Source organism: Rhopalosiphum maidis, chromosome 2 (genome assembly GCF_003676215.2).
Source record: "Rhopalosiphum maidis isolate BTI-1 chromosome 2, ASM367621v3, whole genome shotgun sequence".
In the NCBI taxonomy this organism is placed as follows: Eukaryota; Metazoa; Arthropoda; class Insecta; order Hemiptera; family Aphididae; genus Rhopalosiphum; species Rhopalosiphum maidis.
In genome coordinates, this window is record NC_040878.1 from 41,352,140 (window position 1) to 41,595,932 (window position 243,793).

General features: G+C 27.1%; 10 protein-coding genes across 12 annotated transcripts; 6 read left to right on the top strand and 4 right to left on the bottom strand.

The window, feature by feature from the left end:
• Positions 1-55,377: 55,377 nt before the first annotated feature.
• Positions 55,378-59,138, bottom strand: LOC113553496 (RING finger and transmembrane domain-containing protein 2-like). Of its 2 annotated transcripts, none has more exons than XM_026956853.1 (8): positions 58,862-58,907; positions 58,485-58,796; positions 58,223-58,417; positions 57,216-57,335; positions 56,928-57,147; positions 56,684-56,837; positions 56,403-56,618; positions 55,378-55,948 (listed from the first exon to the last, which is right to left on the bottom strand). In XM_026956853.1, exons 1-8 carry the CDS (start codon positions 58,905-58,907, stop codon positions 55,715-55,717), a joined length of 1,497 nt encoding a protein of 498 aa, XP_026812654.1. In that variant the 3' UTR covers positions 55,378-55,714. The 2 variants fall into 2 exon arrangements, with proteins under 2 accessions (XP_026812654.1, XP_026812655.1); XM_026956854.1 differs by having other exon boundaries at positions 55,715-55,948; positions 56,928-57,105; positions 58,862-59,138.
• An 8,625-nt stretch (positions 59,139-67,763) lies between these two features.
• On the top strand, positions 67,764-73,914 carry LOC113552472. The gene is made up of 4 exons (XM_026955349.1): positions 67,764-67,838; positions 69,982-70,300; positions 70,389-73,811; positions 73,886-73,914. Exons 1-4 carry the CDS (start codon positions 67,764-67,766, stop codon positions 73,912-73,914), a joined length of 3,846 nt encoding a protein of 1,281 aa, XP_026811150.1.
• A 6,974-nt stretch (positions 73,915-80,888) lies between these two features.
• LOC113551945 (RNA-binding protein squid-like) lies at positions 80,889-83,320 on the top strand. The gene is made up of 3 exons (XM_026954540.1): positions 80,889-81,155; positions 81,334-81,621; positions 81,910-83,320. The coding sequence occupies exons 2-3, from the start codon at positions 81,340-81,342 to the stop codon at positions 82,483-82,485; spliced, it is 858 nt and encodes a 285-aa protein (XP_026810341.1). The 5' UTR covers positions 80,889-81,155; positions 81,334-81,339; the 3' UTR covers positions 82,486-83,320.
• A 4,870-nt stretch (positions 83,321-88,190) lies between these two features.
• LOC113551962 (ADP-ribosylation factor-like protein 4A) lies at positions 88,191-90,637 on the bottom strand. The gene is made up of 3 exons (XM_026954572.1): positions 90,025-90,637; positions 88,675-88,978; positions 88,191-88,584 (listed from the first exon to the last, which is right to left on the bottom strand). Exons 2-3 carry the CDS (start codon positions 88,950-88,952, stop codon positions 88,257-88,259), a joined length of 606 nt encoding a protein of 201 aa, XP_026810373.1. The 5' UTR covers positions 88,953-88,978; positions 90,025-90,637; the 3' UTR covers positions 88,191-88,256.
• Positions 90,638-98,955: 8,318 nt separating this feature from the next.
• LOC113554343 lies at positions 98,956-104,360 on the top strand. The gene is made up of 13 exons (XM_026958144.1): positions 98,956-99,135; positions 99,367-99,444; positions 99,673-99,767; positions 100,317-100,394; positions 100,459-100,599; positions 100,780-100,855; positions 100,965-101,149; positions 101,442-101,586; positions 102,031-102,204; positions 102,522-102,643; positions 102,719-102,812; positions 102,877-102,994; positions 104,116-104,360. Exons 1-13 carry the CDS (start codon positions 98,956-98,958, stop codon positions 104,280-104,282), a joined length of 1,653 nt encoding a protein of 550 aa, XP_026813945.1. The 3' UTR covers positions 104,283-104,360.
• Positions 104,361-106,259: 1,899 nt separating this feature from the next.
• On the top strand, positions 106,260-109,204 carry LOC113553610 (nucleolar protein 11). The gene is made up of 7 exons (XM_026957015.1): positions 106,260-106,388; positions 106,453-106,617; positions 107,395-107,610; positions 107,673-107,814; positions 107,954-108,124; positions 108,295-108,583; positions 108,653-109,204. The coding sequence occupies exons 1-7, from the start codon at positions 106,260-106,262 to the stop codon at positions 109,179-109,181; spliced, it is 1,641 nt and encodes a 546-aa protein (XP_026812816.1). The 3' UTR covers positions 109,182-109,204.
• Positions 109,205-110,300: 1,096 nt separating this feature from the next.
• On the top strand, positions 110,301-111,934 carry LOC113553214 (beta-1,3-galactosyltransferase brn-like). The gene is made up of 2 exons (XM_026956417.1): positions 110,301-111,410; positions 111,475-111,934. Exons 1-2 carry the CDS (start codon positions 110,626-110,628, stop codon positions 111,791-111,793), a joined length of 1,104 nt encoding a protein of 367 aa, XP_026812218.1. The 5' UTR covers positions 110,301-110,625; the 3' UTR covers positions 111,794-111,934.
• A 4,555-nt stretch (positions 111,935-116,489) lies between these two features.
• On the bottom strand, positions 116,490-127,335 carry LOC113555190 (ionotropic receptor 25a). Its single transcript, XM_026959566.1, is given in 19 exon segments — positions 116,490-116,636; positions 116,770-116,989; positions 118,164-118,338; positions 118,340-118,425; positions 119,112-119,311; positions 119,643-119,893; positions 120,668-120,806; positions 120,938-121,137; positions 121,200-121,255; positions 121,338-121,479; positions 121,654-121,881; positions 121,961-122,078; positions 122,500-122,681; positions 123,568-123,794; positions 124,676-124,818; positions 125,396-125,555; positions 126,977-127,129; positions 127,234-127,281; positions 127,284-127,335. Coding segments are annotated over 19 exon segments (2,817 nt in total). The 3' UTR covers positions 116,490-116,599.
• Positions 127,336-128,613: 1,278 nt separating this feature from the next.
• Positions 128,614-227,027, top strand: LOC113553780 (prolactin-releasing peptide receptor). 2 transcript variants are annotated; one of them, XM_026957300.1, is made up of 8 exons: positions 128,614-128,721; positions 135,273-135,708; positions 180,873-181,052; positions 181,120-181,214; positions 191,827-191,937; positions 222,002-222,157; positions 225,569-225,703; positions 226,784-226,919. In XM_026957300.1, the coding sequence occupies exons 2-8, from the start codon at positions 135,322-135,324 to the stop codon at positions 226,917-226,919; spliced, it is 1,200 nt and encodes a 399-aa protein (XP_026813101.1). In that variant the 5' UTR covers positions 128,614-128,721; positions 135,273-135,321. The 2 variants fall into 2 exon arrangements, with proteins under 2 accessions (XP_026813101.1, XP_026813102.1); XM_026957301.1 differs by lacking the exon at positions 128,614-128,721 and having other exon boundaries at positions 135,322-135,708; positions 226,784-227,027.
• Positions 226,956-229,836, bottom strand: LOC113553781 (splicing factor 3B subunit 4-like). The gene is made up of 2 exons (XM_026957303.1): positions 229,153-229,836; positions 226,956-227,715 (listed from the first exon to the last, which is right to left on the bottom strand). The coding sequence occupies exons 1-2, from the start codon at positions 229,180-229,182 to the stop codon at positions 227,056-227,058; spliced, it is 690 nt and encodes a 229-aa protein (XP_026813104.1). The 5' UTR covers positions 229,183-229,836; the 3' UTR covers positions 226,956-227,055.
• Between the last annotated feature and the right edge of the window lie 13,957 nt (positions 229,837-243,793).

Here is a 243,793-nt window from a genome sequence, read left to right on the forward strand (position 1 = left end):
GTTACCTAAAGGCGTGGATCCAGAATATATTATATTATCGATCGATAAAAATGGACACGGCCGAAACGGTATCGGTAAGACAATGCATTTATTAGCTGCCAAAAACAGACATCCTAGAAATTTCATCAGAGTCTACGACAGGAAAGGGCATCATCTCTTGGCCTCCCTTGGATATCTCAATTTTAGATACTTGTATTTATAAAATTTATATCATGTAAACATTTAAAAAATATTAATAAATTAATATTGCTTCATTATGAGTTTTATAGGACTTGGGAAGAAAATAGATCATTTAGTTTGATAAACATTTTTATTTAATGCTTCACTTTTCGAAAATATTAAGGATTGAATATCAAACGTTGTATTATAAGTATAACATCCAGAATTTTGGTTTGAATAGCCAATGGTTTCATAATTATATGTGTTATTTCTAACTCATTATAGTTATTATAGAATCACGATTCACAAGTTATTTTTGGTCTATGTTGATTGAATTCATTTATTGGACGGGTATAAATCTACTCGAAATAAATTCTTATAAAAAATAATTTGTGCCATGAAAAGATTAAGACGAAACTTTAACTGTCTGCTAAATCACGAGTGACTATTATGCTTAAATTATTATCGCAAATTGTAATTAAATAAAAATTAATTTTCTTGACCTTGAAAATATGAAAAATGATGTAGAGAATTTTGATTATTATTTTAGTAGGTAAATGTACACGAAAATGTTACTATATAATATTATATGGTTAGAAATTAATACGTCCGAAACAATTAAACAAAAATAACAAAAAAATACTAAATTAAAACAATATTGGAGCAGTCTTCAATCTTACAAAACTATTTTTTTGTATCCAGTAAATTAACTGATGTAAATCGTGACTGATAATAATTATAATAGTTTTAATTTCTAATATGTTTGTCAATTACTTTTTATTCTTCAAGTATACATTTTCATAATACCTATTTACACTAAAATGACAAAAGTTTTTAATTGTAGTACAATTGACATAATACACGTCACATAGTGTAGATGTGTTGTATAATATATTGTAATATTTTAATGGTATCTACCTATTAACGACAATTTACTACGAGAGCCTTGCGGAACGATAAACGGCAACTCAACCTGCACTTCCAAACTGGTTGGCGAGGAATATAACGTATATTATGATCATGTCCGACCACCGTACCGTAATAATACAATAACGTCGTTTTGACGTGGGATATTTTTTTACGATAATTGTTTTTTAGCAGTCAAAACGACGTGAAAAATAGTAGTGAAAAAAATAACGAATAAATAAAATAATAGTTCACCCCCTACCCTTCAGCAACGGGGTTGCATATAATACACATGAAATGCATGTGGTACGCAGCCGCCGGATAATTGCGCGGGGGTGTAACAGCACACCTTTCACACACACACATGCGCAAACAATACAAACATCGAGAACGCGTGTTTTTTACGACATGCGGGGAGACACAGCAATTTAAAGGGTTGGTGGAAAACGAAAAATAAAAAACAAAAAAAAAGGATATCGCCTAATTTTCAATTTTTTGTTATTTTTTTCTTCTACACGATTCTCACGGTTTTCTCAATCTCATTTACAGGGTGTGATGTGCCCATGATACGGCGACGACGGAACGAATGGCGCGCAACAATGGGATTTCGCCAGCAGACGGTACCGTCGATTTATATCAATTATCCGTCAACGCCTCGGTCGTCGCGTATGTATGTACACTTATGATATATATATATATATATAATATGTATAGGCATATACAGTCACTGTGGCGCGCACCTACGCCACTATATTACATTATTATACAGTTCCGTCTTTCTATTATATGAGTCGTGTGCATGAGGCGGCGGTGACGTGCGGCGTATAGGTACACGCGGATCGTGTTTTTTATCGTTACGCACAATCCTTTACCTATACCCGCACTGTTATCGCGTCCGTCTGCTCTCCATATTTTACAATAATAAAAATAAAATGTAATGATAAAAGAGGTCACCGGCAGCTGGCGGGGCCGCCCGACCACGTCACTGGGGAAAAAATAATGGCATCCGTATATATTATAATATTATATACACACACACACCGCGTACTGCAGCAGGTAACAATCCTCCACTGACGCGCGCACACACACACACACACACACAAGCGCGATATTATATATTACCTTCCAGCAGTTTATTTTATTATTATATTATCTGCGGCTGCTTACAGGTGTTAAAACTGTACAACCGCGCAGACCTGATACCTATTTATTATATCATCCGTGTGTGTGTGTGTGTGTGTGTGTGTGTGCGTTCGCGCACTTAGCCCATATAGAAAGGATAATATTAAGAAGACTGGAACACTGCATTGCGTGCTAATGAGACACCTCGCGGGTACTATTTTTCGTTCGAAACGGTCGGTTTATCGTGATAATGTGCCTGTGTATAAGGTGTGGGGAAATTTCACATTTATGCACCCTTTTTCGGCAGCCTTCATAAATCATCGTTTTATCGGTCGGTTTCCGAAAATACAATTCTCCGTCATATACTGTTGTACATGACGTGTAATATATCGTATAAGTATATAAACTGCCCGCATTGTGTCCCAGTCTGCAAAAGTCAATTAATTCTCAACGCATTTTATCAATTATTATACGTATGTCCTATTATAAAAGTACATAGGTATTATATTTATGTGGAAATATTTTTTGTCCATTTTTTATGTGCACGATCGTATAGTTTTTTGTTGTTGTTTTTTTTTTATATATAAGCTTGACAGTCCACCAGTCCCCGATGCAAGTACAAATCAATAATTGATACAACGAGTCGATCAAACATATCAAAACGGTTATAAGGCAAGTACGATAAATGTATATACTCGTAATATCAGGGATCAACGAGGTTTCTGACAACAATATTGTTCTTAAATAATTTGTGCAGTAAACTGTACGTGAGTTGGGCGAGCTGGTCAGGAATAATTTTTTATCGTTTTTTGTGTACTCTCCGCAATGTGCATCTTTCTTAACTACCGGATAAGTGCAGATAGTAAAACATTTGATGTTGAATTAACGTATTTTATGCGGACTAGTGAAAGTGCCGAAATCATAACCGTGTGATAATGAAAAGGTCGACCTTTAGACATTGATTTATAATAATTGTGGTCACTTTATCGCGAACCCAAACGCAACATGGTAACTGATAATATTTCGTTTCTACAAAGTAAAATAATTCTATATCAATCTATAGTCCGAATATAATATTATGTTCCATCATAGACCTCAGTTAATATCGCTATTTTTTCTTATTTTTTTTGGACGCGACCTTTGATAACCTTTAACCGGCTTTAGGTTAAGCCCCATCGGTCCATAGATTACCAGACATATAAGACATGTAAGAATGTGCGTGTGTGTGGTCTGCAAGTCACAACAGACGTTTTAGTGTTATATAGTCTTCGTCGTTGGAATTGTAATGTAGGTAATAGCAAATATTATCGGGAATCACTTATATTTTTCTGGTATAACATAAACGTTGATGTTTATTTGTTAATTCCTGTTGTAAAAATGCAAAACATTTCTACAAATTTCAGCTCATGAAGTCGATTTGTTTTCTTTTAAGAAAAAGAAAATTGTATGGACTCAGCAGATTAATAATATTACTATGCAACATTTAAAAAATATACTTTAAAACTACAAATAAATAATAAATACCTAGACGCAATTGTGAAAAAAGAATATCCGATAATATCGTTTATGGGTTTTAAAAAAATGATTCTCATTAATTTGGAAAATTTATTATAAAATATGAAATAATTAAGTATACATTTTTAGTTCAACATATTACGACGAACTTTAAAAAAAACGCAAATTCTGAATTCATTATTATTATTTATGATTTACTATTTTAAAAGCAAAACAATAAATTCACATGTATTTTTATTTCTTTAAAAATTATGACCAAGCCCTAGAATTGTATTTATTAAAGGGGTATTATACGATAGTATAAAATAAAAATACAATATTTCTTTAACTTAAAGTAGGGTATTAAAATTATTATAGAAATCACAAAAATTTAAAATACTGCACTTCGGACTAGATACTACATATAGTTTTGTTTATAAAAAAAGGGGAGGTGTCAAACGTTTGGTTACTTCTGGTATTGTCAACAGAAACTTTAAATTTCATTTTCTCTAAAAACACAGAGCAGTCATTATCGCGTTTTGTTATCCTTATGTCAAGTACTACGTCCAAGTATATGAAGTACATTATGAAGTCGACATTGCTGTAGGGTGATTATGTTTAAATTTCTTAGATACTTATCCCTAGTAGTATTATTTATAATAATTTTGTTTTCTAAACTATTGAATACCGCGGTCCACTTGCATGATATTAATATTTTCCATGTATCTATTGATGGATTTTAAATATTTGTATACTGTTATAGTGTTAAATAAGAAATATAATAATAAATCATTAATTGTTGTTCGTATAAAAAACAATATTATGTTCTTGGAAAAAATGCTAAATATATATTTATATTTTAATTCTCGGTAATTTTTAATGATTTTGAAAATAAATATAATTGTGTTTCTCAAAAATTCATCAACAAAAATTATCGAGTACTAATATTTATCATCATTAGTGATTAAATTAAATTTATATAATGGTTCCAATGTTAAAATTAAAACAATTGATAAGACGTTCAGTTCTATTTTAATATGAAATTTAAATGTTTAAGGTTATTTATAATAAAAATACAAATTGATTGGAATAATTTAGTTATTACTGTTAGAGTTGTTAATAATATTATAACACATTAAACATTCGGGTAATAATTTATAAATGTTTTTAATGTATTGTTGCTTATATATGGTTTTTATTATAACTGATATACTTAACGTACAATTAATTTTCATTATACGTTTGGTGATTTGGTCAAAAATGCCAATAGTTGGATCTGAAAGTATATTATTAATTGATTACTGACAGAATTATATATTGTCTCATTATTCGATATGTCCATTGTCCAATGATTCTTTTAACAATAAATACTTATTATCTCGAAAAGTTTTTAAGTATTATCGTTCTTAAAAATATTTTTTACTTATACAGTTTTCAAATGTCAAGTATCATACTAAATATATCAATAAATTATTTTTTTTTACAATTTGACAAAAAATGATAAACAAAGGTATAGGTACTTATAAACTACTCGTTTAGTAGAACCCAACATATTAAATAGTTTAGGTTATTAATTTATTTTCTAAGCTTCAATTCTATTGAATATTAATATATTATAAAATCATATCGTATTAACTTAATTTTTGTTCAAAAAGTTTGGAACAATTTGTAAACAAATATATAATATACCTATTTAATTATCATATCGATTGGTCAATGGTCTCTGCCAAGTAAGTATACGTATTCACTAGTAAATCAAATTCGACACATTTCAGCTAAAACCTTATTAAATATTTGTTGAAAATAATTTTTAAGTGAAATTATCTATATTTATTTGTAGATGATATTTGGAACAAAGTATATTTATGAACCTGGCGGTAGCTTAGCAATTTATGATATCGTAGTAGAGATCTACATTAAGTATAGCCGTATATAGGTAATATATTATATTATTCTATATTTATTCAATAATGTGTTTTTATAGTTTTATTATTTTAATGGATATTGTATATTCATGTTTGGTTTTTTTCCCCAAGAATTTCTTACTTAAATAATAAAGGAAATTATTCACATTCATGATATAAAACAATCAAAACAATATATTTCACGAATATGTAAATATTTTTATTGGTTGGATACATATAATAAATTGTATTAACTCAAATTATTAACTCTTAAGGTAATACTATTATACATGTAGAGCGTCGGTTTTTTTTAAGATATTTTAATTTTTGAGTTAGTTATGAGCGTTTTTTAATTGAAATATTATAATAAACTATCATAATTTTTGTATAACTCTCTATCTTTAAGTTCTAACACACGCAACGATTACAGGAAAGGGATAAGTCATTTTAAATTTAAATATGAAATTTGTTCAAATATTTTTTTTGATTTAAATTTAAAAAAAAAAACACATTGAAAGAATAAAATATTGTCATTGATTAAATATAAGTATATTTAATCATTGATATTGTAAAAAACTGATGTACAAAAATACAGATAATGTTTTTGATTTTAAGTTTGATTAAATTATCATTCATCATTATTCGATTCGAACAATATAAATTTGGTTCTGTTGAATAAAAATGTTTTATGTAGTATATAAGTTTGTAAGTTGTGTAAGATTTATGTCAGACGTCAGACGTCAGTGTGTGTGAAGTCCTCTTAATGTTGATTGTTGAATTGATATGTTTGCAAAATATATATGTTACTATAATTATTCTATTAGACGGATTAAAATTACCAACGTAACCATTAAATAAGTATCGATTTATCTACATCGACCTAACATTTAATAATATTAAATTACATTTTTATCTATTTCTAATTTGTACATATCATTTTGCACAGTTCTAGCTACGACATTCAGGCTATTATTATTATATTTTTGTTATTCTATATTAATGTTATACAGATTAATATCCAATCTTAAAAATTATTCACAAAAAAAAAAATGTGTTATAAATTGGCAATTACATACATATTATAGATGAAAATTCTAAAACTACAAAATATATATTTTAGGAATATCTATTCCTAATAGATAGCTTATGCTTATTTTTGGCACGGAATTAAAAAAAACCAAAGACAACCTAAAAAAAAAGCTTTAACTATACATTAAGTGAATGCATGAAAACTTTATAATTCACAGTAGGTATATGATATTTCTTCAGATATTTTAAATAAACAATATTCAATTGGACATAATGTTTTATTACGTATAATAATTCGATGATATTATATTTAGAAGTAAAATTTTTGAATTTTCTTTTTAGGTTTGTATTGTGGAGAACTGATTTGCACTTGTTTGTATATATTCAACTACATAATATATAAAAGTACAATGTGGGCTGTAATAACGTTATACACCGCCGATGAATATTTATCGTCTGAGTCGGGGGCGGTATCAGTGGTTTATTTTCTCCCTCTATTTTGTTCCAAGAGGGCACAAGGGTTCAAGGCCAAAACCAAAAAACTATAAGACCGGCGGCAGCGGCGGCGGCTGCGGCAGCGAGGTAAGTCATTGGATAATGATTGCCACCTGTTCTTTCTTACATCGCAATCAACCCTTTTTTTACGACTAAAGAATTTTTCCCACACCCCCCGAGAAGAAAGAAACTTGCAGTGCATATACTGCACATTACATATAGTATATACGATAGATGGCCCGCAAACATGACAATTGAGAGGCAAAACGGGTTCTGTGTGTCGTAATATTATAATAATATCCTGGGACCCGCCAATTCAAAATTTCTATACCCGCCTTGGATACGATAAAAAAAAAAAATAATAATAATAATAATAAATACACGTCTGAGAGTTAGGTAAATTAGCGGTAAGGAAACAGGTGGTTTCTCATCCCTTCGATCACAAAGATGAATAATTTTAACTCTGATACCGCGTTTTTTTTTTTTGCGTTCAGATCAACCCGGAAACTTCGTTCCGTTCATATTTTCCTTTTACTTTAAACCTTCATCAAAGGTGAGCTACCGTTACTTGAAATACTCTGAGTATATAATAATAATAATATATATGTATTAACCGTGGCTATACCATATGGAACTGCTGCAGATAATTAAATGCTACAATCTGTTGCACAACGAATATCTATGTTACCCTGATAACCGGAAATCGAAATATAAAATACAAACTCGGGGATGGGAATGAGATAAATTCTCTTATGAAACGGGGTTGTTGCTTTTAATGATGACCCGTGATTCAGTAAACAAAATAAACACATAATAATAGGCTGGACTATCTATTTTTTTTATGTGAAATAAGTAGTTTATAATGACAGACATCTTTTAGCTAATTTCTGAAAATTGCTCTTGGTTTTCGGTCAAGAGCATTTATTTTAATAGCTGCCATTAATAGTCTCCGCGTCTGTATAAAGGTCAGACCGTCTATGCATTATATATATAGCGACCTTCTCGTATTATACGTGGTAATTTGCGAAAACCCTTTACCATTAAAATATGAAATGGTGCTATAAGTGGTTACATTAAATACATATGATAAATGTAAGGTTACTTTCAATTATAGTTTCTGTATACTTAATAGTTAATTCTTATATTAGACGAGTTACATAAGTAAAAAAAAAAAATAGTAAAAAAAGTTGAATAAAGTGAATATAGTATAATCATATAATAATTTATATAATATCCTAATAAACAATATTTTAGGATGTAATATTTTATATTCTATAATTTACAAGATTAAATGAGTATTTTAAACTCAATTTTTTGTTGTACCCATCATTAAAGTTATATAATTGTATGAATACACAGAGCGATTCGTCAAGCACGCTCACCTTATTTTTATTCAATTATGCAGTTATTAGAAATCCGATTTATGAAATCAAATTTTCGAATTTAAAATCAAACGATTAGTTTTCGAGTTATAAAAATATGTATACTAAGAATAATATATTCCTTAAAAATATAAAATAAATTTAATATTTATTTTGATTTTACATCTAGTATCTATTATACTCGGAGCATTTAAAAAATTTATATAAATGTTGATACAGATTACTAATTACTACAATTTTCAAATCACTGTAGCCATTAGCCACTTTATCTCCCAAATCCATTATCATAGACTGGATCCTTAGTACATAATAGAAATTATCGAAATTATAAATCATGAATTATTTTAAATTTATATTTGTTTTTGTATGTACTAAAGATATATCTAATGGCCAATGGGTATAGAAAATATTATAGTGGCTAGTGTAGGTGATTTGAAAATAATTTTAGTAATAAATATTAATCTAGATGAACACTTATGTAATTTTTAGAATGGCTTAGTATAACAAATACTAGATTTAATATTAAATTTATTTTATACTTTTATAACGCTGTTTTTATGGATTATATTGTTCTTGGTACATACTTATTGATAACTATTAAAGTATAAAATATAGCTACTAGTTCGAATTTAAAACTTAGTACATCAAAATTTTCAAAAAAATTATCTACTAAATAATTAACAGTAAAACAGAGTGGTTCTTATTTAAAAAAACACAAGTTTTTATCGACACTGGATACTTTAAGTGTGTAAAAATCGCAAGAGTTTGAAAATATGTGATGTTTAATTTTATTTAAAAATGATAATTTAAGATAATTAAAATTAAAGCACAGAATAGTTGTAATTATATTATGTATATTATTTTGTAGTTAAAGATTATCTGTAAAATATATTATATTCTAAGGAGAATTGGAATTTAAAATATTATTAGTTATTTATTACTATTAACATTAAAAATATCTAAAACAATCAAAATGTTAACATTTGTGATAAAATACAAACGGTAAAATATGTAAAGATGATTCATGTACATTCATTCACACACTTGCTTCCTTCAAATGGCGTCTCCTGCTTAATGTCATCTATCTCTATATCTCTATACTGTGTTTGTGTATATGGGTTCAATTATTATTGTGAATAATATTTTAAATTAATATCATACTATAATTATAATATATTATACACTTCGTATTTATACAGTTTATAAATAGGTAAATAGCTTTTTATTTTATTTATTTTTTATACAAAACCACTAGAAAATTAACAGTGTTATTTTATTATTGTATATCTACATGTCATATACCTATTCGGTTTGTGTGTAAATTTGCTTTAATATAAATTAGCTTTCACGTGCTGAGCAACCAGAATAAATTATTATAATTGATTTTTATTTATTTAAGCTGTATGCGATATATATGTATATGTTAATATTATACGTATTGTATACGTTATACCGCATAACATGAGCACATACAGTATATGCCTACGTAGTTAGGTACCTATATATACAATTTTCGTGCGGCGGATTTGACAGAATGTCATTTTTATAAGCACGATTGTGCAGGCGATTTATTATACAAGTATGTATATAACACACACTCACACACACGACTACAGTGTTTATTGTCTATTGTCAAAACGGGAAGGATATGGTCGTAGGGTAAACTCGTACGGAATAACAAAACGGAGTGTACTTATATAGCCCGTTGCCGCCGCACGGCACTTTAGTCGTTTAGATAACAAGACGGGATTGGTTATAAACGACTCACCGGTCTCCGGATTTCTGGCCAAATAATAAAGACGCATACACACACACACACACACACTTACATAAAGTGTATTTTTAAATTACATAGTAGTATGAAGTGTATTAGTATATATTATACACACGACTGATGGTGGAAGGAATACAAAACCGCACATGCGAGTGTTATTATTATGGAGGTAATTGAATTAAAAAAACACAAGAGATTTTGAATTGCGTGCGAGGTTAAAGTATATTAAATAAATAACGAGCAGTTTTCTCATGATTTGTGAATTCGGGATGCATTTGTAAAAAATAAAAAACGAAACGAACCTTTCAGATTATATACCTATACACACGCAATATATATTATACAGAAATCACTAATTATTATAAATTAAAATCGGTTAAATTATACATCCATATAATATATCCGCATAATTGTACAAACGCACACTGTACTGATATATTTTGTTATGATATTTTCTAATTTTATCAATCAACCAATAAAACTGTCCCTCGATTGTCATGTCCCCGTTTAGGTGTATTATATATTATTGGACACTATTTCGTGTCGCGCTTTGGTTATCCAATACTCTAACGGTGCCGGACTGTCGTGGCGTGTACGTTGAATTGAAATTTGAACGTGACTGTTCATAGCATATATAACAAACGCAACATTATAATTATTCATCTATACTATCTATTATCCATTTAAACAATTAAACTCTCAGAACCCCTGTTGCAGGTGGAATATTTATTCGGACTACCGTTATTAACAACATAGTATCTTTTTTGTGATTAATTTGATCTTTATTTATAAATCTATAGAAAATCACTTATAATATTATATAATTTTTCAATGATTCATTAACAAACAAATTATATATTATTAAACTATTTAAACTTAATATTGGGGGGCATATGTTTTATCCATTAACAACACACGCACCTATATTAATACATGTTTATACACCCAAACCTATTCTCTGTAAAACAAAACAAAATATACTGGCTGATATCATTTCAAAGTTACTATGTTATATTTATATTTTATACTAACTGAATAACACGACTTCGGCTAGTAAAAAATTAGTATACATAAAATACAACGCTACATCAGTGTTTCTAGGTTTTATTGTGCTCCAGTTGTACTTAACTTTGTGAACTTATTCAATCGAGATAAAAAATGAGACTGTGGCAGATTATATGTAACACTTGGTATATTTTTGAACGTGGTTCAAACTAATTTTTAAACTTTTCTGATATTTCTAAGAACAATCCCTAAAAGTTTTATCAACATTAGTTTTAATATTAATAGTTTTTGAGTCTATAAGTCACAAACATAAAGACATTGCATTTTGTAGTATAATTTAATCAAATATTAGCTAAAAAATATGATTTTATAAACGCTGTTTAGAATTTTTTTGTGAGGGAAGATGGAAGGGAGATTAAAAGTTTTATAATTTTGGTATATATATTCTCCATTTAATATACGTTTTAATATATTCTTATAATTAATTTACATAAAAAGAAGTGATTTTTACGTTAAAATTATAATTTGTTTTAATTGGTTAATAAATAGGTACTAACTATACTAAGTACTAAAAAAATTGCTAAATACTTTAGTTGTTTAAATTTTAAAACATTTCATATTCAGTATATATTTAAACAGTGTATATTATGTCCCAAAGGATTACTGAGACAAGTCAATATGAAAACTTTTTTTTTTAGAAGAATCTTTAGATAAATAGCATTTTTTTTGTTTGAATTATTTTTTCTAAACCATCAAAATAATATTACATTAAATTATATAAAATAAATTTCATTTTCAAAAGTTATTGTTGCAATATTTTAAATGATTGATTGTCCCTATTTAATATTTATGATATTAACGATTTTCATGAAAAAATCGACATTATTAAATCCAGTTTATTTAGAGTTTAAAGAAATCAGTTTTTTTTTAACGTGTGAACAAAGTAACTAACATACCCTGGTAAATATTTATTCAATTTCAATATATATTTTTTAAAAAATAGATATTTTGAAAGTTTCAAAAAATGATTCCAAAAACACATTTTTTTAAATTTATGATTTTTTTTAAATCATCTTTAAATTCAGAATTTTTGTTATACATAATATTTGTAGATTCATCACAAAAAAAGTACATAAAAAGTATTGATTTTCGTGGAGATCCTTATACCCTATACGTGACTTTTTGGAACATATGCGTTTATTCAAAATGAGCGTTCTCTACTTGGTGAAATATGAACGATTTTTGAGGTGCAGTGCTGGTGTACATCATATCATCACAGTTTGTGATTTATAATAGTATATAATTGTGTACATGTGCATATTATAACAAATAATTTTTTGTATACAAACTTGTTTTCCAAACCGTTTAATCGTGACAATATTGACGTCATCCATCGCATTCAGCTAGTTTCGTATGATGTACGTAAATAATATGTGTGTGTATATGATAGCTACAAAGTACCTGTACGCATATTATACACACTATCTAAAAAGGGAGAAAAGATCCCCATTTATTTTCAAAGATTTTATTTCGTAATTTTTTACCGATTTGTTTCGGTATCGTACCATGGTAATTCGAACCATGTATATGTACGCAGAGCATAATATATCTTATTATAATCGTTCTTTGATAACATCAGCTAAGCTATAACTACTAATAAGACTCATGAAAAATGACACTTCGTGAGAATTCAGTCCAGGATCAAACTTTCGCATCTATAGGATTTATAATAATTATGTAAAAAATTAGTTTTTTTTTCCAATGATAAAATGTGTATACTTATGTAGCTATATAACTTTTTAACTTTACATTAATGTCTTACTATTTATATTTATTATTTTTATATATTATACACTGTGACTGTTTGTTACTATTTTTGATCTAAATATATTGCTATACTTAACTAGTTACAATTTCGCAGTATTATATTTACTGAAATGCGTGTGTTACAACAAAAATGTAAATATATGTCTGCGTGCATATAAAGAAATTGTAATAATACATGATTAACTATAAGAGATAAACCTATTAATATTCGCATTGATGATCACGGATCGTTTTTATTGTTTTACCACATACCTATTTTGGAAATAAATGTACTTTAAAAAGAGTATTTTATAAAAACACCGTTGTGGCATGGATAAGATAAGCGTACTACGTAAGTAAAGCCTGTTTTTAGTTTCAGTATATAAATTCGGTATGTTGACAGCCACCTTATAGAAAGTAAAAAATATATTTATATTATTATATTATATGTAACTATTTATTGATAAAACCCTGCTAGGGACTAGTCGCTTATGTCGCATTGAGTAACTGCAAATTTGATTAAGTAAACATTAAACATAATAAAAAAAAGTTTAAAATACGAGTATTACATATAAGTAGCCGCAATATAACAAAGTACCTAGTTCAGTAGCGCCATTTCAATTTTTGTTTGACTAGGGCACTACTAACTGATTTGCCGACTCAAAATTTTTTCCACGCAGTTCACATAGAATAGTGCCACATAGTTGATAAAAGGGTAAATTTTCAGGTATATGAACGTCACACACGGGCTTTCGAAGTATTAAATACAAACAATTTTGTCAAATATTTATTAGAATTAGGAAGTCAAACATAGAATAATTGGGTAATGTGTAAATAAATAATAAGTGCCTTTTATACTGCAGATTTACAAGTAGTTAGAAATATTTACAGTCACATAATGTAAATATTAAACATCTTGATTAATAATATAATATACTTCTTTAAAAAATACAACAAACAAATTATTAATATTCTTTATAAAATATCAATATTCAATATTATGATTTATAACGATGGCCTTTAGTAGTTAAAAATAAGACTTCTTATAATTTTTAAATGTGCCGACTTAAGGTTGTTATAAATGTTCGACTAGGGAAAATTCCCCTTTTGCCTCCCCCCAAATGACGCCACTGACCTAGTTGAGTTTTACCATCAAAATATAGAAGCAAGCAACAGCCAATTTTACGTTTTAAAATCGTATTTTTTTTTGTTTGATTTTCTAAAAATCAATAATTATCTTATAGTAAAATTCATACACATATACGTACAATGTATATTGTACGTGCTCTGTATAGTTCATATATTAATGGTATTTAGTAGAATATACTGTATAGAACATATCATATAGTATGGCATGGCGCACATTATATTTGTAAGAAAAAAATGTTAAAAATATTAATTATTTTTAGAAGAGAGCTGAAAATACGCATATTGCATGCTAGCTGGTCCATATAATTTTGATGTGAGGATAAAGAGTATCTTGCGAATATCAAAATTAGCCTTGAAATTTTTACGGGAATGGAGCGTCCCTTTTACTAACAAAAAAAAAAAAAAAAATCTCGTAAAGCTCATTATTATATTGATGGGGTGCTGACTATGAGAGCGAGACCTGTTGCTGGTCGTTTCCATGTATTTATCATTTTACACGTCGTTTCACTGGAAAAGAAGTGTTTTTCAAATTTCAAAACTATAAACTTGCATAATGTTCACAGGAACGACGTACATTATTTTCGTAAAAAAAAAATTGTCAAAAATCTTGATTTTTACTAGAATAAGACCGGGAATGCGTAATGTCTTCCGTTCCATCGTGATGTAATTATGATTTCACGGATATAATAAGGATAGTACGTAATAATAACCGTTATACGAAGGGGATTTTCGAAGTTACCTAAAAAAAAAAATTACAACTGAGTGGGATTTAACCGCTGATCTATCTCCATCTGCAGAGCAGACACGGCAAACTAACCACATTTATCTGCACCGCGGGTATAATACAAATTCGATCTATTTGACCATGCACAGGAGAGTCTCCGGTAAAAGATTTTATCCAGAACAAATCGTCCCGTTTACAACCGACCGGAAGCTTAAATGTCGTACACATATATTACGCGTATATACGAACAGCCCGAACTACTGCGGTCGAGTATGGGCTAGCCGCCGGCCTTGGATCCGTTATTTAATAATTATTGTGCAGCTCTGTGACTCTGTCTTGAAGTTTCGTCATTCAAAATCCGAAAAACGTATTATGCGCGTTGTGTTTTTGTGGTAATTTTTTTCCATCGTATAAGTGCCCCCGACGGTTTTTATTTTCCGTGCGGTGGTGTATACGCAGAGTACGTGAAGAACAACCGAACGAAACGAGGAACATCAGACGGCGGTCCACGGCCGCCGGTCAAGCGCGTCGACCGCGGTTGAGGAGGTGGTGGTGGTGGTAGTGGTATGGATGGGTATAAGGTATATACGAGCAATCTACCCGGACGGTAGGTAGCATTGGCTACGTATTATAGCTGTTGTGATGGTATAAAATAATGATAATAATAATAATAATAATGACGAAGAAATAAAAAAAAAAAAAAATTACAGGGGGCGAAAAAAAAACGAAAACGGAATTAAATACGAAAAAAAATAAAATAAACCCATTTTCGAACTAACCGGAACGGCTGCACGTATTTTTCCAGTGTCTAAACACGACGGCGTGCGACGCGTATATTATAAAATATTGTTATTATCAAATACATATATATATATATACGTACACATTGTGCATTATTTATATGTATATACGCGCGTAGCTCGCTTTGCCGGCCGTGCTTGGGACCGCTGCGGGGAGAGGGGGGGGACCGTGGCCGGTAGGTGTGCGCGCGGCCGTGTGCTGACTCAACATTACATACATTTGGTGGCAACCGACCGTCGGCGGCCAAGGTCAACCTCGATCTGTTGGCTGCGCCGAGTCACGGTCCGCCAGCCGGGCACGGCCGCACCGCGCGCCTATACACAGTATAGCGGGTTTACGTATCTGGTTGGATACATATATATATATATATATATATAAATATGTATTATATATTGTGATATTGTTGTTGTTGTTGTTGTTGTTGTTGTTGTGCGTCGTTCTTTCGCCGCGCCGAACGTTCGTAATAATTATCATCGTCGTCGTCGTCGTCAACCGTCATCGTCATCATCGTCGCATCACGCTCGCGTTCACTGTACATAATAATATGCTGTGATATTGTGGCCGATCCCGCACGGCGTTGCCCGTGACAAATCAAATAATGCCAGTTGATCTACTCATCTGTCCGAAACCCATCCGTCAGACGAAACTACACGTATACGCGTGTTTAACAGCCGTTTGAGCGGTTTTGATCAGATACATTAAAATGTAAAATACGGGTCCCAAAATTATTTACAATTTTATAATGACGATGAATCACAGAGCGTGTACGCCGAGTAAAAAAGAAAAAAAAGAACCGACCGAGAAATAACGTTCGCCGTTTCTGTACTCCTTTTTACGCAATTTGGCACCCTCGGGAGACGAATTTTGGAAAATCCTTTCGCGGCGTGTCAGTCTATACACGCCGTAAAAAGCTTTAACGGTTTCCGGTCGGGGGCCGACGGTGATGCGATTCAGTCAGTCAGGACACGTTATTTTGTATACACACGCGCGCGTGCGTGTGTGTGTGTGTGTACCGCACACGTAACATTGAACGATAACATATTATAGTAACATTACCGTACCAACAATGGTACTATATACGGTACAGATATGTATGTATAGCGGCAGCTACACGATGCGGTATATATGTATATACACATATATACAGATATGAATAAAACGCGACGCCGATTATTCGGAGTTCTTGCGATGCGTCCGCCGGGCCGTCTTCACACGGTTCGTAGTTCGGACGCGGCGCTGAGGCCGCCACCGGACGTTTGCGCGCGTCTCCTCCACCCCGCCCGCCGCCCGCAAAGCCGACCGACGGCTAACGAAAAACCCGTCTCGGCGAGGTCGAACGAGGGTGGCGGTTTCCTCTGACGATTTTTTCGACCGCGTCTTCTGCGCGCGCCCAACGCTCTACCTATATAATATTATGTCTACATAGGAAATAACTGTATATACTGTGGATGATTGTATCTGTGTGTGCTTTTATACACGCGCATATTATTATAGGTATGTTATTATTTCGGGACCTGAATAATATACTCGATTATTATTATTATTATTATTCGAATAACATCGTGTGCTACTCTATGATGCGTATAGAAATATAGAATATCACAATAGCAGACGAACACCGAGAAACCACAGTCCGAGACGATATTGTTTCGTTAAATAGGATTTTAAATTGACGGCATCATCGGAACGACGAGACGACATGTTTTGCATCGCATACGTTGAAAAGGCCCAATTAGCCGAGGACAGAGATTACGCACTGCTGTACTCTGTAATGCGAAGACGGGAAAATATTTTAAAAAATGTCCACGCCTTTTGGAGCCAAGCATAATGTTATAATGATATAACGTTGAAAACGCGCAGTGCTTAAATTGTTTTGCGATTCGCAATTTTATTATTGCAGTTTAAGACGCGTGTAGACGCTATACTAAGCTATATATTGACGGGCAACCTGGAGATAGCGAAAGTTTATCTGGCCAAAAATTAATTTAAATTAAAGTTAAGCAGATTTTACGCGAGGAAGGTGGTTACGTAATATTTGTCATAACATTTAGATGCCAGTATAAACATATAGATCAAAAACAGGCTTGAATATAATATATAATATGTGTGTAGAACCCGAATCTAATGCAATAGAGCACATTTAAGACTTTTATTTTTTATATTCTAACTACAATTATTAAGAAGATTATTAATCGAAATATTGTTGAAATATTTAGCTTTTAAATTTTTAACAACACTCGCATAAATGATTACAAATCATTAAGTTTTAGAGTATTAAAAATGTTTAAATCTTCAACTTTGAGGATGGTGTCTGGTTGGAAATTGGATTAAGTAAGATAAAAAGTAAAAAATTCCAGAAACATTTCAAAGCAATCGTGAAACACAAAAAAAAAAAAATATGGAAAACATACGTCCAAAGGCGTTTTCGTTTGCAATGAATTATTATTGAATTCAAATTTAACACATTCATTACAGTGACTTACTTAATAACGAGGTACATTAGAAATCTATACTATCACAGAGCGACTTCTCCGGGGTTTTTAAAATGGAATTCGTTGCTTTAGATGTCTTAAGACAATTTACTGTGTCCTAGTCATTTGGTTAGTATAGTGTAACGATTGTAACGCGTTACTTTAACGAAGTTACTTTGTCCGTAACGCGTTACGTAGTTTCGTTTGAATGGATATTACTCTTAATGAGTAATTCCTATAGTTCCTATAAAAGATCACCGTTTTAACTTGTTTCGAGTATTTATTACGAATTAAAAAACAAAAATACTATTAAAGTATTTCTAAATAAATAGGTTTATATTTAATATTATTAATTTTGACTAGCCACAATTTACTTTTCAATAGTATGAATATGTTGTCTATGCAATATACTTGTGCACTGCAAAATGTATATTACAAAAAGTTAATTAAATTAACTATTTATTTAATTTTTCTTGAAATACGCAGAACTGTTTCTTATGAACAGGTTGTTTAGACAACTGTCATTACTTTTTTGAGTATTTCGTATTGAGTGTCGCGCCGGTTTCCGCTAAGAATTAACTTTCCGTTTTCTTACGAGAAAATTGAGAAAACGGTTTTCTATCAAATTAAAAAAAACGTCATTCTTTTTTCTGTCAATTATAAATTATAGAATTTTAAAATTAGGAAACCCTTTCGTAAAGATTTAATGAGATTATAGTGTTTAGTAACTATAATGTGTATACCTACACACTATAGTCCAGCGGTTCTTAACCTGTGGTCCGCGGCTCACCGCTACTCGTGTTGGGGGTCCACGGCAGTTTTAAGAGTATTAAAAATAAAATAATTTATATCACAGTCTTATAAAAAATTAAGTTTAATAAAAATAATTATAAATGTGTATGTTTTGTTATGTCTACTTTATATAATTTGTAATATAAAATAATTATTTTAATGTTGGTTATGATAACATTCGATGTTTTGTAAAAATAAGGTATTCGACAAAAAATTGGTAGGGGATCCGCGATCTATAAAAATCTTTCATCGGGGGTACGTGTTCTATAAAAAGTTAAGAACTGTTGCACTATACAGTTAATAAAATAATTGTACACCTACAACCATTTAAATCATTACGCGCGATGTTTTTAAGTAAAATATTATAAAGATATTATTGTACCGACAAAATAAGTAAAAAAAATATAAATTTATATTACACTTATTAGTTATTTTGTACTTTCCTTGCACTTAAGTTCATGTTTTGTAATATAATATAATATGTTTTATATACTGGGTTTTTACACCCGTGCGTCTTTATCTACGTAGAAAATATTGCATTATAAGTTATAATATTATTATCTAGCTGTAATCTGTCTCTGATACCATACTGTACTGAAACCTATTCGATTTGTCGGAACTTATAGTATTGAATACAGTGATCACTGATCATGTTATTAATAATTGTGATTGACTGTATTATTTTCGATATTTTTTCATATTATACCTATTTACTTATTATCGAATGACAATAAGCTACACTATTGGAAATATTTTTTTAATTCTATTATGATGGTATTGATTTACATTGCATTCGACTAGGATATCTTAGTCTCTTTATATCTCGTGCAGGATTTTCAGTATCGAGTAAACTTCATTTTGGATATATAATTACAATATACCGTATTTTTCAGCATTAGATTGTTCTAATGAGGACTTTGTATTCAATTCTATGACATGAATGTAACGTAATTTATATCGTAATTATTATATATTTTATCTTTCTATATAGGCGCAGTAGTTATGACTTAAACATTCTCCAATTGTACTTCAATTCATTTATTAAACCATTCCCTATATGTAATTACTATATAGTTATATTAACTATATGATATTTGTCACGGTGTGTAAAACACGGGGCTACGGAGGGACTTTTTTTTACGAACAATACCACTGTACATGTCTGTACGAGTAATATACGCTGGTATTGGTGTATAGTTAGGAGTTTACACTTCACACATAGTTGCATACCAGAAGGCAGAAGCTATCGAGAACAAAAATAACAATCCGTTATACTGATAACGTACTCTACCTATATGATTATTAATTTATAAGCATTTTAACAAATTTATTCATAGTGGTCAGTGGTATGAAAAAGATAATTTTAATTTTAAATCTTGTTCAGTTCAAGTTGTTTATTTCAGTTTAGAATAGGAAAAAATGTTAAATAATCATCTGCTCACGAAGTGTGATGGTGACTGAAATAAAAAAAAACTACGAACAGGTATGACGCCGATGACGATAAAGAATGAACGATCGAATTCATTTTCTGAACACATTTGTTTTATTTTTTGCTTATGTCATCAAGGAATTTTTGATTCGTAACCTTCCTTCAACGTTTTTAACTTAACATTTATGTTTTACACATAAGTACATTATTGTAGCACTATACAAAATTAAATAAATATATAAAGTATGTATTTGATTTTCTTTTAAAGATCAATTTTAATTCAGTGTCTATTGTTTTGATTTTTCGTATTGCACTTGCACATATTATACTTTGCAGCTGCCCTAGGTATATACAATCAAATGTGTGAAAACAAATTTTTAAAATTCGATTTTAATCATTTAAATTTAGTACATATTATACCTAAGTACTGGCCATAAGGAGCAAAAAATGAATTATTATTACAAAAACATTTATAGTTTACTGTGAAAAGTTTAGTATAGACTTACAGATATAAAAGTAATAATAGATTTGGAATTTCATAATTTTGATTCTACTTTAATATTAATAATTTAAATATTATATAATATTTTATTCTTAAGTATAAATAAACAATTTATAATGAAATAAGAATTTTCACCAAACTTTTTTTTTAATCATGCATAATTTTTTTACGTATTTTTGAGAATATATTGTACCTATAGTGTACAAAATGTATCAAAGTGTATTGAAAGTATACTAGAAAATAGCAACTTTATAGTTTTTATTATTTATTTTATTCTGTTATAATGATTTAGTTAATTATTTTCAAAACCCATCTAAAGATTACACTAAATGTGTTTTTTTTTTCAGTTAAGTTATGGCATACAAATTATTTAGCTGTCGTGAACACTATCAGTAATTTTTTTTTTCATTTGATTTATTTTTTTATTTTTTAGTGGTTAATTTCCCTGGGTAAATAACATATAAGTCGAGGTGCGACGACTTTTTTACAACCATCAATCACGACCATGTTGCTTGTTCAAGTACTATAATGCGACCACGAAAACCACCAGAACAGCACAAATGCGCGTGATATATTTTAATAATATGTTTAACATGTGTTATTAGTGATGGGTTTCGAGTATCTTGTGTCATAGAACACAAATTTTTAAACACTCCCCTAAAAGAGTTTAAAATAAAATCTTATTCTAGTATAATGTATGTAAAATGAAATTGCATCAACATATTTAATCCAGATATGCATATAAATATATAATACATAATGCAATCAAATTTATTTATTAAATTTCGTGATGACTATAGTCGTTAATTTATTGACAAAACAGGATTTTATTCTCATTTTTTTATCTTGATGGTATAATGATCACCATATAACAGGTTTGTCTAGATGTTTGAAAATTGATATGTTCAATTATTTGTATAACATTGCATAAAGCGTAGTAAAACTGCCTGATTTAAGATATAGTTAATTATAAATTGTTTACTGAACTACAGAATTCAACAATTCACGTATATTGTATAAAATAAAATTTATCGTGCTATTTTTTATTTTTTGTTTTTTATCATATTGCTCATAAAAATAATTTACTGTCCATTAAAATTAAAAAAAAACCATTTTATTTTCACCAAATGTAATTTTAACATTTATCGAGTAACTTAAAATGTTGTATGTTATTAATTCTATGAAAAATTTCGCTCTTGTATTTTGAAATCAATTTTTAATTATAAATGTATCTATGCTTATTAGTTATTATAATTTGCTAAAGTACACTGAAGATATAAAAAACTATAATTTTACTGTTACATTAAATAATTATTTAATAAAATTATGAGAATTATTTTAAGAAGTGACTAGTCGACATAGGCAGCAAAAGTATGTATAAAATATACCTACTGCATAATATTATATAATATCCTAATAATCAGTATATACGAATGAGTTGGGACTTTCTCTATGAAATCATACAATGTAATAATATATTAATACTATAATATTATAATGAGTTGCTATATATAATGACATAAATATTTTTTTTTACCTTCGTTTCATTAGATTATATTTAAGTCAACACTATCTTCATTAATAATTTTTAACATTTCAACAATTATTCTAAAATATTTATTGTTTCTTATTATACATGTGTATTATTGGCTAACCTATAGGTAGGCTATAACGGGACTTTGCGGGTGTGGACCCTTTGAATTAAATATAGAAAAACACTCAGAGTTGGCGGAAAACGATGAGTTTACGTTTCGCCATTGCTGAAAATAACTGACTCCAGCGCGCAGGCTCAAGTGTAAACACACCCTTCAATGTTCTATAATTAGACACTTTTTTTATTGTATATAATATGTTTCTAAGGGACCGACCGGCCATGTGCAATTGTTTGTTTTAAACACAGCTCAGCAATCGCGGGAATCACACATCGTTTGTATTTCTTTTTCTTTTCTTTCATTTTTTTCCTTCAATCTTATAATTGAATAATACGAAAAAACAGACCACCAACCACCACATGTTTAAAACGTATATTTGACAAAATATATTTGTATATATATTTTATAAATAAATTGTCCAGAACATACAATTCATATAACCATGATGGTTATTTATATTAAAGTGTGACATTTTGTTGAATCTCCAGGACATTTTTATTTTGTTCAATAATATGTACGAATAAATACATTTTGTATTAAATAGTATTATACAATACAAACAAGGTCAAACCATTCATAAAGGTTAACGCTTTAGAAATTGTATAAAATATTAAGCTAATATAGAGCATAAAAGACGATGAAATTTGTAGTACACATTAATTTGTACCGAATATTGGAATATTGTTATGTATTTTACATTGTTTAATTATTTAAATTATTATAATTTCAAGCTAATATTTTTTTGATTTATCAAATTCTATAAATTTAATAATTATCTAGTAAAATATTTAAAATCATTATGATTTTTAAAGAGCTCACTATTGGAAATGAAAATAAATATTACAAGAAAATGAAGATTTAAAAGATTGTGTTATTAAAATTATCAATTTACTTTTGATTTTCATACAATCGCAAAACTTGTATACAAACAGGATTTTGTATTTTATCAACTGATATTTTTTTTTAATGTTAGATTTTAAAATATTTATTTTTATTTTTAGAACGAAAATAAGTCAAAAATAAATTTTATCAGAGGTTTTATTACAAATTGTATAACAAATTCTCAACTTCAAATCAAAAAACTTGCATATAGTAGAAATAAGATAAAAGGGGCACAGATTATTAACAGTTAATCTCTTTTAAACGAAAAATAAATATGATTTAAGAAATGAAGCATGCCAATGAAATTTTCAAAATATTTACAATTTACATTCACGTGATTAACGATGATATTTTTTTTATTTATAAGTTAAAAATAGCTATAGTAATATTTTATGAATTAATATTATACATTTTTTTTATTTTAATAAAATATGTACTTACGCATGATATGTATAATGCATGTGACATGTTTTTGGGAAAAAATTAGGTCAAATTATTGCAATTTAAGTCACATTGCAATAAAAATAATAAGTTATAAATAAAAAACAATGAATTTAGAAGGTTTGAAATGTTTGAATATATCTTAAAGACTTAAAATACTTGACCTATTAGTGATTTGTAATATTATAGTGTTGACTTTACTGAATATACTAATATGGTGTCATAACTTATTCTATAAAAAAATACTATTTAACTTTTATAACTGTAGTTTTATAAATAATTAAGTCATTTAAATTTTTTTTTAATGTTTTAATCCACGTCCATATATTTTATGCGTTTCGTAATGTTATAGTTATTAAAAGTTTCAGTGACTGCACACATATAACCATTTAAAATATAATTCGAAGGTTCCTGTTCACAGCACATTTTTTATGATTTCTGGTTTAATAGGTGTTTCATGAGGTGTTAACAATAATTCATCTATTTTTGTCGTTATTCGTCTGGAATTGAACGTTTAGCATATTTTACATTCCTATTTAATAGGTACTCGTATTTTATTTTATTCGGTGTAACGTTCGTTATACTTTGTTTAAAATACTTATAACTAAATAAACAATGTTTGTTATATGTGTTTAATAGTAAGAAAACATTACGCGCAACCTACCGTTTGAAGTATACAAATCACGACGAAAACACAGCATTATGACCGTGACTTTTAAGTACTGGATGTATTTCGGTATACGTGCGCCGTCTTATACCACAATAGAACGCGACGTCGCAGAAACCCTTTTCCTGGATCACAGAACATTAAAGATGTCGTCGAGTGAACGGGCTGTAGCTGGTTGTAGATACACGATGATAATATTATACACATACCTATATTCTAACTGGACGCAAAGAACCTGGCAGATCAGCATGTTAAGTAGGTAAACCTGAAATATATCGCCTATGTACGTGTAGTCCAGTAGGTACTGGAAGACAAATATAACGCAATCCAAGAGAAACAAGATTTGGGATTACGGATTGTGTGATAAAAAGAAAAGAAAATAAACCAAATTATTCAGACGAAAGCCTGTTTTACATACAGCGAAAGGAATGGTTCTCGAGGTCTACTTTTATCCATATGTTTAAAAAAAAATTAACTCCAGTAATTGATTAAATTTTCTCCTCCGTCGCACTGTTATAAGTAAACAATATTTTCTTTGCCTTATCAAATGTGTCTATTTATAATATAATATTATAGTTTAAATATTTTAAATACATAACATGATATGACAATTGTATTGTGTAAATTATATGAACAGCATAATAAAACCACAATTATTATGCATCACTGCTTAATGCTTTTACAATAATTTATTAATCATTGGATAAAATGTATACGTGTATATACAGGAAGGTCTACCAAGCACGCTCAGCCTCTTTTTCAATAATAATTAGTTATCCAAAATCTGAGTTTTTTAATTTTTAAATATATTTAAAGATCATATTTTTAAATTCTCGGGATCTTTCGTATTATTTATTAAGTTTTCTGTTGTGTGTATCTATACTGTGTATTTAAAAATACCAAAAATCAGGATTTGAATAAATTCGTTATTTTGTTTTAGAAATAATCAAATAAACGAGTAAATGGGAATGAATCATCCTGTATACATAAAATATAATATTAATATTAATAATATTTCGTCAGGCGTGTCAAACTAAATTTAGCTTTACTAGTATTTGCATCTACAATATAATTTTTTATTATGTATTAATAATAGTATTATGATAATACATTTCTGTAATGTACTATATATATTATAGAACGTCATTACTCAACTCATAGTAGTCATAAAAAATAAAAAATCGTCTAATAATATATGCATTTATACCTACATTTTTCTGCAGTGATAAACTTAGTCTGTAACACACACACACACACACACACACACACACACACACACACACACACACACACACAAATACATTTCACCTACTAGTATTGAATCCCATTGTAAATATTTACTTGGGAATCGATTGTATTTTTGGCATTTTTATTTAACTAGACCCGTGATAAAAAATTCACTAGCTATAATAAGCATATATTATATTATGTATATACTATATACGCATTTGGTTATTAAGATTAGTTTCTCGTTATGTATATACGTGTATATAAATGTTTATGGGTTGTACGAAAACAACAATACAAATGACTGTATGAATAATATGTAAAAATTTAAATCTGATCATAGCAATATAGCATGCAGATAGCGATCTGAGAATTTAGAAATTCAAATTACATTTGTATAATGTAACAAAACAATCAGAAGATTGAAATTTGAAATCATAAATGACCCGACGACTCAAAGAGAAATCTCATAAGTTATGAGTATTATTGTGTCAGCTGGCTAATGTTTAAAAATGTATTTCGGGACAAAGACATAGATGGTATCAACTTTTTCTCATTAATTGATTGAATCGTATAACGAAAACGAATGATTAATAACCAAGAAGTTTTATTCCTGATATTCTGGAATATAAGTAGTATGAGAATAATTTTTAAATGTATATATAAATCGCAGAAAAATCGTATAATTATATTGATTGGCCTATTGAACTATATACAAGTTTATTATTCATAAAGTATCTGATAACCTAACTCAATACAGCAAGCAATAAAACGGGCGTCGCCGGTTTCCGCCAAAAACCAACTTTCCATTTTCTGCCAAATTTGAAAAAAGACATTCCTTTTACCACCTGTTATATACTGTAGAATTTTATAGACTGGGAATCCTTACATAAGATTCCATAATATGGTCTTTTCATATGTTTTGTATTGGTCATTTTTTTAATAATTTAAATAATATTTAATGATATTATTGTACTTATATATAATAACTTGAAAAAATCGTGCGTAATGATTTAAATGGTTGTAGATGTAGAATTATTATTTAACTATTCAGTGTACACACATTATATAGTTCTAAAAAATATAATATTATTAAATCTTATGTAAGGATTCCTAGACTATAAAGTTCTATAATTCATAACTGGCGGAAAAAGGAATGAAATCTTTTTAATTTGGCGGAAAACAGAAAGTTGATTTTTGGCGGAAACCGGCGACGCCTTAAAAAACATAATCTAAATAGTTCGAGAAAGTCATTTTAACGAATATGAAGCGTGGAGTTCGATACAATTCAATGTATACGTAATACTGGTATAATATACGGAAATATTGCCTAAACATAATCACCCATTTATAATCTAATAATCTATATGATGCAGTTTGTATAAACCATATGGAGCAAAAATCACACACGAAATCTATGAGGGGCCGCACATCGATGAACTGCCGGATTGCTGGATATATCAAACTGTAGCTGAAACGATGCGTTTCATATATACTTCCGGCAAACTAGTGAACAGTAGTAAATATTAGATGACGTGTTTCATTGGGTATATTACGTAGATGTACATCAAAATATGTAGGGCAACGGTTCGTTTTATATGCAATAGCTATTGCATTTTTAAACACACATTTTGTATCGACGTTTATGTACAAGTATATAGGTATAACATATATATAGATGGATACGCTGCAGGTATATATTTTTGGTGGACGAAGAAAAAAGTATTGACCCGACCGCGGTGTGTAAAGTAGGCGGCGGGATTGCATGTTATTTTTTGTACATAATTTTTTTTTTTTCGTCGGTGAACACCGGTGCACACCGTGTGGGCAACCCTTCTCATAAAACGCCGCGTTACCGCAGGTCATCAACCTACTCTCGCGCGCCGCCGCCGCCGCCGACGACGCCGCCGCCACTCGCCCACTCGTCCCGCGCCCGTCCGCCGTAAACTAGCCGCCGCCACAATATACGAAATGAGCGCGCTGGTTTATCCTTGAACCCGACTTAGGGCGGCGGCCACACCACGACGATAATATTCGGTCCATACACACACACATTATATTAATATACACATGCACACTTGTTGGAGCCTCCTTCCCCCTACACACACACAAGCGCGCGCGCGTGAGTGCTTACACATCCCCTACACACACACACACACACACACACGGATACATTGTATACGAATTACGAGTACGCGCGTGTGCGTGTGCGAGCGTATATGCATATATTATGTGCGAGGTACGCACTCACGCACACTCACAACTAACGCAACGCGATATGACTTAAACCGGTTGTCGCGCGCGCACGCAGACACACCTCATCGCCGTCTACTCCTCTTCCTCAGACCGCGTCGTCATTATCATCATCATCGTCGTCGTCGTCGTCGTCGTGTCGTCCGACGGTCGTCTTTTTACCCATTATAATATTATTATTATCATTATTATTGTTGTTATGTGCGCCCGTCGACTATTTTTTACCTGTGCGTGTGTGTGTGTGTGTGTAGTTTTTTCGCCCCGACCGCCACCGCGCTCCCCGACACACCGAAAATTACCGAATATTTCCTCGGCGCGCGACCCCCGCGTTGCTCGCACAGTACACAAAATTATTACGTGTACCCATACCCATATATATATATATATATATACCCGTGTACACGTAATATTCAGACGAAGCGCGCGATGATGGCCTCGGCCGTGGGCGCGAGCGGGTTGTACCGGGTGCGGAGGGTTGTGTCGGCGGCGATGGTGGTCAATGACTTGTCTCGCCGACACAATGCTTCGCATTCCCCCTCACCTCCACCACACATCCTAACCGCCGCCGACCCGCGTAATCTGTCATATTCCGTCTTACCCCTTTTTTTTCTCATTTCCCTCCTCGCCAGCCCTACCCGTCTCGCAGCGCGTTCTTCCCGTCGGGCCTTCTCGCATCTTTGTGTTGCGCTTAGGATTATTCATAACTTTGTGTACATATATACCTACGCGCGAGTAATACGCTTTTTCTCCGGCCCACCCAACCCTCGTCCCCCTGGCACCGCCGCACCCGGCGTTGCAGACGTATAGGTCTGACCACCACCGCCGCCGCCGTCCCTCTCGGTTACGTTTTTTCAACTCGTGTTTTCCATACATTTTTTTCTTTTTTTTTAGCTCGTTTACACGTACGGTATATACACCTACCGTGAAATGACGCGCTGCCGGACGAATGTTATATATGGCCCTAACACATAATATAAGTATTATGCATAATATGTATTATGTTATATTATTACCTATGTACACGGGACGAGTGCACGGACATTACAATATTATATATATTATCATAATTCCGTGGATGGACCGCACAATAATAATAATAATAATAATAATATATTATCGGACTATGTGCGCGTAATGCGTATATTACATGATATACACAGTGTATGATAATATGTAGGTATGGTAATTTGACACAGGTGATGTGTATTATAATGAATACGCGCGCATAGAAGACCCGTGGCCGAAATGCGTTTTAATTCTCGTGCGTCGTCCAGAATGCAGCTGAGGCATGGCATACGGCAATGTGATGTGTACCTCGTCCTGTAAAAAACGGTTCTGACGACTACGGTATTGCGGCGATGGTCGCGCGCGGTGCATATCATATTATAATACTTCTGCATCGGACGGCCTCAGACGAACGCGTTTTTTATGCGCTAGGTTATGTCCTATAATATTGTGACTGTGTGTGTGTGTGTGTGTGTGTGTGTGTGTGTATATACGTTATACATTACTGTGGAAAGACGGCAAACGCCCACCGTGTCGAATAATGGTAATTTTGTAAACCGTCCGAATCCGATGAATACGCTGAAAACGATAATACATTATGTATTCGGTCGTTAGGTTTTTTACTGACATACAACGGCTTGCACAGTTATGCAACAACGATCTGCGGGACCGATATCGCGGACGTCGGCATCGCGTATTATACAATATACGCGCGCATATTATTACTATAATATAAACACCGTTGTTTCAAAACATCCATTTTTTTCTTTTTATTGATGTCTACGTTTTCCGCGTACATAATATATATTATTATATTATATTTCTGCTGGTGATAAACAAATCCGGCTGCAGATAAACAACAACGAAAAGTAAAACATAATACGAATGCGCATTTTAAAAAACACATAAAACCGTATCACTCTCTCTCTCTCTTTCTCTCTATCATACATCATATGTATTATTTATATATATATATATATATATATATACAATGTATATTATATTTTAATAAATAAAACGAAACCAGACTGTTTGTTCTGCTGCGCAGGACTGAAGTTCAGTGTGTTATTATAATATTATGTTTATGTTTCACTAATGAAACCGATGATGAGAAAATACAAGAACATATGTTATTTTGTGTATATATTACGCATGCGTATAGGTATCTTATATTTTTGGAATTAAGTCGCATACGCAGTTTTACATCACTCGCCTGGTATTGCGGCGGCGTCGCCTCTAATAGTTAGCCCTTGCACATTAGTTTTTCAAATATTAAACTTTTAAACTCGGGATGAACATATTGCGTCAGTTCAGTGTATTTTGTCCAACCATATTATGGGAAATTTACCCGATTTCTGTTAAATTTCGGTCTGAATTTTAGTCTGCGATTACGCCACATGCATGCACTACTGGAGAAACTAGGAAAAATTAACGTTTAAATATAATATCTATAGCTATTATAATAATGATATACTTCAATAAATCGCTATAACGTTACGGGGTGACTACGTATTTATAGTTACGATATTAGCTGTTATAGATTTTGTTTACGCATTGAAAAAATAAATTAAAAACTGTAATTCGGTGTACTTTGACGTGACGTAAAGTATTTATGGTCCATAAAATACGACTTTAATGTAAATACTAATTCACGCCGTAGTGTAAGACAAATGTCAGATGATTATATATACATTGTATACGGGCTGTTTTTTTTTTCACGTACGTTGCAGACGACCAGACATAACATTACACACACGCACACGATAGTACCTATATAGTATACACTGCACAGTACACACACACACATATATACGTATAGACAGACACAACAGACGCTATTTTATACTTACATAGATGTACACTGGGAAAGACGAAGCCCAAATAATAGCGAACATCAATAGGAAGAATACAAGTCGGCTAACGCACGAAATATACATAAATATTATATTGTGCGTACGCCCGACGCATATTGTGGCGATTGTCGAGACGTCCGATTATTATATATTATTACAGAAAAGGTGGTCATTTGTATGGGTGCTCATTTTACTGTTATATGCGTGTGTGTGTTTTTGTCATCCGATGCTCCATTATTCGGTTAATGACTTTGACATCCATCTTCCTTATCCCGCCGAACATGTTTTCAACAATTATTTTTCAGTTGCGCATGACATCATTTCACGTTTTTCTCGAGAACGATTTTTTTTCTCCTGCGATAACTCTAATTTAATGTAGTTTGTGTGGAACAACGTAAACGCGACGACGATCACCGATTTATAACGTATATTATGTTGTTGTAGTATATACCTACATCGTTGATAATATAATATTATTATATAATACGATGGCCATACGTGATATTCTCATTTACACAATAAAATGTAAATCGTATTTATTCGTTAGGGGTATTATTAACACTAGTATACTTTATGTAAGTATCTACGAAGAAACTAAATCAATATTATGTATTCACCGTTATAATAGTGCAGCGGTGTATACTAGGGGTCGGAAACGTGAACCACGCAATATCTGACTTAAAAAAGGAAAACTTATTATTTTATCGATTTTTAAATTTGACTGATGTCTGATATGATAATATTATAATTATAAATTAATTAATCAAAAATTGACATCATAATACATACACTAACCATTGTGCAAAAATAATATTTTAAATATAAGCAAAAGAAGTAAATCTTTACCTCGAGTCCTTAAGTATATGTATTTATATAGATTATATTAGTTAAATACAGACTATATAATAATACTATTGTTAAATAATATACCATGTATGACGCAATTACATTTAGGTGCATTTAGATTTCATTGCATACAGAATCGATTTTCTCGTAACTCTACACACGCTGAATGAATACTGAACATTTGTAATATCCAACAGGCCGGCAACAGCCTACCTATAGGTGTCTATTGCAATATGTATTTCAATGAAATACAATATGGCGTACTATATAATATATAGTGCACACCTACCTTTATGGCTATTCTATTTAAAGACTAAAGGTATATACGATTGTAATGTGTAGACATACAATTCTTGTCAAATCAGATTAGTAACGCTTTAATACATTTTACCACACTTATCTAATGTTTCCACGACGAAATGTTTAAATTGGTATTTGGTGTCTTTTTACTCGTTCTATTTCGCGTTTTGTTTCAGCTCATAAATATCGTGTATAGACCAAAGTAATTTTTTGTAAATCAGTTATTATATACAGTGGATTCCGTTTAATGTGGACACGTCGGGACCAGCCCTATTTGCCCATATTAACCGGTGCCCACATTAAGCAGGATCCACTGTATTATATTTGTGACTTATTGTGAGCCACGGTCCACGACCAATTGTGATTTAGTGTTTGTTGATTTCTTTAGTTTATTTTAATGTACTATAATAATATTATACAGGTATTTGACTCAAAAACAAAATACATTAATACGCCAGGGAACAATAATTTTTGCTATTAGAATTGTTAATTTTAGGAAGAAACGTGATTATAACTTTGAAAAAGTTAAAAATTTGATGAATTCGATTATTTAATTTATACAAAATATATTTTGTTGACATTAACTTTTATATTAGTGATATTATTATTTTTTGACAGTGATATGTGAATAATAATAATTCATAAAAGAAAAGAATTTTATGGACATATTCCGACCTAAAATTATTACAAGCACCTACCAATGAACCAATGTATTGAAGAATACAGACATTAAGGTAAAATTACCTACATTATACATTATCGTATTTTTTATTACCTATACTTACGTCAAAATATCTAATTTGCTAACGCTAAGGGTCTGATAACTTCATGTACACAAGCAGACATCAGAAATTCTTTCGAGGTAAAAAAAAAAATAGTAATTGTATTTTAATGAAAATACGAGACAATAATATTAAGAATTTCGTCCTTAGATTATTAGTTAGTGACGTTTGTGTACGAAATAATATCGAAATAAAATAATATTCCATTTTAACGAGTTTTTTAAAATACAGTTTAGACGATATATATTTTAAGCGTGGCGAGTATAAGGTCTCAGCAATTAAAAACTACACATAAGTATAACAAAATATATTTCTTTTTATTCAATACATACAGACTCGAGAACTTTTATACCCATTTAAAAAGTTAAGATATAATATATGTTGTCAGTATATTCTTGATATGATTAAAACATAAAACAACCAATACATTCAATAGAACATTAAATAATTTGGATATAGATAAATATAAAAATAAACAAAACGTTAAAGAATTGTTGAGGAAGTTACACATCGATGACATCTCCGAACATTATTTAATTGGATTAAATCAAATACTAAACTACTAAATCACGATTCCAATAAATTACGTTTGATTATACGAAGGGATTTATCGAGAATGTAAAGAGTAGCCAAGTATTTAACGAGGAGATTAGTATTTGAGTTTATTTAAGCATGGAAATGGTTATAGTGGAGTTTAGCGAAATCTGAGACATTATAATATTTATAAGCTATATAATATTTTGTTGACTGATTGGTGTTACCCGTTTTCAATTTTAAATGAATGGTAAATTAAACATTTTTTTTGCAACCAACTATTTATCAGTAGCGTAATTACTATTTTATAATTATCAACAATAATTGTTTTTAATTCTAAGAACTACTTGTCAATGGGCGTACAAGGAATTATAGCAATTTGCACGAGTCTGACTAGTTTAAATACAATTATTAAATAGTACAATAATTTTCTTTTAGATCCACAAATATATCATAACAAATATTAAGGTCTATAATCTATATTAACAGCGTTTGGCCAAAAATAGTTTAAATAATATATACACCCTTATAATTTATATCAAATGCGGGTGTATACTATTTAGACTTATATTAATTCTGTTAATAAATAATAATAATACAACTGGCAATTTACAATGGCTCTATGACGTTGCCAATGTAACGTTATGTTATATTATTTATTAAATAATGTAGTGTTATAAAACATTTTGTTATATTTTACGATAAATTGATAGGTACGCGTAGAGTACTTTGTGCTGCGTGTGATTAATCTATTTCGTGACTTTCAGAAATTTATACTGGTCAAATTAATCTACTAAAACCTACGAAATTGTTTTTCAACTTTTACAATATTATTTATAAACCGTATTATTTAATAAACACTAATATGCTAGTTTTTATAAAAATGTTTTCCACAATTATATTTATTTTGTTTAATTTAGAATTTAGAATGTCAATAGTTTAAAATACTATAGAATAGCATAAACGAAACGAATTTTGTGTGCGTGAAAATAAGAATATAGGTAGAAATAAAGAATATAAGATTAGTAAAGAAATCGTTAGTAAAATAAAAAAATATTAGAATATTGGTTCTAATGTAGAACACATAAATATATTAAATAATACGACATTGTAATTTTAAAATATGTAACATTTAAAACTGCACTCGCAATATATACGAGTGATTAGTAAAGAAATCGTTAGTAAAATAAAAAAATATTAGAATATTGGTTCTAATGTAGAACACATAAATATATTAAATAATACGACATTGTAATTTTAAAATATGTAACATTTAAAACTGCACTCGCAATATATACGAACACGATTTTATCGAATGTATTGAACGAGCTAATCGAGATTTAATAGTTTTAATTTTTAATCAGCTTATCATTTTCATTTAGTTATTTTCGTAGTCTAATATAGTTGTTAGTTTATCTTTTCAATCATTCACTAAATACACCCTTTAGGTCTTTATTTGATAATATTGATAACAATAAATAATAATTGAATGAACTAAAAATCATATTTTAATATTTTAGTGATTACCTAACTAAAACGGTTAATTTTAACTAACACCTAACTTACTAAACACACTGACGATGTTATTCTGTTATTATACAATTCATTGTTATTTGGTAGGTACATCGTATATGTCAGTATTATTTCAACTTTACAATTAGGGAAATCTAAGTATGTTAAATTAGGGTTTTAGCTATTAGATAAATAGCCAAATAGGTAATAGGATACAAAATGTAAAATCAGTAATAGTTAACTATAATCTAAACTGAATTTTTGCTATTTTTCGTATTCTAGTAAATTGTTGATTATTTTAGATGAGAAATTGTGACTTAACGTATGTAAAATATATTATTACACATTAAAAAAAAAAATAACACGATTTGTAATTAAATTGTGCAAAACAGATATTGTACGATGATGTACCTACATTGTATAAAAATACAATAATACACGACCATATCAGTATATCAAGACTTGTTAGAGCTTTAGATGTACTTTTAAACTATATCAACTTATTTTTTGCATATATTTTCGATTCGACGGAATACGGTACCCCCAAGTGCACAATATTATGTGATTTTTTTTTAATGCTTTAGTCTTGTGCTCGGTGTACAATATACACGTTATATGAGCAGTAGCATTCGACCGCTGTTGATTATTGTCCTTAAACGGTTTTAGCGGTTCTCAGACATGTTCCACTTTGTCGTGTGCTATCCGGACAAATTGTACCCCTCGTTGTAACCGCTCGGCTAAATGCCCATTTCGCCGTAACCCTCCCAAACACAGTATATTGTACACGTCATAACGTTCAATGCCAGTTTTTAACAAGGACAGTATTACAATTGGTTACATTATGCGGGCGTCCAATTTATCATTCAATTTAGGATAAACACAGTACGCTACATGTAAATGGTTTCATAAATATTGTTGTTATTATATACACGGTGACACAGCGTCCGCGTTTTTGAAGGGCGAATTAGTAAAAATACACACATCATGTATACATAAAAATATATATAATACCCAACACTTATATTGTGTAATGTGTAAATGACAAAGTGAACAAAAATACTGTGGACATGTTCTCAAAGGCTGTGTTGATGTATAAATGATAAAAACTTCCACAATGTTGACTCGTGTAGCAAAAATCATACATAATGTTTTGTGACTTGGCGAATTGCTGTTAATAATTTTTTATGACTGTTTTTTGATATTTTAGATAGTATAGATCGATATGTACGGAATATGTCCAAAACATCAGAATAAGACTGTGAAAAGTTTATTATAAAAGTGATTTCGAGTCACTGTCCCCTGTGTATTGTAAATAAAATATGATAATAATCAGTAGAGGTAAGTACCAAAATTATTTAGTCGTGTACCAGAATACCAATGGGGGATAATAATACCTATACGAATTTCAATGCGCGTGCACTTCTTCTTCAGTCAGATTATCGTAAATTACGTATTTAAAAATGTTCATGAAATAAAATATGATAACATACATATAGCTCCCCTGTTCTTCACTGTTCTCCGTTGTCATTAGACTTTTATTTTACGATTCTCAAATTTATTCGTCGGTTTTTATGTACGGTATTTTTGTCGAGCTCGTGCGCGGATCTAAAGAATTGTCGTACAAAGTGAAAAGATATACTTATAAGTTTTAAGTTATGAATTAATTCAGGGTGTATACTTTTTATCATTTACATTTAATATGCTTTAAATTTTCTATCATTTTTTTCTGTACGGCTGTATCTACGTATTTTGTCTATTTTGAATGCAAATAAGTAAATAAGAAATTTAAGAAACTTATATAACTTATCAAGTTGAATATTTGGTTTTTTTGACTTGGATATTTGTGTAATTATATGTATATTAACTGTGTTAATTATAATGGCAGGCATAAAATTTATCAATACAATATATATATATATATATATATATATCACGTAAAACTGCAGAGGTCATTGAAATATCATTATAATTAATGAATAATGACTATAATACTCGAGTAATGACAGTAAAACTAATTTTAAAACAGTTTTCATAAAATAAAAAGGTGTTTTCAATGTTATATACTATAAGTATTTTGTAGTTAGTGTTTCATTTGCAGCCTATTTATAGATATTATTGTAAAATGTTACCTATACAACTACACTACAAATTGAAAATGGTTATATAGCTACGATTCTTATTAAAATAAAATACATATTATTTAAATAATCGTGTTATTGACAGTGTATAATGCCCGTTTCAACCGTATATATAAAACATTAGGCTTATGTCTAAATGTGTGTCGTCTAAATATTATGTAATATAATATGTTATTATTTTATCGTCATAGATAATAGGTATATTTACATCCTACACAAAGTATCATACCTATATGAGTTATCAATCACACCATACTAGCATTTATTATTCACTATTTTAATTATAACTTTAGTCTATATTAATGTTTATTTAATTCATACATAGTACATTATATAAAATATGATATTAATTATTACGGTTTGATTTCAATGCGTCCCGCACCCTTAACCACCCACTCTTTATCAAAATGTCTGGATCCGCCCCTTATGGTGTAATAGGTACCGAAATAATATTAGTACGGTGGCGTAAAGTGTCTCTAAAAAATACGTTTGACCGTCGAACAAAAACGTAGGCACGCCACATATACAATATTATTACGATATATACCTACTGAAATAATGCATCATGTGGACGCTTATTTGTAATTTGTATTGAAACGGAATACGTGTATAAATCACTATGTAGGATAGGTGCCCGACATTGTAATGTGTTAACGACGATGTTATTATAGAATGTAATACATTATGCGTGCAACCGTTGTTAAGTAAATCGATATATGCGTATAGACGCGCGTAATTTACGACGATTATTGCACAACCGATAGCAAAACGGAGAGCCGCAGGGGCGGCACACAGTAGAAAATAATAATTATTCATACGCAACGACTACTATAATAATGCTTGGTACGACCGAGTCAGTGTCAAGGTGACACCAAGGTCCTGCAGTCGACTGTAATACGGCCGCGGCAGAATCCTTCGCCGGACCGCTATAAATAATAATAATAATAATAATACGCCGCTCGACGTACTACTATAATATGTATATACACGATACTACACAAACTACTAGTAAATAATAATGCCGCATAGCTTACGGGAGACGCGCACCGGCGGGTTTTCAAGGATTTTCTCCGGAAGGACACGGCTAGAGAGAGAGAGAGAGAGAGAGAGAGAGAGAGAAAAGGATACCGAGACCGTAAAAAAAAATTGTCTCTAACGGCAATATGCCCGCACAGTGCCGCGTACTGCGGAGAAACGAAACGCAAGCAGCGAAAGTCAAAAAGATTATTATTATTAACGCGTAGACGACGGGAGAGCGCGGTATTGATGGATGAGTGCGGCGGAGCGAGGGAGAGGCGCGCGACGCGTTGGCCATGTGTTGCTCGAAAACTTTAACCTTGAACTCGGCCGGCGAGCGCAGTGTGTTCCGGTTAACTGTTCGAGTGCGCGTCTCCTCGCGGCGCGGCGGCGTCATTGGATGCTGTTTTTTTCGGTGAGAAAGATAGAGCGAGCGAGAGAAAGGGCGAAAGAGTGTGCGACGGGGAAAAAAATAAGTACATTATTATTATTCTTTTTTTATACCGACTTGCGTGCCCGCGCGCGCGCGTGTGTGTAACCCTTCGCCGTTCTCTCGGGGCCGGCAGTGATTCGAATGTGCGCGCTATATAACTACGTACGAGCGCCGCGCGCACATACACATAAATAATTCGGAAGAAAACCACACGGCCGCCTTTCCGTCATTAACGCACACTGTTGTTGTTGTGTATTGTAATATGTATACGTACGCACACACACACACACGCACACGCGTGTATAGGAATTATATACGCCGCGCCGCCTTTATATACGCTCGACCGTGTGTGTGTGTGTGTATATAATAATAATAATATAATCACGCGGTTAGACGCGTATCGCTCGGAATGTATATTGTGCGCATAATACATAACATAGAGACAGTTGTATACTATTGTATATACCGCCTATGTATGTATTTATTATATACACCTGTATATATATATATGGACTCGGAGCCGGATTGAGGGCCAATGGCACCGCCGAGGAGCAAACTATTTATTTATATAGGTCCAAGTCCAAAGTATAAGTAGTCCGAGAAGATATATATATATATATAGCTTATAAAGTTGAAGTCATTAACAGAAAAAAAAAAAAATTATTCTGTATTCAAATACATCTTTCTCTCGGGTTTCATTGTGGCAAATTTATGTAACAGTTCTTCCCACCACATAATCTTTAACCAAATAATACGGCGCAATGCGCAATGTTAAATGTTTATAACGACGGTGTTTTGATTGTTTTGTGTATAATGCAAAAAAACAATAATTTACCTACTACGTGGGGTAATCCTTGACAATTCTTATAAATTGTATAAATTCTTTTTCGATACGTATTTCTAAATAAAAAATGTAAAGTACCTAAAACTAAAATGATTTTTATTAATTATATGCTTTTAACAACGTCATAGTTAAGCTATTGAGAAAAACATTATCTATAGATCATTTTTATAGCGGAACACCATTTTTTTTTTTTACTGGCGGGCAGGCAGCTTCTTACGTTTTTCACCCGGAGTAAATGCTTCTTTTACACTTGGTTTGTGCAGCTTATGCTGTGTTTGTATACTGCACGACGTCTAATATAAAAAATAATCATACAATATTTTCAACCAGCATACAACACATATTATAGTAAATATATTTATATGTCTATGCGTGTATCTATATAATATACAACGCGTTTTGTGTAATATGACGTTGTCGGATATCGTACGCGTTATAATGTACAATATAATATTATTTTTGTTTTACCGTCGTCGGAAAGAAAGTCGTGCGAACGTCTCACGAAACGTACGTAGGTGTACCTACGCACACATAATACATACATGTATATTTACTGTGTACACACGGCGACCGACGGGCCCGAATAGATATTTTACACGCGGTTGTGTGCGGCGCGCATATATTTTTTAAGACACGACATTATAACCTTGGCCTTGGAATACATCGTGCGTGCGTGCGTGCGTGTGTGTGTACACATGAGACTTGTAAACGGTTATTCGTTAACGGGTTAGTCTCGTACATAATATAATACTGTTGTGTGTGTGTGTGGGTAGGTATCTGCAGCTATGCATAGTGTGTATATTGTATACGTACACATCACGAACGACCGTTTTTCGTTAGTCGAACTCGACGGATATGATATGCCTACAACCGCAGTACACTGTACATATTGCACTCGACGCTCTGACACGCACGCATTATTGTATTATGTATAGTAGGATAAAAAGAAAATCATTAGACAAAACGACTGCATTCCTGCTGCAGCAGCCCACGCTATTATATTATTTGCGGGATCGGTTGTAGTAATGATCGTAACACGGCTATACGGACGACCTAGCAATTATAATACATGTATATATTCGTGTGTCGTCGTCTAGACTATTATTTATTTGTTTTTTGTTTTGTTTTTTTTTTTTTTTTCGTACACATAATAGAACCCAGATAATACAATACGAATTAACGTAGTCCCCGTTCACTCGGTTGGCGGTATCGAGCCGGGCGTACAAGAATTACTTTATTAACGCGTGTACCTATATGCATAGCCGATCGCATTTTATTACGCAGCTTATGGAAATTCGGAAATAAAACTCGTTCTCGTGTGACATCAGTTTTATAATATGCATCGTATATTATTGTAACGACTGCCCGTGTAGAACGGTATTATATTGTAATGATGCTTTTGACCTAGATCCCCACAATCGTGGAACTTTTGGATTTGTACTCTAGGAAAGTTACAATTTATTATTATTCGAATCGAATTAAAAACAGAGGTATCGGCCTACCGAGAGGATTTCAAATGTTTGATTACAGTTACACCGTACGGTTAATAATTCGATTTCACTTCGTTTTTTATTAACGTTTGTACTAATTTATCATTGATATGGAAAAATAAAATTACGACCAAACACTCATAACCGGCCTATATATTTTGTGCGACCCACCAAGATTTTCTCGGTAGCTCGCCGGCCAAATCTGGCCCTGTATTCAAATCCGTTGTCTAAACTTAAGACTCTAAAGCAAGCGTGTGTCGCTACTGCGTGCGGCTTTCGACTCTGTTTTCTTGCGACACCGGCCACTAAGATCATTACAGGAAAACTTGGTGAAAATAAATATAAATATGATGGTACACTTATTGCGATCGCATTACAATACCTATGTTAGATACATACTTTCCCAGAAAAATGTGAATAAAATATTTTTTTCGATATGTTTTTTCTTGTCTAACCTACATTTTATTCAAATTCTTTTAGCCAAGTTAATAATTTACGTATGATGTGCCTGTAGCCTGATCTAGAAAGTCCTGAATTTATTAGACACTCGTTTCAAAGGTTTTTTTAGATCTATCATCTATGTTTACTATAGATTCTGAGAAAGAGTTCAACTTAATAATTATTAATTCATATTCAATCTAATAAAGTAATAAAATAATATTATTATCACAAAATATTAATGAAACGTGTATCATTGATGTTCCATTGAACACTAAACGAAAATATGGTTTTAAAAATATTTTTTACTCTTGTTCTATTTTACAAAATTGTCATTCCAGTAATTCAAGCGTTGACAAAAGTACATTATTTACGATTTTAACCTTGTCACGAATACAAATATAACTGTTTATAACTAAAAGAAATGGTAAGTATATTGATATTCAAAATTTTTTATGGGCAGTGACTGATTTTTACTTCATACATTTCGTACTTAGTGTTAAAATTATAATAAACATATGTTACTTATGTATATACGTGTAGACTGTAGGGGTCACCAATTAGCTTTGATCTGGGTCTGTAATTCTGTATTTTAAATAGACTTGTCAGACTTCCGCAATCCGGTAAACTTTAGCTAGAGTATCTATTCAAGGTTAAGCCCTACACTACTATACTCGTATACATTATATATAGCATTTGCTAATTATACCTACGCTTTATTCAAAAATATTTTTTTAAGAGAACTTGATTCACTTGTTAATTTATTAAATTCTATATACAAAGTGCAACTCATTAATTTAATCACAACTCAATAATGGTATTTGGTATGATAAAATAGCTGCAGTACAAATGTACAATCCTGCAGTATCTACCTATATGTGAAATGCTAAATATATAGACATATAACATATAGTATAGCTTGTAAATTATAACTTATAAATATTTATTACGCACGAGTTTATATAGGATATCCACATGCCTAATTATATCTATATTTTGTGGCCGAAATACGCACTTAATTAAAAAAAAAAAAATAGTATTTCTCTTTTATTTGAACAACAAATGAACAAACTATTATACTTTATTAATTAAAAGGGCCCGATGATGGTTTTTTAGCATTGTAAAATTTCATGAAAAACATGAGTTTATTTTGATTACACCACATGTGATGTACAAATAATACAGACAAGCAGGCGGCATTGAATTGTAAACTGCCAACTGGTAAACTAAGTCGTATTTTACAAAAATCATACTGAAAATAACTAAACAATTAAAAAAACTTAATGAAGTAATTTGAGATATAGTGCGGTATAAAAATATGTAAACACTATAACACGTTTTTGAAATAAACAATTTGTGAAAAAACAAAATTACTTGCAATACACATATTCGTATTATGGTTTTTTTTTTTATTTAGATTACAATTTCAATGAAACAAAAGTTGTTGCGTGAGCCTTAAAAATCAACACATTACACAGTTTTTTGTTTTGAAACTAAATATTTTAAGTCATTACTCATTATAGGACATGAATCAAACATTCAAACATGCCGCCATGTGTTTAAATCAATGACAAACATGTTGATGCAACATCTACTGCGTATTTGGCCCCAAAAATAACCAAAATAAATACAGGTATGTGTTTAAAATATAATTATGTACACTTTTTATGTCATTTTTTTTTGTTACGTATTTCTGCTATTTGTAAAATACAATAATGACATTGTATGTGATTTAATTCTGTATATATTAATTATTTTAATAAAAGTTAATATTAAACTGCGAATAACAAATTTCAAAATATATAGTTAATACCTATATAACTTATGTATTTGTAGTTATAAACAGTCTACACAGAAATGTATAAACTCGAAAATTGAAAAGACCGTTACAGTTTTGCTGTTCAAAAACAGTTTTTTTAATAGAGAATTTTACATGAAACGACCATCGATGGAACAAATGTCGTTCATTAGGAAAAGCTATTTTACGGACTATACTTACTTCTGCAATATAATAATAATAATAATAATGATAAAAATACGCCTACTATTAGCAACCCGTCACTCAGACACATCCCTCGCAACCCTCCGAGTATATTACTATTATTATTATTATTTGTTGTATAAGTAGACTATTTCTCTGTGCAATTATTACTGTCATTTAAAATGAGCATTATTACTTAATTTATTACAATACGGAGTACCGGTGAAAAAAAAAATATGATATAACTGTTCAGTGCTTTAATATCTAATTTATATTTTAAGAACACGATATTATGTTGATCAAGACTTTAAGTTATTTGAATATTCGTTAAACCAAGTTATAAATAATAAATGTTTATATAGTACTTACCTATTCTGCCAGATGGTGTGGATTGCAATTAGCATTCAGGGATGTATTAACGATAATTAGAATTTAAACAATTAAATATTGTAATTAAAATATGTCTGTCTACGTCATTATTTAAACAAAACATATCATAATTAAGATGATGCAGTTTTATTTGAGTAATTTTTCATTTGTTGGAAAAAATATAAAAGATTATTTATAGGTGGATAACTATTAACATAAAAATATGGTACTCTATTTTTCCATTGTCTTTGTTCGCTCTCTAAACGAAAATTAAATTAATTTTGTATTTTAATGTCATACTGTCGTATTCCGTAGATATAGGCCTAAACAATTATACTTGTATATATTTATTTACCACCTGATAAATTTTAAATTAAGATTATGTACAAGTATATATGCGATTCTAATAGTATATTATTGGTAATATTTTATATTAATTTTCAACATTTTAGAAAATAAAAATAAATACTTCTAATCCTTAATCATTTATTCAGTTATCAATATTAAAATCATTTCGATCAAAATAATTGAATAAATAAAGATGAACCGCACATAATCGAGACATTATTTATTCAAGTTCTAAATGCCTTAATAACAAACTGTATTTATAGTTATAGGTAGCGATATTTTAATAGCATTATGTTGCCCATTTTTTATCATTTTTTAACATAATATCAAATTGTATTGTGCACAAACATATAATGTTGTTTTAAACGTTTTAGTTCTAGAATACATTTATTCTGAAAATAAATTATCATTTATCGCCTTATCGGTATGAAAAACACGTAATCACCGATCAACGTGTGTTTTGATACAATGTTCTCAATAAAAAATTGCTGGGTATTTTTTTTTCTATTGTTATTTGTATGATTCGACATTCCCATCATAACCGAGTAACTCGATTCGAGTTAAACACTGTTAAATCGTTCAAAGTCTAAAAACCAATTTCATCGAATCACGCAGTAATATACCTTATTGCCGCTCGAGTAACGTACTGCGCCTATGTAGGTATATCCAATAGGTACATATACACAAACGATCGATGTAATCAAACTAGAGAATTTTCACATCAGGACAATGCCGTCAACTACTCTAATATATGATATAATATATTATTTCATTATATTATATTTATAAACCTTTTTTTTTTTTGTCAGTGCGTGTTATGGATATTTCAAGTGCATTAATGCTAATGCGCCGTGCGGGGATATCGATGCACAGACATCCGGTGCTCATTATATGTATAAGCACAAAGTCTTTCAATATTACAAAACCTGCGCCCGTTAATTTTCGTTTAAGAAATTCATTTTTATGGTTATGATCAAAATCTTAAGCGACTTATAGTAGAATGTACAAAGAAAACCGCCCGCTATTAACTAATAATAATATTATACTGTCATGTCTACAGTAGTTATAAATATATTTATAATAGCTAGATGATATGATTCTGAAATCATAAGTAGGCAATAGGTTTTATAATTATTAAAATACATAACAAAATGATAATGGAATTATGGAATATCGAATAATGACACAGACTCCTTTGACATTACATGAAGAATAATTTCTGTTAAATATCTTTAGGTTTTATAGATACCAGATTACTAGACTACTACACAATATTATTGTTTGAACTTTTGAAAATTGATTGATAGATTAAAATTTAAAATTTAATAATATTATAGTATAGGTACTATAAAGTAGTCTAAATAGCACCAAGCAAGATGTGTTGTAGATAACGACAATTTCAGGGGAAACACGACACGTAATGCTTGCATAATGTTTTATTACAAGAAGAGATTACAAATAAATTTAAAACACATTTATCAGTTTCAAATATTTTGATTATTTTATTTATTTTAATATGCAGGTATTTACAATAAAAATCATTTCCTTAAAATGATAAAATATTTTTAGTGGTTATGCGTTGTTTCATTATTATTATTAAATATTTATCACATCATTATAATACGATTAAATAGAAAACATGTGCCACGAGATAGTATCTAAAATTTAATTTATAATATCAATCCTTGACCTAGAGCTGGTTTACGAAAATTATAATACACAGAGTATTTTGTGCTCGTATATTCTCAAATAGTTATTCTGCCACGTTTCCTAGCCGTGTCGTAAACAGTACTTAATAAGGTACACGTATAATGCGATGCGTGTAATCCTGTGATAGTATAAATATATTATTATCCAAGTGGTTCATTTCAAAAATGCAGCTGGTAGCTACAATAGCTGTATAGATATCTGATATACATATAATATGGTGTGATGTATACATAATATACTTGTCGCGTATTAGAAAGATTGTATATATAAATATGCGTACGCAATCGAGTTATTCTATAATAATAATATATAAGAGACGTTTGAAAGTGTCATGCGAAGCGAGTGTCGTTCTTTCGATAGGTATATATTATACAATATACCTAACGAATATTTCGTGCATATATAACCTGCTCATATAATACAACGTTCTCGTGTAACGTATTCAAGGACGTCGTTGCATTGGCCACTATATATACAACACACAAAATAGTTGAAGTCGCTGCAAGTAATATTCCTTTCTTAAAATTATCACCTGTCAATATATACAGGCCGAATAACAAATCGCTTCCCGCGTTAACCCGTTACGAATCATGACTGAAAAATTAAAATCCTGACCCCTCACAAGTTACAACTTTAATATACGGCTATCTAATCCCCGAGGAGCAGTCGTCACGGAAAAATCAAATCTAAAAATAATATAGACATTTATTCACCACAAAACCGCATTCGCTGGACCGTAATAATAGCCAGAGTATTAGAATAAAATGTCTTGCCACGCCACGATGTATTTTGACGCGTCCAAATAAATGGATCAAATTGATTCTATAACCATGATCATCATTCATCGGATATAGCATATAGCTTCAAAATATATAATTAGTTATATTTAATATACTGGTTTATATCAAGAATAATAGTCCTTACAGATCGTTTAAAAATAATAGAAAATTTAATATATTGGATTTAGTATTTATTATACTTGAATAATTTTTACAAATTTTAAATATTAAAGATTAATAAGTATTACAGACATTTTCAAATCGCCATGGATTTTATACCTTCTAAACTAATTATTGTGGACTGATCATCATTAGTACAAAAAATTAAATAATTCAAAAACTAGTCGTACGAATTTTGATTTTGCAGATTTAGATATGTCAAAAATCAGAATTTGTATTATTAAAGAATAAGAAGACCAGCGTTCACCGTGTTCGCCTTCTATATAATAAATAGGCAGGGTACATAATATAAATTATATATTTATTCTAAACTTCATAATCTTAATGATGTTTTGCTCATTTTTTTTTTTACAAGCTTTACCGTGTAACTGTGGTATACAAATATAATTTTGTATATAAACAAAATAACATAAGCAATCAACAGTAAATATGCAAGTAAGTTTCGTTTGTATTAGTTAGATATGACAATTTATTACACTACGCTATTTACAATTTATTGGTCAGTTAATATATTAAATTAAAACCATAGAGTACTCTATGAATAAAACACTTCCTTTTTTAGAGAATTATATTAGCTAGATGAATGTGAGTTATATTGCCTATTTTTGGGCGCACCTTTGATGTCTTTATCCGTTCAGTATACATTTTTTACTGATTTCAGCTGTAGTAAAGTCTTCTGTGAAAAAATAACTTACTTATTTTGAAAACTATCAACTCAAAATACAAGCATGTTTATAGGTATGTTTCGTTTAAAATAATTAATAATAATAGTAAGTATCGAGTGTGCTTTGTCATTGAGAATTTAACTTGTATAACTGTAAACGATGAAAAACGATTCTAAGTGGTTTAGAATCGTATGATTATTTTTTGTTTAATATCCGATTTCGTACAAATCTGAACTTGAAATGTCTATACAAATATTGTAGATATGTATTTTTAAGTTTTTATATCGCAATTAAAAAAAGATTATGTGAGGTCTTAATTTAAATCTTAAAACTAAATGATAAAATTACAAATATTGTTATCATTTAATTATTTGAATAAAACCATTCATCTGGATTAGATTGAATATCCAATGTATTCAAAATTTGAACTTTACCGCCTAATAAAAATTTAAATGGTTTCATGCTTTTTTTTTTTTTAATTTCTAAGAACAATAATTTACAGGGAACCTTGAATTCAATTTTCAATTATATTTTTTTCGTGAGCATAAATTGTTTTATCGACGTTAATAGAAAAATTAAAAAAAATATACAAATAGCACGAATAAAGCTTTAATTTTTTTGAAAATTATTATTATTTATAAGTTGTCTCTATAAAATGCTTATATATTTTATGAACATTTCATGTATCTTCAGTTATTCATTTTTTAATTACAACTAAAAACCAAAATTGGTATACTCGGTACTCATGCAGAAATTTTACATTTAGTTTGTTGGAAATTCTATATATATATATTTACTTATTGGCTTTTATACCTACTTAGATCGACAAGTTTTAACAATTATAGTTGTCAATATTAAAACATTTTTTACTTTTTACTTTTACTATAATGTTAAAGTGTTCTACAGCGGAAATTCTGTTATCTACGCTATATTTGTTTACAAAATAATATATTGCACATGTGTTTTGAATGAATGGTATACATTGTGCTTTATGCTGAAACTCCGAAAGGGTTCAAATGTTATACATATTGTATTCATTATCTTTGTGCAATATGTACAAACGTTTATAATTAATATGAGTTCAATATGATGCTTATTCTATATCACTGTCTTTAACAAAAATAGAGTTTTATAAAGTTTTTGACATTCTGTACGTTCCAATATTTTGAAAAACGTTCTTGTTGTAATAAATAAATATCCATTATTAATTATTTATTTAAATAGTTTCATGAATTATTATTAGTATATCTAATATTGTTTTTATCTTTCAATTTTATCCTTTTTTAAAAATAATTTTCTTCTGCTTTCTTTTATCACTTATTGTCCAAGATCTTACATAGCTACTTTAGCTTGGTATAATTGGTATAAATCTATTAACGAGTGGACATTAAAGTACATTATATTAATAACAATGATGATAATGAAAATTAAATTTAAAAAAAAAATCTTTAAATTTATGATAATTGATAACAAATATTAATGAATAATAATAACAACATTCACTGATAATATATTACATATTTATCTGTAATAAATTTTAGATTCGCGATTATGAAATAATCCATACGACATTTTATGATCGCATCTCATGCGTTTTTAGAAAAATACAGAATGATGAAGTTTTCCATATGCGTTCCTCGTAAAAATAACAGTAAGGACACGCTAAAATTTCTGAAAAATTAGTTGAAGTAATCCCTTCTTCTGCGTCCCACCACTAACAAGTCGAGCACTGTCTATTTGCAAATCGAATAATGTAAATAATTTTTTATACCCAAAAAAGGTCTTTATCATTGATATTTGTGGTCAATGTAGTCCAAAATTATTCACCAATATTTACCTCTTAGTTGATAAATCCTATAGCTGTATGTATAGTCTAAGTTACATTTAAATAGTACCACAACTATTTTCTTTTTATTTGTGAGTATATAATACTATAATATTTCTGCAATGTAGTTCAGAGACAAAAATGTTTTTCACTAGTGTAAATTTAAACTATAATTTTTCCAAATAATTCCCTTTATCTTATAAATAAACCCGTCATTGCCAGGAGCGGCTCTATGGGGTCCCTAAGAGCTGCGTCACTTCCAAGCCCGTGTTTCTAAAAAATGTTATATTGTTAAATATATACATTATCGACTATCATAGATACATACAACTGTACATGTATATAAATAGAGGTATGGCAGTATATTAATACAAAATATATTATGGTTTAATATCATTTTATTATACTTAAAAATTCTAAAAATAGACGACTTGAATTTGTGTTGTAAAAAATGTTGTTTTCTTTTTATTTTACATGTCTTGTGAAAATTATAACTTAGCCCCCCACCTCCCCTCAACTAAGTCTCTGGAGTCGCCCTTGATCACTGCTGCAGTCTATAATTGCATTCCGCAATCAACTCCTAATCTCAGTTGTTTAAAAAATACAGAGACCGAAATACATTAGTTTAGGAATATATAATAAATACTAGCTAAACCTCGTGCACTTCGTTGTCCGTAAAAATGCATTCGTGTTAAATTTAGACATTTAGTCGCTTATGCTAACATTTAGCATGAGAATAAATAATATTTTTGGTTTATTGATTTGATGTATTGGTGATATTTCCGACATATCTGCCCCGCCCAGCGTTGCCTTTTTTCAATCGATTGACCAATTATGTATCATTTGTTAAAAACAATCGATTAATAAAAATAATTGTGCAGCACTAAGCGACTAAACATAATGAACAGGTAATAAATATATTAATATATATTAATCGGGAAAAAAAACTATCCTATCTTAAGATAGAGACTAAATTACACACATTGATCATAATTTCATCAAAATTAGTTGAGTAATTTCGGAGTGCATCGCGGACGCATCGGTACCCATCGTACACGAAAGTTATATATTTATATACATACATAGGTAACTAGGAAGATGCTGATTTGTCTATGGATCTTTTGCTAAGTAGTTCGGAAGAATATGATTTTAAATAAAAAATAATCGATTATATACACATCGATGGGTACTAATGAAAAGTGACAAGTAAATTAATTTTTAATAACACCAGATCCCGTGTGTCTAGTATTTAACACACACTCCAGTGAAGACACCGAAACCACGCGCTATGGATATGTGGTTTTTCCCGTCTTACTCTCAACAAAAACATTATATATTTACATACTTATATATGTCACGAGTTTTGCGTGTGCGGTCAACACGCGCATTATAATAACGGTATAGTATATCGAGCACTACATAGATACTATATAATGTGCGCAAAATCAAACGTCGATCGAATTACGCTAATGACCCGACAACGAAGTCCATCGGTAATCATATATAGACATGTATCCGGCAACACGACGCTTCCATAATACCTCGGACAAAAAATTAAACACGAAAGCTCATAGACTCGTTCTACTAAGCATAGTTAATTGCTCTTTTTCGCGCTCCATACTCCACCATAAGTAATAATTACATATTATGTTTAATCTATCAATGGTGTATACACGCAAACATTTGGTGAGAGAGTGTTCAGACCTTTCCCTTGGCTTATTTTTCACTATATAAAAACGGTAATAATTTTATAAAACATTTAGGCCGAGATTTCAATTCAAAATTAATTATTTCGTGTACATAATTTGTTTCATATATATTTGATACATAATTTGTTATTTACTTTGTTTTTTTCAATGTTTTCCCTTTTTTGTTGGCATTTTTAGGTATTCAATTAACTTTTAGTGCATATATCGATATATCAATATATATTGTATAAGCTTTTAGTGTAAATTAAGAAATTAAAAATATTATATAAAGAAATATTGTGTTTATAATATTTGCTTTAATAGTTTTTAGATATTTTTCATCCATACCAATGTCAATCGGTCTATGTATCATGCGATATAGTCATCACTACTCGTCATCTATCTCTTGCGAATATCGAATGGTGTCTTACAGAGATTCAAACAAATAACAATTTATTATACTCATAATTGGTCAGTTGTAGATATATTACAGAAATTTAATCTGTCGTTTTCCTATTTCTTGCGTAGTTGCATACTCTTAAAAAAGAATTTGGTCATTCTTTAAGAGTATATTATTCCGTTTAAAAGGAATTATTTGGTTATTTTTAGAGAGTTTTTGATAGTATTTAGATAATTTAAATCCAGGACCTATAAATAATATATAATATATAATCTCCTACTAATTTAACATTTTTATGTAGGTACGCCGTTGGGATGAATCAATTAGACAGACGTTTGGTGTCTATTGGGCCAATAAGAATTTTTTTTTCGTCTGTGCAAACTGCTGTGTTGTATATTATTTGCTGATAAGTCTACGAAGAGTACATTAATCCAAATAATTAGTGAATTACACACACACACACACGCACGCACGCGCACACACATGCAAGCTGATGAATAATCTCGTATTATTTCAATGTGTGTTTCGATGTGTGGGGGCATGAAAACCCGAAACGTGTGGGACGACGGCACATACATTATAAATTATTTTCTTTTGATACCGTTCGTCCGTTCACATAAATATTACGTTGTATATAAATATAGTATACGCACGGACGATAGAATCAAATCATACATGTTGTATAAAATAGTGTATCAGCGTATATACGCGCGAAAAACCTTTGACGGCCAAGGCGCCTAAGGGGTTGAAATAATAAAAAAAAAAAAAAAAAAACGTTAACAGCAGCACATAATATTATGCTATAGCGGCGACGGCGACAGTGAACTATTGCAATTGCAGACTGCAGTTACATACGTAGGCACTTACTCAGGTAGGTACCGCCTATATATTCGTTTCACACACAAAATTGAAAATATTATATTATAACGAGGTGGTTTGCAGTAGACGATGTGTGTATGGGGTACACACGGTTTCCCACACGCCGTGGGCCTACCACAATACGAACACTTGTGGCGGTAGTACACGTAGTTTTTTTTTTTTTTTATAATATAATAATATATAATATTATATATTGTTTTTTATGTCGTCCTAAAACAATAGCGCTCAGCCGCCGCGTGTTTCCGGTGTCGACGACGATAATAATATTATTATTTTACACGCGCGCACACACACACACACACATGCATGTACATAACTAGGTCTTACCCTAAGCACATACACTATATTACACTTTATATAATCATATATAACATACGCGTATTATATTATTTTTTATACCTGCGATTGTGGATAGAACTGCAGCGGGTCGTATACACATGATATACTTGCAGACATATAAATAATATATATATTATATATATATATATGTGTGTGTGTGTGTGTTTATACTTCCTGTGTATACGTTGCAGCAGGAAGAAACGCAATTTCGGTACGATCAATTGTCCTTGTAAAGGACATATGGTAAGCACTACTGCGCGATTATAATATACATACGCGTCGCGTCAGTACATAACAAATGCACAGTGGCGTTGTTATGTATAGGTACATTGTACGGTTGCAGCCGTCTGTCCGAAATAACTGTTTTTTTGTTTTGTTTTTTTGTTGTCTAGCGTTCGTTCTAAAGAGTATAATAAGACGCGTCGTCTAGTCGTCTAGTCGTCTACCGCGGTACAATCGCGGAGGACGTAACAGTTACTATTTTTAAGGGGCACTGTGTAGGCAATTTACAATAATGTTCTAATCCGAATAACAATATTATTTTCTTGAAAGACGACAAAACCGTTTGGAAAGCTCTCAAAAGAACCCAGTGTCCGACTTCACGTAGATGCAACGAACTTGCACTATAGTTTTACACGAAACCAAATATATTTACTCGAGACTTTTTTTCTGTTCCCCGAAAATACCTACATCAAAACGGATGTGTCGAAAAGCGTTGGCAAAAAAGGCGAGCATCTTGGTAACAAAAAACACGAAATAAGTTTTTTTTACAAAATTATGTAGATACAGACTCAGATAAAGATGATTATTTCTATTGAAATTAAGTTACAAAGATAATACATATTTTTTATTATTAGACTTTAAGGTATTAACGGATTCATATAATTCAATATAATATTAATGTATAATCTAGCATTTCTATATTTTTTTCTAAGTTCGTACTGCGTACTCATTTTGTGCGTTAAACAACATTTTGATGCGGGATGGAGTCTACGGTACGAAGTTACAAACACTGACTTAAACTCGTTTATATATTTTGTAAATTATTTCGATTTAATAATTTGTTCTACGCATTTGTATTTTTGTAGATAATAAGTATACACATCTGCATAGGGGATGTGCTGTTGATAGGTACGAGGATCCGTTGGAGCTCTCCTCAAACAAAAATTGTAAATACGCCTTTTTCATTTTGACATAAGATGAATCTGCAGCTCAGGCGCTGTAATGACGTTGTCATTAAAAACGGAATTGGTCAAAGGAGAGATAATGGTAAGTGAACAGCCGCCAGAGAGACCCACCTGAATCAGAACCGCCTTGAAGCAATAAATTACCTAGTCGGAAATTTACCGTCCCTTATCGAAGAGCCGTCAAAAATACTCAGTATACCTTCCTATTTTATACACATGTCACGTGATAATAAATTGATACCATACGAATAGGTATATGTGAAGGATGTGAATTCTACCTTGAGTGAAGGTGTTTATTAATAATTTCCAAAACCGTTGGATGTCAGTATGTCAGGTACGGTTTATTTGGTCTATATCAAATGTATTATTTATAAGACAGATATCTACTCAGAATTCCGATATTCACATTTTTTATAGTGTCTAGAGAAACAATATTACCGGCAGTCCGAATAACCGCACGATAACGATATCCTAGACCAATCGACGTGTTCGGATAATACTCTTGCCGCCCTAAATTAAGGAATCTAAAAAGCAACTGAAAATATGAGTGGAACGTAGACAAAAGTAACTGGGAATAAAACTATTATTCTACAAAACAAAAATAAACGCATACAGCAACGCCATCTGTCGACAAGAGTAAACGTCACGTGTGCATCGTAAACATAGACCTATACACTAAAAGTTGGTTTATCCGTCGTAAAGTTCAAAAGGACAACTACAGCAGACGGTATTGCCAATGTTACCATCGTCGTTCGAAACTTCGAACCGGTTACCCGGAAAACAAAAACGGGTTGTGCTTGCCGGTGAGTACCTATCAGATATCAGTGGTAACATTTGAATGACATATTTCTTTGTCGAATTTTACGATTTTACGGCCTTTACGTTTTTGTCGTAAGTAGTCTCAGCAGATGCCGAGTGGTCTGGGGGATACGTATCAGAGTAAAGGTGTGGTTTCCCTGCGGCGTCTAACGTCAACTGCAGGTCTGGACATAGTAAGCATCTGGACGAGGCATCATGACGCCGTGCTGTTCCACTCTGTGACACTGCAGGGAAACCGTACCTTTAGGCGTCAAGACTTATCGGATGTTTATAGAGTACCCATAATAAGTGCATACTAAAGTCCAGCTGTTGATCAATTACTTCCAAACGTTCACCTAATTTTATTGAACTATTTAGTATAACTTAACATAGGCAATTCACACATTCAAAAAATAATCTTGATTTACCACATTAACGGATAGATATTGCACGTTGTCATCATCTTACCAAAACCTCCATCAACGATAACAATAGATGGTTGAAGGCAAGTAGAATATTTTTAAGTGGATCACAAATATCATTAAATTATTTACAATATTAATACAACACCAAGACCAATGATCAAATCCATAAGATGGTCCTTAAGATTTAATAGTAGCCTTTTAACATTTTAACAAACAATAATTGTGTCCACCATCTTAAGTTATATTATGCTCCAGAGTTATACATTATTATTCAGCATTTATTTACATTGAAACAATTACCAAAATTAAAACATTTTTATTCATCCGATTTCTTAACAATGAATATTGAATAACATAATAATATTAAATAAACAATACATTTTTTTTTTCAACAAACATAAACTGTACAGTTTTGTTGTTATTTGAGACCAATACTATATGTTTTAAAGTTTTTTAAGTTTCTGAAGCATATTATTTTGCAACAAGCTCATACCACAAAAACAAAAAATACACAATATTATACACATATTATAAATTGGTAAATCATTATCTAACCACCACAAATGTTTCACATTTTCAAACATAATTATAACTATAATTAGTCGATAAAATTAACAAACATTTCTATAATGATATTTAAATAGCTTAACAACAAATACACATTTAAATAATTACATCTTTAAATCATAATGGACATCTATCACAGACAAATATTTTTATGCGTTAAAAATAAAATAAAGTAGAAAAGTTTAATGACTAAAATATTTCCTATAAAGTATAAATAATTGGTAGATATTGAGAAAATTAATTATAAAAACAATTAACAAGAGGAGAAATAACATAAAAAGCGGTTTAATTGGTTATAGGGTATCGCATTTAAATGTTAAAAGAGTTGTATAAAATTAGTCGTAGAACCGTCTCGCCACGCAGGGTCATCAACGAGTTTTGCTCGACACAGTGGACATGTTTGTTCACGATCAAACCACTTGGCCACACAAGCTTCGCAGAATATGTGTTGGCATTGCAACAAAACAGGTGTAGCATACTCGTCATGACATATTGGACAATTGTTGCCAGCTATTGTCAGCTGTTCTTTACTCGGCGCTGTACCTAATGCCTAAAATTTGCAATTAAATTTTGTTAGGTAATTTAATAATAGTGATATATATATATATATTTATTACAAAAACATAAGTTTATCGTATGAAAGAAAACAATATGATAACTGATTAATAGAAAATACAAATTTAATTTTCTTATACAATTGTTTAAAAAAATATTTACTTATTATAAACTTTCTTCCTAACACTACAAAATACAACAGATAAAGTAGGGAATCATTATAAAATAGCTATTTTCGAACAACAACCTAACAGATTACTCCATCAAAAACTAATTATTTTTAATAAGGACAAGTACTTGGATAATCTTGGAAAAAAATAAAATGTAATTGAACATTTTTACTTCAATAAATCCCATGATGTAAAAATGCGACCAGGGACTCAGCTATCAAAAACTATTACCATGAAAATGATATAACTATATTAAGTTATAAATTATAATGAACTTACAACATTCTGAAGTAATTTGTATGAGGCCGTCCACCACAGTTTCACACAACCCATTAAATCAGTACCTTTTGACACCATGTAAGCAGCAGATAAAAAGACACCAATAACCTTTTTCGGACCCTGATAAGATTCTAACATGTAATACAACCATGGTTGAATAGGCACACAACACCGGTATAATTGAGATGTAGCTTCAATGAACAAGTACACTTTTCCCTAAACAAAAAATATAAGAATACATTTATTTCTTTAAAATAATCATAATATAAAGGTGTACATACTCGTTTAATAATTGGTAAAATCTTAATTGGCATCATGATAATTATTATTTTAAAAATGATTGTTATTAATTTTAAAATGTAATCATCAACTGCTATTGACCATAATAGATTGCTAATTGTCAAAGATTGTGTGAATGGAGGAATAAATATCAATCTGGAAATATAAACATAATTTATCAATTAAATTACAAATCTAATAATAAATAATTAATTCAAATTTAGTTTTTATATGAATTGTAATTACCCAAAATGTAAGTTCATGTCATTGTAAAAGAAGTAGAATAGAAATACAGACATGGCCATATGACAAATAGCAAACAGTAAAAAGCCAATACTGCGCTGTGATTGTTTGGCCACCTCACGCTTAACCACATTGTTGAAATAACGAAATGAAATAAAGAGCACCAAAAAGAGTAGAATGGCTGAAATCACAAGATACATACAAGCACGTTCGTTAGTCGAACCTTCAGGCCATATATCTTTTTTAGTCATGCTTACACAAATAGATGAACAGAGTAGCTGTTTAATTTACCTGGAATATGGTCGAATACAGCTTTTGATAAAAGTATCAATAAGAATGGAATGTATTTAAGAGCTACACTCAGCATTTGAGCGATTTCTGGGTTGTGCCGAAGAACATCGTCTTCGCTTTCTGAAAAAGATAAAGAATACAACTCAGTGTTAATGATTAATGAATTATGATAAGTGGGTACTAAAATTATATTATTATTAAATACAATTTTCTTCAGATAAATTAATATGTTAAATACTTAAACGTAGATTAAACAATTTCGAATAATTCATGTTAAATATTAAGTTTTATAGTATTTAAAGAAAATCTACAAAGAGTATTTTAATGATGTATAGCGTATACCATTAATTTAAATAATGAATATTAGATTCTAAAAGAAGTGATGTTTTACAGTTTTTGTGATAATTTTAAGCATTCATTTCTAACATAAAATCTTAACAATAAAAAAAAACTTCAAATTATTAATGTAAAAAAATAATAATAATAAAGTATACTACTGTTGTCTGTTACAATATAATCTTTGTATAATGTGTTGGTACACTGTAACCTTAATTACAAACAAATTTAAATAACAATGCTTAAAAATTAATTTTATCTTTCTATTTCAATAATGACAGTAATATTACATAAACCCCTGAATACATGTATAACACATTTTTATACTTCAAGATTTATATTATATTACATTTAATTTTAATGTTCTTTAAAAAATTTTTGAAATATACAAGTACTTAAAAAGTTAATAAATATTATTTAAGCAAAAATAAAAATTTCCAATAATTATAAAAATTAAATATTTTGTTAATTATTTTAATCATAAATTTACTATATGTCAATGACAATATAGTAGTGATTAACATACCAATATTATTAATAGCACACCTAACTGTTAAGTTAAATAATGTGGTGAGTGACAATTAATAGTTAGGGATAGTAATTATGAAAAAAATTATAACTACTGAATACTAAGGTATTATGAGAATTAACTTATAACCCAAATAACTTACGGTTTTCATTGTTATTATTATTAGATCCATTAAGTGAAGATCCTCCTGGACTTTGAGGCAACTGTTCTACATTTAAATCTGAATTTGAAAAATTCATATCTATTGCTACATCGTTATTTGGTTCAGTAAGTGATCTTTGAGTAGTTAAAGGCAGTCTTTGTGATACTGGAGTTGTTGCAATCGGTCTAACCTCTCCTATTAAAATCAATGGGTCTACTATTAGAAAACCATTCATTATAAGTTATTATGATACAGACGATACCTGTGGTTATGAAGTTTTGGTCTTCTGTTTCTGTCAGACTGGGTGGAGATAAAGGTAGGTGAGCATTATTGGTATTCAAATTCAACCAAGTAGGTAAACTCAGGCGTACAGATGAACTGGGACCAAGTGGTTGTGGTGACCCAGGATCAGGATGTCGTGCCACTGTAATTATTGGTCGTAGTTCTTCAACTACATTGTGCACGTTGCTTCGAAACATGGCTGAACCTTCAGCTGCTCTACGTTCTATGTGCATCATAAGATCAGCCGCAAGACTCATACGACGACTAGCAACTGGCACTGCCGCTCTATTATCTGTTTCCGATTTGTGAACGTAAAGATATTTGATAATATATACAGACAAACTTATTGATGATTACCATTATCAGACGCTGCAGTTCCTGGTTCATCATTTAAATTGGACATAGTTAAAATTTAAAACATAAACAATTGTACGATATAGTTCAAATATTATTTAATTTAAATTATGATCTTCATTATATTATTTGTTACACCAGAGAATAAAAGTATGACACATCACCCAATACATACATATTCGGGACTATAATATTGTAAACTGAACGTCAGAACTTCTGAATAAAATTAAATAACATAGTAGAAATATGTTTAATAGTCACAAGCAATGAGCTTATGAGTTATGACATCATTATTACAATTTTTTTCTTATCAAATAATATATTAGTCATGTTTACTGATACACATATGTTTTTACTAAGATTTTTATCAACCAAGGTCATTTGAACTAAAAGAAACAAAAACACACGGTACCTATCAAATTATTAATAGGTATTACTGTATTGGGTAGACTTATATTAAGTTGTATACTTTACTGTTTAAGAGCTAATGAGTTACAACTTACAAGTTAATAGTTATAGTTAGGTATCTATCTCAAATTCGGAAAATATAAATTAAAAAAACCGGGAAGGTCGCTCTACTGTACAGTAGATGTCGATTATCAAGGATTCAAGTGAGTCTAGTGTACCTCTGAATACCTCCTCAATGTAATCATTGTAATCATAGTAATCGTAAGAAATATGATACGTTTGAATCCAATGATAAATCACTGTTCAATATATATATACTAATAAAATAATAACAATTTTGAGAGGAGATTATCTGTCAACAGTGTCAACCTTTATTCTTAAATATATGATCAGGGTAGGTAAAAGATGATGTATGTATCAGGTTCCTCCTCCTTTTTTTTTGTTTAAATTAAAAAAGTGAAAACAATAAATTTCAAACACTAGCAATATAATTGACGAATTATAAAGAAAATAATAATTATAACTTTTAATCTCCCGTGGGGGGGGCTGAGAGTCTGAAAATACATTTCTACAATCCTTGATATAAAAATTTGAATAAGTCTGTAGAAACGTCGAACAAATTCTGAAAACTTATCGAACAAATCCAACTAAAATAAATACTTGGTTAGAAATATCCAATAGGGTTGTACTGTTTTTTAAAAAAAGCTTAAAAACATAATATCATTGTTCATCTTCATAAAAAAATATACCCATATTATATAGGTATAATACCGATATTAACTCGTATTTCATATATTTTTTTTAAAAATATATGGTATATATAGGTATAGCAGTATAGCACCATAATATAGTGGCAATGGCAAATTACAATTTAAAAATTTGATAATGTATTTACAACTACATTATATATAATTTATAATAACTAGTTACTGATTTTACCTTGAAAAACCCCGGATCCACGATGTTATATTTGAATAATGATATGCCAAGAAAAAAAAAATTTAGGTAGAAATATTATAGACAAACATATTTTAGTTGTACGTACTATATTTTTACTAAATAAATTAGTACAAATTATATAACTATATTACACGTACAAACTATATAATTAGTTGAAATATTTTTTTCTATAGACTATAAAATACTGTCAAACTTATATTACTATAGATAAAAATAATTAATATAGTAACGTTATCTAAAATTGTTCACAAATACGAATATTTTCATAATTATTACGAACTAATAATTACATTAAACGGTCAGATATTGTTAATTTATCATTCATATAGGTACATTTATAAATGTATTGACAATAACTACTTTAAACTCACACATTCTACAAAATAGATTAGTAGAATGCCGAAACATATACAAACAGATTTTATTTTTGAGATTATTTTTAATTCGTGCACACTCACTATCGTAAAGCAAGTTCGTATAAAAACTAAACCATCACGATTGTTATTGATATTATCGCCAAAGTACTTACAGACAACTTTATCTCATTATAGTGAATTTAATCAATAATACAATAAGCAATAATTATTATCAACGATAGTTGGCCGTAAGTCGATACTAAATAAAAATTTAAAAATAATTGAAATGTATATATGTATTTAGTTAGGTTTTATTATTATAGAACTCAATACTATTTTTTCTCAATAAATACATTATGTCTATATTGAGAAAAAATGCCAAAATGTGCATAAATTTAATTTTGTATTAAAGCTTGTAGCTGATCTAGATACTTTTTGGGTTTTTTAAAAAAAAACATGCAAATGCGTATAAAATATAAATCCGGCTAATCCGGGGCCTAGTAATTATAATTCACCAACAAGGGATGGGTTGCCATTCTAAAAATTAGTTGTGGAGATAATCATACAGGTTACAAATGTAACAAAAAACGCAAATCGTCTATTTTTTTCGATGGACTAAAAACGCAAATTCGTTTTGCTCTTTTATACCTTAGACCTTAGTAGTGGGATAAAAGCACAAAAAAATTATATTAACTGATACAATATATTGTACCCGTTTGTACACGATAGAATTTACTTCCCGAAAATATAATTATTCCCCTAAATTAATGCTCATGGTATTGCCTTAAAATATTTATGATATAACTACATAGCTACATTTTTATTATCACTGCTTTTATTATCTTGACAAAACTGGTTTTTCAAATTGTTTTATCTATGTTGAAAATTAAAAATATATTTTTATAAATACGTGTTTATTGAAACGAAAAACGTAATGTAATAATTTCATATTTCTTGTCACATAACCGTAGACGTATAGATTATACTATAAAAGTGGTTCTCAATCTTTTTAGTACCACGGCCCAAATTTACCCCGAAAAATCTTTTGCGAACCACATGGTTTCACTTTTCAAAAAGTAGTTATAAAAAACAAAATTTGTATTTTATAAATATGTATAAATTTGTAATATATGTTTAGTATTTTATAGGTTTATAATCAATTTATTTTTATAAATGTACGTTTAATAATGAGATGTATGCGAAATGTGTGCTTGTTTTCTGTTATGGTTAATAACAGCATTGACATCATAATTCAAAAAATTGTTTGCGACCCATTAAAGATTGACGACGGGTCGTCAGTGAGCCGCAACCCACACTTTGAGAAACGCGAGATTATAGTATTATACCTACAAAATATGTTATTTTTTTTCAAAAGTATTGTTTTACGGGACTTTGTTCTTATTGTGCTATCTAAAAATAAGTTTTTCTTAACTGGTTCACTTATGGCTGGGTATCATTGAGGAATGCGCAGAATAACTGATTTTAGTCGGTTTGCGGCGCGTTCTCTCGCTGGACATATTATAGGTACTAAGACCTAGGCCCTAAGCCACTAAACAAAATACACATAACTATTCATATTTCATACTACATATAGACCATAGTCACATGTAGAATACCTATACGAGGAGTATATACTATATAATATAATATATAGACATTAGACATAGACTAAAATAATATAGTCACAACCATTAGGCAATAACAAAAAAAAAAAAAAAAAATGATGGCGATTGTTAAGATTTATTAATTTATGGACCTCAGGTATGGGAGAAGAGCCAAGAGGACCGGGGTATAGTCATTCAGCAAAAAGCCTTCAGAACAGCATACTCGGATGTATACCAGAGCCGTTGAGTCTAAGACACTTGCATGACTCTCTACTCACACTTTTGTACATTTTATAAAAATAACTCGTGTTCATTAAAAAAACAAACTATTTTCAATTACACTGTTGATTGAACAATCGTTTCGAATCCATGACTTGAAAAGTCGGAAAATAAGCCCGCTACACCATATTCTATTACAAAATCAACGATTATACATTGTATTGCAACAATAATTAAGTAATAGGTGGTATTGCCGGTGTTAGTATATACAGGTTATATTATACAATTAACCTAGTGTATTAAGTCATGTTGCACTATGTTAGTGCATATATTTCAACTGTGTATAGGTTTGATTACTTCATTATATATAGTTATATCATGATATTTATATACATATATAGGTGGACAATAGCCATAGACACTAAAATAGAAAAAACGTGTGAAACAACAATAATCCGCTTTGTAGATTTTTGTAGAATTATATTATTCTATTATAATATTAATTACAATCGTTGCATCATACAAAATGTAAAGGAGTTACTAATTTACTATATATTATATTTATACACAGGTACCCATAATCAAATAAAAATTGAACTATGATACTGTAAGCATGCAGTAACTAAATATCGATTAAGTGTAAAATAACTTATTAATTTATTATCGTTGTAACTTATTATTAATAGATAGGTATAAAAATACAACGACCGATAATAATTACACGTATACATCGAATATTATATATTTATATGATGCAAAACACCACATAAAATATATTTAACTATACCAATAAGTAGGTTATATATATATATTAAAATGTTCATAGGAAACTTAATAAAATATTTAATTAAAATATACACCTAGGTATATAGCATATGTTTTATGCAATGTACTTATTATAATAATTAATAATTGTCAAAACTTGCACAAACACAAATGTTCTCAACAAAATCAATAGATACTTACTATTACATCATGTGATTTAACTTTTAGTTATCAACAATTCGTTGAAGGTTAAACCAGCCGGGTTGCACCTATGGGCATATGATAATTGATAGTATCTACAAACAATATACGTATTTCATAGTTTCTATAATAATACACACTCGTATAGATAGTTAAGTGTTATTTATATAGTATATAACACACATTAAAACTGTAGGGTGACCAAATTAAAAATTGGGAATATGGGACAAAAAAAGTATTAGGGATGGTGCTGTTTTTATAATAAACAACAATGCATTAACCATTTATAAATATTTTTACTAAAACAATTATTAAACCGTAAACAAAATAAAACCTAGTAACCCCTAGTAACTAGAAACTACTCTTGGTAATATTTGTTTTTAATTTTTTAATGATTAAAATAACGGTTATTTGAATTTTGCCAATACGACATAATACGGCAGGGGTGGCCAAACGGTCGATCGCAGACAATTTCAAAGTCGATCATGTTATAATTTATTTTTAAGACCACGCGCACGAAAATTAATCGATGTTGTAATAAACAAATTGTTGATAAGTTTTATCTGCATAATTTTCTTTGGAAGTCGATCCTAACGATCCTTTAAAGTTTATCCACCTCTGTATACTGGATGTATTATTTAAATATGGAACATTTAAACTTCCGAAAGCATTCGTCGAGACAACGGGTTTTTGGTTTTTTCAAATACGGAACTTACCCGTTTAATGCGGGACGTTTGCACTGTTTGCAGGACACACTATGTGCCAGGCCGCGTATTTACGAACTTAGAATGGATTAAAATTTCAATTCGTATTGTGATCTGTGTACAGTCTATACCAGCTGAAAATTTAAATGATTGGATTATGTATTACTTAGAATTTATACATTTTTAATTTATAAGGTTAATGCAACCGGTGATAGAAAATGTGTTAATTGTCTATAGTATCGACTTCTAACAGATCAATTAGTATTATATTATTATTAATTTAAATTAGGTACATACAAATTACAAAGTTCTCATATTTGTTACAATGTTGTTAATACTTTTGAACTCTAACACCAACATCTCCAGAATTTTTATAGTGAAATGATTTTAAAACAAAATAATAAATTACAAGTAGGGCTAGGGACTTTATGCCCTAAAAAATCTTAAAATATGCATGCATTTATGCCCTAAAGAACCACTAAATATACTATTAAAATATGCATTAAAAATCAAATAAATATCATAGTATTGAATAAAATCTCTTCATTTTAATATCTAGAATCTAGATAATATTTACAAAATTAGCAGTTATAAATTGTTTATTATTCAGAATTCAAAAAACGGCCAATTCAACATATGATGTATGACAAATCAAGACGATTTTCGGATAAACTTTTTATTTTTTAGATATCACAAAATATCTGTAAAAACATTTTAACGAACTTTTAAGTATCGTAAAATGTGACTTGGAAATAGAACAAAATATCAAAGGTGATACAATAGCAACATAGAAGAAAGGTTATCGATTACTCTAAAGTAAGTACTATTTTTTTTTTATTCGAATAGTTTCATACTTGATTATTTTTTTTATTTTTAATAAAAATAAAAAATCCAATACTTAAATGCAATACATTAATTGATATTATACAAATGATACCTATCATATTAAACAAAATAATATTAATATTTATTAAAATAAATAAAGCTAATGACTTAATAGTGAGGTGGCTTGCAATTATTATTAGTCGAGGATTTCTTTCTCAGGAGTCTGTATTATAGGCTATAGACTATTGTCGTTAGTTGTAGACAATCCGACAATGTTACTTGTTAGGATAGTTGATGGATGTCACTTGATTGAGCTGGTTGAAGGGTAGACAATACGGCGAAGTTGATTCGGCGGGACGTTTCCTGCCATATTTCTGTACGATCTACATCACCGGTTCTTAACCTTTTGTAGAACACGGACCCCCCATGAAAGATTTTTAGAAATCGCAGACCCCCTACCAATTTTTGTCGAATACTTTTTTTTTTACAAAACATCTGATGTTATCATAATAACCAAAATTATAATAATTATTTTATATTACAAATTATAGAAGTGGACATAACATAACATACACATTTATAAGTTATAACTATTTTTATTAAACTTAATTTTCATAAAACCGTAATATAAATTATTTTATTTTTAATATTCTTAAAGCTGCCGTGGACCTCCAACATGAGAATCGTGGACGACGGACCCACCGGGGGCCGCAGATCACAGGTTAAGAACCGCTGATCTACATCATGTATTGCCTTCATTCTCGGTAATAATGATAAAAGAGTAAATGTATCGTTATCACCATCTCCATACTGGGCTTTAACCAAAACTTTTAAAAATTGCTGTTAGAACGAAGAAAGTAAATTCGCATTTTTTCTTTTTATTATTTTTTTATTTTTTTTTTGTTCCAGAGATCGATGTAGGCGATGGCGTGTTCATTGATGTATCTATGTATTATTTAATCATAAGAAAAATCATTGTTTGAAGCTGCAATCCCAGTGTCTGGTGAAACTACTGATGTATTGTCATCTTCCATAGTATTTTTAAATGAAAACAGTGGACTATTACCTGATGTTTGAAGTTTGAAATTAAAAAACGTAAGTAAGTGGATTGGGTGGTATCGAGTGGTGGGTTACTGTAATAGATGTGTTAGATTAGTATTCTTGATATGTCATTGCGTCAAATGAGACAGTCGACGACATAATTAACAATGATATACTGTGAAACCTCTGAATAGCGGACACTCTCGGTCACCGAAATGTTGACTGCTATTCGGAGATGTCCGCTATTCAGATGGAGTAAATTTTTGAAATATATAAAGGTAAATGTTTTAAAGGATAAATATGCACTATTTTAAATTTAATTAGAGTGTTTTAACAATTGACAAATCAGTCAAATAAACTATTAACGAAAAATACGTTAAAATCTAATATATATATTTAATATATAATATCAATACAACACCCAGTTTACCTTTTAAAGAAATAAAAAAAAGCCGCTAAATAAGTGTCAAGTGTAATAGCGAACTCGATTTCCTCCACCATGTTGAAGTTGTCTGGATCTAGGTTAGACAATTTCCAGGAATACTTTCGATCATAGTCATAGACTCATAGACATAAAAATTAATAATATTATGTCTATAGTTTTGATACACAATAATTTAATTTTGGTTTATTTTTACTATACCAATATAAGTATGGTGAGCAGATAAAAAAAAATAAAAAAAAGTACATTTTAAAACTTAGCTCCTTCTCTGTCGTAATTGCCCAATGCGTATACTATTCTACCCGTTTTATCCATAGGTCATCTTCTTCTATAAAAATTGTTTTTGTTTTTCATCTGATTACTCTATTTATTTTATTATTATTTGAAATTATTTGAAATTATAATGTCAACTTATTTAGTGTGTGTCTTTATGATGAAAATACTTTGATATTGAAGAATTTAAAGTAAATTTAAACCAAAGTATAAATTTATGTAAATGACTACGTAAATTTATAAGTACTAATTTTAAATAGTGTTGAAAAAAATAGCATCAGTATTGGCCATATGAATTGCTAAATGCAGAAAGGGGACAAATCAAAGAGATTGAAAATTCAAAGTGTTCAAATAGCTAAAAAATAAAATATTTAGAAAATGAATTCATATGTTGAATATAATGGTAACATAAATATTTTGTTAAAATTTCAAGTATTACGCGTGGTTATTCGTTTTTGAATTATAAAAAAATATATCGATTTTATCAAACACTGATTTTACGTAAAGATTTCCGTTAATCCTGATTTATTTTTATTAAATAAGCGTCCACTATTCGGAGGTTTTTACATTGAAAAGTAATTAAGATGTCCCTGACACCAAGAAATCGTTTGCTATTGAGAGGTGTCCGTTGGGGATAAATTTTACTGTAGTATTGTTATATCGAGTACGGAGTTAGACGCATTCAGTCTAGTGGTCTCTCGACTATATAACATACGTATTATATTTTTCTAGATGAAAATAAAAATTAATTCTGTAACCGACAAATAATTTTTTTTATTATTATTTTTATAAACGTTCATCTATATTATATTATATGGCTGAAATAAAAATAATCAATTTTCATGAACTATTAGCAACATTATTTAGATTATAAACAATTTGTCTAGTAGGATTCATTAGTGAATTGTTATTTATTGACAAAAGTCGTGTTGTTTTTGTATAATATACAAAAAAGGTTATTGGAAATAAAATAATTATTTTTCTTTTTTTTTCGATTAAAAGTTACTTATATTACTCTAAAAAGTAAACTTTTTAAAATCAATTTATTTGATTTTCAATATTAAGTGCACAGACTGTACTTAACGTTTCATTGGAAGATTAAGAAGAATGCATAGAATGGATGGACTAAGAACATCTGAAGAATTAGAATTGACGAACGCAGTAGACAAATTAGCAGAAAAGGTAGATGAATTGCATGCACAAGCACAAGCTTAATCACCGTTAACATATTGCAGACACTACTAATAATATGTGCATAATAGAGTACATTAATATTTACATTTACCTTAGGCCGGGGCTATACACTGCGTATTCCACCGCGTATATATTGTATTCTTGTACAATATTTAAAAAATTATGGTATAAACGCGACATTTTCCGTCACCAGCATATCCCATTTTAATTTAAAACAATGTAAAATTAGGAGTAGACGTTTTTATTATTACGGTGTTCGTCCACTAAAACGCAAGCCGACCGGCATTTTCATCCGCGGCGTATATATCCGTCGTGTATAACTATACTCCAATATAAGACAATGAATCTTGAATTCGACGGAAAACGCCGTGGATATGCCGTGTATTAGCCACGGCGTAATGGAAAAGTTAGATACTCATGAACCTTTTAGATTTTGAGCAAAGAAAAGAGTATTTGTTTTACAATAATCTGTACTTTTTTTAAAAATACTGTTTGTATTTGATTCGTAAATAATAAATATTTTAATAAGATACTACGGTTATTTGCTTGTAACATTAAAGGATTAAAATAAATCATTGTGGCTTATTAATTAGTAAATATCGTATATTATAGTTATCCGAGTTATCGTATTTTCTATTTTTTTTATCCATTACCATTATCAAAAAAATATTGAATACTCTAAGTGAGTGGTTTTCAACTTGGGGGTCACGAATGATAGGTTTGGGGGTTGCGGTCGCCAAAAATAATAGACAATATGATTTTTTCATATTAAAATAAAGTTTATAAAGGTATATATTGTAAATTTATAATTTGTAAGTAAAATTTATATTATATAGTGTATATTTACTTTCAACTAGGTTTTTTCACAAAATTGTCTTGATTTTTTTCTGCATTTGTTAATAACATTAAATTGTTTTATTATTTTATTCAAGTTTATTTACAATTTTGATTGATAGCCACTCAACATTTTTGTGGGTACTAATTAAAATAATAAATATAATAATAAATAAATAAACAGCACCGAGTCGTGAAAGAAATCATATTGGTATCATAACAAGTGTCTTGAATCACAACAAATTTGGAAAAACGATTAAGGATCTATTAATAGGTATAATAATAATTATTCATCGCTAAGAGCTATATTGCAATAAATATATTAGTTGTTTAAAGTTCTAACGTCATATTAATACATTAACAATATAATATATTATATAATACTGTTACCTATTTAAATAGTTTAAATTTTAAAAGTTTTACTAATTCATAACTTTACAAGTAAAGTGATTTCGTACCACAAAATTTTGGTTCCCCATAAAACTGGCACCAGGTGCAGTTGTAGCCATTGCCCAACCCCACCCTTAATGCGATCCTGACTATTTGATATCTTTATTTATATTATTAAAACGTGATGCGATTTCTTTGGGCAGCTATATTTGGAGTTCTACTAACCGATATTTTAATATTTATGATTTTTTTTTCAAACGCAAGTACTCAGTGAGCAAATGAGCATCTAATGGAGAAAAGTCCCAAAATGTATCAATTAAATAGTTTTTAGAAATATTTAGTTTTCTGTGTAGCGATGTGCGTTAATATTGCAGTGCGCACGCCGTAGGCAAACATCTTTACAACCACATTGTTTCTACGACTACTGTAGTATAGCTTGTCGTATGCACCGATTACTCGAAATACACACTAAATATTTAATAATACTTTATTTAACACGCGGTGTACAGTGATAATCGATAAATACGATCATCACCACTGACCCCGGTCCTGGAGTTTACATCCTTCTTATATATTAATAACATTATATTTTTTATGTTTTAACCTAGTTATCTTATTGACTAAACATAAATTATATTATGGGTTTCTTACCCTAACTACAATATGTTTTATTAAACTGTTATATGTTACATAATTGTTATTTTAACCTTCTTGCATGTTTTGTTTAACTTATTTGAAATAGTTGTGCAATTTTACTTATTACCTATACTTATATAAATACTAAAACCAGCCTCAATTATTATCATCATAATAAATTGAAAATATAGTATACTAAATAATTTTGTTAATAAAAGCCATTTGACGTTAATCATACATAAATACATAAATATACAAAAATATTGCTTAGACACCACCTAAGGATGGAATGTCAGAAGTGCTTACGGACAAAAAAGCTGATGACGCAGTACCAGAACAGAATAAAAATATATCGACGAACAGAGTTCAATGGCGATACACAATCAACATAAATCCTTGGGCTAAGGAATTTACCCCTATTAGTCAGAGTAATTCCACTTTGGACGACGATAGCAATCGATTGATTAGGAGTGATTACGAACGACAAACATTCAAGCTAAATCCGATAGCTGAGGATTTTTCATGTACAATTCAACCCATCAATTTGAACAAAAATCTTTTATCTAAAAAGATCTACAATCCCAAAATTAGTAAATATATTTCAAAACATTATATACCTAAAAATAATATAAAATATTTATACTACTTCATAATTAAATAAAATTTTAAATGTAATAGACGAGTTGCCGTTGTACGAGTCTGTTGCTTGTCAGAGTAACTCTAATTTTGATGACGATAGTAATCAATTGATAAAGAGTGATAACGAACGACCAGGATTTAAGTTAAATCCGATGGCTGGGGAGTACATCCCACTTTGTCAGATCAATTCTACATTAGAAGAAGATATCAATGAATTAAGAAGTATTAACGAACGTCCAACAATTAACCTAAATCCGATGACCAAGGAGTTCATCCCAATTCGTCAGATCAACTCTACATTAGAAGAAGATATCAATGAATTAGTAAGGATTGATAACGAACGACCAACATTTAAGCTAAATCCGATGATCAAGGAGTTCATCCCAATTCGTAAGATCAACTCTACATTAGCAGAAGAAATCAATGAATTAAGAAGTATTAATGAACGTCCAACATTTAAGCTAAATCCGATAACTGGGGAGTACATCCCGCTTTGTCAGATCAATTCTACATTAGAAGAAGAAATCAATGAATTAAGAAGTATTAACGAACGTCCAACAATTAACCTAAATCCGATGGCTGGGGAGTATATCCCGCTTTGTCAGCGTAATTCTACTTTTGATGACGATAGTAATCTATTGACAAGGAGTGATAACGAACGACTAACATTTAAGCTAAATCCGATGATCGAGGAGTTCATACCAATTCGTAAGATCATCTCTACATTAGAAGAAGAAATCAATGAATTAATAAGGAGTGATAACGAACAACTAACAATTAACCTAAATCCGATGGCTGGGGAGTACATTCCGCTTTGTCAGATCAATTCTACATTAGAAGAAGATACCAATGAATTAAGAAGTATTAACGAACGTCCAACAATTAACCTAAATCCGATGGCTGGGGAGTATATCCCACTTTGTCAGCGTAACTCTACTTTTAATGACGATAGTAATCTATTGACAAGGAGTGATAACGAACGACTAACATTTAAGCTAAATCCGATGACCAAGGAGTTCATCCTACTTTGTCAGAGTAACTCTACATTTGATGACGATAGTAATCTATTGATAAGGAGTGATAATGAACGACCAGCATTTAAGCTAAATCCGATGGCTGGGGAGTTCATCCCGCTTTGTCAAATCAACTCTACAGTAGAAGAAGATATCAATGAATCAATAAGACGTATTAACGAACGAACTGAACATAAGCTCAACCCAATGACTGAGGACTTTACCCCACTTTGTCAGAGTAACTCTACATTTGATGTCGATAGTAATCTATTGATAAAGAGTAATAACGAACGACCAGCATTTAAGCTAAATCCGAAGGCTGAGGAGTACATCCCGCTTTGTCAGATCAATTCTACATTAGAAGAAGATATCAATGAAGTAAGAAGTATTAACGAACGTCCAACAATTAACCTAAATCCGATGGCTGGGGAGTATATCCCGCTTTGTCAGCGTAACTCTACTTTTAATGACGATAGTAATCTATTGACAAGGAGTGATAACGAACGACAAACATTTAAGCTAAATCCGATGATCAAGGAGTTCATACCAATTCGTAAGATCATCTCTACATTAGAAGAAGAAATCAATGAATTAATAAGGAGTGATAACGAACGACCAGCATTTAAGCTAAATCCGATGGCTGGGGAGTACATTCCGCTTTATCAGATCAATTCTACATTAGAAGAAGATATCAATGAAGTAAGAAGTATTAACGAACGTCCAACATTTAAGCTAAATCCGATGGCTGGGGAGTACATCCCGCTTTATCAGATCAATTCTACATTAGAAGAAGATATCAATGAATTAGTAAGGATTGGTAACGAACGTCCAACATTTAAGCTAAATCCGATGGCTGGGGAGTACATCCCGCTTTGTCAGATCAATTCTACATTAGAAGAAGATATCAATGAATTAAGAAGTATTAACGAACGTCCAACAATTAACCTAAATCCGATGGCTAGGGAGTATATCCCGCTTTGTCAGAGTAACTCTACATTTGATGACGATAGTAATCTATTGATAAGGACTGATAATGAACGACTAACATTTAAACTAAATCCGATGACCAAGGAGTTCGTCCCACTTTGTCAGAGTAACTCTACATTTGATGACGATAGTAATCTATTGATAAGGACTGATAATGAACGACCAGCATTTAAGCTAAATCCGATGGCTGGGGAGTTCATCCCGCTTTGTCAGATCAACTCTACAGTAGAAGAAGATATCAATGAATTAGTAAGGATTGATAACGAACGACTAACAATTAACCTAAATCCGATGGCTGAGGAGTACATCCCGCTTTGTCAGATCAATTCTACATTAGAAGAAGATATCAATGAAGTAAGAAGTATTAACGAACGTCCAATATTTAAGCTAAATCCGATGGCTGGGGAGTACATCCCGCTTTATCAGATCAATTCTACATTAGAAGAAGATATCAATGAATTAAGAAGTATTAACGAACGTCCAACAATTAACCTAAATCCGATGGCTGGGGAGTATATCCCGCTTTGTCAGCGTAACTCTACTTTTAATGACGATAGTAATCTATTGACAAGGAGTGATAACGAACGACTAACATTTAAACTAAATCCGATGACCAAGGAGTTCATCCCAATTCGTCAGATCACCTCTACATTAGAAGAAGATATCAATGAATTAGTAAGGATTGGTAACGAACGTCCAACATTTAAGCTAAATCCGATGGCTGGGGAGTACATCCCGCTTTGTCAGATCAATTCTACATTAGAAGAAGATATCAATGAATTAAGAAGTATTAACGAACGTCCAACAATTAACCTAAATCCGATGGCTAGGGAGTATATCCCGCTTTGTCAGAGTAACTCTACATTTGATGACCATAGTAATCTATTGATAAGGAGTGATAATGAACGACCAGCATTTAAGCTAAATCCGATGGCTGGGGAGTTCATCCCGCTTTGTCAAATCAACTCTACAGTAGAAGAAGATATCAATGAATTAATAAGACGTATTAACGAACGAACTGAACATAATCTCAACCCAATGACTGAGTTCTTTACCCCACTTTGTCAGAGTAACTCTACATTTGATGTCGATAGTAATCTATTGATAAACAGTAATAACGAACGACCAGCATTTAAGCTAAATCCGATGGCTGGGGAGTACATCCCGCTTTGTCAGATCAATTCTACATTAGAAGAAGATATCAATGAATTAAGAAGTATTAACGAACGTCCAACAATTAACCTAAATCCGATGACCAAGGAGTTCATCCCAATTCGTCAGATCAACTCTACATTAGAAGAAGAAATCAATGAATTAATAAAGAGTGATAACGAACGAACAACATTTAAGCTAAATCCGATGGCTGGGGAATTTACCCCACTTAGTCAGCGTAACTCTACTTTTGATGACGATAGAAATCAATTGATGAAGAGTGATAACGAGATCCCCAATACGGAAATTGGTAACTTTATTTTGAATAATATTTATATTGTTTGTTGTAAAAAAAAATTTTTGATTGTTATAGATGTAATGCAGTTGAACACTTCATTCCTGGTGCAGCATAACCCTTTGTGGTTAGATTTTATTTCGTTAACTGTTTTACTCGTGCTATTTAATACGTGTCAGTTCTTTAATCGTTTCGTTATCCTGGGTTCGAATTTAAAAATTGTTGTTTTTTTAATAGTTCTCTTTTTCCTTATCATTTTTTGGATTTGAACATACATTTTCCAAAAAATTCCCCATTGTTTATGGAATAATAAGTTTTTAATTATTCCCAATATTAATTAATCATTTAGACATAGCCGATTTTTCCGGTTTTTGTTAACAGTTCTTTAAATATATAACATTAAACAATTTTTGAATCAATCATTGTCTCTGATTTTTTTCGTTGACATTGTAAAAGCTTTTATTATTATATGTTTATATTATACTCAACTCAATAATTATTGGTGATACTTAAAACTCACCCAAAAGTACATTATAGAGCTACGCTTATAATTTGTTCGTGACTGCTGTTACTATGATGTACTATGCGTTAAATGTGTTTACTTTGTCATGTCACCCTACTCTTTATGAAATGTGCTGTTTTTGATATGAGCTTCACTTCCAATTTTTAAGGTTGGCATGTTCAAACAAGTTTAAACGTTTTAATAATTTTCAATTATCCATTTTTAATGCATCACCCTTCCCCCTAATATCTCTTATCCTATTGTACTACTTTACTCTTATATACTCTGTCCAGCAAGAGAACGCGCCGCAGATCGACTAAAATCAGTTTTTCTGCGCATTCCCCTATGAAGCTATAAACGAACCAGTTTTGAAAGCATGGTGACACGGGGGTAGCGCAGAATCGGTACGTTCTCTAGCTGGACAGACTATAGTTGATCTTGATATATCGCGATATTCTGCTCAATAAATAAGAAAATGGATACTAAGGATTATAACAATTGGAGGTATTTTCCTGCTGAATGTGGCGTATAAAATATTATCCAATTGTATCATATTTATATCATGATTAAACAGAAGGGCAGACCAAAAAATCAGAAATAATCAAGGTAGCTTTATGATAGAAAAGTCTAATATCTACCAAATAATCAAATATTTATACTCATTCCTAATTCAAATACAATTTTAAATATTAAAGACGAGTCACAGTTGTACGAGTCAGTTTCTCACCAGAAAATCCAAAAAATAATGAAATAGTTAGGGAAGTCCCAACTATAATTCAAACATATAAGTGCTATGTTGCGCTCGGATTGCTCCTACGAGGACGGCTCGGCGGTCGTGTGCTGCGACTTGCGAGGTGTTGAAAATATAAAGGTTACCTTGCACCGGTTGGTATCACAATAACATAAACAATTTATAGCGCCATGCGCTCACTGTTATAATAAATAATCCATAGTTTGGCATATACAATAAATACTAATAAATAACCACGTGACCAAAAAACAAATATAAAACACATGTGAATGCGGCAGGCGTGCGTAAACAAGTTCTGCAGTTCGCACGGGCCGAACACAGGAGAGAAAAGGCAAAGAGCAACCGGTCAGTTGTGTCGGCTGCGGCCTGTGACCACGATTAAAGTTAGTATAGATCTTAAATCGTGGCTGCAACGGAGCGGCGGCGTTGACAACTTCGCGAGCTTTCGTCTTACAGTCGCACCACCTTAGGGGACTAGCTGACCCGATGGAAGGGAACGTATCCTCGTTCGAACATATTATTAATATGGATTTGTAAAGATACGAGTATTATAGTTCCGATAATTATCAAAAGAACTAAAAGAGCAATTATATTTTACTCTGATTCATCTGGTATTTCTGTATGAAGAAAAAAACATGACCACTATGAAAACTAGACATGAATAAATGTTTAATAATTGAAAGGAAAACCCTTGGTCCTGTTAAGTGTAGTATCAGTGGAAAATGGTGAAAGAGGAAAAATGCAAAGCTCAAGTTATAGTTCCAGAGTATAATCATAACCGATGCGATAAAATAGCGAAGACTCCAGTGAGCAGAGTATGCCTGGAGGAGCCAAAACGATTCGATAAATATATGAAAGAAGAAATTCAAGACTTGCTATTGTACTATCACAAAAAAGAGGGCAAAATTATAAGTTGAAGAATTAAAATATAATAATTAACTACTTTGTTATAACGAATAGATAACTTGCGACGAGATAAAAGTTATCAAGTACACATGGATTAGGCCTACCGGGGAAACCATGAAAAAAAAAACGCGCCATGCTTCTACCTCAATGGTGGTGTGGAAAAGAACGCATTTTTATTATTTTTTATATAGGTACTCGTAATTTTGAATTGTAACTATAAAATTCTTATGCTGTAAAAACAGTTAAGTTAACATAAAAAATGTAATTTTGTAGATCATTTTTTCCTTTATAATTTTTGTTGAGAAATTTTTTTATAAAGTCGTTTTTTATAAGTCTGTATTTTGTAGGCTTTATAATGCAAAAACATTAACTTTTACGTGAATATATCGTAAGCTCTTTTTTTGTAGATAACTAGCTACCCTCTATAATTTGTTTATTATTTTTTATCGTACGACCATTAAAAAGTGATTTATTCAAAAAAGGTTAGGTACAAAATTGCTAAAAAATCTACCACAATTTTGGAAAATCTGAGTGTTTTTAATTTCCTCGAAATCTATATGACAGACAGAGAAATAAACACACATTGAATAATCGATACTTTCATCGATCTATTCGGAAACTAAAAATTCCAATTGCCTCTATAATAAGCTTAAAAAGTGTCATTATATTAATATATAATAATATTACCTATGTATAGAAAATTATCGTGTAACCACTATAACCATTTAGTTTTGGTAAAAGTTTAAAGTTTTTTTATGATTATTCGTTTTCGAGTTACATTTTTTTGAAAACTATATTAATGTAAAAATTCTTATTTTTCTTTAATTTTTTGCCAATTATTTTAAAAAATGCTGGTAATATCTTAATCTCTCCAAGTACGCAGTACAGCAGAATGTTCTGTAAAATCGTAAAAACCAGAAAATTTATATCTTTAATTTTTTAAAGTACATGGGCTGCCTTATATTTAAAATATACAAATTATTTATCTTTTTCAAATTCCCTTTCGATTTTATACGGAGGACATAAATTTTGGTTTTTATACATTAATTGATAAATACTCATTGCCGAAAAAATTGTGCCCCGAAATCCTATAAAACCCATAGATACTATGAAATTTTTATGATTGACCCAACTCACTTTCCCTTTCCTTATATTTAGTAAGCTAATTTTTTTTTACCATACGTTAATTAAATTAAATTTTTTTTTTTCATGTGAACATGTTTGCACTTTATATAATTATTGAATACAATTTTAGTATAAGTTCTTAAGTATAAACATAAGTTAAAGTGCACTTTTTTTAAAATATTATATGTAGTCGATGTAGACGTTGACGATCTTGTACGACTAGGGGCGTATACAAGGCAGTTTTTTCAGGTCATATATGTCCGGGGCCCGGGCCTAAGTCGAAACATATATCAATATATAATATTAATATTATTATGATAACAAAATAAAATATATTAAACAATACGGTTACAATATTATTTGATGCCAAAACCATGTTTTCATGTATAATTAGACAAATTTTTCGATAGATAATCAGTCCTAACCCTAAAAAAGGGGGGCCAGAAAGTTTTCCCTGTGCCCAGAAAAGCTGAATACGGCACTATGTACGACTGTTACGTAGGTAGGTACTCAAAATGTTTAAATTGTTGTCTTTTTGACGTTTGGATGTGTTTTAGGAGGTATGTTTAGCTCGATTTGCGTTGAAATTAATTTATATTGACTCAAGTTTGTATATCATATATTATAATAAACACATTTTTATAGTCGTTTTTACTGATTTCACATTAGTTCACTTCTTATTGTTTCTTGTCGACCATTATGCTGATAACTTACTGAAAACTTTGAAATTATCACGGACTAAGATTAGCACCTAACCGATTTTATCTCACCGATAAGAGTTTTCGTTGCCGTGTTGTAGTGAATATTATTAAACTAAAATTTTATTATTTTTTCGAAATTCCGAAAATAAAAACGTCGGTTAGTGCTGGTCTACGTCTAAAATATTTTGTAATTTTTTAATTTAATTGTAAAGGACATTTTTTTGTCATTTGTATGCCATGTTTTGAGTAATTTGTAAGCTTTGATAAATGTACATAGAATTTTATAGTAAAATAAAGTACAATTTAAAAAAAATATATTTTTATAATTTTAAACAAATATTTGTAATTTTTTAGGTCATTTTTTAAGGACATTTTTTGTCATCTTTATGTCATATTAGCAATTTTCTTAGGTCATTTTTTAATGTTTTTAAGGCCATCAACTTCCGAGCCCTAATTATTATACATTTAATATGTAACTATTGTGACTACATCATTACTTGGCAAATGTATGCACAATCATGTGGTTTGAATTAGGTATGTTATTTAAAAAAAATACGCTTAAATTATTTAACACATATCGGGTATATTATAGCATACCAAATTAATAAATTAATTTATTCAAATTTATATAAATATATAAATAATATAATACAATACTATAATGTTTTATTTTTTTTAACTTAACACACTTTAAGTTGCAAACCTTAAACATGTATTTTACTATGATATTGCTATAATTTATTTTGTTTATAATATACAGTTTTAAAAATCATGTAATAGTATTTATTGTGTCATAATAATTCATAACATCATTATTATATTTATATTGTTTTATCCTTATTAGTTGAACATATCTTTAATTTCAGGTGGTTCTCGACAGCTCAAGAGTTTATCAAAAGCACTATATTGTGTATATACAATATATACACTTCTACAGAGAATATTTTATAATACTAATATTATATAAGAGTTTATAGGTGTGTTGATTAGGTAAAGAAGATACATAGGTACCTATAACTGCCTACATAGGTATACTTTGATCACAAATATGTACAATAAACATTATTACTTATTAGTATATAATTGTACATAACTGTGACCATAAAATATAGTATGTACTATGTAGGTACCTACTACCAGTACTACCTATAATTTAGGTTAGGTCCTATATTGCCATATTAACTTGAGTACTTAAGAATATATTATATATGATATATCTAAATATTATATTATAATTTATTATTATTTTATTTATACACTCGTATTTCGTTAAGCACATAAATCATATTCTTCGATCACATGACTGATGAATTGTATTAGATAGATAGGTAGATAGTTTTTTATTTTTAATAATAAGCAATAATAATGTATACAACCATTATAATTATTTGATTATTTTGTATGTAACTATACGCTTGGCTAAAGTTTGTCTAATTATATGGTTTAGTTTATGTAATTTAAACAATTACTTTTAAATTATTTAACATAACAACCAAATAAAAAACAAAATATAAATAATATCATATTATTATTATTTATATTTTATTAACTGAGCATGATATAAATTGCAAATGATAACAATGTATTTTATATTATTGACGCTGTAATAATAATAAATATTGCTTATATTTTTTTCTCTAACCAAAATTCCCTAATTCAGCTTATTAAAAACAATAACTAGGAATTTTAATTTTTATTATAATTTTTAATGTTTTCACAAAATTCATACATAATGAAATAAAATGTATATAATATCTGTTGGCAAAATGTCGTTCAGTCCCTATTTTTGTAAAGACATGGATATGTCAATGTCTCTATTATGTAACATGAATAGCTAAAAGTTACAATACCACTAGACTGGATTCTAAAGTTGTATTTTTTAATACGTTTTGAGTCTTCTCGTTCTCAACGTCGAAGAGCTGCGTTCCGCTGAAGCGGTGGATACTGGTATTATAACTAGTGTTTTTAGTAATTCATACATATTTGGGTAATGGGTACACTAAATTATCACAGACACTTAAGACTATAATAGCAGTGGTGGGCCTTAAGTTGTCTTCAATATTCTTCCATTTAACTGATTTATCCGACCACCGTATAATCGGACGCCGCCGTCATAGCTTTTCAGAGATAATAAAGTCTACTTATCGGAAATATTTTTAGCTCATACGGGTTTGTATAATATTATTATGCGGCGAATGAGGCACAACAGACACGTGTATTTCAGTAATCGATTCTAGGTAAAATAAATCGAAATTACGATAATGCAGCAGTACCGCACGTCAAAATTAAGCACTATTTACTGTGCTCTAACTACTCAAAAGTATGATTGTTACGATCAAAATAGACACATTACAAGAATACCTACTTGCAAGTTGTTACTAATAATTATATTTAACTTCTACAATTTATATATTATGATAGAACATAATAAGCAGACTTAATAAATATTTCCTAGATTTCCGGTGGGGGGGGGGGGCTGAAGCACCCCATAAATACAACCTTGACTTGCGTAGTGTGTACTGTTTACCTACAATATTTCACTTGATCCTCGTACATTGTCCGCAATCTAATATAATCAAATTTCCTACATGGGCGACGGCTTAGTTGCGTGTGAATCGATTTTCACTGGTGATATGTGAATAAAAGACAATCAAACGACATTAGACTAACTTATTTTACGTTCAAAAAAAGAGACGGGATTGGTACATTTAATCCGCCGTCGATTAGGTGACTGGTGAGGTTAACTGTTGACACTCAAACTCGGCATTCGATTTCAACCTATTTTACATACAAAAGGACCGACGGAATGATGTATCCAATTCGCTGAATGCTTGAAGACACCAGGTTCGAATTATACCAGCCCTTTTTATATTTATAAAATAATATAAATTATAAATTGACAATTGGCTAAAGTGAACAAAAATATCACTTCTTAGTTCTTGTTCTTACTGTCTTGTTATTTATTTATTTTATTTTTATCTTATTCAAGGCGATACCGGTTTGCCGCCAAACGTGACACAGACTGTCCGACCAGTTGGTAGCACTATAGCCAGTTCCCTCCATTTTGTTTTATTTACTTGCTCTCTTTTTCTCCCGTTGGCAACCAACAGACAACAAACCCGGTTAGAGTGAGAGATAAATGGCGTTTACCGTCCGCGTCTTTCAGTGTCAATGTTTGTGCGTTTGATGTGTAAATAATAATAAAATCGTTACAATATTTACCCGTTGCGAGAAAAAACTTTGAATACATACGCACGTCCGCAAATAGTCTTGATCACGTTGCCGTTTCCGATCGTCGATAGTAGCTACAACAGCGGCCGCCGTACAAACTTTCACACGCGGACCGCGGCTACAGCCGACACTTTAGCAAACTGGTGAGCATATAAAATCGTATTAATTTTGAAACTACGTGTATCCCAGTGTTAGACAACATTTGGTCGGAAATTGTGTGCCACCTAAATTATATAACTAAAGCCCCTTCCCCAAACGCATTCCGTTCTCCGTTGTTTGTGGCCAATCCTTATAAATCTATTCTATTCTTGTATGTTACAGGAAGACATGGCGCAACAACCTAATGCCAATGGCCGGTCCAATGGACCTGGCCGAGATGATGATAAGAAACTGTTTGTTGGCGGCCTAGGCAGAACCATTAGCGAAAAAGAATTAAGGGAGTATTTCACACAGTATGGTGAGATAGAAAACATCAACATCAAGACCGACCCGTTTTCCGGACAATCCAGAGGGTTTGCGTTTGTACAGTTTGTGAACGCCAAGACTGTGGACGATTTATTGGCTGCTGGGGATCACTTTATCGCAAACAAAAAAGTTGATCCCAAGAGGGTGAGTTGCTTCTCTTTATCTATATTGCTTGATTGATGTACATTGATATTACACAATATGTCATTAATCAAATATACACAATAATTTGCTATATTTCTTTTCTAAGTCATAAAATCCTACCACATTATATGTTACACTTAGGTATTATACTTATTTTTATTTATTTTTTAGCTTTTACACTAAAAAAATAAATCATTATTTCTGTACATAGCATTTATGTTTAAGATCCTATGTGTTAATAGATATTGATTTAATTATTATAATTTTTATTATATGCTATTATTACAGGTAACTAAAAAAGTTAACCCACTGCGTTGTAAAATTTTTGTTGGAGGCTTAACTTCTGAAATGACTGAACAAGATGTACGGAATTATTTTGTTCAATTTGGTCAAATATCCGAGTATCAACAACCTTTTGATAAAATGAAAAACCAAAAGAAGGGTTTTTGTTTCATAACGTTTGAAGATTCTGAAGTTGTTAATCAAGTATTGAAGAATCCCAAACAAGTTATTAATGGTAAAGAAGTAGATGTAAAAAAAGTCAAGTTCAATCCTGAAACAATGACTGCTCCTGGAACCAGGACTGGTCCAGTAGGTGGTGCTAGACCTCCTGCTACTTTTGGCTTGAGACCAGCATATCCTGGTTACATGGCACCGGCAGCTGCTTCGCCTTATGGTACTGCTGCAGATTATGGTTATGCAGCTAATGCTTATGATGCATATGGTGCCTATGGTGGATATGATTACTCCGCAATTGGCTATGGAGGAGGAAGTGGTGGTGGTGGTGGTGGTGGTTATCCAGCACAAGCCTATGGAGGTGGCAAGTATCGAGAAGCAACATATCCACGACATGCGCCTTACTGAATTAAAAAGGCAAGTATAACGTTTGACGAATAATCCTGGCGGACACATTAAGACTGTGTTATTATTCAATTTTCACCGCATTTCTGTATGATATTAAATACGTACTACCATAAAAACATAACTCAAAATTATTTGTTATATTATACAAAAGTTTGTTATTATTTATAACAAAATTATAAGCCTAATTGAACAGGTTAAATATTAAGGTCTAATTATGATGTAAATAAATATTTATAAATTTTTTTGTATATCATTTTAGTAACCTACTATTAGATACTTGAGGTTAGTGACTATAAAAGTAACTTCAATTTAAACCTTTATCAAAATGGCATCCTTGACATCTGTAACTTTTGAGTTTCCTCAATATGTTGAATATTTGTATTTTGTTGTTGAATAATTTTGTATAAAGTCACTGTATTTCTGGCTTCTACTTAGTTCATTCTGGCTTTGTGAATATTAATCTACTATAATAGATCTAAAATTGTATGGTCATATATTAATTATTTCCATGTTTGTGTTGAGTATTAATTGCTTAACATACAAAAATTATATTTTAATAGTCAATTATTTTGTTTTTTTTTTTTTTTTTTGTATAATATATATATACAGAAATATGTATATTCCAAAAATTGGAATTTTTCTTCTTGTGTTATTACATCTTTAGTATTATATTTTGAAGACTTGTTTCTATAAAATATGTCTAAAAAATTACAAGGGTTATAATATAATAATTTAATCTGGTCATCTGGATATGTCAGTTAATTAGGTTGTATTAGAATTAAGTTTAATTTAAATTCTTTTCTTACAATATTCACGTTTAATTAATTTTTGTGTGCTTTTTCATTAATAATAAAATATAAAAATCCTAAATGAAAATAATTACATAATGAACATTTTTTTTTATCTGTCATGTTACAATTATTTGTCAAACTTTTTTCCGTTTGTAAATAATGTATTGTAAATTATTTTTTTATTTTTTTAAACCTATTTTTACTTAAGGTTATTCGTTTTTCTAATAACTGAAACATTATTGAGTTATTTAATTGTTTCATTAAATATCAATAATTAACACTATTATTGATTGACTTATTATATATCTAGCTTATAATTTTTAAGTATCAAAATGTGAACACTACATGATTATTACCTACATTGTACATTAATTTATTTGTACAACAGTATTTCATTTTTTCAATTATAAGTGAAAAACAATTTGAACTGTCTTATTGTTTTTAATTTATAATCTTGTGAAATTGTGGTTGATTAAATACAAAAATGTATTGATAATTGTTAATAGATATTAGAAATCAAATCAAATAATTTACTAGTTTAACTATTTAAAAAAAAATTATGTATATATTTTATATTTATAGGAAAAAATTATTATTGTGATACAATTAAATGTACCTCAGTATTATACATTATACATATGTTCCTAAATTTAATTTTTACAATTTAGATATATTTATCAAATTTATTATGGTCAAAACAAATTTTAATGTAATAGCTATGCAACAAAATCTTTCAAAAATAGAATACCTTAAAAGATAAATTGAAACTAAACTAGGGTTTTTAGTATGGTGATGACATTCGATTCAATCCCTTCTCTTTCACTCTTTGATATACTCCTGTGTATAGAAATGATTTCAACAAATGTCATTTACTCTTTAAAAGTAGAAATATCATTAAGTTGCTGATGTGTGTGTGAATATATTGCATAGTATACAAGAGTGAAAATTGTTTTATTGAGACAGGTATGTGTTCTAATCATCGGATTACAGATAAAAAACGATTACGTATTATAATATGTTCAGGCTTGTGTACAAATATATCTGTATTTTGTCTGATATAATTAGCATTTTATGTATAAGGTTAAGCAGTAATAAAATATTATGTTCAGTTTCATTCCTCGGTGAAATATGCTAAATTTGGCCTTAAGTTAATTTCTTTTTAATTATTACCCAAAATCCTTAAAATACACTGAGATTTGACATTTTATTCATTCTCAATTTTTAAAGGTATAAAATTTAATTATTCAAATTATGGAATTTTATTGTCAACTATTTAGCAAGTTCAGCTAAATATAATAATTAAAATAAACCTAAACATATTTAAAAAGCTATAAACTTTATGTCTAATGTGAAAACTAAAAAGTTGATGTGAAAACAATTACTGTACTTTTCAAACTTATAATCAAATTAACCACCTTCCTATATGAAGTTGACCATTAAAGTCTAATTAAGTGAGGCATCAATTAATACAATAATATCTATGCTCATAAATTCATAACAAACAAGCCGTTGACAATTATTGTGAATAAGTAAGCTTAACATGTTCAACTTATGAGAAGTTATATATTTTATTTAAACATAATTATTAAATTGTTGGTTTAAGTTATTCCGACTTTCTATTTTTAATAATAAAAAAAAGGAATCAAAATCCAAGCACTGTCAACTTTAACAAACATTTTATTAAAAATCGTGTTACAATATATGATTTGCCTAATAATTAACCCCAGAAAAATAACCCTATATGAAATTTTGTAAGATTTTAAACGATAATAATTGTATAATATTCAAAACTAAAATGTATATTTTAATTAATTAATGAGAATAAGTGAATTATGAGCATTTTCAAATATTTAATATTTTTCATACTCATAACTAACCTAGAAATTAAAATATCCTAAAAAACCAACGAGAGAACACAGATGTTCTTACTTAAAAATTTGATAATAGGTCAAATTCACTCTAATGTCAAAACTAAAAGCACACTATATTGTGGGTACGATGTCCTCTTAAGATATGGTATCTTAATATCTATAAGTCCTATATTTATATTTTTAAAATATGGACTTCCTAATCTTTCTATGTTACTTAGTAAATTAGTTTGAAATATCAATAATATATATATAAATAAAAAAAAATTCACGATAAATGTGTAATATAATTTCAATTGTGGTTATTGTTTCGAGGACTAAATTTCCGCGGTTCCCCAATATATATAATTTATAAAGGAAAATATAGGACTGTGTGACTTTCTTACTAACTTATCAAGATTGCTTTCTATGCTTATATTTTAATTTTGAATATAAGATTTTTGTAATAAACAGAAAAAAAGTGCATACCAAGACTCATATATTGATAAAACTACAAGTAATCATTATAAGAAGATATTAATGATGAAAAGTCACCAATATCACGGTAACTCACTGCTATTTAAATTTCTTAAAATATATGAAAACTTAATATTAAGCTATAATTTTAAACAATTATATATAAAAACATAAATTAATTACTCAATAGGACTGTTTTAGTGAATATTATATGGTATTTTCCAACTATTGAACAATACCGGTATAGTAGGTAAGTTATGTACTTGAGTGTGTAAAAATTATATCTTTAAGAAGAAAAGGCTTAGTATATGTATGTTGTTACAGCAATAAGATTCAAAGTACATATTTATTTAATATTAACCGTTGTTGATTTTTCCTACATAAAGTATATATTTATAAAACTTTATATTTATTTAGTACATACATTTGAGGATACCTGAAGTTTTAAATATTGATAAGAAATTTTATTTGTATTGAATCATAAATATGAGTAGTTCAATTTAAAAATAATAAAATGTATGCTATGGGCTTAGATATTTGTAAAAGCTGTATAATCTTCTAATCAATGATATTTTTAAAAAATTACATCACTTCCAGGAACACCATTCTTCAGTTCAGAATAATATCATTTAAAAACACACCTGTTGAAATTTTATTTAAATTGGTGATTTATTATTCTCAAACAGAAACAATAAATGTAGAAAAAACATAAAATCAAATTTGAATACATAAAAGAAACAATATGTATTAGAATACTATTATTAACTTTAAACAAATTTAAAATTATTTTTCGAAGGTGTAAAAAAAATAATATATATGATCGATTCATAATTTTCAATTCAAGTTATATAATATGCCAGACATTAATTTCTGCTAAATTTTTCTAAAATGTATAACATATATGTATAAATAAAAAATAAACCTTAAAAATGATTGTTTCTTATTGTTAATGATAAATACTTACAATAATTGCTAATTTATGACAATTATTAAACTTGTATACTTAATAATTTAATTTATGTATACATAAAAAGTTAATTGATATAACAAAACACATAAACAGTCTCGTTGTTAAGTTATATAAACAAATTTACACATAAATAAAAACTAAAAAGAATTGAAAATATAGTCATTACAATAGAATAGATCAACAAGGAAAATATTAAAGCATTAAAAAATGTGATAATTCTTCTTATTCATTAGATAAAACAATAATATATGAAAATAATTTAACTAGTTTTAAGTAGTTTGCTAAAACAAATATTGTAAATGAGGGTAAAAAACATAATAACAAAGCATAAAAAAGGTTACGTTAAAACATATGCTAAAACAATAATAAATATAAAATAAAATATACAAATACATAGGTATTTAGAAAGATTCAAAGTTAGGTGGATTAAACAAATGTGTTTGACTCATATTCAGATAAAAATTACGATGTCTGCTGTCTGGTTATAATTGGAAACTAACATATTTAATTAACTACCCAATTCACTCAAACTATACAATATATATAATTATTTTCTTATTAAATAGTAAATACACACTTTATTAGTATATGTCATATACATATATATATATACATACAGTTAAGTTGGCATCATAAACATTAGAACAGTTTTTCCTAACCTAAAGACATGGGAAAATATAAAAACAAGTACAAAATATAATAAAGATAATCATATATCATGGTAACCTGATAGGGTGTAAAAGACCCGTAAAAAAAACAGATAACAATTTGGCTAGTGTTGAATAAAAGAAAAAAAAACAGTCTAATGTTTTTAAATAAAATAGATATATGCACAACTTGAAACTTGGCATAACACCAATTTATCAGTTATTAAAACTCAATTCCAGATTTGTATTTAATATATATATATATATATACATACGTATAATGTAATAAATATTTAACATTAAAATGGAAAAATGATATAGTCAAAAACATAAACTGTTGAACCTTCCATTGAATACATTTTTTTTTTAGTGCAGTAGTAGTATTAAACAAGTGAAATATTGCACTATAAAAAAATAATAATACAATATCATTTCAAAAATAATAAAGCACCATGGAGTGACAACAAATACATTTAATAACAAACTAGTTGCTCTTTAAAGTGAATCAAATAACATTTAAGTGAAAATAATAAATGTCAAACATTCAATATTTCAGTGGCCATACTATACAAGGCTACTAAATAGCTACCATTTGTATTACATAAAAATCATATTTACAATCGGTGGGATTATTGTTAAAAAGTAATACATGAATTTAAAATTCTGTTAACACATTAAGCAAACAAATAGGTGTTATATATTAATTAGGCGGTTCACCGAGAATCAATGAAATAACACAATAGATATTTTTAGATTAATAGCAAGTGCCAAATTGCAATATTTTTAAATAAAATCTCTATCAAGTATCTTCATGTCATTTAAATAGAAACAAATAGTTTAAATAATTAAATAAATGTACTCGGTATAAATAATAGCACATAATATTTGTAATGTCAAAACAAACATTAATTACGAGCTGTCTTTTGTTAAAAATGTCATGGAAATTTAAAAGACAAACAGGATATTTATATATTCATTATCCCAACAGCATTGCTGTGTTTTAATATATAATTTTAGTTACACCATTATTTTAACTAATTTATCGAGTTTTTTTTTTCACTTGTTTAGCTAATTTTCTGCGTTTTAATATCATATCATAAAGCGCATCCAGACCTTCTTGAAGACCATCCCCAGTAATAGCACAAGCTGCTTGAATATGCCACAAATGATTAAGTTCATTTAAACCTAAAAGTCTTTCTAATTCTGCTGAATCTCGTGCTGCTGGCAAATCTTGTTTATTTGCTAATACTAAAATTGGTACACCTGTATTTTCTGGAGCTCTCGCTGTGCGGGCTAATTCCATTTTTGCTTCTTCCATCCGTTCTACATCTACACTGTCCACAACGAATAATATACCATCAGTACATCTAAAGAAAAAAAATTGTTTAATGAAAATAAAGATTTATTAGAACTAAATACCTTCAAATTAAAGACATAAAATTAAAATTATTGTTTACCTGGTATAACTTTTCCACAAAGGTCGAAGTTTTTCTTGTCCACCGACGTCCCACACAAGAAAAGTTTGACCTCGGGCCCTTCCTACAGTTCCTTTTACTTTTTCACAGTTAAATCCAATTGTAGGAACTGTGTTTAGGTACTGATTGAATTTAAGTCTGTAGAGAGCTGTAGTCTTACCAGCACTGTCTAGGCCCAACATGACTACATGCAAATGACTTTGTGGTGTAGGGAGTGCATCCAGCAAAGACGCTGAACTCTTACCCATGTTGGCCCCCATTGTTTTATGCTCAAACGCATAACACCCTGAAAAAAATTAATTTAATAAATAAACATTTTAAATATGTTTTAATATATATATATCTTTTCATATATAAATACTGCATACAATTAGGTAATCAAGTTCTCATATTTATAATATTAAAACTAGGACTATTTCAACAGGTATTTAGTACAACAGACAAAACATTATATAATCGTTCCAGTACTTAGACGACTGGATAAAATAATTTAGATAGAAGTAATTTAGAATGATTACAACCATTAAGATTGAAACTCCATAACTATATAGCCAATAGGTTTTAGTTTAGTTAATAATTATTATTTATTACTAATTTAAAGTTCCATTTATCTTAAAGAAAAATACTTGAAATAAGTTCAGATAAGAAATAGTATTATAAATTAAAGTTTAAGAAATGTCTACTAATATATATTGGTATAAACTATTTGTATAATACCTATAATATCAATAGAAAAGAAGACACTTTCCACGACAAATTGCACAACTTAATTTTAATATACAAATTGATTTTATCTATTTGGCTACTTACCTACATGTTTATTCAAAATTATAAAACAAATCTTTGGTAAAGTTAAATGTATTTTTGAAAACTAGTCAAATGTAGATAATAACCATAGACTCGACCATAGTATACCTATTTTTGCAATAAGGACAATTCTTGTTTTTCAATGCTTGAAACATATAAACAACACTTGTTGTTATTTAATATTCATTTTAAATATCGATAGTTCTGTACTTCTGTTTAAACCTAATCGGAAATCGATCTACACTTTTATAAATAATTCAATTTCAAAAGGTGTACAGTTGAAATGTATAATAGAATAAAGTGTACGTAATAAATATTATTTGAGACGTTCTGGAGGATGTCTTACGGAATACATGTAACGCTGGAAGGATTTATCCACACCTACGCTTTGCAAATAAGCCCGGTGGATAGCTGCACGACATAAAATCGGAGAGGTCTATACGAGAATGAACAGTGGACATAATACGAACCGATTAGTGTTTACGTAGTGCAAGACGGCGTCACCAGATGAGACATTTTTATTACCTGAATCAAAATGTTACGTTGTCCGTCACGGGATCGCATAGTTGGCGGCGGCCGCCAAGTTGGACGTCAACTGCATTTGGACGGTGGCTGGCCACCATTCGGACAGCGATGACAGTGTCGTCGTACGACTGCCGTGGTCGTCGTTGTTCTCGTCGAGTGTAGGCGGCAAAAGATCGGTCAGCTACAGCAACAAAACTGGACACGGCGGCGACGAGTCCGTTCCTCTCGCTCGCGCAAAAGCTGGTCCGTTTCCCGTGCACAGCGATATCCGGCGATCGAGATGCCCACGCGACGGACGGAAAAACCGAAAAAAATCGATACGGTGAACCTCTTTAAAAAATCGGTTATCGGATTGATCGGTATTAAAAAACGTCGTCGTACCAACCACCTACACACGTATATCGTGTTTAATGGTTATTGTTGTTATTATTACTATTATTATTACTATAACTATTACTATTATTATTAATGCTAATGTGTAATTGCGGTTAATAACTCGGCATTATAACTAATACTATAATCCTATCGACTGACGGCGGAGCACAAACGACGCATTCACACGCACACGCCTCACATCATCGTCATCAACATTCACGTCCCGAAGGCATCTCGAAAATATGTTGTACCTATTTTTTTTAATTTTTTTTTTTTTTTTATATATAATATATATATATACCTGTTATTTGTTTACCAGCTGATTTCCATAATTTTCTTATCAATTTCTGTAACGGGCGAAAACGTGATCGTTGCCACCATGACAATTTTATATGGAAATATCAATGGGGTATTACTATATCATTTCGTACGTATAAAACACAATAAGACATTGATTTTCGATTAACAGAAATGTTCACGTATTTTTTAAATAGGTACGCAATAAATTATGATACAGAATAAGCCATTTAAATTATTCAATATTTGCGATCTAACCTTGGACGATTTTATTTTGTGATGATAAACAATAAACATATGATTATATATTTCGATATTACTGATTAGTGATAATGTCAGCAGCGGCCGCACTCCACCACGCCATCGCGACCGCATTCGGCGGTTCGGCACATTCCGCCGATGACCGATTTGACGTAACGTGTGTGGAACGCTGAACACCAAACAGCCGAGGCTCGGTGTTCTGAGACTGGCCTCAATAGGCACCTCCTTATCATTGTACACTTACGCCGCATACAAAAACAAAACATAAAATAGTTGTGTATAGAATTATAGACTACAATATACTTTTAGATTCGGAGCAATTAATGTAATATATTGTAGTGTATACAAGTGTACATATTTAATAACTATTATAACTTATAAGTAATCGATAAGATACTTTGATTTTCAAAAATGGCGGTGGTTACTGGTAACTGTCACATTGGATCCAGTTTGTATTTTGGAGAGGTCAAAATAAAAAATTTCAAGTACTTATTAATATAATCAGAATTTTTACGTATATTATCCAATTTCCGACAAAATCGATTTTTTTTTTTGTGTGTTACTCAAAAACGATTAACGAATAACCTTATAAACAATCGGGGGTAGACTGGCTCGCTGACCTACTGGACTAATGTAGTAATGTCCAGGGGTCGGGAACCTGCGGCTCTTTGGATAATTATCAATCGAGATCCGTAAAATATAAATTATATTGTACCTGCGTTATTATAGTGATAAATAAAGTTTTTCAATATTTTCTAAATTTAAGACGTATTAATATGTTTTTATTGCCTACCGTTTTCTCAATGAAATAATAATACTATATCTTTATTCTAATATACGTACTAATAAAGTAATAATTTATACATCACAATTAAAAAAAAGGTTGTCCTAACCTGTACGGCTCCCTGGATATCTTAGTTTTCTATGCAATTCTTTGTCGGAGAATTTTGAAACGATTGGGTAGAATTTAAAGATACTGTAACAATTTTTTTGAAAGATCCACGCAGTTTATTTAAACTTTTTTCCGTTATACTTTTTACTGCCTTTTTTAATTTCCTGATGGATAACTTCTAAACTTATCCCGATCTCTAGATGACATATACAGAAGTATACGAACTACAAAGTATTGATTTTCTAAATAAATACCTGTGAAAAAATACTAACTATCAGTCTTGTTTTTAAAATTTAGATAGAATTATTTTAATGATTCTACATAGACAAATTAAAACAACACGGGTCGCAATTTCTGTATTGCTGTCTACGGGGACAATATTATTATGTTTATTTATAGATAAAGTGATATTACTAATAGTATAATTTCTGGCCTGTGGGGCCCCGCACAAGCGCGTGGCCCGGTGTGATCGCACCGCTTGCCCCCCCCCCACTTAGGCCGGCACTGTACCTAAGTTCTATAGCGATACACCATTGTATTATTATTTATTTTTATTTGTTATCCACTTATCCACGTGACATTGTCACCATGTCCATGTGCTATAATTTTGTCAGGTATCTTTATTTACGCGTTACGCCACTAGCCCGTGGTCACATTCTGATGTAGCCGCAGATCGTGATAGCTCTACTATTGTCTAATATGTGTTATAAAATGTAGGTAGGTATTCTGCGGCAGTGCGGCCTAACCTACTAAAATGGAAAAATGTCATGCATACACCATACATATTACATAAATATTAATAATCAAATAAATAATGTTTTTAAAAACTCAAAAATACCTTGCAACGTTGCAACCTAAAATAAAACAAAACCTTACTTTTTTTTAACTCGGGTATAAATTAAAAGTGAATACTTAGGTATGTACTTCCGCTGATGGAAAGGTAATAAGATACTTGTAAACCAAAGTTAATGTATGCGGTATGCTATAATTATGCATTACAATATAAAGTTTATTTTTTGTAAGAGTGCATTGAAGCAACAAATTGCACAATTTTTACACGATGATAACGAAGTTAAAACTTTGTCTTTGATTTCATTGTGAATTGTGATTAATATTGTCTTTATTTTCGTCAATATATAATCAAGCTGTATTGTTGTTTGGTACGACTCGGGTATTGATTTTCAGGTGAAATACTTTGATCAAATTTTTTGATTTGTAAAGCAAGACTTACAAAAACTTAATTTAATAGTTTAAAACTAATGTGTTGAAAGTTTTAAGGCGAAAGCCACCATAAATCTGTGTAAATTTGAGAGTTTAAAAAATACAAAATACATTATTTTTATAGCTGGGTTACGTGTACAAATTGTGATACAACAGTCAATAGAGATACACAGTTTATTATGAACAAATAATTTGTAATTGTAATCCAAGTAGATATATCGCCCCAGACTCATAATACAACAATCAGCCTATCAGGAACTTTCCCGGTTTCATCTGAAATCTGAAAAGTAATCCTTACTTCCTATGCATCATATTATTATTATTATATATAGTTGAAGGCAATATTATTTATTTTAAAATACACAAAAAATACATTTTATTACAATATATAGAAGTTCTTTTTTTAGTACTAGTTTCTTAGCCTTTAGTGAGAGGTTCTCCAAATATGTTATAGTCTCAATTCAGGGGCGTTATTTGGGGAGATCAAGGTGTGTGATTGCACCCCTTACTTTTAAAATAGTTCCAATTGTCCTGCACTCTGATTAAATAATGCATAATTATTAATATGATTTAAATTAAATTGTATTTTAAATATTATGATTTGTATATTGACATTTATCAATATTGGTATACTGTTAATCATGATTACAACTTTAATTTACATTTGTTATACACAAATATTGTGCTGTACATTTTTTTTGTATTTTAGTTTTTAAATTGATTTTTAATATTTATGTTAATGCATTGATTCGGTTCATGATGTATGGAAATAATGTACATAGTACATCTTATTTTTATATGGCCTGGTGAAATTTCAAAATGACCTGCTTGATACTTCGCACACCCGAAAAAAAACCAGAAATGATGCCCCTGTCTCAATTACTTATACCTTTTCATGAATGACTACAAATCGTTAATATTTTCAATATCAATTGTACAGTGAATAGTGATAAGATAATAATTAGTTGAAGTGTTTGTGTAATCTAGTTTTTCACCAAAAAAGCAAGCGGCTAGACAATCTTTAAAAAAAAAATTTTGTATTAATTTAAACTGTTAACATTCTCTGGAAATAGTAGAAATTTAAAAACGCATAGATAGCTGGTAATTAAATAATCTGATAAAATATAAGGTATGTACTCCTACATAAAATGTCATACATCACCATCACACGACACACATCATAATACATAATCAAAATAACTAATTATTTTAAATTTTACATGGCAAATGATGCCACTTATATACCTATATTTCTATTATAATAGTTTACAATATTAATTTGAGATTTTCAAACAAAATTATTTTTATCCATGTTTTTTTTCGGCGATGGAGTTAATTTAAGGTGAGAGCACTGAGAACTAAGCATCCTTCAGTCCACCTCTAGCCGAGTCGGTCAACTCTGCTTTCTCATCACTGAGCTGGGCTTCCCCAAGTACGGCTCTGATGACAATATTGACTACAGTAATTATTTCCAATGACAAACGATAAACAACCAATCGGTAATGCGTTTTTCAACATAAAATGAGATATTATATAACTGATTACAGTATTATATTTTATTTATTATTAAAGGCATTGCATTTTATTAATTTGGGCACAAGTTAGTTTACGAATTTTTGACCAAAAGATTTTTTATAAAAAGTTACAATAACACCGATGCTAAGTGGAATTTTTTTTTAGATTCTTATTCATATTATAATCTAAGATTTACTATTTTTGTCCTAAGATATAAATAAATAATTACAATTTTTTTGAATACCTAATAATTTTATTGAAAGAACATTGAAGGTCTTAAAGTTATTTGAGGATGAATCCTCATAAGTACGCTTACACAGACATATCACATAAGCAAATAATTTGCTTTTGATTTATCACTAAGGAAGTAAGGAATATATAGTATTATCGACTAAACCACCAACTAATAAACCGAATTGAAATAAGGATTGGTATAGTCATTAGTCGGTATCGGTATAGAGTATAGTCTATAGAGCTAGGAATACTATACGGTATACGTAACGTTTGGATCGATATAACATTACGCAATTTATAGCAAATGAAATTCGAGCTCCGATTTAACATAATTAAATTATTGACAAGTTAATACCAACGCATATTATTATTAAAACCAAATCCTAAGTATCTGACATTCGAGACTACCTACTAATTACTATTGTATTGTCTATATCCATAACACTATGACAGATGACAGTGTATCATTGAATACTATTGCAAGGCATCATGGTATAGTCGCAAAAATATAATGCTAGATCTTCACTGTGTTCATTTACGTTTTTTCTTTTAAATCAAGTTGATAAACATAATTTTTTTGAAGTTAATCGTTAGTTACCTACAGGTGCGTATTTAGAAATGTCTTATAGTGGGGGGGAGGGTGGACAACAAACAAAAAATACAAATTAGCGTACATGAGGCGTAGAGTTATAAAACATCTCATATTTTTCATCTCAATAAATTATTATATGGTAAATGGAGGGGGGCACGGGTCCCCTTAAATACGTCACTGATTATCTATTGTTTTTCAAATGTTTAATAACTTTCCTTGTCCTAAACTCCTAACTGATGTTTTATTATGTACATCGATCAACGAATCATCCGAAAAAAGTAAACCGGTGTTATTAATAACAATTGCCAATTGGCATAGATAACAATTTGAGCATCAATTTTAAGGTTACAAATACTATTGATGTATAAAATAAATAATAGTGTACCTAGAACATTTTCCATGAGGTGTAATACCTAATCCACAGTTGAACTAATAGGTTTCACGCGATGACTACGAATATTATGATTTATTCAATTTATTAACGTATTTATTATTTCTTGTGTTTCGAAAATAATAATAGTTATTATTATAATAAATAATATGATTTTCAAGTTACCTATTGGCTATTTATGTTTATCTATTTATCTGTTTCAATTTCAAACATTAGTAAAATAAAATATGTATTTACTATGTTTTATCAATAAGCAGCTTTTCGTGGACTACCAACTACCAATCACCATATTGTACAGTCTTCTACGTATCTACCACAGTTTGAGAATACCACTGATCTAGAGATTTTGTAATAAATTTCGTTGTGTAATAAAGGACTTCTTGAAAATATTTTCCATACCTATTCCCGACTTAATCATATTCATAATTAATTTTGATAAAGAATTCAATTTTTAATGGTTAGAAATAATCGAAATTATTTTAAATTAAAACATTCTTATATTTATAAAAAATGTAAATATTTAAAATCTATTCGATCAATGCACAGGAAATACTCTTCTTTATAAAATATATAATAGATACTTTTACCCTAAACTGAACCAGAGAGTCGTAATCGTGGAAATACGGAGTATCTTTGTTCCTTTATTATGTGGGAGATAGATAGAGAAAAAAAATGCTGTTGTAGCGGCCCATTAATAATAATATTATTATTATTATTTTTCCCCGTTCAATAATAACGGCATTTAGCAGTCATAAAATACTCATAATAGTCATAATATACAATACACAAATAGGTTAGAAAAAGAAACATTCATTGGAAATATTATGAAACAGAAGAAAACCAAATTGACAAACTTAAATACCTATATAAAAATTATATCATATGTTTTTATCAATGCCATAATATTATAATTAAAATTTTAACTAATCAGTAGTATTGATGTCTGATGCTATAGAAATTCATTTTAAGCCTGTACAAAAATGGAAAGGAAAATGAAGTTTAGAACATATAATTTTATGTTTCAAAATATAAATGTTCGATTACTTAAATTTTGGCTGCAATTTGTGGATGTATCTATCCCCAAAAAAACGTGGACAGCAGCATATACATATAGTACTAGTACGTATTGCAGCAATATCTTCCACTTCCAAACATAAAATAACTATCAAAAAATTAATCGATTACTATTCCTAAGAATTTTATAATTGGTGATAACAATGCAAAGCACCGATTTTAGGGCTGTCGAGGTAGGTAATAACTTTATAGGACATACTCCTGTAGAATTTCCAGTCTTACAAATTGGCAAACTTCCACAGGGAAAAATCCAGATATTCTTGAAATATTTATTATTCAAATTTTCAATAATAAATAAAATCAGATTGTTAGGTACTGAAAACCTTTTTTAACTGAACTCTGGTCTCTGATAGTCTGATCACTCCTCAATACTTTTAACCTTAAATAGGTACCTTTCCTCTAAAAAATCAAAATTGATTTTGTCAAAAAGTGGGTTTGCGTAAAAATCCCCGTTTTTTCTTAATTATTTTATTATATATTTTCCGATAATTTTTAAAATTTAAAAATACTTGGTATTTTTTACCGTTTTTAAGTACATACTAATATACAATGTAAATATATCACATTTGTTTTTTTAGTTTAACTCAATACTCAAAAATAAATTACCGTAGATTTTTGACGAAATTTATCAAAATTTAAAATAATTACAAACTATTATATAGTTAGAAACTTAGAAATTTATAAAAACTTTTCGTTTTAAGTATAAGTTTTGAAAATCGAGTACAGGATTCATCATAAGTAGTCAAGAGGATGCCAGCGTAGTATTAGTTATCTCTCTCTAACCCACGCGCAACATAGCAAATTTTACGTTCACAAAAATGGCTATAAGCCTATAACTATATTAATTTCTCAAATTAGAGTGAAATGACCTATTATAAAATTTAAAGCTAAGATCATTATCGAGGGCATCTCATAAAAGTTTTATTATATTTTTATTTTAAAGCGAGTTATGAGTATTTTAAAATTGTAAATTGTTTATACGATCATTGTTTGTACATCTTAATAAACTCATAACTCGCTTTAAAATAAAAATATAATAAAACTTTTATGAGATGCCCTCGATTATGATCTTAGCTTTAAATTCTATAATAGGTCATTTCACTCTAATTTGAGAAATTATAAGGTCATAGCCATTTTTGTGAACATAAAATTTGCTATGTTGCGCGTGGGTTAGAGAGAGATAACTAATACTACGCTGAGCATCCTCTTAAATAGTCTTAAGTAGTCTATATTGAAAACATTACAACAAATATAAAAATAGAATAATTTTTAGTCATTTGAAGTTTAAATTTGAACAAAATTACTTATTTAAACTATAAATAACAATAAACAATGTTAATTATTATTATAAAATTATTTAAAAACATTATTCGTGTGAACTTAAAACTTTAATGAAAATTATATTGTTATAAAATTATAAATTTTGTGTTACATAAGTTCATATAATATAATGGTATTGGTATAAATAACTATTTATTATATAATAATAAATTATAAATTATAATATAAAATATGCAATATTTTCGAGAAAAATTATATTAACGAATTATATAGGTAACCATTAACCAATGTACCATAATTATAGGTACTAAAATAAATAACTTAAATAGCTATCTCAAAAAAACATATCTTGAAATAAAGTGATACAGATTTTAGGGTGACTGATCCTCAGAATCTTTTTTCGTATAATATAATGATTGATATAATGAGGTATTGTTGAATTCTAATTTAACACATCCACAATACTCTAATAGTGATTAGTGATCCACTCGAGATTCGGCACCTATTATACAACGGAGTGATACTCGTCTACTTTTTTTATATATAAATTGTATACCTAACCGTCCTAACCTGGGAAAACTTAAAATTATTAACTGTTATTGAAAAAATTTATAATTATAAATTTTATCAGACATTTTGTTGGTATCTACTATCTTTACTATATAGCCATAGGTAAGTCACTAATTAGATGCTATTTTAATTATTTCCATATGGGCAGTAAGTTAGTAGTTTAGACAGTTTAGTACCTACCTACCTATCTATTTTCTATTGCTCAATTTAATTGTATACTTACTAACAATGACAGGAGCTTTGTTTAATATTTTAATTCCTACTAAACAACATGAATTACACCTTTCTCAACAAATTGCTTGTGATTGTTCAATTAAAACTAAACAACCCAATTTACCCAATGATAATACATTCAATAAACGATCACTTAACCGTCCCAAACATAATTTATCAATGACTATGGAAACAGTAAGTACCTAATACTATTTTACATACATATACCTACTATATATGTATATATATTTATAAAATAAGAAAATTATATTGCATTTAATATAATTTTGTATAAATGAATATATATATATATATGTAGGAATATCATGTAGCTATGTAGGTGCATATATCTATATATCTATATCTCTATAGTTATATATTTTACATCATGGACTATAACTTTATATATTTATAAATGTCTATAAGACATTGGAAGCAATTTTATGTAGTTTGCAGATTTTCAATTCAGTATGGAATCAAAGCAAAGATAATAGATGCTATTCGGTAATTATATACTAAGCTTAATATTAAAATTGTATATAAAACTTGGTAGGTTGTTAAGTATTAGATAGGTAGGTAATTCTTAATTATTGTTTAACCTACTAAGTATCTATACATTTATTTGTAAAAACTACAAATATTGAAGTTAGCTGTTTTGTTGTGTTTTAGTGTTTTACTCTCAGGTTACAGTTCTTAAATTACCTACTTAAAATTTGCTTCCAATATTTTCAGGTAACCTTTTCAATTGCTTCTAATGAACATTGTGAACATATTTTAAATTTATTGATGGAAAATGGCATTGGAGTAAAATTAAATTCAACAGTAGTGTAACTATATTTTATAATATTTGTATTATGTAAATGCATATAGAAATAGTATTTTATAAAATTTGAGCTTTATGATCATCGTTTCTTTCCCATATGACTATATATAGCTATGTATATAACATTATATAGCTTCAGAATAGTTTAAGAGGATATATATTACTTGTGTGTTGCCTGTTTGTTTATATAATAGACTTGGTAATTCGGCAATTATCAGAGCACTGCCATATTAATAATGGAGGTTCAAGTAAAAATGCATTTTTTCTTATTGAAATACCTTAATTTATTTTGTCAAAACAATGAAACATATAAATAATACATAAATACTGACTGATTATTGTATTAAAATAATCTTTTGATGGGCAGGTCTAAAAAATTATCAATTGTTTTTTGTTTGAAATGATTTTTTTAAGACTTTCTTATAGTTTTTAAAAATAGTAAAAATAAAAATATAACTGGATTACCGGGCTTACCAGATTACTGAGAATCTACTGTAGTTACCATTGTGATCTTATGTTAATTACTAATTTAATACATATTTTAATTCACTAGAGTCTTACCTTGTTCGTTGTATTATCAAGATACTGCAACATCTACTCAATCAGTTTTAGAAACCAATCAGGATAAATAGTTAGTATTATTTTAGTATACAGATGTAGTATATTATCATTCTCAATTTTTAATTATTTTATAGTACACCTAATTTGTATGAATCTTCTTGGAAGAAATTTCTTCTGTCAGTTAGATCTCGATTAACCGTGGCACAAGTTGTTCAAGGCATAGAAACTGGTGCAACGCTAACCTTTGATTTTTTAATTCTTTTAATAATTTCAGTGTAAGTATAATATAAATATAAGTAAAAATACAATGTAGGTATGTTTAATCATTAGGTCTTAATCTTTTGTTCTTAAAAGTACTTTTAACTCATAGTTAAAATGTGTTTCCTTAAAACTTTATTTTGGGAGTCATTTTGTTTTTGAAAATATTGTTTGTAATTTTTATTTATAATTTATAGAACGGTTGCAGCTCTTGGTTTGATGCAAGGAGAAACTATTATATTTGTCTCTAGTATGCTTCTCTCTCCACTTATGGTTAGTGATTATAAAAATAATCTTATTACATAAAACATAAATCAGATATTACACAATCTAAAAATAAGAATAATACAATACTTTTATTTTTAATTAATTTTCTGTTTAGGGACCAATTAACGCTGCTACATTTGGAACTATGATTAAAAATAAAAAACTTAGAAATATGGGGATTGTAAATGAAATTATTGGTTTAATTCTTTGTGTAATAATTGGTTTTGCTTATGGTTTATCTGCTACTTATTTTGATAAAAGAGATTCTAGTCAGTGGATAACTAATGAAATGGCTTTTATGTAAGAAAATAATAATATATTTAAATTATTTTATCTTAAGTAGTAAAGTTACCTATATTTTAGAACAAGTACCAACCCTGTGATAAGAGTGCCCATCCGACATTTATTGGTAGCAGAGCGTGGTTCATTTAATAGGTGTCTGGATAACAGAAAGTCACAACAACTTTTAAATGAACCGCGCTCTTCTATCAATAAATGTCGGACGAGCACTCCTATCACTGGGTTGGCACTCGTTCTAAAAGATATATTTTTTTACCTATATTAATTATCTTTTCTTTTCTTCTTATTTCAGGACAGATATTAGTAGTTTATGGATTAGTATTGTACTTGCAATTCTTGTTGGAGTCGCTGTGCCTATTGCTTTATTAGGGAACAATACATTTTCTTTAGTCGGAGTAGCAATATCTACATCACTTTTGCCACCATCCGTCAATGCTGTATGTTGTATGCTCTATTTTTGTAATCATATGACATATAAATATATAAAATAGGTTTATAAATCAATAACTTTAAAGTTTAAACCTGAGGTCACTTGAATAAAATTATACATTGTTTTTTAAGTTTTTAAAAAAAAATATATATATATGTATGTACCAATAATGCAAGTACTCACAATTATCAATTTTCATGAAGTTATCTTTGATTTAAGTTACATTTCAGATTATATTTGATCGTAACAAAGTTTATTCACTATCCAATTAATTGATAATAAGTATAGAATTTAAAACCACAAAATAAATGTTTTAAAACTCAATACTTTTGAACATTTATTTTACTGTTTTGGATCACTGGAAAAAAAAAATATTAATTCATGATGTCTTAATGATAGTTAATGCGACAATATATTATATTATGCTGTAATAGTAACATTTATTATTTAGGGACTGTTGTGGGCATTTTCAGTAAGAAGTATTAATCAAGATTCTTATAATACCTTAAATTTACATTATTCATCTACAAGATCTATTGATTTTGCTATTAAAGGTGCAATGAGTATGTGTGTAACATTTGTCAATATAATATGTATATTTGCATGTGGCATTGTCATATTAAAAGTAATGTATATTCATTTAAATAATTAATTTAATCATTTTCAAAAATTTTTTTTACATAATTTGGTTGAGTTCAATAATCAATAGTTATTAAATACATATATTTATTTCTGTACCTAAAAACTAATTTTGAATTTAATTTTTTATACCAGGCTGCAAAAAAAGGGATTAATTTATGGTTTAATAAAACTTAATGAACTAATTGTGGGCCATTAAATCACAAGGACTATTAAATTACTATTAATTTATTAAATCTTTAATAATTATTTATGCAATATGTCATTAGATACACAATATAATAAAGTATTATTTAATTATAGATAAAAGCTGTTGCACCCAAACAAAGTAATCACTCTACAACATTAATCAATGAATATTTAAATGTGTTGAAAGAAATAAACTTAGAATTCTCTGAAGAAGAAGCTAATTATCTTACACTAAGGTATGTAATACTCATTATTTTGTACAAACATTGATGTATCACTATAGTATTTTTATATTTATTAACTGGTTAAAGGTTAAAAGAAGAATATTCAATTTTGGGATTATCTCCGAGTACTTTAAAAACTAGAGGATCTTTCAGTGCTACTTCTGGGTATAATCCTTTTGATGTAAGCTTATACACATAAAATTAAAAATAATTATCATGTAAATAACATGATTTAAATCTGACAGTTATCTTTCGTTACTTGGTCACCGGGATATCAAAGACAATATGATCTGAAATCATTTTTAAATTCTCAAACGGATATTAGAGCATCCAAGTTACTAAGGAATAAAGTAAAAAATACAGGTAAATGTATGGAGTATGCAATGTAATTACAAAAATAATTACGGTTTAAAGAGAATATGTTTTTAATCATTATTTTATATTTTAATTAATATCTAACAGAAAAAATTTTTTTAAACCTGTGAATTTGAATGAATATGTATAGTGTGAATCAAATAGATTGGCACAGCAGGGGGATTTTGGTGCAAATAAGGAAAACCAGAGGTTCTCTGTATTAAGAATTAAGATGTTATATTACCAAATATATTTATTGAGTTGCCAAATTTTGAAATCCTCAAATTTGAAACATATTGAATGACTTATTTTTTTTTTATATGTAACACATATAGAAATAACTAATAAGCATATCCTTTTTTGATTTAAATATTTCTAATTAATAAAAATATTGAAATATACCTACATTATTATTTATTAGTAATATTTTAGTACATTTATAATGATATAATATAATGTGTTATAAAATATTATGCCATGTATATTATTAAATTATTTTTTTAACTTTTTTTACAACTGGGACAAACTGAATGACTGGTTGGGACATTGGGACATGCCTTTAAAATCAGGACGAATGGCAAGCTTATATATATTTATTTAGAGTGACCAGATTATTAAAAAGAAAAACTGGGACAAATAAAATATGTTTCATAAAGAAAAAAATATTTAGAATAAAACAAATGTATAATTTAGATAGGTATTTTAATTGACAATATGAATTTTGTAATTTTAGGATATATAATATTTTTAAATTTATTGTTAATCGTATTGTATTTGGAATTTTATTTTATAAGTTACCATAAAAATTATATACATTTTAACATAATGTAATATGTGTTTATATTAACACATTAATCAGAGACACATTGAAGTCCTGATAAAGATTTTCAGGATGACTGGAGAAACTTTAAAAAACCAGGATAATCACGGAAAACCAGGACGTCTAGACGTCTTATATATATATATATTTTTAAACTATTTCAAAATAAATTTCATCTATTTAAAAAAAAATTATGATTTGTTAATAACAAATAAATTGTAAAAAGTGTAATATATAATATTAAAATATAAGTGTTTTACATTAAAATATTTATAAATGTAAATGATCAAGTTTCTTGTTTTTTTTTTAGCTCTACATAATAGTGAAACTTCACCAGGATCACTTAAAGCTGTATTTAAATCTCCAATGGGAAATTATTCAACTATAGTTTCTACAGATAATGATTCACCTTCAACTACAAGACGGTTTATTATAACTCCTGTAACATTGAAAAATACTCCAAGTAGTAAAGAATAATATTATTTATATTAATTAAAACATTTATATGTTTTTGTATTTTCTTATTGCCTCATAGTATGCATATAACATGGCAAAAGATGCATCTGTACCTTCATGAATTTAAAAATATATTTATATTTTACATTTTACAATAAATTAATTTGTTTTTATTTGTATAGTTATATAGGTAGTTTGTATAAAAAAAATCTTATATTATACAACAATGAATATCTGTCTGTTTGTATCTTATCCTTAATTGCTGAACCGATCTTGATATTTTTGCTTAGTAATCATTATTCATTATACAAAGGCCAGTAAATTTAAGCTCAAAAATATCTGTGTTCTATGCAAGTTTCATTGTTTCAATCTATCCGTGTTTTGTTTTGTTTTTATTTTTATTTACGCATTTGTGAATTGTAAATCGATGCAATTGTGAATGAAAGTCAAAAATTATTCCTTAGAAACGCTCATCACGTGCAGTCAATTAAAAGATTATGGACGATAAATCAATTGCAAACCTCTCAAACGAGCAATGGAGAAAATTATTTAAGAGTTACTGAATTATGAGAATTAGAACCTGAAATCAACATGCAGTTAGAGTTAAAGTAGTTCGTTTACGGTTTACAAGTTGCTTAATCTTAACGAATAATTCATGTTGATTTAGAGAATTGGAGTAATGTACGTTTCAGTATGATGTTAATTATGATAACATTCTATTATAGTATTCTGTTGTTTGTTATTAAATTATTTAATTTTAGATTTTGAACGGAGTGATTTAGTTGGTATTTTGGGGGTTAAAGGTAAAAAAATTTCAGTAGTTTTCAAAAGCGTCAGAAAACCCTTCAAAGAGTAATGGAAAAACAGGAACTTTAATGCATAACCAGTTTATGACAAAATCAAAATTTGCTGTAACTCAAAAACGAATCATACCTGAAAGTTGAAATTATCACCAAATGTTTATAATAGCGTTATCTATCTATTTACGATTAAATTTTAACAATTTTTAATCTATTTATAGATAATTGAAATTTTTGATTTTTCTGTTTTTTTTTGAAATGCCCATAAAAAAATTTGGCACTCCAAAAAATCTTTAAAATTGAATACAAGACTTATTATAAGTTGTACTCACAATTTTTGTTTATAAGCATTTAAAGTTCAAATGTCTATAAAATATGTTAAAATCGTGAAATTTTGCAAGGAATTTTGAAGTTACGTATGCAATGATATCTGTCATTAGGGATGGGCAAGATATTCAAAAATCAATATCACGATACTAGATATTAGATACTTGGATTTGGAGTATCGAGAAACTATAGATACTCGATACTTACATTGTAAATATTTAGATACTCAATACTCGATACATTTAAAAAAAATAGTCTTAGCTTATGACGCCTAGGATTTTTTTATACACTATTAGGTAGGTTATTGCACTGGTATATACATATTATATATTACAGTATTATACTAAAATATAGTCAAACCACTTGCCCACCCTCTTTTTTCTATGTATGTACTTCTGAAGTTGGTTCTAAAGTTATTATTGTGTAGTATAAACTTCGTAGTTTGTACACACGGTCACACTCGCACACTCACATCTATTCTCTTCTCACATCTCACACTCGCATCAGTCACATCTATTTATTAATTATGTACCGTGCTTTTTCAAAAATCAGTGCTCAAAGATCTACAATAAGTAAATTATACTTATTTATTTACTTGGTTATGCTGCTTATCATCTAATGCAACCGTATAATGATAACAGTTTACACGTGCTTTTCTGTTGTATTTGTAACTTGCGTACTCAGACTGCTGCAGCTACGCTATTGCTGCCTTTGATCTGTAGTTTTGTTTTGTTTTCATCGTCCGCCGTTCAGTTTTAATGTAATGTGCTTTTGAATTTTAATTGCTTATTATAGTTTCTCTTCGGACAGACGTGTAAATTACCACTGCATGAACTACTAATCTTGCAAATGGTTATAAATTAAATACATCATGATAAAATTAGACACATCGTACAGTTTAGGTTCTATTATTGAGTCTAATTTCTTGGGGATTTCAAATGATGCAGAACCCGATAATGTTATTGTAACATTATCGAAGAACATGGTTACTTGTTTTCACGTATGTATACCAATCACTTTATATTACATTTCTTAGTTTCATTATGGTTATGTCTAATGTTTAGATGCCAAGTCAAAATCAGGTGCATTGTTGGAGTAGTTCCGATAAATTGTCTTCTGCAGTGATATTCGACCCATTAACTAATTGTTATTATGGCGTTTTTAATTATACCAGAATTGGCAAATGGTTACGGACGTCATCAATGATGAAAGATATGAAGAAATTTAATGTGAGTATTTTCATTATATTTTATAGGCATATTATGTAAATGTGCCATTTAATTTGTTTTTACAGTAACAAAGTAACTTGGTGTAAATTGTAAATGAAAAATAAATTTAATTTCCAATTAACTGATTACAATGTTAATATCAACATGTTATAATTTGTCAATTAAAATAAATAAAAAATTGTGGGTACATGGTAAAATATATAATATCTATCAAAAAGATAATTAATTTAAATGCATAAATAACTATTAAATTACTTTATGAATAGTTGTTATAATTTATAAAGGATTGGTTAAATTATTAGTTTATTTTGTTAAATCATAATTAAACAGTGGGTAGGCTGTGTATAATAATTCTCAATACATTTCAATATAATTAGGACAAAATAATACAGAAAAATGAGAATATTTACTCAACATTCTTTGACAAGATAGTTTTTAATTTTTATATGTTATTTAAAAATAATTAATTGTTACATACTTAAAATTTTCACCAGATATTTATGCAGACATTTTCAAGACAATATATAGTTTTCAAATCATTGGAACTGAGATATTTGTATTTTTTAAATTGTTGATTGTTTTCGATTTATATTGGTAAATAAATCTTTTAAAGCAAAAAAATTGAAAATGTAATACAATGTTCCTTATAAGCACTTATAGCAGTTGAAAAATTTAATGTCATAGTTTTTCTTTTATATATATTTGAAGTTTTAATTTGTACAAAATAGGATATTTTAATAAAAATTAATAGTTATTGTTTTTATATTGTTTTTATAGTTCACCTCAAAAATTATAAAACTTTTAACCCGATTAGATTATAAAGGAGCAGTTGCAGTTTTTGAAAATGGATATTGTGAATGCTTAAAAGAAGCAATTGGTAATAGAAAAAAAATCAGAGATGCTGTCATTAACAATGGCGAAACAATTGAGTTAGCTAAATTATGTTTATTTAGGACAAAAGCTATATGTATTATTGTATCTGTTGATAACAAGGTAATTTTAATTTATAGCTATATTATACAAATATTCTGTTTATTTGAGTATTGTAATTTCAGAATATAAAAACATTACGGTCTGTGCCATTAGAAGATACTTTTTTGCCAATTAATTTACAAATATCTTTCAAAAATAAAACAGATAAATTACTTGGTTATTGCATTAGAGAAAATTCTGAATCACTTAATGTCGTAACGTTTTGTAAGTATTGTTGAATATATTTTTATTTTTAGAAAATATAAATATAAATGTATTATAACTAATGTTTTACTTTAGAAAATCACTTTATATCTGTTTTATTTGTTTGCCAATTATAAAACATTATATTTTATTTGCACAGGGTCTAATGGTTACCTGTATTCTAACGAGTTGTACACCGAATCCAACAGCAATGATTTTCCTGGTAAACAGTTGACAGAAATTACTTTAGTTAATTTAAAAAAGCAAGTAACTTTAATTCAATTAAGTTCAGATTGTATTGGTCTTTATGGCGCAGAACCAAAAGGCGATGGTTAGTAAAAATATTGTTACAGTTATTTATACTGATATAATATTTTCAATAATCTTATTTAAAAAACAAATTCATAATTTATATTGGTTAATTAAAATTAAAACTTATGATTTTGTATTGTACTATTGTATTATTTTTAATGAATTTATAATAATTTTTGTGTTTTTTAGGAGCAGCTTTAGTAGTATATAATTTTCATTACAATATGGTAGTTGCTGTACAACATTTTAAAGTCTATACCAACCCTCCAAATTTATGGTGTTTTGGAAATCATTTACTTTTAGTAACAGGCCAAAACTTAGCAGTGATTCCTTTTACATGTGAACGAAATAACTTATCCCTGTTAATGGATAATAATTTAATAAAAATAAATGATAAATTTGAAGAAATTGAATGGGATTCTTATGCAAAACAAAAATGTGTAGATACTATTTCAGCTTCAGCTTTAACCCAATCAAAGTAAAAATTATTATTATCATTATTTATTTATTTTTACAATATTTAACATTATTTATTTGTTTATTTCAGATTAAATGAAATGATTATTACTGACCATATTAAAAACAAAAAGGATAAATCATTGATTCGGTTACTGATGGATAACAACGATATTAGTGATACTTCCTTAGTTGAAATATTGTCATATTGCAGTAATAACACTACAAAACATTCAAATCTTTTGTCAAAATTATTTGCATATCCCCCTTTAAATAAACCATCTTGTTTACGGCGCCAATTACCATTTGAGAATATGCTTATAATTTTGAATACTTTGTATTCACTTATGAAGGAGAAATTGATTGAAGAAAGATTGGTTGATTGGATGACACTGATGATTGACTGTTCTTATCAACAATTATTATTGTCAAATGATCCTAATGTACTTGAACTTATTATTAAAGTTCAAAATGATGTAAATAGCAAATGTGACTATTTGGAATCAGTAAATAATATAAACAATACAATGCGTGTTATAAAAAGTAAAAATATGAACAGTAAGAAACGAGATGGACCTGTCAACAATTTATATAAAATTGAAACAATTAATTTATATTGAGTAAATTTATATTTTAAAAATAATATTTGTTTTTTTTTTATGTCCAGCACAATACTTGGTGGCTAAATATTAGTCAATTTATTTTTATTTATATATTATATTTTATTATTTGAGTTCATAACAGTAGTGATGACCTATATTGAATGATGGACAAATAATTTTTTTGATATTGAACAATATTTTTATTGAATATATATTATTATTTTTTTAATGTATTGATCGATTAATTTACTAATAGTTTCTTGGTTAGAAATTTAAAATTTTATTGAATTATGTTAAAATAACAGGGCAAGATAAACTTATCATTGATCTCAGGCCTGAGTCATGTTAACATTTAATGAACAATATCATAACAAATTTGAAATTAATATTTCTTTATAAATTTGTCAATTTCATATCAATAATATATAAATAACAATGTTTTATATCATATTTTAATAATACTAATGATACGTGCTTTGATATCTCTGATAGTAATATTAATGGCAATACGTAATAATGATAATCACGGCTACACCGCTATTGCACATGAATTGCAGATTGGCACACCACACTTATATTAGTTTCATAGATTCAGAGTAAGTGAATAAATAATTTTTTTTGTTTTTTAAACAGCATTTAATACAACTTTTGAAATTTGAACTTGTATATACATGTATTTAATTGTGGTAGTATAACATTTGTAAATGTATTGTTATTGTGTCAAACAGTTAACGTATTTTTAGAAGTATACATAGTAAGGTACAATTTTCTAAGTAATGTCGATTTTTCAAATCAGCTTTTTTATTTGCATCAATTATTCCTTGTATTATTACTTTTAATTAGAATTATTTGTTTCAAATAATTTAGTGATTACACTTTCAATGAAATCATTTGTCTGCTTATGTAAATAATTTAAGGGAAAATTCAAATTTTCTGTAGGTTCCCCTTACGCTAACATCTATAACTTATAAGAATGCATAGATTTTTGAACAAATTTTTTATACCTACTGTGCATAGGACATACTCTAGTGGTCTATGGCATAAGAGAACATGTTATCATCACTATTCACTATCACAAGAGACTGATTATATACAAATTTGTGATAAGATACTGCTGACCACGGACTATTGACCACAAAGGTAGCAAAGAAAAATTTAAATAATGATTATAGCATGGATTAGTATAGATTAAATATTAAATAACACTGCGTCTGTTCATAATAAATAAATGTGTTCTCTGTTATATTATAATGTTAATGTTATTTAATCTATACTGTGATACTACTGAATTGATGAAATTTTATCTATTCTGTGCTATGATCATACTCCATGGTTCCATACCAAGTGTTTTTAATTTTTTTTTAACTTAACCATAATATAATATTATGAATTTTACTACTTTTAACTTTTATTTTGACAAGTTATTTATAAAATTTAATCAGTATTCATATATTTATTGATAATGTTGAAAAATGTTAATACAATGGCACATATTATGGCGTACTCCGTTTACAATTTGTTTAAGTTGAAAAAATATTTTAAGTATATTTTTATAATTTCACTATGGTTACTGTATTATTTTGGTGTTTTCACTCATTTTTTTGAGTTGGACTATTATTCTCAATTTGTGTATCCTCTGGAAACAAACATATCAAAATGCGTAATGAGCGCACAGTCTGGTAATTCTGATCAACTACCTTGTATTAATATAAATTTATTAGAATACGATTTACTGTTGTCAAATGACACTAAATGTAATATAAATATTCATTTACTTATATTGGTTAAGTCGTCATTAAACAATTTTGATAGACGGAGGACCATTCGACGAACTTGGGGATTTGAGAACCGATTTTCTGATGTACCAACTAGAACAGTTTTTGTATTGGGAAAGTCTTATGATATAGATTTAGAGAAACGCATTAAAGAAGAACATGAACAGTATGGAGATATTGTACAGTATGATTTTATTGACGAATACTACAATAACACCATCAAAACTATGAATGCAATTAAATGGGCTACAACTCATTGTAATGATTCAAGATTCTATTTTTTCTCAGACGATGACATGTATGTATCTGTGAAAAACGTGTTACGTTATTTGCGAAATCCAACTAAATATCCAGAATATTTAAATAAAGAAGTTAAAGGGAAGCAATCAAAGTATATCTTACCATCAGATATAGTATTATTTACTGGATACGTTTTTCATTCTTCACCACTGAGACATCAAATAAGTAAATGGTATGATAATTTTGTTTTTTTATTAGCTTTTTATTTTGGTAAGTCAAACAATTATTTGTTACAGGTATGTTTCCCTTTCTGAATATCCATATCATATGTGGCCTCCATACGTCACAGCTGGTGCTTATATGTTATCCAAAGCAGCTTTAGTCAAATTTTATTATGGAAGTTCTTATGTAAAGCGGTTTCGATTTGATGACATATATTTAGGATTGTTATCAAAAAAATTAAATGTAAAACCTCTGCACTGTGAACACATATATTTTTATAAGAAACATTATTCTATAAGTAGTTATAAGTATGTTATAGCTAGTCATGGATATGGTGATAGTGAGGAGTTACTTAATGTTTGGTTAGAACAAAAAAGTAATGGAAACGCATAAGACTACTTATTTGTATTACCTATTAAAATTTATAAATTATTCCTCATGTTACTACTTTAAATACTGAAACAAAGTATATATTTTTTAAATTTAGGTTTTATTGTTGAAAAAATCTTAATAAACATTTGTAAATTATTTTTATTTGGATAAACATTTTTTACTTACAATTATTTGTATTAATTGTAGTGTGTGAATAATAAAATCAGGTAAAATAATAGCAAATCTATATGAAAATTTAGAATTTTGGTCTTATAATTTCACATTGCTCAAACAATTCCTTGAGTAACGAGTCTCTCACCAGGATGATGAAAATTACAAATGAAAAATCATCATTCCTTTTCTTGATTAATTTACTTATAATATATTTAATTTGATTGTTGTTATGTACTCATATTATGCTTTTATATATGTTGAGTTCTTGTCCATAATTATTATAAAGTAAAATAAATAAATAAAAATACAATTTATGAAGCTTTCCACTCAGTAGAGTACATGTGTAATTACATTATTTGGTTAGTGGTATGACCGCCACTGGATTAAAGTAAGTAATTATTAGTTAATATTTACTAAATAGATTCTGTGTCAGTTAATTGAGGTCAGATTAAGTTAGATTTTTATAGACAAATTCATTCATACTCATACAGCTGTGCAAATAATCTTATAGAACAACATAGTAGTTACTAATTATTAATTACAATGACTTATGAGTTATGACTAATAAGTACTTATTTTGTACAATATATCCTATATGGAATATTATATTGCTGGTATAGTGATGTTAATTTAAAATGCATTTTTAAAGGTTAAATTTTTCTTTGATTTTTAGGTCATTTTTCACGTTTTAAAAGCATTTAATGACCATTCAATATTTTTTAATTAAACCATTAAAATTTACGCCTTACTATAGAATAATTAAAATCCATTAGAATATTTAAAGTACTTTCTGTAACCAAAATTCAAATTATTTTTTATTTAAATAAGCATTTTTAAAATGTTGGTTGAAGTCGACATTTATTTAAACTCATATAGGTAATAAAGAACTCTAAAACATAAATTGTAAAACTAAAATAGCAAGATACAATTGTTCCTCATAAAAATATTAATTTTTAACTTAATAAAACATTATCACAAGCATTTGAAATGTCAAATTGACACTTTTAATGTTTTCATGGCGTGATTTTTTAATCGAGATTACGAGCCACTTCCAGTATGTAGGTAGATTCAAGATTGCTATTTTTAATACCTATTTATCATTTATGTATACTATTATTATAATTGTATTATTTGAATAATTCTACTAAAATACTTAACTATAGGCACTGGCGTATTTACGGGGGGGGGGGGGGTTCAGGGGTACTAAACCACCCCAGAACTTCTAAAAAAAAAAAACTAAGAATTCTTACATATTTGCAAACTCCGATTTATGTAAGCACGCGTGGACGATGAAATTTTTCCCGTGAACAAAATATTTATATAAAATATGGCTTAAAATTAGCCAACGAACGCGGTCGAACGCTCAAAAACCCGCCGCCGCGCGTAACTAAACTTTTCCTTGTATTGTATGTATTACCACTTTATAAAATACCCGTATTAGATAAACATAAATAATTGTAAAAAAAAAGACGCTTGGATTTTGTACTTTAAAATATAATAAAACAACTATTTCTTATTCTTATAATCTATTAAAAATTATTTCTTTATGTCAGTACCTATCTATATTATGTCGGATTTATTAGATATATTATTAAGGAGATAATTACCTATTAAAAAGGTCTTATGACGTTTTCGTGTAAAAGTTATTGTTATTGTGCTTATGGTCTATGTTGTGCACACTTAAAAGAGTATGATTTTTCTACAAAAACAAATAGCTTTTGCGTAAATACCTCACTTTATACTGGTTATATAAAAAAATTTCAAACAAAAATTGTGGAAGAAAATATTATTTGCAAGGCTATTTTTTATGTTTATGTAACCGTTTTTGGGGTCTAATTTTTGTACTTACCATTCCTACAAAATAACGAGTAGGTAGATATATAAAATTATTTATAACAATTATTATAAAAATGTATATTTTATTTTGTATCCTCATCACCGTTGAGGTAGAAGCTATGCGTGTTTTTTTACGGTTTTTCCGATAGGCCTAGTCCATGGAGTTAATTTACATCTCATAGTATTTAAATATTATGTTCGTAATCATACCACTGGAGATAAAGTGACAAAAAATAAAACATATTATATTATTATGAAAAACACAATTAAAAAATAAGGTTTTTCTTACTTAGTTAAGAAGCCAATTGAATTTAAAGCTTTTATGTAATCATTTTCACCGAGGGATTTTATTCGAATGCATTGACATTTTCTATGCAACTAACTTATTTAATTATATATATTTTATCAGTATTAAAATATTATTACTAGTATTACTACTATAATATAGTATAGTAGGACTATACTATTGTAGTAGACTATTATATAGACTATAGTACTATAACTACTATAATATAGTAGTATAATACTGAAAATAGTCAGAAATGTAAAGCTCGAGGACGCGTCGGCTACTAGACGGCCACAGCACAACGCTATCTTTTTGTCACGATTGACACGATGATTTTGACGGTATATTTTAAATTAAAAATTTGCTAGATGGCTCTATTATACTAGAATTACAAAACCGAATGTAAACTACCACGATGTTATATTATTTCATTAAAATTTGGCGAGAATTGATTTTGAAGCTTGGACGATGTACTCGTGCATACGTGGGTACTTATATTATATTTACTAAGCAAATATCATAAAGTATATAAACGTACCTAATTTGTTTATAAATTATAATAATAATATATTATGCATGAACTTTATATGGATGATTTGAAAGAAATAACATGTAAAAGGGCATATTCCTCGTTTTCTTGCATACATTATAATTTATAGCACATATGAAAGATTTTTTTCTTGAGAATAGTTTTCAACGGCTAAATATAACAAAATCATCGAAGATAAAAAAATACCTGTCATTTGCGCCAAAATAATTAAAACATGTAAAACAGGTAAAAATCGTTATAAATTAATAAAAAGTAAAAACAACGAAATAGGTTTCATATACAATTGTATTGGTATACGTATCAGTTTTTCTTATTCATTGTTTAGTTTTTGAATTTATCATGATATATAGGTATCTAACTTTAAAATATTATAAGGAGGGTAATTCATCAAATATACATGCATTATATGGTCAATGTTAATATGCATATTATATCAGAATTTAGAATTTTTTTTAAATGGTTAAGAATAAGACTTCAGTCCTTATTTTTACATTCTATATGCATTATATATTAGCTTTAGGAAGGGTTACTTTTACGGTAAGTACTATTTCCATTGATATAACTATATTATGTAGGTACCTATCTATAATTTATGAAAAACCTTCACTAGAAAATAAATAGATTGTAATACAAAAGTTTTAAATAAATGGTATTTCCTACAATTAACTTCAAAAATAAGCCATTTGTGTCTTTTTTTAAATTGTAATGGAAAGCATACAGAACTATTGAAGTATAATTCTATCCAAAAAAGATTTTCATATGGTGACATACCTACGTGCGTAAAAACACATTATTGGTGTTTCAACTTTAAAACCAATTTTTCTTTTTCTCTCGGAATCTAAAATGTGAATTTTTTTAATAAATATGTATAAAATAAGAACTGAATTGAAGTAAAAACATCGTTTAACTTTATTTCACTCAAAATTAATTCAAATACAAAATTCCTAACCTCTATACTTTATATTCACTATGTTTCACTAAAATTAATTATTTATTATTTTATTAAAAGATACCTCAAAATTAATACTTTTATTTTTTATTTAAGAAGCTTATAAAATAATTTTAAATTATTTAATGAGATTATATATAAAAACAGTTTAGCGCGAGATAAACTCACAAGTACATTATTACATTATTTACAATGCATTTACTAAAGGTTCACACAATATAGATTATAATTTAAACTGTGTGCCGTAACATTTTTGTATTTTTTATATCAATACTCAATACATTTTAGTAAACAAATGAAAAACAAACAAAAAAAAAAAATAACCTATACAAATGAATTTAATAAGTTATAAAAAAATAAAAATAAAATAAAAGCCCTACAACATATAGGTACATACATTTTTTTTTTATATTATGTTTGGTAAAAATTTGGTTGGGTTACTGTAAATGTATACAATCTCCGTAAGTTTGTCCTAAGCAAAACTATTTTTATGGATAAATTATAAGTGGTGTGATGTCCTCTCCATTTAATAATGTGTTGTATCAACGACTGACAGTGATATAATTCTATAGGCATACAATAATATGTGAGAATGTGTGATTATAATATGTTAGTTATTACTCATTACTCATTGCTCATTAGAATGTAAATACTTAAACTAAATAAATATGTATAATACAAATAATATTATTTAAGTACCTACTTATAATAGAATATTTACAAAATAAAATATGTGTTCTTAGAAACTGTTTAATATATTAACATTATTTTTGGCTTAAAAAATAAGGAATAATAAACATGGCACTCTAACCATATCCTATTTTGACAAAAATGTATTTTCTCAACAAATTAAAAACATTTAAATGGTTAAAACATATATATATATCTAACAATATAATTTAGATATTTTATACTCTGATTATTATACCAAGCAGTTGGTGTTATTTATTAATTTTTCTACGTTATTGTGATGTATAATATCTATTTGATTGAATTCTCCACGCGTTAGTAGGTAAAACATACATGATTCCATTATTTTTGTTTAGGCGAAGACTGACCAACAGATCGTCTAGAAATATAATATTTTTTCTTATTAAAATTAAATTTTACACACTATTGCATCTATACAATGGAAAATATTTACAAATATATTTATTTTGGAAAATAATTACTGTAAATATAATATCATGTTAGGTATTTACCTAAAACCTTGAATAATACTTCTTGATCTCATTCCAGAAGTTGCATTAAACGGCGGTACCACCGGATATGTAAATTCACCATCTCTGTTCATTGCCAATTGTTTTGGATTCAACGTGTTTGCAACTTTTGAGCTTTTCTTATATTTATACCACCAATATTCAAAAGCTAACGTAAAACAAGCTAATCCAATTCCAACAAATATAACAATAAAAACTCCACCTGTAGTAAACAAAAATGGTAGATAGATACATTTTAATCTGAATAGGTTTAGGCGGAATAGGTTGGTACCTATTGACCTATTGTTACCTAACAGCTATTGGTATATTTATTTTATATAATAGTTTATTTATTAATATAAATACAAAATTAAGTTTTAGGAAGTATGAGCGTGAACCGCAAAAATTGTACCACAGTTTGTATTTTTGTAATAAGTAACTATTTATATATTAAAAAACAATTATTGGGTAGATACATATAAAACCGAGTATGGAGATTTTAGATACATTTGAATATTATTTTGTAGATAGAACTAAACTTGAAATAAATAATCAGGTATTATCAAGTATGAATAGTTTGAATAGTACAATAGGTTACATTACTTTTGTTTTATGGGCTGCTCTAAGTGACATTTCCATGCCGATCCTAAGGAGCTTACCCTTAAAAATAATTTATTATGTTGTGTATAATTAGTATTTGTCTAAAAATAAGCGCATGTTGCATGTATTATACCTTTAATGTGTTATAAAAGTTAAAAATCAGAATATTTATGTTGTAGTAAGGTTGTAAAATGATTTTGTTTCTCTATAAGATCGATGGAGCTTATTGAACATTGTTAGATGTATAGCCGCTGTGCGAGTATAATGTAATAATGTATATAATTGTAGTCTTTTATTATTTTGTTTAATTTTGTTTGGTATGAACAAATATTGAAAGTCAATAATGTTAAATATTAAAACATTAACACACCGTGGAGAAATTTCTATTTTTCCAGAAAATACTTATTATGTTCGTCCAATTCGTTTATACATAACTACCTACTTTTGTTGAGTTATTTTCTTTATTGAACTTATTTGTTTTTTTTATTACGTACCTTTAAGTGGGTAGAAGATTAATATTGACGGATGTATTTGATAAAAATAAGTTTCATTTATAATTTAATATCTTACTATGCGTTAAAATAAACCTTATACAAGGCTTATATACTAAGACGCTTCGTTTGATAAATACGAAAAATGTATTTTAATTATTTTTAAGTATAATAATATGTGTTTATGAACATTTTTTTTTTTTTTAAAAAGGGTGTCGCTATTTACGAATTCTCGTCAGCTTTATGACCCGTCGGACGTGCTTTCATTTTTTTAACCCGCAAATGTGTCAAGTAAAAATATACGACCTATGTTATGGATACTGATGCCATCAGATTGATTATCTTGTTTTTCACATTGTATTCTTTCTGGGTTTAGATTCCACCAAGTCTCTTTCAATTTTTCTAATTTTCGTTTATTGAGTAATAATAAAATTGCATTATTGAATTGATCTTTTAACGGAGATCCTTGTTGAACAGCAATAGGCATACGGTTTTCTAGAGAATTCGTCGCCGACCATTTGTAAATGGCAATCTATCATTACTTGATATCTAATGTCTGTGGCATCTCCTAAAATAGAATAATATTCTCACTTTAGTATTATGAATACCAATGCATTGCACATACTACTCGATTTTAATTTATATGAAAGTGTATCTTTAAAAATATGGGTAATGGTAAATTCCTATACAAATTAATATAATAAGTAATAAAAAAAAATATGGCTTTTTTACCAGGAAGTAAAACAAAAACTAATGGTAATAAGTATATAATTTTGTTTCTTAAAACTATGAAAAGTAAATAACTGCAAAAATTATTTTGTACCATAAAATGTACAGTATAATAATATTTTTCGCTAAAACAGAGAAATTTTAAATTTTCTGTTCGAGAAAATATTATTTTATAAGTATCTTGGTCATTTGATAAAACAAATTGTTCAAAGCGGTTTGTTTTAATATCCATTAAATTTATCGTATCACGAACTTCGTTAATACTTTAGACATAGGTGGTAACATAGATTTACGCATGTTATAAACATTTATTTTATTATAATTAAGATCAGTTGTATTTAGTTATGTTAATGTTTAGCTTTTTGAGATTTTCAGCTCCGAAATTGTGTACCTGAGTAAAAATGTTTTACTGTAGGATATTACCTGATTTTTTTCAATAATTCTGTGTAGGAGATTACAGTATCTTTTATTTGTAGGTAAAAGGTTATTGGTGTAGGAGTTTACATTTGGCCAAAAATATGATACCTAAGTAAGCGAATCCTTCACTAGATGATTTAGAACTTTGAACTCTTTCAATGGCCTCTTCTAAAGTGTTTGGTAGTTTAGCCTCTTTCATTGCTTGCCACATTTTTGTGTACTTGTCACTTACTGGATAATCCCAAACAGCTAATTTCGCTCGTTCGACTTCACTCAAACTGTCATTTAAACTCATATCTTTCCATATTCTAAAATTAAGAAAATATAAGTATAAGAATATAGTCAATACTTGTATTTTGACGTATACCGTTTTTTATGTAACATTTTAACAAGTTTTAAATAAGTATTTGTTATTTAAACTATAATAAGGAGAGCGTAGTAGTCGTGACATAATAATGTCTTAATGGGTAATTATCTCTAATAAAGTGTTGTTAACATAAAATTATTCATGAGAAAAGTGTAAAAAATAAGTCATGTGTGACATTAGATATATTTGTTATAATAGTGCATTGAACATTTTTATTAACTAAACAGACGGATATATTAATAATTAGAAACATTTATTGGTAGGTACTCAACTCATAAAATCGTGTTTCAATGTCAGCCATTCTCTGAAAATAAGTCATTGCTGATGAACCATTCAGCGGAGCATATTGTATTTTATATTGCTTAGACAAATCGTCCAATGATTCTACAGGAGTGTCCAATCGAGAAACTGTTAGAAAAGCTGCTAAATTAGCAGTATAAGATGCTATAATTATAAATCCGAAAAGCCACCATGTGGCAGCAACTAGTCTGCCAGAAAGATTTTTGGGAGCTTCACCCCCACCCTAAAAAATGGTAAAAAAAAACAATTGTTAAGTATTTATAATTAAATTACAAGTATCAATGACGAAAAATGCAATTCAGACTATAAGGTGTTGAGTTATAAAATTAGGAGAAATTATACACACATAATTACTCAATTGATACCTATTATTATTGCATTTATGATCGAGATTTAGTATATTTTGATAATTTATTGTATATTTGGTAATATTTTACAAAAATATTTCACTGAATAATGAAAAAACTATAAACAAATATTTAAGTAATTGTGAAGCTAAATTAACCAAGCAGGATGTAATAGAAAATGATTTATATTGACCTCATTAGGACGCAGAGTTAAAGGTTGGATTAGGACTTATAAGTTGCATAAGAAAAATTGGTTTTTAGTACTTTTATTTGTATATAGTTGAGGAGGTTTGATCGATTAAATCAATGTAAAAAAGAGGAATGATTGGACAAATATTTTATAATTTGTGCCAAAGAGAATTATTGTTTAAGCTATTATATAACCATTGGATATTGATTATAGTGTTGAGTGATCTGTTTAATAATCAATGGTTGGGAATTTCGTTCGTAAGTTTTACGATACGATTCTTTGCGGTAAACGCTACTGTTCGCTGACAGAAATGTTCTTTTACAATTAGATACTGTTTTTAGTTTTTACATAATTAGTTTTATATTTAAAATAGTAATATTACATTTTAAAAATACATTTTTTTTACACTTATTTTGTTCGTTTTAACTTGATTATAACTTATTATTAATAAAAGTATTACCTGGGGAGTTAAAGAAGTCATACAAAACCATAAACATTCTTTTAAGTTAAATTCTCGTTTTTCTTCGTCATCTTTATATTTATTTCTGTTATTTTGATAACTATAAGGGCTCCAGCGATCAAATATCCACATTAAAAAACTAGTATGGAAAATATTCATAGCATGAGTTCACATTGAAATAGCATATTACGTATTATGAAATATCGATATCTACATTGAATATATATAAATATACGTATTGATAGATTTGTTACATAATATGTAATTCACCTGGTAAAAAAGTAAGCACCAAGTATACACATCCATACATCGTTTTCAAGAACTGTAAGAAATTTGAACAGCGAAGTCGGTGTTTGTGGTTTTTTCATTAAAATTGTTATTCCGACTAAATCATAATAAGGAACCGTAAAATCCACAACATTTTCTCTCTCAGCCATAACTGATAGAGAACCCAATGCAATATCAGCTCTCTACAAAAATTGAATAAGTACAATAAAAAACAATGGATGATATTATTTTAAATTATGTTTACCTTTTCGACTAGTTCTTTAACCATTCCGTTCCATTGTCCATTTTCGTCCATATTACCTGAATAAATAAAATATGTTTTATATTAATAATATAATACAATTCTTGGTTTTTTTTTTTATTACAATATTTTTAAATTTACCAAAATTGTTGTCTGGCGCTATATAAATTTCGTACTCAAAACCAATTAGTTTTCTAATTTCTTCGATTAAATCAATACAATAACCTTTAAATTTTACACCTTTACCATCTTCATCATTAACTTGTATCATGAATGGATTTTGCTGAAACAAATTATGTATTATATACGAGTACAAATGCAAAATTATATTAACGCTCAAATTAATATTTAAAATAATAATAATCATAATTAACAGAGCGTATTTACTATGTACTATACTTTACTGAGTAATGTTATCAAAAAATGTGTATATTGTTTAGCCATAAAGATTATTTACCAACACAGTTACTACTCTGTATACAGTGACGGCGGAAAAATGTGTCATATTTGCGGCATCTTTTACAACGATCGGTGAATTAAGACTCGCCTTCCACGAGCCTACGTTTTCAGCGCTAACCGATTGACTGTTTAGTACCGTAACTTTTTCTAGTCTCATTGTAAACTCTTCATAACTGTGCCCATTCGTATCTATTAAAAATGGTGCGTAGGAGGGTGATTCTGTTATCTTAACGTTATGAACACACATTTGATTAGTAAGTACATAAAACAAAATATCAAAGAAATTTTGATTTTTAATTGCTCACATCTTTTAAATATCTTCTTAAATCGACATTTCTTCTTGGAAGTGGATTCTCTTCGTTGTATTCATCGCATGTAGTGTAGGTTACATTCGTTGGCCATTCGCCACTGTTCATCATTGATCTATAAAATATATTAACTACTAAATTTTTAAATGTTAATTTAGCGTTATTATATAGATTTTTAGATAATCGTATTAAATTTTAGCATTGTTTTAATATAGGGATCTTTCACCCGTCTTTATTCGAGGCCCGTGAACATGTTTTAAGCACCAAAAACAATAGTGGCTCGTGGCCTAAATTTGAAGACCCTTTGCTTTAATAACAATGTTCATAGTTTGAATTTCTTCTAGTTTATACTACACTATACGCAATACGTATGTATTGACACTGCTTAGTCTATATTATAAAACTTATATTCATAATTATATAAAGATAAAATATTTTATTAATAGTTATAACAGTTTATAGATTTATAGTTCTATTTTATCGTTAGATGATGCATACAACGAGTATGATATGATTGACGAATATTATTGGTATACCTGATTGCTAACAAGGATCGATAGTAAAAATCGAAGTAAAATGCTGCTTTCAGCTCTGGTGTTGATGTTAAACCGTATGTAGTTCTTAAATTTGATAATTTTTCTCGACTTCCAGCATCCGGCTCGGGTTTTACAAACAAAATAGTAGCATTAGAACAACCACATTTGAGTGATCCTTTATCCTATTTAAAAAATAGATATTTGATTCAACTTGTAATTTAGTGTATTTAATAATTTTTCAATTTATGCTAAAATCTCTTATAATTATTTTATACATTTAAAGAACGGAACATAATAAATTCTAAAACCATGATTAGCTTAAGTGTATCTCAATTTATTACTGACGGTGTTGAAGTCCTATAATAATAACACATTTCATTATAAATGTTTGTGAACATAGAATTCATAAAGTATGGGTGTCTATTTTTATGATTTTTTAATATAATATAATTATTAATTTTATTTCATTTATAAAATAATTAGAATAATAATAAATGAGTTGTAAGCAGATATGTCAAATCATGACACACACACCATGTATAAACGTTTAGTTATATTTTATTGCTAACTTATTCTATTTGAGATAAGAAAAATTTAAACAGGTTTAAATTCATGGCAGTCTACTCGAGAACAACTTTATAACTTTTAATTTTTACTCACTTTAGTACTATTAAAGTTGTATTAAATATCTTACAAATTTATAAATTGTCAGACTCAATGTTCGGTACTCGAGGAAGAAAATTTCAAAGTTTCAAAATAGATCTTACGTAAATTTCACAGGAAATGTTAACTTTTGTAAAGTTAATAATATTTGCACTAAGTGCATAATAGTTTAATATATTTTGAAATTTTTGTCATATATTTACAGGAATTTTCAAGTTGACAATTTTTAAAATTTATCGTTATTTATTTTTTATTTTTATTTAAATGGTTTTGATTGCATAACGTATAAATAAAAAAATAAATACGAGTATTGCTCACAGTACATTTAAATCATCTGATTATTAAATAATATGCATTCCATCGCATACATTTTTTTTGTGTCTGAGTTAAGTATGTATATTTTACCTGTGTAATGACATGCCATGCATATTTTCGACCAAATAATTTGTTGGAATTGGCGTGGTCCAAAACCGATTTGATGATTGACAATTTTCCCAGTACAAAAAAATTGACTATGTCTACATCACGAAATCTAGTCAAGTGTAGCTTAATGCTGGTTGTATCATCGATAGCAGCTATAATATGTCTAGTCGGAATATTTTGTAGCAATGATTTATACTTGTGATCCATTACTATAACACACATCATTATTATATTTATATGATTTAAGTAGTGGCGTATATAGGTTTTCATTTCGTAGGTGGTCGATTATATATACTTGGATTTTTTTGGGGAAAAGAGGGAGGAGACATACTATTTTAAATTGTTGTGTTATTTATTTCAGAGGGGGTTCCTCGACCCCCCATAAATACGCCACTGAATTTAAGATATTAACTAGATCAAATTTAACTATTGCTTTCAGTTAACAGAATATTATTGAATATATTTTTTATGATAAAAGTCATGTAATATACGTTGTAACAGACCAGATGGATATTTATTTTAACATAAGAATATAATAGGTATCTATATGTTTATTTTAAATTATGTATTATAATTGTCCTAGAGCATAGATACTCAGGTATACTTATATATTTTTTGTTTCATAAAATTAATGTTAAACTAATATACAAATTAAAAACGTATTCAGTATTTGTCCAAAACAGTAGGTAACTGCCTATTGTAGTTTTAAAAAACAATAATAATATCGTAATGTAGGTATTCGTAAAGTATTGTTTGTAAGTTTTTGCGTCAACTAAAATCTTGTGATATAATTATTCTATTTTATAATTATACTTTTTTAAAAACAATTACATTATATGATACTTTAAAATGTTTTTTTAGTTTTTATGACCTAATATTAACGATTATTTCAGAATGATATAATGTAAGAACTAAGTATTATTTATATAATATATACATCATACATAGGAATTTATATACAAATTCTTTTATTATTATTTATGTTAATATACCTATGCTCGTTGAAAATAATAATGTTTTCATTTCTATCATTCCTGTATATCATATTACATTTTTAATGTATACCTTATACAGTTTTTGCTTTACATACCAAATGTATCGTCAAACATTATGCCAGCATTTGTTATGTTTTGTGCTACCACAATACTTCTTACTATTTCTGGTATAAGGTCTGCAGGTGGACTAATTTGTATCAAATATTTTTGTTGTTCTCCGTCTAAATTTCTCCATTGTCTTAAAAATAAAAATTAGTTTTTTAATTATTTTCAAAAAATAAATTTTAAATTCAATTAGTAATGTTATTTTAGATCAAAACTATTGGAGGTTTTAGTTTGAGGCTTTAGTTTAATGTCTTTTATTTTGGCTAGGAATACTTTGAAAGTTAAGTAATTTATTGAAATAAGAAATTTAAATATAAAACAATGTTTTAAGAATCTAAGTATTATAAGTTCTTTTAACTTAAAAAGATAAGCAACGGATAATGTTTTACATATTTTTAATTCCACAATATTATCTTTATTTTTATTTTGAAAAAGTTGCAATTAAGATATAATTAATTCTCGCCGAACGATAATAAATACACAAATTAAGTTAATTCTATTTTTAAACAAGTAATCAAATAAATCATTCTATTTTTAGAAATGCGATACTCGGATGCATGTTTTTATATTTAAAAGTAATTTACTTACTTAGATATAAACATATTTATTATTTTGGGTAGATAAAGTTCCATTGACATTGGTTTTCGGAATACAATGAACATTGTAAATACATATTATACAACTTTTTAATACCAAAGTAAACCAATTACCTTATATCACCGTTTTGTCCATATGATGCACTGACAGTGGGTAATGCTAAAGCAGCAGTAAATGATTTCACAGCTTCTGATGCAACACCATTAATTGTTGTGTCAATGACCAGATGTGGTGGCTTATTGTTGCGAATGGATGCATTATAGTTTACACAAACTAAATTTTTTAAATAGCGCTCATGAGTATAAACAGTATTTATACATTTAATATGCGGCTATAGCAGTTTTATAAATAGTTTATGACGTTCATTTCAACAAAATAAAGTTTTTTAATATATAAATTATTAAGTACGTAGTTGTACATAAAATACAGGAGAGTGGTGAGTTAGAAAAAATAATGAGTTATAGAAAATATTATAATTATTCAGGAATAAAATATATTAGACATTTTTAGGAGCTGAAGATTACAGTGGGTAGAACGAACGCGGGATGTACGGCGAAGTCAAAATCAACTTTTACGCACGATTATGGAAGAGAATCCACTAGGAAAAATACCAATTGAAAGATTTTGTTTGAGATTGGAAAGATAAAATTAAAAAAAATGACATAGAATTACATACTGAACAGAGGGCAAGATTTGAAAACACGAGTAGTTGATAGGGAAAATTGGAGAAATGGATGTGTAACAGTATGGTATTAATGGCCGATAGACTATAAGTAAAAGAAGAAAAATATTTGTACATAAATGGTACATGCACGATTTATAACTGTATGTATAATATAACTTGTCAGTTTTTATTTATTTTTTCAAGTATATTTAATTAAATTTAGTAATAAAATATGAACCATTACAGTAAACATAATTTTTATATTAATTAAGTTGAATTGCAGGTTGAAATCATATTCTAATTAGTGGTTGAATTGAAAAATAGTAATAAATAAGCTTAATGTGTGTCTCTGTAGGCTTATTGGCTTATAAATAATGAAGAAAAAGATTTAGAAGGAATGATAAAAAATAAAAGGACACTTTTCCTTTTTATCTCTGAAGTAAAAACAGTAATAATGTAATAGTTTCTCAAGTGTATTTTTATTTAAATTAAGTTTTTTTATTCTTGTAACTACTGACTTGCTAACTATGTATTTACGATACTAAGCTTTATCAGTTGTTTTCTAAGTAAACCATATTATTATAGCTATTAGCAATATGTAAATCACTTTTTTTATTAAAATAATTACTTATTTGTATTTTTATGATTTGACATAATGTTATATTATTTTAAAGGCTATCCACAAATTACAATAATAAGATAGGTAGTACATAAATGTATTTATCATTTTTAAATGAACATATGAAGACAAACATTAAATTTACAACTACAAAATATACTAAACAAATAAATCAAGTCAGTATTTTTTCAACCCTATGAAATTATTTATTAGTATTAATTTAAGTTGAATACATTTAGTATGAAATAAAGTATATTTTAGTATTTCGTTATTATTATTATTAATGTATTACTATTTATGTTATTTTATGAATAATATGAAATATTATTGTTTCAAAAATAAATATTTTGGAAATAATTGATTGGTTAATTTAATACATATTATTAAAATGTAATATCAATAATATCATACGTGTTTCTAATATAGCTGAAGCATCATCTCCGCCAATTTTTACAGAATATAAACCATCGATCATCAATCCAACTCTTGGATTTCTTCGAATATAATTCAATGCCACATTTAGAGTTTCTTCGGCTACTTCATTAGTTCGATCATTTATAAAGACTATTAGAATACCGGAATTAATTTAGTATTTTATGGTTTAGTTAGCCAAAAATAAATTTTTTTTATAATAAGATTTTATACACTTAAAAGTTGTATTAACTTACGGATATTGACTGTCTGTAAATTTTGTGACAAACCTACATTAAAAAGATATTAGTCAATAATAAAATTGTTATTCCTCGAATTGGCGTGTACATGGTTAACATCTTACAACAATTCTGAACTAAGTTATTTTTGATTTCGACAATTCATAAAAAAAACCTCTTTCTTAAGAACCATTGTTAACAGTCACCCAGGGAAACGTTGGTCAAAACATTATTAAACTTGAATGAATGCTTGTTTGGTAAAAATAAATTAAATTAAAAGCTTGATTTGTACATTTTAATACGATTATTTTTTTTTACACATAAAACTAAGAAAATATAGAATCATATACAAGGCTCTAGAAAAATGATTAATTTAAACTAAGTACAGTGAAACCTGTCTCATCGGACAAAATAATAAAGTCTCAAATACAGAGTTTATATTCTGTGAATCCTATCTGTAACGGAACTTTTTATGATCCCGTAATTGTCCGTTATAGAAAGATTTCACGGTAAATTAATAAAAAAAATTGATATTTTTATTTGATTAGTTAATTAAAACACCGGGAATCTATAAGTAAATATCATTACAATAATAATCAAAATGGAGTTTATTAAGTAAACAATACATTGAATAATGAATATATTATAAAACTATGTACTTAGTTTTGAAAGGATGTTATAAGGAAAATTAAAAAACTAATAACTATAATTAATAATTTTGATTTTACCAAATTGTGTTAAGTTAGTATTAATTTAATTGTACAACTAAGAAACTCATACTATTGTAGTTTATGAATAATTAAATACAGAATAAACATAATTTAATAAAAGTTATACTATTCTTAACGTATATCATTGTAATAAAAGATATTTAAATATTAATGTTAAATAATAGTTATAATTAATTATATTTTAAAACAAATGAATTTACATACAAAATGCATAGTTCATTGTTATTTAGTCAACCATTTAAATAGTTGGCGAAAATTTAAAATTTACTTATTAATATATATATATGGTATATAATAATGTATTATATATTTATATTATATGAGATATTTAATACAATGTTATGCGTATCGTATTTTATTTGAATTGAAATATTATGATATATTATTTTATTTATCAATTGTGATTTTTGATATTATTGAAATTTTTGCAATCACTTTTATTTTAATTCATATTAGTTGGTTTTCTTGTTTAAGAATTATAACAAAATATAATACAGTTGTATGTACATATATTTAAAATTATAAATGTAAGTTTGTTTTGAATAAAATAACAATAACTGAAATAATAAGTGTTCGGTAGACTCGTCGAGAAAAGCGCTACAACGCGTTCTGCTGATGCCATAGCAACCATTTTCTGTTTGTGTGTGGTACACGACCGAGATGCTAGAGGTCTGCGTCAGCTTCACCTGTCAGTCTTTTCGGAGTGTTTTGCCCAAAATGACCTAAAAGTCAAGAGGACCGTAACTTGTACATTTGATTTATTAATTACGTTTCAGTAAGTTTATTTTTTATTTATTAATAGATTTAAAACGAGTTTAAATTTAAAAAAATATATCATTTAATATTTGAACAGTATAATAGGTACAGATTTCAAAATATATTTGTTTCATATTATGAGTTTATTAAGTTTTTTATCTAAGTATTATTAACTGATTATTATAGAACGATAAAAATAAAATACAAGCGTAATATATAATTTTTAACTTAACTTTGATTATTATTCAAATAATTTAAGGTTTATAATTACAATTTTTTTTTATTTTATAAGAATTTAAATTTAAACTTTTTCAACCAATATAAATTTAAACTTATATACTACACATTCCTCATATTTAATTCTGACTTCACTAGCATAAATCCATCTAAGTTATAAAATAAAAAGATTATTCTGAAGACATTGCTTAAAAAATATTGTCTACAGTTTAAAAATGTATACACACGCAAATAATGCATTTATCAATAACCATCATTTTTAATTACAAAAACGGTAGGTTAGTTAAATTAAATTTTATAAAAATAAGTTTGAAATTGTTGTTTTGTTTTTTTATAAGTGTTTAAGAGATTTTCTATATTTTTCGTAAAATGTTACATTCCTAAAATAATTCGTTTGAACAAATTATTTATATAAAAATAAATACATCTATATAAAACAAATATATTCTTTTCAGAATTTAAAATTTAGTTAGATTTTAGTTTATAGTTTTTATGATATTATTAGTTATTTTACATGGAAATAACATACATTTATTATGACGATAAAGATTACAAAATGATCTTAAAAATATTTCTATGTTTCTATCAGTTTATAATAGTAAAGGTAGTATATTTATTACTTTATTAGTATGTAGTTAAATGCGCTTAAAGAAATTTTGACTTTCTGTATTTATTTTGAAAATCTGTATTTCTCGGTGATTGACTAAATGGTAATAAATTTAATTTTAATGGATTTATTGCTCTATGGACTTCACTTATATTTATGAACATAACTGTATGTTTGTATTTACTGAATATGATAATAATTCTTTTAAAATTTAATTAAATAAGTAAGATTAGTATCAGTAGAGTAATATAATTTGACTAATCTATATCAGTTATATTTCTCATACACCAAAAATTCATATTATATAAATATTTCAAAGAAACTATAGAATTTTGGTTTTAATTTTTAGGCACTAATATTCTAAGTATTCATCGTTATGACACTATTTTATTTTTTACTTGCTGTTTATTTTAAATTAGAAAATATTATATTCATATCGGAAACATTATAATAAGTGACTTTATGTTTATGGATTATTTTTTTTTCGTTTTCATGATTTTGTTTATCAATTTTTGCAGATATTTAAAATTGTTATTATTAAAAATACAAATAAATTAGACATCTAAATTAATATATTTATATACTTTTAAATATTTTCACGTATAATTTGTATATTATATACATTACATAAATGTATGAATTAAAAGAAATTTCATCATAGAATTTATAAAAAGTTAAAAGTACATTTGTATGCTTCACAAGATCTAATATTTTTAGTTTTAAGAATTTTGATTTTTATAATCATATATGCAATTAATTTTTTGTGGTTTTATTCTTTAATATTTATACCTACTTAATTTAAAATTAAAGAAGGAAAATTAATAGATTGTCGAAATTAAACAAACGATGAGAATTTTTATTTTAATTACGTTATTTCTAGAAAACATTTTTTGGTATAGTGAAAATACTCCTAATATTTCGTTTAGATTTTTACTTGTCAAATTATAATACATGTAATTATATAGTTATTAGCTTGTATTCAGTTTACTAGATTTTGTTTTATTAAAAATAATCTAATGGTGTCATATATAGCTCATTTATCATTTTTATGACGTAAAAAGTTGAAGCTATGCACTAATGCACACTTTTAACATAAAGTCATTATAAATTTACAATAAAAGTGACTACAGGTTAATATAAATATAATATATAATAATAATTCTGGATGTTTATGCATATTGTTATAATTTTTAAAATCGTAAAAAGTTTTGTTTTTCTTAAATATAACAAGTCTAAAATTGATACTACCTTTTATTATACATGCGTGATTTATTTTTTAATAATATACATTAGATTTAAATAGGTTACGAAGTATGTTAGTATTGTATGCACCATAAATGTAAAAATAACAAGTATACACATTTTAAATTAATTTTTAGACACTTAATAAATGATAAACGATAAAAAAACAAATAAACATTGTTATTAGTTTAAAATTCATTGTTCATAAGAGGGAAAATCTGTTTACCATAAAACATAAGAAGATCGTAGATTGAAAACAATTTGAAAAAATATTGTTGTACACGTTAAAATCAAACGCATGGGTAATATTTTCAAGTTGTCTGTGTGAGTTTAAAGTCTGCGTAGCACAATCCTTAAAATATGCAATAACCTACATAATTTGCAATGTAGGTACGAGACATTTCGTATTTTAATTCTCCGCACTTAACATAATAACACAACCATAGCCCATACCTATTACACTCTGATGTGTTTTACTAATTACTACACGTTAAATTTGGATGGTATCGTGTGACTGTCACAAGCCCCGAAACTTGATAATAATACTGCCGTATGTAATTTACACCAAAGTAAAAATATATTGACCGAACTTGGCTAAAAGTAATTTTAATTTGCACCACGCATTAAGGGTACGTATTAACCTATTTGAAATTGTTATTTGCATAAAAAGTAAAATGGATTTGTCTTAGGCCTGATTTTCTACCTAATTAATTACTAGTTGGGTAATAGGTATCTAACTAACAACTGTAAAATATTTTCCGAGAATCTATCGTACAAATTGAGTAATTAATAATAAATATCGTATCAAACTACTATAACACGTGTATTTTTACATAATATAACATTTAATAAAATGCTGAAAAGTAGTATATAATATATTTATTATTTTTAAATATGGGAAATTTTAAATTATACTTCAAATTTACATAAATAGAAATAATGAGGAAAAGGTACACGGTTCCTCGAAAGTTATTATGCAATCAAATTGAACAATTTATTTTTACTTTTTAGGTAGTTTTTTCGTGTCTAAAAGTTTTTAAACCAAATAGGTCATATGTAAATATAATTTAAAAAAATAGATATTGACTGATATTTTCTTCAACGAGTCCTGGTTAAATTTTATTTTTGATCTCACGTAACATTTTTTTTACCAGATTTATAAATTATACTTATATAAATTAAAAATGTTCAATAAATCAAATTTGATATGAATAAAATAAAAACAAATTAGTCATTTGGCAACTTTCTTATGATCATCAACAATAAATTTATATTAAAGTATAAAATAATTTTAATACTTTGAAATCTGAATATATGAAATATATAATACTATTTTAAACGAATAAGAAAGCGAGAAAGTTTTTCAACATTTAATCTCGAAAATACAATTTTAAAATTCTTAATTTATTTTTCAGTTAAAACATTGACATAGATATTTTTATTTAAAACTGATAAAAAAAATTAAAAGGACACACAGGATGGATGGTTCAAAACACGGGACAAAAGAGTTTACAAATTTTGTTGGGATATTGAGATGTTTGATTCAAATATGAAACACGCCAGTAAAATACGGGATGTATAGGATCCTTTCAGATAAGTTATATGATACATTACAATGCCTGTATTACGTATGTACATTACTTATATGAAACAATATATTGTATATTATATGTAGATTGGTAAAATCATTATATAAATTTAATTGAGCTATCACTCAAGAATGTTTGTGATATTAACAATTACAATAACTGTACTAAAGCCCAATACACATCAGGCGATTAATTTAACATAACATTTATTATTTAAAAAAACAATTAATGTTTTTGAAAATATTTTTTATTGTTATAATTTTTTAATGACAGTATGCATTTTTAATTCCTTATTACTAAGCAGAATAATTTTCGAAGTACTTTGATACATACAAATCCAATTTTGGACTAGTATTTTATGAGTTATAAATATTCAATGTTTTTAAATGAGCGGAATAGGGTAGTAGGTACAGAGCTACACCGCAAAATGTTGGCCCACCAATCCACTAGTCTAAACTTTAAATACTTATAACTAATAAATTACTTGTCTGAAATTTGATTTGTGTAGATAGAAATACTGCGAATAATATTCTGCTTCGAAATATGAAATCAATAATACATAATTTATGACAAAAATATCGTGAGAACTACCTTGCGTTATGTGCACCATAGAAGGCCAGCGTGGCTTACGAATAGAGCAGGGATCATTTTGGATGTGGATCTATGAAGTTCGTATTAGCATATTTACAACTCGGTATATCAGAATTAATTGTGAAACGTAGAGTTTTAATTAATTGATTTTCAATCGTAATAATTATTTCAAGTTTATTAGTAAGTCACATCGATGATCGATTGAACGATTGTTAGTATTGGCACGTAAGAAAACTATCAATTTATATAGTATTGGACACTTTTGATTTTTAGACAGGTACTTTGTTAAACTGTATCTTTGGGTCTAGGAAGCTTGGAACTCGCATTTACATAGGTACAGAATGAGGTGAATTCTAAGCCTAGACTTACATGGATACATTGGTGCACGCGTATCTATAATAATATAATATGCACGGCACAATACACTTGCATCGCTATTGTGTATACGCTAACTTGCGTCAGACCAAATACACGTATATAGGTAAATCTATAAATATTTTTAATCAATTTTAATTTTGTTTCCGATTACGAGTACAATTCTATGTACATATTATTATTTATCTACGAGTTGATATTTGAGTTAAATATTCTTATTTTGGTGCAAATTATATATTATTTTATTTAAATAAAACTACAGACTTTCGATAACACATCAACTATACTCCCCCTCCCCTATTTGTTCTTTAATAACAATTTTATTCTAATTCTTATTTTAGAAATTCTTAAATTTTATTAAAAACCATAATTTTCACTGTTTTTAGTTTTTTGGGTTGCTTAAGAAATGTGCTTCTGTAAATAAGGGTTTATTGTAAATTATTTAGTGTAATTTTTTTTGAAAATTTCGATGTATGGTACAAAATGAGCTTAATACTAAATTTGAACTACAATAAATTTAATATTGATCATAGTATTTGTTATACTTGGAACATTTTTAAAAATATAGGTAGATGTTGATAAATTAATATCAATTATTAAGATTTTTAAATCGCCATATAGGCCCCATATCTTCCAAACCCATTATCACGAACCTATTATCCTTAATGAACAAAAGTTAGAACTAGTAACTACGCGTTCGAAATTGAATTTTGTTACGATCAAATATTTAGTGAAATTATTTGATTAATAATGTACAGCAGAAACGGGGTATTTGGATTTTTATTTGAAAAAAAAATTAGAAGTGTGCATTACAGAAAACCTATTAGGTAGTATAAAAAAATTTTAAGAATTTAAAAATATTATCTTCAACTACTTGTATATTAAAAAATTAAAAAAATCAGTTTTTAAATAATTGCAATATTTTTAATCGCGTATATCTATTGCGACCAAAATCCCAAGGAAAAAATATGGGATTCAAAAAGATTATACAACAATTTCGCCGAACGATATTGAAGTACGTGGTGGCGTATCAATTACGCTAGGACCGCGGATAGTATATGCTTTTGTTATACCTATACATGCGATAAAATAAGAAATTGATCAAAACGTAATATCCTCAACAAAAAAAAAAAAAAAAAAGAAATTATTTAGCCTTTTTCCAAACGATCAGTATAATACGCAGCATTTTTTCGTCGTCCGTAGATACGAGCATTATAATAATCGTCTATTAAAAAAAAAAAAATATATATATCTAAGAAATTGTTAACCTGTTTCTAATACTTTATCACATTAAAATATTGTCTACAGCGTGTAAGTCGTGTGAACGTTTTCGATTTGTTCGGGTTTGCGTCGGTGACACGTTCGTGTTTGACGTGCACCAGGAAAACATCATACCTACACCCTATACACCTATACCGGGCAAATGACGTGCCGAAAATAACATTTATTTTCTATCGAGCGCGCCATGAAAAATACTATATACGCATGTTATACTCAATATTGTAAGGAAAAAATTATCGTAATTAATGTGTATTGATATAAAATATTTTGATTTTTCGCGTGCTACCTCGGGCACGCGCGCCACGGGTTAGCCATCCGTGTCCAGTACGATCGTTCGGGTAGTTAGTCCGTAGCAGGGGCGGCCAAACGGTCGATCGCAAACGGATTTCAAAGTCGATGGTGTTAGAATTTATTTTTAGGCCGCGCACGCGAAAATCAATCATGGCGGCAGTTAACGACATTATCGATGAACGGATGTCGATCCTTTGAGGGTGAAGTATATTTTTAGCAGATAACGGTCGATAAAAGTTTGGCCGCCCCCGGTCTATGGACAGACGATATTCGGCGAAATCGACGGACACGGCGGGTCAATACGACCACACGTTGTTGTTGCCGTTGCGGTGACGCGTTGTTCTGTTGTGTGCGCAGGCGGCGGTACCGTAGTGCGCACCCGCACGGCCGTGTGGCCAGCGCAGCGATGGACCAGCTGAAGTCCGCCAACCAGTTCGACGACTTGCCGCACAAGTGGGTGGCCGTGGTGGCCGACTACCTGCGGGGCTTCCGGAACGACACGACCGACTTCAACCGGCCGCAGCTCCGGTCGTCCGTCCGGCACACTTATCCGGCGTTCGTGTGCGGGTACAGCGCGCTCATCATGGCCGGCGCGCTGTGCAACGCGTACGTGCTGGCCATCGTGGCCAGGAAGCGGCTGTACGCGGCCGACCCGGTGTACGTTTACGTGGCCAACCTGGCCGTCACGGGCATCGTCGAGTGCGTGTCCGTGCTGCCCATATCGCTGATGGTGTTGCTCGTCCAAAACTGGATATTCGGACGGTTCCTGTGCTTCTTCCTGCCAATGCTCCAGGTAAGGGTACCCGCGGACGTCCGTGCGATGTTCGGCATACACGTCATAATAATGTAATGATACGGTTTGCATAGTGCGGATCCTGCGGGGTACGACGCGCGTACACTGTTGTACTACCGTGTTTCTCATGACCTTTGCACCGTGGCGACACACTATCAGAACACTGTTTCATGCTCCGTGACGCGCGTGAAGACGAAAAAAAAAATATATTAATAAGAATAATAGCCATTAATTTTTGTAAATATGCGTTTGAACTTACCCGGCGACACGCCGGTTGAGAAACACTGGTGCAGTAGTGCGTACAGTGGCGTGATGACGATAAACGACGATTTCAGAGGCGATTACCGCTGAGATCTCTTTCGCCAGGGAGGCGGCCGGCGGTCGTCGGAGGAGGCTTAGTGGAAAATGTGATATGATAATATACTAAATAACAGGTAGCCAACAACGATCTGAAATAAGTTGTATTGCATTATAATGCATTTATGCATTAGTCACTTAAACATTCGAAAGACGTTTTACGTGATTTTTTTGAAGCCCCCCTCTCCACCGCTTTTCTGTAATAATAGTGCCGGGTGGGTACGCGGGGTATTTGCAACTTGCCTCTGGACAATGTTTAGTTGGCCACGGCGCTGAGTGTGTGCACATTGCTCACCCGTACCGTTCTGTTCGGATTCTGTATGTGTAAGCCGCTAACACCGCTGTCACCCTATCATATCACGGTCACACGCGATGTCACGGGGTTTAGGGAGTGTTTGTATAGCGTGTGAAGTCATTATAATATGATGGTTTGTGAATTGTATATAGTGATCGACATTAATAAATTAGCTTATTATAATATTGCATGAAGAAATTGTCCGACTGATTAGTAGGTGCTCGTCTACTCCGACAATTATTACGTCCATCATCCTATTGTTTAACCGTTGACCATATCCATTCTATATCTATTATTATTATCGACTAATATCCTTTGTACGCATATAATTTATGCAACTTAATTGTTTGAATTTCGATTTAGATAAATCAACGTTTTCAAACAAATTATTTCCTCAACAATTAACCAATTTACAGTAGGGTTATTACTTGTTATCATTTGAAAAATATTATATTTATAGAATATCATTGTCATCATTAAACATTTTTTCTTAAGATCGTATTTTAATAAGTCGGTATAAATTGAGATTTTTTCAAATTTAAATCTTATTTAAATACCAAATCCTATTAAATTGTATTTTGATTACTCGAACTAAAACTGTAATAGCGTTTCTCAATATCGGTTTTTACTACACTCTAATAATATATCTGTTTTAACTAACAAGCAATAGACTGATTTGTATTTTGTTTTTCACGAGATCGTTAAAATATTATACCAATGCCTAAAAATTAATTAATAGACGTTGAATAAAACTTTTAACGCTACATCCGTAAAGGTTCTAACCTACTTTTGGTACGATTGTGAAAAAATGCACAGTGGCCAACGGTACCCTTGTCAGTCAATTGCTCGACGAAGGCATGGTTGAGAATTATATGTACCAACGTAACATAATGATTAATTATTAAAATCGGTAAATGTTTTTGGTGTCAACGAAGACATTGACGAATTGTCGATCTGTCTATTTCCACTCAGAAAATGTTCCACACTGATGTAAAAAAGCTGACAAAAACATCAAAATTCGATTTCCTCTCATCGACAGTGAAACTAAATTATAAAACACAACTTTAATAACATTTTCACAATTCCATTTTTGGAATGTATAACTTATTCACTATCTGTCTGTTAACCAAATATCTTTTGTCAAATATAAATGCCAAGCCACATACATAATATAATATATATATTTAGGTATATTATTATTTTACGAAAAGTGTGTTTATTCTATTTATGAATTTACTATTTACGAGTACCTACGTGGTTTTTTAGTTATTAATTAGTACACATGCAGAACGTTGTAAGCAGTGCATTTCTCAAAAATAAGTAATCTTATTTTGTAAATTGTATTGTTGTTCTTAGAAAAATACATATATTAACATACTTAACAATTCAAAACAATAATAATATTTTTACTTAAAACACTTTGGTGATAATTTGATTTTGTTTAAATTAGATATTTTTCACAGAAAATACACATTATGCGTGGAATTAAATATAAATTATTATGTATATTACAATAAGAGCTAGAATTGTAATTTGTTTGTGTTAAGAATATTTTAATATATTTCTAATTACCAAAATATAAAACTAAAAGATAAAATGAAAATATGTTTTTCCCATGAGAAATCCTATTAATTTAATTTATTTTCGTTCGTTATATTCGTAGTTCTCACTTTTAAATCGTATACTTTTTTTTTAAGTAAGTAAAATATTCTTTTATTAATTAGATATTTTCTTAAATAAATATACAATTTACTTTTATTTATTTAAAAAACTCAGAACTAGTGGTCTTTAAATGAAATGGCATTTGTCATTATAAAAAATATAATTTATACAAAACTATACTGTCTAATATATCTACATTTTTTAAATAAATTTAATTCGTCAAAAATTGAAATATTAGAATATTTATTAGTAAGTATTATCAAAGTAAAATAATTCTTAAAAAATAAACATTTTTGCAGCCTTATTTTTATGATCAACATAAAAATATAAATTCTGTTAACCAAACAAAAATAACTAAACTAGTATAAAATAAACTTAATATCAGAGTTTATTCAACGTAAATAATATTCAGTTGAATGCTAACACTAATTTAATTTTTATTTAGTAAAAGTCATGACTTTTAAGTGTTATTATTAAAGTAAATAATATAACATACTTTGGTACCTAGTATATTTAAACGCGCGGCTGAAATATGTGATAAAAATACAATATAATTAGAAGTCGTACATTAAAAATTACAGAAAAAATTATAACTGTACTTGCATAATGACTTTTCTAAGTTTTTAGTGGCTTATACTTAATTTTTTCACTTACATTTTTAACTCTGAGTTATAGTTCGTTATATTATATTTGATACCTATTGTTTGCTCAAAATAGAAATGGTAAATCGTTCAAATGACGAGAATGGATGTCATTTTAAAAATATTATATCATGTATTGTACGTTTGAATGCATTCTATAAACTTAACTTAAAATGGATAGATGGTTTGTAAATAAAATAAATACTAACAAATGTAATAAAATATTTACTAAAAAATAATATTTTTAACAATCATTATTCATTAGGTAGCATAATAAAGCATCATATTGTTTGGATTTACCTTTATAATGTTCGTTGTAATATCAATAACGTCCAGATAGGCTTAACCGTGAATCAAATATTACGATTAAACCAAAATGTTTGAATGTGTCACCAGTTTTTTAAGTTATAAATGAATCGACAATAATGTACGAGATTATTTATTATTTATGATAAAAAATTGTCATATGACGTGTTATTGGTGGGTTCGCCTTAATTTAATTAAGATTTTCTTTCAATTTTTATTTATTATAATAATATTAAAATAAAAAAACAAATCAATAAATTCTAATTTATAAACTATTTAAAATAGACATATGAAATTGGTTATTCCTTCAAAGAACCAATGAATAATAATAGCGGGTACGTATCTTACCTCAACGAGCTTATCTACGCGTTATTGTCGGGAAATGGTGGCGTATCGATATGTCGGATCGGAGGCGATAAATACTTGTTTTGCGACCACAAAACTCTATAAAGGTATAACGCAATGTTATACAACGGAACTGTGATAAAAAACGGTAAGTTATAGATCGAGATTTGTGGCTGGAATTTCGTCGCAAATTTTGACATGAAAAATAAGAATAAAACACGAATACGGCGCATTCGAGAATCGGATGATAAAGGCAGATTAGGAGAAAATAGCCGCAGTGGCCATTTCATAAGATTTTCCGATGAAAAATATTAAGTTAGGTGCCCGCTCATTGCGAGTATATTATAAACTATATTATGGCCGGCGGTCGTTTTGGTCATGCATACACACTGGTTTTTGCCTATACAAATTTCGGTGAAAACTATACGAATGCGATTATCCGTTAATTTCGTTGCGAGATTATCCAATCTCGCAACGAGTTCGGCTGAGTAGAATTCTTTCATGTAACTGATAATTGATATTCTAAATCATTTTAATGGTGACCTCTAAAATTAGAAATTATATTGTTTCACTAAATTATTTTTCTTATTTACACCGTGCATAATAATTGCATATAGATTAAATACATTGGCGTAACTAGGTCTAAAATATTAGAGGAGCTACAGGCCCACAAATAAATACCTACCTAATTTAATTTACTTACTTTTATGCTTTACAAAAAACTAGGAGGATCGTCTGGATTATTTTATTTTCACATTAATAATAACAACTGTACGTACAAATACGGATCATTTTTTTGGTTTATTAAAAACACTAAATAAGTTTTTTTGTCCATTTTTAATCACCAAAATAGAACTAAAATATTGGATGGTGACTGGCCACAATGCCGCTGGTCGATATGCCCGCATAATATTTATTAGATTAGAATATTTTTATTAAATTATAATATCTATATTGCAAAAATTTTATTTAATAAACTTTAATATTTTATATTTATACAATTTACTTTTGAATAATTGTCTACGTCATATTGCATAATAGGATGTATCTCAGATTCTCACTATTTTATGCTTAAATTATTATTTAATCCCAAACAAATTTGGGGTGGGGGGGAGGCTAAAATATATTTTGAGGGGGCTAAACCCCCCTAAGTCCCCCTCTAGTTGCATCAATGGTTAAATAAATGTGCTAGCACATCTAAGATGGTCGGAACTCGCAGTTTTAGAATAGGTGTGGTAACGTGTGGCATATACAATAATATTATATACCCGTTGGCCAGGATCCGTGATATCTTAAACTATCATTCGTACGACACGGGTTGTTACGGTCCGTTTTCTCAACGTCAGTAACGTAGCTGTACGATTCACTGCCATGTCAGATCGTTTTTACTTCGCCCCGTCTGCGAGTATATCTTTGATATAAAGTGTTGTGTAGTACGACGAAACGTTGGTGAAACGAATATGCGGTGAAAGTGACGTGGAGTTTCTGAGGATTATGTACCGGGTGGCTTGTCAAGGAACGATGCACATCAGTCACCTATATAATTCATAATATAGATTGAGTATACATAATTAATATGTGTTTAATCAATATTCATTGGTTTCTCGTTGGAATAGCAACAACTTCATATGCTACTAAAATGCTTACTTAGAACTTATTCTATTTACGCAAATTGTATTCGTGTAAGTTTGAAAAATCCGAGTAAAATCTTGGTAAGTTCCCGTAATTCTTATCAACATTTTCATATTCAATCAAACATTATTAATTATTATGGTCAAATAGTAAATTATTATTTGTTATTATTTAAAAAGACACCACAAAATACAAATTATTATTTTTTGTTAACAGTTATTTTACCTAATTATTATTGAGTTATTTTTTTTTTGAAATTTTTTCTCAATAATCTAAGTGTTACAAAAAAAAAAAAATTACATTCATCATCTTATAAATTTAACAATTTAAATGGTTTGTTACTTGTAGTCTAAGTATTTCTGGTGTATTTCGAGCCATATGTGCTTCAGAGTTCAGTTATGGTAGTCGGGAATTCAAGATAGAGGATAAAGATCTTAAAACCTATTTCTACGAATTGAATTTTCAATTACATTAAAATTATTTGAACTCAAATTATCCACAATTTGAGTGTTTTTTGATAACCCTTTTCGGTTATTGTTTTTGTCTGTATCCATATAAAAATTTCTTGAAGCATTTTGTTTACATAAACTATTTTACGATCTATCTATGTGCTACTACACATTATAATTGATTATGTCAAAATAGGCTTCAAATGCTCTCTTTGTTCACCACTTCAGAATTAGACGTATATAAAGAAGCCAGACATGTATTTTCGCGCATTACTAACGAATTTAATTCACACTTGCGTTTTTAAAGTAATATTCTATTTATATTGATTAAAAACTACCATATCTCTATATGACTTTAATAAATATAGCCATAGTTGAAGTTTGATTAACAAATATATGTTTTATTACTTAAACGTCATGTACTTCATTGTTATATTAATATTGTGGTAACTCTTTGATAAAATCATAACTTTTTGAGAATACTACTCAGTTAGTCAGTTGTCCTCTTTGATGTTGCCTAAGAGTTTAACAATGTTTGGCACTCCAGCCTTTTATGTAAAATAAAAAAATCCCACCTCCATCTTTCTTACTATTTATTTATTAATTAAACCGTACAGACTGTTATTTCTTATATAAACTAAAGTTCGAAATAATATGTTTGGTTTCGACAGAAGCAGGTATCCCCCAAGGAGCTTTCTCACCTATCTTGTTCAATTTATAATCAGAAGATCAACCGATGATCCCTTTACTTCCGTTGTGAATTTTGCCGACGACAAAATAACCAACTTATCACACAAAGGTTTAATAATTACTAGCTATAACCTACAAAAACATTAGACCTCGTGTCAGCCTGATACATTTAATGAAAATAAAAATAAATCACGAGAAATCTTCACATTTAAATTTTACCTTAAAACGTGGAATCGGACCACCTGTCACTTTAGATAAACAAAATATTTCAAAATCCTCAGTCTCTCACTATTTAAACAAATCTGGGTAGATCATATAAAAATCAAGCAAATCCTTCTTAGCTCTATAAAGAAATCGCTTTATTACTTATTCGGTTAACATTCTAAGCTTAGAAATTAGAGTAGAAACTAAATTACTCCTTTATACAACTCGATCGATGCCTATTTACTATTTAGACATACGATATCTAACTACGGAATACTGACATGAAATCAAGTATAAATAAAATTCAAACTTTAAACCCTATAACTCTTCATATGATTACAAACTATGCGAAATGCCCTATTTTATTTTTCTAACCACATCTACCATTCATACAGATCTAAAAGTAAATATAATAGAAGAAACTGCCAAAATCACTCGAATTCACTAATATATGCTTTTGGTTTCTATCGAAGTTCCTATACTATTCCCGTCAATCCTTCTTGTAGGTTGAATAGAATATAGTTTAAAATTTAAATTTCAATAATTCTAAATAATAATCAATACTAGTCAAATCTTTTTATAACTATACATATCATAATGTATACTCACTTTTGCCATGTTATTGTAATACTTGATTACAGATTTTTTGTTTTGTAAATTAAGTTTTAAAAAAAAATTTGTTTTTCAAGTAAAAGGACGATGAATATAATATTGTGCATAACACGAGTTATAAAAATCAGGATAGCATTTTATTTAAAATAAATTCTGTTATTTAGAAATTACATAATTTTTAACGAATTGATATAATATCATAGTTTGAACTGTTTGAAGATCATGAATGAAAATTATCTTAGAATACACTTAAGACACGCGAGAAAGTTAAATACTAAAAAAATCATAAGCAATTAACTATTTTAAAGTATAATATAGGAAAATTGCTTTAGAAACTTTTTAAGTTGTTTATTTATAATTGTTTTAAATAATATTAAACGTTATGATAATATTGTCTTGATAAATTTATAATTTTTTCATTATGTTCTAAAATAATACAACTAAGATTTAAGAAAATAAATATGCTTGAATGTTTGAAATTACAATATGCTTTGTACTCTTCGTAGTTGCACATCTAAAATAGTATAGTCTAACCAATGTGAAGACAATAATAAATATTAACTTTTAAGTTTGAGGATTTCTTTGTAATTCCGTATAGTAGATGTAAACTCTGGATATAATAAAGTATAATGATATTATGGTATACCAATTGTAATTATTTTAATTAATTTAAAGAATGAAAGGTTGTCTTACCTTTTAATACATTGTTTTTTAGTGATTATATAATAGACATAATTCTGAAAAAAATATTAAAAAGACGAATCTAAGATTGTATTTGGTATTGAATGCAAATTACATTTAGCTCAATATATTTGTGTATAACTAAGTTATACATAGCTAAATTATATTTTTTCTTTTGAAATGTAATTTTTTTATAGGTAAATAGGTAATTATAAATACAATTAAAAAAAACAATATAAAGAAGCATATTCGAATTTCTGAATTTAGTTTTTTAATCGATTACGGTAAAGGAACCTAAAAGTATAGCGTTTCATCATGTTTTGGTGAAATGCTGAGTAAAAAATACTCGTTTACTCTAAGTAGTTGAAAATTGTCTGTTAATAAATATATGTACTCAAAGTATTTTAGAGTCAATTGAAATGAGCCAAATATTTGTTGGCTCTAATCCAATTGCTTTCATTAAAAACAAGGTACAAATACTATCGAATTTTAAATTAATGTCAATAATTGAAAATTATTTTTATAAATTAAATGTGCATAATTTTATTTTCAAATATGTCTACTGCTTATTTGCTTAGGTAAAATAAATATTTATTTTTCGGTAGGTACTTTAATGGTTGTTTTATGTTTCTTTTTTAATTTTTAATAGGATAAAGAACACACTTTTACATTATCACGGGAAAACAGAAAACGGAAAGCCAATTTTTTTAATAAATCCATTGAGAATATTCAAACGCATTTTGTTATTGAATTTTATTTCATTGATTTCATTAATTTATTCCATGAATACTCACGTCGTTTACGAGTAATTTATAATCAAATCTATTCCTTAGTTTTTCACAATTTATTTCTTTCGCCGAGATTAGACGATCTAGAAACAATTTTTTCATTCCTTCTTTCTAGATATTTTATTTAAGCGTATAGTATGCTAAGAACTAAGTATATGTATATAGGCATAGTTTATTACTCGGTCATTTCGAAAAATTACGTCCTTACATAATGTTCTTTATTTAAGAAATTGGGTGTTATAATCAGTTTAAAATTTTAATGATAAGAATGTTTTATTTAACATAATATTTATTTATCTGCACTTTTACAATTTTAGAAATTATATGAAGACACAACTTTGGGTATTTAACTTTTGATGTAGTAATCCTTTATACTTTTATAATACAGAATGAATTGTTGTGATATATAATTGCTTTTTTATGGTGGTTGATTTTATAATAAGCAATCTTTTAATTTATTTTTATATTTTCATTGTTAGAATCACAAAAACAAATGCAATTTATTTTTATATTTCCATATCTAAAAATAATAATGGTTGGTTTAAATATTGTGTCATTTCTAATTTAATATTTGCTTTAATAACTACCTATATAGTTTTTTACTTGACATAGTAAATATTAGAATTAATTTTATATCTTTTTAAAAATTATATCAAGTAATAATTATACATTTAACGCGGCATAAAATTTTATAAATATATTTTAAATTTTAAACAAATAACAGTTTAGCCGTTTGAGCAAGTGTTAAAACTGTGGTTTTAATAATATGTAGATATTAATATATTATCGTATAATAAAGTTAATTTTATTTTCCTTGAACAGTACATTTAACTACGAATGAAGTTTTAGAATATTTTTACTCCATTAATTACTGTGAAACGTTTATACCCAGCTTATTATAATTTATACAGAAGATTTCTTCTTTGGAGTTCTCCTGTAGGTTATTGATTATTTATGTTTTAGGAAAATTCAAAATATGAATCGACCGACGATATATTTGTTTTTATAATAGTAGAAGGTACGGTATAATGCATATTATAATGTATGCATAATAATTTAATCACACACTTTTACAAGTTAGTATGGCGCATTCACTACTACAAAATACAGGTACCATTAAATCCTCTATACGCTGCAAGATAAAATTATAATCATATCTCAGGGCTTATAGTCTAAGTTTATAATGTCTGTATGAAGCCTTGTTCTTTATTAAATGAGATTGTCTAGTACACATACAAATTTGTTTATAGTATTCAAACATTAACGAGTAACAGTAATGAAACGTGCGGACCTTATTATGTTGTTAAGACGAAACACTTAAACATTTTATGGATAAAATATGTATTATTATTAAAACATGTTTTTATGTTAATTATACGATCATGACATAAAACAAATATATTATTTCCGAAAATTTTCTTACAGTTTAAAAAGCTTTTTTTGTATAACGTACCTATAGCGTTGTTTTCATAGAGAAAAAAATACAGTTAATGTCCAATTTAAGACCTACGCCGAGAAATTCGATTAATAGTAAAATAAATAAAAATGGCTAGAGAATTACTCATTTTACTTTTTTGAAATATGAAAGCAAACGAAAGAGATGTATTATAAAGGATTAGGTATCCTTTTTTTTTATTTTTTTTTTTTTAATAATAAACGTGTATGGAAGACCAATCTGTATGATCGAACTGTTGAATAAAAAGAGATACGAAAAACTCGATGAGTTATAGTTATACAATCAACTCACGTATAAGTTAGCCATTGTTTCTCTTTTTATCTAACACGATTACAAATTCTGTAAGATTTTTTACTCGTGAAATTTTAGAAACTGTGGGGATATAAATTAGAAGCAATTCAATGCAGAAGAATTGTGTAAATAGTTTTTGTTTAATTTTTTTCTTTAACTCATAGGTTATAGCCATATTATTCTGAGTTACATACCTAACGTGCATGTCTCATCGTTCTTCTTCAAGTTTTACTGTATAATAAGGGACTCGCGACGTGCATTTGACATATCGTTAATTGAGTTAACTTGCTGCATCCTGTTTGTTTAATTTATAGTGTAAGTTTTTGAATGGAAACGATATATTGTATGTATAAAAACAAAGTGGTAACTAGGGTCGGACAGCAAATCGACCATTATCGAGAGCATCGACATAATCGACAACATGACGTACCTACTACTTCCTATAAGAGACGTTCAAATTAAAAATTAGATACCTTATGAACTATGATCTACAAACTTATTGTTGCCAACAATTTCTTATGATTTTGAATACGTTTTTGTACGCTTTAGGACTTTAAGTTAAAGATACAAGTTGTTTTGAGTAAGAATGGTTCTTTAATTCATATGGCATGAATATACACAATAGTTTTTAGTTACTGAAATAATATAACATTTTCATATAATATGTATGCATTAAAAATAATTTTCGAAAATAATTGTATTATTATTATTTATTATTGGATTAAAAACAAAATTGACTACATTTTTATTTAATAGGAACATAAATAATACAGATGGTATATATTGGAATTATGAAATTGTCGATAAATTATATTCTAATAATTGTGCTAAAAAATAAATAAAGTCAATATAATTTGTCATATTGTCATTTGAATATTGTTTATATTATAAAATTTAAGTTGGTTAAAAAAACATCGTGTTCAATACTTTATATTTATTTATTTATATATAGAGTTATTAAAAAACTTTTACCGGTGATTATTTAAATTAATAATATTTACAATAACAATTGACTTAAACAAAATATTTATATTAAACAAATGTGTTGGAAATTAAGTAAGTATCCAGTTTCCTTGTTGTGTACTTGAAATAGATATTTTAGAAAAAACATGTACACAATTAATTGTTATTATTCACTGTGATTATAATGATTATATTATGTACTTTTATACATTTGGTATATTCCATTTTGATGATATTAACATTTAAGTTTTTATAAGTACATCGCCTAAATATTGGACATCACAATCGATTATTAATTGTAAAAATCGTTATTTAGCATTTTTATCAAAAAAATTGTACGTCATAAACTTTCACCCCTTGTTAAGCAGTTTTTTCTAAAATATTTATTTGGCTTTTATATTTTGACGATTGTAATATAATATATTGAAAGTTTTTCAGTATTCGGTACATTTTTCATTGTCAAGCATGAAATAAGATGACATTTTTCTCCATAAAACCTAAACTTTTTTAAAAAACCAAATTCATTGGTAGACTAATCGGAAGTATATAATCCTTCAAAGTCTAAAGTTTACCCGTTCCAGTGAAATCAAAAAAAGTCTTAGACTGAATGTAACGTCGATAATATTGTAAGATTAAAAATATTTATTTAGTCATATTTCACTTGTATACTAAATTAATTTAAGAGAAGATGATTCAAATAGAACTATATATAGGTATATTATTGTTTCACCAATACATTATTATCGAACTGTACAATTAATATATCTTAAAAACATTTAAAAAATGTTCTCCTGATATGTACATAATATTTTTCAAATGTTTCGAAAAAATAATCTTTTTACAAATGCTGCCCTAGATGAATAAACAATTTATTTTTTCGTTTGAATTTGCATAACATTTGTATATTAATCTCATTTAAAGTCAGTAAAGGAAAAAATAAAACAAGTATGATAAATATGGAATTTAATTTTACTAGTCAGCAGTTACTATACAATACATTTTGTTTCTATACATATATAGGAGAATGTCCCATGAGAATTTATGTTATTTATGTTATAAGTTTAGCTTAACGTGTTATAATGTGGTGACTGGTAATGTAATATAGATCCCTTAACCATTTATTTTAAATTATGAAAATTTCATTATATTTAATGTTATAGTTTGAATCTTATATAAACACATATCTATTAGTTGAAAATAATATTAAATACCTATAATTTTCGAATTAAATAAACATATATTTTCACTAACTAAAACACTAACCTGTCAACATGTTAATTAATTTAATAATCTATATTTAATAAATAACCTATTAAAAATAATATTTTTAATCAAAATTATTCTTAAATAATAAACATAACGAAAAAAGTATTTTAACATAATAAATATAATGAATAAAAATTTGATTTCAGACGGACATTTGTTATTTATTTGAACTCTGGGAAACTAGGTTAAATAAAAAAAACTTTAATGAAGATTTAGATAGTGGTCAAATTTTAAGTACAGTAGATTTGAACTAGGATTTTTGTCCGTTATGAAATCACCGGGGTAAAATATTAGAGCCTGTGTCCGTATTACAAAGAGTCCGTTATAGACAGGTCGAAATACATTGGAATGTCTATCTTTTTACTGGGATCGGGTCATTTTGTCCGTTAAGAGAGGTGTCCATTATATACAGGTTTCCGTTAAGTCAGGTTTCGCTGTACCTGCTATACTTAAATGACAGGGTAAAATATTCGATTATTTACATTAATCTCAATTAAATTAGATGTATTTTTTATTACTTCGGAATACATTTTAAGTTACTTTAGAATTATGTCACATATAAATTACAACGGTATATTTCATTAGGGATAAAAACTTATATGTAATGCTAATTTCTTTGTATGATCCAAAAATAAATTATTCCTAAAATAGTTTGATGGATTAAGGGAACAGATAACTGAATCGTTCTTTAAATTATAATTATATTTTGTTCGAAATTCAGTCAGAGTCATAGTATTTGTTCAATGCAATTTTTTTTAGTTTAAATTATATTAAGCTCTCTGTAGAAAGTGTTCATAATTTTAGCTTCTGTTTGACTGATCATTTACTGAGGGGCTATTGTGTATGGACTAACACACATCAGAATATATCGCTGCCATTTCTCTCTCTATATATACAAAAAGGGTGTACCGTAAATTTAAATTTAATTCATTCCGGAAAGAAATGAATAAAAAAGTTCATTTGAATTATAGGTAACGACTGACCCGGGTCGTTTCTGGATTCATATTTCGTGCTTGGAAAACATGCTGATCTTTTTTAAATTCGTTTTATTTCATTTTGTTTATGGGATTCGTAATATTATTTTGGCAATTTAATCATTACATTTTGGACAGATATTCGTTTCGACTTGACGGGAACATAAATGATTATTATATAATACATTAGAAATATTTGAATTCATGGTTGAAATTTAAACGATACTTGTTACATATTTTTTACATTGCATTAATAAATAGTATAGTAATCAGTTTGGCTCATAGCCTCTTTAAAGTAAAGAAATATTAATTTATTAACGCCAGGGATATTGTGAAATAAAAGATTTGTTTTTAGAATTAATTTTAACTGCACACAATTTTTTTATTATTTCGTGCTTGATTTACGGTTATATAAAAAATATAAGAATTTTCATTATATTGCTATTTTTAACATTCAATTTTCTTTATGATTAATTTTTTTTTTTTATAAAAAGTCTATGAACTATTTTTTATACACATATAATGGAAATAAAATATTATAATTATTTTAAGGTATGCTCCTATATCTATGCATTATAAAGCTAAGCTTTATGTGTAAGTTTATTACTTTTTAGGACGTAGCTAAAGAACCTAAAATCCTTATTAAGTTTCACCTTCATTTACATAGTCACGAATTTCAAAGGCAACCACAGGTGGCAACATACAAAGATTTATTTATTTTAAAAAATACGTATTTCATACGCGTTCATGAATCTTTTTACACAAATATTATTATTAAGATGAACTTAGTATAATATATTTTAATATTGCCTTAAAAAGTTGAAAGTTATTAATACCCTGCGTTAAAAACGATAAAAAAAATAATAAAAGAAAAAACTTAACTATACAATTTAAATAAACCCATGTTATAATTTATAATGTATTTCAGGGTATTAACATAAAACATAATTTAAAAACAAAAACTTAAAATAACTAAAATTTCATAATTTAAATTAAATTTGTTATTGTTTGTATTTGAGAAAGTAAGAGTAAAAGATATGTAAGCTAGGTATATAGTATAATTTGTTCATTGTTCTTTTCAATTTTCTGACCTAAGCTTGTTTGATAGAAGAAGATATATGTCTATATATATATATATATATAGACATATTATAATGTATTAAATAGGTAGCTTAATTTTAGAATTTTCTTTGTCCGGAAAAAAGAAACAGTAACCCTTACGAATATCTAACACGGACTAGGTTTTGTTAAACATTGCTTTTGATTAAAATATATTTGAATTTTTTTCATGCGGTGCTTGTAATCTATATTAAAAAAAATTCTACCGGAAAGCCAACTTAATTTTTTATGACTGTCTGAAGTTAAAATTGTTATGATATTAGATAAGTATAATAACTACAGTGAAACTTTTAAATAGCAGACACTCCCAGTCACCGAAATTTAATTTTCTATTTGGAAGTGTTATTCAGAGGGAGAATAAGAAGGAATCACTGTACTTTTCTTCAAACAATTTTTGTTTTTTGTTGTTATTCAAAAATAAATATCTTTAGATACTTAAAATGTTCATAAAATGTTTATAGAATCATTTATTTTATGCATGGTATATTTTAATAATATTTTTTTTAACGATTAAAAATTATTCGTTGGGTCAAAATCATTGAAAATTTAATGAAAGATAACACTTAAGTTATTTTTGTATCTGTATAAAAATTATTAAAAATACATAAGCAAATTTTTTTTTATTTACATTTAAAGTTTAAATTTTTAAAAAATTCTAAAAAATTTCGAGAATTTACAAACAAATATTTTGTAAAAAAAAAATGTATTAAATCATTAATTTGTATAGCTTAAATATGAAAATGTAATGCATTTTTCTTCATAAATAGTTTATACTGAGATTAAAAATTCTAAAATATATATGCCTAATGTACAGCCGACTTACCTAACTTTTTCAGTTTCATGTAACAACTTAAAAAATTTAAAATATCTAATAAAAATGTTTGTAATGATATTATTAACGACAATTATGTGAGATTAACTAATTTTTTTTTTTTAATTTCTCTTATTTATTATTAAGCATTTCATGTTTTTTGTTCATTAAGTATAATTATTATACTTAATAGATATCATCCAAAATTAAAATTTTGTTTAATAATATTAGAACGAATTATAAAAAATTTCTGTGAATTATCTGCCTGCTTGTCCTTAAATTTGTAATGATAAAGAATTGTATTAAAAATACAATTGATAAATAAATGGGCTTGGTAGAATTTTCTTAGGTCAGCAGATTTGTAACGATTACTACAAATATCAAATGTAATTGACATTTTTAGTATAAATACTCAAATAACAATATTTAATTCAAAATAAAATAATAAAAATATCCCTATTATAGCTTTAAAATTATATAAGACATTTTAAATCTATGAAAATAAAATGTCCAATGTGTTATTATTATAATTTATAAAAAAATCCAAAAATAAATTTACTTTAACGCAAAAGTAGAAAATTGGTGGAATGTGAGAGACAGAAATTTTAACCGTCAATTATAATTTACTTTTATACATTATTTTTATTTTATTTTTTTATTCTCATAAAAATATAAAATATATAAAAAAAAAATGTTAATTTTATTTGATTTATGAAACTCAGGTAAGTATTATACTATTATGGCTTTAAAATAATGTGGCTGAATTGAGTAGCGTGGTTAAAGATTTAATATTGTAACTTTTTAATACATTTTTGTAACAAATAGTTAGGTTTTATGTTTTGGGTTAAAAAATAGAACATTGTTGTTAAAATGACAGATTTTTTTTCTACAACTCAATTATTTTATTATTTTAATCAGTTGGACTCCGATTAAAATTACTCATCAGTTACCAACCGCTAGTTTGAAACTTTGACAGTTTGAACTTTGAGTTCTACATCTATATTTAAATTTAGAATTGAAATGCTGCTATACAAATGTATCATATAGAATAATAAAGAGATTCCAAACTGTAGTTCCTTCGAGTTCAAAACTTGGAAATAAATATTGAATGGAAAACAATGAATAATATATAAATTAGAAAATGTATTTATTTTACAAATCTAGAATAAATACAGCACAAGATTAATAAACAATATCAGTAATATAGACCTACTAAAATTCAAAGTTAAATTAATTACTATAAGTATTTATTTTATAGCCGCTTAAAATATTCAATCGATTTTATTTTATTTGTATTATATCTCATCGATTCATCTATTCACATACTTAAAAAGTTGGTCGGAGTTCATAAACTGCATAAATTGTAGGCATTTTTATTTTTTTTATATTATCACCTGTGGAAAAATAATCTATAATTTCTGAAACATAGTTCCTAGTAAAGAGAATTCGTACTCGCTTAGTAATTTTAAAACTGTTCGATGTAAATTTTTTTTGCGCGTAGAGAAATCATTAGGAAATTAAAAAATGTAAAATTATAAATTACAAACTCGACAAATCAATACTTGAAAAAATGCTTACAGAAAGAAAAAAAATAATCAATACGTTTTACATGTATTGCTCAGCATTTTTTCTATTACAAATAGTTAATTTACTAACGTTTTCAAAAATTTTTAAATACCGAAATGACTATAAAAATCCACGATAATAATATAATAATTAATTATTTTTTATTATTGTAGGTCACTGTTACCTGTTAGCAACACTTACTTTAAATTTTCTACGTCCATTTAATTTAATATATACACATTAATATACGGTTGGTTTCATATGCATTGCAAGTTTGCTACAGAAGACAAAAAAAGAGAGATTATATTGAACGGCACATATTTTTATGGTGGTCACGTGAACTTCTGAGTGTTTGGGGATAGAAAAGTTGTTGGTTAACCGCCAAAATCGAACTGCAGATTTATTACAGAAAAACTTTTGCAATGAACACATATACTTACGTTTATATTGTTACTGTGTCGTTTATTAATAACCCCTTCGGGCTGACAAATATCACTGCCGCTTCAGTGATTTATGTGGGTAGATGTATACTTGGAAAAAAAAATCGAAAAACTAAAAAGTTCCAGCAGCTGTAGCTAGAGACTTGCCATAGGTACTTTTTCGATCTCTAAAAGGTTTGTGAAAAAAAAAAAATGAATACTAAAACCCGAATATTGTTCATTGTATTCCGACACATATTACTAATACAACATATTGTGATATTTTTTGGGTAACTACTACTATACTGAAACAGATATTATGGAAGACTTTTTCAATTTTTTTAAATTACTGAAGATTAATTGTCTTTTTAATTTTACAATTAATAAAATAGAGTAGGTAGTTCAATAACACAAAACCCATAGCAAATATTTGATATAACCGTATCTCAATAATAATTTTTAAGAAGGTTAAATTTACCAAAATTGTTAATTTTTAATTTATTATAATTTTATTTTAATATAATTAATTACTGATACATTATTAACAAAATAAATTATCAAATTATAAACTAGTAATACTAGTGTACAGTATAGTTAATTATATTATTACATTAAGTTATTTAAATGTGACCGATTAGAACAGTATATTTAGTTAATCATTTAAATTTAAAAGAACTTTAAATTATTTATTAAACATTTTGTTATAGTGGTAAAGTTACTGTTAATATCAATGGTCGATAGAGATTTCAACGTAAAATTGATTTGGGTTATTTGAACGTGATTAAAATATCTACACAAAAATATTAATAACTTTTACAAGATTAAAACAAAATACTGCCAAACGTATGATAGAACTTACATAATTTAATCATGGTTTATATTATTTATTGTATTAATTAAAATACTTATTATGGTTCTACAAAATTTAATATTATAAATGTAAGTTACCAAGTTAATACTTGAAGATATTGATGCTACATACTTATAAATTATAATTAAAATATCCAGAATGATACAGAGACCTGGTTTCATTTACCTTGTCAACAGATAGGTTAAAGTTTTATTTATTGAAAATTTTAAAGCCATGATAAATTATTTTATTAAAAAAAAAAGATTTTAGCAGTACTCAGTTTATTATATTTTTTATAAATTATTGGACAGTTTTTTTAATTTTTATTTAAATATATTTCAAAAAGCAATATATTACTAAAAATTGATTATCAAAGAATATTAAACATAATAGGTCGGTCAGTTATAGCCTTATAGGTACCATTGGTTATAAGTTATCAGTGATAACTCACGATTCTTAAAATTAAAAAATTTACCACAATTGAAAATATTGTTTTTTATCTATGCAATTGCAAAACTTTTAAATATATTAAAATATAATAATGAAACTAAATTATCAATATTAATTAATAGTAAAAATTTTAAAATTAATTTAACTAAATTAGGTTATTTTAAAGCATATTATACCGTGCCATTACACTATTTAAAAGCTTGATTTAATAATTTGAAATTGCTTATTAAAGTATTTGTTATTGGTATTGGTCGGTCAACAATTACTATAGAACACGACAATAATTGATTTGAAATATAAAAATACACGTCGGTACCACAAAGTGCTTCATCCCGTAAAATATATCAGTTTTTAGTTTTTTTTTTTTTTTTTTTTTTTTAATAGCAGTTTCGTACAAACTACTTGTTTGTTTTCTTTTTAATTTTCTCAGATGAATAGTAAATGTAATTTTTGCTAGGGAATCATATTATTTTTAATGTTATTTATGTCAAATAAGTTGTTAGTAAATGGTAATTTCATTGTATTTGAAAGTAAAAAAAAAAAAAAAATTAGGTATAAACATTTTGAATATCAGAAAATAATTATTTTCTAGTCAAAATTACATTATTTACCTTATTAATTTTTTACCTATGACTTAGTGTTACTGATAGACAAGTGAGTAAATACGTTAATATTACACGTATGAAGTAATTCATAATTTGCTTGAATGTAAATGAAGATATATTGTGATACATAAATATTCAACAATTGTATACTTAAATTTATTGCTAATGAACAAAACATATATTTAAAAATAATTGTAATATTTTTGTTCGAACAAATGTCATATTAAAACAATATTAGTTTCTTTAATAACGGTTGTGTTATGGTAAAATGACTAATATTTCATTGTTTCTTTTAAGTGAGTAGTGGTCGACACCTTTGCCCGAAACTCAATAAGACGAAATGGTCGACTATATTGGCTGACATTTATAAATTGATTTGATATTGATAGATGATGATAGGTATATTTTACATAATATAATTTTATAAATTGAAAAAATGAGTAAATCTTGTTATAGAGAGTGATTTATAAAATACGCTCTTTCTATTTTTTATTTGGATTTTTGGAAGTTTTTTCATATACCTACTTCAAATTCTTGAGATTTTTTGTTCTTCTTAAAGACTGTCCTGTGAAGTGGTGCAACGCGATTGCGCACTTTTTACCTCTTTCTTTTGAGCAAACACAAATATTTAAATAAATATCAATTCAAAAAGTTTACCAACATTAATGATAACGTAATACGTAGTCAAAAAAAAAAAATAAAAATATATATAACAAAAATCAAATTCTTATAATTTTTTTAGTACAAAAACGTGATCCTAATGGCAGCAAATAATTATTTAAAGATATCTCATTATTTTTGTATTTTTTTCCCAAGCATTTATTATAAATGCAATATTTTCTTCTTGCTCTTTAAGAAGCTTGTTAATATTTAATAATACTTTATTGTTTTATACTATATATTTTTAAATAAGATTCACTTTGAATATGCAATAAAATATGTATAACTTGGTAAATACATGGATGATATGTATACATCTGAGCGTTATAGTGACTTTGGAAAGATTCTGACCCATTGGTCGTTGTTGCTTTTGTTGAAGGTTCAGTTGCCCATAACATCGGTAGAAAAGCGGCATCAGATGATATATAATTGTAACCTAACTTAGGACTACATTTTTATGTTAGAAAGTTAGAAGGATTTGGTTTTATATATATATATATATTTTACTATACTACGTATTACGTTATTATCAATGTTGATAAATTTTTTGAATTGATATTTATTTAAATATTTGTGTTTGCTTAAAGAAAAAAAGTAAAAGTTGCGCAATCGTATTGTATTTTCTCAATTATAAAAATGTAAAATGTGCACAATCGTGTTACGCCCCATGTGAAATTATAAATTTCTATTTTTCAAAAGAGAATCCTTTTTTTCTACCATAAATTATTATAGTTTACAATAAACCATAATTTGAAAACCTGAAGTTTGTATCATCACATATTACACGTAGTACAAACAATCTTAAGAATTCGAAAATAGAATCTTAGTGAAATTTAAAATTTTCAAAATTCAGTATTTGAATAAATTTATTATTAAAGTAAAAAATGGGGGTGAGTATGCTTGGAGAATCTCCCTGTATATAATGTATTTATAAAATGATTTTAAATTATAAATAATATAATATTATGCTTAGATGCTTTAAAACAGTAAACTTTAGTTTATTAAGTCTATTAAACTGTAAAATTGCAGTCGTTCAATTTGCAAGATACAAGTTTCAATTACTGTAACTAGCTTAAATTTATGCACTCAAATTTAACTAGCTAAGAGCTAGAAAATGGTTTCAGCTCTTCAAATACTTTAGGCACAATTCTCCCGGGCATTATATAGTTTTTATTTTTATTATTAGGTGGTTGTTTAAACACAATTTTTCATTTGTTTTAATCTCCATTCAAACATAATATTTTTTTAATTTTGTATTTATAACATAATTTATTTATGCAACACGGAGCAATGAATCGAACAAAAATGTAATTGTACAGTAAGTAACCATTTCAAACTATACATCAGAGGATATCAACTACTATAATGTAGATTATTGTTTAATTTACATTCTATATTGTAGTAGGTATGATAGGGACCTATGGTAAAACCACTCATAATAGTAATACCGTGGGCCAGTCACAGTTGAAGGCCTGAAGCCCATTGTATAATATCCTAGAAGAAATTGTTATAGAATTGATAATTTATATTTACGGTTGGTTTTTTGTCATGTTAGCCTTTTGACCTTTTTAGCTAGAATACTTTTAGACATTTGAATGCTAGCCTTATATAGTTTGGATTTGGACATATGCCCGTATTCCTATACTATTAATTGTAGTTAAAAGGTTACGACATTGACCAGTGCAGTCACGATTCTAGTACATTTAAGGGATTGATGTATACAAAATATATTTCATTTTATTCTGGATACATAATAAACCATAATTTATTGTTATATACAAGAAATTTCACTATCATAAAAATATTTCAAACTTTACACACCGTAACCATTTTTATCACAGTACTAAATAAAAAAGAAAATTACACCTAAACAAACATAATATATATGTTTCCCTTTATAAACCACAATAATAGTTTTGACACAGAATAATTTGTTCTGTGCTTTTGATTGCTCATTGATAAAATACATCATATCTGTTATAATACCTGCAAATTAAACAAGTAAATGAATATATTCGTACCTATAGGCTATAGTTGTATTAGAATACAAATACTTATAATACGTACCTATGATTAATGTGTGTATAAATATTATGTTAGAAAAAATACCAAAGAAAACAAATATAATAATATATATCATGTTTATTGACTATGAAAGCATTTTTTTTTTTTGTAAAAGAACAAATTTCTTATAAGAATTAAAGTTTAGGAAAAATCTTGAACTTTTAATTCTATAATCTTACAAAATTAATTTCAATTTTTAAACTAAGAAAATACAATTATTTCAAAAATATCAAAATATTTTCATTATTTATCATTTATATATTATTTTATTTAACACATTTTCAAATTAAATAATGGTATAACTTTATAAGTAAAAAAAAATGTGAATATCGGTATGATTGTATACTATACTATTATTTTAAATTATTGATTAGTATATATAATGTTAAACAGAAATTGATCCCTGTACTACAGAGTACTATTTGTATAAAGCTTTCAAATACTAAGAAAAGAGTTGACAAACAGTCTAACATCCATTAGAAGATTGTTAGGAATTACACCCACCATATTATAAATATTACTAACACTCGACATCTAAATAACAATATGATGATTCATAAGACACGGTACAATACAATTTATTGGATTTTCTACGTGTATTAATATTTACACGGTGTGTGTCAAACGTCTGAATCTTTCAGAATGATAATAGTTTAATTTAATGGTGTCAGGTTTTGTGTGACACGCATCAACAGTCTATAAATAAATATCAAGATAATTTAACTAGAATACTAATCAGGCTATAATAGTAACATTAAATTATAAACTGTTGAATTATTTCAATCGTGTTAAAATTTTTAGTTATAATATTCATGAGATAGCTAGCCCTAAATAACGTGCATTTAATTTCATTGTATATCCAGTACGAACTTTTCAAGATAATCTGATAATAATAAACTTAACATCTATTTAGATAACTATAAATTACATTGTCAACATTTGTATTGGAAATATAGTATGCATGAATATACTACACAGCCTTTCCTAATTGAGTATATCTTCTCTACTTTAAAGTTGGTTTTGTGTTGTTTGAACAATTTAATAGTTGAGGGTTTCTTTTTAGACCGCATACTGGATTATCATTTCATGAGATTAAATTTTCAGTTACGATAATTATAAAGTTTCGTCCAAAATATTTACCAAAATTCAACTTCTTTGAATTGTATAATAAACCACTGTATACTTTCATAAGAAAATCAATTATAATATGAGAGAATTTAATGCACTAGACGATTTTAAATACCTACCGATGTGTAAAGTTTTGTAGTTACAATACATGATAATACACGATAATATTATTTTAGTGGTTTAGAACTGATGTTTGATAAGATATATGTTTTATCTTTTATGTTACGTAAAATGTATGAAATAACCACACAAATAATGCATTTATGTATAATTATACTCTTAAGTCATCGTATAATATTGTATATATTATAAAATGTAACATTACTATTCTTGTGAAATCAATTTACATAGAATATTTTGATATTTAGTTTGTCACACCATAACTTGAAAATATAATAATTCAACTGTATTTCATCGATTGAAAACTAAACTAGGTATAGATACATCATAAAAAAACGCTTTTACTATACTTGTCCCCCAAAGTGACATAATTTACATATATTTATCAATGAAAACTGGCAAGTATATATTTAATATAGTCTGTTTTTTCTTCAATAAGACCCAAAATATCCCAAATAATTTTACCATAAAAATTGTTACGATAAAAAAAATATTACAGATTTAAATTTTTATATGATTTCTTTGCAAAAATATTTTACTTAGAGAAAAAGAATATATAGACAAATTGATTTTTAAATTTATATTATACCTAAACAGGAATTGCGTATACACGGTGTTACTTGTAAATGAAATATACTTTTTTATATACTTTTTCCTAAATTAACATTTATTGATATTATCTTAATTTAAAAAGCATTAAAACATATTTCCTTAAAATCGAAATTTATAAAACTACAGAGACAAAATACAAAAAACATAATTTATTCGGGCGATTTTCTGTCAGAATAATAATGGTAAAAGTTATTAATAAAATTAATTTCATCTTTTACTGATCAAGTAGGTATCATTATAATATTATAATCTCAGTAATCATTTTTTATATATTTTATATTTTTATATAAATATCTGTAGTAAATCATTTTCAATACTTTTAAATAAAATGGTCATACATTTAAAATATTATTTTATTGATATAAAAAACAATTCATTCTATTTTATAATTTTTAGTTGTTTAATTCGTTCCACAATATTAACTGTTAAGTTTACCGAGATAAAAATATATATATGTCACCTATAAAAATAACATAAATATCAACGCATTAAAATACGAATCAATTGAAACTGTTTATATTATTCTACATGGTATTGGTTTAGGTACTTATACCTAATAAGTTAATTACGATAATGTGTGTACAATATTATTAATAATAATAATTTATAATAGAATTTATGTGATGGTTTTGCCAAAAAATAAGTTTAATATACTAGTACTTAGTTATAAAAGTAAATTATAAAATATCTTTAGAAACAAAATCTGGCAGATCATCAACAACCATAATATTTTTTGTATGCAATGACTTACTATGATTATTTTCGAAATTAATACACCCATTACAGTGACCTCTCGATAACGAAGTGCATTTGACACCTACAATACAGAATGACTGGCTTGCTTTTTTCTCTTTAAAAATACGGTGTTATTAAGTATTAATTCACATCATCATTGTTTTGTATTATTGTATATTAAAAGTGAAAAAAGTTCAAATATCTTTATCTTTTTATAATATAACTTATTGTATCCTTCGATGTTGTCATGTAATATTTGCCTACATTGTCCGTTTGCTTGGCAGTTGAAATTATTCATTTTTTTTTCAGTCAATTAATTGCTACTTTATTTCAAAGAAAATTTTTTGTTACTTTTCTATGAAATATATCATTTTAAATTCTATAAAATAACATTATTTGTTGTAAAACCCAATTCTCTAATATCGTATTTCACCTAAAAAATGTGAGACTTAGTACCTAAGTATTGGCTACCATCGCTAGGATGACTCTGATCATATATTTTATATACCATATTATACATATATTATTTATGATTATAGAAAGGATGTTTCTTATTAGTTATAAGTTTTTAGCCTTGTTCTTATTAATTTTTTGTATTGTGACCTTCTTCGGTATAATGGGGTAGGCTGTAAACTTGACGGGTTGGAAAATAAAAGCATCCCGAAACAGAAAGTTTTAGTTTATAGAAAAACGGCATATTAATATGTATAATTATACCACCTTAATGACTTAATAATACATTTTTTGATAGAATGCTCCAATCGGGCACATATATATTTTTAATTTTTATAATAATTAGTTTCTTGTGTTTCACTGCACTTAAATACTTCACACTATTATTATCTTATGACCTAAATAAAATTATAATTTGTGTGAAAAAAATTATAAATAATCATTTATTATTTGGTATGGTTGATAAAAACAACAATAATTATGTCTTACTAGTAAAAGTATAGAAGGCGAAATAATATACGTCGTGATGAAAATACTTCTCAGCTGTGTACGATAATAATCTTTTGACAAATTATGACAGGGAACTTTTGAGCTAATTTCCTACATGCAACGCGTGATATGACAAAATCGACGATAATGCCACGCAAAGTACTTACATAACATGATGGTTGTTTCATATTAACCCTGATACTATCGATTGAAAATCTTATTTATATACTTATTATTTTCCAAATGTGTGTCGAAACTAGCTCGAGATAAACTTTATGAAATCAACAAATTACAAAATATTTTTTTTATTTTACTCAATAATACATAAATTTTTAATTTTAATATACATAGGTTGAAAATGTTGTGCTATATTTTTCATTTATTCTTTTTACTGTAATCTAAGAGCATCATACATTATATAGTATAATAATTATACATATTTTTTTTTTTAGAATAAAATGTTGACACAATTGGATATTTAAACGAAAAGTAATTATTTTTCCTTTAACGATTATATTCAATTTTTTGTAATTATCAAGAAATACTAGATACAGGAATTTGAAACTTTTTTCAAAGTAATACAATTTTTATAATATTTCAGTTAAATTTAATCTATTTACACCATGGACCTATTTAAAAAATTCTACTACAATAAGTCAGTATTTATGTACATTTTAAGACCAACATTATTATTATATTATTTGCGATATTTTTTTTTTTTAAATAATACAACATTTATTGGCTATTATTAATAGTAATGTAAATAACTTCTTTAGAAATAGTGACTAATTCCTCTCGGAATCATTTTTCGTATACAATGATTTAATTTTTATCATTTAATTCATATTTAAAATTTCGATTTACTCAAGGAAGAAGTGCACTCAAAAAATCTTCCATACAGCAAACTGTCTTTTTTTGTTACTATTAAAGTATGATTAATTAATAAAAGTATTAATTTTAATGTTTTATTCAAATATTTTTTTTCGCTTAACCCGATTTTATATTTACAAAGTATAGTTACTATAAATCATCATTTTGAATTCATAAGGATTTTTTGTTTTTACTTTAACAGTTTTGTATTTAATGTATTTTAATTTTATACAATAGCACTTTATTTTTTACTCAGATTGGAATTGATGTTTTTTTTATGTTTTTCAGCGAACATTTTATTGTCCGTAGTTACTTTTCTCTGGATTATCATTAACATATGATTCAACACATCTTAATACATTTAACGGGTTTATTCTTACATTGTTATTGTTATTTTTAATGCATGTATCTACATTTTACACTATACATACTATTTTGTTACATCGTGTCTTTAGTAATATATAATTAAGATAATGTTCTCGTATTGAAATTTGATAATAAATCAATTAAAAAGAAATATCGTTAAATGAATTACTCTGAAGTAAAATGTTCATGGTATTCGTTCAAAGGAAAAACAATACGCCGTTGAATAGGTAATACAAGATTCAGATCAATAAATCATTTTGAAATTCTTGTTTATTTATTGTACCATTACAATGTAGAATATATTTTAAATCAATAGATATTAGATACAAGTATAATATAAGGTTTTAGTATAAACATGTTCATAATTGGTTTTTAATACATATTTAATAGCATGAGCAAAACTTAACTTTTAAAAATTTAAATTTTTTCTTAAAGCTCACTAAAAAAATATAAAAAGTACCTATCTACAACCTCATTGAAAGGAAATTGTTTTCATCTAGACTTTATAACTGTTTTCAAATGTATAAATCTCAGTTCAGTTTATTATTCAGTATAGTATGTAAATTGTATTGTTATTCAGTAAAGATTTGAACTGAGATTAACCGTTTTTAAAAGCATGAAAAAAATGTGTTCAAATAATGATCATGAATAAAAATGTTTTTTTTTTCGTTCACTGTATAAGTCATTTTTCCAGATGCACATAATAATATTTAGTATATATACATGCACATAACTCGCACTAAACAGGACGGTAAACGCATTAATCATCTTTACACAGTGCATAATATACGCTGACACATTAAGCTTATAAGAAGTTTAATACCCAAGACAAATGATTTGCTTGCATTCAACTCGTTCAAGTAAAAACTCTTTTGTGTCTATTCTTATTTTTAAACGAATTAAAATTCGCCACCCTAACTTTAATCTACAGTTAATAGAAGAATACATATAATATGAATCCTAAGTAATATTGAATAATTAAGATAACTTAATAATTATATTTGAGTAGTTTAAAATTTGTTAGATTTTAAATCAGTCTGGGATTTTATTACATTAAAAACAAAACGAAATCGTGAGACAAATTAAGTACAAGCCATCCTTAAATATTTAATGCATTTTAGATTCTGAGCAAAGCAATATTTACATTTAAGTTATCGATGTATTGAAACTTTGATAATGATGGTACTTAATGCAGATTATTTTTAGAATTTTTCAGTGATAATGATCTATACAATTTCTTAAAACTACTAATCAAATTCACTATTGGAGATCATGATGTTAGATGATATTTTTTACATTATTTTACTACGATAAATGCTGTAAGTTTCCTTGATAATATTTGTATTTAAATACCTCTAAACATTTGAATTAAACATTAGTTTGTTCATTTGTAGATGAAATACATTATTTTTACTATCTCAGTAGGTAGTAACTCTATTATTATTAAATGAATTTAATCGGTTGTTAATAATTGTTTTATGTTTATTTGTTAATTATAGTTAGAACTTAAATATATATATTTCTTTAAATTGATCCAAATAACATTGACATCCTAGGACATTAATTTAAATACATTTTTGTTTATAATAAACGTTTCAGTATATTGCATTTATAATTAAGTTTCTCTTTAGGTAGTTGATAATATTTATGTTTGATAGGTTTGGTTATTGTTTCTTTATGTCTTCATATTTTTTTGCGTTCTGTTTAAATATGTTTAACGGTATAATTTATTCCACAAGATTAATATATTATGTAATATGCGGTAGGATTTTTTTGCTAAAAGGTGGTTATGTGTTGTAGATGTATGACCAATTCAAAGGCGATTTATAATAGTTTCGTATTTTTTTGTTAGACCTAAATTTTTCCATACTTAAAATGTTATATTTTTTTTTTTTGTATTAAGTTTTATGTTTTATTTTATCCAATAATTTTACCATTTGAGATTTAGAATTTGTCGTATCTGTTTGCTGTTTCACGCTATCCGCGTATATGCTTATATTTTAAATGTTTAGGATTTGAGTGTCAGTAGAGATATTCACTTTTAAGTTTTAGAACTTCTTGATTTGCATTTTAATTTCCGTATTTATTCCTGTACCGTTGTTTTATTTATAAATTACCAATATGGTAATTGTGATATTAATGATCGAATTTCTTTGAATTATATATAAAAAAAATATAACAGTTTTATTGTGTAGTTTATTTAAATACCTATCAATTATATTCGTCAGTCAGTTACATTTTATATTTATTAGTGTGTATGCTAGCTATATACGTACGTTTTATTATTATGTTTTTAGGATGGTATTTTACACATATATCGGTAGATAGATAATAATATTTTAGTGTCAACTACTGTAGTATATTTTAGACTCTAAACTTTACAGTCTAAAGGATACATTATTGGTTTAGTAAGTAGACATTTATATTGCATGGAGATTGTAATTGAGTGACTCAGAGTTAATATTATATATTGTACCTATATAATAATATTATCATGTAAAGGATGTTTTCTTATAATATTAAATATTTTATCATTTTCCACTTGATGTATTTTTCTAAATAAACTATATATGTTCTATGATACGAACATATTATTTTCATTGCACAATACAAAATCTTGATTTTTATTGTTGTTCTTAAATGTTTTATGTATGAAATAACTTATAAGCTTTAATTTTCTAACATATGATAATATAATAAGAAAATTAGTCAATATTTTAATATCATTAAAAAAAAAAAAATGATAGTTAATCTGCAAAAAATATAAATCTATTACTGTAATTGAAGTTTAAACAAACAAGAAACAATCAAAATAATAGAGAAAAATACATTTCATCTGATGTAATAATAATTTCATTTCTATAGTTGTATATTTGATATACCATAGCTACTACGTATACGTTTTACTATAAGTTATTTTAAATATTAGCTAATAAAAAGTTCTAAATAGAACGAAATAAGATTAAAGGTCAATATATTTACAAAACTATTAATAATGTTTGAATTAAAATACTTTTAATTCGATGATAAGTGTAAGTAGCTAAAGGAATATATAAATAGGAAATACATTTCTCTTTTCTTATTTACAATTTTTGTCGATAAATTATTTTGCATAGACTATTCCCTCGATAATTTAAATGTGCAATACACATACACTTTAATAAAATGAGTATATTGTGAAAACAACATCGAAAGGGGGATTATCCTTCTTAAATTTCTATATCAAAAGATCGAATGAAAATGTATTCTTTTGAAATGTAGGTACAGGAAGAAAACAAAGTAATATTAACTCAAATCATTGTTTCAAACATACAATGTTTGTCGAATAATTTACTGGTAATTTCAAATGAAATTGGTAGTGTTCATACTACTGATTTCAAATGAAATGTCTGTTTTATGTATTTATCTATATATTATTTTAACCCGTACTAAATAATTTTCTCCCAAAGCACTTATTAATTAATACATTTTAGATTCAAACTTGGATAATTTGTTTATAATTGGAACTAAATTTATACATAATTTATCACTATTCAATACCTATACTTGTTAGTTGTTAGTAGAATATTCCTATTTAACTGAAAAGAAATTTAAATTAATTTTGAAGTTAATTTATAGGTAGTTTCTGGTTCTAAATATAAAAATTTAGTATACACGATTTCCGTATATTGTAGTATAAAATTATATAATAACTTGTCAAGCATTGATTGAATTCAAAGAGCAAATTTGAAAAACAGATTTAAAAAAAAAACCATAGAACTTGATTAATTTAAATCATAATATTACTTAATCAATTATTACAGTTTTCGTAGCGAAACATAATAAAATTCGCTCAAATCGCTACCGACTTGGTTTCAATATATGTGCGCGCCTAGCAAAATTAATAGAAATAAAAAAAAATATTGAAATAGTATGAAACGCATAGTCATTCTTATAATATTTAGATTAGTTTATTTGAAAAATAGATTTAACTATTTTGGAGTTCCTACGTTATTGCTGTTTCTTAGTTTCTCAGTTTTTCTGACCACTGTTTACTTTCTAGGTTTTGTACGATAAAAGTAGTGAACAATATTAATAATGGAGAAATATTTCCAAACAAAAGTTTTTACTTTTTTCACTTTGAATTTAAAGAATACTTGAACTAAAGTTCATTCTGTCAGAATTTAGGTTTGACTGAAATATTATAAGAAATAATCTGTTTTATTAATATAAAAATATGTTATATTCATATAATTTTGGGAGCTACCTACATAATTTCAATTAAACTCTGTTGCGCTTATTTGCATTATTAATTAATTATTATTGTGATTTGAGACCAATTGGTGAGCGTTCACAATAAATGATATATACTTGTTGAATATTAAGTCGTGTCTACCTTAAGGATACATTTGTCGTATACAATGTTATCGATTTACCCTCTTAAATGAAACGTAGGTAACGGATATTAGTCTGGACATGGCTTTTATAACATTTCTCTTATACTAGTTTTATTAGACGTATAATAAGATTTTCTTTTGAATATCTCAGACCCCATTGAATTCTACACTCTAAACTCTATAGCAGAGGTAGCCAATATGAATATGTTAGTGGGCCGCATGGGCAAATGCATTGATGACAAGAGCCAAAATGTTTGTAAATACATTTATATAATTTGATAAATTTTTATTAATGTTTACCAAAAAAATTAAAATTCATGATAATTATAAGTCAATTTTTATTTTATAAATAAGACGTAAGCGGCATCTGACTATGACGAGAGCTATATGTGGCTCGTAATTTTCACTCATTTTGTTCTTATAACCTTTTGGGTTTTAACTGTTTGCGTTTCAGGAACATATTTATTTATGACTATGGACGCTACTTTATTATGTTCAACGTAATAGTGTTATACTTGATTCCGTTGTGAAAGATATTGGCATGGTTCAAATAATAATAAAATATATATTTTTCCCGAGTGAAAATTATTGGATATCATTAAAATATAGTATTTTCATCAAGAATAAGAAGTAAGAACATCAGATAATAATTCACAAACCTTTTTGTATAGACACTCGTTAACCATTTGGTCAATAATTTCCCCAAAGACATAAAATAAGGTGGAATAGGACGTAGAGTGCGATTGCATTTTCCTACATAAATATTATAATATAAAATAGAAGAAGGTCAAAAAGTAGGTTCAGTATTGGCTATATTGATATGTTATTATATTCTTTATACTTTAATATAATGTATAATATATACTATTCTGACTATCTAATTTAATTTTGTTGTAACTTTAAAATACAGAAGTTTTTTTTTACAAATTTCATCGACGATTACGCTTTTATCTTCAATAAATTATAACTTAATTTAACGACGATGGTCCTTCATTAGAAGGTGTATCTTCATTATATTCAAGTTATTTAATTTATACTTGTTAATTATACACAGTTATAAATTGCTTAAATGAAATTAATCAATAAATTAAAAATATTTTTTTTTTTTTTTCATAGATATCTAATAATAATTTTAGAGATATGATTTAAGACTTAATTTTTAATTATTTATAATTTATATTATATTATATATGTTAATTGATTATGCATATGGTTTTTATTATTTTGGACCGTCAAAATTATTAAAATATTTTCTTTATTATTACTTACCTTTGTTTGTTAGACACTTTTAGACTTGAACGTGTCGATTAGATTATATTTATAAACATTTTTAAATATATTTGTGTATATTATAACATACAATTTACTGATTTTTTTTTAATTAAGTTATATAAATTATAATAAATACTGTTATGAAATCTCAATACCGCAAAGCTAATAGATTGGAAGCGATCAATTTCTGCAATGTAAATTATCTTTTTTTATAAATACAAAATTGTTAAGCTATAGTTGGAAAATAAATAAATACTTTGTAGTTTATACATTATATTTATTCAAATTACACAAATATTATAATTTATATTTTAAATAATAAAAATAAACTCCATGCGTTATATTTTTCGCAATAGTCAATAGTGTATAATATATACGGTTCATTAAAATCTGTTGTTGAGAAATAAGTAAATTATTTTTTTAAATAATAAAATTCCTTTTTTTCTTAGAAGATCATCATTTTCATCAATACGATTTGTTAATAAACATGATAAAAAATTATTGTAAAAAATAAAATATGGATTTGTATTCATGCCACTTGATTTTGATAATATTGTTATATATTTTCTGTGACGAAAAATCAATAAAGTATGTAGTTTATAACAATATATTATATTGCATAATGCGTGCGTAAAGTTTGGATAGTACTCGCAATTTATTTCAAACATTATAGTTTGAGTGTTATAAATCAGTAATCACATATGAATAATAAGTGTCCATAATGACAGTAAACATGACAGTGATTGAAGGGTACGAAAATACAAATAGAAAATTTAATTTAACTAATACCAACATATTATTTTGAAAAATATTTTTACATTATTAACAAGTTATATATTAAAAAATAAAATTAATTGACATCTTATTTATATCATTTAGTTTAAATATAAATAATAATTAAATTTACATTTTTTGACGCACTTAGGGTTAAAACGGGATTTTATATGATTACAAAACAATTTATTCAATGGTAAAGAAAACTTATTTAATATTGACTATTGTAATTTATAACTACATTTTTAAACAGTAAATACATTTAAAAATTAGAATCTAATTAGATAAAAGATAATATTTTAATAATTAATATTTTAATTATCAAAGTTGAAAAGTATAATTTACACTACCTTCTTTGAGTACTCACCTACATAGATAAATTAACAATTATATAATATAAAAAATGCATTTATTCGTTATTTGAATATCAAATTGTCTAAATAGTGTCAAGTTAAAATAAATAGTATTTATACAATTTTTGACATAAAATTTGCATATTCAAACATTATCACTATATGTGTAAAACAAACCCATACAAACTTTATAAGTATTAAACTCTATACGAATTTGAAAACAGTTTATAATCGCTTATCTTCTATATATACAATGCTAGTAGTACGTGGACGCAACCTTTCATAATATTTTAACTACAACTTTAATACTACTAATTGTATTTTTTCTGCATTGTTTTAATTTGAACAATCGGTCTCTCTTGGGATACGAATAAAAAATTTATTTGGTTTGTTATAACAAATAAAACACAATAAGTAAATATGTTATATTTTTAATTTGAAACGGACAAAATGTATTCCTATTCTTTTAATATATAGTTATTTAGATGTCATAAGGTTTTATAAATGCATATTGTGATGAATACGTGCTTTATAAAGATGCCAGCTTTAGTTTATACTCAATAATGTGGATAAAATTAGAAACATTTACATAGTATAGTTTGCTGGGTCATTATTATAAGTAGGTACTTATTGATATTATGATACATATAATGTACTGTAGTCAACATATTATTCTTGAAATAATAACTAATACAAATCGATTAATATTACCTTGCCGAGGTTGTGTGCAGGGGTTATTATAGAATACCGAATATAAAACTTCTCAGCATAATATGACAAATTGGAGAAACCAATTTCATTGGGTAAGTTCTCCTGGATTATGCCGGCAATACATCATCGATGACAGTGTCACAGTGGTAGGTATACTACATATTTTTGTTGACGAATAGAATTTCTTCTACCTCTTCTTCTATTGTAATAAATATAGGACTACCTATATAACGACAAGATGTTATATGATATAGCAATGTGCATCAAACGGAATTACAAGCAGCAGAATTTTTTTTTTTTTGTGAAAGCAGTAGAACTTTTATAATATCATCAATTTTATTTTAAAATAATACGCATAAAAATCGCTGTTTCTTATGAACTTGTTTTATTTAAAATTGTACTGATATTATTGGTGATCGAAAAGTAATCTTGAAAATTTATTTAATCCTAGATTTCTTTAAGCTTTAAAAATGGGTCGATAATGGGACATTTTCTTATTAGATACATTCAATTAAAATTAACTTTGATTTTTTCAGAATGTGTATTTTAAATTTTTAAAAGCAAATTTGTGCAAAAAAAATTATATTCAGAGATTTGACGATCTGATTTAAAATGTAATGCATTTTGAGCAACGGGTATACTTTTCATATAATGTTTGTACGACGAAGTATTTTAGTCACAGAATATGGAAATACAATCAAATCAATTGTATAAGTAGGTATTTGAGTGTATTCTGATGATAAGAAACAATTAAATGAGTTTAAAAATAATATTAACTGTATAGATACATATTATATGTATGGAATTTTTTTTTTTTAATACCTGAATCAATATTTGTTATTTATTATTAATTGGTTCGTTGTGTGTGTTAAAACATTTCTGAATAGTTTTATATTGACGTTTCAAATCCTATTATTATTTGTGAATTGTGGTAATTGAACAGGTACGGAAAGAAAGTCCCAATCATACTAAAAAAAATAGATTGGTGTGACAATTATCTTTTTGATATTTAGAAAACAATATTTTTGTCAAACTAATATAACATATTTAATGCTGTAAGTTGTAACTAATTTAATAACACATATTAAAGCTGGAATAATACGATAAGATGGATTACCTGCATTAAAAGAAATTGCCTCTCTCCGGTGCGCGCTGCTTAGTTTCAATTAAAAACATAATGATAATGGATGTTAAATAAGCAGTACCTACATAACCGTTGGCAATAAATTGATATTATTACCTAACGTAATATCTGAGCATAACATATAATATTTAATATTTTAAGCCCACTAAATTGATATATAGTATTAATATTTCACATTATTGCTCAAATAAGTCAAACAAGTTGTAAACTTTAAAAATAAATAGTTGAGATATTTACCTTCCATCTACTCGGATAATCGATAATAGGCTATATTATTAGGAATAAAAATATTATACGTAGATAATTTAAATCAAGTAATTGTAAATTTTCAACGTTTTCTTTGGATCAAAAGGTAATTCTTTAGTTAAAAGTTTTATTATCTTATAAAAATTACATCTTTTATTCTGTTTTAATAAAATCATAATATTTTTAATTCACGATATTCAAAAAGTATTCACATAATCAAGTTATGAGACAATACGATACACCTATTTATTAATTTGATCAATAATATAGTATTTATTATGTTGTGACAACAAGCAACTAAAAACCAAGTTCACTTAAAAGCTAAAATGTCTATGAACTTGCGTATTTTAGAAATATAGTTAATGTATAATATTAAAAAACAACAATTATCAGTTGATAATGGTTATTTTGTAACATAACTATTATAGGTATTATAATTTGTCACCACGATTGTCGTCGCTGATAATCGAATAGAAGCCGACAATCGTACTTTCACGATTATTATTATCGCAGTATGCTAATCAGCCTGACGCTCGATATCACCGCTTATTTTTCCTCGTTTTCAAGGTATCATTTGCAAATTGCCATTATTAATCATTAATCATAGTTTCCTATACATTCGATTTCTACATTTTTGTTATTGTTTTGCGGCTAATGCCCGTTATTATTATCGTTCATTCATATTCGTCGTTTTCGTTATCTCTTACCGTTACATTTTACACGTTTTTATTGGGCATTTTTTTTTATTTTTGCCGTTGCGGCACAAACCACTTTTTTTTATTCACACGCATGACGTGTGCTAATATAACCACGCAAATATTATAACGATGGGCTAGTGCAGCCACTCGTATTACATTTAATTATTATTATCGTTATTATTATTTGTTGCCATCGTCAATAAGCTACCAATGCTACAACCTTCCGCGTGAGTTTTTATCATATTTTTTGGTCCTTGTCATCGCATTTCGTTTGCGATGACTGATGCCGGTTTGTCATCACTGCGTAAATCCGCCAGTATATAACCTAACCTAACCTAACCTAACCTAACCACCTCCCGTAGCGGGTGTGTGAGAGACCGTCACGGTTCAGTCGTGTCACTCACCTATCAAGCCGCGGGCTTGCACATTTCCGCGTGAGTCCCGCCAGTAACTTGCGAGTCGAACGTCGCTAATCTCAACTACTTGCTAATGAATCTCGCCCATACGATCTTCACCAGTTTAAGTCATAATAAGTATTTTGTCCAAGTCGTGTGAGCCCTGTGGTTATTACATTAAACCGATCAGACCTCCAGAAAAAATAATAATTATGTGTTGGTCGCTTATTCTTTCATTTCAACGAAAGTACATTGAATTGCCTATACCAAAATCGAACAGTTGCTCTTGGACGGTGTCTAGTGGCCCTTTGGGTTGTAGTAGGTCCCTGTGCATACACAATGATGATATTTAAAATAATATTCAATACATAATATGACATATATGTTGTTTATATTTTAATGAAAATTAATTTTATTTTTTTATTGCACACATTAAAATTTTCTTGAAATAATTAATTGAAAATATTATTGATTATTCTTAGAGTTCTAAAAATTTTTAAATTTGTTTTAATACATATATATTATATATATATATATATATATATGTATATTTTTAAATTTTAAAATAAATTCCAATTTTTAAGAAAAATAGGGTTTATTAATATATGCACTTATAAATATTATAATAAATTTGACTATAATTATCATACAAGTATAATTATTTACTTTTGTATTGAAAATCGTCCCTACATTATTTATTGTGGTTGTTTATATTTCACATAATATTATATTATATTAATTAACAACTATGACGGATACGTTCTGTTCAATTGTATTATTGTTTATATAAATTAAAATTATTTCCTATGGAATTGTTAATAACTTGAACCAGACAATGTATATTTTATGTATACACCTAAAACAATATATGTCAAACCAAAATAATAGTCGACCTTTGTTTAGCGTTTTGCTTAGATCTATTGTTGCGAAGTCGACTTTTGTCGACCGTATAATATGAATGTGTAGTATGTAGTGTGTACTACGTATACTATACGTGCGTTGCGTTAGGATACATGTATAAATATATTATGTTTTAGACATCTATCATTGATGGATTTGGGCATTGTACCTTCTACCAGAATGTCCAGGTTAAATCGTGTTATTAACAAAGAAAGTCGTAAATAAAGGTCTTTTCACAAACATCCATTTAATAGGAACTAGGAAAAGTATTTATGTATTATCGTTAAAATGTCACATTTATATACCTACCTAAAATCCAATCATATGTGTCTAAATATTTTGTTTATGTGTAAATCATTTTATTGCGATTTTGTTTTAACAAATCATCACTTAATCGAATTGATCACATTTGCTTGATTGTTTTTTTTTTTAAGTATGAATGAGTTTTGAAAATAAAAAATACTGTGAAATATCGTTCATTTTAATTACCTATTAGAAATTATAAAATAAATGTTCTTTTCATGAATTATGATTTATGTGTTTTCTTATACTTAATAAATTATACTTCAATTATCATGTTTTATATGTTTTAATTTTTAAATTTCAGTATTATTATATGATGTAAATTTAATACTTCAGAGTTAATACTATGTACTTATATTGAATTTAGTTTAACTCAATATACATTACAATAAACTACTTGATGATGAAGTCCATTTGACACATGCTATACAAGAAGGAGTTCCATAGATTTTTTTTATTGCCTCTGAACTTAATGAATATTGAAACACTGGTATGAAAAATGTTTTAATATTATCGTTATTTTTTTTTTATTTTTTTTTAATTTTAAACTAATAAACTATTAATTAATAAATCAATCACGATGTTATGGATGTAACAAAAATACTAATAATTAAAAAACATCAATCAACAAACACATTAGTGAAACTATATTATTTTTCTAATGTAATCTCAGTGTATACTAAAAATGTTCATTTACAACATTTTATTATTATTAATAGAAACTAACGCCACAAAAAGTACACGAGTATTTTTTGTTTACAAAAATATTTATTTATAAAATTCATTTATCTCAGGTGTTATATTTTTGTTGTGAATAAAATGTTTCCTTTTTTAAATTATTGAATACTTATTTAAAAAAATATAAAAATATTTTCTTAAATAATATAATAATTTCAAAGTATCATTTTGATATCCTAACTACGAATATTATATTAATATTATATTAAGTAATATAATTTATAAATTATAATAGCAGTACTTTCCTTTGAGCTACGATTTCAAGTAAAATTGTATTTTTTTTTTTTTCAATGACTAGAAAAACTTCTAGACTGTGAACAGCGTTACTCAATAGTATTTTTAATTTTGGTTAATGAAAAATAATTTAATGAAGTTTTTTTTTTATTACATAATCATTATTAAAAATGTATTTTATGGCTGGAAGTTTCACACTGTAATAGTTATTAATACAATTAAATGTATAGTTGTTAGTGTTTATTATTTTTGAAATGTATTGGTATTATGATACATATTCAACATTAATTTTATAGTACTGTATAATATTTATGTGCAAATTGTATCATTATCAAATGTACGATTGTGTGTCATAATTCTTCCCCAAGAGAATATTCATCGCTATTATTGTCATAATTTTTTTAAATGTCGGCAATGTGAGGAAATTTTACCCAAGTAATGGCCGTCAACCGTTTTGGAACACATGTTACATTTATTGCGAATAGTGTAATGGAAAAAAACCCATTTGATTTGCATAATTTTTTTTCATACAAAACCTAAGTAATCCAAACTATTAATACTTTTTTCAACATAAGAATAATACATTTTTCTTCATTATCTATAGGAAATATTCATCAAATAATATTGCGAGCATGATATGTCACAGCTGTTCGTTGCAAGTTTATAATATTTAATGTGGTATTCTATTTACCCGTTGCGAGGTTACAACAGTTATAATATTATGTAATAATAATGTATATCTATGAATAATATTACTTCATTTAATAATCTGCTATTATATGGTATGAGTGCGTAACTTACCAATGAGTGAATGTTGTTGAACTTAAATGATTATTCAATTAGAAATTAAAAATGGAGTATATCACTTTGTTTGTCAAGGTATTCATCTTTGTATTAAAATCAATATTTTTGAAATAAAATTAAAAATAATGTAATATATTACTCCATAAGAAAGTCATGTATGTTACAATAACACGCAAGTAATAACTTTTGGACTTTAAAATAATAAAAATGTAAATGCCAGTTTAATTTCTCTTACACACCCGAGGGGGTCAGTTTATCAGTTTGGATATAAATCTAGTTTACGTCAATATTTTAATTAATTAATTTCTTTTGAGTATAGTATACATATTAAACATTATGTACATTTGAGATATTTTTAGGCAATGGAGACGTCAGACGTACAAGGAAAGTACGATGAGATATTATATTATTATATTTATAAACATTATATTAATGTGCTTATCTTTTATGTGTCTTTATTTAAGCATAAAAATATAGTATAATAATTTTTCGGAGAATGTGGATTATATAAGTTTATTTTTGAATTAAAATAATTATGCTATGTAACTTCACTGAAAAATACAGGAAAAAATTATTAAAAAAATAACTGAATGGCTGAAATGCACTTAGTGAAACCAGGATCGCCATTCGATGCGAATATGCCAGAGTATATTGGCAGGATATTAAAGTTTTCTAACGCTGATTTTGATTGACACTTTTTTGGTGTCTGGAGAAAAATTGACTTTTAAACTTTATTTCTTTTAGTGTCAATCAAATAGCAAGAAACAGTTTGTTGCGCTCAATGCAAATTGAATTGACAATCTTAAATGATGCTTAGTTTAAAAAAAATAATATAATAAAAAAAATATTTTAAGTAAAAATCAGCTTCAAAAAAGCAAATCTATATTTGATAATAATTTAGTTAGATCTATAATATCTAAGTATTGATAAATTTAATGATAATTGATAAGATACTTAAAAAATTGTTTCAAACATGAAGATTAGAGATATCTCCAATTTTCATGGTTTCAAATAATTTATTTCTTATCATTAAAACTTCGATGTATCATGCAAAAGTTAATATTCAAATATTTCAAATTAAGTTCAAATTGAATATTTGTTAGAAATAAAATGAATAGTTTACAATATTTTTAGTACAATAGATGCCTTATTAAATTTGTTTTGATTCATATACTACTACTATCTAGTGATAACTGATAAAATTAAGTTTTTTGTCTAATTTTTATTTCGGACACGGTTACTTTATTTATAATCACCTTCTTAAAATAATTATTAATAATTAATATATTTAAATTGAGTCTTTTTTTTGTTTTACATACTATTTAGAATTTTTAAACTAATAATATAATATTTTCACTCTATATCTTGTTGAAAATATAGTAACATTTGTTTTTATTTATTTTATATTCTGAGGGGAACAAACAGAGTAACCTATTGCTGCGAATCATAAAATACTGAGTTTTTTTTTGTATGCCTGTCAGATTATTTTTGAATAAATGAAGTACTCCCAAACGACCACAAAATACCAGACAGCGCTGTTTTATGACATACGCATATTACGAATAGCCTCAAAATGTATAAACAAATAATTTACATAATTATTTTGTTCAAAGAAAGTACTCTGATTCACGTGAATAGTTCAAAGTATATACACTTACTATAGTACTATATTATACAATATTCGAGGGTTTTAAACTTGAATCATAAAACTGTCAATCACAGAGAAAACTTTGCTACCCAAAGGTACTTAGGTATTGCGATCATCTTTATGTCCATATTTTTATATTTTATATAATATTATATACACACGTGCAATTTTGAATATTTGATACTCTGATGTGTACTAAAAAATTATTATTTTACATTTGTATTTAAAAGATATATTAAATAGTGTAATAAGTAAATCGTATCAGAAAAGAATGACACGAAGATCGTGTGATCAGGAAAAATATCCATTAATCATTTTTACTCTACAAGTATATATAAATAATACTATTATAGTAAGTTATCTAAACATCTAAGTTCAAATACAGATTTTTTTGCAAAGGTTTGAAATGTGTAAGAAAGATTAGGTATGTTATTAGTTGTTTTTAAGAATTTACTTGTTAATAATCGTAGTTACAAAAGTAATTAGTGGATTAATTAGAAATTTAAGGTCGTCTAGGAAGGAAAATAATTTTTGTGATTTTTCATTGACAATATTAATGGAGAATTATTGATTATTAGTAGCTTATGTATATGATTTATTCGAATGCTTTATATTATTTTAACTCAGGTTTTTATTAGTGACATTGGTTAGGTTAAGTTAGGTTGGGTAATATTAGATTGATAAATTATACTATTTGAGTTTTTTTTTTCTGGAATTCGTTATATTTAAGGCATCGTTTTAAGTTATTCGTATACTCTTTTTTACAGAAAGCGCAAATAGATGGTTAGATTAAAGGTATGTTATAATTTTTCTTAAATGATCGTTACTAAATTTGACATGTTTGGGCGGATGGTTTTGGTATTAACATTGACATTTTATAAACATTTGACTAAATTTCTCCGGTTCTTCTTATGGTTTTACAATTTTTATTTTTGTGTACAAAAATGTAATTAATTTATAAAAATATTTATTCAAATATATTTTAAAACTTTGTAAATATTTAAAAACTATAAAAAAATCTTTGCGATGGATTTATGAGTAGATTTTTCATTCTATACTAAATAGATATAGGTCTGTATAATTGAATGCAAATTAAAATAATAATTTCTCTTTAGTAAATCTCTCGTATTGCAAATTGCTATATAATACAGTGGCCTAATTGTATACGACTAAATTTCAGTAAACAGTATAACTTCGAATAATACAAAAATTTCATATTGAAATTGACACATAACATAGAGTACAATCCTGTGGGCTTGCAGTAAATTCTTAAGAGCTTGAAACTTTATCTATATTTTTTCTATTTATGTAACTATCACGGATTTCTAGTTTTGAAAATCTTACACTCCTTACTGTATAGTGTATATTATAATATAATATATAACTTCGTAACTTATTCTAATAGCGATGTCGTGATGGAGTGCGTTCAATTGACAATATAATGTTAAGTTTAATTTATAATAATCCGATAAACCTTTTTAAATTTGTCATAATTCCAGCTTTGAGTTGAGTGTTTCTACTCATTCTTGGTCTAGTCTACGAGCTCGTAAAGTAGGTGAAAAGTGCTCCTTTAGTTAGATTTATATTAATTGTACCTTACGGTATATTTATAAGTAAACATATATATATATATATATACATACTCGTAATAATTTAATATTATTTTACTGTAAATATAGATTATGTAATATTAAATTATCATATAAAGTTCAAAGAATTCATTAAGAAATAATATTGTAATACGATATTATATAATGTAAAACGTAATTAGATTTTAATCGATAAAATTAATTTTACATTACTTTTTTATAATTTAATGTGAAATATTTTTATTGTAATTAAATTTAATTATGTATGATGTTAAAAATGTGATTTTATAAAAAACAACGGGGGCACGTAATTTATTTTTTTATTAAAAAGAAAATATTGGGAATTTACGGTTGGGTAAACTTTAGAATTTTTGATTGTATTATAAATACTAATAAGTAATTTTAAACAAATCAAGTTCCGTTCAGAATTGTTTTTTCGAATGCGACGATTTATCATTATTTTATAAATCTATATTGATAATAATAATAATACTTTACTATTCAACACAATATCAGCAAAGAAAGATAATTTGTCGGTATAAATTTAAAATTTGGTTAAATATTAAAACAGTAAAGAGAATTAAAGAGTTAATTTTGTATATAAAAATGTTAGAAATTAGGATCTAGAACAAGTGTTACCTAACAATTTTTCGATTCACTGGAGATGTATTTTCCACTTAATCTTATTTATGTCTCTTATTTTTAACAATTTCAGATAGTCCTTATAAGTTGTATTATTTGTTATACTGTTGTAAATTATATTAACCTGTGTTCTAATATACTGCACGATATTTACGAATTATTTCTCAATTTTATCGTTATACAATAATATCCCTTCTGAATTTCATGTATTTTTATGTTTTTAAAACCATGATTGCAAATTTTTGTACAATTAAGATTAAAAATATAATACCATTATTTATAATAACCTAATTAATAGTCAAATTTTTTTAGAAAAATGTATACTATTTTGTTTGTAATACAAATAATACATATTCAGTGGTAATTATTTACCAAATACAATTAGTAAAAATATTTATACTCAAATATAAAGGATTTCAGAAGAGCTCATATTTTTAATCTATTTGAAATGTTACCGAGAAATTTGAAAAATGACTTATTCCTAGATGTGTGTCTAATTTACTTTTTATTGAGGTAAAATATGAAACTTTTGGAGTAATCCTTATTTTCGTAAATACATATTTACGAAAAAACTAAAAAAAGTCATAATTTTAAGACTATATTATAATATTTATTCTCTTTCCAACCAGCTACTAAAATATATCTATCATTTGCACATTATATATTTTTATCGAATCAGACATGTGTAAAATTGGATATTTTTTATCATCAAGTATCAAACTTTTTTGTGAAAATAAATAACAATAATTTGTATTCAAAATTGTACCAAAGATTATAAAATTGTGTTAAATAGATCACTATTTATATACTTTTATTTTATTGTTTTTAATGTAGCTTCGCCGATATGGGCCATTAGTTTTACCTTGTCTAATTAAGTACTTATTTTCATGAATAGATAAATATTTATACGAAAGTTTGTCGATAAAAATGACCCAAATTTTGAAAATATGATTTCACTTTCATATAATTTCTTAAAAATTATAAATATCATTACAATTGAAAATATATTAATAAATACGCTGACGATTCTTATACTTTCTTGTTCTTAAAAATTATTAACTGAGATTTTGACGTTTATTACGCATAAAATGATAAGAAATGAATTGGACAAGAAGTTATTTCAAGTTAATTATTCAATGTGAAATGTAAAAACTAATTAATGTAAAAGACTTTCTACTTTCGACAGACACAAGTTTTGTTTATATGTATTATAGAATTTATAAGGAGCAGGTATCAACTTTTAAATTTAAGTTAAATTTAAATGTTATTTAATTTTGTAAAGCTTAATTATCAAAAAAATAAAAAATATATTATTTAAGTTATAATATTGTTTATGAAAAAAAAAAATGATGTTAATAATAATTATATTACCTATATATTTTATATTTTATTTATGTTTTTTCAATAGGATGTTCCTACTCATGTGATAATGTTGACCTTTCTTCTAATGGCTATTGACCGTTACAGACATCTTAAACATCCAAATAAAATGAGACTTCCGCCTTTAGCCTGTACATTTGGATGTTGGATAGTTGCATTTTGTATTGTGTTGCCATATCCCGTTTACACTGCTTATTTGGATTTGGGTGTAAGTGATACAACATTTAAATAGATCTATAAAAGAAACTTTCTTAACTATCCATTGTGTTTTATAGGCGTACATAAAAGTACAATTTGAAGGAGTTGGAATTTGTGCGGTGAACATGGCTGACGATATGCAAGATTATCTTCGGAGTTTATTCGTCCTGACGTAAGTGCTTATCCAATTTAGCGTTGACAAAAACGTTTAAATTTTTAGAATGATAATTTTTGAAAAACTTGATGTTGAGTGATCTTACCAACATTATATAGCATCACTTCTCACTATTCATAAATAACCCAATCATGTATAATCACTACACATAAGATACCTATTTATCAAAATTATAATAATGTTTATTAATTTTTACGTTTAAGTAATTCCAATGGAAGATTTGTTTCAGTACGATTCTGCGTAAGGGAGCTCACAGGTTATAACTTATAAAGCTTTGGCCTACGGGCAAAAAGTTATTGGATATGGTTTTAATTAATACATGTCGATGTGACATATATTACGTAGGCACCTACGTATAAAGTTATATAACTCGTTAAACATTCATTCAACCGCGTGCACATATTTGTCATTATTTGTCAGTGGTTATTATACTCATTGTCATTGTAGTATAAATAATCCTTTAGAAACCTTGCTTTAATAATATAAGTTATTATAAAATAATTAATATGCCATGCTTAATAAATATAAAGTCATACTTATATTTATGCGTACAGTATACACATATTATTGATTGAAGAACCTATAGCTTGTTATTATTAGCAATAATTTACTCGGTGAAAAGCCATGTTTTATCAATTCGCAGTCCCGAATGCGTATTCAATCGTTGTAGACGATTAAAATATATCTGTAATACATAGATATCACACAATATTATGTCGTATGTAATTAATTATAATAATAAAAAAGTTAAATATAAATATTTGACATTTTTCTGTGTGATAAAGTAATAATTCACATATTTTTTTTTTTTAAATAAAAACTTTATAAACAAATTTGTTGGTTATAATAAATTATATTATAATATAATATTATAAAATTAAAACTTTTAATGCAAGTATTTACTTGTTAGGTACTGAAACATAAACATACGTACAGTTATTTTATAAATTATTATATTGATATGAAAATATATTCATAATCCATACATACTTATAAATAATAAATGTTTTATTTATGTTATTTAATAGTTAATACGATGATACATAGTATCACATTTTCGATTTCATATTTGTATTTCATTATATGTAGGTATAAGTAAAAAGAGGCGTTGTGTAGTAACCCAGTTTTACAAAATATTTATTATATTCATCCAGACCAGTATAATATACTGGCAATAAATGTAATGCATGCAATATTTTGTTTGTAGAAATAACAGATATTGTTGGCTAACAAATGGTTTCGGTTCATCATTTGGCCCTGCTATGTACGATTTACAATAAGTGTTAGCTAGTCGTTTTCTCATAAAAGTTTTTAAGTAACCACTTGACGGTTACTTATATTTTATAGCTAATTCTTGGGAATTGTCATTGAATTTATTTCATAAAATATTATTAAAAAGGTTAGGTTAAAAAAAGTTATATAAATCATTGAATTCGACTAGAGCTAAAATAACGCGATTTTTGACAGAAGAACGTAATAATATTATAATAGTAACCATGACGGTTCAATTAAAATATTGTTGTTAAAATTATATACAATATATGATTATTGAATTTATTTAAAATGTTGATTTGATGTTTATTGTTTATTACACATCAAGGTTTACCCTGGCCAAGAAATTAATATTATATACAATGGAACCTCGATTATCCGGTATAATGGCGGGGAGAGGGTCAAACGAATAAATGAAAAATACGATTAATCGAGACTTTTTATAATAATGTAATTTTTTATTTAATTATAATTAGAAATATATACAATAATGTTATGCATCTACAGTCCATACTTATTTTTATATTTTCGGAAGAGTGAGCACGGTTAATCGCGAACACGGATAATCGAGGTTCTATCGTAATATTATATTTTTGAAGTTAAATTTAAAAACAAGATTCTTTTAGCAAAGTGCTAACTAAAGTTTAGTTTATTCAATCCCGAAATAAAACATTTTAATTTCTGTTAACGAATTACGTAATAATAAAGATCGACAAATTCTAAGGATAAATTGAAAATGCTAATATTTTAAAGTTGAATAATTAATATCTATTGGAATTCAAATAGTATTTAAAGTTTTAGATAATAGGTAGACTGCAGCTGGGTAAATAATGATGAATATGTACTAAAAAAAAAAAAATAAATAAGATAAGACTTTATAATATTATGTTATTACGTGTTAAATAATAATTTAGCAGTCTTTATAAAATAATATTATATAAAAATATTGTGATAGTTAAAAAAATACTTAATGATAAATTACTATACTCTTGCTTATTATGTCACTGCACATAAATGTATATTTTATGAATGACTTTTTTTGGCAAACTCGAAATAATTTTTTTTTATAAAACAGTTATATCAATTAATGCGGTGAGTAGTAATGTACATTATCCATAATATTAAATGATAAATGTTTTTTTTTTATACTCATTAATTTTTAATTTGTTTTAAACATAAATTATTATGAAATACATTAAACACCACCAGACATGATATTATGTAGTACGCTAGAAATTATGAACTAAAAGTATTTGTTAGTATAACACGGGTGGCTTGTGATATTTTTAGATTTTCTCTTTATACTCCTACCTACTTAATTATATATAATATTGTATATTATGCACATAGGATATTTTTTTTTTTTTTACATAGATTGTTAAATAAACATTGTTTCATTATTCATGATAAAAAATATCAACAATATATTTGTTATTATGCATATACTCGAAATGTATATGATGTATATTTTAAAAGTTCATAACTTTCAAACTACGATAAAATTTAATTTCATAATACAACACGAAAAACATTTGACTTGGATGAGTAAATAAGTGTGAAAGTTTTCATTTCAATTGTTACAATATAGTTGAACTTAAAGTATTGATCAATTAAAGTACATTTTTAGTGAATATTAATTAAAAGAATAAATAAATTAGATATGTACTGTTACTTATTGAGATACATTTTTGTGTAGTATAATATAATATTATGCAGTAAGATATGACATTTAAGAAGTAGATATAAATACACAACATAGGCAATAACTATTTTTTTTTTTTAATTATTAGAGCTTTAGTTATAAAATATGTTCATACAATTTTTTTTTTTTATTTGAAATTTGAAATTTGATTTTTGCTTAATTTAACAGAATACAAAATAGAAATTCAAAATTTTAATTTGATTATTTTTAAGGATAACTTAGATTTATCATTCACAATTGAACTACTGAAAATGTTTGTACAGCATAAAATATACAAATGTAATTGATATAATATACGTATAATTGTGTATGCGATATTCTACTGGAGCCATTTCGTGTTGTTTATTTATATTTTGCTATTTGCTATTCGCATAATATTATGCTGTTTTAGCACATGACGTAAATATTATTTTGTTAAATTATCCCCCAGTTACGGCCTTGATCATAGGTAAATAGGATCGGGGTTCGGGAGTAATCTAAAATCTGTTGGTCAAATTCCAATTACATTTAGGAATTTTGTATAAATAATAAAATCATCTCAATGTATAATTTAATAATCAACGAATAAGTTTATTGGATTTTGATTTGTATACTTATTAGTTATTTCTGCAGAGTTGTCAAAACAATAAAATTAATACAAACATATTATTAATCTAAAGTATAATACTTACAGATATTTATACTAGGTGAGAATTTCAAGTATTTGAGGATACTGAATTAATTTCGTTGCATACTGGTTTTTCGTATAAATTCATGTTTTTCCTTAATTTTTTTTGGTGTGTGGTGGGGGGGGATTACTTTGGAAATACTAGGAGTTTTTGTACTTTTGACTATCTAAAATACTTAATAGATCCAACTTGTTACAGTTTAAGATAAAACTAATTGATAAGGTGAGATGTGCGAATAATATTATGTTGTGCCACTGAAGCATTTATGTATTAAGCAATAATAAATTATTATTATTATTGTTTAAATATAAACAACGATCCATTTTATTGTTAACATTGTTGCAAATATTACAGTATTTAATGGTTAAATAGTAAGTGATTATAAAATAATTTATGAGTGAAATAGTTTTCAATGTGATAATATGTATAAAATATATATATATATAAGTGTGTGTTACGGGCATAGTAAATTATTGGACAATGTTAACATTGCCCGGGCATTGTGGTATTGCCCGATTGTGATGGGAAATGTTAGCAAAATTATATATTGCACGGGCATTATAGAATTGCCCACTCTAGGTTGAGAAATATAAGCCAAAAGTTCTTTTCAAATAATTATAAACCTTACTAAGCTTACTAATCGTATTAATTATTAAATTATTAGTTGAATATTATTGCTTTAACTATTTATTTTTACAATTGTTGAAATGACATTGTGAGTTGCATTTTATCTCAGCCACCTTATACATTTACATTTTTTATTTGAACATTTTTTTAGTACAGTTACATCTATCTTAACCCTATCCTCTTAAATTTGAATATTTCCTCGTTGCTTCTCATAATGTAATTGTTAGATCAGGCACATCCTCTACAGGAACTAATTTTTCATAGCACGTAGTAAAACTGGTAGAGAGAACAATATATATTAACATTATAATATACACGACTTTCGATTATCGACTGCGCTGTACTTATATAATAAATAGTATTAACAACTCACATATGTTAAGTACGGTTTAATAATTGTGATAATAATTATTGTACAATATATTAGAAGTTAAAACCGATTTATCGATAAGCCGATAATATTGCAAATGAAAATATAATCTTGAAACGACGATATTTGAGGAGATAATATTGAGTTTTATATATTAGTACCTCGTTGCTCATACTATAGTATTTTAAATACCTACCAACAGACAATTGTTTCATAATATTTTACTATTATAATTATATTCTCTCATACATATTACTTTAAAAATATAAAAATGCGTAAATAATATCAAAAAATATAATATGTAGTAAATTGACTTTAATATTGTATCATATAGTATATATCCACTTCACTATACCTACTTTTTCTTAATTGTTTAACATTTTTAAACAAATTTACTCAAATCTTAAGTTTTGTTAATAGCTTATAACCCTGCCCGGCCAAAATAGTATTTTTAGTGTATTGCCCAAAAGCATCAGGCAATGTAAACATCGCCCGTGATAATCTACTTTGTCCGTAACATAATATATATATAATTTTATATAGAATAATAAATCGTTAATAATAAAACAGTAAAAGCAAAAAAAAATATTTTTGAATATTTAAATATTTTAAAAATAAAATAATGAAACTATATAATATGTAGATATAATTATTTAAAAAAAAATTTAAAAATTCCGAACTAAGAACCTAAACATTATTTTAAATGACTCTATTTTATTACCTTTGAACGTATGTTTTCGTTTTATTTTTTTTAATGATGGTAGAAATTATCTCAAATAAACGTAATTAAAATTTGTTTTGTTATAATTAACATCTGAAGACTTGATATCCTTAACTAGAACATTCAAAAACTCGTTTAAACGAAATGCTTTTTAGTATGGAAGTATATAATTCTATCTATTAGTCGTGACATATAACTTTAATCAGAATTTAAACATGGTACAAACAACATTAATAGTCACTATGATTTCCATCTCATCTTATTCACATAAATAATGAATTTTTAGTCATAGTAAAGAATACCGTGATCAAATGTTTTTTAAGGACAAGGTAATTATTTTCTGAGACCTCTGAAGAGGATCCAATTATTGTGTTCGATATAAAATATATATGTTGTACTACAATCTTAGCAGTATCGAAATAATTTATTTTCAACATTATTTTCGTTAGAAAAACATATAAAAATCAATATACGTAATAACAAAATATTTGTCATTAATAAAAAAAAAACTGGGGGGAAGTATCCGGTGTTTTGCTGTAGTAGGTGTTGAGCGTACCTCGTAATTGAGGAGTAAGTTTGAAAAGCAAGTTTATTTAAATACAACAAAAATGTATATTGCTATTAAATTTATTTATTTTATTATTAATATAATACGGTTAGTTGAATTAATTTTTGTTAAAAACATTGCATTTTTAAATACCATTGTGTGTAGACAATAAAATGTTACCAAAAATTTATTAGTGCAAAGTTATTGAATCGTTGAAATAAATATAATTTGTTTTATAAAAAGCATTAAAAAAAAATAGAATACTATATTATGGTTTACATTATAAAAAGTCTACAAAGTCTCTAAGTATCCAAAATGTTTTTTTTTATAATTTATGTGATTGATGTTTGTGTTCTAAAGTAAATTCCATTTAATTTATAACCAAATTTCATGTATGCGTTTCCACTATTATATACAAAATACATATGACCTATTTATTAAATATGCATAAAAATAAAATAAATAAATCTTATGCAATGTACACAATTCTATTTTAAATTACCCAAAAATAAAAAAACGAGATAAAAAATAACACATTTTTTGAGTGTATTTGGTAACATTTCGAGTGTGTTAGGAACACAATTTGAAAACAAAATTGATTATAATACTTTTATCCATAGAGATGATTGTAGAGGGTTTACAACTATTTACACGCCAACATATAAATCAATTTCAAATGTGTAATTTAAATGCAACATAACGTTTGGAATTTTTATATTACAGTTTACCATGTTATTTTATACAACATACATTATTAAACATACGTATGGTTAATTGTGTTTTTGTAAACATTTTTTTTATGAAGTTTATCGAAGTATCTTTTTTCAGCAGTTATACGTGAGTGGCACTTGCTGTCACGTGACTAACAAAGTACTCTTTGGTAGCCACCTCTGATATACAAACGCATTTATCATTTACATATAGTACGATTTTTTTGTAATAAGATACTAGCTAAACATGTTTTTTTTTAAGGATTATCATTTATCACGCATATGTAAATTCACAAGAAATAACCAGTGGCTTAATTTATTTTAAGGCTATTGATTTTTTGCAGATGTGTTTTATTATTAATTTACACAAAGGTAATTGTATTGTAGTAATTATAATTTATATTATTTTGACATTAAATTTAAACTTTTTAAGCAAGTTATACAGATCACAGTTAATTTCACTCATTTTTAATTCGATTTGTTTAGTTTTTTAAATTATGTTTAACTGACATGATACAGTACAATCTTCATTGTTATAAGCATATATATATATTTATTTTTTAAGTGTTCTTAAGTATAAATATTATTTTTAATATAACTAAAACTTAATTTAATAAATTCCTATAACAATAGTTTTAAATTTCAGTACAATTTTGTTTGAAAAAAAAACTCAAATGCTAAAATCATTATAGTTAAAAAAAAATTATCCATTCGGTGAAAAAGTAAACAATTAGCATACAGGTTTTACTCTTAAGGTATAACATAAAAACTTTTGTTGTTTTATGTTGCTATACTATATTACTTTTTACGGGTCACTAACTTGTAGCGTGTGATGGGTATTTGTAAATATGTGTTTAAATTACACCAACAATTAAATTTAGTAATTTATAAAATTAAAATAAAAGTAGAAAATTTATCGCTAAGTAAACATGATATTAAGCATATGATTAAAATATCCATTAAAAATGTAATTAAAAAATAAACTATTCATATTTAAATATTATTACATATTTTAATATAAAAAACTCATTTACACAACAAAAACTATTTAATTTGTTTCAATACATCATTGTTAAATGATAAATTAACTAGTAAAGTTTTATCTTCATGGGATCATAATAAAATTAATATGAACTTTCTTATTAGAATTGCAGTCAAATTTCACATTGGATACTTTTTTTTACATAATTGTACAAACGCATAATTTTAGATAGGTTTAATATATAACAAAAGAAACTAATCTATGTAACTATATGGATATTTAGGACGTCATATCTGCATATTATGTTGTTTCCATCATACAACATACACTATAGCCGATTTTCATTCAGCAGTTTCAATTTTGTGCTATTAGTTTTAATATTAGAGCGAAGTGATCATTACCAAACTTAAAGAAAAGAATATAATCTGTATTTTTTCATTCATTAATTTTAATATTTTAATTTTTAAACAAATTATGAGATATTTTATATTTTTATACCTATATAGGTACTCAATAAAAATCAATATATTGTTAAACACCGATGAGAGAACTCCGATGTTTTTATTTTTAAGTTTGGTTATAGAAAAATTATAATTCTAAAGTAACACAAAATTAGCAACGATGAACAAAAATTTTCAAAATGTTTACCATTCATAAAAATATTTTACCAACATTTTTAAATTTGCATAATTTTACAATTTAAATGAGTAAGCCTTATCGTTACGGTTTATTTTAAATTCATATTGTAAATAATATGCTTCTTGGTGACAAGTCTTAACAATAAAAATTATATTATTAGTTACGAATTTACGCAAAAGTGTATGTTTAAATCTCTTACGAAGTACATAGTAGATTTATTGTTATATACATATATTCGTGTATCAATTATTAAATGAAAATATCTATTTTACACTAAATATTCATAAATAATGTATTCGTGTATATATGAATTCGGGATAATTTAATAGGTGTCAAAAACAGAGTTCGTCCCGAAATTCGAAATACATACAATGCATTAATCATTTTCTAGAATGATAGTGTACCACCGTAAACGCGTACACTGGATTTTACAGATATCTCATGCATGGTTGACTAACTATGTTGTAATATTATATTGATGAGGCAACTTACACCCGCAACTTGGAAATAAATAAATAATTGTTGTTTAGTATGTCACAACAAACATCAAACCAATCGATTGTTAATATCAAGTTCCTACTGTTGTAGATAAATTGAATTATTTACACGAGGGTTTTTTTTTTTTTTTTATTAAAACACATTAGTGCTAATCCATTTGTGACTCCCGTGTAGTGATTGGCATAATGTATACATCAGCTACACTAATTTAAACCAGGATTTATAAAAACAAAAAGCAAAAATCTCTTTTCTATTGTTAATTTATACATGATATAGTAATTTATTATAAAATGTATTTATGTTATTACAATAGGAAGTCAACAGTTTTATTAAATTCCTAGTCTGCTGTATTATACATCTCAAAAAACAAATTAGTAGTTTAAATGGACACCATACGTTTTATTTATTATGTACTTAATCAAATTAGAAAAAAAATGTAAAATGTAAATAAGATAACGCTAAATATATCTAAGTTGAGTACACAGCAATGGAGTATGATAACTCTATGATGACTGTCCTATACCTACTCCATGTATTAATTTAGAAAATTATTTATTAAATGTTAATCAAAATTATGCTTACAAAACGTTTTGGCTACAACTCATTTGCACACAATTTTTGAACAATGAAAATCTTTTTCCAGAGAAATTTAACCACATATAGAATGTACCATAATGTGCGAAGTTCCAAATTTTCGAATGAATAATTACTGTTGATACAATTTATTATATTCATACAGTATTTCTCTTTACCCTTTATAAAGCTCAGGACATTTTGTCTAAACATATTGAGGTATCATAAATTGGCAGGCTTAATTATTTTTTTAACTTTTAGAATACTACTTTGCAAACATTTTTTCTATCTTTCTTTGAATAAGCTCCTTGCTATATCTACTCTTATAACCTGATTTGAATATAGGTAATGATTGTGTTCTAAACTATTAAATTGGTTAACAAATGGGTCACTATTGTTTAAAATTACATTAGTATTATACAATTCATTATTACAATGAAAATTGAATCTTTCATTTTTTTTAGTTGCCTATACTCGTGAAATTTGTAATTATTTCTATTTGAAGTCAATTTAGCGTCCATTTATATTAAGTTAAAATCGGAATAAATGTACATAAATAAACATTAAATAAGGTTATAAGGTTTATAAATTATCAGTGAAAACTTTTATCAAAAATATTGTCATTAACGTCATCTTAGAAATAGAAATATAAAGATTAAAGCCTATACTATACAAATCATGTACTTGGTGTAATATAATTATAATATTAAATAATAGATATCAAGAGGCGATAACTGATAGAAAAGTTCGAGTAATCGAGTCCTGTCTCGTGTAGTATCGACCAAAGATATGATAATGATGTGTATGTAATCTTAATGGTAAACTCTATACACTTATAGTTGTATCTAACCACAATTATTGAAAACAAGTTGTCGTAACTAATTTTAGAAATGTATTGTTATGTGCAAAAAAGAGTCATCGCTAAAATTTTAAGCAATGCGAATAAAATTACATTATAATACGCTCTTGTTTATCGAAATATTTTATTAAAATTATATCCATACAGAAAATGAAAAATAAAATAATTATTTTTTTTAATCCGAAATTAAATGTATGCATTATTTTTAATCCCATTTAAGTAATCTTGACTGTGTTATTGTCTTGATTAATATTGAACTAGTTCTAGATATTATATTCATACTATTTTTATTAATCGAATACATTTATTTGAAGATATTATCTTGTCTACTACAAACATATTTTATTCACGCTGTACATAATGCAGAGTAAAAAAAAAAAATTGCTCATTATTTATCATTGTAGCGTTGTTTCCTTATGTATTTTAAATATTTATTTTCAGATACTTGATTCCATTAGTGTTTATGGGCTACCTTTATTCAAAAATGTCAGAAATCCTGCGTGACTTGATGAATGTTCCCGCTGTATTTTACTCTCAAGACATAACACCAAGGTTAGTAATGTAAATGTATTATATTATTATCATAGTTATGGTCTGTGTACATTTCTGGGTTATATACTCTCACATAATTGAAAATGTTTTCAACATTTTGGTTCATACGATCAATGTTTAATAAATGGTAAGTTAAGAACAAGAGTAGGTTAAAAGTCATAAATTAAAATTGAAATTATTATATTATACATCTTAGGTTAATTAGAGCTCAATATTTTAAAAGTAAAAATAATGTTTGTCAATTTATGTATTATATAATACATAACTAATAAGTACTCAGTTATTAATTATACATATTATTTATTATATTATTTGAAATGTGAATAACCAAAACGTCATGCATATTATGTAGTTTTTAACTAGGGCCCGGATTTAAATGTACTTAAAACTACACAAATATGCTCTAAAAAATAATCAAAAATACCCTTAAAAATGCAATAAAATTTTTATTATACAATTTAGTAATTTATAAATAAGGTATACTTAATTATTATTTTATTAAAAAAAAAACTTAGTTTTGAAAAATTTACTTGTGGTGATGACGTTGACACGCATATCTTTTGGGGCAGTATTATTCATTCTAAATATACATTTACTCGATAACCTTATTAAATAAAAACCACTTTATAGTATTAATAAAAAAATTTATTTTCGGATAATATTTTAAAAATGCTAAATTTATATAGTAAATTGAACAAATATATACATTAAAACCAACCATATGACCCAATAATGAAAATTTGTTCTAAAAATGAAAAAGTCAAAACATGCAAATAAATTCAAAATAAAAGTTTCAGCTTTGAAGCACCCGTTACATAAAATGAATTACATACTTGAAAAGCATTGTTAAAAATCAACCAAAAAAATATGCACTTTGCATTGGAAACGGGCTCTATTAACCTACTAACCTTAGTAACCTTGTTATAACAATATATTTTTCTTATATTGACTAGGTATTACGTAAAAATGTAAAATGACTATGAATTTACTAGACACCTAATTAGTCTTTAGATATTATCTTATTCTAATTTTTTTCTTATTATTATTTCTATAACTTTTATAACGCAAATGTCTTCAATAACTCTAATAATATATTTATATTAAAAATATTGAGCATTTTTTTGCAAAATGCATTTTTTACAATTTATATAGTATATAAAAGAGAATGGTATTTTAGATTAAACATGAAATCTTGTAAGCTACTTGACCTATGACGCTGAAATTCAGTAGGTAGGTATAGTATATAGGTAGGAGATGTCCACTAAGAGTTAGTTCTGTCGACATTCAACCCCTAAGGAGGTTAAAGAAGGTAAATGTGGTAAAAATGAATAAACCAGTAACGACGAGTAATTCAGCCAGTAATATGTGTAGTTTCGTTTATTTTCTTCTAAATTGTCCACTCTATGAGACCTATCTTATTGCTATCAATGTTGTTATTTGGTCAAATCATTGCTATGCTTTGATCTTTTATGTGATTCCTGGCGATAAATTTAATATGATATGTTTATATTATATCTATTTCATATAGTTTTGTTCAAAAAATTATAAAAGTTATTTAATTTCATTAAAAACCCCTCCTTTAAAAACACCTCCCAAAAACCCTATTTAAATCCAAGGTCATTAAGCTGAAATATATATTAAAACTAATTATGATTTGCTCTAACATTGTTCAACATGGTACGTGTTAATTGTCGATGGAGAAACAAATAATAAACATCTTAAATGAGATCTATTAAAAAGTATTTCACTCAAAAAATACTACTGAACAATAAAACAATAACAATTGTTTCTTTGTGATTCAATAAATAAGTAAATTAATTTATTAAATTTATAAGCAATATTCCATGATGGTAAATAATACAGGATTTAAATGTAAACTCTCAAAAAATTATACTTGGTGCGAAGAAATAAATTCAAAGTTATTCGCCTTTATACATGGCTGATAAAAGTAATACCGATTTATATTGTAGATTCTAACAGTTTTTATGATCAAAACAATACCTGGATTACTTCTGAGAAAAAAATTGTAAGACTGTTTTGATATTTCTATTTTCGTTAAAACAAAATGTGTTAACTTGAAATGTCTTTTAATAATAATAATAATAATTCTTGTAACAAATTTGTATATTTTGCTTTAAATTAAATTATCATTGGTGGAGAACTGTAGTCGCTAAATTGTTTTATATGAAAAAATATATAAAACATTAAATCATGTTGTTTGTTTCTAAAGTTAATTACTGTAAGGATTTGAACATTTTTATTCATTTTCATTTTTCTGAATAAAATTTTCCATAGTATAATTTAATTATAAAATGATATTACTAGCTATATTATTATATTTTGAAAATTATCTCTCATTCGACAAAAACAATCTATACACTTAACAAATCAAATTTATAAAATGTAACTAATCCTAATTAAATAATTTTATAATGGTAATAATAGAATTTTATTGTCTAATAGCCTGGTAGATAATGCTAAAATATATAGAAAACAAAAAAAATCGTATTTATTGAATGACTAAATTTGCTTATTACTTTTAAAGAGCAATACAATGGTTATTGTAGTTGTTTGTTCATAATAATAATAATTGTTTATTATACTTTGGTTTTTAGGCATTTATTTTTCGTTATAAAATGTAATCAACTTCACACCTTATGGATATTGTTACGGAGCTATTATAGTATTATAAAATAAAAATAATTTCAAATGTTTTTTAGTATATGAGTAGGTATTACTGTATTAGAACAATTCAATAAACAAACAATTTAGTTTACTATTGTCACTCATTTTAAAATATAATGCAGTTTTTTGTATTCTGGTCACGTTTACATGGTAAGTATTCGTACTTAACTTAATATGATACATAATATAATTTTTCCAAACGCAATTACAATAAATTTATATGGCTACATAAAACTGATATATTCATGAATATTTAATGTATTTAAAATAAATTGTAGAAAATTGATTTTTACGTATTTATGATAATCATATTATGATACATATGTTATATATTTATCATTCATAATTCAATATCACAAAAAAAATTTTATTTTTAAATAATTGCTATTGAATATCCATTAAAAACTGTTGAAGTATAAATTAATATAATTTATTTTTAGCCAAAATAATAATAATTTTTTTTTCAATAAATGAAACCTCTTGGATTTTTGACAATTTTACCACCTTATCGAGGTATTTTGATAAATAGTTACATTTTACAATATTATTGTAAAGAGGAATACTTTAAAATTATGCAATTATAATATTTAAATGAGTTTAGTTATACATTGAGTGAACTAATGTCTGTTTAATAAATATACTTAATATTAATTTCTCTATTAAAATGTTATCATCACCTTTATCTCACTTTAAAAAGTATGAGTTATCAAATGAAATTGTAAAACCACTTAAACGTTTAACTTAATATTGTGTATCTATCTTGTACATCGTTTCTTATTAAGTTAAATAAACAAACTTGTGTCATGTTCAAGGTACTTGTGACTTGTGTACTCATATTTCTGTTATTTCGTCTGAACTTTTAGCGTACCTATCTAATATCTATATTATATTAGTAGCTCATTTAGTTATATTTATAACTATTTTGATTATTATTATTATCATCATTAACAGAGACCTAATGACTAACGTCTTAATAGGTCTATGATCATTACCATAAATAACTGAAATTTATTCCTTCATAGTGCATTTGTTCAAATTCAAATTTTTATATTATTTAAGGATTGTTATTTTGACTTAGTTTATTCAATAAAAACCATCTTTTTTTTTACAATAAAATTGATAAGCAGATAATCTTTTTAAGAATGTTTATGCGTCTTAATCAAAGTACGAACGAATAGTTTCTAAGTTATTCAACACCGATGATAACAATCCTAAATAATGGTTTTACACAGAAAAAAATACAAAATATAACATACCTATGTAGTGTATTACTTATCGTTCTTATGCATTTAAAAAATGATAAGATACAAATATATTAGTATTGATATATTATAAATAACTCATCATAATAATTTTAATATGATCATGGCTCCACCTAAAATTAAACTTATAATTGTTAACTGAAGTAAATATAAACTTATAAAAATAATTACCAATTTACGACTTAATAAATAAAGTTTAATAATACATAAATATAAATTAATCAATCATATTTTGATTTATATTAATTTATCAATATTATTAAAAAAACATATCTACCTACTAAGCAATCTAGGGAAATAATATGTACACATTTAAAAAAGCAGTTTATAGCATTATATATCATTCTCTGAATAGCGTAACAAATCTAAATATTTATTCAAAAATATGAATTAATTAAAAATTGTAATAATTTAATTTATAAAGAAAAAATGTGACGAGCATGCCTGGAAAGTGGTAAATCTTCCTACACAAGTATTTATTTTCATAATAATAATAAATTTATTCTTTTTCATTAATATTTTCTTCTAATTATGTAAGCAACAAATATGTAGTTACAACAATATAAATTTATTTCATGACTTGTGTTTAGGGTTAGACTATTCTAAAGAAAAATAAAGATGAATTAAAAAAAATCATAATAATTTCTTTGTAGTATACTTTTTATGTAATATGCAATACACTATATGTAAAAAATGAAAGTTGTTTTTTAAAATTTGAATTTAAATTATAGTTATTGTTTATTTTAACCTAATATATATTTACAACAATTGATTTATTTTTTAAAAATTCTGAGAATAATAAATTACTATAAAAGTCAAAAATAATAACAATTTTCATATATGCAGATCACTTAGATGCTCACGAATAAAAATGAAACACATACACATACAATTTTTAAAATACAAGCATTTATTAAACCATAGCAGGCGAAGAACCCTTTTTTGTCTTCTATTATTTCTTATATACATTTTATCATAGCTTAATCTAGTTTTCTATGTTGATATACTTAATATTGTTATTGGTCTACTAATATTAACTGATTAAGACTAGCAATAAGTCTTATAAATTTGGTTATTTATTACATAATTGTTTTTTTTTTTTTAATTTAGTTTTATACATATAGCTATCTAATGCAAAATACATCACAATAAATTAATATTTTTTATACACATTTTTTATTCACTACTTTAAAATAACGATTAATTGTAAGGTTACATTTAATAGAATAATAAATACATCAATTTGAACACGAAAAATATACAAATTTTATATGTAACTTATTTTTAGTAATTCTTTTGTAATTATAAATATTATTAAAATGCACTTACTATGTTTTTAAGTAAAAGGAATAAATTTGATAATTTTCATGGTAAAATTGTGTCACATTCACTTTCAAGTTTCTACCAAATATATTTTATAAAATACTATATTGTTAAAACTCTTAAATTGAAAGTGGTTATCAACTATAAAGACTTCAGAATTTAAATTGAAAATTGTTTTTGTCTATATAAATTTTATAGACATCATTATAACTCAAAAAGTACCAACTTAAATTCTTTGGTGCTTTTTTTAACTTTTTATTATTTAGCTTTACCTATTTTTATGCATTATTTGAGCAGAGTTTTGAACTATTTTCCTCGTAGTCATTTTTTAAATTATAGTTTGGGAATCATATAAATACAATTTATGTATGGGCTAAAATTATATGAATATTATCTAAAACGTTTATAATAAATCAAAATAGCATTTTTGCTTTATAGAATGTAGCCAACGATTACTTTATTTAATTTAATTTCAAGTAACTGTTTAACCAATTTGCTATTTTAGTGACTGATTACGATGACGGAGTTTATATTGAGATAAGCTATTTTTGAACCGTTGTAACTGCTGTAATAGTTGTGTGTAAAAAGCATTGATACTGAAAAAAAAATCAGTTTTTGGATTCAATTTATATACTATATATATCTTATGTGATAAAAATTTACTTTATACGTACACTCAAATTATACCTATACCTACATATCATACTCACGATGTTTACCATCGTTGTCGAATATGTTTTGTTTTGGAAATTTAGTTTTTTGGATATTTTCAAAAATTTATCAAAAAAGCAAATTAAAATTTAGCAACAATAGTTTATTTACTATTTATCAGAACCATGCATATAATTATATTTATATGGCTATCATATGTGCATATGTCATTATTGTGTGATACGCAGTGCACACACACGCACACGTTTCCGTAATGGCGTTATGCATTTATAATATATATATATTCAATATATCGGGTAATACCAATATGGACCAATAATACCATTAGGATTCTCCTAGAGGGTTTAAAAGTAATTTATTCCTACAATATATGTCTTATTTCTATTGAGGATTTTATTGCAAACTATTTGAATGTTTACGACATACGGGCTGGATTACGAAAACTGTATTACTTTTCGGCGTTGTTTATGTTGTGCAAATAATATAATATGAATTATATCGATTTGAATATTTCTTTAGATATTATTATATAGTTCTAGAAAAATAAAGGTAAGTTATTAACGTTGATTTTGTGAAAATAATACAACTCAAGTTCTTATCCTAATGGAATTATCCCTGTATATTATGTGCCTTAACGACAAAAAAAATCCCTTGTAAATTATTATAATTCCTTCAGAGTTTTTCCGCATTGACCCTTTTTAAGTTTTACCACATGCCTTTTTGGCATTCTTTATGTGCAAAATTACCATCACTAATATGGTGATGGCATATGTTTTATTCATTGTATTATTCTTAAACATATAGAACGAACATTTCTAAATACGTCTTGGAATTACTTAAGTACCTGTCTTTAATAATAACTGGAATTATTGCGGTAAAACGTCTGTAATATTTAAATTATAATCCTATATAATTGAGTTACCATATAAAATATTTGCATGTGATATTATTGTCAGTACAACCAAACATGTTTACTGAATATTGATCTTTTAAGTGTCTAATAAAATTAAAAACAAGAATCTAAATTTTAAATTTAAATTTAATATTAGTCTAATATAACAGTAATTATTGTTGTAAATATTATATATGATTTTAATACAAATGTATACAAACTTATAAATTAATTATAGCTTATATGTACAAAAAATCGTAGTTAGTCGAATTATTAATCCTATCTGTACGATACTATAAATAGATGTTTTTAAAATCATTATGCACATTATGATATACCATATATATATACTATACAGAGTGATTCACTAAGTATCACTCCCATTTATTTCTTAAACAATGAATTTAGATAAATTTTGATTTTTGACATTTTTATATATACTTAGTACAGTTTTATGTGGCACTATGATCCAAAATAATCTAACCTAACCTAATTATTTAAAATGTAATAATTATTATTTCATCTATGATAATATAATAGTATGATACAGCCCTTTTAATAACGAGTCTTTTCTTTTCACAAAAGCTTTACCGAACGTCGCTCAAATAAACTACCGTCATTTTAGACTCTTGGTCAAGTGATGACTATATTGGTTTTACAATAACGTGTTTTTCTGTGTCCATACAGTCACCTTTTTCAGCAATAAAGATGCTTCAATATTTAACTTTGAGAGTGGTAGTAAAATATGCGTCTTACTGGTACTTCGGGGGTTCAAGATTGATGATTCACCTATGAAGTGGTGCAATTTTTTTTTTCAAATGAGAATTACCTTTTTTACTGTAAATATATGAACCAAGTTTAAAAGATTTAGGGGGTTTGATGATAATTTTAAAAATGTAATACCTTTTCTTTATTTATATCGTAACCGATGATGCCGTATTGCAGTAGGAGCAACTTTTGCATTATTTCCGTAATTTTTTATTATGCAAATATGTAATAATATACATTGGTACATACATCTTACTCTCTCAAGATATCACTACAATATTACTGGTGTTTCAAAATTACCATGGAGTTACATTTCATTCATTCAAAACATTATGAACCTGGTGTTCTTTCTTCTTTGACGCCTTCTTCACTGACCGTCTTCAAGAGTAGGATTTTCCACTCACACGCTTGTTTTATAGTAAGTTAACATAATTTAGCCAATATTGAATTAATATTATTATATGAACATATAATAATTTGTAAAAATTGCCTGGGTTAGTAATATAAGTTAACTAGAGTAAATATTAAATATTTTTTTTTTTTATGTATACAATCATTATTATTCATTACGGACTATATTATGATCCTTTAGTAGGTACATAACATTTTATATCTCAAAAAATACTCCTTAAAATTTTAATTTAGACATTTAAATTTTCATAAAAACCATATTATGCAAACATTAAACATTATAAACATTTACAATAAAAAAAAAAATAGTTCTCGTTTAAAAAAAAAATATGTTTGTTACATTTCAGGATATTTCATTAATGGTATAAAATATTTAAGTATTTGAAAGAATGGTCTTAAAATATTATTAAAAATTTCAAAAATTTAAATTTAAATTAATTCATTATTAAAAGTTTATTATGGGTTTATTATTATTAATTATAAAATTGAATACATTGCATTGTATGCAAACGATGCATGGTCGTATATCTATTCTTATATTTAAATTTCAACAATTTTCACCCTGTAAAGAAAATCGGTTAAATCAAACATTTACTTAGAGTTCATTTTATGAAGCCAGTTTCTAAAATAACTTGATAACAAACATCATTACAACCTTAATAAATAATAATATCAGAACTTCGTATAAAAATATAAATAAAGTTTAAATTTAAATAATTTTATTTATGGCATTCACATCGTATAATATATATGTAAAATGTTCAATCCGTTATTCTTTACGTAACCTGCAGTTAAGCTAAGATACACAACAACATTTTATTTTGAAGGTATATTTTTATAACAGTTTAAAAAATGTATAAATTTTCTTATCGTAAAATCCAAAAAAAAAAATTATAAAATTATATAGTTTTATCACTTATTATTTTATGTTACTATGAGTATTAAATATTAGTATCATATAGTAAATATTAATTAAATATTGTATAGAAAATTATGCGCATGAACATCTTTACAAAAGTGTAAACATATATTTATCATTTGGCTTATTGTATATACATTTAAAATGTAGTTTTAAGTGCTTAATTTTTTTAAGTCTATAACAGAATTTTTAAATTAAATAATTATCAACACGATGATAGTAAATATTATCAGTGCTATCGAATCAAAGTTCGTTAGAGAGATTTTTTATTATTTTCTATGAATATTTTGTCCTTAGATGACGAATAAAGGTACTTTCGTAGTATATTCGCGTGTTATCATTAAATTATTTTATGATTACATAACTTAAAATACATATTTTTATTAAAAAAAAAGGATTAAAAATTAATCTCTACATTAACTGCAGTTATTAATTTTACAATATTATATTATGTTTTTACGTCCATCAGATTATATAGTAAATTCATTATTTTAATAAATAAAGTATACACTGTATTTAAAAGCTGTAAAGGCTTATTTATATTTTATTCATAATTATTTGTATTTTGTAAATGGTTATTTACAAATCGTTGTAACATGATTGTTAGACACATTATCTCAAAACGACTTAATTTATAGTTGCAGGCTTATTAATTTAATATACAATGTGTACAAAAAAAGTTTGAAAACCAATGGTCTAGGGGGAGGGGCTATCGCCTCTTAGATGCCCTTTGGATCCGCGCCGGAAACTTATCAGTCATCAAAAGCCGCTTATAAAAAAATGTACCCATCTCTCAACATAATCCCTATAAATCTTTGTTGTAGATTAAATACGGTGTCGTAACCTCATTAAGCATTGTTTTAAATCGTGTAAATGTTGTAAATCAACATTAAAGAATCACTAATGAGCCCTTTAAATTGAGACTGTCTATTCTTTGATCAAATATTTATACTATGCATTAATGTATAAATAAAATTAAATTTGTATATATTCGTATTTTAATAAAAAAATAAACTATTATTAAAGAAAAATTAGTACAAATTTATAAAAAAAAATGTTTTCTATTAAAAATAAGTTATTGTATATAAATAATAGCAATTTAAACTGCTTGTACCTCAAAACGAATAAATTAATTTATATCCTATAGACCATTTACCTAAATTAAATTCAATACACGATCGCATTGTATTTCTTTTAAATAATGAACTGTTTTCTTATTTTTTGGTGTTTTCACCTATCGATCGGAGTAGAATAAAACAAACACTTCCGTATATGACTTCTATAAATTGTCTAAATCAACAACAGTAATTTCCTACAAAAGACGAAAAATAAATATATCCCTAATATGTGTTGTAATTGCCTGTGCCGACCTATCTATATAGTATAATCATCGACAATTTACTTCACGAGTGTCACTATCGTATGACTACGCATAATCTACTCTAATAAATACGAATCGTCTAAAATGTGGTTTCCCGATAAGTTATGCATTTACTGAGATGCTACAGTTTTATTTCGTCCTGTGCGTAATTTGTAAAATTTCGATTCGAACCATTACATACTATTGTTGTCCTTTTATTTGCTTTCAACCTTCCTCACTTCACCATTTGTATTAACTTAATAAAAATAAACCTTTTATTCGATTAAATCGGCACCATCCTTTATTTGGGCTACTGTAAACAAGTAGAATTCACAATTGTTTTTGTGTTTGAAATTTTAGACTGAATATCAACAATTTCACGTGAATAAACAAAACATTCTTCACATTAACCTGTAACAATTCATGTTCAAACATCAGAAATTGGTTTATTTTTACTACATATATTGGCCGATGACTTACATGATTTAATAATATTGTAACACAATATGTTAGTTTGTAAATTGTTTACAATAATAATACAATTTATTATAAACACTATCTAAATATTGTGAGTTAATATCCTTAAGAGTGTCAGTGCTGGAATAAAAAATTATGACTGGTAAATAATAATTAAGAATATCAATCAATATAAGTTATATTACTAAGTTAATATCTAAATAGTATCATTTAAAATATAAAATATTCATAGAAATTAAATTAATTATGTGAATAATGAATATTAATAAATGGAATATCAAGATACTTCCAACAAAAAAATTTTTTGAATCACAGTAACAATGAAATCGTTATTTTTCTAAAATATTCTATTCAGTTTGCGTTATATGTTATCATACAGTCATTACATGATTTTTTAAGTTTCTAACTATTTTAGAAACAAAAGTTAATTAAAAATAATAATATTTTTTTTTAGTAATATTGATATTTAGGAACCTAATCTTAACATGTTTTTGTGAGTATGTCTGCCCTTAGGACATTTATTGCCATCAACTACTATACGGCAACAATATTTTTTAAATAATTGTTAATTACATACACGAATAAAACCATCGATATCTATAATGAACAGAAAGTCGTTGTTCCCTTCGAAACACAGCTCAACGCACGGTAAACAAAACCCATTAGTTCCACTGATTAAAAATATAAATCAAAATACTTAAACACTATACAATAATCAATAAGGAAAGCCTTAATAATGATTTAGATATAGACAAAATCTTTGATTACGATTGTACTGTGTTCGTTTCGCCCAAATCGTGCCACAAGCACCTACATTTAGCAGGATTAATACTATTAACGAAAATAATTAAAACAACAACACACGCATGATTGTCTGCTCATAATGTATCTGTTACTTCAATTAATAAAATTACGACATGGAAATAGAAACTAAAACAGTTAACGAAACCACCACACTACTTATCCTTCCAATATTCATTGAAAAGAAAATAATGATTACCAAAAATTTGCGAAACAAAGAACTGATGAATTCACTCGTAAAAGCTTAACTAAAATCAAACAATAACCAGATGAAAACCTAACCGAATGGAAACTTAATACGACTTTCAAGCCATGAGTATTACTATATATCGTAAACTCATTTAATTATTAAGGTTCTTGTGTAAATTGTAAATAAAATTATATTTAATGAAAAATCAATATGGAATTTCAATACATTTTGAACTCAAAATAAATTATTTTTCACTTGCCCACAACAAATAAACAATTTCGATTTTTTGGAAGACTGGCTTAACGTAAAATGCCCAATTCTATAATTTTTTTCTCGATTACTTAAAAAAAAATAATTGTGAATTTTTGACCCCTTAAATAACCAACTAATTTCAGTGCACTACCAGTTTATATACCACCCTTGAAGTTTAACAACGAAGCAAGAAAACTCACATCTTTGTAAAATCAACACATCTATCACTTTGCTCAGAATCTAAAATAAAGTGATGATAGTGTTGGTCTGGATATGATATATTATATGGTATTATAATTAATGATCTAAATACCATATAATTTATTTTATAAGTTAAAGGACTTGTTTGTTGTTTGTCAGTGAGATGACTATTCTTCAGTCTTATTCTAATGATTAATTGACCTTGAGAGATATGGTTTTCATTTCTAGTAGTTCCAATTTGTTAGTTTTCAAGAAGGAGATGCTTGACAATTAATTTATTGTACTCCGTAAGCGATTCTTAATTTCCACATTTTTATTAAATGTCAATAATTTATTGTATACAACCATTGTCATAATAATATTGCATATTAAGTATTTTAGGAGTTTCAAAACCGATTAATAAGACGAGTCTTACATCAACAATATCTTGTTCATTTGTTTAACATAAATAATACTATTATATATTATTAGTTTTAATAATTTATAACGATGATGAAATTGAAAAGTTTAAAGTTGTACATATTTAATTGTTCCTGTAAACCGTTCGCTGTACGAAATCCGTAAACAACTATTTGCTTACGAGTAACGAATAAAATCATACTAACTTAGTGACTTCAAATCTAGGGAAAGTTTTCTATCTTGAAATATATTCCTTGAAAATATTAATTACTTGTTTTAATGAGAATTGACACAGTGAGAAGTAAATATCTGATATATATATAATTGTTGCAAGTATTTTCATTACTTTAAGTTCCTTTGCAGCTTATGCTAATTATTATTTTATTTGGGCTTATTTATTTATTATATATTGGGGTTTTTAAGATAATTTTAAATTATGTTCTGTCCCCTATCATCATTTCAGCTGTATAATTCATTTATAGATTTTCCTGTGTTCTGATTGTTTATAACAAATATAATATACAATTGCTATAGTAAACTGCAATTTTAATAATTTATAACTATACTAAACTTACCTAAAAATTGTATAATATTATTATTAAAATGTATTGATTATTGGTTTTCATATTATTGTTAAATATTATTTTAATATTGAATAAAAGTTTAAGACAATCATATTTTTTTAGAATTGTAATTTCAATATCCATAAGTTAGTGAACATTGCATAGTTTATATTATTCTATGTACAATTAATAATTAATAGGAACATGAACATCAAAAATTATAAAAACGGTTCTAAATTAAAATACACTTTTATAAATTTCAATAAAAACAAATCATTAAAAAAGTTTTAAAAATGCATATAAATACTTTTTTATTATTTTTAGTTTTACAGTTTTACAATATACAGTGGACGCCACTTCGAATGAATCTTATAGGCGAAGCGAAAAAAAAACAATTTAATTGCATATTTATGAATTTTATTTTACTTTATATTTTGCTTTAGTACATATTTATTATTGAATAAATTTAAAAATCCTGATAAAAAAAATTAAAATTATAATACATAATATAATTATAAAAATGATTTCATATTAAAAAAAATTATAAAAGATGTATGATATGTTTATTATTTATGAAAAAAATTCGTAATTTTTGTTTGTTTTGAGTATTAATATTTCGAAAATATATTGCTCGTACTCATATTACAATAACGATAATTGCGAAAAATGTGAAATGCGATAAAATTAGTTATGCATACACACATTAAAAAGCATGAATTGAAACCAGAATTAACCCCCCAAAAAATGTAATTTTTGAAAACCAATTTATTTCTAAATTTTAACCAAAAATGTTTATTTTTTACAAAATTTTAATCCTATAAGTGAAGTGGTGAGTCTTAACCGAATTTTTTTATAATGTATTTGGATACATCCGGTTTGTTCTAGACGATTTTGAGTCTAATAAGCGATTGAATAATGTTATATCCGTGAGTCTTATAAGCGGCGTTCACTGTACATAAAAAATCGCAATAAGAATAACATTTAGTTTATGTTACATTATATAAATATTTACACTTTGCTTAGTAAGGAAACACGTTTATGTGAATTTTGATTTGAAAGACGGTTTCAGCAGGATTATGATCCAGTTTTTTAGAGCCTCTTTTTGGATTTTTTGGATTACTAGGAATGTTTTTGAAGGTAAAACTAATGATAATTATGGATTTTTGTTGTTATGTGATATTAATTTATTGTTGAATTTTGTGAAAAGTATAATGAAAAGATTTTAGGGCAATTAATATACGGGATATAAGATAAGTGGTTAGGTCTGTAACGTAAAGATCGTGGCAAGTTATTTTTTTGTTGCTGATGTTTGTTTTGACTTTTGAATGGCTTGAGGCTATGAGAGTTGATGATTGTTTGTGTTTATATTAGGTATTAAGGTTTTAAAAGTGGCGGTTTTTGGCAATTTCTGTTGATGTTAATGAGTGGTTTTTTCCCTTGGGTACGGTCTAATGAATACTGAGCAATCTCAATAACTAGAAAAGTATATAGCAAAATTAGCACATTTTAGAGGATGGTCTTAAGATCTTATTTATGATTCGGAAAACAATATTTTCACTGTATTTGACACATACATATTTTATTTACATTTGAAATTGAGATTTGAAAGTACCTACTAACGTTTATAATTTCACCCCTCAGACCATTAATTTACTGAAGACAACATTCACATTTAATTAATATTAAATTTACAATTTATTAATATTATCATTAACATTGTATTATAATATAAGTGGTTCTATTCTGCCCGTTTTCACCTTTGACCTACAGAAAGTAACATAATTAATTTTTGTGTTTCTTTATGCCTGTTCTAACTCATGGGTCTCTCATTCCTTTTATTTCTGTCTCTTAGATAATATGTTCTTTATCAATTGGCTTATGCCATTGTAGTCATTTATTAAAGACACCATAAGGTCTGACATATTGCTTTGCTCAAGATTCGATCTAATTATTGCGTCTACTTTACGCCTCCGGATGCGCCATACGCCACATTGCAGATTATGTGTTGGACATCGTTATTCCTGTCCACGCAGAACTGACAGGCCAAGAACGCTATATTCTCAAACTTGTGCAAGTATGAGAAGAAACGACCGTACTTATTAAACAGAGCATGTGTGACATGGAATGACACCTCTACATATGTCTTGTTCAACCATTTTCATTATTCTCTACAAGGATGTGTGCCCTTCTTTTTTTTTATTGTATGTTCCCATTGATCTTACCATTTTCTATGTCGTTTCGTGCTTCTGCTTTTACTTTTCTGGAATCTACTTTGTTCCTTATCGCATTATATATATATATATATAGATGTTTCAGTCTCAAAACCTCTCGCCACTCTCCAAAAAATTGTATTTTGCAAAAAGTTGCTATAAACATTATGATAAAAAAATATTTATTCAAGGTGGATATATTATTAAATAAAAATGCATATTTAAGTACAAAGTTTACATAAATCGAAGACAATTTTTTTTAATCGTAATAGCACTACATGTTTAAAACTTTTAACTGTAAAGGTACTTAAATTGTATTAAAAATACGATTATAGTTTAAAATATACAACATTTGGTTGATGGTCGACTTTTTAGTGTTATATAGTTATAATCATAACATATGTCGACAATATAATAAACATTTCAAATCGCATCGTCGTTATCGCTCAGAAACATTATATACCTTCTCTCGTACAACGAAAAATATAGGAAAGACGAATAGCATAATAACTATACGTATTAAATATTATTAAAACTGCTCCCAGGGACAAAGATTTGAAAGTTGTATATATTATTACATATTATATGTTTTATTTTTATTCAGATAGTTTCACACTGAAACAAAATATAATCTTACTAAAGATTATAGTTTTTAATGATACAATATTATGGTAAACACAAAAATGCACAGGATTCCACGTTACTCGAGAGGATAATAGGGTCATGGATTGTATACGCTTAAATTTGGATTTCCTTAAACCACGACGATAACAATCGATTAAGTTAATTAATTTTAAGATAAAATATAATCGTTTCGCATAAACACGTAATTTAAACATTTTTAAAGTGTTTATCAAAAAAAAAAAAAAAATTAATACGACATTTACCGACTTACCATAATAAAACGATTTTTGTTAAATTCACTAACTAATTAATTTTAATCTACAACAAACATTCACAGTATTATAATATAGATTTTGAAATAATTAAAAAGAAATAAAAATGCTGATTTTAGAGTCAGGTGAAACAAAATTTAAAAGCTAGAGAGTAGTACTGATAAATTAGATATTGATTTTGATTGGCTTAATATAAGGGATTATAAAAATTAATTTAAATTTTTATAATTGTATTTTAGTATTTTATTTATAAAGATAAATCATAATAAATTCATTAATATATCATTATAAATATTCTAAAGTTCATGAGATTAAATTCAAATTACAACTATAAGAAAAGGTAGGTAAGTAGGTACCGCTCAAATATACATTAGTTGTCGAGTGGGTCACTATAATAGGTGTGTTAAATTTGAATTCAACGATATAGCATTGTATATTAACAACGAATCTGAGCCGAAACGGTATATCATTCTATGAACCTCTATAACAATTTATTTTATTAAGTTTTTAAAGTAATTTATTTTACTTTTAGTATTATTATAGGATGATATAATTTTTCTGAAAATATTGTACTTACTATATTATTATTTAATTATTTTAATTGTATATTATATTTATATCATATTATATATTAATTTAAACTTATATAACTCTAAGTAAAAATGTAATTACATATTTCTGTAAGTACTATAAAACAGTAAAAATAAATATTTAGTACCTATAAATAAATAATATTTAAAATAAATCAAAAATATATTGCGATAATAAAATTCATAATAATATAAAATACATAAATGTTTAAGTTCCCACAAATAATTTTTTTAATTTCTTATGCCTTATAAATAACTTAAAAACAGTTAAACAATTTTAAAAATTATAAGGTATAATGAAAATGATAATACAATACTTTGGTGAAAATTTCAAGTATCTACATTATCGATTACACATTATTATACATTCGATATATATCGATTTTGTCAATAATTGGATTTGAGTAAAAATTCACGTTTTTCTAAATTTGTTGTTTGTGTTTTCTGATTAAAAAAAATAAGTGTTGGTCATTGTTTAGTTCAATCTCTCTAAAGTAGAAACTAGAACCAATTTTATATCCAAAACCATCCCCAACACATTATTGTAAAATCAATACATTCGTCACTCCGCTCAGAATTATTAATAATTATTATTAGTTACACTAACTAATACGATAAATATATATTTTAATTACAACATAATATCATTGAATTTTTAAGTTTTCAAAAATATTATTACAATTAGGTATTTAGAAAGTAGTATGTATTTGTATAATCATAGCACTTTTCAGCAGGGGAATTTTTTAAATTTAAATGGGAATATCTCCCTTAAAGCCATTTTTCCGTGTAACACAAAATCATAGGGATTCTAAAACACCATAATAAACTTAAAAACTTTTAAACTATACTCTTTTGAACTTTTAAATTTTAAAAATCTCCTTTTTGAAAAGTGCTATATACATATAAATTCTTAATACTAGAAAATTTCAATAATTCTTAAATAAAAATATTTATAACCCGTAGTTTGTGTACAATTAGCAATTGATGTGATGATTTTCAAAACCAATCACTCGATTTTATTTAAGAGGGAGGCTATCTATTGATAGAGCCTTTCAGAGCATGATAATATTTTTAAATAATAAAAACTAAATATGTATCAATAAAAGTAAGTAGATATATTATTTAAACATTTTTTCTTGATACTAATTAAGTGATTTTTTTTCATAACATTTTAAAATTAGGTCGAACTTTTTAAAACATAAAAACATAAATTTATACAATACGTATTTAAAATAATAGATAAAAGACAATTTAGTTGCTATACAAATGTTTTGATAATTTATAAAAGGAATTTCTATAATGTTGTTTTAATTATAATATAATAAGCCTTAAAATTTGTCTTCAAAGAACTCAGTTACGCTCTTTCAGCTAATAATGTAAGTATACATACGATAAATTGTTTACTTCAACCTGGCCTCTAAATTCAATAGTGTGAGCTTTACTAATATATGTGTTTAGTTGTAAATAATATGTTCTTGATAATTGTTGAGATATCATAATATCCTTGTTAAAATATCATTAAAAAAAGAATTAAATATTTTTATCAAATTACATTGCTGGCAGTATTTTGATGCGGTGAAATAATAACTATTATTGTAGGTTCTGTATAGTTATTAAATATTGAAATCTGTATATAGCTTGTGTCAAAACCACTGAAATGTCCCTTTATAAGCATATTTTGGTCTATTTTCACGGTTGAGTACCTACATAATATTATATAAAATAGGTTCGTTATGACTAATAATTCAAATTTGTATTCTTATTATCACAATACGCTTCAGGAATTTGGGATAGTTTGATTATATTTTTTTCCACGGGAAATACAAAAGTTTAGTAAGTAAAACTACTATTTTGAATATTCAATTTCCTCTCTGGGAAAAATGTTTGAAAGAAAATCGACAGCTATTTATTATTTTACTAGTCAAATCGTGTTTTTGTAAATTTTTGTTAGAAAATACAACACTTCCATACTAAAATTGTATAAAAAATCTGGTCTATAAAAAAACTTGAATAGTTTATTGAAAAAAAGAGCCAAATAAAAACTTGATCATTTCCATCTAGCTTTTCTTTCATTTAAATTGAAAAATAATTTTCAATAACTAAGTGATTTAGTTTCTATAATATATTAAATAAATACCTATTCAACATAATATAAGACTGCAACTGCATGTAGTTACATACCATAGATACGCATTAACATTTCAAGTTATGAATTTCAATGAATAGTATTATAAGTTTTAAATAATTGATTTTTAATGCAAAAAATGCATAGGTACGCGTATTAGCGTATAGATAATAAAAAAAAAAGTTTTTTTGTTATCGTATAATACTTCAATTTTCCTGATATTGATAGAACCAACAGTCTAGCTCAAGCCAACACCGTTTCATTTTAATTTGATGGGTAATAATGTGGATTTCTATTACCTATAGTAACTAGCAATGTAACGTTCCGAGTCGGGCAATTAGTGCTAATTGAACAGCCTTTACTTCCATAAAGGGAAGGCTTTCAAAACCCAAATGAATGCGGTGATTAACATATAGTAATACCAGTAATGTCCTCAAAAATCCTAAATTGAAAAACATATAAATACATGGTTATAGGTCTCAAGTAAAATTACTGAAAAACGACCAGTATAATTAATTATTGAAAACTAAGTAATGGATTTAATTTAAAACCAATCTCGACAAAAGAACATGACACGTTTTTACGTCATATATTTATTTTTATAACAATAAAAAATCTATTTTTTTTTATATAATTTTTACATAGAAAGATAAAATTACATATTTAAATGTATGTTCAAAGTTTTCAGATTTTTTCGCCCATGAAGGATACATTGTTCGTTTAGGTGCTTAAAAAACACGCGATAACGTTTATTTGCATGTTATGTGATAGTTTTAATAATAATAAATTGTTCCTCTTGAAATATTCTCATACAATTTGGGTAATAGCCACTACCCGCTATTCGTTGTTTTTATCATGTTTATTGTTGCAATATACAGTATATACGTATACTGTTCACACAATTTAACACAAATAACAACAGTTTTGAATAACAAAATGATATTTTTATTCTTTTTTTGTAACATCGAGTATCCATAGAAATAATTTGAGGTCAAAGCCTTTCGAGAAAGGTATTCTTTAAAGTTCAACAGGTTATAGAATTCATCTAAGTACTCTATGTTCATCTCTTTTACGTGCACATAACATGTGTACTAACTAGCTTTTAAATCGTCTCATTCGTTTTAAATTCTGAACAAAGCATTCGTAAGAAACACTTTTTCTAGTAGTAGAAAAGAGCCAAATATATATCAACATAAAAAATGAGTCCATTTGGCACTCTAAACTCTCTAGAGAGATAATTTGTTATGCCCAGTGAATTCCCTAAATATAGAACACATCTAAACAGATGTATATTTCACAAAATCGTAAATGAATTTGATGATATGATATTAATTCAAAATGTATCTTATATAATACATCTAGGTGAGCGAAATAAGTTGTGAGTTCTATATCAACTAGATAGCTAGGTATATTTAATTAATGTTATACTTGTTTTTAATACTTTCAGAAAAATAATATCGTAAGTATTCAAAAAAAAAAAAAAAAATGCATACGTAATTTATAAAAACAACAGATTCTAATTGATAAAAATTGATTTTAAATTAATGAAAGACAAATTATGTAATATTATAGTCTAAAAAATAATAAAAATGGAACCTCGAAATGTAAAAATTATAAAAAGATTAATAAAAAGTTCTTGATTCAATACTGTTAAGTTGGCACTGGTATTTAATGAAACTTTTGTTTTAACATCACTAAATATATAAAAACATCTCGTATCTGAAACTACAAAATTTTATAATTTAAATAAACATTGCACACACATACACAACTTATGCGTTATTTATGAAATAAATGTTTTATACTTACGTTTATATAATCCTATTGGATTGTAGATAGTACGTAAGAATAATTTAAACACAAGTGAGTAGTAGTTCTAAAATTCAAATTTTAAGACTTGAATCAAATTAAATTTTCCTAATTAATAAACTAAATAAATTAGTGTAATTTATACAATCCTTATAACTGCTAAATATGTTTATATTTTTCTATGATAACTTAGTAAATTTAATTTTTTTTTTAGTTCATGGGTAGGTTTTAATAATTGATAACTTGTGAATTAATGTTATGAATTACCCATCTGGTTTTATTTTTAATACAATTCGGTCGATATAATATATTGTAAATTATTATTCACTTCATTCTTTAGAGCGATAAAAGTAATGTAAAATGCAAAATATATTCTTTTAAATAGTTTATTTTTTGTTTAAAAAATGATACTCATTTAGACTCCATGAAATTTGTAGGATTAAATTAAATTATAACACTGTTAAATATTTGAATTTATTGAAGAATCAAAGTTACTCATTAGAACGTTCGAAGATTTTGAATAAACTGGAATTTACTGCTATATATACTTACATACCTCTCTTATAGTTATTCTTTCCCAAGATAGAACGCTGATATTTTTTTCTTCAAATTATTGTACCAAGTCAGTAATCTCGGTAATTGTAATAAGTAAAATATGTTGTTATAAGTCAATTTACAAACAATGATGTAACTAAAAAGATTCATGGGAACTATTAATAATGTCTTTAAGTACTTAAAATAAATCTAAATATTTTAAAATGTTCATTGTATACAGTAAACATAATGTGCGTAGTGGCAAAAATGAGTAAGTCCTTATAAGTATTATATTTTATCGAATTACTACAAAATAATTAAAATTATTAATATTCAGTTAAATATTCAATTTCATCAAAATTATTAAGTTATTAAATATCGAAAAATAAAAATTGTGCATATAATTGTTATTTTTAAGTTTCTGTGAGAAAAATTTTTATGAAACCTTGAGTTAAATTTTCAAGCCTTAACTATTAAAAGTTTATAAGACTTAAATTAAAAAAATAATTTTCAAGATTTTTATTCTCAAACAAAATATACAGGATGATTCTTTTATCAAACAACACTCATTATTTCAAGAAATATTAATGTTTTTGAAAATATTTTTTTACATAGTTTCAAGTTGTTAAAAAACAATGTTTTTATTAAAAATTTATATTTTTAAATATTTTTTATCCTTATAATTTTTTAAGTTTTTTACTTTTTTGAATGAAAACATTAGTGTTTTAATTTCATATTCCAAAGCACAATAATTTTCTGAGTATTTTGATACAGAAAATTCGAATTTAGGGTGAGTAATTTATGAGTTATACTTATTTAAAGTTTATACAAGCGGTGTAGTGGACAAACATTTTGCGGGGTAACCCCGTACCACTCTATACCACGCAACTAAACTTTAAATATGTATAACTTATGCCCACAAACTACTTGCCCTAAATTCGATTTTTATGTATCAAAGTACTCAAAAAATTATTCTGCTTTGGAATATGAAATTAAAAATCTATGTTGTCATTCAAAAAAGTAAAAAACTTAAAAACTTTAATGGATAAAAAATATTTAAAAAAATTATTTTTTAATAAAAACGTTGTTTTTTTAACAATTTGAAACTATGTAAAAAAAATATTTTCAAAAACATTAATACTTTTTGAAATAATGAGTGTTGTTTGATAAAAGAATCAACCTGTATTGTGTATAAAATCACAAGAAAACTAAAAAAAAAATGTTGGGGTTAAATTGCTTATAAAATGTATTATAAGAGCCATACATCATGAAAATTATACCATGTCTTGAAAACGCTAATATAAGTATTAGGTAAAAAATTCGAATCTGCACAATAACTCATTTTTAAATTACAATAAAAAATCGAAATCACTTATATCAATAACTTATTTTTGTGTAAAATTATTATTTTTTCATTTATTCCCTTTTTTTATTTCCGATTATTTTAGTATTATATTAAGTACTATTTTTAAAGTGGAAATTATACAAATTTATTAACAGAAACTGCTCTCAAAGTCGAAGATTGAAGCATTTTTACTGCTCCTAAAGATAATGTAAACAATAATATAAAATACATGCACTCTCCGTCTGTCCACTCAGAATCTAAAATGCAAAATTAAATATACTTGATTTAAAACTTTAAGTACTTAGATGTTAAACAGATTAATGTCTTTATTTGAATTTAAGAATTTAAATAAAATATTTGTTGGTTCAAACAATTTAATTAAAAATGGATATAATGAAAAAAAAACATTAATTATCTACTTCAAATGAACCGAAATTCTTTTATTTCATAGTCCTCCACTAATGGTACATCATGCACAAGTAAAAACTGTATGAGCTTCGTCGACCGCCTTCTGCGCTTTATAATCTCTAAATACATACATTGTACAAACCTTTTTGGACTATGGTAGAACGATTTTTCGTCAGCGGTGGCCGAGAACCCCCTGGTGTAGTTTTTTTTTCATTGTCATCCTGTTATGTTTTAATTACTAGACGCGACAATTCCTACTTAAGCCTACGAAAAAATTAAAAAAAACATACCTAAATCACTAAGGGAAAAAAACCATTGTCAGTTGCTTTTTTAAATATTAGTTGAAAAATTCTAGGATCTTGACCTTTTAAAATTAATATACTTACTAGAAGGGAATATTTTTGATCTGTGAAATATACCAGCAAATAACTACAATTTTACTACCATAGGTACTCAGTGTTTTGTTTTTAAATGTATATTCTTTATTCTTATTTAAAAATCATAAAAATAACAGTTTTATACACGCTATAATTAGATTAGATTAAGTTAACCTCATAGTTATTAATTATATTAATTCATATAACTTTTCCATATTAAACTTTTATTTTTATTTTACTAAGACCATATTTTTTTTATTTTTCTTAAATTTTTTGGTAATAAAAATACTAATTCTGTCATTTAAATTATTATTTATGTGTGAATACAAGAATTTATTATATGAATATGATTAAATAATATATACAATGTTTATAAACTGTAATTATTTTTTTTTATTAGTTTAATAAAAAAAGTCTCATAATACAGTTTAATATATTTTAAATATTAAGTGGAAATATATTTGAATTTCAATAACTGTTTTCCTGACTTCCTGTAGTTTGTACTTACTTGATGGTAATTAGAGAATTAAAAGAGTATTTGTGTGCTTCTAGTTTTAAAAGTATAACTTTATTTCGTAGTGTTTTTTATACATGATATTTCTCCATTAATGGTTTTTTTTTTTCATAAATATTAAATAATACATTAAAAAACTGTAAAATTGGTGTCTAATATGACTGAGACCTGTCACATATATTATTTATTTTTATTTACTTGTCATGAAAATATAATTTTTTTTTTTTATTAATAAAATCACTTGTAGAATTAAATTATCACTTTAGCTGACTTAGACTTAAAAATTTTAACTTAAACATCGTTTACGTCTACATACATGAATTATCACTTGATAAGAATAATTCAGCCTCATAATTTTTGTCCAAGTTAATTTCATGGATTTTATGATCATTATATATACGTATTTATTATTTACAAATATTAGCTTTCTAATTTATCGTGCATAATTTTTTTTTTTTTTACAACTTTTTTGAACTAGAAAAATAATAAAATTAGAAATCGACATAAAATTGGCAGAGGTTGAAATTATATGAATTAACATATTTTTATTAGGTTTTTAAGAACCCTTTATTTGGTTTTACATTTGGCACAGTGTCAACGTATCAACGAGATCTACAAGTTCTTATTATTTTATTATGATCATATTAATAATATATAATATATTCTACACCACAAAGAAAATGTGTGGTATTTGCGATGGAACAAATATATTACAAATTAGTTGGCTGTAGGAATCAGTCAAGTATAAACTTATTCCAAACGCTTGTTATGCTTGTTTTTATTATATATTTGAAATATATTACGATATTATGTTTAACACAAACATTGAGCAACATTTATGATGAACATGTTCAATAAAATAAAACACTTGAAGTAGAGACCATTCAGTAATATAACCTCGAAATTATTAGTTCACTTAACTTTTTCTATAATAAGTATGTGAACCAATTTATTTTTAATCGGCAGTAGATACTTTGTGGTAATATGAGAAAAGACATTTTGTTTATTACAAAGTCTGTGTAGTTTTTAATTTTGAGTGGAATCTTTTATAATGATTTTTTCAAGTTCGTTAATTATGAGATATTTTAAATCTTTGTGGAGGGTAGTATTTGTCATGCATATTAAAAGACACCTTTAATATGTTTTAAGCTATAAGATGATCGAATGATCACCAAAACACTAAATTTTTGATATAATTATTGATGAAATATTTATGTTTGAATAAATTGAATACATAATATCTAAATCTATATAGATTATGTAAATCTCACTAAGGTTATAATACGTGTAAAGTAATTTGTAAAAAAAATTTGAATTTTTCAAAAATGTAATTTATAATATTTATGTATTTTAAACTAAAACCTGTTCTTCGTTTTTTTCTTTTAAATATATATTTTTCACTCTTTACGAAACATAAACTGTTCTCCTATATTTAAGTTTTTGTTTATCATAATATAGAAATACCTTATTTTAATTAATTAATTTTAAATAATAACAATAACTATTACTAACTCAGATAAAACAATTGATAAAACATAATTTGGTTGCAAGTTGAATCTATCCAATTATTGTTATAAGTTTACTCAGTAGTTTAATCAGTAGTACTTTTAATTTCTTATTAATTACGTATATAATGTATAATATAATCTAATGTTTTTATTCTAACTATTATGAATTATGATGTGAAAAGTGTCAAAAAATTATCACGTCTAAAATCTTCTGTAAATAATATTATTTGTGTTTTATTCATTGACACAGACATTGATAATTTATTAATAATATTGAATACAAAAATATATTGAGTAACTAAAAATACTGGCGAGCGACTTAATGAAGTTTTTACTTTCTGAAAAATATGTGATTATAGTATGTGAAAACCGGTATCTATAAGAAGAAAATAAAAATAGTATTACACAATTTTTTTTTTATATGAAGTTTGATTACTAAGCATTCTGCTTAGTTTCTAGCTTACTGAAACAAATATAATATTTCATACTCTAATGGTATAATATATAATGATATTTATTATTTACAATAATAAATTCTCTGTTTATTTTTGCAAAACCAATCATAATCCTAATTATAGAATCGAATACTTTGAAATGTTAAATCGCTAATTAAAAGTAGATTTAGATTCAAATTTGTGTGAATGTAAAAACAAATAATTTTGTTCTAGGAATATTTACCATCTGTTTATCGCATAGTAAGTCAATTTAATTATATTGGTACATTTCTTTTAATATTTACACAAGCATAAAAACCTACCCATTGATAAAATCCAAAGTGATTATAAATTAAAATTAGACATTTAAATTGGAATACCATAAATTAATTTAGTATACTATTGAAAGTGATGAATTTCAGAGATCATGGTTTAATTTAATTAAATATGAAAAGGAAGTAATAAACAATATTTGTCACATTTTTCTCGGATATAAAGCATTCCTTTTGTATACCAATCATAATTTTACGAACTTAAATATTGTTATTTATGTTGTTATAAATATAAAATAAAGAATTATAGCTTTTATTAATATTGCAATAATTTTAATTACCATTTGATATGATTTTTTCGAACAATGTTGAACAATTTGAATATTGTCATGTAAATTTTCAACCTTTTTTTTTTTGAAAAAAATATAATAACTGTTATTTTAACTTTAAACAATGAAAAAAATAAATTGTTAAAAATGTAATTTATTATTTTTGAATTAATTGATTCATAAATATAATCGTATGGCACTTTGGAACAACTTTTGATGAAAGCACTGGATCCCATTCACATTTTTTTATGTGTCGATAACACTTATTAATTTCATTCTACTATCCTACAGCATTAAACAAAATAATACTTAATTGCATGATGTTGTCAAAGTAGTATGCCTTGTGTGATTCGGTGACAAAGTTTCTGTACCTGTAGACATTTTTTCAAGTGGTTGTTTTTTTCTGAGCGTCATATAAATCACTATTCGCCATCGTGCGTCTTGAGACTTGAAAAATAACATTTAGTAAATGAGATATAATACCATACGTATATAGTAATAAAGTATAATTTAATATAGACATTACAATGACTAAATTAGCCATTTTTAATTTAAAATTCCTATGCAGAATATTTTTCTTTTCCGAGTACTTCGGTGCATAAAAATTAAATTTGGAACAAAAAGCTAACAAGTTATAAACTTATATATACCTTATTATACCTATATTCGTGCGTCATTATAGTGGGTTATTTATTTTAACCATCCGTGTATGGTTTATCGTTATATACCAATACATTACTCAATTTACCCGGTGAACTTTCTCGTTAAATTTAAATTTTTTCGGGAATAAATAAATTAAGAGTGGGATTAAATACTAAAATTTATCGTCACTTTGAAAACCATACCGATGCCTGCGGACATTATGTTGAAATTATGTTTTAAATGGATGATCTGCATATTATTATTACCGTTTATTGATGGGTTAAATATAATAAAAACAAGTGTAGGTATAACTGTACACGGCTCATCGCAAATAATATAAATTGCCAATATACCTGCAGTGCCTACTCAACTGACCGTTTACAATAGAGTAAATGTGAAAAGGAACGTTCATCCAATAGTTAATACCTGTAATATAATAATCGTTATCCTTTGGGACACCCTTAAATACAATATTGAATACATATATAACGGACGGTTGATAATATATACCTATCTACCATATTATATAATACATTTTATACGAAGTTTATGCTATTAATACATATGATGTAATGTGTATCTAGTCATTCTACTATACTAGTCTAAAATTTATTTTAAACAATAACTACAGTTTTCTGCATTACGTAATCCGATTATATTTTTTCTTATTATTTAGGTCAAAACAACGATAAAAGTATGCAAATTACGATTTGTATACATATTTGTATAGATATAGGGAAAATAATAATTAGGTTATAAATGTATTATAAAATATATAAGAGGAATACGAGCTTAATTTGAACTAACGGTGTTTACTAGTTAACATCCCAATTACCTATTGTGAAAAAAGTTGTTTTTATTATTTGAATTTAAAAGCATTTTATACTTTAGAGTAGGAAGTTTTTACTTTTAAATCTGAACAGTTTTCTTTGTGGTTGTTACTATTTGTTTTTCTTAACATGGCAACTTTTTATAAAACACTAGTTTCTATTTAACTTAGATGATAATTTTCGATTTCCTGTAAAGTTATGTGTTTAGTATTTTAATAATCGGGTTCAATACACGGGAGTAACATTAGTGAAAACTTTCGTTTTAAAACTTCAGTACACCTTAGAAATATTTATGATTATATGCTAAGTTAAAATACGACAACGTATATTGGGAATTATAAGGCCAAATCCATGACATAAATTATCGCACGTAACTAGAAAATGTGAACTTTTATAATACATAAATATAGAACAGCAGAGATTAAATTTTTCTTTTTAATAATTGTAGCTTAAGTATTTCAATTGGAAAACTTGAAAATTCCTAATACTTTTGAAATACTATACAATACACATACCTATTATTGTTCGTATCTACTATATGTTTTGAACGTATATTAAACCGTGATCTATATTTATTAATATTGGACTACATTAATTAGGCGATTCAATACGTAATGATTTGCTTTTTTATTAATAATTTGTATAACTAACATTACTATTTTCATTATAATAACCGTCATATTTTTCGTTGGGATGGCAGTTTTAGATTTTATTAAAATGTTTAATATTAAATGCATACAATATTTACGTTGACTTGCATAAAAGTATATAGGTATAGGTAAGAATATATTATTTATTTTCGAATGCATGGTAACAAAAACTTATGCATTTAATATTATACATAAAATAAATTCTAAAATATACACAAAAATATGTATGTACATGTAGATCTTTAAATAATTTACTCATAAATCATATTCTACATTTCTTAAAAATTACAATGAATTTCTCGAAATGAAATTAGTGTCTTGAATATATCTATTATAATATACTTATTTCAATATTGACATTTTTAAATTATTAATAAATGTTATTGATTAAATATGTGTCCTGTTACATAGTATAATTCCATAATTTTATGATTATGAAATCGTTTTTTTATCAAACAAATTGAAATCAAATTTATATTTAAATATCTATTTATTTAATAAACAAACTGATTTCATGATTTTAAGTAATTTTAAGTTTACCAAATATTTTGCAATTAAACTTCAATATTAGTATAAATGTTTTAATAATTATATCTTCAAAATCAACAACTAATATAATAATTAATAATAAATTAATAATTTTTACCTTTTATAAAATAATATTATTGTGTATATATTCAAGAATAGGCTTTTTAGTTTTAATCTTATCTTTTAAAATTCTTAAATTAATAATTAGATTAAAATACCTTAGCGTTATGCGTTCGACAGTTTTCTTCTAAATGCAAAGAGAAAGTTAATCGATTAAGTTTTTAAGACATTATAATTTGTCAGGTAAATACATTTTAAATTATGTTAACACTTTAAACACTAGATAAATGAGATTATTTAAGGATTTTATTTACTTTACTGCTAAAACAGCACTAAACCATTTATGGTTTATGTCTAACTGTCTTTAATGTTCTTAATATTCCAAGTATTTAAGTCTACAATGGCTATAATATTATTTACATAAAAAAATGTCTAGTAATGATGGTAGAATACAATTTTCGACGATATCTATCAAAATATTTATTAAATTATCATTTGGATAATTTTTTCATTCGTAGTTGAGCAATGGCTTAAATATTTTTAATAAAACTTTCCATTATAATTTCAAAAGAAAAAAAATAGATCTCAATTCCAGTCTTTTGGGAATTTTTAATAACAAAGAAAAAATATGAATAACCAAACAATTCGATGTAGTCATCTGATATTAAAATGTATTTTATAGAATGATTATAAAAATTATTAAACATGCGTGTCTTTGCATAGGAAAATAAATTTCAAACAATTTATAATTCTATACAATATAGTTTTAAGGTTAACTGTACAACCTAATAAAATGTATTAATGTAAATGTTTTTTTTTTTTCAAAAGCAGTGGAATACCATCACGTTTGAACGAAATACAATCAACGGTTAGCGATTCTGATGATGAGGAAATCGACGGGTACAAGGAGTCAAAGACGCAAAAATATTTAATATCAATGATCATTTCGTATGCTGTGTGTTTGTGTCCACTAATGATTTTGAGGTAATTTAAAGTGATGAAATATATTGGTTTTAAATGGTTGTAATTGAGACTTTAATATACTTCAAGTCTCCAAACAAATCAACTAATGTAAAATACATTTTTTATTGAACTATGCAGTAGGATAATAGTTTATGGAAAATAATTTAATGACTCTTTTAGACTTGTAAGTATACAAATATTATATGAAAATCCTATGTATGAATAGTAATAGTATTGGTAATAATAGTAGTAATAGTATTTCTCACCAAATTTAATTTAATTTTACCAACACATATTTTCCATTTAAATCCTAAGGACATGGTGAAATAAATAATTCATAGAAGTATCCTTTCGAGCATTGTTTGGAAACAATAGTATCGGGAGTTTTAAACTTTATTATGTGTATAGCTTTCCACGAGTTAAAACAAATAATAATTGGTTTTTATTAATATCAACTACAATAATTCCATCAATGAAAAATCTAAAGGGATTATCCACATTCACATCGAAAATACAGGCAAAATATCACGGATAATCATCTAGCTTACTTCACTCGAAAACATATGATTCATAAGTCATATATTTCGTTTCATGGACACAACTTTCATAGTTTCATTACATAATTTAAAAGTTCTAATGTTTACAAAATAAATAAAAATTAAAAACATTGAAGTTAAAATGTTAAAAAATTTTAATTTTAAAAGTTTAAGCTTGACATTTTAATACATAATTTATTATAAGTTGTTCTTACATAATCATAAAAATTAAAATAACACATAATATGCACAATTTTTTTTTTAAGACATATCAAGTTAAATTCTTTGTATGATATAATAAAGAAATTTTTATTCCTCATCATTATATTTATAATTCTAGGAAAAATGAATCTTTTATATAAATCATAAATGTATTTATTTTTCCCAATAGAAATATTACATGTAAATACTATGTCCTATAAATACTTTAATTTTAGGAAATTAATATCAAATAAAAATGTCACACCAATATTTATTTTGACGTCATGTATAATTTTATTAATCATTTTTTTTTAAATCAAGTCTATTTGTGTAATCTATTTAAAAAAAAAGAAGTTACAAAATAACCATACTCAATGTCCATATTATAATAATTTTTGCAAATGTTTTAAAGTCAACGTTGTCTCCTGACGTACATATATATTTTTTAACCATTTTATTTAAATCTAAATGTATTTAAAAAACAAACATAAAATAAATAGTGTTATTGTAACTATTATTTTTTTAAATTTTTTTTAATTGCACAAAAAACTATTTATTGAGTAAAGAGACATAAATGTTTTTTTTGTGGTTTTTGTGTATGTACGTATGTATGCTATAGGATATTTTTTTAATAGATATACGTCAATTATTTAATATTTTTAAGTTTTAATATTTAAATACAAAGATAACAACAAATATACCAACTCAGTGTTATAAAAATGTTATTACAAAGAGAAAGAAAATATTACTTTAAAATTGAAGACTTTTATTCGTGACCGCAATAAATGTTATAATTGAGCTATACAGTGGAAATTCGATCGTTGATGAAAAAAATAATTTGCACTCAAGAGCATCTATCCAATTTTCTTTTTTTTCTTGTTTATGATTGTCAATCTTCTTATTATACATAGTATCATTTGTTTTTATACAAACCCGATGAAAGAAATTTATACAAATTCAAATAAAATTTAAATAGTTCTGTATTGTATTAAAATCGCTCGCAATTAGTTCTTTAATAATTTATAGTAACTAAAGTAAAAAAGAGAAAACACTGTCTATGCTTTATAGAAGCTTATGAGTGTGCCGTTATTATAAGCCGGTTACTATTACATTAGGTAAGTAACAAAACATTTAGTTCATACTTCATAACAAAAAAATGAATAGATAATAATTTATCTAAATATTTTGTAAACCAATTACATAGTATATAGAAAAATGCGAGTAATAGTAGAATGTTTCAAGTTTAGACGATTAATATTTGTTTTAATTAAATCAAAATAATAAAAACTTTTTGAAGGAAAATCAATATTTTATGTTTGAATATTTCATTTTATCTATTTGAACGATTATAAAACAAAAATGTGGTTAAGAATTTTTAATATTTATTAGCTGTTGTAAAAAAACAGCTAATATGAGAGGATCTTGTATTTACCAAGAAACAAAAAGAATATTAATATAAAATATAATTCGAAAAAAAAAATTTAAGTAGATAATTTCAAACGTCTATAAATAGTTCAATAAGAACCTTAATATTTTGAAAATATAATCATGTAAGTACCTATAGAAAATGTAAATATAAAATATCTTTTGTGAAAAGATTAAATCCTTAGAGTTATTCCTTTATGAATTATAACCAAAAATACAATATACATTTTTGCTAAAGATAAGCGTTACATAAATATTAATAATTTCCGCTCATTTTTGTTAGTTTTTTCAAATTGTATATAAAATTTCCGAGAATTTTTTCTATTGGTCTCCCCCTACCCAATTAGATAAAATTTTATTTTACTTTAAACCGCTCTAAAAGTGTAAGATTGAAGCACTTTTCCGACCCAAAACGTGATGATAAAAAATAATTTTAAAAATATCTAATCATTGTACAACCAATTTATTTGTCTCTCCTCTCTAAATCTAAAACTACTTGAATATAATAAATGCATAATCTACTACAAAAACACAAAATATATTATTCAAAATTTTGTATAATACATGTATTGTATTAATGAGGTTTGAATATATTGAACATTGAACAACAACTTACTGTTCTTCGGAAATAACATTAAAATAAAGAAACGTTGATATACTGTGTTATTAAACACACTCGTAAGTCGTATGATATTAACATTTCGTAGGTATTCAAACGGTCGTAACATATTATTTTATATTCATAAGGAAGCATCGATAATAATGTATAGAAAAGAAAAAAAAATATAACATAAAAAAAAGCAAACGAGGCGTTTAGTAACCAATATACCTAGTGTTTTGTGGACTTGTGGTCGACCATAAAACGAATCGACAACAGTTTCCGTATGATGGTATAACGATCGTACAATGGTCAACGGCAATACATTGCATATATAGACGTAAGTCCGTCGTAGAGAGTTTATCGGTGCACACAAATTGCCTCTCTAATCTACCTAGATTGGTTTTATTTTTCTATTATAAATTAATATATCGTTATATTTAATCGTATTACAAGGATATCAGTCGTTTTTGCAAGTTGACAACTAAAACCTTCATTATCTAAATTAATAATTATATTTTAACAATAATAGTTTTTAAACATATTTCTGAACAATGTTGCAAGTAACGACAATTATATAAAACATAATAAAAACCTAACCTAACCTTATGACATTTCGTACAATTCATTATGTAAATTATAAAAATTATAAAACGTTAAAAAACATTACAGATTGGCGAAACTCGAAGTGTCTGAAACGTACGAGAACAGTAGACACTTCGATTTAACGTTCATGATATGCGTTTGGCTGGCGTTCGTACCGACAGTCACCACTCCGCTGCTGTTTGTCGCATGGAATTCAGACAGGTAAGTACACGAGTGAGAAATTCAAAACCGTTAATTTTTCATAAGTGAAATCTACAGGCTTTTTTTTAGTATTTATCGTATAAGGCCCGGCGGATAAAAGTCACGTATATTCATTGTTAATTTAAAATTAAAATAACCTTAAACAAATTGTCTATATTTTAGTTGGTTTCTAAAATTGAAAAAATTATAAAAAAAAAAGTAATTACAAATAAACTAATCAATAGAAAGAAACTTCCATACTAAGCAATCTTGATGTAATCCAATAAATCAATATGTCATTATTAATTAATCTAAAACATTAAACTAAATGTACCTCACTGTACGTTGGCCAGTGAAACCTGTTGCTACAAATCCTCAGTAATTATTTTATTCCCACGGTGTCCACATACTGTTTATTTAGTGAAAGGCTGCTTATGACAGACAGAAAATATACATAAAAACTTTCATATTTTGTATATTAAAATGGATATTTTAACACAAATTAATAATATTGGCTCTATCGATAGCTGTCAAGTTTCTGTTACGTGCGGTTTAATATGAACATGAGAAGAACAACTACAATAGTTTTAATTTATTTTACGAATTTAGTCGCCCTAGTTTAATAATTATATTTAATAATAAGCTTTGATCACCATTCTTAGACTCCCCACTTGTGTTATTCTATTATGTATCTGGCTGCTTAATGTGTTTGGGGATCAAATCTTGGATTTCATTTTTATTAATATGTCATATATAATATCAACAAAAAGTCGTTTCAATATTTTCTAGTACCGCAATCATGTTTCAGTTATTTTCTATATCTAGATCGTATTAAATCAATACTTTTGGCTGACTTTTTGAAGCCATTAAAACCTCTCGTATCCAATTTCGAATATGGATATTTTCTTTTCTAAAATTTTAACGACCTCTATTGGTTCCCAAATGTTCAAGTTAATAACACATGAAAGGGTTAAAAACGAATATACCTCTTAGCCAATAATGCTCCTCGTTAGAACGTTTGTCCTTTTGGTCACGTGGACCCAATTCGCACTCACCTCTTCATCGTCGATTTTAATTAAACATCGTGTATTGTTTTCACAGTAGCACCAAGGATCGGATCAGGAGTTATTTCAAAAGAACAAAGGTCACAGCGGAACAAGCGACCAGGACCGTGTCGACTGAGGGTCTAGCGGCCCGCAATTCGATTTATACGGTGCAGGAGAGCATTCCAGCTTAAACACTTCGACCAGCGGAGTCGGTTTACATTAATTTATTATGAAAATATAACAGAACAAACAATAAAATTAGTATTAATGAAATAAAAACAAAACAGAAAAAAAAAAAAGAGCATAACAAAATTCACACATTATTATTCAATACGAATAGCTGACACCGTTGCCTGAAAATTGAAATTTCGACACGTCGGCGGCCGATGAGTAGTATACTCCCAGCGGGTTTTGCGGCAATTGCTGCTGATTGGCCAACGCTCCACTTTGCTGCTGGTACAAGCTCAAGTTCGGCTTCTGTTGCTGCGGACCCTCGGCGGGCGCCTCGTTCACCGGTATGGTCGCCGGTCTGAACAGTGGTTTCTCCATGGTTTGGTAATACTGCTGCTGTTGCTGCGATTGCTGTTGCAGTGGTTGCTGCTGCAATTGCTGTTGGTATTCACTGCTGTATTGCTGCGGTGACGCCGCCGGCTGATAGTAATCCCACGCCGACAGTTGCTGTTGCTTGTACGGCGACTGCAGCTGTTGCAACTGCTGGAGCTGGAGCTGTTGTTGCTCCAGCCTAGCCTGCTGCTGCTTCTCCAACGTTTGTTTCTGCTGCGCCGGATAGTAGTACGGCTGTGTTGGGTAGTTGTACTGCTGTTCCGGATATTGTTGGTAAACGTCACCGGCGGCCACCGACTGTTGCGCCGCGTCATTCGCGTACTGTTGTTGGGCGACTGCGATCTGCCTGTCCGGGGTCACCGGTCTCCGGTAAACTGCACCGAACTTTTGGCACATGCACATTCCAGTCAATTGCAACAAAACCTGCGCATAGAGGAGTTGAAACAAAAAATTAATAAATTTTACATAATATAATACTCGAATGCATTTAACTTTAATTGATTTAATTTAGGTGTCCCCCTTCTCTAGTCCCTCAGAAAAAAAAAAAAGTTCCAATACTCATCCCGTTTTCGCAGCCAAGTGAAATGTATTCGGTTCGTGCGAAAAGTCTTTCCACTGACAGTATAAGTCCATGCGAAAACGCCGCTGCAATACTGCGGATGACAAGATGAGTGACGTTGTGTCGTATTTACTATGGCGAATCGCTACCGTTATTTTTATTATTAGTTATAATTACTAAATGAGAGGTCGTTGGCGTGTTTCAAAGGCAATGTGGAATTTAGCTTCTCACAATTGATTTTTTACACAATCATAATATCATATGTAACAAAAAAAATGGCTGTTTTTGTAGTTTTAGTTTTATTTTAACTATAGTTATGAAATGAAAAAAAAATCATAAATAGGTGGTAACATGTGGATATTCTCCATTTAAAATTTAAGTTATTTTCATGAATAATGTACATGTTGATTTTGTATATTCCATTATATTATTAAATTAGATTTAATTGATACATTTATAACATATAATCATAATTCTTAGGGATATTGTTAAAATGTATTCAAAACAAAATAAAAATTGTTTATATAGTTAATAGATTTAAGATTACATTAATTTCTACACTACATACATACTTATTTATATAATAACCGATTGAGTACTTATTTTCGATTATACAACTGCATAAAGGTATAGTCATTAAATTGTAAAACACTTTTAATGATCTATTCTCAACGTAAGGACCGTGAACTTATTCTATGGAAAATGTTATGTCAACTTTAATAAGATTATATAACTATATTGTTTATTTTCGAAAAAACGAATTTAGTTGAAAGAACTTTAATAAATGTTAATATTATTTTATACAAATATATATATACATACATTTATTTTTTATTTTTTTTGACTTGCTGTGTTTGTACACGAATAACATAGCGAGTAATTTTTGTGAACGAAAAAAAAACCGGAAGTGACAACGGAATAGTACAATTGTACCGTGCATGATTTACAAGAGTTCGTTAAATTAAAAACGTAGCGAATAAAAATTGTTTACTGCGCAATATGGGGATCTCATTATTAGGAGAGCGTTGATTTTATAATTTAATTGAAACGATTTTTCACTCGAAAAACGTAAATGTTATATTTCTATTAAACACAACGGTCGGTTGTTTTCGGCGTAAATGTCCCCAAAGAAGGTGAACGTTATCGGTCAAACACGAATATAAGTACTTATATATATTATATAACCTATAATGTATTATCCTTAGTTATTTTTACGTTATTAAAATTCGAAGAAGCGAATGGTAACAAAAAAACCACCTACATATATATCTACATATTATTAAAATAACGGCTTTACTCACCAAAGCAATGTTCAACTTGGTCGAACCCATACTGTTATAGGTATATACTGACCGTCGTCGGGAATTCAATACGATTGGTGCACGCGGACGCGTACTCGCAGATAATATTATTCCGTCAAAATGATAATAATATAATATAACGACGATTGTATGGTGACCGTTTCGCCGCGTAAATAGTACTAAGTACTAATAGTGTGCAATATACTATAACAACAATAATAATTATGTGAAATCGCCCGATCGCGGGACGTGGTGTTCGGTATATAATACGTACGTATGCACCGAATTAAATGTCATATACCTATGTGGTTGTACCTATCTATATAGCGGCGTGTTCGGACGTTAAATCGAAAGTGTGCTGGTGACGTCGGAGGACCAAACATTTATAACGGACTGAAACACACGCGCGCGCACACACACACTCACAGCTGTTGGCTGCACATTACATTATTGCACTCAATAAATCTGATCACGTTTTATCCAATTATCGTTTATGCGAGCGGCGAGTTAGTAATAAAAATAACGTGTGCGATATATATGCACACGTACCTCCTATTCACCTACAATGCCGGCTAAAATTATTATCATATTACTACGATGACGACATTACAATTATTATTATCATTACAGTCGGTGTTATGTGATTTCACTCGGAAATCAATTAACTCATTCCGGTCTCGTGCCCTGCTCACACTCGGCTGTTCTCCTTTACATCATCCGAAGTTCCCCACACTTCCGTTCACATCCGCCCATCGAAAATGTGCATTTTATATTATATTATTATTATATATATATGTATATAAATATTATACGTTTGGCTCGTACGAAATCGATTGTTTTCGCCACTCTCTGGTTTGTGCTTTTTTTCTGTCTTTCTTTTTTTTCTCTGCCACCCGTGGTGATAGATTCGCGAGATTTCACTTCTGGAACGTATGCGAAAACTAATCGCCCACGACGACCGAAATCGGATTGGACGCGATCCCAAAGTTTGAAAGAAATATATTATTATATATATATATATATATGTGTGCGTGCGTGTGTGTGTGTGTGTACCTATTGTGTCGTACGTTTTTACGAGCACTGATAAATGGTATTGATTAATTGGACTACATTATGTTATATTATTAAACGGGATGCGTTCGTAACAAGTGCATTTTTTCTTTTTTATTATAAAATGGAAGAGAGAAGACGAAATAATTACCTATTTAATTAAACAGTTTGTTTGTTTATCACATAATTACATGCAATTAATTAAATTTTGTTAAAAAAGGATAACTCGTGATTCCCGAGCCAACAAAAAATCATGCCGTTGTCCATTAAAATATATTATCACCGACGATTTCAAGTTATTTTAGCATGCATTATTGTTATTATCTGATTACTGTAAGTTGTAGTGTTGTGTACTTGCGTTGATATGGTCTGTTTACATTGTTTAAATGTATCTATATTTTGTATCATATCAATCATAATTATAAAAAACATATTATTATATCCATATATATAAACTTATTTCATATTATGGTTTACGTATTTCAATTCAGTGATGATTAAAAAAAAAATCTTGAATTATTTTTAGATTTTGGAAAGTTAAAATGAAAACGTATTTGATCATAAATAACAATAAATATTTATATATCTATAATAAAATGCGTGAAACATTATTACATAATAGTCGGAGCTGTAAAAACTACAAACGGGTTACAATACTTCGGTCGCATTGACATGCATACAGATATCGCTGCGATTATATCAAAATAACGATGGCTGTTGGGTAGCAATGTGTATTGTGTAAAGCATCAATGGTATTCAACGATTTAGATTATTTTTTTCTTCAGTGTTTTATTTCTGTCCTTAAATAACATTTACCGTCACGGTACGGTACGTCGGTATGAACAAATTTATGTTGGTATAATTTATTCATCTTAATTTAAAATTCCAGTTGAAAGGATATTTTTAAAGGGTTAATTAAGCAAAATCGCACTATGTCTATAACTAAACAATCGAAAATCAGATTAGCAATGGTTAATAAAATTAAAAAGGATTTAGTTAAGGGTATTTTGATTTACGCAATAATTAACGCTCTTCGCCGATCTTTTGTTTCAAATTCGATCGGTCCTATATAATGTACTTAACTACAATAAGGTATTGTGACGACAAACAACAGGATAGATGTTTCAGATGAATTAATTTGTGCGAATTAAGGAGGAATCCGAAATCCTTCAGTACATCATCGTCTTTTCAAGTAAGATTTTTGGTCAAAGTAAATACGTCTGAGTGTTAGTTGAAAAAGACATAGATAAAAATAAATGAAAAAGTATCGATTTTTCGTAGCTATAAATCACTCTTAATAGCGAGCGTGACTATATACCTATACAACTGTAAAAACGGTTCTATTAGACTCTTTAGTTTTTGCGCCACTTCAATAATGTACGTTTAACATAAATTCCTTGACCTTCAGTTGAGACTAAAAAAGATCAATCATCGAGGGTAGGTAATGTACACGGATAGAAAATATAATTTATGGGTATACATTATTTCAAGCTGATAATCGACTAATGCCACTATATTTATCACTATATTCATCTAAATATACATGCAGTAGGTATTACAAAGTATACCATTAAAAATATTCAAGTACAGAATATAGATACTGATAATCACTTTGAAAAGTATTTAAAATGCTTATACTTCAAAATTTATTTCTAGATGCGGTATCTACTAAATACTTCATTTTTTTTTTTATGAAATATTAAAACACTTATAAATTAAACTAATTCAAAATCAAAAGATAGGAGTTTTTTGGAATTTACTTGTCATACATTATAATTTGTAAATAATGTACAATATATCGATTTATTTGACTTTAAACTCTCCATGTGTATTTCCTATTAGAAAGCACAGTTGCATAACTATAAGTCACACACAAGCACACAAAGAACAAATAAATAATATATTTCAACCGTGAGAAAGAGCCTTAGAAATTTTTATCTCTATCATATTATTTCCAGTTTTATTATAAAATCGATGAGCGATAATACTATGTATGGTTATACCACTATTAAATATTAAAGTACCTACTTATACTATTATTATACTGATATTTAGAACTAAATGTATGGTTTGTGCCACCGAAAATTACTAACGATAAATTCTCAAGGATAATATGTTTAAATGAAAATAAAGCTTCTAGCAAATTTGTATTATTTTACATACGTTTTATTTTATTACTTATATGCAAATCCTTTTCTCATGTTTTTCTTATATATTTTATTGAATTAACATTTAATTCAAAATTTAAATACAAACAAGCACATGGAAAGAAATATATATTTATAGATTATTTAAAAAAAATATATGAATATTTTTACTCAAATACATTACAAAACTGAGGTTGATACTTATATTCAGTTTATTTATTATGGTGGATAAAATAAAATAAATATCACGCCAACACAATTTTGAAAATGTCTTCGTCATATAAACAAAACCCAATCATTGTTCGGCTACAATCACAATAATAGTGATACTTTTGTCCAATGATTGACATTCATCGCACCGTGTCTTCTTTCATTTCAATTCTCTCCGAGTCGACAACCGATAATGGTCTATTTATCTAATCACCCGTTTCGCTTTCGGTAGTGAATATTCAAGTTTACATTAAATTAACTTTAGCCACCAAATAGTAATCTGCAATATTGCAATGTGTTTACAACATGTACATTGTTTATACCTACTATATATTTAGGTGGGTAGATATATGTGAGGTATGTAGACACCATCAATTCACATGAGAGCACAACATTATGGAATACCATTTGAAACTATTATAGATTTATATTATGAATACCATATGCTGAAAATAATTAAATTAATGTCATCAATATTATGCATTGCGCCGAGTATAATTAATTTTTATGTATATTATATAATTGTATAATTATATATGAATGTTACAGTGTATAAATAATATGATCAAGTAAACGTAGAAAACAAAATATTATATTGTAATTTTTTATTATTCATTTTGTGTACACGCTCTTATTGTGGATTTTAATGTAATACATTGATAATTAACTATCAACATAAATAACTTGGTTTTCATTATTTCCTTGTACCCTACAAATTCTTATAATTACAAAGTATTGACGTCATACTGTTATGGTCCTGATTTGTGAATTTATTCATTTTTGTGGTTTTTTTTCTAGGGCAGTAAAAATTAAAAAGCTCAAAAATATATGATACCTTATAAATCGAATAAAAAACCTCAATAATTGTACTTAAATAAACATTTTTTTCGAATTTTAAAAATATTTTTAAATAAAAAAAACTAGCATATAACTAGCAAAGAGCAAAACAATTTGAAAACAATTTTTTTTTTAACAATATTATCAATGTATTTAAATTAAATTAATAATCAAGCCATTATTTTTCAGAGAAATTGTAAGGCATATAGACGAGTATTAATATCTATAGTACCAGGTCTCCATTTCATGATAAAAAAAAAAATGTTAATCTATTATATTCCATTTTATTAGTCTTGCATCACTCATCTGTGGTATTCCGTAACATAAATGTAATTAATATATCTTTTTTAAACGCACAATTCCTTAGGTAATTCGTAGATTACTTTTATCATTTTACAAAGAATAGCAGTCAATATTTGTATCTAAATTAAAATATACAACAACTAAATAAAATAAAACTTTTTGAAGTACCAAATCATAAAAAAAATACGTTTGAAAAGTAAAATACATGTTTTAAAATTTGACTATCATTTAAATCTAAATATTTTCAAGAAGTTACAAATTTAAGAAAGTTTGATCGATATTTTAAGCATTGATATTTATTTTACAGAAATGCTCACAACTGACACAACTTTTTACACTGAAACAAAAATGTTTGAACAAATATTTATAATTATACAATATAAATAATATTATACAAATCAACTACATATTTTTTTTACAACACGAGTACATTTAAATAAAACTTATAACAATTTTGTTTCATTAAAAAAATATGAATACATCATACGTTTTTCTAAAAATTGTAAATATATTAAATACAAAATTTAAAATAATAATAGATATATATTATAATACAATTATCAGATTTTTAAATAATTTAAAATACCTAGCCAGTAGCCAATTAGGATAAGAACTAATATTTTTCAATTTAAAAATATTATCTATTTTATTAACCCATAGTTAAACCGCGTTACTTAGAAATTAAAACTATTCAATGATATGTGTCGTTAATATACGTTAACGCGTTCTGGAAAGTCTTGCCCTCGTACACTCTAAAGCAATGACCATAACCGATTCAGTGACATTGTCACCTAATAATCAGTTACCATGGTATAAGTTTATTATTTAACTCCGTTCCTTTAGAACTTATGATCGTATGATATATTGATACTATTTATATCTTGGTGGTATGAGAACTTTTTCAATTAAAGACATTGAATAAGCAGCAACAGTTTAACACAACATATTTTTATCGGAAACACTTTTATTATAAAACAAACAAACACAAAATATTCATATAATTTCACATTAACGCTACAATAATGGCACATTCGCGCACTATCGAGGTCTCTTTCTTTGCAGCATTCGCGACAAACACCGAACTCTTCTTGCCCGCATGTGCAGCGGTCTTTATTTGTGAATAATAAATAATATATTGCCACCTCAGAACTTCTTGCTTCATCGGTTCGACCTACTGTATACACTTGATAATCCAAAATATATTTCTATGTACATCTTATAAAATAATATCAATGACTATCCACGTATACGACATATGTTATGAACGTAAAAACATAACAATTTATTGAGAAAATGAATGTATTCTGTTTCTGTGATAGATCATTCTATATTTCGATACAACACGTGTTTGTGTGTGTGTGTGTGTAAAATGTATATAATACCATATCTTTTTAATTTTGTAAAATTTAAATGGTTTAATAGAAGTTTTTAACCTAAGTTAGAGATATAAAGTAATCAAAATAATATAAAAAATGTTTTAACGGGTACCAAGTACCTTGCTGTACTCAGACTATATTCAAATATTTGAAAAACAATGTATATCTGACTATCATATATTATTACCTATTATAAATTATAATAATGTTAACGGAAACAGTATTACAAATTGGCTCTTGACAAACTTTGAAAAGAATTCAAGTATGCGTTTCCTCTACGATTTTCTCCCCATGTAGAGGTAATAGGTGTGAAATAATTTATGAACTTAAATAAGTCTCAATTCATACCATAAACTTTTGCAGTTCCTTTGAGGATATACACTACCGATTTCTTCTTTACTATCGGAAATTATTTGATATATAGTTACATTTATAAATGTGGCCGTTGAGCTTTGTTTTTTTACAGATAAAAGTAAATATTTAATAAATCCTAGATTTATCAAAAAAAATGCTATTCTTTTCACTTTTACTGATATACATTTTGTTCATTCTAAATTTAATACTTCAATCACATTCAATTATATTCATTTTATCTATATTATACGTAGCTCTTAATCATTTTAAAATTTATAGTGAAATAATTTTGAAACATTCTAGTTTTGGCCGTGTATCAAATCATTCAGCACTAATAGTAAGTAGTAATATAGTATTATTTTAATACAGAATATATTCTCAAATTATCGAAGAATTAGTTAAATGCTGAATAAATTTTGTGTTCTACGATTTATCCACATATCTGATATCAGATATTTAAGAACGGTATGTTTATTGAGTGAACGGTATTTAATGAAAGTCGATATAATATGTATACAACGCGATTCCACTCATATATATAATACTGTGTAGAATTTCGACAGTTCAAAGCCCACGGGAAAAAAATAAAGTTTTAGAAAAACATATATGAGTAAAGTGTGCCTAAAATAAAGTTAATTGTACGGTACATTTTAAAATTTATTTCCGTCTGAATGATTAAGCATTTTGTTTGTTCATGATCCCATAATAATTTATCTTTATTTAAATTTTACTTTAATTAGCTGCAATGATATTAGTATATTTCCAGATTAATAAGTTATCATATATCTTAACTGGTAATTTTTTGTTATATGTGTTTTTATTGTCCATGCCTGCAGTAGGCAGGTATATTCATTTTTTTAAGTTTCCGAATGATTTTCAGATAATATATTATACCAGTTTCATGCTTTTCAAAACACGTACGAAATGTTTTGTTGTATTATTCAATTAAGAAAGTAATACGACGTGACTGTTGTGGTAGTGCGGTTTATACTTTAGTGTCGAATACATATTATGTCAAAAACCATCGCCACAACGTACCTATATTATTAGATTTTAATTGATGTACAAAAGCTGCCAATTCTGACGACAAGATCTCCAAATCAAATAAAGTTCTATACGTGCAGTTCACTGTCATTTGCATTATATTATAATAAATTGTCCTCATTCACACTACACACATATATATTAGAATAATAATGTACCGTATACGGTTGTTGCTTGTATACACGAACATTATAGGTCGTAAAATAATTGGTTACTATTGTGATTTAAAATAGGCTTTTCAAATCCGCATTATGCGTTATGTTCATCCACAATTCATTACGTACACAATGTTTAAAATGTGGGCGCGCGCGCGCATGTGTGTGTGTGTGTGTGCGCGCGCTCAGTATAAACAGCGTTGAGAAATCTTGTAGATCTCGACGATTAAATAACACATTAACCTAGTGTGATGAATAATTTTCATTATTGTTGTTGTTGTTATAAATAGAATATTATCATTATCATATTTATCGCACTCGAATTTGCGCGGAGAAAGCCATCCCGTTGGACAATCGGATATACCCAAACCAAAATGTAATTTTTAATTCAACAAACCAATACATAATGTTTATACCGTATGTATAAGTTATGTATACTGCTACTGCACACAAACGACTAGTGGTATTAGTTAATATTTTACGATTATAATGATCTGTGTTCACGTTCGGATTTGTGTATGAGTGTCCTTAATTGTTACATTTTATATAAGTATACAGTATATAGCGAGGTATTGATCAAAATTGTAACTTGTTAAGAGCTGCGGCTCTACCAAATAGACCACAAGGGATGGATAATAAAATTATGTTAATAATTATTTTACATAATATGCCTTCTACGAAATCGGAATTCGATCATTAACACGCAGGAATATAATGTATGTTAGAACAATATTATTTTGATTGAGACATAACAGAATTATTTAAACGGTCGTACTTTGAAAAAGTATGTCTAGCTATTAATTTCGACGTAAGTGTCAGCTAAATCAATGGAACAACAAACAACATTGCGTGCTCGTAACTTAACCTATGTTCTTAGAAAACTTGATCCTGGTCTACTAAATCATGTTCTGGGAAGTTTGCTTTTGTGCACATTTTTGGTCTTGTCATCTATAAATCATCTCCAATAAATTCAAGGCAATATGTACTTGTCTTGGAAATTATTTTTTAATCGTTTGAAATTTGTACTTTGGAATTATGATACGTAAGTGACATGACAAATTACTTTAGTATCGAGTTAAATTGAACACTCTGATACTACTGACGAAATCTATAGAACTTTTATGAGTTTTACGTAGTTATAAATTGTATATATAATAGATTTAAAATTGAGTGATGAATGTATTATTCTTATTATGATATCTGCTTTCTTTTATATTAAATTTTTGTTTATGTCAACGCATTTTAGAGCAGTAAAACTAAGAAATGCTTCAATCTTACACTTTAGGGGTGGTTTCTGTTAGAAGATTATATCTAGTTAATACTTAAGGGCAAGTAGTAAAACAGTGGAAAGTTTCCAGTATTTTTCTAAATCATCAGAAAAAACTAAAAATAAATTACGGAAATAGAAATATTTACACATCTGCGGATTTCAACAAAACCGTTATTGTTTTTTTTTCTTTGTGTGTGTGTAAAAATAAATAATCATAAATATTTGTGTATGATTTTTTTTAAACATAATATATTTTTCAAAATATTTTTAGCTATTTTTATCTATAGATGATTGTAATTTTAAAATTGTTCATAGTTTTGTTTCAATATTTAATGTAGACAACATTTTTTTTTTTATATTTAAAAAACTAGAATATATAACAAGAATTTCTCATACGCTGTCAAGAAATTTATAAATATTTACATTACATAATATCTGCAATTTTTTTCAATAAGCGTCTTAAGTTCTAATTTTAACAAGATCTACTGAAATCACAATATTTAGTTTTAATTTATCAAGTTTGAAAGTGTAATAAAATATTTCTCATGTATTGTTCTAACATCTTAAAAATATATAAAAACAAATTTTAATAGACATTATATCAAAAAATGTTGACCAAACCGAATATTTAAATCATGGATTTTCTGGAGCATATATAATACCACTAACATAGTCTACTTTAAATAAAAAATTCTAATGTATAAATGGGCAACGCCATTTTATTGTTTGGTTACTTTCAATATGGAATGTCATACATTGGTAAGTAGTGAATAGTAATAGTATCAAACAAGTATGTATGAAATAGAACATATATATTATTATGTATATGTGAATATCTTTAAGTCTTCATAATGTATAATTTGGAAGTATACCATTAAAATCAGTCAAAATGTGCATTCGTTTTTCATCTCAAAAATTAAAATTATGAAACAGAATTTTTATTACATACATTTCAACCTTTTTATTTTATAACTACTAACAATTATGGTTTTATTTTAGTTTTAATTAATCGATATGTTACACGCGGTAAAATATCATCAGTTATGTTCTCTTTTGTATTTGTATATATGTCCGTAGTCATCATAAACTCAGAATCCTACCAAGTATTTTAATATGATAATACTGATGACGTCTTTTACACAAGATACGTAGAGAGAGAGGTAAACAACTATCGCCTTTATAATAGTACCTTGAGAAATGCTATCAAAGGTTGAAATGAAATAGTTCAAAAATATGATCGTATACAACTCAGTTTAAAGGTTGCAAGATTAAAACTTAGCTATACTGATATTTGTATGTATACTTACTATAAAAATATTAATAATATGACATAGGTACGCATTATATCGGCGTTTTGGGCAATCTAAAATTGGGCCAGTAAATTACATTACAATTATATTCTTGTCTTTTTATGGTTTGGACGAAGTATTTATAAATGTTCGGGAAACAACGGTAAAAAACGCTTTCCATTAAGATAATATATTACCAAGATGGTGTTTATAATCGTCGTTGGATCTATGAAACAAAATATTATAAAATGGAAAAGTGGAGTTGATTTGAATTTTACATGACATTTCTAAAAAAAAAAAAAAATCATATCATAAAATGATTTTTTTTTCAGTCCAGCTAATCTGTTAATGAATAATGTGATATTTTTATTTATCTGCTAATAGTATAGTAGCGCATTTTAAAATTGCAGCGTTAAATTTAAGAAAGAAATTTAGATTATATTTATTGCGTAAAATTGTTTGATAAAAGAAAGTCTATAAATAGTGTGAAATATTTTGTATAAATCTTTATGAAGTTAAAGAAATATAACTGTTGATTAATATTATAATATGTTTATGTTATATTTTATTAGTATCTATTTAATGTTTAGGTTTAATACGAGTAAATAATAGCATTTAATTTTTTCTATAATTTTGAAACTTTTACTATAATATTTTCAGAATACTATTTTATAGATTTAAATTGTATAGAAGTTCTAGTAGTAAGTAGTACATCTCTATTAATTTTACATTTTTAATAAATTTAACTATAGATCGCAAGGTTGTTATTTCGACCTAAAAGTTTTTTCTCGAATTTATCAATATTTTGTCTGCTTTTATCAAATGATGAACCCTCCTGATAATAACTTTTTTTGAACACAAAAAATTTTCATAAACATATAACGAGTATTCCAATTAAAATTATTATCATTTGCTTGTATAGTTTAAAGGTAAAAAAAATTTTCTATTTAATTAATTTTTAAAAAGTATCAAATTTAAAATAAATTTGTTAACTCTTGTTTAAAATGGATCCGCAAATAAACTACTACACTCGAACAAATAAACGTTGTGTGCTCACGTGCGTGTGTAAATCGTATATGAACCAATGACTACAGAAATGTACCGAGCACACACGAACTACGTTATTCACAACGCGAGCGAGAGTACAATTTGTTAAGTGTGGCCTTTGTGTGTTCCAAGTGCACTCTACCTTAAATACATAGTTACTGTGAAGCTTTTGTTTATTGGCAACTATAAGCTACTAAATTGGTTTTCAACACGCGTGAAACCGAGATTTTTATATTATTAAAATGGCAACGCCTCTCAGAATTTAAAGTTAGCATTTCATACATTTTTCCCGTAGTATAAGAAAAAAATCAAATATGAAAAAAAACAGATTATATTTATCAATATTAAACAGAAAATGTGGTATATGTAGGTATAAATGATCAATAAATAATTAATACTTCAAGTTTTTCTGTCAAATGAAAAAGTAAACATCGCATTCATAAGTATATTTTAACAAATTTCTTATAGAATTTATAGTATTTAAAAATACTTGCTTTTAGAGAGGGATAGAATAAAACAAAAAATTAAAATAACCAATGTCTTAAATTCAAGTCTTTAAATACGTACCATGTGGTTTTTTTTTAAAAAAAATCTACCTCCATATCTTGTATAAATTATATAAGTTAGTTGTTGGATTAAAATTTTAATCTTCCAAAACTAAAAACGTTTTACTGTAGATCATTATTACATGCAAATAAATAATCATGCCAATGTTTTGTAAACATTTATTCTTGTTTTTATGACAAATTTAACTTAACGTGTATTCGAATGACTAAAGCCTTAATGTAGCGTTAGGCCATATCAGTATTAGACGTGAATGCGGTTATGCTCGTGTACGAATTATATAATTTATATTATTTATAAGACAACAAAAATGGTATGATTTATGTGAGTATATCTGAAAATTAAAATAGTGTTTAGATAGAAACAATTCCTATTTTATCTAAATGCTTATATCTACATATAACGCAATAATAATATCATACTATGGAAATCAGTCGTTAAAAAAATATGGTTTTATTGGAGTATAGGTCAGAACCATAAAATTTGGATGTAAAAACATTAAACTTAAAAGAAGAGTAACATAAAATCGTATTTTAAAGAAAAAAAAAAGATAATCTTATATAACACTAAGTTTTCGACGGCTATTTTATTCTATTATATCAGGAATACAAAGTAAAATAAAAATATTATGGATATTTTTTGGATGCTGTTCTCGGAGAGTTTCATCATTTTGTAAAATAAAAATACGAGTTTTAATAGTTTGTACCATTGGGTTACAGGGAATTTTCTTTAAAATAGTTATAAATTTCACAACGCACATGTACGAATTTGTTAACGTTACGGTCTACATAATATATGTTTAATGATCAGTTGTTTTTCTGAACATAAAATATTCACTTTTTAAAATAGAAAAATGCTATCATTCTTTTGTTTACCTAAATAAATATTTCAGGTTATGTATAAAATGCACATAGAATAAAAAATGTTACAATAGTCAATAATTTATTATGATTTATGAATAAAATATAATTAAATTACACATTATAAATTATTTTTTTGAATTTTTTTCATTTGTTCAACGTTATATGAATATTAGATTAAAAAAGTTCAGCTATGCCTACCTCAAATTTCAGTTACTTGTCTTATTTTATAAATAATTTTTCCAGTAATAAAATGGAGGAAAGGAGGCAATAATTTAAATGATAATATTTTAAGAATTTACTAAAAAAATTGACATAATTTCATTTTTTTTTTTTTTTTTTTTAATAAAATCGTTAACAAAAGTACAATAAATACTACACTATAGACATTATTTTTCAAGACAGAATAATAAGAAGCCAAATTATATAACTACTATAAAGTGATATTTTTTATTACAAAATCATATCGAAATGAAAAAAATAATAAATATCAATAAAGGAAATACGACACAAATAAAAGTCAAAATAAAAACGTTTATAAGCATAAAATTGTTACGGATTTGTGTGAAAACGATAATTTTATATTATTTTACGATATACATTAAAATTATAATCTAATCTAACCTGATATAATAAATTATGTATTTGACGAAATACTTCAATGGTAACACTGACATTTTTTTAAATCTATTTGTTTGGGACAAATACATTTGTAAAATAGATGGTCAGTTTTTTAACATGGTATGGGAAATGTGGTAATTTTTATTTTGATAATAAAATATAACACACAACATTTTAATTAATTATCTTAAAGGTAGGTACTATTATTTAAATAAAATAAGATTTAATTTGTAATAAAAATTATTAATATATTGAAATATTTAATGTATTGAAATCGTTTTTTTAAATATCATTTATGTCTAAAGAATTATATAATATGGGTCAATTCAACTACCTATAGAAAAACAAAATATATAACTCATATATAAATAATATAACCATTATTCACTTAAAGTAAAAATATGATATGAAAATTATTGATTATACCTAGCTGGTTAAAACTTATAAAATAAATCTGAATATTTTACCCTACAAAAGACGAGAAAGTAAATTTTGTATCAATATTTTATATCTTATAATCTATTTATAGCTTTTATATTTCTGCTAACATAATATTGATCTAATTAAGTAAATAAAGGTTCATACAATAAAGTTATTCGAATAGAATATGTACAATCTTCATATATTGATGCATTTATAAATACACTATTTAAAAGTTTAAAACCTGATATCACTCATCATGATATTTTAAACTGTTTTCATCATAACTAAACTTAAATACTCTGCAAATTTACTTTAAAACACAAATAATATGCAAAATCATTTATAACCTAGATATATATTGGTTATTTTTGTAAACTATTTTCTTTATGAAAAAAGTACTCTATGAAACGCATCACGTTTTTTTAAAATTTATTTTGAAATAATAATAAATAACTCAAATATCAATAAAAGGTCATTCAAAAGGTAACAATGATGTAACTTTTTTAATCGGATATTAAAAATATATACACCTTATTGAAATAATACTAAAAAAAAATAATGGATTTTTGTCAATTACGTTAATTAATTTATTTTTTTGCAATCCATTATATGAACTGAAAACATTTATGAATACAGAATAATTAAAAATAAAAAACACTATAATGAGTATAATGATTAGAAATAAACTATGTATTTATTTTTAATTTATAAATAACGATTCCGAAATTTAAAAAAAAATCCATATATTCAGTTCTGCATTAATAAGACTTAAATATTTTTTCCACAACTATTATAATGGCTCTTTTTAACTAAAACGGTAAATTTAGCTGCAGAAAAAACAAAAGCATATAATAGTTATATATAAATATTTATGAACACGTTGACATTAGAATTTTTTTCCGTTCCGGATTCTATCTCATTTAAATACTTATTCAGAGTGACTTTTCTACCTTCATTATTACCATTTCTAACACATTTGAAACTGCTTAAGAGTTTAAAAAAAAACCCTGTGGACTTAATAATATTTTTAAACATACTAACTTCGATTTAATAGGTTAATAAGAAAAAATTTACGAGTATTCAATAATATA

Excerpts from the sequence above, each read along its gene's own strand:
- LOC113553496 (XM_026956853.1), bottom strand. The coding sequence starts at position 58,907 with ATGTCCAATTTAAATGATGAACCAGGAACTGCAGCGTCTGATAATG. Across the intron at positions 58,797-58,861 it reads AACTGCAGCGTCTGATAATG|ATAATAGAGCGGCAGTGCCA; the intron begins GTAATCATCAAT and ends AATCGGAAACAG. Across the intron at positions 56,619-56,683 it reads TTTTACCAATTATTAAACGA|GGAAAAGTGTACTTGTTCAT; the intron begins GTATGTACACCT and ends TTTTTTGTTTAG.
- LOC113552472 (XM_026955349.1), top strand. The coding sequence starts at position 67,764 with ATGCATAGAATGGATGGACTAAGAACATCTGAAGAATTAGAATTGACG. Across the intron at positions 67,839-69,981 it reads TAGACAAATTAGCAGAAAAG|ACACCACCTAAGGATGGAAT; the intron begins GTAGATGAATTG and ends AATATTGCTTAG. Across the intron at positions 73,812-73,885 it reads GATCCCCAATACGGAAATTG|TTGAACACTTCATTCCTGGT; the intron begins GTAACTTTATTT and ends GATGTAATGCAG.
- LOC113551945 (XM_026954540.1), top strand. The coding sequence starts at position 81,340 with ATGGCGCAACAACCTAATGCCAATGGCCGGTCCAATGGACCTGGCCGA. Across the intron at positions 81,622-81,909 it reads AAAAAGTTGATCCCAAGAGG|GTAACTAAAAAAGTTAACCC; the intron begins GTGAGTTGCTTC and ends CTATTATTACAG.
- LOC113551962 (XM_026954572.1), bottom strand. The coding sequence starts at position 88,952 with ATGGGGGCCAACATGGGTAAGAGTTCAGCGTCTTTGCTGGATGCACTC. Across the intron at positions 88,585-88,674 it reads TTGTGGAAAAGTTATACCAG|ATGTACTGATGGTATATTAT; the intron begins GTAAACAATAAT and ends TTTTTTCTTTAG.
- LOC113554343 (XM_026958144.1), top strand. The coding sequence starts at position 98,956 with ATGACAGGAGCTTTGTTTAATATTTTAATTCCTACTAAACAACATGAA. Across the intron at positions 99,136-99,366 it reads TATCAATGACTATGGAAACA|ACATTGGAAGCAATTTTATG; the intron begins GTAAGTACCTAA and ends AATGTCTATAAG. Across the intron at positions 101,587-102,030 it reads TGCCACCATCCGTCAATGCT|GGACTGTTGTGGGCATTTTC; the intron begins GTATGTTGTATG and ends TTTATTATTTAG.
- LOC113553610 (XM_026957015.1), top strand. The coding sequence starts at position 106,260 with ATGATAAAATTAGACACATCGTACAGTTTAGGTTCTATTATTGAGTCT. Across the intron at positions 106,618-107,394 it reads AAGATATGAAGAAATTTAAT|TTCACCTCAAAAATTATAAA; the intron begins GTGAGTATTTTC and ends TTGTTTTTATAG. Across the intron at positions 107,815-107,953 it reads ACTTAATGTCGTAACGTTTT|GGTCTAATGGTTACCTGTAT; the intron begins GTAAGTATTGTT and ends TTATTTGCACAG.
- LOC113553214 (XM_026956417.1), top strand. The coding sequence starts at position 110,626 with ATGTTGAAAAATGTTAATACAATGGCACATATTATGGCGTACTCCGTT. Across the intron at positions 111,411-111,474 it reads AGACATCAAATAAGTAAATG|GTATGTTTCCCTTTCTGAAT; the intron begins GTATGATAATTT and ends TATTTGTTACAG.
- LOC113553780 (XM_026957300.1), top strand. The coding sequence starts at position 135,322 with ATGGACCAGCTGAAGTCCGCCAACCAGTTCGACGACTTGCCGCACAAG. Across the intron at positions 135,709-180,872 it reads TCTTCCTGCCAATGCTCCAG|GATGTTCCTACTCATGTGAT; the intron begins GTAAGGGTACCC and ends TTTTTTCAATAG. Across the intron at positions 222,158-225,568 it reads TGTCCACTAATGATTTTGAG|ATTGGCGAAACTCGAAGTGT; the intron begins GTAATTTAAAGT and ends AAAACATTACAG.
- LOC113553781 (XM_026957303.1), bottom strand. The coding sequence starts at position 229,182 with ATGGGTTCGACCAAGTTGAACATTGCTTTG. Across the intron at positions 227,716-229,152 it reads CCAAGTTGAACATTGCTTTG|GTTTTGTTGCAATTGACTGG; the intron begins GTGAGTAAAGCC and ends CTCTATGCGCAG.